Here is a 243,112-nt window from a genome sequence, read left to right as displayed (position 1 = left end):
ATGGATGGACAGCTTTCTGGATGAGCCAGCAGCTGAGCTGGGGCTGCAGACCAGAACCCCTCCTCCCTGCGGACTTCTCCACGAGGCGGGCGGGAGAGGCGTCAGGGGCTCACGCAGGAGCCGGCTCCGCCCCCTGGCCCAGGGCCAGCCGTCATCCCCGTGAGGTCAGCCACGGGCCCCCGATTTCGGGGAAATACCAGCTCCTGATTAAAAACAGGCGGTGGTCAGGCCCCTGCTGCTTTCCCAGTAGAAACTGGGGTGTTTGTTCCGAGAGGAACAAGAGTGGGCAGGGCCTGGCCAGGGCCACGAAGGCGGGAGACTTGAGCGGCAGTACCTGGTTGGGGATCAGGGCGTCCGGGGGAACGGGGGATGGCGGGAAAGACCGGGCGGGGTTACCCAGACGTTCTGGCAAGGGCAACCTGCGTGGGGGATGGCCACACAGCACGCGGAACTGAGCCGACCAGGGAGGGGTCGCGGACTGTGGCCTGGAAGCCACGCGGGGACAGGCAGGGCCGCCTTCACGGAGACTTACACCCAGCACCGCTAAGGCGGTGGGCGGGGCCTGAGGGAAACCCGGCGGAGACTAGGTCCCTCGTTCCTGGGGGGCAGCCCGCGCCCCCCAGCCCCCAGCCCCGTCCCTCCGGAGCTGCTCGCCCCACCTCCCAGAGTCCCCGCGCAGCGCCCCGCAGGGGGCGACCGAGGGCCGTCCGCCGGCGCGGACCCGGGCTGCAGGGCCGCCCGGCATCTGGAGCGAGTTAGGCCGGGGCGGCCTGGCGGGCGGCGGCGTGAGCTCATCCCGGCCCGCCCCGCTGCGGTTTCCCGGCGCGGCGAGGGGAACGGAGCACAGAAGCGCCGCCGCGGGCCGGCCGGGGGCGCGCGGGCGGGAGCAGCGACTCCTCCCGGGATGTGGGTGTGAGCGGGGAGGCAGCAGCGTGTGTGTCACTGGCGCGTCGCCCAGGGCCGGCTGAGCCCTGGGAGCCGGCCGCCAACATGTGTCGCTGTGTGTCACCGTGTGCCGTGGCTTGCGAGGGTGTGTATGTCCCCATGGGGGAAACACTGCATGTAATAAGTTGCACACAGCCCAGCACATACTTCTCATTTTGCAGAAAAGAAAGCCGAGTGCAGAGGAGGACGGCCAGGGCGGTGGCACGAGGCTGGGGCTCCTGGCTGCCTAACCCCGAGCCTGTGTCCCCATGTGTGTGCAGCCGCTCCCAGCCAGCCCACAGGTTCCACGGTGCTGGGGTCGGCGTTGGGGGCCCACCTCCCCTCCCCCTATACACAAACCCAGCTCCCTGGTCACTGACCCCCACACCCACACCCACACCCTCCTTCCTCAGGACCTCCGGCACTTCTCCTTTAGAAGGGAAGAAAGGACCCCTTCACGCCAGGGTCATGGCTAACAGTGACACACACAGACCACATAGGAGGACACAGACACACACCTGGATACAGATTCACACATGGAGATACACATATAAGGGGACGCTCTCCTATCAGCGGGACTCCGAGCCTGGAGGGCCAACAGGCAGGTCGCCAGGTGGTGGTGAGGCTTGGGGAGGCCTCTTGGTGAGATGCCAGCACCCTTGCCAGGGGCAGGGAGCAGGAGGGGCTGGAGATCACTGACCCCGTTATCTGCAAGGTTCTGGCTCCCTGAAATAGACCCTGAGGGTGCTGCCCAGGGCATGAAGGGCCCCAGAGACCCCAGGACAACCAGGGCCAGGAGCCCAGGGTCAGGACATGGCCCTGTGGGCATATCCAGGCTCGAAGTAGGGAGCTGGGGCTGGAGCAGGTGCCTCTGAGCACCCATCAGGCCCATCCTCGCTTAGGGCCTTCACCTCAGGGACCCCCTGTCCCAGCTTCGGCAGCCGCAGCTCCAGCTGTGCTACAGACCTCGGGAGGGTGACGCCGGCCCCTCAGAACCCGCCTGTCTTCCTGGCTGGGCTCACAATGGCACGCCCCCACGCTCCTCCCTTCACCCTGCAGCTGGGTGGTGGCTCCGACACAAGCAGCATGCCTGCAGGGTGTGGCACACGGGTCATCACCCATCCTCACCAGCTCTTAACTGCCAGGGCCCAAAGCACACGCTGGCAGAGCTTGCAAGGAATCTAGGCCTCCGTGTCCCCACGGTGTCCCCACCTGTGAGACGCAGAGGACAGCATTCCCTGGCTAGACCTCTCCGGGGAGTGTTAATCCAAAAGGGTGTGCATCTGCCATAACCACCAGGATCCTCAGCTCCCTGGATACTGGGGCAAGCTGGGTGAGGAATTTTTCAACTGGAATAACTCTGGTTTACATAACCAGAGCCTCCAAATTACTTAGCAAAACAAGTTTGCTTTTTAATTAACATGTGCTTGAAAAACAATGGTTTTAATTAAAGTGGGTGGGGGAGAGAAGGGATGGTGGGGGAGAACAGTTCCAGGAGCTCCAAGATGGGGCCCACACTTCCTAAAAATAAAGTGGGAGCCCAGCCCCTAGCCGGCAGAGGCTGGGAGGCCAGCACCCTTGGGGAGCCCTCAGAACAACCCCACTTGCTTCACCCCGCTCCAGCGCCCTCGAGGAGAATTTGCTCTTTTTTTAAAAAAGATTTTACTTTATTTATTTATTTTTAGAGAGGGAAGGGAAGGAGAGAGAGAGAGACAGAGAGAGAAACATCAATGTGTGGTTGCTGGGGGCCGTGGCCTGCAACCCAGGCATGTGCCCTGACTGGGAATCGAACCTGCAATGCTTGGGTTCGCAGCCCGAGCTCAATCCACTGAGCTACGCCAGCCAGGGCCAGAATTTGCTCTTTTGCTGACAGTTTGACTACCCCTTTACCCACTGTTCCCTGGTCCCCTCTGGGAAGGGGTGGGCCTTTAGAAAGCAGTCTTTGGGGTAAATGATGGGGGTCCCCCAGGCAGAGAAGAAAAAGGGAACAGCACGAGGGAAGACCTGAGAGTGGGGGTCTTACTGGGGGAACATTAAGTTTACGGGGGAGGGAGATACAAGAGGTAGGGGGAAACGACCCGTGAAAAGCCAGATCCCCCAGATCTGGGGACTGGAAGGGTAGGGCTGGGCGCAGATATCCAATCCTCAGGGAGACAGTGTGGGGCGGGGCAGTTGAGCTGGGGCTGGGAACCCAGGGGTAGAAGGGAGGGACTGGCGGAGGGGCAGTGGAGGCTGGAGGCAGCGGTAGCCTGCGGCCCTGGGGGCTTACTGGCCAGAGGCTGTGGGCCAGAGCTGCAGGTCTGATCGCCCAGCAGGGGCAGCGTTGGCCCATCATCCCACAAGCAGGAGGCACCCACCCAGTGGGTGCTCAGCAAACGCTGGAGGAAGGGTGAGAATGAGGAGTTGTCCCTCCAAGTTACCCAGAGCTTCTCCTCTTTCTGGCCCTTTGGGGCCTGCACTGGGGTCAGAGGTCAGCACCCCCACCCCCTCACCCATACAGGCAGAGGGAGCTTGAGAGGAAGCCTCGGGGGGAGCAAGGGTACCCCACGGCAGATGGCTCCAAACCCCCAGCTCCCAGGGGCCCCACCCGGACCCTGTTTCTCATTAGGGGCCTTCTGGCCTCCCCCACCCTCCCTGAAACGTGCCTCCCCGTACTTAATTCATTACACTCCGCCGGGGTGGGAGGCCTGCGGGGTTGTTTTTCCCCTGAGCTCAGACATTCCTCGCTTTATTATTCTCCACATTTCAAAGCAGCTGCCGCCTCCCCCAACCACCCGGAGCCCCAAGCTCAGAGTCCAGAAGGGGCCTCTCCAGGGCTCAGAACACCAGCGGCCCCACACCTGCTGCCCAGCACAGAAGGGAAACTGAGGCTGAGAGACAGCCTCTGGGCCCCTGCAGGGACCTGCTCTCACAGGCTGCACCTGCACTTACCTCCCCGCAAGCTTGGACCCTCCTATGCGCCCCATCACCCTCCCATAACACTGCCTTCCTGGACCCTCTGCGCCACCTTCCACACAGGTGACCTCAGGGGTCCCCTCTGCCATGCACAGGGAGCCCATGCCTCCCCCCACCCCCACCCCCACCCCCGCTGAAGCAGGTGTGCAGGCAGTTCCCAGGCCCCCGGCCTGCCCGGGGCCCTGACAGCCTGAGTCCCTCGCTGTGTCAGGGTTTTACAGAAGGCAAGGCCCGCCTAGAAATTAGGAGGGCTGGGGTCTGCCCAGCAGACCACCGAGGGGCCAGGCGCAGGGATGAACAGTTCTAAGGACCTAGGTCCAGAGTCTGGGGGACTCGAGAGGCCCTGGACAGAGTTCAGCCCGACGTCAGAGAGCTGCCCCATCCAGCAAAACAGAGGGTGAGCTCCCCGTCGCTGGGGGTCTTCAAGCCAGTAGCAGCTCGTCAGACGCCGGCCTGGAAAAGAGGTCGGCCCAGGTGTCCGAGGCCCCTTCCTGCCCAACCCTGAGGTCAGAGTCTGGGGCTGGGAGGCACAGCACCCACAGCACCCACTGCCGGTGAACGGGGTGAAGGAGCCCTCCTCGCTTGCTCAGGAGCGGTGAGACGGGTCTGGGCGCACAGGCCAAGGCACGGGACAGCGGGCCTGGGAGCCGGCTCGAGGCCTGAGCGGGACCTGGCCTCGGTGTTCCCCTGGCCGGGTCACTGCAAGGCCCTGGCACCTGGCGAAGCGCTGGGGGCGCCGTAGACGCGAGATCTCTTCGGACTGATGAGCTCCATGGGGTCTGACCCAGGTCCTACTTCGAGGGGCAGGGGTAGAAAGCAGCCTGCAGGAGTCAGGGCCTCCACCTCGGGGAGGGCCTCTGACCACAGGGGAAGCCGAGGCAGGAGCCCAGGTGGGGCAGGCAGCCTGGAGATTCTGGGAATTGAGTTTGGAGGTCACGCTTGACACCCTGTAGCCATCTTGCCCCTGCTGACCCCACAGCCAGGCATGTCCACTCCGGGTGTGGGGCTTGACTACTGGGTTCTCAGGTGCCCAGGAGGGTAGGCGGTGACCCGTGATGTGGCGCTGGAGGTTCCTCACCATCCACAGCAAGCCCGGGGGCCCAGGGCCTGCCCACACCTCCAGGTCTACCCCCCAGAGCCCCCTGAGCACAAGGCAGGCACCCCGTGAGATGTGGGTGCACAGAGCCTGGGCTCCTGAGGGAGGGGCCGCTCCTAGGTGGCCCAAAGCTGTCTCGGCCGAGAGGTGCAGACCTCGATGTGCCACCCTCCTGGGGGCTTCCAGCCCAGTTCCCCCCACCCCCTGCTCCGGCCAAGCCATGCAGAGGGCACCCCTGAGACTCCCGGAATGGGCCCAGCTTCCCCTCCCGTCCCTCAGCCCTGAGCTCTGCTTCTCTTCCCAGACAGAAACCATGGAAGGTTTACCCTCCCGCCACAGCAGCACCCCCACCCCCTGTGCTGTCCCTAGACACCAGAGACGCTGCCACTGGCTTCCCACCCCCCCACCCCCCACCCCCTGCTGCAGGCTCCAGAGGTGGGCACCGGTATGAGCACCCCGGGGGTTGGGGACACTTAGAGTCTCAGGATCGCAGATACTCCAAAGGAGGGAGCTGAGGCACCTTCGCCCCTGTGCCCCACCCTCGGCCCTGACCTTGCCTGTAGCTGCAGGCCCCAGGGGCTCAGCTGCACCGCCCCTGCCACTCCCCCCCCCACACCCTGGCAACGGACAGGGCGGGGCCTCTGTCAGCACAGACAGAGCACAGCTGGCATCTGACAATTACACAAGGGCTGGGTGGGTGGATGGGTGAACAGGCCGACGGACAGACGGACGGATGGATGGACAGATGGATGGGCTGATTCAGATGAGTCCTGGGCCTGGAAAGGGTCTGCCCCATTCAAGGGTCTGTGTCCAGGGCTCTGGGAAGATGTTGACTGGAAAAAACGGACATTTCCTCAACACTTAAAAATTGATTTATAAAGTCTTATTTTGCCAAAAACGTGGAAAACAAGAGGCACCCGCTGCCCTCATCATTATTTTGAAAACAAAAGCAAAACCTCAAGGCCAAAAAAGAAAGAAAGAGTGGACAGGACGTGATCTCAGAGGACAGACAGGCCTCGACGGTGCAAACCAGCGAGCTCCGTGCAATGGCTCGACGTGGACCTCACTTTCCTCTCTCGAACACCCCCAGGTCGGGCCCCGGGCCTTGGGGCCCCCCCGTGCCTCTGGTCTCTGCTGGAGCAAGGACCCGTTCCACAGCGCCCCCACTGGAATCGGCTCACCTCTACCTGCACACCCCTCGGAACAGGGTCCTCACTACCTGTCCCAGTTAGCTGGGCGCTGGGGGTGTTATTCCAGAGCACCTTTAAGTGGCTTCCAAGCACGTGGAGAGGAGGGAAAGAGACCAGGAGGGGAGTGGGATGGAGCAGAGGCGAGAGAAAACAGACGCCTCCAGACCTGGGGCACAAGAATCACGGAGGGTAAAGGGGGAGGAGGGGCAGTGACCGTGTTTGGCTGAACCGAAGTATAAAAATCAGGAAGTTAACCAAAACCTGGGGCTTCTCAGGGGGCCCTGTCGCCCATCTCTGGAGTTCCAGAGTCCTCTAGCTCCCTTTCTCTCTAGAAAGCCCTGTGACACATTGACACAGCCATTCTCACCAAGCCCTCAGCGGCTTTGGATGGTACCCAGACGCACAGGCCAGAGAAGGGAGCAAAGGCTGGAAGAGAATGGTGGGACCTCAGCATCCTCAGCCAGTGCAGGCTGGGGAGGAGGGGCCGGGCAGGGGTCCTTCCCAGCCCTGACCTTCCAGGCCCTGCCCTGTCCAGGGGGCCCCGGCTGCTGAGACCGGAGGGGCCCATAGGGCGGCCAGCCCCGGAGGCCTCGCACACGCACACGCACACACTCACACTCACATGCACTCCACATTCCAGCTGTGCTCTGTCAGCATCTGGGCAAACCAGGATTGTGTGGCTTTGGGAGGGCGGGAACAAATAACCCCCAGACCTGGGTGAGGGCAGGCCTGGGGCTTGTTGGAAGGGACTCGGGAGAACCCCAGGGAGCCGCTTCGGAGCTGGGTCAACAGGTTCCAGGTCTGGGGTTTTCCTGCTGTCGTCTGGGGTGCCTGGGTCAGCGTGCCCTGGGGTGTGGCTGGCCCTATACCCGGGCAGGCTCATCCCCGCCCCTCCCTCCCACCCTCAGCACCACCCCAGGCCGCAGGACCAACAGCAGAGCACTCCCCATCCTGGCACCCCAGCACCCGCTTATGCAACGGGAGGGCTGCCTGTCCCACGGTGACCCGATTTCCTCTGCCCCTCCCCCTCCCCTCCCCCTCCCGCCTCCTCGGCTCGCCCCTCCGATTTCACGCACCACAGTGCTTGGACCCTTCCGTTCTAACCCTGACTTCTCCTAAGATCTCCGGCAGCTTTCTGCCCGCCCCTCGGCAGCAGCGAGTTCGAGCCCCAGAGCCCACTTTCTCATCCCCGCAGTCCGATTTCTTTCCTTCCAGTGACCCGAGAAGGTTTTCCTCCGATTCTCGATTTCCTCAAGGCTCTGCCTGACTTCCTTCTACCTCAGCCCGAGTTTCTGGCCGTCTCAGCCCCCACTTGGTGCTCTCTGACCCACGTCCTGGTGGAGACCCGGCGGCCCTGTGCAGGGCGTCCAAAGAGAGGATGCGGGGCGTGGCGGGCTGCCAGCAGCCCAGGGCACCTGTGTGGGGCCGTCAGGCGGTTCTGGGGCGTGGCGGGCTGCCAGCAGCCCAGGGCACCTGTGCGGGGCCGTCAGGCGGTTCTGGGGTCCTGAAGCTGAGCTCTGTCCCCCGTCCCTAGGCCCCTGGCTGCCCCATGGACCCCCTGGTTCCAGCCAGCCCAGGCCTGGAGAGGTGGGTTCTCCTGCCACGTTAGAGAGACCTCAGAGATCGGGCCTCGGGCCAGATGGGGGAAGCAGGACACAGAGGGACCCCAGACCAACCCCGACCTCGTGGGGCACGTGACACAGCATTTTTGGTACAGAGGGTACCGGGCTGACGACGGGGACAAACCCCTCAACCCCTCCCATTGCCTTCCGCCAGCCCGCGGGGCCACAGGCTGGACCACCCTGCTTGAGGGGGAGGCCGGGACCAGTGTTTACGCAACTGCGGGGAGGCCACAGCCCGGCTGGCAGTGCCGCCCGCTCAGCGCCAGCGCTGACTCGGCAGAGTCCCCGGCGCACACACACCAGACGCTCGCACAAACAGACCGGCACAGACACACACGGCGAGATAACGCGCAGGCCAACGAGCACAGGCACGCACACGTGTGCGCACGCGGGCACTCACGCTCACACGCACAGAAACACAAAGAAATACACGCGCTCCACCAGCCGACGCGGGTGGGGGATGCCAGGGAGGAGGACCCCCAGCCCAGCAGCTGAGCCCCCCTCCGGGTGCCTGTGCCCCACCCGCTCTGACCTGGAGATGGCTGAGAACAGGGGCGACTCTGCCGCAGGACCCTAGCCCGGGACGTCCCCTGACAGAAAAGCCTGGGACCTCTCAGTCCCCTGCAGCCCCCTGGGGACTTTTGAAGGGGAGCTTGGCGGCCCTGGGCCGGGGGTCCGGGAGCGAGGCGGCTGGGACACGCGGGAGCTGGGGGCTGCCCAGAGTACTGGCCACCCCAGGCGGCTCCCTGCCCTGATCAGGACCACAGCAGAGGCCTGCTCCCTCCGCAGGGGCCCTCGCCGCTCTGGCCGGGGAGGCTGGCCGCGGTCCGGCAAGGCCACACGCGCACATGGAGACACCCCCTCCAGCTGAGCCGCCACGGTGAGGCCACAGGTGCCTCTGTTCCCTGCCCCACCGGTCAGCCCGGGGCGGGGGGGCAGCGTGAGAGGGCAGACCGCAGCCGCTCCCGCCCCTAAGCTGCGTCTGGGGCCGGCGTGGACTACACGTAGGTAAGGAAAGGAACCGGGAAACCTCAACATCTGCCTGAGATGCTGCTGAGGATGTTGTCTACAATGACCTGCAGTCAGACCACTTCCTCCCATCTCCACGGGGCCGAGCGGCAGCTGCCTCTCTCCCGGGCGCTGCCGACTGGTCCCTGCTGGTGGCCCCAGCCCGTTCTCCACCCAGCAGCCAGAGAGAGGCTGAGAAGCCACCTCTGAGGACACACCTCGAAGCCCTTCCCCTGGCCACAGGCCCTTTGTCACCTCCCTTCTTCCACCTCAGGACCCTCTTCCCTGGGAGGCCCCGGGTGGCACCCCGGAATCGATGCTGAGAGTTCTAGCCTTGGTGTGGCCCTGCCCCCACCCATGCCGACGGGGGGGGCTCAGGAATCAGTGGTCTGGTCACCTCATCCCTTGCTGGGACAACTCACCATCCCCCAGAGGTCCCCAGGGAGGCTGCACCCCCACTGCCCACAGAGCCGTGGCTTCCACGCACCTGTAGGTCCTCCTCCCCTCCCCAGCCACGCTCCCACACTCCCCAGGGTCACCTCCCGGGGGCACTGCTTGAGTTCAGGTCTCCGTCTCAGCACCGCTCCTGGGGAGGCCCAGCCCAGGACATGCCCTCTCTCCTCTCCTATTTGTTTCTCTTTTAACAAAACTCCCCCTTCCCCTCTCCACAGCCCCTGGCAACCACCCTTCTGCTTTCCTTCTCAGGCTTGGAGAACTTAACTACTCCAGGTCTCTCGAGTAAGTGGGATCACCCAGAATATTTGTCCTTCTGCGGCTGGCTTAGTGCCCTTAGCATAAAACCCTGGAAATTCATCCGTGTCACGGCGTGTGTCGGAACTGCCCTCCTCTCTAAAGCTGACCGCTACCCGTTGCACGCACACCCCACACGGTGCTGGCCCGTTCGTCTGCGGACGGGCACCTGGGCGGTCTCCACCGCTTGGCGGCTGCGGGTGGTGCTGCTGTGAGCAGGGACTCTTCCAGGCCCTGCCTGCAGTTCCCCTGGGTGTGCGCTTAGAAATGGGATTGCTGGGTCACGTGGCAATTGCATTTTTTGTTTTTTGAGGAGCTCCACACCGTTTCCATAGCAGCTGCACCATCTTGGAGCCATGCCCAAGGGGCCCAATTTCTCTGCATTACAGTCAACACTTGCTGTTTTCTGTTTTTTGGATAATCGTCATCCTAACGGGCATAATAGTTTTAATTTGCACTTTCCCAGGGATGAGTGTCGTTAAGCATCAGGTCACGTGCTTTTGGCTACGGGCACGTTTTCTACGGGGAAGGTCTGTCTGTTCAGATCCTCAGCCGGTTTTTTCATGGGGTTGCTCATTTGGTTGTTGTTGAATTGTAGGGGTGTTTTTTTTTTAAGTATTTTATTTATTTATTTTTAGAGAGGGAAGGGAGGGAGAAAGAGAGAGAGAGAAACATCAATGTGCGGTTGCTGGGGACCGTGGCCTGCAACCCAGGCATGTGCCCTGACTGGGAATCGAACCTGCGATGCTTTGGTTCGCAGCCCACGCTCAATCCACTGAGCTATGCCAGCCAGGGCGCGTAGGGGTGTTTTAAGAGAGGGGAAGGGAGGGAGAGAAACACGGGTGCGCGAGAGAAACATTGGTCAGCAGCCTCTCAAACGCCCCTGACCAGGGACCCAGCCCGCAGCCCAGGCACGTGCCCGGACTGGGAGTCAAACCAGCGACCTTTCAGTTTGCAGGACGATGCCCGACCCACTGAGCCACACACCACACTGGGCAGGAATTCTTTATATATTCTGGATATTACATCCTCTCCTTTAGATCTTTACGCAACTATTACCTTCTCAGATAATCACTAGCCTCACCATCTAACATGCCGGCACCTCCCACCCACCTCCCACCCACCTCACACACACACACACACGCACACCCACACACATGCACGCAGCCCCTTCCCGACCCTGGGCTCCTCCTCAGCCTGTATCTCCAGCGTGCGGCCGCACACTGGGGGACTGCACGCTTGTCTTCCGCCGAGAAGCCCAGGGCTGAGGAACTCGCCGGCAGACCCTGGGTGCTGCCCTGGCAAGGCCTCTCCTCTGGCGCAGAGCCACAGCTCAGGCACAGTGCCTCGGTTTCCCCATCTGAGTCAGGCAGGCGTCTCAGGCCTCTTCGGCCCTGACAGGCTGAGGACAGAGCTGGCCCCTGCCCTGCCCCCCACTCCTGCTGTGATTGGGGGGAGGCCAGCCTCCGCCCTGGGCCTTATCTCCCCGCCTGTGTCACACAGGTGGCTCTGGGCCGATGCCCCACGGGCCCCTGGTTGCTGGTCGTGGGATGAGACCACTCAGCCAGTGCTCTCCGGCTCCCGGTGGCATCCCTGTATTAGGGGCCCCAGCCAGGCTGCCGCCTCAAGGAGAAGAGGGGCAAGCAGAGCACGGGGGACCCCCAGGCCTCTTCACATTCAGCCCTGTTCCTACCCCAGGGTCTTGGGGACCAGGCTCACAGGGTCGGCACACCAGGTGCGGCGGTTTCGATCGGGTGAGCAGCATCCCAAGGGGCCTTTGTTTTGTCCAGGGCTCCTTGGCCCATAGCGTCTACGGAAGTCAACCGCCGGGCCGCGGAGAGGAGAGAAGAGTGGAAGGAAGGAGGGAAGGAGGAGGAGAGGAAGAGAGGCGAGGAGAAGAGGAAGGAAAGAAGGCATTCATTTATTCACGGGGCCCACGGCTCGGGGACAGAGGGGCAGGCGCAGGCGCCCGCAGCCCGCGGGGGCGGGAGATGACAGCGCACAGAGCGGCCTGGGGGTGCGCGGAGGGAGCTGCTGCAGGTGCGCCCCTCCTTCCCGCCGCTCCGGGCCACTGATGTCAGCGTCCCCCACTATCCCCAGCGTGGCCTCCCGGGGATCCCTGAGAGCAAAGGGGCCACAGGTTACGGTCAGGGGGTCAGGTGAGGCAGCAGGAGGTCAACCGAGCAGCGCTGGAGTGGGTGAAGTTGGGGAGGTGGAAAGAGGGGTTCCGGTGACAGAGGCGGGGAGTGGGGGGACAAGGCGGAAGTCAGCCGAGGTGGGAGGTGGCAGCGGAGGCAGCAGGCTTGGGAGGGAGCAGGGGTCTCACCTGGGACGGGGGTTCAGCTGGCCATGATGTGCTTCACGAACGCTGGGGAGAAGGGGCGAGTGAGTGGCGGGGTTCGGCGCTGCTGACCCGGCGCGGGAGCCTGGGTTCCCGAGCCCGGGTTCCGGAGCCCCGCCCCCGCCCCCCCCCAGGACCTCCTGCCCTCCGAGCCCACCTTCATAGTTGATGCAGCCATTGGGGTCCTCTTGCCCGGCCATCAGTTTGTCCACCTCCTCTTCTGTCATCCTCTCACCTGCCGGGGCGGGAGGCGGAGTCAGCACTGGCCGGAGGGTCGGACGCACGGGGCCCCTTCGGATGGTGGCCTCGCGTCTGCAGCAGCCCCTCACCCGGCGTTGGCACAGCAGCCGTGGCTCACAGGGCCTTGGCCACAACCCTCCTTTCCGAGACCGGGATAATCAGGGACAGGCGGTGGGGGGGGCGGGGGAGGCAGGGCCTGGGGTGCCCCCCACGAGCCCAGGCTCTGTCCTAACGGAGCCACTCTGGCGTGCAAGTCAGCAGCGCACCTGTCCTCTGCCACAGCAGGATGGTGGGGCCCAGCTAGGAACCAGGGGTGGGGGTGACTACGGAGGGGACCCCTGCTCCCCAGGCAAGGCGGGCACTCTCCTGTCTCCATGTTTTTGGGTGTGAGCCGGGCTGGACCTCCACTGGAAGGGCAACTGACCCCCCCAACACACACACACACACACACAACCCCAGGGACCAGCACAGGTCTGAGCGCACAGTAGGTGCTCAGTAAACATTCGATGCAGGAAGACGTCTCTTAGAGAAGGGGGCCCCTGACAGTGGGGGTCAGGATGCCCAAGAGGCAGGCACGTGACCCACTCGGCCACTCAGGTGACAGGGCCCCGGACCTTGGCCACGAGGCAGTGGACCCCAGGACGGAGCTGATCCCCCTGGAGGCGCCGATTCGAGCCCCACCCTGGGCCCAGGCTCCTCCTCTCTCACTTCGGTTCCGTGAGCTGCCCGGGCACACTTCCTCTGTTCGCCACCCCAGTTTCCAAATCCCCCGAGTTTCCGTCACCTGCCATAGAGGTGCCTTGGCTGTGTCGCCCTCTGTTTCAGATGAGACACAGGCCTCGGGGTGGCTGACAGAGTGGCTCCTCCCAGGGTGTCCCACCCCCCACGGAGCAGCGGGGGGGGGGGGGGCCGGGGGAGGCGGCCCTCACCCAGGGTGGCCAGGACGTGGCGGAGCTCGGCACCCATGACCGTGCCGTTGCCCTCCTTGTCGAAGACCCGCAGCCCCTCCACGAAGTCCTCGAAGGTGCCCGTGTCCTTGCTCTTGGCGATGTGCTGGAGCATGGGCAGGAACGTGTTGAAGTCCATCATCTTCGTGTTGAGCTCTGCGGACAGAGGGTCCTGAGGCCCAGGCGGGCCTTTGCCCTTCACGCAGCTCCCGAAGCACCCCGCCCCCACGGGGCCCCCACGGGGCACTTCGCAGTCCCCCGAGGGGTGGGCTCTCCCACAGCCTCTGCCCTTCCCAGGGAGGAGGGCTCCGCCCAGTGTCCAGCACCTCCCCTCTCCTCTTGGGAAACAGTCCTTGCTAGCCTCCTCCTGTCACAGGCCCCGCCCTCCTGCCCCTTGTGATTGGTCCGGAGCTGCTGAGCCAATAGAGGCCTCCCCTGGGACTTTCGCATCTTCCCTTTCGAATTTTTGAACCACACCCTCTCTGGCCAGTGTGGCCAGGGAGGCTGGCCCTGACCCACACAGGGATACCGAGGGAGCAAGGAGGGGCAGTGGGGCCCCGGGCCCGCCCTCACAGCAGCCACTGAAGCTAGTCTGCACGGTTGTCAGTCCCTTATGACCAGGAGGCCTGGTGCATTGTCACAGGCCAGGGGGGACAGCAAAGCAGCTCGTCACCTCGTCAGCATCCCCTGACACCAGGCTCAGTGTCCTCATCCAGGCAATGGGAGGACAGTGCACAGCAGGGAGGGTCCTGGGTTGTCCCACCGCAGATGGCAGCGCCCCCTGGTGGTCTCCTGGGGAACTGGCACTAGTGGGGAGCTCTCAGGTTAGATGTACCCACCTTCCGGCTTTGGCTTCCCCAGGACGCGGAGCACCTCGGCCTGTGTGGGGTTCTGGCCCAGTGCCCGCAGGACATCCCCACACTGTCCATACGTGATCTTCATCTCACCACCCGGCGTGCGGTCAAACAGCATGAAGGCTTCCTTGAACTCTGCCGGGACAGGGCGTGAGCTGTGGACACCCCCGGTGGGAGCCCCCCCCACTCACCCACACTGCTGACGGACTCTCAGACTGGGGCCCAGGCCCAACCCTGCAGCCCCGAGGGTCACCCCCACTCACCTTCAATCTGATCCGGTGTAAACTCGATCTGAAAGGAGATCCCCAAAGACGCTGAGTGCCTGGCTCGGAGGGTGGGGCCAGGCCCCCTCCTGGTCACTTGGAGGCCAGCCCAGTCCTCAACTCCTCAGCTGTCCCACCTGTCTCCATCGAGCACCCCAGCCTCCCTCACCCAGGACCTCCTGCCATCCACCTTGACACCCTCCCGCCCCCTTCCCTCTCCCTGCCTGCCTGCACTAGGGCCTTGGGTCTGACAGCACCCGAACCCTGACACCTAGTGGGAAGGCCTGGTGCCTGAGTCCACAGCTCAGGGTGGGCCTTACCTGAGGCCTCTGGTCCTGGACAGAGGTGCCGAAGCCACAGACCTGACCAGACTGGCTTGGCCACCCACCCGGCCTGGGGCCCAGTGGACAGGATTGGCCACATGAGTGAGAGGGGTGGGCTCATGTCGACAGGGTGTGTGTGTGTGTGTGTGTGTGTGTGTGATGTGCACATGTGTGTCCATGTGCACTCACAAACACGTGTGTGCATGTGTCCGCCCTCACAGAGCCCTCGAGGCTGGGCGCTGTCACTCACGTGGCCCTGCCCACACCTCCGTCCATGAGGTCAGGAACCAGGGCAGCGCTGCGGAGCCCACACCGGGGCCACCTGAGGTCAGGAGGCCTCCTGGGACCTGGTCTCCTCCTGGTCTCCCCCTGGTCTCCCCCTCCTCATCAGATACCAGATCTATTTTTATCTCTCCAGTCACTTGCCCCAAGGTCAAGGTTGTAGGAGAGAAAGGAGCTTGGCACAGGGGGACAGGACTGGCACCTCTCCCGCTTCTGCTCCCTTGGGGTCCTTCCAACCTCCATAGTGCACACCAGCGAGAGGGACACCCTGCCCCACCGCCCTGCCCTGGAGGCCTCCCCTGGGCACCAAGAGCTCCCCCCCAGCCAGGAAGCCTGCTGACACTAGGTTTCCCCCGGGCTCCTGGCAGAGCCTCCTGCCCTTCACCAGCCAGCCTGGAGGGTTGGGAGGACAATGAGGGGCCTCACGGTCCCCTCCTCTTAGAAGGGAGTGGGTGCCAACCTCAGACCCAGTGAGACTGGACAATGCCACCATGAATCCGGGGAGGTTGGACCCTCCCTGGGGGGGGGGAGGCGGGGGCGCTGGTGGGACACAAGCCTGAGGCCTGAGGAGCAGCCGGAGTTCAGGCAGCCAGCTCCAGGGAGCAGTAGATGGGGAACGTTTCCCAACAGCCTTCTAGGGGGCTACCTTTCACAGCTGAGAAAACCAAGCCTCAGGGCAGGGAAGGGATTCGAACCTGTGGCTTGAAGGACAAGGCAAGGGCCTCCAGGAAAGGCTCTCAAACAGGAGTTGGATCTGTGCAGAGGGGCTGCAGGTCCCCCTGGGCCTGAGGGAGCCCTGAGGGGCTGGGAGGGCTCCGCCTCAGCGGGCAGCCGGCCACTGTGGCTGGGGCCGGCCAAGAGCAGGGAACGGGCAGGATGCAGGGTGCGTGCTGCTATGCAGATGCCACAGGTGGGAGTCAGGGCCGGTCCTCCAAGTTCAGACAGCTGGGGAAGGGCTCCTGGGGCCGCTGGCCACAGCTTAAGACCAGCTTCCTACATGACCTGTCCAGCCTGGGCCTCAATTATCCACCTTTTAAAAGCTAAGGCCGTCCCTGCTCTGGGGCTCAGGCACCTCGGCCGGGGTGAGTGTGACCCAGCCTGGGCAGGAGCCTCACTCCCGCCTCCCCACTCTGTCTATCCTGGGGAACTTGGCATAGGCTTGAGACCCCACAGCTGGACAAGGAGGCTTCCTGCCCAGCTGCAGGGCTGGGGCGGGTGGTTCCAGGAATCCCCAAGGACATGACTGAGTTCCCGGGAGAAGGCCAAGGGAAAGATGCCCTCTGGCTGGTGGATTGAGCAGCTGGCCTGTGAACCGCCTGCAAACCAAAAGGTGTCCAGTTCAATCCCCAGTCAGGGCACACGCCTAGGTGGTGGGCCAGGTCCACAGCGGGGGGCGTGCGAGAGGCAGACAACTGATCAATGTTTCTCTCCCACATCGATGTTTCTCTCTCTTTTTCCCTCCCTTCCCCTTTCTGAAAATAAATGCAATCTTTAAAGAAAAAAAAAAAGACATCCCCTTCAGCAGCACTGGGGAGCCCTGTGCTGCCCCCACCCCTCCCCCTGCAGCACCCCTCCCCGTGCCTGAAGCCCCCAGAGCTGGTCTGGCCCCTGCACAGGAGGTCCGGGCCTCAGCCCCCCGCTCCCCCGGAACCAGTGCACTCTGGGACCCAGGCACCGCCCTGCCCTGGGAGCAGAAACCCAGCCCGGAAGCGCAGTCCCCACGCCCACCTGGATCTTGGAGGCATCGAACACTTCCTCCTTGGGGGCCTGAGGCTCAGGGGCAGGAGCTGGAGCCGGCTTGGGCTCTTCCTTCTTGGGATCTGGCTTTTTGGGGGCCATGGGGGCTATAAGCACAGAAAAAGAGGTGGAGAGAAGGAAGCAGAGAGCGGGGTAGGTGAGCCTCTCGACCTCGGCCTTTATCTGGGACACCTCTTGCCCCCGGCCCCACCCCCACAGTGCACAATAGGGACAGGGCCATAAAAGGGCATTGGCCGGGCTCAGGGGCTATTTCGGGGCCTGGGAAGGGCATTGTTCAGGCTCAGGAATGGGTGGGGGAGAGGGAGGGCAGTCCATTCCTCCCAATCACCTGTTGAGGAGGGAGAGGGGGAGGGGAGGACAGAGGCTCCCGCTTAGCTCCAAGCATGCCCTCAAACCCACAGGCGCACGGCCCTGCTGTCCCTGGGCAGGTCAGCCCACTCAGCAGGTGCCAAGGGCTGGACCAAGTGGGCGTCGGGGTGGGGCACAGGGACTGGGACCGCCCAGGGTGCCTCCTGAGCTACACTTCCCACCTGTGCATTGAGTTCCCAGGGGTCTGTCTGGGTGTGTGCAGAGGGGGAGGGGCCGTGAGTGTGCGTGCCCGGACTCGCCGCCTGCTGCCTCTGCGTCTGGGGGTTCGAGTGGGGGCGGGCTCTGTGTGTCTATGGTGGGAGGGCATGTATACTTGCGTGTTCTCCGGGTGTCTCTCGGTGTGGGGGTCTGTGCGTGCCGCAGCTATGTGTGCGGGGGCGGGGGCTGTGGCCCGTGGGCTGTGGCGTGTGGGCCCTGTGTGTTTGTGTCAGGGCATCCGTGCGTGCTGGCATGTGAGTGCCATGGCAACCAGGCCACTGTAGCCCCCGCCTGGAGCCCGAGGGTCCCCGAGAGCACCCCAAGAGGCAGTAGAATGGGTGCCTCACCCTCAGGGGTGACCATCCAGCCCCATTCGACAGTGAGTCCAGTTTCTGGGGTTCTCCTCACTCCTTAGTGCTTCTCTTCCACAGCCCCCCGGGGCCCGTGGTCCCCACACTCCTCGGGGTCTGCCCGCTGCAGACCCTTAGCACCCTGTGCTCCCTGCCGGAGTGCCTGGTCCCTCCTCCGCTGGGTGCGTTCAAGGCTCAGCCACCCTGCTCCCTCGGATGCCGCTCCCGGCGCCCCACATTTCCCTCCACCAACCTTCTTTTTTGGGGGAGTGCTGGGATGGTCTGCCTCTCTGAGGGATCCCAGGGGCTGGGTGGGGTTTGCCCGCTGGTGCCCAGCTCAGGATGCTCGCCCCAGTTCTTACCCTGAGCGCCCACCCGGGGGGAGTGCCCAGCCCTCAGCAGAAGGCAGTGGCCGCGCGAGGCCTCCCTGGGCCACCATCTGGGGAGGTGGGGGCGGGGCAGGGAGGGCTGAGGCAGCAGGAGGCCCTTCCAGGCACAGAGCTCTGAGAGCCGGGACATCTTGCAAACACATTGGGCTCCGCTCCTTGCCCAGTGTCTGTGCCGGAGGGTGGGGTGGGAGGGGGTGTTCTTTGTTATTTTTAAGTGCCTGGAGCCTTTGATAGAAACTTCAGAGGCAATGCCCCCCCTCTCCGCCCGGAATCCCCCAGACCCCTGGGAATGTCCCGGGTGTGGAGCTGGGATGGAGCCTGAGAGGAGGACCCACCTGGCCTCGACCTGCTAGCTGGGCCCAGGCCTCTCACCTTGTCACTCAGCCTCGTGGTGAGGGGGACAGCGGTCCAGGGAGGGGGCCGGGCCCCTGCGAGCTGGACACGGGACACCCATCCCCTCATCTGGAGGGCAGAACACCCCACAGCAGGAAATCTAACAACATCCGGTGTTGGGGGAGGCGAGCTTTTCACTTTTCTGCCAGATGTCTGGCACGAGTATTGAGGAAGAAAGGGTGGGGAAGGGTCCGCGGAGACGAGCCAGAAATACCACAAGAGGGGGGGACAAGCCAGAGGGGACACACCGAGTGACGGCCCCTCGGCCCAGGCCTGCCGACCCACGGGCTGCAGCCACCCACGGGCACGGCCAGCGAGACACCGCCTGACCCCCTTCCATTCACCCTGGGGAAACTGAGGCCCCAGGCAGCGGACACACACAGGGTTGCCCGGACTCCCCATCCCGTTCTGTTCACACACAGCTGACACCCCTGGAAACCACCCAATAGCAGCTGGAACGGCGGTGGGTGAGCGACTCGGGCCTCTGGGGCCTCAGCTCTGCGCCCCGGGGTGGGGGTGGGGGGACAGCCAGCCAGAGCCGCCCAGCGCCTGTCGGGGGCTGGGGACCCAGTGTCTGGGTGCCTTCCCCTCACGCACAGGGAAGACGTGGTCCGGCCGGGGGGCACAGCACGCACAGCGCCATCTTCCACCCCCACCCGCAGCCCACCCAGGGCTCAGAGGGAGGCCGGGTTGGGCCTTTGAGCTCTGGCTCCCCCCAGGACCACTCTCAAACTCTCACCCACCCCCAGCCTGAGCAGCCCCAGGGCCCCCCCCCAGGCTGCCAGCAGGACTGGCTGCCGAGGCCTGGAGCGAGGAGGGCGTGGGCTTGACAGGCCTCACCCAGGCTTGGTTCCCGTCTCTCCCAGGCCCCGGCCCGAGCTCCACGTCCTTCCGGAGTGACAACCCAGCAGGCACGGTGCTGGCAGGACCTGACGGGGCCTAGAGGGTCGAGGGGCTCAGACAGGGGCCTGCGTCCTGCCCCTGGGTCTCTTCCAGCTCCAGTGTCCAGGTGGCTGCTCTGTCCGATGCAGACTTACACGTGCCACACTCCAAAGCCCTGTCCGGGGCAGCCACCTGACACGCCCCCCCCCAGCCAAGGGGAATGCTGGGTAAGATGTGGGCCCGGCTTCTGAGGGATCCGTGAATAGAGGCAGGAGACCCCGGGCCTCACTGGCCTCCCTCAGCTTCCTCCCGGCCTCCCTGCCTTTGCACAGACCAGGTCCCACTCTGGCCCAGGCTTGCTGCGGGTCACCCGCTGCTCACGGAGAGATGTCACCTCCTCCGAGAAGCCTCCTCAGACTGCTCTGGGCCTGCTCTCTCTGTCCTGTCTTTGACCCTGAGCCCTCATCCTTGCACTCCCTCCAATGCACTTGTTTCTTTGTTATGCTCTTTCTTACATGTATCCCCCATCCCCACGAGGACCATCTGGCACAGGCCAAGTTTCTATTCTTCCATCTCTGTATCCCCAAGTCCAGAACAGAGCCCAGTATACAGTAGATGCTCAGTACATGCTGGATGAGCAAGTGTTCCAAACATCTCAGTTTACCCACCTCCCGCAGAACTAGGACCCCTTGCCAACCCCCATCCATGGAGTGGAGGGACGGGTGCCCCGGAGGGAGAGAGGGGACTGGCTGACTGACGAGGGCTCTGGGGGGGACAGGGACACCCTGGGACAGCAATGCGGCCGGTGGCTGCCCGTAAGCCCATCTGCCACTACTCCCGCTCAGGCCTGCCGTTCCCATCCGCTGGCTGGAAGTCCAGCCAACAGGGGGAAGAGGAAGGGGTGACCCCCGCAGCATGGTCCATGAGGCAACCATGATGACCAGCCAGCAGGGGGCGTAGGAGAGATAGGAACCGGCCTTCGGATCCTGAACCCAAACCCCAGAACCCAGGATCCTTACCCAGACTCCAGAGACTCCAGACCTAGAACCTGGAACCCCAAACCCAGACCCTAGACGCAAGCCCCAGGATCTGAACCCAAGCTTAGAAACTGAACACAACACCCCAGTCAGGGGAACCAGGCTCCCTATCCCAGGGTGCCCAACCCAGACCCCAGACCCAGGAGCCAAGACGGGGCTGCTGTCCTCCAGACGGGCCCAGCCCACTGCCCTGCAGACACAGGTGGGGCAGGCTGGAGGGGCAAAGGCTGGGAACACAGCAGGGGCGAGCGCTTGGCAGGCCTTCCCGGTAACGCTCAGGGGGCACGAGCGACACCCCTCATCCCCTCAGCCGATTTGGGCGGTTCGGATAGGTGGCCACGCTGAGGGGTGAGGCAAGGGAGGGCCGGGTGAGGCCTGGTGTCCCTCGGGCCCCGGAGCCAGCGGCAGGGAAGGAGGGTCTGGTTGCCCACGTGCCCTGGTCCCCCTGGCCACAGGCGCTGCAGGCCGTCCCGGCCCGCCCCGGCCCGCCCCTCCTGGCCCACGGCCTCTGGGCTGGGATGCAGGCCCACACTTCCCGGAGGAGTCGAGAACGCGGCCTGGGCCAGGCCCAGGGCCTTAGAAGTAGGTCAAATGCTGCTGTGCAGCAGGTCCTGGGGACCCGTCGGGACACGGGCCGGCGCTCACCCACCAGGGCACACGTGTATCCACACAGACGTGCACCCAGCTCCTTGTGCTGGGTGCGACACACACGGACCCCACGCAGGGCCCCCAGACCCCGCCCAGCACACTGCTGGGGGACCTGAGGCCCCAACTCTGGCTTAGGCGGCACGAGGCAGCCACGAGGGCCCAGCGGAGAGGAGTGCCCGCACCATTCCCACACCCCTGGGGCCTTGGGCGAAAGTTTGACTCCAAGGAGGACTTCCCAGCAGGCCTGCTCTGCCACCAACAGGATGTGGCCCGCTTCCCGGAGGCACAGCCCAGGACTTGAGAGATGGGAAGGAGTGGCCAAGGGGGAGGCTGAGACTCCGTAAGGTCTGGTGACCTGGGCTGCGGCTGGCTCCTCCTGGCCTCCGTGTCCCCATCTGTGCAATGGCTCCTGGGGGGGGGGGGATGACAAGGTGATGCCGGCTCAGAGCACGGTCACTGCCCCGAGTCGCAGCCCCTCCATGCCACCCCCACGCCACACACAGACAACTCTGTCCTCTGCAAGCCAAGCACAGCCCTCAGGCCCCTCCCTCTGCCCACTGTGCTGACGGGGACCAGATGCTCCAACCTTGTGGTTCTGGGGTGGGGGTGGCCGGGCCCAGTGGGCTGGCAGGCAAGCCCTGGGTTTGGCCCGGGGACCTATAATCAGCTCCTGCCCCTCTGATCCCGGCCCAGGACTGACGCTTGGGGCTGTGGTGTCCTGGCCGGCTGTGGCCGTGGCCGCTATATTTGGGAGCCCGATGGAGCAGAAGGGAGGGGTGGATGAGCAGGGTCCTCCAGGGACCAGTGGCTCATGGGGGACGAGCTGGGGGACACTGCTAGCCAGGCTGGGTCCTTTATGGGTGGGGGGGGACCATCGCCTGGACTGCAGGGGCCCAGTCTGAAGGGGGACTCTGCCCTGAGACCGGCCAGGGGGCTGTCGGCTGCCCTCAGGGACCCGGCCCGGGGGGATGTCAGCCTGCCCTCAGTGGCTGGTCTAAGGAAGTGGACTGGAAATGTGTCTGGGGACACTGAACCCCTCATTTAGCCCAAAGAGTCAGACTGCCAGTCAGAGCCAGGTGCCCTGAGTGCCTGGGGAAGGGGTGGGAGTCTGACAAGGGTGAGGGCGGGTGGGCAAAGGGCTCTTGGGGGGTGAGGCTGGGGTCCGGGGTCTGAGACGGAAGGGGCGGGCAAAGGCGCCGAGATACATGGACCTGAGGCCGGGGTCAGAGGCCACTAGGAAAGGTGTAGCCCCAGCCCCGGCTCCTGCTCTGCCCCAGGGTCTGGCTTCCGGAGGGGGCCCAGGCCCTCCCCCACAGCACGGCCTGCGGCCTCCCTGAACTGCCCGGGACATTCCCGCCACTGGGCCAAACCCTGTCCTCTCCCACCAGCAGTCTCCCAAAGAGCAAATATTTATTGTCCTTGGAAGAAAAAAAAGAGTCCCCTTTTAGGACTGGGGTCTGGGAACTGCTATTAAGGCTTGCAGGGGCTCAGCGGCGGGTGGCGGCCGGAGATGACCAGGGACCCCACCTAGACTGCTGAGGGTGGGGGAAGGCGGCTGCCCCAGGGAGGGCGGGAGGGCGGGAGCAGAGGGGCGGGGCCTCGGCCCTGCCTCCGCGTCCCCGGGCTTCCACAGACAGGTCTGAGGGCACAGACACCGTGGCCAGGACACGAGGCGGGAATGTGTGTGTGTGACCACGTAGACCCGTGCCTTCTGTGCGTCACACGTGTCCCTGTGGGCACACGGGCGGTGACACGTGTGATCGTGGGGGCGTCTGTGTGTCTGGGAGCTCACGCGCGCCGCACGCGACTGCGCCCACAGCGTGCACGAGCCCGGCTCTTTGTGCGTGTCCCTCTGTGAGCCCGGCCCGCGTCGGCCCGGGGCGGGGTGGGGGCATGTGGACACAACCTCTGTTGAATGGCCAATTCAGTCAAAATGCAAGTAAATTTAGCAGAGGGAAAAAAACACCCGGCCGTCAGATGAGGAGCCTGAATCGGGCGGTTGTTTGACTGGATGGACCGACTGTCTCAGGCGCACGGTTCACGCTGGCCGAGGGGGGGACCCCGCTGCAGCAGAGAGGGGCCACGGCGGCCGCCACAGGGACGGGCCGGACTCGGAGACCGGAGACCGGGTTGCTGCGGCGGGTCAGAGCCAAGGGGGCGGGCCCAGGGCAGACGTCACCCACGGAGGGGACGTGCTCGCCCCGCCCCGAACCTCAGCTCCTCTCCAGCAGGAGGCGGACTCCTTCCCACCCGTCTCTCGTCCTCCTGGGCCCCGCAATGGACCGAGTGCACGTCGCACTGGGAGGGGACAGTGACAGGAAGGAGGCAGCGGGGGCAGACGTGCGGAAAGGAGGGTGACAAGAAGGCAATGAAGCGATGGCCACCGGAGAAGCAGCTCCTCCCTCTTTGTCCCCTTCCAGAAGCCACCTACCTGTGGTGGCCCCAGCAGATCCAGGGCTGTCCCCACCCCACCCCACCCAGTACCATCTGTGACCTTGTCTTCAATGGCCACACAATCACCCTCTGTGGCCCAGGGTGTGGAGCTGCATTAAAAATGGCCCCAGCCCCAGCCAGGAATAGCAAGGGTCAATTCCGGTGCCTTCCTGTGCGGGTATTTGTGTCTCTACCCACCCGCCCGTGTGGCGATGTCTGACACACACACACACACACACACACACACACTCAGAGGACACCTCAGTCGGGCTGACCTTGCCCTGCTGTGTGTGTGTCTGTCTGTCGGGAGATAGTCCCCGGTCCCCGGACACTCCGCATCCTGCCTGGTCCCTTGCACCAGCACTGGGGCCACCAGCACTCACACCGAGGTGGGTGTGTGGGCACACGCCCACACGTCACCCTCGCTCGGGACCCCGGGCCCTCAGGGGCTTGCACCAGGGACAGACACACTCCTTCAAACACAAATCCTCATGCTATAGAGGCGCCTTTGCATGGATGTGCATACACCTGTGCACACGCACCCACACACACTCACGTGCTTCACATACACACACAGCTACCACATTGCACTGTCGAGCTCTTGTATAAAAAGCTCCGAGTGGGAGTCAGGAGCCCTGGCAGGCAGGGGAGAGGCCAAAGGCCAGAGAAACCTGGGAACCTTAGCGGGCCTGCCCAGGGGGGTCTGGATGGCTGCGTGAGTGTGTGCACACACATGTGTGTGTACGTGTGTGCATGTGAGGGTCCACGTGTGCATGGGATGTTTGGGGCCTCACTACTGCTGCCTCCTCCACCCCCACCCTGTTCGCAGAGGGGAAACAGAGGCCCGGGCAGAGCAGCTGGGCCGGCCTGGAAAGGTCCTCGTCCCCAAGTCCGGGGCTCCAGAGCCTCAGCATCTGTGTTGTTCTTGGCACAGCCGGGCCCGATAAGGACAGGGTCAGGGCTCGGCTCTCGTGGGAAAGGGCTCTCTGGAAGGCTCCCGACCCATTTCCTTCCCAGGTCCTGGACCCCAGAGCAGGCGGAGGGAAGGCACGAGGGAATGAGGGGATGACTGCGGGGCCGGCAAGTCCCTGGCAGGCTGGCCCTGGGGGCAGGGGGAGACCACAGCAGACCGAGAGGCTCACAAGCACCCAGGAATGCGGAGTGACCCCTCAAACCAGCCCCAAGGTCCCCAGATGTGGGGCCTGGAGCGGGTAGAGACAAGGTGGTCCCAGGCACCCAGCCCCTGCGGCATCCAGGCCTGAGACCCAGGGAGCCTTGTGGGCGTGGCCTCGGGGCTAAGGGTCAGGGACTGTCTCTGGGACGTCTCAGCCCAGCTGGTGGAGAAGATGTTTGGGGGGATGGTTGAAATGTTGGGGGCACCAGAGCATCACGCCCCATCTCAAGCAGATCAGGGCGCTGGTCCTGAGACCCATTATCAGAGCCAGCAGGGGACCCAGTCTGGGTCCTGGCCCCGTCTCCGGCTCTGGAGGCCTCCTGCCCTCTGCAGCCCCCATGTTCACCCCTGGTCCGACTGGGGCCTCGGGGGGCTCAGCAGACACACTGCCCCCCCCGAACAGTCACTCCGGAGCATGCTCGGACCTGAGCCTCCTCCTTCGCCCACTTGCACCAACCCTCGCCCCCAGGCTTGGTGCCCTGCAGAGGGCTGGAGCCGAGGGCTGGGAGCCCCATGCCCAGGGGACCGGCGGCAGGGCTCTGCAGGGCTGCAGGGCCCACCCAAGGCTGCAGAGAAGCAGGGAGGAGGGCATTGCCTGTGGTAAGGGGCCCCTTCCTGCCCCACTGCCTTGCCTGACAGCAGACCCCACCATCCACAGAGGGTCCTGCCTGCAGGAGTCCTGGTCTGACGGGACCAGAGGGACCTCTGGGCACAGCGGCCTCTCCTTCAGCCGGCCCCCACCGAGCTGGCCCAGGGCCCCCACCAGTTGATAATCGCTATTGATACACTTTGGGGTCAGGAACCACGAAAAGGAGGCTACAAGAAACCCTTGCCACCGCTGGACCCCCATCCTTGCCTGACCATGGGCCTACTGAGGACAGCAGCCTCGGGGACGGCGGAACCGGCCTGGGCCGGGGGCCGAGGTGTGCTCTCCCTGCAGCCCCTGGCCTCTCTGGCTCCAGGCCCTGCAGCTTGACCCTGGGCTGTTCCCAGGGGAGCAAGAACTTTCCGTGGAACGGTTTGGTCACCCATGGCCCCCTGGAGGAGGACTCTCTGACAGCAAGCGACTGGACCCGCCCAGAGGCCTCAGGAGGCTCCTCCTGAGATCCTGTGAGTCTTTCCTTCCTTGTGGGGAAACTGAGGCTCAGAAGATAAGGGCCCTCCCCATAGCAACTAAGAGACGAGAGGGGTTGGGGGGGGGTAGGGTAATTAAGCCCAAAGCTGTAGCCAGTGACGCTCCCACCAGTGGAGATACCCCACAAGGCGGTGGGCGCTTCCACCAGGGCGGGCACAGCGAGACCTCGGAGGGAAGGCGGTGGCTGCCCTCAGGGCTCACGGCGTCCAGGAACCGGGGGCGCTGGGGTCTCCCTCTGCCAGGGCGGGGCGGGGGGCGGATCCGGGAAGGGAAGCCCTTCCCTCTGCAGGGACGGGGGTGGGGGCCCGCTTGGGGTTCAGGAACCGAGAACCCCAGGACCATGGGGCCCTCAGGGCTGTGGGTCTGGGAGGCAGGCCCCCCAGTCTCCCAGCCCGGCTCAGCCCACAGGGATCTCGGTCCAAGAAGAGGTGACCCGTTCTGGGGCCAGAGGGGCCACAGGGAGGGCCCCCGAGCAGAGCAGAGGCCTGGCGGGGGCCGACCTGCCAGAACTCGTCTTGCCCCTCTCGGCTCGGCACCACCACTCCCGTGCCTCCTCGGCCCCCAGAGGGCCCTCTGCGGTCAGGTTGGAGTGGGGAAATTGACACGGAGCCCTGAATCGGAGGGGTGGGCTGGCTACCCTCCCACCTGGGCCCCAGTTCTGCTGGCCCAGTGGGACTGGCTGTCGGGGCAGGGGCTGCCGGTGGGGACGGGACGCACCAGATGGCCTTGAAGTCGGCGCTCCTGTTCTCCGCCTCCACCCCTGCAAGGCTGAGGAGGCCGGGAAGGAAAGGGGTGCAGTGGGGAACAGGAGGTTCGGCTGTGGCCTCCCTATGGGGCTCGTGGCTGAGTCTGGGGCTGTCGGGGCCTCTGCTTTCTGGGACCTGGGACGCAGGTGCAAGCTTTTCACTCACTCCAGAGGAGGCAGCGGGCCCCGGAGGTGGGGCGGGGGCCCCGGGGCAAACAGGAGCTGGGTGTGGGACTTTGGAGGGCACCCTGCCCTCCCTGTGCCCCCCGGCTGCCAGTGTCCCTGCAGCTCTGGGGGGCATCTGAGCCATACAGAGCCACTGTCCTGTTCTCCCCAGAACCTCGCCTAAGGCGGCAACTCACCTGTCCCCAGCCAGGGCCCTTCGACCTCGTCCCCAGCCGTCGGGAACCCCAGAGGCCCCTGGGTGCTGGGAAGGCTCGGGAACTCGGTCTGGATGGGCTGGGTGACCTCTGGCACGCCATTGCCCCTCTCTGGATGTCGTGTTCCCACACACAGTTTTATAAACTTCCCCAAAGTGCTTCCCCTTTCTGGCCGGTTCAGCCAACGTCCACAGCGCCGCTGGGCCAGGCTCTGTGCCGGGTGCTGGACGGCCGGTAGACATGTTCCCAGCCGACATGTTCCCAGTGTCGTTGCCAGCTCGTCGCTTCACCCGACTAGTGTCCCCTGAGGTGTCCAGGGCGAAAGGAAACTGAGGCCCAGAGAGATGGCCCGGCCGGCCGTCCTCACATGGCCCAGGGTGACCGAGGACCACCCACCTAGAAGGTCCCTCAGGGCCAAGCAGAGCCCAGTGTCAGGACGTAAGGATCCCCCGCCAAGGTCTCCCCAGCACAGCCCCCAGCCAGGACCCGTGTCCGAGCTAACGCCCTCCCTGCTGCCTCCTCCTTCCTGGCCCCTCGTCCCTTCAAACCGCAGGGCCCAGCCGGCCTCTGGAACGCGTGCCCAGGACCTTGGTGATATTTGAGTTTAAGAAAACTTTGCAGTCGGCAGGAGCTCTTAAAGGTTATAAATAGCAGCAGCAGGAGCCCACAGCCAGGAGCAGCGGAAACACGTGTCCAACAGACCTGGGAGGGGTGTTCGGAGGCGCAGACCCCCAGGCCCCCTCCCCCTCCAGAGACCCACTGGCTACTGGGGATTTTATAGCCCCTGGAGCCGGAAGTCACACCCCACCCGAAGGCGGAAGGCGTCTGGAAAGTGAGGCTCCCTTCTGCGCCCCCTCCCCACCCTGCCCCTGCTGGGAGCGGTCGGCCAGGTTGGGGGGTGGTATGTGGGGCGCTGCTGGAAGCGGGTCTAGGGAGGGAGGTCTTGCTCCCACCATCTCCCTCCCCCGCCAAGGTCTCCTCCACTCAGCTGCCCCTCACAGGAACCCCGGGGCTGAGTGGGGTTTGCAAGCACATCCGCTCAAACCCAGCCATCGGCAGTGAGGGGACAAGCCCAGGGACAAGAGGGATTATTTCAGGATCCCTGGAGAGCTGGGCAGCACTCGGGCCCCAAGCCGTGGTTCTTCTGCCACATGCCACCGCTGCCGCCCCCTCCATTCTGAGGGCCCATGGGGCAACCCCTCACCCCCCCGCCCCGCTGGAGGACTGCATTGTGAAGAGCCCCCGGGGTGAGGGAGCAGGGCCCCACCCAATCCCCACGTTTCTACTTCTGATGGAGATCTCGGTTGAACCGATGAGGAAGTGAGCCCTGGGGAGGACGGGGGACTTCTGGGCCCTGGCAGGGTGCGAACCCACACCCACCTGGCAAGGTGTCGCCCGCCCCGCCAAGGTGCCGACAGGGAACGCCCAAGGCCAGGCCTGGGGTCTCCACAAGGGAGTCAGCTCTGGGCTAGGCCACTGTGGTCTCGGGCTTGCCTTCACAGCCACGCGATTTGAGGACGTGCTCTTGGGACTGAAGGGACACAGCCACGAAGGCCCCCTGCATTTTCCCAGCGGCTCCAGGGTGAGCACGGGCGGGAACCGGCACTCCGATGTCAAGGTCTGGAAGCGGAGGCATGGCTGAGGCCCCCACCTGCCATCCCCGGTCCTGCCTCATTTCCGCCCCACCTGCTGCCCGCGGCCCCCAACAGGTCTGGGGGTGGCAGCCAGGCCTGGCGTCCAGGCGCTCTGCACCCCAGGGAGCCCCGAAGGGTTTATGGGTTCCCAGTTGAATGGGCCTGTTGAGCTCAGAGGGGGCCGGGCCCGAGTAAACACGACTGGGTCTGAGCTGCCATTCTCCCCCTGCCCCCTTCGCCAGGACCCAGGACCCTAACACAACTTCCGGTCCCTGGAGCCAAGGGCCAGGGTCGCCCCCCAGAGCCCTGGGGTGGGGCCCACTGGAGGGACACAGTGTGGCCCGCGCGGGCGGCCCCCGAAGCTCGAAGACCTCGGGTTTTCAGAAGCCCTGAAAGCCTTGGACTGCCAGCCCGGTAATGACAGATCAGGACACTGAGGCCCCGGGCAGGACGGGACCCCACAGGTCAGGGCAGAGCCCGCCCCAGCCTCCTCTTCCCCTGGCCGGTGGGGACAGGAACAGTGGGAAGACACAGGCGCCCGCTGAGCTGCGGAGCTGAAATCTGGCCCCCGGGGCCCTGGTCACAGAATGGCCTACGTGCCCTGGGACGCCCCGTGGGGCTTGGGAGTGGCCAGCCGCAGGGGCAGGAGCCCCGTGAGAGCTGTTTGTGAGTCTTGTGATGCTCGCTTTCTAGGCCTCACCTTCCCCACCTGGGGGCCAGGGATGGGCCAGCCAGCCCCCTGCCTCCCTTTCCGGCTTGGGAACTGGAAAGCGCTGTGGATACTGTGAAGTGTGGTACCCGCCCCCCTCAGAGCCTGGAAGACCTGGGGAGGGGTCAGCTTTGGGGATGGGGCCTCAGGCACACACTCCAGCCCAGCAGCTGGGGGCTGATGTGGGGGCGGCCCCCTCCCGCTCAGGGCACTGGGGGCCAAGGCTGGAATGTGCTGAGCCGCAGCAGCAGCCCTGTGAATCATTACACCTTGTCGGGCTGAGCTTGGGCCTTCCCGACGCAAACCAGCTCAGGCTGGGCTCGGGCAGCAGGGCGGCCTCCACCCAGGGTCTCCGGCCCTGGGTCTCGTGGGGCTCCTTCCTGGCCAACCAGCCCCGGCACTGCCACAGTTCACCCCCGCAGACCCTCAGAGTAGGGGGGCATTTTGCCCATAACCCCCGGCCTCTGCAACCTGGAGTTGCATAAACAAGTGTCGAGCCTGGGGGGCCCTGGAGGGCACCCAGGGAGGGTTTCCTGGGTGGTTTCACACCAGGAGCCCAAGCTGCAGTGGGCAGCGACTCAGATGTGGGGTGGCTGTGGGGCCGCAGGGGTCAGGACAAGGGTAGCATGAGGATTCCCACGTCCCTCCTGGCTGGCGGCCCCTGGCGACCCCGTGCTGGGAGGGCAGGCCTTCTCACATCTCAGTTTTCCTGCCAGTGACCTGAGTAGGAACCACTGCCAGCCCCCATCTGATTTCTTCAGTGCCCAAAACTTGAAGGACATTACCCATCGGGGCTGTGCACATATGTCCTGGTGGCCTGAAATTTCTGAGACGTGCACAGGCTGGAAGGGGTAGACGGGGACACAGGAGCGGCTTGGCAGGGCAAGGAGAGAACCACTGAGGCACACCCACCCACCAGAGGTGCTGGGCTGGCCTGGCGCCTGGCAGGCCGGCCATGGAGGGGCGGGGAGGGCCCCGGCCAGGGCACCCGGGTACTGGTGTGCGAGGGCCCGCCTCCGCTCCCCCACCAGGGGTCTGGGACAAAGTCCTGCGCTGGTGCAGGGCTAGGTAAAAAAAATCATTAATTTTCCTTTTCAAGCGAAAGCTCTGACTCAGGCCTTTTTCTGTCCCGAACAGCAACACCCTGGCTTAGGCCGGAAGCACAGAAGCTACCCAGGGCCCCCCATGGCCGCCCGGTGGCCGACCTGACTCCGCTCCGAGGCTCGAGGCTCCACTCGGAAGGCCTTGTGGGCGCCAGGTGAGTAGGATCCAGGCAAGTCCAGAGGATCGGGTGCAGCCGGACAGGGCCAGGAGGCCGTGCCCCCCTAGGTTGGTGCCCGAGGGTCCCTGGGCCCTGCCGTGGTGGGGCAGACAAGGCACACCAGCCTGCGTGGAGGCATCTGTGGATCTGACACTAGAGCAACAGGGGGCCTATGACCTTGTGATCAGTGGGGACAGGAAACCCACACCCCATGTCCCTCTGGGAGGGGAGTGCCCCCTGCCTTCAACAGAGCCTCCAGAACCGCCCCCCCCCCGCCCCGTGTCCCTCCCAAGAGGTGAGAAACCGGGCTTCCTGCTGCCAGGGGAGGGGGCTGCCCTGCCAGCTGCTGTGGGAGCCTCCAGTGACTCCGCCGGGGGGGGGGGGGGGGGTGGACTGGGGGTGTTTATGAGCAGCCGAAATGGCTGTAAAAGTGGCACCTCAGTTCACTTATGGCCTGGCCATCCCCTCCCCTGCCGGCCCCGGGACTTGAAAAGCATCCAGAGGGGCCTGGAACCTGAGAGAGATCTGGGATTAAGGCTTGGGTGGAGGCTTAGCTCTGGGGTCAGGGTTCAGCAGGGGGTTAGAGGTCACACTGGGATAAGGACCCAGCCTGGGGAAAAAAATCCAGGCTGGGGTCAGGGTTGAAGCTGGGACTGAGGGTGACTTGGGCTAAGCTTGGGTGACAAGGCGTCGAGGTTTGCCAGCCCTCGCCCGCAGGGTGGGGCAGTGGGTTTCCGGAGAGACCTCGTCTGAGCTGCAGAGCTGAGGCCTGAGCCCCTGTCCTTCCTGTTTGCGTCTGGTGCCACCCGGGTCCCCGGCTCCTTGTACGTTGGCAAGAGCCTTACTGGTGCTGGCGGTTGTCAGGCGGCAGAAGCTTGTCAGCCCAGGGCCACTGCATGGAGGCCAGTCCCGGCTCCAGTTCTAAGCTCCAGTGACCACCCCGGCTCCTCCTCCTAGGCCCCTGCCTGGAATCAGAGAGGGGAGTCCCCACAGGGACTAGCTCCCACTCCCCTCCCCCATCCAGGCCTTTCAAAATGCCATTGAAACTGACCTGAAACTGACCTGAAACTGACCCAGGGGCCCTGGGGCTTGTCTGTCAAAAGAGCAGGCTGGCTCTCTACCAGTTAATGTGTGACACCCCACCCCCACAGTGACACTGTAACCAGAGGCCTGGGTCTGAGTGAGGGGTTCAGTGGCCCCACCCGCACTGGTGGAATGTCCAGAGGGGGGCTCTGGGTTGAGACACATGAGTTATGGCCGCAGGAAAGCTCTTCCGAGGCCCAGAGCCCGTCAGACCCCTCTCTGCAGTCCCCTCCGCTGCCTAGCCCCGTCCTGCCAAGTACACACACTGTTTCCTTCCAAATCTGGAGTTTTCTGATGTCGGATCTGAGAAGGACTCCCCCATCCGTCCCTAGTTTTACCTCTCAGTTCCCCCAATCCCTCCATGAAGGTCCTTTTCCTATCACCAAGGGGTGGGTGTGGTCAGTGGTCACCAATCACAAAGCTTAGAACAGAATCACTTAGAGGCGTAAAGCTGAAACCGCCGAACCCATAACCCCGGAGCACCACAAGAGTCCTTTAGGTGCCCGCTGTGGGCTCCTAGGCCTCTGTTACTACAGGGGCCACACATCATAGGGGCAGCCCCCAAATCAGAGAACCACCCCCCCCAACCAGTAGTGCAGGGGACGGCGACCCAAGGACAGGCAGAGAAGAACCATCCCGACAAAGGAAACTACAAATGCAAAGGCAGGGGAGTGGACACGGGGAGAAGGCCATGGCCAGTTCACCCTTGGAGGAAGCAGCCTCAGACAGCACAGTCCTCAAACGCCAGGACAAGCAACAGGGCGCGGGGGGGGGGGGGGGGGGGAGCACGGAGAAGACAGTTGTGGGTACCGCCCCCGGGGTGGGGTGGGGCGGATGGATGGGTTGGAGCCTGGAGAGGGGGGCGGCTGCCCCGAAGGTTGGCTGCAGCTCCAATCCGGGGGCCCTAAGACTTGGGCCAACGGACCTGTCCACATTGAGGGAGAGGATTGGGGGGTTCAGAGGAGCTCAATTTCCACAGTGGAGCCTGGAGCCCCCCAGAGCCCATGGGTCTGGACACCCGTCTTCTGAGGCGCTGAAACAGCAAAGTGAAAAGTGCCGTTCGCGTCAGCTGGTCCACCCCTCGTTTTACGGATGAGGAAACTGAGGCCCAGACGGCGGGAGAGTCCTCGAGGCCAGAACACACGATTGGTAAGTGGGCAAACAGGAGCTGTCGTTTAGTCTGAATGGTATTTCCCAGGGCCCTGACAGTCACATTCGCTTCCTCTTGACCATCCTTAAAGGTCCTCCCGTCCAGAAACTCCCAGGCTCTCCCGGGACCTCAGTTTCCCAGCCTGGTACTGAGGGGTGATAGACTTGGGGTCCGCAGCTCCTTCTCCTTGGCGCTCAGGCGTCCCCACGCAGCCCAGGCATGCAAGCCCCGCCCCTCCGGCCCCAGTCCCCATAGACTCCTCCCTCCCTTCCCCTAGCTGTTGGTCCCCAGTGGACCTGAGCCCGCCAAGAGCGTTTGGGGGTGTGACCGGGTGGGAGAAGGAGGCGGAGCCCACGGGTTGGGGTCTGAGCTGAGCCCTCGGTCCTGCGGCCTCTAGCCGCCTGGGGTGGAGTTAGGGGCGGAGCTGGAGAGGCCGGGCGGACGCCAGGATGGGTCGAGACTCCGAGAGACCTGGAACCCGGGAGACACTGGGGAGGGAGAGGGAAGGGCGTGCGGCCAGAGACGCGGGCAGGGGCGGGGGCGGGGGCGGGTCTAGGGTCCCAATGACCGGCCCCCTGGGGACATTCCCAAGGCTGGGGGTCCAGGCGAGGGCAAGGCGGGGCGGGGTGGGGCTGGAGGAGGCGGCGGCCAAGCCGGGCTCGGGGTCCCCGGGTCCAGCCCGAAAGGGAGTCCCGAGGGCGCACAGACAGAGCCGCGCCCGCGGTCGTGCGGGCACCTCCGGTGAAGAGGCCCTGCTTTGCGGCCGAGGGTACCTAGTCACGGGTTTCGGCCAGGCAATCAAAAAAGAAAAAAAAAAAAAAATTCTGTGCCTCTCGGAGAAGAGAATGAAGCGGCAGCCGCGGCCCGGCCTCGTTCCCAGGTCCCGAAGTCAGGGCTGCCCGGCTCCGTCGCCCCCACACTCACATCCCGCCACCGTGCGACCCCGGGCCGCGGCCTGTATAGCTATGTCCGGGGCAGGGGGCAGCCGGCTCCGCTCCGCCGCTCCACACACCGCGTCGGAGGCGACGGAGGGGGGCGGGGGCGGGAGAGGCCCAGGGAGGGCGCGGGGGAGGGAAGCGGCGCCCGGCCGCGGGGGAGGGGGAGCAGCAGACGCCGGAGCGAGGGACGCGCGCGGCGGGCGGCGGCTCCGAGCGGCGGTCGGCCCGGGGGTGCAGGAAGCCAAGCAGACCAGGGGGGATCCCGACAACTCCATGAAGTCCCCCCGGGGCCGCGGACAGGGCGCTGTCCTGGGGAGGCTGTCGGGGGGTCCCCGACATCCATGGCTAGGCGGGGGCCGCGGCGACGCGCTCGGAGTAAGTCGGGGTCCGGGACCGGCGCGGAGCTGAGGGGGCCGGAATTGGGTAGGGGCGACTCGGGACCTGACTGGGGCGGGCGGCTGGCCTGTCTCGGTGTCAGTCGGCGGCGCCTTCTCGGAGCCCGGTGGAGCCGCCAGCCCCGAGCCTCTCAGCTCCGTGGCTTTTTTGGAAACTTGCAAATGTTTTCGTAGAGAGAGAAGAGGGAGGGGAGGGAGCGAGGGAGTGACCGAAACGGAGCTCGGGGCTGCTGGAAGAACGGAGGCCAAGGCCGGGGGAACTGGAGACAGACTGACAGACAGACGGACAGAGCGTCCTAGCCGCAGGCGCGCTCCAGCGGCGCGGGCGCAGGCGGGGCTCGGGCCAGGGACGGGGAGGGGGCGCCGAGGCGGCTGCGGACGGGATGGGGATTGAGGGGGTTGAGGGGCTAGGAGCGGGCGGCCCGACCACCGAAGGTTTCAGTGTCGTTGCAAAGTTGGGATCTCGTCCGCCAGCAGCAGGCCCTGGCGGCTCAGAACGCGCCCCCCGCCCGCCCCGCCCCCTTTGCGCTCGCAGCGGAGCTAAAAATAACAGCCCCGTGCGCCCCCCGCAGACCGCGACCCCAACCCCTCCCCCGACCCCTCCCCCACTGGGCGTGGGGCGAAGCCACATCGCCCAGTTCCCTAAAAGAAAAAAAAAAAGAAAAGAAAAGGCGGCGCGGGGGGGGGGGGGCCGGGGGGCGGGCCGGGGGCGGGGGGCCCGGCCATATGGATGTGATTTCTCCGCTCCGAGGCAGACGGGCAGCTCCGCAGCGCTCGGCGCCCGCCCGCCGCCCGCCCGGCCCCCGGCTGCCTCCCTTCCTCCTCCCTCTCTCCTCTGCTCTCACTCTCTCGCTAACCCTCGGCGCATGGGCCCCGCGTCGGGCCCCGGGGCCTCGGGCCGCCGGGCCGCTGGGGTCTCCTAGGCCCGGACGTGGGCGGGGCAGCCCGGCCTGACGCAGCTCTGTACCCCACCACCATCACCAGGGCCGGCGACGGCGGCTGCCCCGAGGGACGGGGCCCTAGGCAGTGGCGATGGGGGCCGCCCGGATCGCGCCCGGCCTGGCGCTCCTGCTCTGCTGCCCGGTGCTCAGCTCCGCATACGCTCTGGTAAGTCTCCAGTCGGCGCTCCAGGACAGGCTGCGGGCTTGCTCTGGGGTCCCTGGGGGGCAGGAGGGGTGTCCAGGGCCCAGAATCTCCGATTCCCCAAGTAACGTCAACTTTGGATGGCGGTCTCCTCTGACCTGGGCTCCTCGGTGCCTGCTGTCTGGATTGCAGACACTCGTTGAGTGTCTGGATTCTGGGTTCCAGATGCCTAAGGTCTCGCTGTTTCTGAACCCTGGATCTGGGGTTCCAGGTCTGAAAACCTGTGGTTGGGGATCCCCTATCTTCTGCTGCTCTGGCTGTGTCTCCCTCAAAGATGACAGTGTGATCTAGCAGAAGGCTGAGCTGTGTGGCCTGATGTGGCGGCCCACAGGCTGCCCGGGCTGCTGTTTGCTGCAGTTTTGTTTGCAATCCAGGACATAGGGCTGTGGGTCTGAGGTCAGAATCACGTAGGCAGGAGGTAGGATTTAGGGGATCCTGCAGCTCCCAGGATCCTGTGCATGCACACACACATCCACTCATGCCCAGCTTTACCCAGAGTGGAAGCTGTATGCCCAGGGAGGCGGCGTGGCGTGGCATGGCATGGCGGAGGGATGGAGTCCCCCAGAGGAGACTGACCTCACAGTAGGTTTCTACAGGAGAAGCACTCTGGAGGGGGATGTGGTGACTGAGGGGACCCCATCTGGACCCTCCTGAGAACAGAGGCCAAGAGGGGACTGGAAGGAGCAGGAGAGACAGAATGGGAGAGGAGGGGAGAGAGAGAGCAGAGAGACAAAGGGTGGTAGGGTTGGGGTGAGTGCTCCCCAGAGCAGGAGGGGCGGACAGACGGAGGGTTGCAAAGACAAACAGGGAGACGCTGACGGAGGCCAAGAACCGAGACACGGAGGGGCAGCGCGCTGCTCCTCCTGGGCCGGAGTCTGGGGCCTTTTCCAGGAGGGCCGATCAGACCCCACTGCAGCCCTGCCCCAGGGGGCCAGCCATGGCCGAAGGGGCTGCCTGCCTGTGCATCGGACCTCAGGGCCCCTGCTGCCTCTCCTACCTCCCAGGCGAGGGCCTTTGCCTTCTAGAAAGACAGGCGGACAGGCAGCCGCCTCCTCCTCCTCCTGCCCAGCTCCCTGCCAGGCAGAGCCCCAAGGGGAAGGCAGTAAGTCGCTCTGGGATTCCTCCAGCTCAGTCTAATGCCTCTGCAACCTTGGGCTATCCTTCACACCTGAGTGTCCCCAATGTAACAAAACGGAGAGACAGAAACAGAAACAAACAGTCGCCTAAGAGTCCCCTGAGCCGAGACCGTCCTCTCGGCTGCTGGCCTCGGCTTGCCCCATTCGCCAGCGCCACACACCCCTGACTCCGGCCTCTCCCGGCCGTCAGCGTCACCCATGTGAGGACTTACAGGCAGAAAGCGGAGGTTCCTCGGAGGACCCTGGCAAGAGCCAGGGCCCAGAGCATTTCTTCACCCTCCCCGTGGGCCCCTCCAGGGCGCGTGAGCACAGCCGCGTGCACAGCCAGCAAGCCAGCCAGCCAGCACGCCAGCACGGCCCACGTGCGCAGGACTGTCGAGGGGTAGACGGGGTGACGGGCCGGGGTGCCTCGGCGGTGTGTCTGTTCGCGCTCTTCGGGGCTCTGGGCGTGGCGTCCTCTGGGTGTGTGTGAGTGCCCGAGTCCACGTGTGAGCTCACACGTGTCCGAAACCGTGGGTTGCACCTGACTTTCGGGGGCGTAGTCGTGCTTGCAGGTGTGTGCGTTTGTGGGCACGCGTGCACCCGGGTCTGCTGGTTTCTCGTTTCCGCGGAGGAGGCTCTGCGGCGCTCCCCACCTGCCCGGGACCGATCTGAGCACTCACAGCGCTCACGGCATTGCCTCTCCCGCGGCCCCCTGAGGGGACTTCTGTCACCGTCCCCACGTTTAAACTGACCCAAGTCACTCAACCGATGTGACCACCCACTGCTTACGGCGCGCCAGCCAAGTGCCCAGCTGTGTGCCTCCGTGGGGGGAGGTGGGGGGAGGATGACAGGTCCCCACGGCCCTGCGCTGGTTTCCGGAGAAACTGAGGCACACGCAGAGCATTCTCCTGGCTCGGCTGTGGCCCGGGGCTGAGCGTGGGGCAGGAGGAGCGGTGTCAGGGCTGGGTCTGCTCCGAGACCTTGTTGGTGCATCTGTGGCTGGACTCTCAGGCCGAGTGCACTGGGCCTTCCCTGGCTTCAGGGCTGGAGGTTATGGCCCAAGGGTCACCCAGCACCCTGTGGGTCCCTGGGCTCAGCTGGAGCCAGTGAGCCGCTGACAGCCTGCCGACTCCCTCTCCTGGGCCCAGCCCTGCCTCTCCCGACGCAGATTTGCACCGGTGCCCACCGAGGCCACCAGCCCCCGCGGAGAGCCTCCGTCACCGAACCTGTAGGCTGCCTACCCAGCCAGCCCCAGACTGGGGGACGAAAAAGCGCCCAGTGGGGGAGCACACTGGCTGTGGCCAGACTCGGCTGGTCCGTCCCGGGCCTTACAAGGAGGAGTAACTGCGAAGCTGGGGGTCAGGTGGCGTGGGGTCTGGAGGGAGGGAGGGACCCCAGGGTTGTGAGTCAGGGCAGAGGGGTGGCCCTGTCCTTGGGGATGCCTCGTCCTGAGGACACGTGAAGGAGAGACTGCCAGGGGAAAGGCTGAAGGTCGCTGCAGGGGGCTGGGCGTTGGTGTAGAGGTGTGACGTCAGAGTGAGACTCAGGAGGGGCTGGGGGGAGTGCCGGGGACCCCTCCCGGCCTGCTCCGCGGCAGCTTGGCCACAGGGCTCACTTTTAAAGACAAGAAGGGACCACTGTGTGCTGACCAGTGGCTGTGCCCGGATTCCAAGCTAGAAACCATCACGAGTGTTTTCTCACTCCGTCCATTTACTGCTCCCCCGGGTGAGTCTGCGGCAGAGGTGGGATTTGAACCCAGACCTTCAGATGCCTGCACTGAGCAGCCTCCTGCAAAGCGGGGTGAGGATTATGCCGGTGGCAGATCCCCGTGTCCCCTCGGGGTGTTCCTTCTCTTTTCTTTCTTTTCTTAAAACACTGAAATCCTATTGCTTGACTGTTATTTTCTTAGTTTTAGCTTGCCAACGGGCACTTGAAAATGCTCTTCCTTGTACAGGAAGGGTCAGATAATACAGATTACGCAAACATCACCCTCGATGCCCCGCAAGCCCCAATCCGCCCTCCAGAGAAAGCCGGTGTTCACGGTCTGGGGTGAGGGCTGTGCCCCCGACGGTTTTCCATGCGTTTCCAAGGGGCGTCTTCTCAGGTGCCTCTGTCCAGGAGACGGCTTTGCTCTGTTGTTTTCCGGTTGTTTCTAGACGAATGTTACCAGTGCGTGGAACGGGCTCGGCCACGTGCATTGTTCCCCTTACAGGCGCGCTCCGGAGGCCTCTGGGTCAGAAAATGCCGTCTTTTTTAAATGCCGCCTAGCACTCCGGAAGCTGGGGTTGTGCAGCAGTTCTAGGAGGGTGCGTTCAGGACGTTTCTGCCTAATTTTCGTGTGTGTGTGTGTGTGTGCGTGTGTGTGTGATTCCAGACGGTGGCAGGGAGGCCCCTGAAACGCCCTCGCGTGTCCCCGTGGGGCGGTTTGTTTCCCTGGGGGGGTGTTTCCAGACGCCGTCACCGCTGGGTCTGAGCACACACACAGCCCCGGTCCTCACGTATGTGGCCGCGCTGCCCTCTAAGAAGCGCTGCCAGTTCAGACTCCTCAGCCCCGAGGGAGTGGAGCGGGCGGGCCTCTTCCCCCCACCCCCCCGTCTCATAGGACGGCCCGAGGATTCTTTCCTGCTCCGTCGCCAATCTGATAGGAGAAAGTGGTGTCTCGTGTCATTTTAGGTTGCCAATTGCCAGGGAGCTTCTGGACTTCACGTTGGTTTATGGTCCGTCTTCTGAGAGCCTGCTCAGAGCCATTACCCATCTTTCTGTGGGTTATTTGTCTTTTTCGTATTGATTTGTTGGAGCTTTTTATATCACCTGCCCTTTAAACCCCCCCCACTCCCCTCCGCCCGCAGCTCTGGGGACTGCCTGTGGACAGAGGGGGGCGCGGCGAGCCCTCGGGAACTTGGGTTTTCTTCGGAATGTTTTAATGAGGCATCAGGCGGCCTCCCCCAGATTCCTGTTGTGGGCCTTCTGGGGACATTCCCTGGTCCGGCCACCACATCAGGAAGGCCAGCGAGAGAGAGTCCCCAAGGAAAAAGAAGGGGTGTGGCGTGGCTTTTGCAGATGCCTTAAATTGTCCACGAAGCACAGTGTGGCTGGGAGAGGGTGCCGAGTTTTGCTCAGATTCGCAACGATGTCAGCAACCTCCAAACCCTTAAGCATCCCAACTCTGGGACCCTCCTGGTGGGGAGGTGGGACCCGCTGGGACCCTACTCCGTTGGCCAGGCAGGCCGGGGCTGGGTTGGGCCACGCCATCGTTCTGGCTTCAGTCCCCCAGCCCAGGAAGAGGCCGCTGGTGGGAATCCACCCTGTCCTCGCCACCACCTCCACCGTCCCGGGCTCCATCCCACCCCCCGCCCCAGAGGCGTCTGCCGGCCAGGACGAGAGGCAGGCGTCACAGTGCCTGTCCCCCAGCCCCTCCCAGCCCCAGACACAGACAGCCTGTTCAGGAAGGCCTGGCGGGGGCTGGGGGGGGGGGGGGAAAGTCCACACTTGTCAGCGGTGGCCGGCAGGAGTGTCCCCGGTGGGGAGACCGTCCCGGCCTGCTCGGGCCAGCCGGACGGACGGAGGGCACCACCCTGAGGGGCGGGGGGCAGTCCCTAGCCAGCTGGCACGGAAGACGCCGAGGGGGGCCAGCACGGGTCCCCGGAGTGGAAGTTGGAGTCCAGGTGCAGGCAGGCCAGGAGGTCGCAAGGTGGTCCCCTGCTCGCCAGGGTGTTCTCCTTCTGGCTCTTCTGGAGGCACAGCCTCTCCTCTGCACTCAGAGCTGCGCGCAGGTCACCGCCGCCACCACCTCCACCACCTCCACCGTCTGATCCCCTGCCTGTCTGCCTCCACCCCTGCCTGACCTCCCTGGAGACTGGCTGCCGTGGGTGCTCCACAGAGGCGTTTGCTCGGCACAGCAAAGGCCACGGTCCAGAGGCCTGTGCAAGGCTGGTACTGAGGCCAGCACCCGGGGGCTGGGTGCGTCCTCCTCCTTCCCCTTGCCCCGGGGCTGCAGCCTGTGTCCAGCAGACCTTCGCTGCGGCCCCTGCCCTCTGCGTTTCAGCCGTGACTCTCAGTCTCAGCGTCCCCATTTGAAAGATAAGGGGGTGGTGGAAAGGGAAGGACCTGTGGCTAGTGTCCAGGGGCCACGGCTGGCGCCCACAGGTAGAGGGGCTCCTGTGGGGTGGGAAGGGACCAGCCACTCCCCAGAATGACCACCTGCTGACCTGCCTCCTCTGGAGGCGAGCAGGAAGCCAGCCGCCCACTTCCCCCCAGGGGACCAGGCTGGACCCAGGCAGAGAGGGCTGAGTGAGATGACCCAGGAGGGCATCCCGGGGCTAACGCAGGGCGGAGGAAGAAGCGCCTTCCCCCGGGGCAGAGGCGGCAGCCGCCGAAGAAGGCCCCCTTGTATTTCCTCCGCAGCCCTGCCGAGACTCGAGGCCTGTCTGGGACCACAGACAGCAAACGTGTGGAATTTGGCAGTTAGGGGAGGCCCCGAGAGGCGTGGCTCTGTTGGTCAGTGGCGTGGAACTGGCTCTCTCCACCACGGTGCTCGCCGCCACGCCCCCATCGCCAGCACCGGCCTTGACGTCGCCGCCTCACGGTCCTCGCCGCCGCTGCCATCATCCCATCCCGGCCTCGGGAGGGAGCCGGGCGAGGAGGCGCTGCGAGCTCCCGGCGGCGGCGGGAGGGGCCGTGAGCAGATGGCTTTTCTCTTCCACTCGCTTCTGAACTCAGGAAATGAGCGACGCGGCCGGGCCTCCCGACCGCACACCACCCTCTCCCGGGGACGGACTGGACGGCAGCCCCCACGTTTGTAAATGACCTCTTGGCTCCCCGCCCCCAGCGGCACCCTGCCTGGAGCCCCGCCGGCACCCGCTCGCTCCGCGCTGCCCGTCTCCCCCTCCCCGGCTCAGGGCTAAGGTCAGGTTATCACCCCGCCCCTGCGTGTTCACAGGCTGCACGTCACGCCCACGTGCGCGCGCAGGAAGGCTCCGCGTTGGGGTGAACCAGGGGAGACCAGTGCGCTACAGCGGGGACCTTGAAGCACAGCCTTAGGTCAGGGGAAGTCAGCCTTAACCCAGCACCGTGGGAGGGGCGTGGGGGAGGGGGTTTGGGGCTCCTGGCACCAGGGCTGGGCGGCCCCATCGGGGGTGGGGGGTGGACCAGCGGACCCCCCGCCATCGGGCAGCCCTGGGTTCTCAGTCTTTGCCCCAGGAAGCCAGGACCCACGGACTCTCTGCATCTAAAACGATGCCCGACCCCGTCCTGCGCAGCAGGCGCTGGGCCCAGAGGACCCAAACGCTGCAGGGGGAGGGCTGGCGGGGCGAGGAGTGAGTCGCCAGGCCAGGGAGAGAACCCGCGCTGGTGGCGTTTCCCCCGTGCCCCCAGGAGACCAGGCCTCCTGGGTCAGAGCAAGGGCAGAGGGGGGCCCTCTTACCCCACAGGCCCAGGCAGTGACGTGGAATCTTAGTGCGAGTCCAGGGCGGACCCAGAACTCTACAGGAGTTCTTGGGACATCCCCCCCCCACACCAGAGGCTCGCGAGGAGCACCCACCCAGAGAGCCCTTCTTGTTCCCTCTTCCCAGCCCCGGGGGTCCCACTCCCGTCCACCCCTCACTGTGGCCCTGCACGCAAGACAGCGCACCCAGATCATCTCCCCTGCCACTCTGGGCCCTCAGCCTGCGGGCGCCTGTGGCACCCAGCAGCACGGGTGCCCACAGCCATGGCTCGGTGCGACTGCTGCTGAGAGGAGCCGTCAGAACGACCGGCTTCTCCCGGGCCCCGCCTCTGCCCAGGCTCTCCGCGCACTACGGCAGGTGCTCCAGGTGCTCGGGCAGCGTAGGTGCTCGGACAGCGTCATCGTGACGTTGATAAGATGCCGTCGGAACTGAACTCTCGTCTGTGTCCGTGGGCCTGTGGTGGCACTGGCTGCGTGACCTTCCCTTCCCCTCAGGTCTCAGAACCGCCCGGAGGTGTTGGGCGAGGACTCGCGGTGCCTCACGCACCCTCCCAGCAGCGCTGCCGTCCTGGTTGTGCAGGCGGAACATGGAGGCACAAGGGTCAAGCGGCTTTCCCAGACACACGAGGGCTGTCCCTGGCGGAGGCAGGATTCGGGGTCCGGTGCTGGTGGCAGAGGAGGAGAGGGCGCAGCTGGAGGCAGGGGCGAGGGTGTTCCGGCAGCAGCGGGCTGCCCTGTGGGGCAAGAGGGAAAGAGCTTCCCGGGCTCAGGCTGGGACTCCTCTTGCTGCAGGGGCAGTTCTGCCATGACTGGGTGCCAGAGACACGGGTCTCGCAGCACAGGGAGGCCAGCGGCGGGGCCACCCTGTCCCTGTGGGTGAATGGAGGCGTTTGGGGGCTGTGGGGCGCTGGAAGCACGCAGTCCCTCTCTCCACGTGAAAGCGAGACTCCAGGAGAGAGGGTGCGCCTGCCTCCTCTTGGCCGTGGAGGGGGTGACGCCAAGAGCAGACGCCCTGGGCCAGTTCCTGGTCCTCACCCAGTTAGCACCCTTGTCTGTCTGTCTGTCTGTCCACCACCCCAGCGGTCTCCAGCCCATGCCCTGGTGCGGTCAGTCCAGGCGTCAGCTCTGACCCTCGGTCTCACCGGTGGGCTCGCATGTCTGTTGAGCGGGCCGGCGCACCTCAGTCCGTCAGCTGGAAGAATACCGTGTGTTACGTGTTTGTCTTGAGAGATGGGTGGGCAGCGGAAAGGGCGCGGTGAGTGAAGGAGCGAGGACAAGGCTGTGGCAAAGGTGGCAGTGATGGTGATTGGTGTTAGGGGGCCGGTGGCAATGTTGGCGAAGGCGGTGACGGTGCTGCCGCCGCCGTGGGCGGTAACAGTGCTGGTGGTGCAGGTGGAAACGGCGCTGGCGGTGGTGATGGTGATGGTGATGGTGTTCCACCAGCTGATGGCGACAGTGGTGGTGGCGGTGGTTATAGTGATGGTAGTAGGGTTAGTCCTGGGGGTGCTGGTGCTGCCAGTGCTGCTGGTGCTGCCGGTGCTGCTGGTGGGGGTGAAGGGGTGTGTGCTGATGTTGGTGCAGTTGGTCCAGGCGACGACGGCTGATGGTGGGCACTGACCGCCGTGCGAGCTGCAACACCGGAAACGGTGGTGACGGGCACTGTGATGGCAACACCGGAAACGGTGGTGACGGGCGCTGTGATGGGAGCGGGGTGGGCAGGGCAATGACACAGGGATCAGCCCCCTCCGCAGCCTGGATGCTCAATGCCAGAGTCACAAAGAGAACTTCAGGGTAGTCTTGAGGCCCGCGGAGGGGCAGGCCTGGGTTGTCCCCCGTTAAGCCCATCCCCCTGCAGCTAGGCCCCGCCCCCCAGACGCCCGTCCCCGCGCCCCGCCCCTAGCAGGCGGGTGGGGGGCAGCAGCAAGCTGCGCCAGCCTTCCTGGGGGCCGTGACCGTGGGTTCCACTGAGATCTCAGTGTCCAGCTCAGACTCCGGAGACACGCAGAAGCACAAACGCCCAGACGCACTTCCGAGCAGCCGTATCACACGCTGCGGAGGCGCACGCGCGGTCCGTGGCCCAGAGCACATGCACACATGCAAGTTCACAGACAGCTCAGGCTCACGTCCCGAGTGTGCGTGCTGGACAAGCGCCACGTGAGATCGCACAGAGACGGGCGCCCCCGGGGCCACTCGTGCACCCATGCGCAGTGGCGCCTCCGCTAAGTGAAACCAGCAGAACCCGAGGCCGGCGGAGCCAACTGGAGACTCCCTGGCCCGGGAGGCCCTTGCTGCTGCCACCAAGAGACTCGGTCAATTAACTTCTCCCTGCAGCCCAGCTCCCTGACACGCCCCAGCGGGCCGGCCAGCCCCGCCCGCCCACTTCCTCCCTGCCTCCCGCTGGCTCTCCCATCCCAGGAAGCTCCCCGCAGACTGAAGGGACCCGGCCGGCCGGGCCTTGGGATGTCTGAGGGGACACAGCCCTGCTCTGTGGGGTTGCGGGAGATACGCTTGCCCTGGGGGTCTCAGGGATGCCTTCACGGCTCCGGGTTTCCCTTGGGGGCTTGGGCGCACTGCACTGTGCCCAGGGCAGGGTGCTGCGACCCTCCTCTGACCCCTTTCCAACCCCAAGTCTTGGGGACAGGCGCCCTTGTGGGTGAGGCCCCGCCCCCAGGGTTCTCCTGCTCCCTTTCTGAAAACCATGCTGGTGGGACCGGGTGGGTGGACGGGGTCCCGGCGGGAGCACAGGCCTGTCTGTGCAGTCAGGAGGGGCTGCCTGCTCGAAGGGAACTTCCAGAGAAGCGGGGAGCGGGGTGTGGGTGGCCCCCACCCTCAGCCTGCACAGGGTTGAGGCCTCACCCACAGCGCCTGTCCCCCTGTCAGCGCTCTGTGCCCAGCCCGGTCCACCACGGCAGCTGGCACCATCTCTGTCCTCTCCCTCTTGGGGGTGCCGGGATGGGAGGGGCTGAGGCCCTCGCCGCTCACTGGGGAGAGGGTCGGGATGGAAACCGGTCACTTCCAAGGCCCCCCAGGCGCTAGCACCTGAAGGAATCCAGGACCAGCTTCTCCCCCAGAGCTCAGCACTCCCTGCCCACCCCACCCACCCAGGCCCCCGGAGGTGACGGGGACCCTTCTGGGATGCATCCTGGGACATTCCATCCCTTTCCCACTGCCCCCCGGAGAGCAGGCTGGACGGAGGAGATCAGTGGCTGCTGCGCGCAGGGTCACTGTTGGACAGACCAGGGACAGCCCCCTCCCCCCGTGTCCTCTCGTAGGGCGGCCCTACCCCTCGGAGCTGCGGCTTCCCATCTGTAGAATGGGAGCGATGTAAGGCAGCATGCCCACATTCCAGAGCCAAGGGCCTGTGGAAAGGGGGGGGGGGGGTCCCCCTTCGGGGAAGCGGGGGTGGTGTGGGGCCCGCTGCTGCGGCTCCCGGAAGGCCCACCTGCAGTCTGACCTTCGCCTCGGCAGGTGGACGCGGACGACGTCATGACCAAAGAGGAGCAGATCCTGCTGCTGCACCGTGCCCAGGCCCGCTGCGAGAAGCGGCTGGAGGAAGTCCTGCAGAGGCCAGGTGGGGCGGGGCCGGGGGAGAGCACGGGGGGGGGGGGGGGGGGGGGCAGGAGAGGGAGGGGCAGGGGAAGGTGGGAAGCCAGACTCCAGGACCAAGTGGCATCAGGGGAGGGTGGTTCAAAGAAAGGGGGGTCAGGCCACAGTGAGGACCAGAAGTGGGGTGGGTCAGGCGAGAGCAAAGCCTGCAGGCTCAGCAACGGGCTGGGCCGCCCCTCCCCGGGTGGGGGTCAGGCGGTGTGAGGGCGGGCGAAGCACCCCCGAGCTGCTGAGATCTGGGAGGCGCGCCTGGACCCCCCTGGGTGGGCCGGGACAGCTTCCCGGGCGGGGGTGTTCGAGGCAGGGCCGGAGGGTGCACGTAGTAGGTCTTTGAAGGAGGCCACCTGGGCAGTGGGCAAGGCCGAGTGTCCGGGGTCAGGAGACTCCAGGGCCCATGGGGCAGGGTGGGGAGGAGCCCCGAGGGCTAGGGACGAGTGTCTGTGAGTCCTTCAGTTGAGGCCACTGTTGGGGACAGTGACCCCCCAGGGACCCCCACCACGGTGCAGGTGGGAGGGGTCCTCACTTGGCTTTGCAGCTCCTGCCCCCATCTCCGGCTGGTTTTTATCTTTTTTTTTTTTTTTTTAGATTTTATTTATTTATTTTAGGGAGGGAAGGGAGGGAGAGAGAGAGAGAGAGAGAAACAGAAACATCAATGTGCGGTTGCTGGGGTTATGGCCTGCAACCCAGGATTGTACCCTGGCTGGGAATCGAACCTGGGAAACTTTGGTTCCCAGCCCGCACTCAATCCACTGAGCTATGCCAGCCAGGGCTTATCTTTTTTTTTACTAGCTTATCTTTTATGGTACTTTTCTCATTGCCATGTGTCCCCCTTACACCCTCTGCCACCTCCACCCACCGCTTCCCTGGTTTTTACCGTGAGTCCGTTTCCTGGAAGTGGAGATGGGCCTCGCTAGCACCCAACCAGGCCTCTGACATTTGTCTTGATTAAGCTCCGTGGTCTGGCAGAGGCCCTGACCCAGAACGACTGGTGGACGAGAGCAGCTTCCTCCCCGAGCCGGCCCCACCCCTGAGGTGGTGGGGGAGGGGCGCGGGCACACGCAGGACCAGGTCGCACGCGCTGACGGCTCTGTGGCACACGGGCTTTCCTCGCATGCACTCGCAGGCACTCGCATCAGCCCCACCCTCCAGCCCCGGCGGCTCCCTGGGCCTCTGCCAGGGTCTCACTCCAGGGTCTGGGGGGCCAGGCGGGCTCTCCTCACTCGGGGTCCTGCCCCCTCGTTGTGGAGGCCTGGAGGCACCTCCCTTTGCCCGCTCGGTTTATGGTCAAGCCCGCTCTTCCTGCGCCGCCACATCCTGTGCCCCCGGCTGACTGTGCCATGGGTCAGTGCAGGCAGAAAATGGGCACAGGCGCCCCGTCGCAGGCCGGGGTGCCTGCACTCAGGACCCCGACGTGGGGGCCCTGGGGCCCCGGCTTCGGCCGCAGCCTAACACATGCAAGTCAGATAATGAGGGAGGTTTCTTGGTGGAGAAGCCAGACCTGGAGCACCTCTCCCAAGAGAGACCCGGAAAGGCCGGGCCCCACCCCAGAAGGGTCCCCGGGTGTCCCTTGTGCCTCCCTTCCTCAGATGCCTGGGGCAGGGGACAGGGCGGGCAGATGTGTCTGTCCACCTTTGGCAGCAGCCTACTCCCACTCTAGTCGCCTGCACCAGCCGCTGCTTGACCCACCAGCGCTCCGGCCTGGCTTCATTTTCACGGTGTAACCTCGGCGTGGACATCACCACTGCTGTCTGCCTTGGCCGTGCGCCCCCTGGTGGGCCCCGTGCCTCCTGCACGGGCTCAGGCTCCCTCGGGGCCCCAGGACCGACACCACCTGTGCTCACGTCTTGCCCACGTTCACGGCCCAACCCTTTGGTCGACCCCACACCACACGGGGCTGGCTTACACTTGAACCCCTCTTTGACGGCCTCCTTCCCTTTGACGACTTCTTCCCCTGGCCGGCCGGCACTTTACAGTTTGCAAAGCCCTTCCTCGTCTGTCGCCCCAGCTCTCCCCACGGCGGGGGCGTCAGCAGGGCAGGGCCGCACCCCAGTGGCGCACCCGGGGAGTCTGAGGAGGCAGGAGGGGGCCCTGGGTCTCCTGCGGTGGCGCAGGTGGCCGCCACGACTCTCCTGACCTCCCCAGCTGACCTACTGGAATCCGACAAAGGCTGGGCGTCCGCACCCATGTCGGGGAAGCCCAGGAAGGAGAAGGCAGCCGGGAAGCTCCACCCTGAGTCCGAGGAGGACAGAGAGGCGCCCACTGGCAGCAGGCACCGAGGTACGTCCACGTGTCCCTCCCAGATCGGCTCGGACCACCCACCCCACTGCTCTATCCCGGTCCAGGGAGCTCACGCCCCTGGGGTCCTGGGGAAGGGCAGAGGCCGCTGCCCCTCCCAGGAAAAAGCAGGGGAGGGGCTGGGAGGAGACAGAGCCGAGGGGGCAGCAGGTAGAGGAGGCAGGCAGGCTGGATAGGCTCAGCCCCCGGAGATGTGGGCAGAGAATTTGCCCTGCACGCCCTGGGGGTGAGGGGGACCCCCTCCCATGGAGAGAGATGACAGAGAACCTGAGAGACAGAGGGGCAGAGACATGCAGAGGCTGGGAGAGACCCAGAGACAGAGAGACAGAGAGAGAGAGATGAAGAGAGGCAGGGAGAGACCGAGGGGTCCAGGAGGGTCAAAATGGGCCCGGGACTCGGTGTATCTGAGGAGGGTGCACGAAGACACGCCGTGAGGTGGGCCATAGAGACCGGCGGGAGGGGCGGGTGGCTGCAGAGGGTGGGGCGGGAGACAGTGGGACCACGAGGGGAGAAGAGGGGAGGAAGGGAGGGGCGGGGCTGCGCTGTCCCCCAGGGAGGTGAGGAGAGACAAACGCAGAGCCCCGGCTGCAGCCACAGGGCCGGTTTGAACCGGCTGGGTGGGCAGGAGATTCCAGATGGGCCACATCTGGGAGGCTGTGGTCACCCTGTGGCTCCCCGGGGACCAGAGGGAATTGTGGGCCTGGCCAGGCGGGGCTGGGAATATGGTGCCCAGGACAGAGAGCCTTTCAGCAGGCCGGGGTGGGCCCGGCCTTCCAGGCCGCCTTCCAGGGCGACTGGAGAGCCCTGTGGTCGGAGCCCTGCAGGCGGACAGACAGGGGCTGGGGGTGGAGCGTGGGAGACCGAGAAGCTGGGGACCCTCCGAGGTCACGCAGCCTCCCTGCTGGGAGCCCGGAGCCCCTTAGGGGACGTGTCCCCCTGCCTGGAGTCCCAGTGGGCACTCAGATGACCACCCCCCCGTGAGCCTTCTTCTTCACTGGCACCACAGCAGGTGCTCGGGGCGGGCCCTGGACGCCGGTGGGAGCGTGAGGTCAGCCGCTCTTTGGGAGTCTGGCTGGCACGGGAAATGAGACCTTCTGCCTCCTGTCATGGTGCCCAGGCAAGGGGCGCATAGGAAGCAGCATTCTCAGCCGAGGGGGTGTGGCCTGGAAGCTTGCGTTCTCCAGGGACCCCTGGAAGGTGGGACCAGGGGCCGAGCCCTCAAGGAGGGTGAGCCTTGGGCTGCGTGACCTTGGCAGCTGCCAGCCGCGGGGCCAGGGACAGCGCCTGCGTGCGGGGGCTGTGGTGAGTTCTTTGCAGCCCCGTGGGTTCAGGGCACGGCAGGCAGTAAGGGCTCACGCAGTCTCTCCAGGAGGCTCCAGGCCTGAGTTCTCCAGTCCCCGGGCACAACTGTCCCTGAGGGGGCCAGCGACCATCGTAGGTGTATGCATCCCTCGGGGTCTCACACCTGTGGCTGGCGTCCCACCCCATCTGTCTGTCTCCGTGGACACAGGGCGCCCCTGCCTGCCGGAGTGGGACCACATCCTGTGCTGGCCGCTGGGGGCACCAGGCGAGGTGGTGGCTGTGCCCTGTCCCGACTATATTTATGACTTCAATCACAAAGGTGAGGCGAGCTGGAACAGGGTGGGGATCACGGGTTTACCAGGGGCCCCGGGGAGCTCAGGGCCTCAGTGGCTCCCGACCCTTGTCCTGCCCTGACCCTCCCACGGACCTGCAGGCCACGCCTACCGCCGCTGCGACCGCAATGGCAGCTGGGAGCTGGTGCCGGGGCACAACCGGACGTGGGCCAACTACAGCGAATGCGTCAAGTTTCTGACCAATGAGACTCGTGAACGGGTGAGAGCCTTCCCTCCCCACCTGACCGGGATAAGGCCACCCCACACCATCGGTGACCCCTGACCTCGTCCTGGCTTCCTTAGCAACCTTAATCTGGCCTCTGACCCTTACCCTGGGTGTCTCCCCACCTGCGCAGGAGGTGTTTGACCGCCTGGGCATGATCTACACCGTGGGCTACTCCGTCTCGCTGGCCTCCCTCACCGTGGCTGTGCTCATCCTCGCCTACTTTAGGTGGGCGGGGCAAGGGGCGGGGCAGAGGTGGGAGGGTGGGCGTGGCGGGCGGCAGGTGGGGCGGGGCCAGTTGTGGTGCTTCCCTCCCCCTCACTGCGCCCCGACCCCTGCTGGGTGTCCGGACGCCCCGCGCACATCCCGGCTTCCTGCCCACCCACCGCGCGTCCCGTGCCCTCACCCACGGTGATGTCGCGCCCCGCAGGCGGCTGCACTGCACGCGCAACTACATCCACATGCACCTGTTCCTGTCCTTCATGCTTCGCGCCGTGAGCATCTTCGTCAAGGACGCGGTGCTCTACTCGGGCTCCACCCTCGATGAAGCCGAGCGCCTCACCGAGGAAGAGCTGCGCGCCATCGCGCAGGCCCCTCCGCCGCCCGCCGCCGCCGCCGCCGGCTACGTGAGTGCGCCCCTCGGCCGCCCAGGCGCGGGGCCCCTGGCCACCCCGGCTTCGCAGGAGCCCCTCCCGGCTGCGCCTGGCACTTGCATCTCGGCCCTCGCCCCTGCCTGTCTCTTGCCACCACTGGCTTTAGGCCACTCCCCTCACCTCACCGTGTCACTCACACCACTCAGGCCCTTTTCCAGCCCCTACTGACGAGGGCTGCGTGCGTGTCCCCCACGCACTGTCCCCCACTCCGGGCAGGGTCATTAGCACTCCTGCCTCAGCCCTGGACCCCACAACCGCCCACTTGTGCGCCGTGCCCTCCTGGCCCTGAAAACGTCCCCTGCCCCTCCCCTTGGTGGAGACCTGGACGGAGCCTGCCCCTTCCTCGGGCTTGACCAGCCCAGGTGGTCCTGTCCCCGCTGCCGCCCCGCCCCCTTCCCCAGATGCAGGCCCCGCCCCCTGGCTAACACCCGCTGGTCTCCTAGGCCGGCTGCCGGGTGGCGGTGACCTTCTTCCTTTACTTCCTGGCCACCAACTACTACTGGATTCTGGTGGAGGGGCTGTACCTGCACAGCCTCATCTTCATGGCCTTCTTCTCCGAGAAGAAGTACCTGTGGGGCTTCACAGTCTTCGGCTGGGGTACGAGGTGCTGGGGGCGAGGACGGGCAGTGTGGGGCCGCGGGTGGCGGGCCCGAGGGGACCGCTGGGGGTAAAGCCTCCACATGGCATGTCCCGTCCCGGACGTGGGGCAGCAGGTGGGCACCCTGCCCACCCTTCTGTGACTGTGACCTCTTCCCAGGCTCTGGGAACAGAGCTCGGCTGGGTAGGGTTCACCTGGAGCGGGCTCAGCCCAGGACCGAGGGAGCGGGGGCTCTCAGGTCAAGGTTCAGCTCAGGATCAGAGTGGGGCCGTGGAGCTGAGGGGCCGAGGTCAGCCTGAAGCTGCAGTTGGGGTCTGGGACCCTCCCTGCCCCCCAAACCCCGTTTCCCCCACAATCCCTTCACCGTGCGGCTGCCCACGGGGCGCGTCCACGGCCGGCTCTCAGCTTTGGCAGCCTCTCTGCAGAATGGGTAGCCGGGGCTCCGCTCTCCTCCCCCGAGGGGGCTCCGAGATCAGGTTACTGATAATTGTCCATTATTGTTGGCAGCTCCAGGGCTTGGCTGGGCTCTGGGCACCTGGCCAGGCTGCAGAGGGGCAGGCCTGGTGGCTGGAGCCCTCCCAGCGCTCGCTCGGGACCCAGAGGCCCTCAGATCAACAGCCACAGCCTCCCTGCTCCTTGGCACATGCTCTGACCTTGACCTCACCCACGGCAGGCCCCACAGCGGGGGGAGATCTAGCCCTGGTCCCAAGAACTAAGGAAGGCTCTGGGGCTAGAGGGTGTCCAGGTGGGGGAAACACACCGACGTTGAGGTCACAGCTCTTTTTGTCGTCACACACCCAGGTTGTTCCCCCCCACCCCAGAGGCACTTGGGCCTGGAATGACAGGGGAGGGGGTGGAGGGAGGGGACCAGGGCTCCCCTTCCAGAGGCAGGGCTCCCCCAGAGGTACCACATGCCGCCTGAGCCGGCTCAGGCTGGGCACACCGGGCTCCCTGTGGCCCTTTACCCAGCTACAATGACAACCTTCCCTCCACCCGGCCTCATCCACGGTGGCCAGGACCTTTTAAACTGGGTGGGGAGGTGGGGCTGAGACAGGAAAATGCTGGCAATAGGCTCCCTGCCTCACAGGAAAGTGGGTCCCAGAGCAGCACCCTTTAGGGGGTGGAGGAGGAGGAGCCTGGGCAGGGATGTCGCTAACACCCTGTTGACCCGCAGTGTCTTGCTGACACTGACCCGCAGGCGAGACTGTGCGGGTGTAGGAGATGCAGAACCAAGATGAGGGCTCGGGGCTGAGCTGGGTCCCTCGGGGGAGGCCGAGGGGCAGCAGGGCGGCACGCGCCGGGGCCCGGCTCTGCCTCCAAGCTGCCCAGGGTGAGGGGCCCAGGACTACAATGACGGGGTGAGCGGGGGGTCGCCAGGAGTGAGGGGAGTGGGCCTGCCGGGCCGAGGACAGACGCTGTCCCCCTCTGTGCACACAGGTCTGCCCGCTGTCTTCGTGGCCGTGTGGGTCAGTGTGAGGGCCACCCTGGCCAACACCGGGTAGGTCCAGGTGGAGGAGGGGCCGGGGTCCCACGGGCCAGAAACACCCCTGGTGCCCTCTTCCTCCGTGACGCCTGCGGCGGGGCCTCCCGTGCCCCGGCCCCGAGGGCCTCCAGCTCCCGGGATCTTCAGTCCTGCTTCCGGCCAGGTGCCGCCCTCACGGTCACAAGAGGCCATTTCAAAAGGGGTCTCTGAGGGCGGCCTCACGCCCGGCAACACCCGAGACTGCTCCGCCCCCCAGCCCTGTGTCCCTAGCAGCTCATTTCAGGGTAGACCAGCTCCGGGGCCTCTCTGTGGGCGGGACCGGGCAGGGCTCGGGGCTGACGCCTCTGCCTCCCGCAGGTGCTGGGACTTGAGCTCCGGGAACAAGAAGTGGATCATCCAGGTGCCCATCCTGGCCTCCATCGTGGTGAGCAGCGGTGGCGGCCCCAAGGCTGGGTGGGGGCGTGGGTCTCAGAGCCCAGTGATCAGCTGCTGACCGGGACCTGTGGAAGCTTCCCTGGACTCCAAGGTCACGGCCACAAGGCCTGAGAAGCAGCCGATCCCCATTCTGGTCCAGAGGGGGACACTGAGGGCCCGGGAACCCCCGCACAAGAGGCAGAGCAGAGCTGGGCAGGGCCGTGGGCCTGCGTGCCTGCCCCCACCCCGTGGGACACGGCACGGAGATGCGGCCCTCCCTCACTCCCACAGCTCAACTTCATCCTCTTCATCAACATCGTGCGGGTGCTCGCCACCAAGCTGCGCGAGACCAATGCCGGCCGGTGTGACACGCGGCAGCAGTACCGGTGAGCCGCCCTGAGGAGCCCAGGCTCCTCCGAGTTCAGAGGTCGGCCCACGCCAGCGCCACGAGGTCCCAAGCGCAAGCCTGTCTCAAGGGAAAGCTCCTGCCTCCCTGGCTGGCCCCACCCTGAAGCGAGGGGATCTCACCCAGCCTCTGCAGGGCCCCCCCAGAGCCAGCCCGGGCCCCCCAGGGCAGGTGCTGCATGGCCGCTGCGGTGTGCCAGGGCGGGACAAACCCAGGACTCTCCTCAAACAGCTGTTGACAGGGAGTCCGAGGGACAGGTGGGCAGTGGGCGGCCTCCAGGAGGTGAGAAGGTGCAGCTCAGCAGGAACCTGAGGAGTGGGCTGTGGGGTAATGAGGTGAGGCCGTGGGGGAGTGGCAGACACCAGCAGCGGGACCAGCGGGTACAAAGGGCCCTGGGATGGGGGACCGTGTGATGTACGGTCCACTCCAGGACGCCTCGGAACCAGGAGGCCCTAGGAACCCTTTGCTGAGACAACAAGGTGTCACTGTCCCAGGCGAGCTGGCTCCACCTCCACGGGTGGCCAGAGCCTCGGGCCCCTTAGTGGCTGTCGGAGCCTGGGGCTGGCAGGTAGGGGTGGCGCCGAGCCCGTCGGCCCTGACCTGCCCGCCCCGCTGGCCCAGGAAGCTGCTCAAATCCACGCTGGTGCTTATGCCGCTCTTCGGCGTCCACTACATCGTCTTCATGGCCACGCCGTACACCGAGGTCTCAGGGACGCTCTGGCAAGTCCAGATGCACTACGAGATGCTCTTCAACTCCTTCCAGGTGCGCGGCGGGGCGGGCCTGGCGCGGGGCGGGGCCTGGTGGGGCGGGGGCGGGGCTGCTGTTCCCGCTCTCCCCGTGCGTGCAGCGCTGGGCCCTGACCCCCACGCCTCTCTCCACAGGGATTTTTTGTCGCCATCATATACTGTTTCTGCAATGGTGAGGTGAGCGACTGGCGGGCACAGTGGGGCGAGGCGCGGGGGGCGCAGAGATGCCAGGGGCTCCCCTACCCCTGTCCCTCCGTTCTTCCGCCGAAAACACCCCTGGAGACGTTCTGAAGGCAGAGAGAAGTCTTTGCAGATGGTCCAGGCTAGGACGTGCTAGGGCGTGGGCTGGCCGTCCACCTCCGGCACAGCCCGGAGTCTCCGCAGCCCTGTGGCTGGGTTCCCCGTAACCCAGCTTGAGCGGCTCGGCCACCCTCGGGGCCGGGCGAGCCTCGCAGGTTCTGGGTGCGCCAGACACCCCACTCTGAGGGCAACGGGTGCTACTTGGTTCGGCATTTCCCAGGAATAGCCCCTGTTCTGTCCCCTCCACCCAGGGCCAAGTGTTGCAGGAGCACCCAGGAGCACCCCGACGGGGCACGGCCGGGTTGGGGTGGCGGGGCGGAGGGGTCGGGGCGCACCTAAAGGCCCGCCCTGCCCCTGCCACCCCAGGTGCAGGCCGAGATCAAGAAGTCCTGGAGCCGCTGGACGCTGGCGCTGGACTTCAAGCGCAAAGCACGCAGCGGGAGCAGCAGCTACAGCTATGGCCCGATGGTGTCTCACACGAGCGTGACCAACGTGGGCTCCCGCGCGGGGCTGGGCCTGCCCCTCAGCCCCCGCCTGCTGCCCGCCGCCACCGCCAACGGCCACCCGCCGCTGCCCGGCCACGCCAAGCCAGGGGCCCCGCCCCGCCAGGCCCCGCCCCCCGCCGTGGCGGCTCCCAAGGACGGGTTCCTCAATGGCTCCTGCTCCGGGCTGGACGAGGAGGCCTCCGCGCCGGAGCGGCCGCCCGCCCTGTTGCAGGAGGAGTGGGAGACGGTCATGTGATCGGGGACCCAAGGGTTGGACCTATGGACGCAAGGGCGGATGCACGGACCAAGAGACAGGCGGTTGGATGGTTGCCCACTCACGGCTGGGCTGGGAGCGCAAAACAGGAAAAGAAAAAAAGAAAAAGGGAAAAGGAAGCGGTGTGTGGCTTCCTGTGGTCGAAGCTGGGGACTCGAGTCTCCCCGGCAGGGAAGGGGCTGGGAGCCTTGGGGGAGGGCTGGACTCGCCCTCTGGAAGGGGGTGGAGCAACCACAGCGGGGCGCTGGGGTCAGGGCGCAGTCCAGCAGAAAGGGCCCAGGCGAGGCTTGCCTGCTGCCCCCTCGCCTCTCCCCACGCTTGTCCCCAAGCCCCATCCAGACTCCCCAGGCCGGCTCCCCACCCGGCCCCCACTTGCTGTCTCCCTGGGGCCCACAACAGACCCTTCAGGTGTCTGGCCACCAAGCCCGAGGCCCCGCTCCAGGCCCCTTCCTGCCTGTCTTCTGTGCCCCACGGGGGCTGGGACACCCAGGGAGCCCTCCGTGTGGGACTCCCAGTCCCCAGCCTGGACTGGACAGAGGGCACAGGGCAGTGCCAGGGCCACGGAGTGAGAGGTTGGTTGGCCGGGGTCTCTGCTCTGGCCTGGAACTGTCAGAAGGCCGGGGTCTGAGCCCAGAGGCTGGCTGGTGGGATTCTGTGAGAGGTGGCCCCTCACTGCGGACCTGAGACGGTCGCTGAGCATCCCCTCCCAACGCCTACCACCTTTCTTGGCCCCTGCTCGGCCCAGTCTTGGGCCCTCGAGTGGCCGGGACTGTCCTTGGCCTGATCTCCAGGCACTGACCCAACCTCGCCGCATGTGCTCTGGCCAGACCCTTCCTGCTGGGACCCAGAGGTGACCCTGCCTCTGGGCCTGCGCCCCAGCTGGCGCCCCAGCCTGGCCCGTCCTTCCCCTCAGTTCCAGCCCAGACCAACCTGTCGTCCTCCGCGGGCTCAGCATCAGGAGGTGTGCCCCACCGCCAACAGCACCCCCTTGTGGGGGCTGGGCAAGGGGTCACAAGGCCAGACCACGAACTCACATTGGCCGTGGGCACGCTGTGCGGCTGGGGCTCGGCCCTGCCTGACCTTCCAGGTGGTGGGCGGGGCAAACCACCGCCGGGCCCGGCTCCAGCCGGGCCGGGCCTGCAGCTGCTGAGCCCCGCTGAGCTGAGTGTGGAGGACACGACACCTGTGCATGCGGGGGTCCTCGAGGGACAGCCACACCAAGAAGAGCCCCTGCTCTAACTTGGAGGCCAGAGGGGGTCCCAGGGCCGGGGGTGGCAGGTAGCCGGCCAGGGAGGTGGTGCTGGTGTCAGGAAGGACCCTGGATGGGGCACGGATGGGGAGAGGAGGCCAGTGCAGGAGAGACCCCAAGCCCCTGCCCCCGGGGTGGGGGGTGTCCGACACCTGCCCTCTCCAAGGCTCAGCGCACAGGACCTGCAGACCACTAGGCCTTCAGGGTGGCCCTTCCTGCCACCCAGGCCCCTCTGGAGGAGGTTTCTGGAAGAGTCCAGGAGGCCCACTCGCCCAGAAGGCTCCAACCAGGTCCCCCAGAACAGGTTAGCCCCTCCCTGCAGACTGAGAGCTTCCTGCAGGACAGGGCTGTGCTCGTCCCTTGAACTTGCCACCACCTTCCCTTCAGATGGACCCTGAAATGGGGCTGTGCTTCTCCTTCGGGCTAAATGCCCCCAGGACGTGCTCTGCACCCCCACTCGGGTGTCCTCAGGCAGGGCCAGGCCTCCCCGTCAGGCTGGGCACCACTATCCACCTGAACTGGACGCCCAGGCCAGCCCAAGACCTGTTACAGCAGTCCAGGCCCCCAGGCCAGGGCCAGCGCCGGCCTCCCCACTCAGAGAGGCCCCGCGCCTCGCCCAGGCCATCCAGGTGCTGGCAGAGGAGCGTGAGCCCTCAGCGGGCCTGGCGGGCAGTCAGGCCCCCGTTTGCCCTGAGCAGGGGCCGGAGCCAGGTGGTCACTTCTCCCTTCTCGGCCTCATGGCCCAGCCAAGCCGCAGGGAACATGCCAGCACCCGCGAGCCCAGTGGCAGGCAGGCAGGGAGGGGGGTGCCGAGAGACCCCGACTCAGCCCCCTTGGCTTCAGTGTCCGGCCACCTCATGGGCCGCCCTGAACTCCCAGTTGGGCCAGGAAGGTGGCCTCCAGCTCCCACCTGTCTGGGGCGTGGGGACAGGCCCTCTTTGTCCCGTCTCGTGCCGGCCCAGGCTGGGAGAGGGTCCTCCGGGGTCCCTCGAACGCAGGCCGGGCCCCAGGGCAGGCTGGGTGAGTCCACAGCTCCCAGCTCAGAGTGGGGTCGGGGGTCCAGTATCATTGAAGAACCAGCTCTGCCCACCCTCAACCTGCAAGCGTTTCAAGAGCAAAGCCGTGGGCGGGCCAGTACACACCTCCGCCCTCCCCAGGGAGGTGGTCAGAGAGGGGACGGGGGACTGGGTTCTCTGCGAGTTCGAAGGGGCAAGACCCCGCCCAAGGGTATGAGGACACAGCCCTGCTCTCAGGGTGTGCAAGGGGCCACGGGCCTGCCCTGCCCTGGGCGGGGGGCGGGGGCCAGGGGGCAGCGAGGCCTGAGAGGGCCCTGGGTCTGCCTTGGTGGTTAGAAGACAGGCCTGGCCATGCGGACCCCAGGCAGGGGGTGTGGAGTGAGGCTTGCTGGGCACAGAGGCTGGGGTGGGGCCAGCCGCCTGTCCCTGACGCCGCCTCAGCCGGTGCCAGGGGACGGGTGCCAGTCCGAGGCTCCCGTGGCCAACCGAAACAAGCCTTGGCTGGGGCGGGGGGAGGGGGGACCGTGGGGGGTGACTGCAGAGCTGGGCCGGGCCCGGGCGCGGGCTGACTGGCTCCGAGTGTACTGTGTGGTCCTGGCCCCGCAGCCGTCCCTCTCTGAGCCCCTCAGCTCCGCCTCCCAGGTCAGCCCATCCGGGTCTCCCAGCCTGTGTGAGCTCAGTGCCCCGCCCTGCTCCCTGGGGGCCCCCGGGGACCAAGGCCAGGACATCTCCAAGTCACAGGTCCCCTCCTTCACCCAGTCGTGCAGGTGGCGGGGCCAAAAGGCAGGGGGCGTGGATTCTGTGCAGCTCCTCCCGCGCAAGGGCTGAGGGGGCGGGGGCAGAAGACTGGACTCCCGACCTACGGCTGTCCCCTCTGGCCTCAGGCTTGGGTCTGCGGGGGTGGGAGTGGGGCCCCGTCATGTGCCTGCATTAATTATGCACCTACTGTTCGGGCACCGCACTCCTAGGGTCAGTGTCAGTGGGGGTGCAGAGGGGGGTCTGCACCCCCTGCCCCACAGGCGTCCTGATCAGAAGGCCCTTTTGCAATTCTCCGATGACAGGACCACTGTGGGGGTGGGGGCGCCTGCTGGCTTTGCTCCCTGGTGGCGAGGCGGCGGCCAGACTGGTTCTGGGCACGGGAGGGTGGGCTTGCGGCCACCCGAGCCCCCTTCCCACAGCTCCGGAACCTGGGGTCCACTCTCTGCCCGACCCTGGCCTGCCAGGCCCTTCGCCCACCTGCTCCTCTCCGCTGCCCACGCAGTCTCCGCAGTCCTGCCCCGCCGGCGGGTCCCTCCCGGGGACCGTCCGCCCGGCACCCCTTCCTGTGGCGGAACGTGGGAGTCAGGACCGCCCCGGTGTGAACCCCGGTGCCCCGGCCCTGCCCTGTCGCCGGCGAGCTCACCCGCACCAGTGAGGGAGAGGGCTGTGCGGTGCGTTGGCGTGTCTGTTCGCGTGCGCCTCTAGCTGCCCGGGACTGTGGCGTCAGCCCGTGGTCCTGTTGTGTGTCTACCTGTGCCTGTCCCATGTTGGCACATGTGCCCGCATGTCTGCTGGCACCCCGCTTGTGTGTGTGACTGCACTGTGTGTACCAGTGTCCAGTTGTGTTTGTTTGCACGTCTGTCTGTGTGTGTGTCCGTGCCGACCCGCGGCCTGAGAACGCCGCCTGTGGGTGGAATCTGGCCCAGAGATGTGTTTGGTTTGGCTCTCGCAGTATTTTCAACATCTTGAGCCAACATTTAAAAATCAGGATATTTCACATAAAAATTCAGCTTTCCAGTTTCTCTTAAAAAATTCAGAAGCCCTGGCAGCCGCGGGCCCGCGCTCCCATGAGGCCACTCTCCCACGGAGCCGCTCAGGGGCGGCCCCGCCGCCCGGCTCGCTCCCCAGCGCCTCGGGGACGACTGGGTGTGTGACCCAGGGCGTGCCGGTGAGTGTGTGTGCGTCAGCGTGGCCTGAGTCCGCACGGGGGTGAGGCGTCTATGGGCACCTATGCGTGTGCGAATGCTTGTGTGTGCACGGCGTGTGCGTGGCTGCGTCCGTGACCACGTGGAGTGCGTGGGCCCCCGCGGCCTGGCACACCCCGCACAGGGGCCTCTTCCGGCCTTTGAGGGGGGATCGGGTTCCCGGCTTCTGGCCGGGCTGCCTTGTGGGATTTATTTCTGTCTCGGTGCCCACAGGAGGCCTGAGTAATGGGAACATTGAGGGAAAACCAGTAACTACGCAGAGAAGGGGCAGGCTGGCCGGGAAACTTGGCCCAACACCCCTGCCCAGCCCACGGCCCCCCAGGCCCCGAGGCCGGGCCTGGGCCGGAGAGGGAAGCAGCGCAAAGGCCCGGCACGCACACCCCGGCTACTCCAGGGGTCACCCGCGTCCGTCCGCCCAGGCCTGTTCGGTGGGCGAGCCCCTCCGCCTGGATGGCCCCCGGGTCAGAAACAGGCATCCCGGGGCCCACACGTGCGCAGGCCTGGCCCACAAGCTAAGAGGACCAGACCCTCCAGGTGGCCGCTTCCCCAGCCAGGCCACCGTGGGTGCACGTCCCGGACCCCTCTGTCCACACACGCCTCACGCACGTGTCCACAGGGGAGGACAGACGAGGCTGCCTGCGACCTGGCAGGGCTGGTGCCGTCCCCAGGCTTGGGAGGGCGCCCAGACACCCCGCCCGGAGCGCCTGGTGCCCGGGGAAGGCCAGCGTGGGGTGCGGCGGGGGCTGCTGCCGCCGCCGCCCCCAGGACACGGCCCCCACTGTGCTGTGTGTGGGCTCACGGAGTCCCACTCTTGGGATCAGCTCCGACACCAGCCGCTCACATGACACGGGGGCACCTTCTCCGGCGGGGTCACGTGCACCGCACAAGCCTCACTTCAGCCGCGGGAAAGGCAGGCTGCGCTGACCCACACCTGCCTTCAGGGGCCCCGGGTCTGTGTCTCCTGCTGCCCCCCAGTGGCCGTGTGAGGACAGTGGGGAACTACAGGCTGCATGGAGGTTCTGGTCCGGGGGGTCGGGCTGCCGGCACCCGCTCGGCCCCTCAGGAGGGTGGGGGGTCAGCCCAGAGCCCCACTATACGCTGTGCCACTGTAAGGCCCAGCCAGAAGGTTCTGGGGTGGGGTCTTCAGACGGGCCTGAGGGGGCGTCTTGGCTCCCCACACAGATCCTGAGACCACCCAGAAGACCTGCTCACTCCCGGAGGGCAGGGGTCACCGTCAGAGTCCGGGCTGTATCACAGCCCCTGGCACAACGCCCACACAAGGCAGGCCCTCGGGAAACCGGGCGAATGCATGCCAGGGTCCCCAGCCGCTGTGGGGCGGGCAGTGCTGTGGCCGGCCCCGGACGTGGTGGCTCAGAGTCCTTGGAGAGGCCACCCGAAGGTGCGCGGGCATCGCTCACACCCGAGCCTAGCTGGTGGCGAGCATCAGGCAGCATCGGGCCCCAACAGGGGACTTGGCCGGGAAGATGCCTGGCGCCCGAGAGTGGACAGGCAGAGAGTGCAGGGGAGTGGATGCGCCCGGACTGGCCGCTCCCACACACCCGATCGGCAGCCCGCTGGGCCGGACCCAGTTTCTCAGAGACTGTAGGGGCCGCGCCTCAGTCCAGCCCCAAGTCTGCCAGCCCTCACTGTGGCGCCAGCCCTGCAGCCCCGGCTGCCTTCCTCCCAGCCCTCCGGGTGCCCCCCTCTCGCCCAGAGCATCAAGCCTGGGCCGCTGGGCCGGCAGGCCCTGTCCGCACACCCTCTGCCGGGGAAGGGGCAGCCACACCGCGGCAGAACATGCCAGGCCTGACCCTCCCGAGATGACCCAGAGGCCAGACGTCTTCGAGGATTTCAAACGGGAGGGACCTCGATGGAGTGCTGGAAGGCTGGGGCTGTCCTGGAGAGCTGCCGGGCGCTGCTGGGGAGCACTGGGCGCCCTAGGGCTCCACCCACAGAGCTGGGCACTGCCCCTCCCTGGCCTGTCTCCCCAGCCCTGGGACGGAGGGGCTGTGAGGGTCAGGGGGTCTCCCGCTGTCCCTCTAGCCAAGGCCAGGACTCACTGTGACCAATCGAAACTACCCCAATCCAATCTTCCGCAAGATTCCAGAAAGCTTGTCATCTTTTTGAACACAGAAAGCATACTTAAAAAAATTTACATTTTAGCCCTGGCTGGTGTGGCTCAGTGGATTGAGTGCCGGCCTGAGAACCAAAGGGCTGCTGGTTCAATTCCCAGTCAGGGAACATGCCGGGGTTGTGGGCCAGGTCCCCAGCTGGAGGAACGTGAGAGGCAACCCCACACTGACGTTTCTCTCCCTTTCTCCTTCCCTTCCCCTCTCTAAAAATAAATAAAATCGTTAAATATGAGATTCCATGGGGTGCTGTTCTAAGCTCAAAAAAAGAAACTGCCAACCTTATTTCCCCGAGCAACTACCCTTCTGTCTCAGCAACAATGTATGAGATTCCCAGCTCCTCCAGGTCCTCACCAGCACTTACCGTTTAAGCTGCTCCAGTGGGTGTGTAATCATCGTCGTGGTTCCAGTTTGCATTTCCCTAATAGCTACTGATGCTGAGTGTCCTTCATCTGTCTGCCATTCACATCCTCTTTGGTAAAATTACCTTCACATCTTTTGCCTATTTCCTAATTGAAGTTTCTTTTCCTGTTGAGTTTTGAGAACATAATTCCTTGTTGTGTTCTAGTCAGGAGTCCTTTATCAGATACGGCATTTGCAAATCTTTTCTCAGTCTGTAGCTTTTCTCTTCCTTCTCCGAGGACTCTTATCAGAGCACAAGCTTTTTTCATTTGGGCCAAGTCAGATTTCTCCACTTATTTTTAGGGACTGTGTTTCTGGTCCTGGGCCGTAAGGACTCTTTACCAGGCTCTGGGCCCTGCGGGTTTTCTTCTAGGAGTTGTCAGCCGCACAGCTGACACTTAAATCTACAACCCACTTCAGGTTTTGTCTCAAGTCTGAGGTTCGGTGGGGGTTCCCTTCTCGGCCATGGCTACCCGGTCACTCCGGCACCACCGGCCAAGGACTCTGCTCCCCCCTCCCCGAGCTCACCTGAACCTCTGTCAAGAATCGGGGCCTCACCTGTGAGCGGCTCCCTCGGACTCCCCCATTCTCTTCCACTGGTCACGGTGCCTCTCTTCCCACCAACACTACCACCTTGATTCCTGTAGCTTCCTAAGTCTTGAGATGGTTGACAAGTCCTCCTTCTTTATTCTGGTTCGAATTTAAGATATGCTAGTTCTTTGGCTTTTCCTGATACATTTTAGAGTAACTTTGTGTATACATAAAGATCTTCCTGGGATTTTGACACAAAATGCATGAAGTCCGTATATTAATTCTCCAGGAAAATCACTGGACTTGGAGATTTCTTTTCCAGGGGGCTTTCAATGATGAGCTTGGCATCTTTAACAGTTAGAGAGGGATGCAAATTTCACCCTGGGTGGATGGACCGGGGCAGTCTGTGCTTTTCAAGCAATCGGTCTGCCTCACCACCTTGTCCCATTCACGTGGACAGCTACTTGGTGTATCCCCTTACTGTCCTCTTGGTGTCGGTAGCGACAGCCTCATTTCATTCCTAATCTTTGTACATTTTTTAAACCCTGGTCTGGCTGGAGGTCACCCAGCGTGACTCAGGCACCGTTCACCCGTTCCTTCGCTCACCGCTTCCTCCCGCCTCCCGCAGCGGCACTGCCGGCTGCCTTCCCAGGATCCCCTCTGCTCTTCCTCCCTCACAGAACCTCCATCCGGATCTCGTTGTCCCCGTGTCCCCAAGTGTCTGCAGTCAGCAGCGGATCTGACTTGGTAACGGCCGACTGCGTGCAAGGGCCAGCCTGGGGCCTGGGCGGGAAGCCATGGGCTCTTCTGCCAGCTTGTCCTCTGCCCTTGCCCCTCCTACCCACAGCTCACACCTCAGGGTGCGAAAGCTCCTGGGGGAGGCGCAGGATGGCAGCCTGGGAGACACTGCACCGCTGGGGGCCTCAAGGAGCCACCGTACCCCCTCAGACTGAACCCAAGTCCAGGAAACCCTCCTCGTTTAAGAGCCTGTTTGAGTGTCTGCAGACCACAGCCCCGCTTCCCACTCCCTCCCCCTACACCCCCCCCCCCCCCCCCCCCCCGCCGTCTTGCTGCAGAGCATCTCGGCAGGCCCCTCAGCAAGGACCGGGGCGCAGTCAGCAGCATGAGCTGTGCAAGTGTCCGCGAGGCCCGTGTTTGTTAGGACCGTCATGACCGAACAGCAGAGGGGCACTTGTGTCCTCGGCACTTAGGGGAAATGTATCTCCTACTTTCTTTCCCCTGTGAATGCAAAGCGAAACTCATTCATTCGTGGGTAAACTTTCTTCCCCCACGGAGCCTGTGTGATTTTTTCTTAATGTTCTAACTAGACTATTTTCAACCACGTGCCACACGAATTTTAAAAACATGCAGTACCTGACTACTGGGGGGCACTGGCCTCTCTTCCCTTAGACGGTCAAATGAATGACAACACCCAAGGCAACAACGGCCGTCTGGGGTGAACGAATCAAAATTATACTTTTTTTTTGGTCACAGAAACTGAGTAGTTTGTGTGCCACGAGGTGACAAAGGCTGAAAATCACTGACCTACACCACTCCAGTGGGACCGCAGACACGGCCTTTAAAAAACACGCCACTGCACTTAGTTTAGGTTGTAAGTGCTGGAAATGTATTGTTTGAGCTGTGGGAAGCACAGCCCACGTACAGGAGGAAAAGTGTGTGCAATGAACGCATGGAGAGTGAGGTGGACCCCCACCACTGGAGCCAAGAAAAGGCCCGCTGGCAGCCCCGGAGGCCGCTCCCTCCCCGCCCCCTCCCTCAGCCCCAGAGCCACCGCAAGCCCGACGTGGATGCCGTCACCCCGCTTTCCTGCCGACGCCTCCGTCGGGGCGCGTCTGTCCTTGGGGAGCCCACTGTCCTCCTCTGCCTGCTTCAGGGCATTGCACAAGTGGCTCACACCGTTTCTCTGTGACTTGCCTCTCTAGAGGTCTGTCCACTTCACTGCACGTGGGTCTGGCTCATTTCACGGCCACAGAGCATGACGCCGACAGCTGACTGACCACCACGCCTGTGCTGTGTGTGTGTGTGGGGGTGTGTGTGGGGGTCGTTCTTTAAGGCAGTGGGTTTCCTCACGTGTTTGTAACTTCTGTTTGCACACACTGTCCCTCCCCACGCTGTCCCACAGGATCCGGCAGGCCCAGCCCTGGGCACGTCTTACGGGAACTCTCTCCCACACTGTCCCTGCCACTCAAGGGTCTGAGATGATCACCGACGACCAAAGCCTGGGCCCGGCAGGTTGGCCTCAGCACGCCCAGCCCCGTGCAGGGCTTACTCATTTGAGCATCACCCCCACAGCACCCCGTCCGGGGGCCCGAACCCACAGCGCCCCGAGGACCCAGGAAACATCTGGCAGGTTTCTGCCACACACAGGGGTCTGCTGGCTTCTTTTTCCAGAACTAAAAAACAAAGTTCATGACACGTGATACGTATTCACAGACAGCGCAGGCCCGCGGAACCGCTGCCGCCCCCTCTGATGGTGGCTCTGCCCCCACTCAGGTGGCGGGGACCCCTCGGCAGGTGAGGAGCGGACCGCACCCCAGGCGGGGTTCACACTGACAGCGCCCGGAGCTGCACTCCGCAGGCGAGCTGGAAGAAGAGACGGCAAGCTCGGCCCCGCCCGGTCCAAGAGCGTCCTCCTCCGGGCGGGCGGGCGGGCGCAGGGGCAGGGCAGGCCTCAGTCCGAGTCGCAGGCCTCCTGCCCGGTGCTGGCCTCCACCGCAGAGGCCAGGCTGTCCTCCTGGCCTTTCAGCCTCTCACCTGGAGGGACGGCAGATGGGAGGGGTGGGCGGGGGGCCTGGGCCTGGGCTGCCACCCAGAGGGCCGGGACCCGCCAGGCCAGGCCCTGCACTTACGGATCAGCTCGGCGATGGCCCTCTGGGTCCGCTTCTCCAACTTCTCCAGCTTCTTGGCGACGTCTCTCTTGAGGTCCCTGCAGCAGGGAGGGTAGGAGGGTAGGGGGCCAGAGGCTGAGGGCCGGCCTGGTGCAGCCTAGGGGCCGCCCTGCCTGCAGCCCCTCAGGTACCAGGAACTACACTGGGCTGTCTGAAGGGACGGGCTGTCCTGGGAGGGAGGCCAGGCTGCCTCTCTCTTCGTTCTGCACCCCCCGAACCCGGCCCCCGTGAGGCTGGGACGAGCCCCGCAGACCCGTCCCACACAGGGGACCAATGGGTCCAGGTGTGTGAGCGTGGACGGCTTCTCGGGGGACCCCAGACACCGGCAGGGCGTGGCCTGCCCGGCCCACTGCGGGCCTGCTCCCCCTCCAGCCACGGGTCGCTTGCCCACCAGGAGCTCCCTGACGTGTACACGCAGCCTGGCCTCCGGCCCCGGGTTCCTGGGACATGGGCCCTGAGCTTCCGTTCATCAAATTCGAATGCTTTCCTCGGTGCTGTGCCGGACAGACTCACAGACAGAGGCACGGGGCCCCTGCCTCTGGTCCAAGGCAAGGCCCAGGCCACACGGCCCTCACTCGCCCCCTCCCCAGCCCAGCCTCAGGGGCACTGGGGAAGGCCGAGCGCCCTGGGTTCAAAGGGGAAGACGCGGCCGCAGGGGGCACGTGTGGGGCAGAAACCACCATTGCCTGACCCCACGGTCCCTGGGGGCAAAGGTCGGTCTGCTCAGAGTTGGGCAGGCCCTCTCCCTTCCTGAGGGTACCGCTGCCTCCAGCTCCAGGCGGCAGCCCGCCACCTCCCTGTCACTTCCCTTTCTGTCCTTCTCAGCACTCACTCCGGACAGCAGTGACCCGTGCGGCTGCGTGCCTCTGCTGCCGTCTCCCCGCTGCGGGGTGGGCAGGCCCAGCCCCAGGAGCACCCCTACCACTGGCCCCACACAGCAACACTCACCAGTCAGGCTTCCGGGGTGCGAGGTTGGCCAGGTCCTGGCAGGGAGGGGACAGGTGTCGGCGAGAGGGGCCAGCCCCGAAGGAAGTCAAAAGACAGGGGCAGAGGTAGGGAAACGGGAGAAAGGAGAGGAGGCAGGAAGGGAGAGGGAACGCAGGGAGGTGGAAAGGGAAAAAGGACACGGTGAGAAGGGCGGGGAGGGGAGGGCAGGCGGGCAGGCGGGGAGGGAGAAGGAAGGAGCCACGGGAGCGGGGAGAGAGCAGGGAGCAGTGAGAGCGAGAGCGGCTGCCAGGCACTCACCACTTCCTCAATGATGGGCTCGGGCTTGGCGGCCTCCAGCTGCTCCTTCACCTTCTCTTCCACTAGAGGGGGCGAGACAACCGCGGAGGCCTGTTGGAGAGGCCCTGCCGCTCTTCCTGGGGCCTCTGCACACTGCAGCCACAGCAGAGAGGAAGGAGGTGCAGGCAGGCCCCCGGGAGACCCTGGGGTCTCCTCTCGGCCCCCAGCCGGCAGCAGGCCGCCAGCTGACGAGCCAGGGCCCAGACTCCCCACTCCCACAGTGGTGAGACGGCGAGACGAGAGCTGCCTGAGTGCGTCCCAAGTGTGCTCCTGTGCAGGGCCTGGAGGGCAGGCGCTGCCCACCACTGCCAGGGGCTCCCGGGCTCTGAGGGCGTCCTCTGGGCCCGAGACTGGCTGGGGCACAGCCACTTGGAGGCAGCCCGCCCTCAGGCCTGTCCCAGCTGCCAGCAGCACTGGTGGCAGCGGGAGGGCTGCCCCTGCGGGTACAGACCCTGGGAGCCCCAACACCGAACCAGGTCTCCACGGCCCCTCCGGCCACGTCATCGTAGCCCACGCTCCCTCAGGGCCCCCTGGCCCTGCCTGGACCCCTGCAGCCCCGTGCTGACCCTGAGGCACAGAGCCCCTGCATCCACCCCAGTGGGGCCCCAAACGCCTGGGACACACACGGGAATTTCAGGGGCAAAGGAGATGAGGAAGCCGACCAGGGTGTGGCTGAATGGGCAACACTTCGCAGTTTTGCGAGACGACTGTGTTCGCGCACTTGTTACTCACCTAATAAAAAACCGACAGCAGAGGCAAAGAGGAGAAAGAGCCAGGGGTCTGGCTGATGAGAAGCGCCCCAGCATCTCCGAGAAGCCGCCACTGGCCAGAGGGTCCTGGCTGCCGTGCTGCTCCCCGCACCGCACGGGGCACCCCCCCACCCCGGGTCTGTGAGCTCTGGCACTGCCTCACCCCCACCCGGCAGGCGGCTGCCCGCCCACTGCTCTCTGAGCACCCAAACAACCCCCTGGCCGGGGTCTCAGTCTGGTCCGACAAGGGCCCCCGAGCCACTGCTACTTCTCAGCTCAGCGGGTCCCTCCGAGATACGGCCTCTCCCCGCCCGGCCCCTGGAAGGCCTCCCGTCAGGCTGGGAGCCGCGCGGAGCTGGCACGACCCGCGGGCCTCTTTCTCAGCGCCCCGACTGCCTCCCGGTCACCCGACACTGACTGCTTGCGCATCCGCCAGGAGACGGTGACGGAGGGCCCCCCAGGCCTAGCGTCCAGCTGGGCACTGCCAGTCAGTTACTGTCTGCGAGAGGGCGACCCCTCTCACGGTGAGGCAGCTGACAGTGGCCACAGAGCAGAGGCGCAGAGGCGCCGCCGACCCACCTGCAACCGGCTTGGCCTGCGGCACCCTCCTCTTCTTCAGGGCCTCGTCCTCGGGGACGTAGTTCCGCAGCCGGAGCTCCCTGCGGGCGCAGAGGACAAGCAGAGATGGAGCAAACAGGTGACACGGTCCCGGTCACCCGGCACATCCGAGGGTCAGCCCTCGCAGGGTGACTGCATGGCGGGGGAGGCCCCTGCTCAGTAAGGTGAGACAGAGCCACGGGGTCAGACCATCGAGGCCCTGGGGGCGGCGGCAGGGGCCCCCCACCGGCCAGGCCAGCCAGGTGAGCTGGCAATGTGGGCCCTCCTCCTTCCCCACCACCTCTCCGGAGCCCTTCCGAGGCCAGGACTGCTGCTCCTCAGGAGTGCGGGGCCTCCAGGACAGGGGACGCGTCCCCCCCACGGTCTCGTCCACCAAACCCTCTCTGCGGATGCCGGGCCACCGGAGGGAGGCAGCAGGTGCCTGCGACCTCACAGCCAGCAAGTGGCAGCCATCTGGACTTGGGGACTTCCCGATGTCAAGCTCAGGCCCCTGCTCACCAGCACCACCTGCCCCTTCCCCTTTGCCAGGGCCCCTGAGGCCACAGCCCTGAGGCTAGGCTGAGCCTCTGTGCCCTGGGGTGGGGGGCACCCGCCTGGCCTGCAGGGGAGGCCTGCCGCCCACTCTCAGGAGCAAGGACACCCATCCTGTGCCCCGGCCACCCACGCCTGCTCAGGCCCCAGGTCAACATCAGGCCACGGTGGGGCGTGATCTGCGCCCAGACCTTCCTTCAGGGTGGGGCGAAAAGCGGAAGGGAAACTGGGTGTGGGAAGCTGCAGAGATCGGCAAGGGAGGCGAACTGTCACTCTCAAACCGGCTCCGGGTTCTGTGAGAACTCGGGACGGGAGGAGCCTCGACGGGAACTGCCCCCAGGACGCACAGCCGCAGGTACCCACGCCCCACCCCGACCTGGGAGGGCACAGCACAGGGGCACAGGGAGACCCAGATGCAGCTGGAGAGCCAGCCAGCAGCCCCAGCAGCCCCAGCAACCCCGGGCCCACAGTCCCCTGCTCCCCCCCAGAGCTGAGCACTGGTCAAGCGATCGGGAACACCGGGTCCCCGTCACCGTGGGCCTGTCCCATTCCGGGCCTCAGTTCCGCAGAAGTCTGCTGGGGCAGCCAAGGAGCAGGGCCCCGGCCAACCCCCCCGGCACTCTGCAATGACCCCCGCCCTAGCACAGACCAAACACCCCTTGGCATCGGCCGCCGCCTCAACCCGAGGGGGCGCGGGTGTGAGAAGGCCCCTTCCTTGGTCCCGGGGGCGGGTCAGGGCACCCCCAGCCCAGCTGCTGGCCAGAGGCTGCAATAAATTCTCTCTAGAGGAAATCAATGGTCTGGGACCTCCAGTTACCTCTAGAACCTCGCACGCCCAATATCCAGGGTTCAATCAAAGCCATGAGGAAAAACAAAGAACAGAAATGCACTCCTGGGAGACCCAGATATTGCAATGATCAGAAACGAAAGGCGAAATAACTGGAATTAACACCAGCTCAGGAAGGTAAACCACGAGATGGAGAACCTCAGCAGAGAATCTGAAACTGTGAAAATCAGATGGGAACGCTGTAAGGGAACACAACATCGGAACTCAGCACGTGGGTTTAACAGCAGCCTGGACGCAGGGGACGAGGGCACCGGCGACCTGCCCCGCGGGCCGGGCCAGAGGAACGCCCAGACGGAGGCCCGGGGGGAGACCAGTCGGGAGACACGGAAAAGGGCGTCGGAGACACGTGCAGCAAGAGAAGGGACCCGGCACGCGTGTAACTGGAGTCCCAGGGACAGAAGTCACAGGCACAATGACGGAAAACCTTTCTGTAAAGCCAACGAACACCGTCCCGCCACAGGGTACAGCGACACTGCAAACCCCCAGGAACGGCACGCCTGGGCAGGTCGCCGTCCGGCCACCGAGCACAGGGACAGGGAGACTTGGACAGCGGACGGACACCGCGCAGCCAGGCAGGAACCGAGACAGACAGCTGGCTTCACCACGGAAACGACGGAACCCCAAGTCTAGTTAAAAGGCCTTCCTTCGGTGGAAGACCTTCCAGATGCGGAAAGGTGGGGAAAAGGAACAGAAGAAGAGGGCCTGTTCCTCAAGAGCCACTGCAGGGAGCGCTCAGAGTCCGAAGGGGGTGACCTCAGAGGGACACCCAGTGGGCAGGACCCTGCCCCCTTTGCACCCGAGGCCCCGACCACCCACAGCCCTCACCATGCCGGCAGCCGCTGCCTGAGGTGGGCCTGGGCCTGGCCGTCTCTCCCACAGACGGCAGCCACGGCAGCCACCTGGACACCTGCACTCCCTCCCTCCGATCCAGGGTCCCCAAAGCGAGTCTGAACTGCTTAAGCCAGTCCTGGTATCACATGTCACCAGGCCCCACAGCCTGCTTTCCGATCAAACGTGCCCCTGGATCGCTGCCAGCCTTATCTGCACACATCCTCCTGCCCTTTGCACGCCAAGAGCTAATCCAACCAGCTGTCACTGTGAGCCGCCCCCGTCCCCGCCCCCCAGGCACAGCTGACGGCTCCTCAGGGGCTGGTGGAGAGCTGGAGGAGGTGCTCCTGGCAGTCACAAACCCGGGGAAGTCAAGCCCAGGACGGGCCTGCAGGCTCAGGGGACCAGCTCAGGCCCAAGACACCTAACACTCTGAGCTCCCGGTTTGGGCAGGCGGAGCAGACGTGGGAGCTCCTCCAGGAGCCCCCCCACCCCCACCAGGGACCTGTGACCTTTGGGCTCCACACGCGGAGACACCCCCGTGTTCCCAACGTAAGCCACGAGGCCCTACTGGGCACTGCCAGAGGCTCACGCTGGAGGCCCGGGAGAACGAGGTGAGGCAACAGCCCCAGTGGGACCCACGGTGGCTCCCAAGTCCGACCCAGTCCTTCCTTCAAGGCGTGTTGAAACGCTCGAACCCCAAGACTACAGTTTCTACGGTCACTGCCTTGGACAGCCACCGGCTGTTCAGAGAAACGCTAACAAAACCCCAGATGCCCCTCGTACAAACGCCCCTGGTGGCACAGTGTGCAGCAGCCCCGGGCAGAGCCTCGGGCTCTGCGGCAGAGCGCCCGAGGGCAGTACGGCTGAGGCCGAGGCCGGGCGGACACGGGGCAGCCAGGACGGTGCAGCCACACCACCCGGCTGCGCGGCAAGAACACCTCCTCCCAGGTCCGGGACAAGGTGGGACGGGACACTGGAGACAGGCAGGCGACGGGGGCCTTTCTGTGTGCCTGCTGGTCACTCAACGCTCTGACTACTCAGAACACCTGGTAGCTGGCCTAACAGCCAATGGAGCTTCTGAGGAGCCCAGTGCCCTCCCCGCCCGGGCACGTGACACTGTCCCCTAGCCGTCCCCTGGGGGGAAGCTCTGGCCCCACTCCGGGACAGGGGGCAGATACTGGGCAACAGAGGCCCCCTCCTATGCAGCCAGCCCCGCCTCCACGCCGCCAGCCACCCCAGGCCTTCTGTCCGCACGCACGGGAAGGATGTGGGCTGGCCGGAGGACTCAGCACAAGGGCTGACTGCGTGCCGGACAGGGCCAGGCCACACGGCCGACCAACACCCCCTCGGGCGGCTCAGGGAAAGGGGTGGGGCTGCACCCCCCCTCCAGGTGCAGGCAGCGCCCAGTGGGAGAGCGCTTCCTGCCCAGCAGGGGGCGCCCCTCGGACAGCCCTTCAGTGCAAGGTGGTGCAGGCGACCCACCTTTCCCAGCGGGGAGCCAGGCTTCGCAGGAAGGGCTGTGGCAGCCCTGAAGGGCATGACACACAAGCCCAAGGCCGGTTTCCAGGCAGAGCGGGCCCGCCGATCCGCCGCCGCCCCACACACGGGGGAAGCGCCCGGCCCGTCACACGGCGAGTCTGCTTCCCACTGCTTCCCATGACGCATCTCCCCGCAGCCAGCGCCCTCGCCTCCCCCGCCCACGGCCGGGGCCCACTCCTGAGCAGCGGGATCAGGAAAAACAGGGCGACCGTGGGTGTCCGCACTGCCGCGTCAGCACACACCCGGAGCCGGAGCCGCGCCGGGCCTCCCCGTCCGGAGGCAGTCAGCTCAGTGGGGAGGGGTGGGAGCCTGGAGTGGGCGCCCTTTCCCAATCGAGCCGATGTCACGGGTCTGCAAGCACGCCCTGCCGCCGACACCATCCCAGGCACCCAACCCGCCGCGGGGAGGAGGCCTGGCCTTCACCTGCCCAGAGGGCTCGGGCACCCGGCCAGGGCCAGGGCCGGGCCTCCGCTGGGCCGGGACCGCTCCCCGCAGGCAGCCGGAGAACCGGTTTTCCGCCCCAAAGGCGGCAGGCTAGCAGCCCCCTTTCTTCCACGGGACATGACGCCCACCCCAGGGCGAAGCACTGTTCCCGAGTGGGGACCGCTCCAGCTGGGGGCAGACGCCCACCCAAAGCCAGAGGGCGGCGGCTGCCGTGGGGGCTGAGGGCTTGGGGCTCGCTTGTTCCGGAACTCAACAAGACACGCTCCCCTGCCCTGTGCCCGCCAGAGTGTGCGGCACCCCTCTCCCCCCACCTGGCAGGGCGGCCGCAAGGGGCGACCACAAACCTACCCAGACACGCCCCCAGGGCACCCGGCCGCGGACCTGCCTGCCCTGCCCTGCCCTGAGCGAGGAGGAAGTGACTGAGAGCTCCAGAAACACAAGCAGCTGACACCGGCGCCCCTCGCCGCCCAGGCTGGCTTTCCAGGGCCCCAGACCACACTTGACTTAAAGGAGCCACCGGGGCCTCTGCCAGAGATGAGTCTGGGCACCCCCGCAGTCAACCACCAGGGGGCAGGCAGACCCGGCCCAGGGGAGCAGCAGGGCCCCTCTGGGTGGGAACCCAGCTTCCCTTCCCACGGAGCTTGGCCTGGGCTAGCGGACCTGCAGGGGGCCGACTCCCACCCAGCGGGGATTTGGTTGTATGAGGACGGGATAAGATTTATCATGAAAGCATAAAAACTTTAAAAAAGGAATTTTAATCTAGAGAATCCATGCAATTCCAACCAAAATCCTAGCATGCTTTTAAAAGATATGAACAAGCTCATTCTACAGTTTATGAGGAAAGGCAAAGGGGCTGGAACAACCCAGATTCTGAGCTCTCCTCGGGCGGATGGGCGGGGGCAGGGGTGGAGAGGTGGGTGGGTGACGCCCAGCATGGCTGCGGAGGGGTGTGGTCCCGGGACGCCTGCCTCTGACCCTGCAGGAGTCCCGTGTCCTCAGCCACCAACGGAGGAAACACGCGGGCCCCAGGGCATCTGAAGAGACAGCGGAACGATGCCCCTCACCTGCCACCTGCTGGCGGAGGGCCAGCCACTGCACCACTCGAGGGGAGCTCCCCAGCGGGGTCCTGCCCACCGGCCCCCTGGTCACGCCGCGTAAGTCTATACTCCCCCACCCGCCCGGCTGCTGCTTCGGCTGCAAAGTCGGCGCGGGCCTTCTGCAGACGCTGGCCCTGCCTTTCCCAGGGGTGCCTGCAGGCCCGGCTGCTCTCTCAGGAACGCCCCTGGCCCGAAGCCCCAGCTCAGCACGCAGCGACAGCGTCGCTCCATCCCCCGGGGAAGCAGGTTCGCTCTCCTCCCCATCTCTCGGCTGAAGACACTCCAGCGAGGGGGTGACGCCAACGAGCAGGACGGGCTGGAGCAGACGGAACCCAGCTCGGTGTCCAGCACGTCCGGTCCTTGCGCTGCTGGGAGCACGGGACAGGCCCTGGCGTGGGGCGTGGGGGGCTCGGCACGGCACGGCACGGGGGCCCCCAGCTCCGTCCCCGGTGCCAGCGGGGAGCGGGCCTCCCTTCCCTGGGCTCAGTGACAGGCCAGGCGCCGGACACTGCGTCGCCCCGTCCACTCGCTCTTTCGGTTTTTGTTGCGAAGTGTCTCGGGCGCACACAACAGTTCAGAGAGCAACGCACGCACCTGCTCCCCGGAGCCCACGACAGCAGCGCTTTCCCGTCTTTGGCAGGTTTGTCCTCCTGTTCTCTGCCCCCTCCCTCCCTCCCCCACCCTGCACCCAGCACACACCTCGGTGGGCTGAAGCCGTTTCCCAACCCCGTTTCTGCTTCCTCCCCGCGGCCCCGGCCCCTTCAGCTCCTCCAAGGCCGGGACACCCCCCCCCCCCCCCGCCCACCAGGCCTGGCGACACTTCTGCAGCTTCCGCCCCACAGCCCCGGCCTCTCGCCCCACGCTGGCTCGCTCGGTGAGCAGCCCTCCAGCTCCCCCTGAGGGCACGTCAGCACCACGCAGGCAGGGCTGGGTTTGTCCCCTGTCGCCCCCGCCCTCCCGGAGGGCCCAGCATGGTGCCCTGGACAAACCAAAAACCAGGCCGGTTCCGCCGGCTGTTCGTCCAATTCTGAGCGGCGTTCCTGCCCTGCACGTCGGGGCTCGGGGGCCTGCCCCGGCCTCTGGCACCAGCACATTTGAGATCCAGTCACAGGGTTCGACGCTCGAGTCTCCCACTGTGTCACCCGCCTGCCCGCCCTCGAACCAGCGACCCTGCTCTTTCTCGCCAAGAGACCGGGGCCCGGAGAAGGGGCCTCCCGGCAGAGCACAGGCAGCCCGGAAACCGGGAGTCAGGCTGCTGCCGACAGCCGAGAATCTAAGAACAAACTGCAAGAAAACCAGAGGTTCTCACCTCCGCCACCACAGAACGGGGGACACTGCGGGCACTCACCCCCAAATCACACACGGCTGGGGTCCCCTGGCACAGGAGCAACCACCTGGCCTTTGTCCCCGCCGCCTTCGAGGCCCCATGTGAAAGAACAGAGCGTGGTGCAGGGGGGCAGGCCTGGCTGCCGGGGAGCACCGCCGGCCTCTGTCCGCACAGAGAGCTGGTACCTGTCACCGTCTCGGAGCACCGGGGAGGGCCCCCCTGGGGGTCGTGAGGTCGGTGTGGTGTCAGGCGCAGGCACCCGCGCTGCTGTGAAGCTGGGAAGGCGCCATCCCTCTGAGCCGGGCCCTGAACAGGGCAGAGAGGAGGGGCCCAGCTCCCCCCGGGAGTGGCCCCCCATCCCCGCTGTGGCGCCCCCTCAGCCGACAGCCCACAGAGGTCGGCTTTCTCAGGGCCAAGACCTCACCCTCACCCCTGCCCCCACCCCGCAAGTCAGCAGGAGCTGCTCGGGCCCTGTGCCCGAAGGCAACGGCTCAGGGCAAAGGACGCCAGGCCACCCATCCGTGCAGACACAGAGTCCAGCCCCAAGCAGAGCGCCACGGCTACCCCGTGGCTGCAGTTCCCAGCTGGGCACGGCGGTGCCAGCAGACACGAAGGCTCTTCCCGGAGCATGAGGACCGACCACGGAGCGCCCTTCCCACCCCACACACGGCTTCCGAAACGCGTCCCGGGCATTTCTGATGCACGGCAGCCTCCGACTGCCAGCGAGGCTCCAGCCCTCACGGGCCTGCACGCACGGGGCTGGTGGGACGAGACACACTCTGCAGGGGCTCCTGTGGGGACGGGGAGACGGGCGGACGAGGGAGAGGAGCGGGGGCCCGGGCTGGGCGCTACAGGGAGGCCGGCGTGTCTGGGGACAGCAGGACAGGAGTGCCAGGCCGGGACAGCTCAAAGTGACGCTGTCGGGACAGGCTGCGTGGCCAGCAGCCGGCAGTTAAGGGAAACCAGCGGGGGCCGGGCCGGGCGGCCGCGGCGAGCTCCTGCCCCCGGGAGAGGCCGGACCCGACTCTGCAGGCGCCGCCGCAGGCTGCGGGGAGAGAGGAGACGGGACGGACGGAGGGCGAGGAGAGAAAGCTGGTGTCTGAGAGTCGGCGGCCGGTGGGGAAGGGTGCAGGGAAGGCCCCAGATGGCGAGGAGGGCGGTAGTTTCAGGTCTGAACGGGGCGGCCGGGGGCGGGGAGGAAGGAACGGGGACGCTGAAGGCACAGGCGGGAGGACGTGAGAGCCGCGGCGGCGGCAGCACCATGCGGCGGGGGGCCGTATGTGGGCCTTACCTGTGCTTCTCGCCCTCCTCCTCCTCCTGCTCCCCTTCTCTGAGCTGCTTGGTCTTGGGCTCCCCATCTTCCTTGTCCTGCAAAGGAAGGAGGAGAACCGCCCGCTCAGGTGAACGCCCCTCTTTCCAGCCCATACTGCCCGGGCGCTCGGGAGGAGCAGCGCCTCTCGGGAGGTGGACGCCCAGGCGGGGGCCGGCGTGGACTCCCAGCCTCCCTCCGAGCGGGGCTCCTGCCTGCTGAGGCCGACCCACGTCACCACCACCCTGAAGCCCCACTCCTCACCCCCCCCCTGCCCCGCAGAGGTCAAAAGCCCATGACCCCAGCCCAGGCCCCGCCCCGAGCGGCCTTCAGAGACCACTAGCAGGAGGAGCTAGGAGGTTTCAGGTGGCGAGAACGAGGCCGGTCCGTGCCACCGTGGGCTCGGGCTGGCCGCCACCCGCCCGCTGAGCTGGGAGAGACTGGGGAGGACCAGTCACCCCCCTCCGGGGAGGACAGGCCCCTGACCCCCACCCAGCAGCGCCTCCGTGTCCCTCCAGCAGCAGCCAACTCAGGCTCGGCCCAGGCTCGGCGAGACTCACCGGCAGCGTGTCTGGGGAAAACGGGGGCAGGGGGAACGAGCCCGAAGTCTCTGGGGGAAAGATCCCCTATAAATCTGGCCTTCCTCCTGCCCGGCCTCTCCCTGCAAGTCTGGAGAAGGCAGGTTCGCCCCAACCTCGACACGGCACGCTGGTTCTGAGGCGCACCGAGGGCCCCGAGAAGGCCACGGCCACGCTGCCTGCAGCCACAGCGGGAAGGCCTCCCCGGCCTCCCCCCGCCCCGCCGGGGTGGGGCGGCCTCGCCCTGCGGACCAGTGTGCCCTCGGGGTGCGTGCGCACGGGCCCCGTCCACACACACGTGTGTCTGGAGGCGTGGGACAGGAGCAGCCTCACTGTGCCGTCCGCCTCGGACTCCCGGGGAGCGGCGCTCCTTCCGAGGAGCCGGCTGTGAGGAGGACGAGATGCGTCGGCACTGCCAGGGAAATCAGGCCGGGAACAGCTGCCGGCCCCGCCTGTCCCCCTGAGCCTGTGCTGCCCCCGACAGCTGCCCCCCGAGGGCGGAGCCCCTCCCTGCCGCTGCACAGCGGAGACCCTGAGACCCACCAGGCCCCAGCGCCCCGTGGCCACGCACCGTGGGGGAGATGGGGGGCGGGGCTGCCTGGAGGCCTGGCCCCCAGAACGGCTTCTGAGATACGGACAGATCGAGACGCCCCCCACCCCCTCTCTCAGCCCCAGGCAGCCTGGCCTCACGGCCAAGGCAGCCGGGACTAGTGGCAGCAGCTGCCCAAGAGAGGCCGGCCTGGGGGGTGGCTTGAGCACAGGTGGGCGTGGGGTGAAGAGCATGCGGGTGACTGCAGTCGCCGTCACAGTGAGGGTGAATGCCAGTGGGGCTGTCGAAGTGGGTGGGGCTGCACCCAGAGACGGGAGCCGGCGGGGAGGCTGGGGTGGCACTGAAGGGAGGGCCAGAGGCCTTTCCTGGGAGCCCACCAACCCTGCTGTGCGGGCAGAACACAGACCCGGGGCCAGGAAACGGGTCAGGGCTCCCCACAGAGGCCCTGACCCAGGCACCCTCCCTGACCACATGCCAGCAGAGGAGCGCGCATGCCAGAACCGGCACGTTCAAATGAAAAGCTGCTTGCCAAGCCCTGGCTGGCGTAGCTCAGTGGATTGAGCGTGGGCTGCGAACGAAAGCGTCGCAGGTTCGATTCCCAGTCAGGGCACATGCCTGGGTTGCAGGCCACAGCCCCAGCAACAGCACATTGATGTTTCTCTCTCTCTCTCTCTCTCTCTCTCTCCCTCCCTTCCCTCTCTAAAAATAAATAAATAAAATCTAAAAAAAAAAAAAAAAAAAAGCTGCTTGCCAACTGCTAGCCGGCAGACTCCACGGTGGCCAGAGGGGCCTGCCACCCAGGGGTGGCAGGAAGGGGTGAGGGACGCCTCCCCCTGGCAAGTAAGGACGGAGGTGAAAGAGGAAAACAAAGCTCGGCTGTTCCCCAGAGCGGGCAGGTGCGCAACCCCCTGCAGGAAGGCCCCTCTGCACGGCCGACCACGCCAGCTGGCAGGAGGGGGCGGGGCCTGCAGAAACAGCCTTTGGGACGGACCGTGCGCGGCCCTGGAGCGAGGGCCAACTCGGGGCCACAGCTGCCACCACCTGAAACCCAGAGACACTCGAGTGCCTCGGCAAAGGCCACGTTATTCATTAACAAGCCGAGAAAACACCCGACTCCCTCAGGAACGTTGAAGAGCAGCCAGCATCCAGGGGTGGGGCGCAGCACGAGCTCTGCGACTGGGAGGGGAACCCTGGCCTGGGTGCTGGGCACGGAGACCCCAGGCCTCCTGCGGAACAGCGACGCCGACAGGAGAGCAGCGTCCACGAGGAGGAGCAGGGGTCGCCAGGTGGGAGGAGGGGCAAGAGGGCAGCCGTGGAGACTTGGAGGCTCAGCACCGAAGGGACCGAAGGGGCCGCCGCAGCGCCACCACCTCCAGGCCCCTCGACTCCACCGGGGACCTGGCACATGGCCGCCAGCAAAAGGGGAGGGTCTGCCCCACAGTCACAGAGCCTGTCGGTGGGGGCTTAGGTCTGGACCAGGTCCTCCTCACGCCCCACTCTCGCCTGGGAGGGATGAGGGAGAGTGCATCCGGAGCGGCACTGGCTTCTAGGAGCTGCTCCGACCCTGGCTGCCTCTCAGAGCTGCCCGTGTGCGCGCAGGCCTGGCGGACGCCCATGGGGAGGGGGCACTGGCCAGGCCCGAGGACCACAGAGCCCCGGGGCATCCAGAGACACCCCACCCACCCGAGACCCTTAAGTCCGACTAGCTGCCTGCCGCCCCCTACACACCCCCCTCCCGAATCTGCCTGCCCCTCCCCTGCCTTCCCAGTCCTGTTCTCCGGTGGGGCCCCCTCCTCTTCATCACCTCCACAGGTCCCCACCGCCACAGCGCCCACCACCCCCACCCCGCCCAGCCCGCCAGCCACCCCTCCACCGTGGAGAACAGAGCTGCCTGGGGCACCTCCCTCCGTTTCCTAATCCGTGTCCTCCAAGTCCCTCTCCACCTTAACCCTCCGCCACTGGCGTCCCCTTCGATGACGCAGGTGACGTCACACCCTCTGCCCACGGCTCTTGCTGGCTTCCCAGGACAACCCCCAGGCCCCACCACTCACCCTGCAGGCCCCTCACACCGGCCCCTTTGTCTCAGATGCTGAAATGTCCATTCTGATGACGCCAAAGAAAACCCGCCCTTCACCCAGTTCTAGAGGTGAGCTCACAGGCCCCCTTCTCACGGCGCCTTCTGAGGTTCCCTGGTGTCGGGGCACAAACCGATGGTCGCTTCTCTTCATACCCAGGCCTCACTACCCCTTCCTCAAGTCCCTCACAGTATGGGGCTCCCCCCGGCTCCGCTCCCGGCCCAGCCCAGGCCTGGACTAGACAGCCTCCAGCCCTTTGCTAAGGTAACGAGGACTCTCCCCACCAACTCCAGACGGGCCCGACTCCCAGGAACACACTGGTGGCCTGGACCGGGCCCCCCCACAGCCCGGTCGCCCGTTCCTGACCCAGCCCAGGGTCCACACCAAGGCCTTGCCCCGGCCCGCCCCTCCCGCACAGCCTGCAGGAGGAAGGGGCCCCCGAAGAGCCCGCCCGCCTCATCTGTGTCAGTGTCGGAAACCCCTCTGCCAGGAAGGAAGCCTTCGCAAACAAAACCGGGGTGTCAGGGCCGGCACTGCTCCTCCTTGAACGTGTGACAACACCTCGGGGGGGCCGTCCCGGCCTGAAGTTTTCTCGGTGTGGTTTTAGATGCAGGGCTCCCGACTGTGCACTCTAGCGGCCGCCTGGCCGCGTGCAGGGCGGCCGACCTGCCCTGTGGTGCCCCGCGGCGCCCCCAGTCGGGCCTCTTGGGGAGTCCCTGCTCTCCCCGTGAGGAGGCACAGCCGAGACCACCTGTGCACACGTCGCTCTTTGCCCGGGGCGGGGGGGGGGGGGGGCGCGGCAGGAGGAGGTGCAGCGCCCCCTGCTCCCGCCCCTCCTCCGCATTTCTGGTGGCGGACGCAGCTGCCAGCGGCAAGCCCCACATTCAGGCCGGACGGAGGCCCCCCTGCCCACCCCCACCCACCCGGAGGCAGGTGCGCGCAGCTGTGAGAGCCCCTTTCACCGGGGAGCAGACACACCAGTGAAACACCACGTCTAGACACAGCCTAGCATGGATGAACCTCCAGAGGGTCTAACGGAGAGGAAAGACGTGTGTCTTCTCCTTCAGCCGGCATCAGAGGGATGGAGCCATGGCCACCGCACTCCGGCTCAGCCACCAGACATGTGGGGTGGGGGGGGAGCACGGTGGGAGCAGGGGGGCCGCACCTCCTCCCGCCGCCCTCCCCACCCAGGCCAAGGCGAGGGCCCCTCTCCCCCCAAAGCCCCCGTCTCCTCCATGTGCCGGGTCTGCCCGGGACCCACGGATGAAAGAGACAAGAACCCCTGACCTCAAGGGTCTCGGGAGGGCTCCGAGGAGCAGACTCAGACCACGCGACTCGGCCGGGAGAGCTGAGGACAGCTTCCCTAAATGCCTTGTACGCCCGGGGAACTGGCGAGGGCAGGCGCTGGCTGTCGGGGAAGAAGGGACCCCTGAATTCTGATCGTCCAGTGGGAGGCTACCAAGGGCCGTGGGAGGGCAGAACACCCTGGCAGGCCCCGGACGCTCAGCCCGGCACTGGCTAGTGCTCGGAAGGGCCCCTGGCGGCCTCGAAGGCGAGTCGTGGACGGACACAAGGAGGCCAAGACCAGGTGAGATGCTGCACTGGCGGCCAGCCGGGAGCCGGTCCAGCTGCTGCGTGCGCGTGTGCGTGCGCTCGAGGGAGGGCGGCCGAGGCTGCAGGAGGGCTGGGCACTGCCTTCTGGGCAGCCGTGCCGAAGCCCGGGCCCTCCCCGCAGACGAGGAGACGGGAACGGGTTCACGGGGGCGGCTCCTGCATCTCACCCAGGCTTCGCTCGCCATCAGCCCCTGCCGCTGGGGCCCGACGGGAAGTGCAGGAGCAGAGACAACTTCCAGGGCCCAGGCAAGCAGTCTCAGAAGCCCGGCGTGGCGGTCCGCGCCAGGGCTGTCCGTGGGGACGAGGCCCCAGCCCTGGCGCCCTCAGAACAGGCGAAACTGGCCCCAGGCTGAGCCTTTCCCGTTCTGCTCTGGGCCCAAGGCAGGCAAAAGTCACAGGGAGATGGAACCAAGGGGTGAGGGCGTGGGCGGGAAGGGACTAAACACTGAGGGTGAACCTGGGGGCTCCCAGTTTCATTCACCCTGTTGCCGGCCCCAGAGGCAGGGCAGCCTCGTCACCGGGCGTCTGGCCCACCAGGAAGTCGCAGTGGGAGCCCCCCCCCAACCCCCGGCAGCCGGAGTGTGCCCGGAGGATGGATGCTCGCCTGGCCCACCTGTGCCCAGGGGCCTCCCACTGCCTCCAGGGGGCGGCGCACAGTGGAGCCCGCGGGCTATGGGCCACCGCTCCACCGGCAAGCCCGCTCCGCTGTGCTGTGCGCCCCGGGTGTCCGTCTGTGGGGCCCGGGGACTGTCAAGCTGACGTCACTCACGAGAATGAGAGGACGGGGACCCAGGAGAGAAGCCCGCCGCTCGGGCGGGGAAGGCAGCAGCCCCGGAGGGCAGGGAGGGGAGGCCGGCCCGCAGAGGAGCCTCGGCTCAGCGGGCTGCTGGCGTCAGCAAAGGTCACGCTGGGCTTTCACTTTCGCCCTGCTCACCTGGTGCTCCCTGCAGCCCCAGGACACACGGGCGGTGTTGTGACGTCAGAAGACACCGGGCGACCTGTGCCAAGGGGCAGACCCGACTGCCCACTCCCTGCTCCTGCTGCCCCGAGACTGGACCCAGAGCTGGGTGCAGTGTCCCCTGAGGGCTGAGGGAGGGCTCGGGGCACGGGGAGCGCCGGTGCAGGGAGCCGCCGGGAGGCCAGGGCTGGCGAGGAGGCTGGAGATGGGACTGCAGATACGAGCGAGCGGGAACTAGGTCAGTGGCGGCGGGCAGAACAGGGGGTGGCTGACGGCTGAGGGACAGGGAGGAGTCGGAGGCGACGGAGGTTGTGCCTGTGATTCACTGGGAGAACGAAGGCGCCCAGGACGAAAGCGGTGGCGGCACGGGGGACAAAAGGCAGGGCGGGGCAGCTTTCAGGCAGACGGGGCTGCGGCGGGCCCTGGAGCCTGACGGGGGCCGGGTGTCCCGGCAGCACACAGAGGGCCCACTTCTCCGCACCCCGGGCCCATCCCAGGCCCGGCCCAGGCACCTGCCCCGTCCTGCTGGCGGTGGGGAGGGTGGGGGGCCGGCCCCACGCCAAGCCCGGTCCTATGCTTTTGCCGCAAGTGCAACGGGGAGACCGGCGGCGCTCCAGACGGCACACGGCGGCCCCTGCAGCGGAGCATCGGTCACCAACTACTGCCCGGCTCCCTCGTGCGAGCTACTCCCCGCCGGGTGCGCGAGAAAGACGAGCAAGTGGGCACCTAGCGCCCACAGGCCAGGGCGGGCACGGCAAGGGTTCCAGGCCCACCCACGCGCAGGCCCACGGGGAAAGGCTCATTTCTCCGGAGTAAGAGGCCACAGTTCTTCAGAGTCTCAAGGGGCTGGTGACACAGAGGAGGAGAGGTGGCGACAGCATGGTGGTGGGCGGGGGGCATGGGTGGGGGGGACCTCCAGGTGGCACACGAGGTGTCCGGAGAGGTTCTCCAAGGCAAGTATCCTGGCCTGCACCCTCGAGGCCAAGTGGGAGTGGGCCAGGAGGGGCCGGGAGGGGCCGGGAAGGGCAGCAGAGGCGACAGCTGGCACCGAGTGTGCCCTGGCTTGAAAGGTCACGCCGAGGTCCTTCACACACAGCCAGCCGGGACCAGTTCCTCCGGGCAGCCGGGCAAGGCTCCAAACTCCCATGGGGCCGTTCCCATGGCGGGGAAGGGGCGCAGCGGGGTGGAGAAAGCCGGGCAGCACGCCTGGGCGGGTGGGCAGGCCGCAGGTAAGGCGCAACTCCACTGCTAGCCAGTCAGTGGCAGGAGCACGGGCCGACCGCAGACCCCGTGGAGGCCGGCTCCTCCCGCCAGCGGGGGGCTGGTGGGGGGTCAAACAAGGTCACCTGGGTCCAGTGCCTGGTGGAGAGCCCCACGCGACACCCACTCGGGGAAACAGTGGCACCCTGGGTGCTCCAAGCCCTGATGTCCATCGGCAACCGGCCTAACTCGAGCCCTAACCCCCAACCCTTGCGGCATTCTCCTAGAGATGAGATGGCCCCTGTTTGCACCCCACCCCTGCCCGAAGCCCCCCCAAACCCCAGGCAGCAGACACCCTGCTGACTCGCAGGAAGCACAGTGGGGTGCACAGGCACCGGAAGGCCCGTTACCGTTGGGCCACCCAGCAGAGAAACAACCCAGACCCGACCGACACGTGAGTGGGATGTATCACCCACTTCTGACAGTACTTTGTTATTTTTTGCCAAGTTTTAAAGATGAGGCTCAAATCAAGGATGACCCGCCTGACACCCTCGGGGACGAGCGACGGGAGGCCCCAGGCTGGAGGGCCGGGCTACAGGCGTCAGCGGCGTGTGATCAGTCACCACGGAGATCCAGTGGGGCCAGCACTGCCGCCTCCTCCCACAGGGGAGAAGACCGCAGGCGCGGCGAGGTGACCCGCCCAGACTCACACAGCTCCTCCGGGCTGTCAGGGCCCAGCGGGTGGGCGGCCTCGGGCCTGGGCTGCTCCCCCCACCCAGCACCACTCTGCTCTGGCCCCACGCCCACCCCCTGCCCGAACACACGGGTGGTCTCACTGGTATTTTACAGCGCCTCGGCATCACAGCCCAGGGCCGACGCCTCCTGCTGGTGACATTTCAGAGGGACGTGATCAAGCCACCAGAGCCCAGATGCGGTCACTTCTGGGCCAGGAGCGCCCACCCCAGAAAAGCATCACAAGGAGACAAAGGGCGGTGTGTGCAGAGGCGTCCCCAGCCGCCCCTCCTCGCCGGCAGAGCGGGCCCTCGGCGGGGGGCAGGTCGGCTGCTCTGCAAGGGGCCAGGCGGCCGCTGCAGCAGCAGGCCGACAGGCAGCGCCGTGAAACTGCCGCGCAGGACCCCACAGGGCCCCGGGGGCTCCCGCCACGCGGCTGCGGGAAGTCTCTTCCCACTTCCTCTAGGGCCGCAGTCCAACTGACGGAAGAACAAAAGCGACGAGCGGAACCCAGCTGCCTGGGACCCGGTGTCTCGATATTACACCCTGGGCGGACGCCCCCGCCCTTCGCCCGGCTCGGCGAGAAAGCAGGAAGCTTCTGTGGCGGGCCCTCGCACCCGACCCTGCCCGGGCGAGGCCCCCTGGCCTTTCTCAGGGTTAAAAAACACACACAAAAACCAAAAGCCCTGCTGGAGGGGAGGGGAAGGGAGGGGAGGGCGGACAGACCTGCACACACCAGGCCCCTGTGCGGCCCCAGCGGCGGGCCCGGCAGCCGAGCCAGAAGCTGCACTGCAGGCTGAGCACCGCCCCCCATCAGGCCGAACACCCCCCAATTCAGGGAGAACATTTCGGTTAAGAAATTAACCGATGGCGAGCACGAGGTCACCTCCCACCCGCTCGCCAGCCCCGCCACTTCCCCTTTTGGAGAGGGAAAATGCTTCTTCCTCCACCACAAAGCCAAACTCACAACCACCGCGCCAGGACTTCCTCTCCACGGGACGGTGGGACGGGGAGAGGGAATCACAGAGGCGAAGGTCCGGGTGTGAGACCGCCCTGTGGCACGCCGGGGCGGCAGCCCGCCAGCCCCTGCCCACCCAGCCCCTGCCCACCGCCTCGAAGGAGGCAGCTGGGGTCATCGGGCAGGGAGGCCCAGGCAGCCAGTTCTGGGGACCGGCCAGCCACTCAGGACCCCTGACCCCGAGGACACGCAGCTGCTGCCTGACCTCCTCCAGCTCTGCCGAGCTGGACAGCAAGCCAGCTCTCGTGCACATGACCCCCGGCCAGCGGGCGGGGGGGTTCAGAAGCTGAGCCACTGGGGCCTGGAGGCCTCTTTATTGTGGGTTCATCATCGCTGGGTCCATCCTGGGGAACAAGCAAGCCAGGGGGCCTGAACACCCCAGGGAGTGGCCCCTGAAAGCGATCTCTTCCACCCGCCCCCCCCAAGCCTGTTCACACCAATTCCCGGCTCCCCCCACATGGTTCCGCGAGAGCTGCCAACAGGACCGCGTCAGGGCTCCTGCTGGCCGCAGCACGCCCCCAGCTTACTCAACGCCTGTGACCAGCTAAAGTAGGCAGCTCCTTCCCACTCGGGCAGCCGTCAAAGCACCCCCAGTCCACGTGTACACAACAGATTCTGGAAACTTCACCGCCTCTTGTTTTAAGAGAGAGAGGCAAGGGAGAGAGGGAGGGGAGAAACACGGGTGTGTGAGAGGCATCCATCAGTTGCCTCTCACACGCCCCCAGCTGGGGTCGTGGCCCGCCACCCAGGCACGTGCCCGGACTGGGAGTCAAATCGGCGACCTTTCGGTTTGCGGGCCCCTGCCCAACCAGCTGAGCCACCCCTGCCGAAGTGTGATTGTCTTAACGGACCTCCCACAGGGAAGTTCATGGCACTGGTGGGGCTGCAGCCAGCACACTTCTGAGCCCAAGTCTGCTTTTCCCTGAGAAAAACCTCAGCCCAGCCAACGCCCCAAGCCGTGGGCCAGCCCAGTTTCCTCATTTCTTCCTTCAAATGTTTGCACAGCGTCTCTGAGCCTTGTTGCCTACCTGGCAGCCAGAAGGTGACTAAGCCCCGACGGCTGCCCTCAGGGAGCTCCGGGGCAGCAGGGAGAGGAAGCAGGCGGGTGAACGGACAGTCGGGTGGGCAGTCGCACTCAGCCACAGTCCGACATGGGTACCGTGACCCGAAGCGGAGACAAACCTGAGCTCACCCGGAGGGCGAGTGGCCTGGGCCTGTCCCTGCAGGGAAGCTGAACGCTCCCCTTGCTCTCTCCACTGCCCTGGAGTGCGAGGGCGGGCGGGGCAGGGCGTGCTGGAGCGGCCGGGAGGAGGGGACGGAGCCGGAGCCCTGCGTCCAGCCTGGGTGGGCGGGTGCGCTGGTGCAGTGGGAAGGAGGGGAGGGCCAGCCGGGCCCCAGGCTTCAGCTCCCCAGCACCGAGAAGCTGGCATCAAGTCCAAGGACGGGCAGGGAGGTGGCAACGACGTGATTGGCATGTTTTTTATGAAGAGAACTCAGAAAGCACCAGAAATTGATGGAAAGTTAAAGGGCAAGGGTCACTGGCCCAGGCCACTGAAAATAACGAGCTGGACAGGTGGTCAAGAGAGCCACCTTTCTACCTCAAGGACAGCAGCCGGCGGCTGCCTGTGAGTCTGTCCGTAGGGACAGTCCCCTCTGTCCTGCTGCGCGGTGCCCTGGAGTGCTCCCAGGGCTGCACGCAGAACCTCCGGCCACACCGCTGCCGCGGGGCCAGGTGTTTTTAGCCCGTCCGGACAACGTGGGTCAGAACTAAGGGGCTTGGCCGGCAGCGCACCACTGGTAAACGACGGGGCAGCATCTGAACTGCGGTTCCTGATTGCGTCACGCTCCCGACCTCTCTCCCACACACGGCCCCAGGCCTGCCTGAGCCTTCCGCACGGCAGCAGAAGTGGGGCCCGGCCCGCTCTTACCCAATGGGAAAAGTAAGAAAACCGCAAGTTGTCCGGGCTGCAGAGGCCTCACATACCAGCCAGTGGCCCTGGGAACACGCTATAAATAGCCCCGCCCAGTCAGAATCTCCCAGGACAAGACCTGCCGATCCCAGCATTCCAGGAGCCCGCCCTCCCCTGGGGGGGGTGACTAACTGAGGAGCCCGTCAGACCCCACCCCCCTCCAGAAGTTGAGGCGGGGGGGAGGCGCGGTGGTGTGACCTGTGACCTGTGTGAGGCCACACCAAGCTGCCTGGGGGCCCACTGTCGTCAGTAGGGGGCTCTGGGTGCAGAGCGGTCCTGACGAGAAGAAACAGAGCGATCTGCCACCCGACCTGCACACGTCCCGGGGGCCGCAGGAGACCCCGGTGAGTGTGCGCGGCGTGAGATGGGCGAGAGCTCGAGCTGCCCTGCAGGTCCCCGGGCTTCAGGCCGACTGGTCTGTCCCTCCCCTCTGGGGCCTGCGGAGCGGCTGGAACCGGAGTCCCCAAGTCTCTCTCTGGGCTGCCCCGTGCCACGCCCCACCCTCACATCGGGCCTTCGAGGAGAAAGAGCCCATCCAACCCACAGGAGACCCTGGGATGCCAGCTGGGCAGAAGCTCTGATGCCCACTGCCCGGAGGGGGAGCTGGCTCAGAATGAGCGTTCTGTGGACTGGGTCCCGGCCCCGCGCCCTGCCCAGCCCAGCCCGAGTCCATCACAACGGCCAACCGCCGAAGCAAGCCAAGGAGCTCACCCGGCCTGGGGCCACCTTCCCGCCTTCCCTCCCAACACGGGCCCCAACACGGGCACCCAAGCCGGGAAACTGCGTGCAAGCCCGCTCCCGGGCCGGCGGCCCCTCGGAGCGCCGCAGTTTGAGGAGTGTCCAGGTGAGACAGCGTCTCCTCTCCAGGGTGCCCCACGGAGACGGGACCCCAGTCAAAGCCCAACTTGAGCTCCAAAGTGGCACTGGCACCCTGACGTGTCGGGGAAACACTGCCTAGACAAGGTCTTTTAACCCTCGCCGACCCGCATTTCCTTTGGGAACACAGCCTGCGTTCGGGTTCTGGCCGCGCGCCGGGCAGAAAGGTTGGGAAGGCGCCTTCCCGGACGGCAGAGGGTGTTGACACGGGGAGCCCACGTGACGGGCGGCGAGTCCTCACCGGGAGGCGTCAGCCACGTGGGCGGTGAGGACAGTGGAGCCTGACACTCCCCCTGCGCCCTCAGCGTGAGGCCCAGAACACTCCACTGCTCGACGGATGCCCACTTCCCCACCCACCACCGAAAAGGGTCACGTAACACCCCCGCACCAATGACACTTCTCTTCCCTCAGCCCACCCACAGCTGCCACCAGTGTCACCCAGAGGAAGTTCAGGCCCTACACGTATGCAGAGACCAGGAGTCCAAGTCAGAAAAGGCTAGCCCCAGGGCGTGGGGGGGCCCTGCGAGAGGGGGGTTCTTGGACGGTCCTTCCACACCCAGCCCCCTCTACCCCGGCCTGCTCCACACCTGTTCCTCCTCTTGTCCCATTCCTCCGAACACCTGTCCCCCACCAGTTCCTCCACTCAGTCCCCCGGCACGTATTTTCCGGGCACCTGGGGCACGGAGCCTAAATGGGGACGGGACCCCCAGGCCAACCAGTGGGAGTGAGCCGGGCCAGTGCATTCCCACTGGGTGCCGAAGCTGCCTGCTCCGTGCGGCCGACTGTGTAGAAGTGAGGCCTGCGCGGCTGCAGCCCCCCCACCCCAGGGCGCCCCTCCACACTGCACAGCAGTCCGCTCCATCACAGCAGGCGGGGCTCGGGAAGGGCCAGCGAGCTCACCCCGGGGCGCCCTGAGGGCCCAGCCCCACTCCCACTCCGAGAAGACTCCTGCGCCCAGGCTGGGGGGTTCTGCTCGCACTGGCTGCCTTCCTCCCCCGGGTACCAAACAGGTGCTCTCTTTGGGATTCAGATTACCTCGCAGGAATTCCAGTGGTACCGTGCCCTGAATATGGGGGGGGGGGGGGCACTGTCCTTGAAAGGACAAATGTTTTCTGCTTCAACCACAATTTCTCTAGACAGAGCAGCTCTTCAGAGCTCTGAATCAACCCAGCCCTGGAGTGGGGCGATTACTCCCCACAGGGTGTTGTTACCACAGCAACTGTATTCCTCCCGGGATTCTTTCAAGAGTACAAGCTGGGGCTTCCCTCCCAGCAACACGGAGAGGGGCCGAGCAGCTGGGAGCTGGGATTGAGGGAAGGGCGCCCGGAGGAAGGAGGGCCAGGGTGGGAGGCTCCGCCGCGGGCTGAAGCACGGAAAGAGCTTGACGGCAGGTGAGTTAATCCCAGATGCACAAAAACGACAGACAGGTAAGTCTTTTACTAAAAACGTTACGTGGTCCCTGGCTGGTGTAGCTCAGTGGACTGAGTGCTGGCCTGTGAACCAAAGGGTCACCAGTTTGAGTCCCAGTCAGGGTGCATGCTGGGTTGTGGGCCGGGTCCCCAGAGGGGGGCACACTAAACACTGATGTTTCCCTCTTTCTTTCTCCCTCTGTTTTCCTCTCTGAAAATAAATAAAACCTTTAAAACTAGTAAATATAAATGTTACATGCCTGGGGTGTGCCTGCCCACCATGACCTGCCCGGTCAGGAACCTGTGATCAGGTCGCCCTGTGAGCTGCTGGCGGTACGACCCCTTCTTCACCCACCACACATGCGTCCCTGAAAGGGCAGACCCGGCTCGCCTACCACCTGCCCTCCCCACGCAGTCCTCACCTGGCTCTCCCAGCATCACCGGCCCCCCACCCCCTCCGACTGTCCTGCGACTCCTCCTAAGAGCCTGCAAGGCCGAAAGGCGAGTCCCCGGGCACGGAGCACGCCTTCCCCCCGGCGGCCTCGGCTCTGCACCCCGGGACAGAGCTCGTCCAGGCCCAGGGATCCAAATCTCGCCCCCGAGCATCCCTGAGTCCACATGCCCGCGAGCCGGCCCCTCTCCACGCAGAGGTCTAACCGTCGCCTCAGACTTACACAAGCAAAGCCAGGCTCGGGACTTCCCCCTCCAAACCGCTCTGCCCTGCGCATCCCACTCAGAAACGGGCGCTGCCACCCAGCCTGCCTGCTCGCCCCCAGCCCACCCATCAGGCTGGACGGGACGCCCAGGAGCCCTGCGAGTGCCACTGACCCCCTCCACCACTTGCAGTCAGGGCAAGGCACCCCGTGCCCCTCATGCAGTGAGGCCAGGCCTCAGTGGTCCGGCCTCCCAGACCCTCTACTCTCAACCCGCCCTGCCTGCCCCCCCCCCCCACACATTGCTCTAACCCTGCCACTGGGGATTCTTTCAGCCCCTCAAACGAGCCAAGTCCCTGCTCAGCAAGGAGTGCTCTTCCCTGGGTCTTGGCATCCCCTCTGCCACCTCCCAGCCGCCCCCCCCTGCAGAGAGATCTCGCCATGCCAGGGCAGCTGCACTGCACTGCCCCCCAACACCCACAGACTCCCACCCCAGTCCCCCCAAGTTCCTGCTGTTACCTTCCCTGTTTACACGCACGCTGCCCAGCCCCCCCTCCTGCGGAAGCCCCCGAGGCAGGGAGCGGCCTTGCCCGCCCGGGGCCTGGCACACAGTGGGCGCTCCACGGAGGCTCAAGTGGCGGCCGGCGCAGAGCCCCTGCAGCGGGGACGGGCGGCCAGCGCTCCCGGGAAAGGGGGCGCTCCCCTTCCGGTGACAGAACGTCAGGAGACCGACCAGAGATTTCCAGAAAAATGAGTCATCCGGGGAACTTCAAAAATGCGAGGATTTCTAGGTTCTACACCAACATCCACGCCCGAGACAGAAGGTCTGGGGGGCGGGCAGAGTAGAGACCAGACTGCGTCCCCAGGCGGCCGGGAGGCACAGGCGGCTCTGAGGGCCAAGGGACCGAACGCCCGCGCGTCACGATGAACCAGCCCAGGCCCCGGAGGGTGCTCCAAGCAGAGTCCGACGCTGGCGGGTCCGCAGGTATCTGCGCCGGGAGCCCCAGGCCCCACCCGCGAGGCTCCCCGACTCGCGGGCTCCAAGGTCTCAGGGTCTGGGCAGGGCTGGGGACCAGGCGGCCAGTCCTTGGAAGAACAGGGACCACACACCCCATCGCGGCTGTGGCTCTGCGAGTCCCCTTTCTCGGTAACCTAGTACTCCACACCGAGAGGAAATCCCACCTCCAAGAATCAGGACCCCGCTGAGTGAGGCCTGGGGCCAGGAGGGTGTCCTCTGTGCTCCCGACAGCCGGCAGGGGCGGGCCGAGGGACCGCTCAGCCCGCCGCACTCAGGAAAGGCCGGTGTGCACGGCCTCGAGCTGCACGCTTCCCAGCCGTCTCTTCCCGTTCTCCCAGCTCCTAGTGAGGTCACGACTCTGCTTTGACTTTTCAGACGAGAAGGGGGAGGCTCAAAGTTTTAGATCTGCCCCGAGTCCCCCAGGTCTGCTGCACAGTGCCGAGACGCAGGCCACGTCTGCACGGCTCCGACGCCCCTGCACCCCACGGTGCCACGCGGCTCCCCCCAGGCAACCTGCCGGCAGTTTCCGTCTGTGAGGGAGGGCACCAAGCCCCCCTGGGGCCTGCCTGTCCTCAGGCACCTGGGGTGGGTGGAGGTGGGGGGCGGAGGGGGACCGAGGGCCGGGTTTTAGAGACCATCTAAAACACTGCCATCAGCGATCCCTTCAGGCCCAGGGTCCCTGGTCTATTAAACACCCATTCAAAGGGCTACTTCTTGAGATCCCGTCACAATCTGCCACCCTGCAAAACGCCCAGCACAGGCCCTCCTCAGCTGACCCTGAGACTAGGCTGCCAGGCGTGGGGACGTGGCCACACAGGGCAGGAGACAAGGGCGACTTCCCGAGGGATGAGCAGGACACAGGCACATCCAGCCCCTCGTGCAGCACACTGGACGCTTCTCCACCCGCCACCACCCCTCCCCCAACACCCAGCAGCCCCTCCCTCCAGCCCCCTCTTCTGCCCTCACCCCACGCTGGCCAGGGATGCTGCCCATGCGCCCCAGGCAGGAGTGTCAGCGTGTTGCCTTCGACCCGGGCACGGCTCCCTCCCCAACCTGCTTGGTTCTCGCGTGTGCAGGTCACGACCACACGACCCTGAACGGCCCGCATGTCACCCCACACACGAGGCCAGCAGTGAGCAGCTGCTGGAGGCACCGGCCATCGCACCGACGACAACTCCAGAGCCCTCTGCCCGGACTCCAGGCTCCTCAAGGCTCCTCTGATGCCGTCTGAGTTTCCTGCTAACCTCTCCCTCTCAGCTTCCAATCAGTGGGAGTTCAGGGAGAAACACGGCCCCTGCAGGCCGGAGGGGGCGAGTCCTCCAGAGAGGGCAGCCATGGCACCGAGACAGCGTGGGCGGACTCGGAACAACCGCCCCTACCGCCCCACGCGAGACGGAACAGCGCTGCTCTCCCGGGCCAGGCGGGAAACAGGAACTGCTCCCCGGCTGGGCGGCTCAGCTAGTGAGAGCATCACCCCAATACCTGGGCAGGGCACAGGCAACTGTCACCCTGTGAATGCATAAATAGGTGCAACGACAAATGGATGTTTCTTCTCTCTCTCCCTCAAAAAAAATCAATACCAAAAGAGAAGAATTTGCGTGAAAAAACAGGAACTGCTGCTAACCTATGGGCTGACAGCCAGACCTGGCCCAGGGGTCACGCCCAACCCCTGGGGGTTGGCCTTCTGGCCAGCCCGGCCGCCTCTGTCTCAGGACAGAAGGAGACAGCACAATTCAGGTCAAACGCTTGGGAAACCCAACAGCCAAGGACAAATGTTTGTGCCAAGTTCATTACCTTTCGGAGTCCCCATCTGGCTGCTGAGGACGGGGTCGGAGGAGAACGACGTGGCCTCACACTGCCCTAGTGGTCAGCGCCATAGAGAGACGCCAGAGAGCTTCACCTACTCAGCCTCGACCTGTTCACCTCCTCACCCAGCTCAGAACTTCCGGACGAACCCCAAGAAACGAGGTGCAAACACAACATAGAAAAGTGTGCCTGGGCTGGCTGCCCTCCCGGCCGGAAGCCTGGGTTCCTGCAGAACTTGGCCTCCGACGCTCCCAGCAGCACTTGCAGGCCTCGCCCCTGCCCTGGTCACCACCAAGTGCTTGCTGCCCAGCCTTCGGAGCATCCCCTGCTGTCTGTCCTCTGTGCCCACGAATGCCGCCACCTCTGACCTGCTCCCTCCCCTGGAACCCTCCTTCCCAGCTACCTCAATACCCCTTTCCGGTCCCACCCTCCACGGCCCAGCTCAAGTTCCCGTGAAGCGTTCCCAGAAAACGAACCCCAGCGGCACGGCATCACGTTGTATGTGGGCCAACCCACAGGACGCTGCTCTGGGTGTGCCACTCCCACGCAGAGTGCCCTGCCCCCGGGAGGGCTCCCCCAGGGAGGGCTGCACAGCTGGAACCCAGGGGAGTCCTTCTGCCTCATGCCCTTGGCACCTCAGCGCCTCTGCCCTGTCCTGTGACCCCTCCTAATTCAGTCCTGTTGCGGGGGGGGGCTAAAAGGAAGCGCTTTGGAGAACTGCTGAACTTTATGACTACAATTGGTTTTTTTTTTACTGAATATATGGAAAGCTTATGACCTTAATTCTGTCTCCATTTGTCACAACCTCAGGATTGATTCCTCTAGACTAGCACTAAACGATGAGTTCATATTCTGGTGGCGGGGAGAGGCAGGTAACAGCATGAGGGGAATCACCCCCCTGCCCGAATCCCGCCAGTAAGCCCACCAAACGCCAGAGGCAGCGTTCGTCACCAGAGCCCAGAGGTGTCCATCAGGAGGTGAGTGGGTAAACTGAATGTGGTACAGACACGTCACGAAACGTCCCTCAGCCTCAAGCCGAGGGAAAGCTGTTCTGTTACATGCCAGAGTGTGGGTGAACCTTGCAAACTAACGTTCAGTGGAATGAGCTCGTAACAGAAGGACAAGTACTGTATGAGTGCCCCTACACGAGGGACTTGGAACAGGCCAGGTCAGAGAGAGAAAGTAGATTCGAGGTTGGAAGAGGCTCAGGTAAGAGAGGAAGGGGGGGGGGTTACCGCTCAATGGGCACAGAGTTTCTGTCGGGGTGATCGAGTTTTAGAAATCAGGGTGATGACTTGTAACACTGCGAATATACTTAATACCACTGAGAAATGGTTAAATGGCAAGTTTTATGTTGCATGTATTTTACCGTAATTAAAATAAATACAAAAGGAATTGTGCCCTGGCCGGGTGGCTCAGTTGACTGGAGCATCACCCCCATACATCAAAAAGTTGCAGGTTCGATTCCCAGTCAGGGCTCAAACCTAGGTTGCAGGTTTAGTCCCTGGTTGGGGTGCATGCGGGAGGCAGCCAATGGATGTTTCTCTCTCTACAATCAATAAACATATCCCCAAGTGAGGATTTAAAGGAAAAAAAAAAAAAAAAAAAAAAAGCAGCTGTGGCAAATAAAGCTACCCCTGTCCTCGCCAGGGGAAAGGGGGCTGGAGTCCGGACCCCGCAGGGCTTGAGGCACGCACACAGGGGCAGCCTGCACTGAGGGCCTATACTCTTTTACCCGTTGTTGTTTTTTTTCTTTTTACCACTGTTGTTGGTTTTTTTTTTTTTTTTTTACCACTGCTGTTTTTTTGAAGAGGTAACTTACAAAACCGAAAGGGTATCAGAAAGTGTAAAGCGAAATTTCTCAGGCCACCTCCACCCAGCATCCGGGCAACCAGTCCCAGTCAGTGCAGAAACAGGGTCACCGCCTGGTCTCACAGTCCCTTCCAGCCCTAACACGCACCTGGGACACCTCCCAGCTCTGTGACCTTGGCCACGCCACTTTCTTTGGTCTCGTGCTTTCACCTACACATTCACCCTCCTCCTTCCTCTTTATCCTTAGCCACGTCAGACCTGAAACCACTGTCGTCTCCAATAAAGAACAGTAAACTGGGAGCGCCACGTAGCCCCATCTCGCCTTCCTCTTTCCTTCCCTCCATAGCACCTTCCCCACCCACCTCTGGATGCATCTGCTAGATCACCCACCTTCTCTCCAGCTACATGGACACCTGCTGGGGCAGCGACTTCTGCCTGCCTCGCTCACCTACTGCTAGACTTCCAGCGCCTGGATGATGGGCACGCAGTGGTGCTCAGTGTAAATCTGCGCCAGAAGGGGACGACCAGCTCCGGTGACCCATTCTGAACCAAGCCAAACATTTTATCGCCTGTTCCTAATCCACCACTGACACCGCAGCCTGGTGACTGAAGAGTCAACAGCACATTCAAACGTCCCCTCTTCTGCAGGAAGGGGACCACACAGAGGGGAAGTTTAGGGGCCCCAGGAGAGAAAAGGCTCTTGCCAGGTAAGGAAAAACCTTCTGATGGGGTCAAGAATGTGGCTTCCCATCGACTCTTGTGTCTTAGAAAGAACGGAAGGAAACTCCCAAGGCTGGTGGCCTCTCACTTCTAAGAGAGGAGCCACGTGATTTCCGAACGTACTTGTTTCAGAAATGACTTCTCAGCCAAGGGCTTTCTGAAGCCAGAGCTGTGAAGGTTAAACCCAATTAAAGTGGTGTCAGTATGCCAACAATGACAACAAAGAAAAGGAAAACTTCCTAGAAATGCACAGTGTACTGAAGCTGATTCAGAAGAGAAATTTAAAAATTGTAATAGCCCTGTAACTAATAAGGAGACTAAATACGTTATCAAAAACTTACCAACGAAGAAAAGCCTGGGGCTCACCGGCTTCACTGGTGAGTTCCACCAAACACTTAAAGAAGAATTAACACCAATCCTTCCCAGACGCTTCAAAAACAGTGAAGAGGGAACACTTCCTAACCCATTTCGTGAGGTCAGCCTTACCCTGGTTCCAGAGACCGGATGCCACGAGGAAACTACAGACCTGCACCTCTCGTGAACACGGGGGCAAGACCCTCAGCACGATACCCGCAAACTGAATTCAGCAGAGTAAAGGGTTTGCGCACCACGACCAAGCGGAGTTTACTCCTGGAATGCAAGGATGGTTCACCATACAACAGTCAATCGATGTAACGCAACAACAGAAAGAGAGATAAAAACGACCTGTTCATCTCCACTGATGAAGAAAAGTATCTGACACAACTCAACTCCCTTTCATAATTAAAAAAAAAAAAAACATTCAATCAACTAGAAATAGAAGGAAACTTCCTCAACGTGGTAAAAGCCGTCTCTGAAAAACCCACATGTGAACACCACGCGCAACAGCGCCCCGCTGAGGGCGGAAACAGAAGGACGCCTGCTCTCACCACTGCTGCTCCTCCACATGCTGCTGGAACTTCTGGCCAGAGCAATTAGGCAAGGAAAAGAAATAAAGGGCATCCAAATTGGAATAGAAAATTATTCTGTTCACAGATGACATGTTTTTATATGCAGAAAACCCAGAAAGTCCACAAAAACTGTTAGAACTAATAAACATATTCAGCCAAGTTCCAAGACACAAATCAACAGAAAAAAACAAACCGGTTGCATTTCTTTACACGAACAATGAACAGTCTGAAAAGGAAATTAAGAAAACAATCCCATTTACGATAACACCAAAAAGAATAAAATACTCAGGAATAAATTTAACCACGGAGGCTAAAGACTTCTACAATGAAAACTGGAGAACACCATTGAAAGAAATTGAAGACTCAAGCAGATGAAAAGATCGCCCATGATCATGGACTAGAAGGCCTAAATATTGTTGGGATAGCAAATAATACCCAGAATGAGCTACAAATTCAATGCAATGCCAATAAAAATTTCTTTTCTTGTCTTTTTTTTTAAGATCTTGTTTGTTTTTTATTTTTGGAGAGAGAGGAAGGGAGGGAGAATCGTTGGCCCGAAACCCAGGCATGTGCCCCGACTGGGAATTGAACCTTCGACCTTTCCATTGGCAGGCTGGTTCTCAATCCACTGAGTCACACCAGCCAGGGACCAATCAAAATTTCAATAGTGTTTTCTGCACAAACAGAAAATTCATCCTAAAATTCACATGGAATCTCAAGGAATCCTAAAGAGCCAAAACAATCTTGAAAGAAAACTAAGTTGGAGAACGAACACTTCTGATTTGAAAACTTACTACAAAACGACAGTAATCAAAACAGTGTGGTAGCGGAATGAGGGAGGAGACACAGACCAACGGAATAGAACAGAGGGCCCTAAGAAAACTCTCACATACAGGGTCTGGCACAATCAACACCCCTTTTTTATTAGAAAATCCTGAGCATGTAATTCTGTAGCATAGCAATATCATATTCAAACACACCATATGACATTTCAGGTGAAATGTTCAAATTAAAACTCTACGTTATTACACCCGTATCATTACCCTACCAACCGCACTCACACAGGTGTTACTTCTGCCAGACCCTGTAGATGGTCAAATGATTCTCAGCAAGGGGGTCGAAACCCACTGAATGGGGCAAGGACAGTCTTTTCAACAGCCGATACTGGAAAAGCTAGATATTCAATGTGGAGGAACGTATTACACCCTTACATTACACCACACACAAAAGTTAACTTAGAATGGATCAAAGAACTAAACGTAAGAGCTAAAATTCTAAAACTCTTGGTAAAAAATAGAGGGGAAAGACAATGATTTATTAGGTACAACACCAAGAGTAGGACCAACAAAAGAAAAAGACAAGACAAACTGGACTTCCCCCAAATTAAAACCTTTGTCCATCCAAGCACATTATCAGGAAAGTGAAAGGACAATCTTGGGAATGGGAGAAAATAATGGCGAATCACATATCTGATAAGGGATTAATGCAGAATATATTAAGAACCCCTACAATTCAACAACAAAACCCAACTGAAAAATGGGCAAAGGACCTGAAAAGACATTTCTCCAAAGATACACGAATGACCACAGCTGCACGAGAAGATGCTCACCACCACTAACCATTGTGGAAGTGTGAATCAGAACCACAATGTGATACCATTTCACACCCATCTGGGTGGCTATCATCAACAAAACAGAAAATAACAAGTGTGGACGAAGATGTGGAGAAATTGGAATGTAAAATGGGGAGACCCCAAGGTTGTGGATGCCACTCTGTCCTTTGGACCGACCTCAAACCCAGTCCCAATAATCTGGGCCCTACACCCAAGCCAACCACACGGGTTGACTAGAGCCGCTGTTGAAAGGCTGAAGGTTGAGCTTCCCGAGGCCAGGTGTTTTGTGGGTATAATATCTGACAGCGCTAACAGGTTGCCAACCAAAGCAGATGCCAATATGGCAAGCTTTCACTATTACTTCCCCCACTTCGCTTTCCCCAAGAACCTCAGCCAGCCATGCAGAAAGTAAACAGGGGCCAGCTGCACCAGCCAGACGAGCCGGATTTTTTAAAATTTTGGCAAGTGGAGTCCCTGTTTCTCATTCCTCACAGATCTAGATATTTAATGTCCTTTGCATGTTGTCGAGTTGAGAACAGAGGTTTTATCCATTCAACAGGAGCAGAACCAACCACCTCTACCCCTTGATAGTCTCTAGGGCGCTTTCACACAGATTATACTGTTAGACCTCAAGATAACCCGGTGAGGATGATTGTGTAGGGGTTATTATCTTCTACTCCAGACATGAACAAACCGGGGCTCACGGAGATGAAGCAATTTGTCCCAAGTCCCACGGCCCCGAGTGAAAGGGCCACGGCTTGCACATAAGTAGTGATGAGAGTTCTCCTTCCTCTTTAATCACTTCAGCAAGGTCAGCAGAATAGAAATGGAATCAGATCATTCTGGTGTCAAACAAAAGCAAGAAAAAAAATGCGTGGAAGTATAGCAACTTATAGGCTTAGGAGGTCCATCCCAGGTAAGTAGGCAGGAAAAAAAAACCTAAGCGCCCTCCTCTTTCCCTGAGGTCCACCCTGACCTAAAAATGGATCTTTCACTTTGGATCCTTGTACTCAACCAAGAATGCATCTTTCATCTTGGATTCCTGCTGGGCGCCCAGAGCAGGATCTGCCAGACTCAAGGAATTTCACCAGGGTTCTAAGTGGAAGGAAGGCTGGGTTACGGGGAAACGGAAGATTCTGAGCGTTCAGACGCGAACCAATTATGCCTACACCAACCAGCGTCTAAAACGGTAAGTGGCTCTACAGACTCACGAGGAGAACATCCAGCAAGAATCAAGCGGTCACTAGCGCCTGACCACTGCCCGCCTGGCACCCACGCTCAGAAAAGCCCAGAGCCCGCCAGCACCAGGCTTGGTGGGCGGGCGCCGACTCCTCGCGCATGCTCCAGGCGCGCACGCATGCGCCTCCTCGGCAGTTGCCTTTTCTTAGTAGCCCCTTCCCCCTCCTCCTTGTTGATCCGAACGCAGGCTACCTCAGCCACGGCTTTCACTCCGCATTACTCACCTTGCGCCCGGTTTTCTCTCGTAGGGCCTTCAGCCGTTCCTTTCGCCGCAACGCTTCTTCCTCTAGCCGGCCCATACCTGCCGCAGGAGCAGCCATCTTGCCCGCCGACCCCCTCCGCTTCGCTTGTATTCCACCACGCAGGCCCAATGAGCATATGACTCTCACAGCCAATCCAGAGACGAAAATGAGAGAGCAGGAAGTCCTGAGAGCCAATCAATGCTGAGTTGCTATAGGAGGGCCCGCCCCCTTCCTCCCATACAACTCGTCTAGCCGGTAGGAGGCGGGCAAAGCTGTAAGGCTTAATGCGTCCAACGCCAATCAGAGAGAAAGCAGCAAGTGGAATAGACCTAAATGAAGGAGGATAGAGCGCGTCGATCGCTCTGATTTTGCCTAAGCGCTGACCACAGCTCGCTCCGTGCCCGCTACTTGAAATGCACTGACCCAAACTTTGTCCACTTGTTCTGATTCTTCAAGGCTCGAATGCCTTCAAGAGCAGCCTTTTCTGACTTGCCACTCCGACCCCAGCCAAATAAGAGGTCTATCTCTCCCTTCGTGTCCACCTACTAGTGGCTCCTTGGATGTCCATGGGTCCCAAGGCCCTTCTGTATCTGCTCTCAGCTCAGACAAAGCCTGCGCAGTGCAGGGCTAGCCTGGATGGCCATTTCCCTTCGGGCTCATGGGTGATCCCCTACCACCTCCAACATCCCTGGAGTGGCAGAATACCCAGGGTCAGCCTACCTAACCTTTGGAAGAGCATTCCCCAATCTGGGCCCAGTGGGCCCCAAGAAACCTCTGGGGCTTAGTTCCTGAGAACTGGGCCCAGAGCTGGTTTGGCCTCAACTGCACCAGATGGCCACCAGGTGCACTGCTCCCCAGCAGGAGCTGCCAGGGTCTTCTTTCCTGCATTAATCAGCATTCCCTGACAACCGAGAGACCCCTTTGGCTGAGGTCAAGATATCCTGACAGCACGTTGGGATCCCCAAAGCCCCATCTCCTGCCACTCAAGGAGACAAAGTCCCCTTTGCCACACACCTTCATCTTGCTCCCCCAAAACGACGTTCTTAACCTGGGCCTTTTGGCACCCTATCCCCTGCATCAGGCTGGTGCCCTGCTAGGGCCTGGTATGAAGGAAGCGGGTACTTAGGGAATGTCAGCTCTGGTAGGATGGATGGGGCGGGAGAAAAGGCCAGAGTGGAGGGGCTGCCTAAAAAGCCAGAAGGACAGAGCAGGATAGGGATAGGGGCAGAGTCTGTCTTCTCAACATCTAGGGGGGGGCTCCAGGCTGGTCAAGTCCTACATCTAGTCAAGCCTTACAACCTCTCTGAGCCCCCACAAGCTTCTCCCCAGCCCCAACAAAGGGCCTGACCCCTGCCCAACACCAGGGGGCTCCCTCACCGCCCAGGCGGGCTGGAAAGGTGGATCCAGAGAAAGAAGCCCAAGACGCATGGTGGCAGTGGCCCAGCAAAGCGGTAGTCTGGCTTCTGTCCCTGGCTGTACAGGTAGTCCTAATTTGGCCCATCTGGGAATCGGTTTCTCCTTCTGTAAAACAAAGGCATGAGGCACCCTCTTGCCTTTAACGTCTTACGGTTAAAGAAAACAAAAGATGTGAAATAAGTGCTGAACCCTGGAGTGGAGGGTGCTTTCTTTAGAGCAACTAAGCTTCCTGGAGGGGAGCACCGCCGACGATTGGCTAAATTTCCCAGGGATCTGCCCGATAGATGGGGGGCACTGCTCCTCCCAGAGGCTATTTCAGGCTTGTCCTGCTGTTCTCTGATCCCCATCCTGCTCCACAAACAGTAGATGCAAAAAGTGCCACTTCGGTCTTCTCACAAAGCGCTAAGAACAGCACCTGCCACGTGGTAAGCTCTACAAGTGGTCGTCATGGTTAGTGTTATCATCACTTGTTGAAGGGCCCTGGACACTGTCCATGGCTTGCCGCTCCTTCCCCTCACCCCGCGAGCCTTTCCCTTGCACGAAGGGTGGCAATTCTAGCCGGGCGGGCTGAATCTCAGGCGTATCTGGACCCAGGGCAAGTCTGGAATCTCTGACCCCGATCATCTTCAGGGCTCAGATTGGCCCTTTCCAAGGCACTGGTAGGGGCGGATTGCGGAGGGCGGGGCTATGGGGCGCCCTCCAGGGCCTCAGGCACCTCCTTCCGCCCAGCTCCCCGCCCTTTGCATGGTCCCAGGAGGGGCGGGGCGGCGGTGGCGGCAGCTAAGTGCAGGAAGCCGGGCGGCGGTCGGAGGGAGGAGGGGCGTGCAGATCTGGGTGGCTCAATGCGGCGGGGGCCAGTACTACTTACCCCAGTAGTACCCTCGCCGCTCCGCCCCGGAGTGACGCCCTCCGCCCATGGGCCTGGCCGAGGGCAACCGGCGGGCGGCGCGGAGGAGGCGGCGGCGGCAGGTGGCGCGCAGCAGGGCCGGAGCCGGGCCGGGCCATGGCCGCCTCGGAGCGGCTCTACGAGTTGTGGCTGCTGTACTACACTCAGGTGAGGCTGCCCCGCCCCGCTCCCGCCGTGTCCCCAGCTCCGCGCGTCCCGCGCCTGCTGCACCTGCACCCCGCGCCGCCGGGGCCGCGTAGATTCGCGCGCGCTGGGCGTGCTCGGGCTCCGCACACACGCGTGCGCCCCGGGCCCTCGGGTGCCACTGGCACTTACACCTGGGGAACTATCCTTGCGGGCGCGCACTTCATAAGAACCTCTTGGATGGGGACCGCTCGGCGTCAGTCTTGCCGGAGAAGGAGTTGGACCGAGACCGCCCGGCACTTTCCCTTTTTACAAATTGGGAAACTGAGGCCGGGAAGCGAAATGAAAGATTGGCGCGGGGTCGGCCGGAGCCGAGAGCCTTAGTTTGCATTTAGTCTTGCCCCTCCTGTGGGTGTGGCCCCGTTGGGTGATCAGGGCCCTAGAGTTTGAGTGAGCTAGGGGTGTGCAGCCGAGGCGTCCCTACTGCAGTCGACTGGAGTCAACTCTGACACCACCCCTTCCCCAGGGAGCCGGCAGTGACGAGCTCCTGCCTGACCCCGAGCAGCCCCAGGTCCAGGTCCAAGAAAAGATTTGCCTTAGATGCAGAGGGTGTCGGGAGCGGGGCGAGCTAGGAAGAATGTCGGAAAGGGATGGAGGGACGCCCTTTCATCCTGAGCTCCGGGTCGTGTCTCAGGCTGCCTCAGGTGGCCTCCGAGGGTGAAGACAGTGACTGACCTAGGCGTCTGTCAGAGCTGAGAACCTGGTGTCTCCCGAACTCTGTGTCTCATGCACATGGGCCCCCACTTTTCTTCTGCATCTGCCACAGGGAGGAATCCCTGGGCAATGTCCCCTCCCCTTCACCCAGCACCAGCCTCCCTCCCTGCACCTGCTTGGCATCGTGCTCCTGGCTCAGGTGTGCCCTGGGCACAATGGACTATTGTGTGCCCCCGATCTTGTCACGGGGGGAAGTTCATGCTCACATCAGCTGGCCCTCTGTGGAGAGGCTGCCCAGCTGTCTCCCAGGACTACAGGCCATGCCTGGGGCCCCGGGGACCTGGAATCCAGGCCATAAGGGCCACGGCTTCTTGAGTCCACTCAGGTGGCCAGAGGTCCGGGCCCCTGGCAGGAGGTACTGTGTGGAGCAGAGTCCTTCTGTGGTGTGACCCGGGGCAAGCTCTTTCCTTCTCTGAGCTTCACTGTCTGCAAGCTTGGCACAGCCCTGACCTCAGGGGTGGCCTGTGTGGCCGCTGCAGAGCGGTAGCCAGTGTGGCTGGTCCGGGCTGGAGAAGGCTCCTGGGTCCCCTCGCCCCAGACTCGGTCTTCATCTCCAAGGGCTGGTCTTTGTAAAGGAGTGAAAGGCCCAGGAGGAAACCTGCCCCTGTGGCCGTGGGCAGGTTCACCTGTGACCAGGTGATGAGTCTGAGGGATGTTAATGACGGGTCATCAGGCTGGGTGGCATGCGGCTGAGGGAGGGTGCGTCCCGCTACCCCTTCCAGATGATCTCTGCAAATGGTCAGCCCCCCTATTCCTTCAGGAGGTGTTTAGCACTTCCCTGCGCTGACTCTCCTCGTCCCCCCAGCTCCTCTCCTCAGGGGGCAGGCATGGGGCACAGGCTGGCTGGTTGCAGTCTTGGGTGCCTGGACGGGCAGGGGGTATAGCCCGGGGCCTGGCAAACAAATCCAGGATGTGAGCGTGAACTGGGAGCCAGGCGGGGCCAGGCCGCCTGGGGAGAGGAAGCTCAGCACAGCCTTCCTGCCCACTCGGTGCTGCTCCTGCTCCCGGAACGCTGTCCCCACCCCTGCGCGCCGGCTCCCAGGGAGCGGTGGCTGTGCTGCTTGGGGCCCTGCTAGGGACCGAGTGTGCGTGTGTACTTAGGGGGAGGGGGGAGCTAAGGTAAAGGGTTGCACTGATAAAGGGTGTTAAGAGACCCCTGAGCTGGCCAGCCGCTCAGCCGGAAGGCTCCCCCAGCACCTGTGCCCCTCCCTTCGGAAGCCAGAGCTGACATCAGCTGGCAAACCTGTTTCCCCAGTTGTGGGTCCTGGCCCGCCCTAGGGAGTAACCCCCTCTCTGCCCTTCCTTTCCCCTCACAGATCCCAGACTTAGGCCCCCCCACCCCCAGCCCCACCCCTGTGGGCCCCGGTGGGGGAAGGGACTGTGGGTGTCTCCTGAAGGAGGGGAGAGTGACATGTCATTGGATCTGAGTTCCTCAGGGTCCTCATGGGGAAACCAAGGCAGGGTCATACCAAGGTCATTAGACAAGTTTGGGGCAGAGCCCAGCAGAGGCCCTGCCCAGCCTCTGCCCTGCACCCCTTTACCCAGGAAAGGTCTAGACCTGTGGGCAGGAAGCCTCGGGTGGGTCCCCCCGGGCTGTTCTCTCCACTCGGAGCCTCCCCGCCCCTTCCCCAGACCAAGCCGGGCCTCGGCTCAGGGTGTGCCCCTTTTAACCCTTATTGTGTGGCTACTATGGGGGTGCAGCTCCCCGCACCTCACACTGAGTAGGGCCCCCCGGGCTCAGCTGAACGGCTGGACAGAGGAGAGACCCACAGCAGGGACCCATGGAGGAAGCCACGCCACAGGGGACGGGAGCAGCGGGAGCAAGAACATGACAGCGGAGTGAGGGGGGGCCTGGGGACAGGTGGAGTCACATCCGGGGGTCGCCACCCACCAGGGCCTCTCCAGGGAGGGCATGGGAAAGGGGTGAGAGGGTAAAGGGGCTGGGGACGGCACCCCACAGGCTGGTATAGGGCAGCATGTAAAGATTATGCAAAGTAACATTCAAATGAGTGGCCCCCTTTCTGCTGGGGCAGCGGTGTCCCTCAAACGCCCGCGGTGACAAGGAGCTAAGGGCACCGGGCCCAGGAGCACTCCAGATCGCAAAGGTCAGGACAGGACGGACATTCGGGCTCCAGGTGGGGAGTCCAGGCTGAACTGTCCAGTTTGGCCATTGAGGACTCAGGGCTCCAGGGAGGCCGGGTCAGAGCTGGAGTTGACCTTGCTCTGCCCACCCCTCCCTGGTTCCTCACCCCTGACAGCTGACCTCATGGAAACCCAGTCAGGCCCTCTGCTCCCTCGGGGACCTTAGCTGGGTCATATGCCTTCCTGTGCCCCAGTTCGCCTTCTTATAATGGGAAAAAGGACGGTGGAGTGGCTCGGGCCCCTCCATACCCCACTGGGGCAGCCGGGGTTTCCTCCTCCCTGCCCTCATTACCCAGGCAACTGCAGGGGGTGGGACTGGAGAGTTAGGGAGAGAAGGAGAGCTCAGGGTGGGGGGAGTTCAATCCCTGGGGTTGTTATGGCAACTCGGGAGCTGATGTGGAATTGTAGGGTCCCCATGGTAACAAGGTCTCTTACTCTGGGGACCCTCGAAGGAAATTACTTGTTTCCACAGTGATAGGACATGGGTATTATGGAGACCAGAAGGTCTACGCCTCCCAAGACCCCCTCCCCCAGTAAGGGGCAGAAACTGGCCCCGCCACCTGGGCACTTGGACCACTGTCCTCAGGTGTCCTTGCCCTGGCAAAGTCTCCTTCGTCTTCCTGCCTCAGCCCTCGGTCTGAAGTCCTCCGAGTCTGACTTCCACTCCTGGTACAGTCGGAAGTCGCCTTCCACGTCTCATTGCCATCCACCCCCCCCCGCCCCCACGCTGCGGAGTGGGGAGGCCCCCAGGCATGAGACAGGTCATCCTGATCAGACCCCACCCTGTCCCGGATCTCCCTGCCTCTTCCTGGAGTGGAGGTGCGCACTCACACCTGGGCAGCTCCGGTCTCCTCTCCCTCCCCACTCCCAGCTCTCTGCTGGGGCCCCCCGTGAGACTCCCATTCCATGTGCCTGGGACAGCGCGCTGGGGATTGCCCCCCCCCATCTCTCCCTCACGGAGATCGGGGGGGAGACGCTGAGTGTTGCCCTGGAATGCCAGAGGCTTGGGAAGGCGGAGGAGCCCCTGGGTTTGGGGGTGAGCCCCCACTGGCCCGACCACGTGCTGGTGGGTGTAGTGGGAGGGTCTTGACCAGTCAAGCAAGCCGATGGGTTTTAAAGAGGCCCCTGCGGTGCAAAGAGAACATTCGTGTTCAGTGACACGCTAGCGAGTGCGAGAACCCAGTCCGGGCTCCAGAACCTGCACCCCCAACCACGTGTGTCAGGCGACCCCAGCCTCCGGAGCACCGGACGGGGGTGGGTCTGGGGAAAGGCGCTGCTTCTGGTGGGGGGGGGGCGGTTAGGCAGAGGAAACCTGGAGAGCAGAAAGCACGTGCAGACCTCTGGGTGGGGCAGCGAGTGACAACCTCAGGCTGGGGCACCTGTGAGCATGGGCACCCAAGCTGGCAAGGCGGAGGGCCCCGCCCGTGCGGGCTTCGGTTGCAGGCAGGGGGACTGTGGACTCGCCCTAAAGCTCGTGGCAGGGTGGGAGGCTGGCTGATGGGACAGCGGTGGTGACTGAGGAGTTTCGGAGATGCGCTCCACGCCGGGTACCATTGAAGCATGGTACTGTGTACTGTCCCCTGGTAACCTCCCCCAGTGAGGAGGCTGGGGGGCGGGGATGAAGGGTTTGAGGCGAGGTGTGAGCCCTGAGGTAAGGCACCGGGCGAGCCAGGGCTGATGTCAGGCTTGGGGTAGAGCAAGCAGGTCTAGGAGCCCCACGGCATCGGGCAGTTCGGTGGTCCCTTTCCCCCGGCAGACAGCCCCAGCCACCCACCCGCGCCACAGCGGCCTGCCCCCAGCCCAGGTCAGGGAGCCCCCAGTGCGTTCCTGCATCCCGTGCTGGCCACAGTCGCGGCAGGGGTGAGAACCTGGGCCGGGACAGGCCTGCCCTCACCCCGGGCCCCATCTCCCGCCTGTAAAACTAGCCTCGGGTCCTCGAGCCCGCCGCAGAGCAGTGCAAACCTGCCTCTGTGCACCCTAGGCGCCACCCCTGGTGCTGGGTCAGGCCCCTCACACAGCTTCTCTTGCTGGGCCCTGGGTGCCCCGGGCCCCCCCACATCCCTGCGGTCTGCCGGGAGGAAGCGGCCCTCCTCCCCCACCGTGACTCTGCGCTTCCTGCCCCGGCTGGGGCGGGAGGGGACGTTTCCCGTTCACACCCAATTTTCCCTGGCGGCACCCAGACTCGGGCTCAGCCTCTGCCCCTTTTGCCCATGGAACCAGCTCTGGGGCCTGGGGTCCAGGTAACCAGCCAGGGTGGGCGGAGTTTCCTGGGGTGTGGTAGGACATCCTTCCTGTGCGCGGGGGATGTGCCTGTGCGTGGGTCTGCCTGGCCGTCGGTGCATCTGCGCCCTGGGGTCTACAGTCTAGGAGGCTGTCCTGCCCCGGTGGCTGCTGAGCTGGGAGGAGGGGGCAGGCGAGAGAGCCCAGCCCAAGGCTTTGGGTCGGGGCTGGCTGGTGGGTGGAAGACCCTCAGACCTGACACCAGCGTGTATGCACTTAATCCCCTCCCTCCCCTGCCTATGTCAGGCCTGCCCGGGGGGGCCCCCAAGATTAGGGAGGTGGGAACCAGAGACTGGAAAGCAGATGGGGGGCCCTGGAGAGTGGTCAGTACATACAACAACCTTCTGATGCTGACCTTCCGACTTCCTGTCCTCCCTGGGCCCCACCTGTACCTGTCACTCCCTTCTCCACCCCCGACTGCTCTGCCTCCGTTCCCTGTCCACCCCGTATCCCCCTCCACCCATTCTCCCCTCCCGCCCCCACCCCTGTCCCCCTAACCTGCAGAAGGACCTGGGTTACCTGCAGCAGTGGCTGAAGGCCTTTGTCGGCACCTTCGAGAAGAGCATCTCCATCTCATCTCTGGAGCCACGCAGGTGAGGCTGGCGCTAGCTGTGAGGGGGGAGGGAAGGCCGAGGAGGGTCCCCCGCGCCCAGTGACCTCTTTCCCCCCCACAGGCCAGAGGAGGCGGGTGCAGAGGTGCCACTGCTGCCGCTGGACCCGCTGCAGGTGCTGGCCGAGCAGCTGGACGAGGGGGACCTGGAGCAAACCCTGCTGCTGCTCAAGCTCTTCATCGTCCTCTGCAGGTGGGTGGCTGTTGTCCTCTCCAACCAAGGTGGGGGGAGCACGGACCTGTGGGCCAGAGGCGGCAGCGGCATATTCCTGTGACCTCTCCCATCCTTCGCTCCCCAGGAACCTGGACAATGTGGAGGCAGGCTGGGGCCGGGTGCTGGTGCCCCGCGTGCTGGCCTTACTGAGCCGGTTGGTGGCCAAGGTGAGGCGGGCTGTACCTGGGGAGGCGGCAAGTGGTAGTCAGTGCCCGGCTAACCTCCCCTTCCACTTCTCCCCACGCCCCCCTCCGACAGCTGAAAGGATCCCCGCCGCTGCAGGAGGGCCAGGGCCCCAAGCTGGAGGAGGTAGCCCTGCATGCCCTCCTCCTCAGCGAGGGCCTCTTCGACCCCTACCAGACCTGGCGGCGCCAGCACAGCGGGTGAGAGCCGGCCTCCCTCTGGCAGAGGACCCTGAGGGGGCTGGGGAGAGGACGGCGGAGGGGGGTGGCCGCTCTGGCGAAGGTGTGGAGGTGGGAGGGGCTGTGTGCAGGCTGGTGAGGGGAGGATGAGTGGGGAAGGGCAAAGCGCCTGGCTTCACCCGGCCCCTGGCCTCCCCATCGCCACCCCCAGGGAAGTCATCAGTGCCAAGGAGAAGAGCAAGTACAAGTTCCCTCCCGCTGCTTTGCCCGCTGAATTCAGAGGCTTCTTTCCAGGTCAGGCCCCGCCCCTTCCCCACTAGGGCCCCGCCCCCAAGCCAGAACCCCTTCCTGCTGTTTCCCATCCCTTACACAGGGTCGGCTTAGTGGGCTTAGTGGTGGCTGCACCCGGGTGGGAGAGAACTCTGCCAGTGTGGGGGGGGGGGGGGGGTTCAGGGGCAGAGGAGAGAAAGGGCGTTACAATGAGTCATACCTGGGCTGTAGCGAAGGCCTGCATCAGGTGGGGACATCAGTTTCCTTCCCCCCTTCCCTCCAGTCTCCTGGGTCTCCCCCAAGCACCTGTACCCCACTCTGATCTGGACCATCTTAAAACGCCCAGTGCAACCCCTTTGTGCCTGTGGCCCCCACCCCTCCTCACTGGTGTCGCCTCCACTTCCTACTCCCTCGTTCCTGGAGGAGCTGCCGCCCAGGGTGTCTCTGGCCCCTGTTCTCCCTGGGCACCCTCTTCTCCTGGGTCCCCTCTCCTGCCAGTGGAAGGACACTGGCCAGGACCTCAGGTGGGCTCAGGGCTGGATGCTGCCTTGAGCGGGGCAGCTGGGCGGGGGAGGGCGGTGGCTGATTGGGGCAGAAAGTGCTTCGTGGTCTCTGGATGTCTCACGGAGCTGCTGGCCTGGGTCTGGGACACGGGCGGCAACAGCTCTAGGAGGGACAGCCTCCCGGGAAGCTCCCAGCCTCCCCTGTCCCACTAGCTGAGCGCTGTTCTCAGGACAAACTGGAGTTTGTTCCCACCACTGTCAATGGCAGTTGGCCTGACACCCTCCGGATCAAACCCTGCCCCTCCCCCCAGCCTTCCTTTCCAGCCCCACTTGCTCCCTGCACCCCGGCGGTGGTCCCGTCCTGTCATCCCTAGAATGCACGAGGTGACCCACCACCAAGCCTTGGCCACTGGGTCCCCCCCTTCACAGGCCAGCTGTGCTCCCAGGCCTCACCTCTAAAGCCCTGTCCCCCGTTAGGCCTCCCAGCCCATCGCCCCTGAATCAGGCCAGCCCTGCCCTTGCCCCCCACCCACACCACCCATGTGACCTAGGACTGGTCCTTTCTGCTCTCTGGGTTTCAGTCTGTGGCCTGGCATCCTCTCCACCCTACATATGACTCTGTGAAAGCCCCTAGAACTCCCCAGAAGGGGCACAGGTGGGGGTGGGGGGGGCAAATGTATGCTAGACACAAGCAGGGTCCCCAGAGCTCCAACCGTCGCAAGGCAGGGAGGCCGGGAGATTTGCATCTGAGAAACTAGAACCCGGGTTTCCGTGGGGAGCAGAGTGGGGGTGGGATGTGCTCACCCCTGGGTCTCCACTGCAGGGCTTGGGGTCTAGGGAGCTAGCCAGGGTCTCAGGGCAAGGCCATGTTCCTTTTAAGCTCCCCAAAGAAGTGCTGTGCCCCCCTCAGGCCTCCCCACCCCCACCCCCACCCCAAGGCTCCCACCTCTCGTGTAGACCCCTGGCGGATCCACAGCCCTGCAAGTTTGGTGACGTTGTCCTGTCCCGCCCACCCCACCCTACCCAGAGAGCCTGCAGGATGCAGATCGCCTGCCTCCCACGCTGCTGCTGCGTCTCATCCACCTCTTTGGCGCCATCCTTGCCGGAGGGACGGTAGGCTGGGCGGAGCCTGTGGGCCGGGGGGGCAGCCGTCTCAGGGTCTCTGCTGGGCGCGCCCCTTGCCCACTGGCCATCCCTGTCCCCCGCTGCAGGAGAATGGGCAGGTGGCCGTGAGCGCCGGCTCCGTGCAGGGCCTGCTGGATGTGGTGCAGGGCTGCGGCCGTGGGCCGGCCCCAGACTCCCGCCAAGTGTCGCTGGCGCTGGAGGCGCTGGTGGGTGCGGCACACGTCCTGCACACCAGCCGCACGCCCCACCGAGCGCCAGAGCTCCGCATGCTGCTGGAGGGCTACTTCCGAGTCCTTAATGCCGACTGGCCGGCGGGGCCCAACCCAGGCCCTGAAGAGGCCCTTGTCTCCCTCCGAGTCAGCATGCTCGGTGGGTGTGGACTCCCAGATTCTTGGGGAGGTGGCCCTGCGAGGGGAAGGCCCAAGGGACGATGGGAAGGCTGGACTGGGCAGTACAGGGAGAAAGGTTAAGGCGGACTGCAGGTACTGCTGGGAGGGCATTGGGCAGGGCTGACCCTCAACCGCTCCACAGATGCCATCCCCATGATGCTGGCCTGCGAGGACAGGCCGGTGCTCCAGGCCACCTTCCTCAGCAACAATTGCTTTGAACATCTCATCCGCCTCATCCAGAACAGCAAGGTGGGCGGGGCTCGGGCTGCACCAGGCTGGGGGGCGTAGCTGGCGGGGGGCGTGGCTGGCGGGGTGGTGGCAGTGTGGCAGGCGGGCCTGGGGCTGAGGACGGCTCTGAGTCCCCCAGGGAGGGGCTGCTGTGGAAGAACGAGAGCTGCCCTGGCCCCTTGTCTCCCCTTCCCGGCCCCGGCTCCAGGTGCGGGGGCAGCAGGACGGTTTAGCGGTCTGTGTGCAGTGTCTTCCGCTGCCCACCTAACCGCCGGCTCTGCGCCTCCGAGCAGGGCACGGCTAGCTCGGCTTTCTCCCCTCAGGGCCCGGAGGGGCTCTCAGCCTGGGGCTCGGGGCACACCCTCCCCTCTGGGGCAAGTCCAGGCAGCCGCCCCAGGCCCTGCTCTAACCCTGTCCCTCCCTCATCTTCCTCCTCTCTCTCCTCCGCCTCCACCCTGTGCCCTCCCCCTCCCCCACAGCTGTACCTGCAGGCCCGGGCGCCCCCTGAGGGGGACAGTGACCTGGCTACCCGGTTACTGACCGAGCCCGATGTCCAGAAGGTACCACCTTGGGGCGGACTGGCTCAGAAACTGACCTCCCTGGGCATGCACCCCCCACCAGGCTCCCTCCGTGAGCCTCCCCTGCACTACGCAGGGGATGTGCGGACAGGTGCAAGGCCCGGTGTGGCCTGGCCATGGGGCTGGGTGTCCCGTGCTGCCGGAGGGAACCTGGCAGGAGCCATCTGTGTCCTGCCCAGTGTCGCTGCTGGGAGCTGGGTTCTGGCTGTGCCAAGCTGGAGGGAACCTTCGAAACTCAGCCGCCTGCACCCGTTTCATTGGAGGGAAACAGCCCAGATAGCTATGCAGGGATTGGACTGCGGTCGCTCCCGCAGATGGAGGGCCCCCTGCATGGGGCCACTTCTCCCCACGGGCCCTCGCACCTGCCCTGCACAGGTCCCTGGGCCGCCCCACCCTCTCATCCCCCGCTCCTGAGGTGCTCCCTGCCTCACCTTCTACGGGGGCTAGGAAGCCTCGGGGTGCTGGGCTCAGCGGGGGGCATCCTCTGATGCCTCGATGCCTGGGCCGCCACCCCCAGAGCCCCGCCCTGGCCTTGTCCTCAGGAGGCGGCCCAGTGTGTCTGCTGCACTTGGCCGTTTTCTGAGAGCCTGCGTGTCTGTCCATCTACGAGGCAGGCGAGGCCCCCGGGTTTTATAAATGGGGAAACTGAGGCCTGGAGAGGGTCGAAAGGTGGCCCAAGGTCACTTGGGGAGCCAGGCAGAGCTGGGGGTCCAAAGCACAGCCTAGCAGCAGCAGCTGACAAGAACTCTCCCAGCCCTCCTGACCCCTCACACGCTCAGGGCAGGGCAAGGCCCGTGAGCTCCTGCCTCTGGCAGTGGGGTTCAGCCAGGGTGAGCCTCAGTGTCCTCCCCCTGGATCTAGTGGGCAAGGGGCAGGGTAGGACTCAAAGGTCTCGAAGGTTCTTCCAGTTGTAACATTCTGTGATTGATTATCCCTAAATTCCCCGACCCCCTGTCAATCATCACGGGTGATGGGGCACTTGCCGGCCGGCCTGCACGTGTGTGGGGGGGCGGGGCTTGGGTTGGGGTGGGGGCGCACAGAGGCCCAGAGCCCATCAGACAGGTGTGGCAAGAGGGGCCGCTGTTGACCTGCCCCAACGAGGCCCTTTGCAGCCCTGGCTCCTTCCTGGCCCCTCTGTCAGAGGGTCTTGCCAAGCTGCCCAGATGGAGGGCCCAAGGGTCAGGATGAGGGGCCGCAGCTCAGGCAAGGAGTGGAGGGCCTGGTGCCTGGGCAGGAGTGCCTTGCTCCCAGAGCCCTCACCTGCTCGGCCCCCCTGCCCCGAGACGCCTGCTCCCGGCCCTGCGCTCCTTGGCTGCAGGGTGCTGCCAGCTGCGACACCCCAGCCCCTGCCTCTGCTGACTGCCCCTCCCCACCCCAAGGTGCTGGACCAGGACACAGATGCCATCGCCGTCCACGTGGTCAGAGTGCTGACCTGCATCATGAGTGGCTCCCCCTCAGCCAAGGTGAGGCCGCCGCCGTCCGCCTGCCGTAGGGGGTCGGGTGGGGGTTACACTGAACACGTGGCCCCAGAACCAGCCTGGCTGGTGGCCAGTAGAGCAGGTGAGCTGGGGAGGTGCAGCTCGGGCCACTGGGCGGCGGGCAGGGTCCTCAGTCAGCCCTGGAGCTGGATGTCCCGGGTCAGGGCTGGCACCTGCTGGCTGACCGCCACCTGCAGCATCTGAGGTGACCCCCCGCCTCTGCATCCCTCCACGGCCCCCGCCCCTGCCAGCACAGACCAGGCGAGGGAGCCCTGAAAACTGCTACTTCCCCCCCCAGGGTCTCTGAAGGGCGTGAGTCTGCCCTGGGCCCCCATGACGTTCCCTCCCCGCCCACACGCCCCTGCACAGGAGGTGTTCAAGGAGCGCATTGGCTACCCGCACCTGCACGAGGTCCTGCAGAGCCACGGCCCCCCCACCCATCGGCTGTTGCAAGAGCTGCTCAACATGGTGAGGGCAGGGGCTGGCCTCAGGGCCCTGAGGGCAGCCGGGGCTGAGCCGGGGCCACCGGGGAGGGCCTGCACTGTACCGTGGGGACTGTGCCGACTCTGGACGGTGCACACTGTGACCTGTGGCTGACCACGTGTGTCAGTGTCACTGGGGCGAGGAAGCTGGGCTGTGTGGGTCTGGAAGCTGCTGCATGTCAGCGAGTCCCAGGATTATCCTGGGGACGGGAAGTTGAGGTTTAAGGCCAACCCAGACCGACAGCCAGGGTCTGGGGGTTAGTGGGGCGGAAGGGCTATCATTAGTACTGACCGTCGTCCACGCGCCTCTGACACTCTGAGCCTCGGACGCTCCCTGTGAGCAGCGTGGGGAGCACGTGCTGCTTTCCCACGCTTCAGGCCCGAAGCTGAGGGAAGACGCCCCGTTGTCGGCGGGTGGCCTGCTCCACGCCAGCTGCCCGGGGACTGCCACACTCTCTCCACCCACAGGCTGTGGAGGGCGACCACAGCACATGCCCACCACCACCCATCCGCAACGAGCAGCCGGTGCTGGTGCTGATGCGGTGGCTGCCGGCGCTGCCCACGGCCGAGCTGAGACTCTTCCTAGCACAGCGCCTCCGCTGGCTCTGCGACAGCTGCCCCGCCAGCCGCGCCACGTGCGTGCAGGCCGGTCTGGTGGGCTGCCTGCTGGAGACGCTCGGCGTGGGGGAAGCCCTGGGGGCCCGCTGCCAGGAGCAGCTGCTGGCGCTGCTGCAAGCATTGGGCCGAGTGTCACTAAGGCCCTTGGAGTTGCGTCGCCTGCTTCGGCCCCCACCGGGGCTGGACTCGGGGCCCGGCGGAGCTGAGGCGGGGCAGGCCCGACACGCGGGCGCCATCATTCGAGCATTATCGGGCATGGCCCGGCACCAGGGCCCTGCGCGAGCCCTCCACTACTTTGACCTCACGCCCAGCATGGCGGGCATTATGGTGCCCCCGGTGCAGCGATGGCCAGGAACCGGCTTCACCTTCCATGCCTGGCTCTGTCTGCATCCCACGGCTGCGGCCCCCGCCCAGGCCCCCACCCGGCCACTCCAGCGGAAGCAGCTGTACAGGTGGGTGAGTGCCAGGGGGCAGAGTGGCCAGGTGAGTAGGAGAACCGGCAGGCGTGACAGGCTTCTCCTGCCCCCAGCTTCTTCACCAGCAGCGGCTCGGGGTTCGAGGCCTTCTTCACGGCGGCTGGGGCCTTGGTGGTGGCCGTGTGCACGCGGAAGGAGTACTTCACCTTGAGCTTGCCTGATGTGACCTTCGCCGACTCTGCCTGGGTGAGCCTCCACCCTCACCGGGCCGAGGAGGGTGGAGGGAGCACCGAGCCTGAACCTACAGCCTGAGGCTGTGGCTTCCGTTCCAGCACTGCGTGACTGTCGTCCACGCGCCCGGGCGCCGGATTTTCAGCCAGAACCTGGCGCACGTCTACAAAGATGGCGTTCTGGTCAAGACCGCATCCCTCCGCTGCCCCTCCCTCAGCGAGGTGCGCCGGGAGGGGGAATGGGGGCAGCTCTGGGTGGCTGAGCGGACTTGGGCAGGGTGGGGTCCGGAGCCCCGGCGTCTTCTCCTCCCCAGGCCTCAGACTTCGCCTCTGGGGGCTGTGCAGCCGTGGGGGTCACTGTGAGGAACCCCAGGCCTCACCGTGACCTGACTGCTCTCCCAACCCCGCAGCCTTTCTCCTCCTGCTGCATTGGCTCCGCTGGGCACCGCACCACGACCACCACCACGGGGCCGCCCGCACCGCCAGTCCCCACTGCCATGGCGCATGCTCACCCCTCCCTCACCCGCTCCCAGTCAGTCCCGGCCACCACGGAGCTCGGCCGGGGGTCTGGGCTGACGGCCCCCCTGCAGGAGGGCAGCATCAGCTCCACCCTTGCAGGCACGCAGGACACGCGCTGGGGCAGCCCCACCTCCCTGGAGGGCCAGCTGGGGGCCGTGGCCATCTTCCATGAAGCCCTGCAGGCGGAGGACCTGAGGGTCCTGTGCACCCTGGGTATGCAGCGCCCACCCCACCCCCGCCTGGCCTCAGCCCCTCCTCCAGTGTCCCAGAGTCAGGTGGCTGGGAGTCCTAAAATGCCCAGGCTAGAAACTGGGGGTCTGGCACAAGAAGGCATCCCTGGGGGTCCTCTGATCAGGGCTCTGGATGGGGTTTGGCCGGACGCTCAGCCAGGTCTGAAGGCCCCTGTCAACCCCCAGGGCCCAATGAGACAGCCCCCTTCAAGCCTGAGAGTGAACTGCATGAACTTGACACCAAGCTGCTCCTCCATTACTCACCTCAGGTACTGCGGGGGGCAGCAGTGGGCTCAACACCGTTACCTCCCCCCGGCTCCCGCACTGTCTGCCGCCCCTTCATCCAGCTGACCCTTGTCCCCTGCTCACTCCATGCCCTCAGGCCTGTAAGAACAACATCTGCCTGGACCTGTCCCCTGGCCATGGGCTGGACGGCCGCCTGACGGGCCACACGGTGGAGGCCTGGGACGTAAAGGTGTGTGCATGCGTGTGGGTGGTGTGTGCGGGAGGCATGAGCATGGGTACACGTGTACAGGGCGGGCTGGGGAGGGACACTGTGACCTGGGAGGTCTTTTTATTTATTTATTTTATTGGTGTTAGAGAGGGAAAGGGAGGTGGGAGGGAGAGAAACATCAATTTGTTGTTCCACTTATCGATGCATTCCCTGGTGCCCTGGCCGGAGATCTCACCGGAAACCTTGTGTGTCGGGATGACACTCTGACCCACTGAGCTACCCGTCCGGGCCTAAGAAGTCTTAGGAGACCTGTGTTCAAGGGAGCAAAACTCCCCGGACCCGAGTTCCCAGACGGGAGGGCGTGCTGGGTGGTGCGGGTCAGGAAATGGCAGAAAGCTGCCATCTCACAGCCGCCCCCGACCCTAGGATGTGGTGAGCTGTGTGGGCGGCATGGGTGCCCTGCTGCCCCTGCTAGAGCACGTGGCCGCGCAGCCCCAAGCGGCCGAGGCAGGTCCAGCTGAAACACATGACCTTGTGGGGCCCGAACTGACCTCCGGCCACAACAGCCAGGGCCTGCTGCTCCCACTGGGCAAGTCCTCAGGTCAGTGTCCCTGGTGCTATGGTGGGGCGGAGGGTGTACTGGCATACCTGAGGTCTCTGTGGCCACTGGCGGGCCCCTGACTCACGTCTGTCCTCTTCCTGGTGGCCGGCAGAGGAGCGGATGGAGAGGAACGCAGTGGCCGCCTTCCTGCTGATGCTGCGGAACTTGCTGCAGGGCCACGCTGTGAACCAGGACAGCCTGGTGAAGTGCAAGGGGCCCGCCATCGTCGGGGCCCTCCTGCGCAAGGTGAGCCTGCCGGGCGGGGCGGGGGTCTGCCCTATCTGATGGCGGGGACAGCTGGTCTGGGGACCAAGATGCTGTTCGTCAGGGAGAGCCTCCTGGGAGAGGTGGCACTGGAGTGGGGCTTTGGAAGGCTGGGCAGGGTTCGGCTGAGCCCAGGCTGGGACAGGGCTCCGCACGGCAGGCTGGGGAGCTCGCACTTCGTAGAAGGACGGAGCCCCTGAGGGGTTCTGCGCAGGCAGGAGCCTGTGTCCGTCCGCCTGTGCCGGACGGGGCAGGGGCTCGGCAGCGGGTGGGCGGGGCAGGGGCTCGGCAGCGGGTGGGCGGGGCCTGACGTCTCACCCCGGCTCCTTCCGCTCCAGGTGCCCAGCTGGGCCATGGACATGAATGTGCTCATGTCTGCCCAGCTGCTGATGGAGCAGGTGGCAGCTGAGGGCGGTGGACCCCTCCTGTACCTGCTCTACCAGCACTTGCTGTTCAACTTTCACCTCTGGGCCCTCAGCGACTTTGCTGTACGCCTTGGTAGGTGCGGGGACTCGGGTGAAGGGACAGTGCCGGGAAGGGTGGTGGTAGAGGCTCTAAGAAGTTACAACCCCGCTCTGAGTGATCCGAGGGGACGTATTTGCTCTGGGGCGTCTGAGGGGAGCATGACCCTCCCTGGAGGCAGCTGGTAGGAGGATTGGAAAGGGCCCAGCTCACCCTGGTGGCCTGAGCCCTCTGCTGATGCCCACTCAGGCCACATCCAGTACATGTCCAGCATAGTCCGAGAGCACAGGCAGAAGCTGCGGAAGAAGTACGGGGTCCAATTCATCCTCGATGCCCTACGCACCCACTACAGGTGAGGCTGGTCAGCGGGCAGAAGGCCGAGGGGCTGCCCCAGCGGCCTCCGGCCTTGGGGACGGGGCAGTTAGGTCCGCCAGCTCACTGCCCACTCTCCCTGTTCTGTCCTGTCTGTGCCTCTGTGTTCCCCTGACCCTGGGTGGGTGTGCATGCTCGCGGGGACCCGTCCAGCCCGCAGCGGGAGCGCCCTCTAGCGGCCGACGACCTGCGCACGGTGCAGACTTCACTCCTGGGCCTGGCGCGGGAGTTCCTGGTACGAAGCCCTTCAGCTGATGACTTGCAGGTCGTGCTGAACTTTCTGGCAGCTTCAGGTGATGATGGCCAGGTAGGCTGGACCTTGGTGACGGGGAGGCTTGGTGGAGGGGAGGAGTGTGGACCGCGTGGGGAGGCCCAGCCTAGTGTGAGCCCTCGTCTCCCCAAGGTGTTGGGCGTCCTGGACCTGCTGCTGGCGTTGCTGCAGAGCTCGTCCACGCAGGACTTCCTGGCTGCCTTCCTGCTGGGGCCGGGGAGCCTGGAGGTGCTGCTGGCGCTGCTAGTGCAGCCACGGTCCCTGCCCCTGCTGTCCGACCGCGTCTGCCAGGTACACCAGCCCACCCAACCCTGGCATGCCCTTGGCTGTGGCCCGTGCTTGAGGTCCAGGGAGGCGCAGCAGGCCTTGGGCTGGCAGAGGAAGCCGCCTTTGCAAGCCTTTCTTGGAACCGCACACCCGCGTGGTGACTGCCCCCCTACGGTAACCTCTTCCCGGTGATGACACCGCCCACCATTCGTACACAGATCCTGCGGAGGCTGCGGCAGAATGAGCGCTTGTCTGAGCAGAGCCACCAGCGGCTCTGGCTGCGAGAGTGTGGCCTCCAGGGCCTTGTCGCCTGCCTGCCGGAGGCAGCGGTCTCCCTTCAGCTCTGCCAGAACCTCTACAAGCTGTTCCTGGGGACAGGTACGACCTGGTTGGGGCAAAAAGGCAGGCCAGGTAGAGGGGTGACGTGGATCCAGGAAGAGGGCAGGTGGAAATAGGGAAGGCGTTGGTACAGGGGCTGAGGCTGAGCCAGCAGGGGACTGCAGCCCCTGCTAGGGTCAGTCGCTCAGGCCCCCTCTGGCCATCCTCCCAGACTGCCCGAACCTCTCAGACCTGATGGCTGTGGTGCAGCTGTCCCTCCAGGCTGACCTCAGCGTCCGTCTGTACATCTGTCGCCAGGTGGGTATGGGAAGCAAAAGCTCTGATGGGGGCGGGGGAAGCTACCCTGAGGACTCACTTTGTCTGCCAGGGGTGAGGGGTTTCTGGAAGCGTCCCCCGTAGAGCCCCGGGGCCGGGGGCGGGGGGCGGATCTCTTGGACGCGCCCCTCACTTGCTGTGCCCCCGCCCCCAGCTCTTCCACCTCATCCACAAACAGCCCGACGTCGTGCGGCTGCTGGCCCGGCAGGCCGGCTGGCAGGATGTCCTGACGCGGCTATATGTGCTGGAGGCCGCCACAGCCGGCAGTCCCTTGCCCTTTCCCCCCGAGCAGCCCGCCTCCCCAGAGCCAGCCGTGCCCAAGCCGCACTCGGAGTCACCCGACCCCTCGGATGTCTTCCTGCCCTCAGAGGCCCCCTGCCCTGACCCTGATGCCCTTTACCAAGCTCTGTCCCCGTTCTGCGCATCCTTTGACCTGGGCCTGGAACGGTCCAGCATGGGCTCAGGCAGTACCACAGGTGGCGGCGGTGGCGGCGGCGGCAGTGGGACTCTTACTCCGGCCAGCCAGCCTGGCACACCTTCCCCGCTGGATGGACCCCGGCCCTTCCCCGCTGCCCGTGGCCGCCACAGCTCCAGCCTGTCCAACGTGCTGGAGGATGGCAGCCTCCCTGAGCCCACCGTCAGCGGGGACGACATCTCTAATACCAGCAACCCACAGGTGAGACGGGCCCGCTCTCTGCCACCGCGGGGCACGAAGGGAGGACACCCCTGGAACCCGGGGCAGGCTGTGCAGCCTTCCTCCAGGTGCGGTCCTATCTGACATCGCAGCCGCAGCTGCCGGTGGGGTCCCGGGACGGGGCAGAGACTTTCCCAGGCCTGCGGACGGCTCCGGGGGTCCTACCTGGTGCTTATGAGTTTGGCGATGGACTTCTGCTTATTCTGTGACGTTCTTCCAGAGGACTCCAGGACAGTTCTCGAGGCCTGTGAGGACTGGGGTGTAATTTTTAAACCGCCAGACCTTAGGAGTCTCTGAAACCCCAGGATTCCCCCTGGGATCCAGGCAGTGGCCAAGGCCACACCGCCGCTCACCCAGGCCTCAGAGCCAGGCCACCTGTGGGTGGAATGCTCTGTCTCCTGTTGTCCTTACTAGTGGTGGGCAAGGGGTGCTGAACAGGGGTCATGTGGGGTCAGCCTGATCCCCTGCGCCCCCAGCCCACCCCTCACACCTCCCGTCTGTGCCCACAGCAGACCCCCGAGGAGGAGCTGTGCAACCTGCTCACCAACGTGCTGTTCCTGGTGATGTGGCGGGGCGTGGAAGGCAGCGACGAGGCCTCGTGGCGGGAACGTGGCCAGGTCTTCTCAGTGCTCACCCAGCTGGGGGCCTCGGCCACCCTCGTGCGCCCGCCGGACTGCATCAAGCGCAGGTGAGGAGGCGTCTCGGGAGGGCGGGGGCGGGCGGAAGCCCGAGGGTGAGGCAGGCGGTCAGGGAGACACCTGAGTCCCTCACCCATCCCCAGCCTCCTGGAGATGATGCTGGAGTCAGCCTTGACGGACATCAAAGAGGCCCCTCCCGGGGCCCTGGCCAGCCTCATCCAGCAGGTGCTTTGGCTGCTGCGCCTGCTGCAGGACTTCCTGTGCGCGGAGGGCCACGGCAACCAGGAGCTGTGGAGCGAGAAGGTGCGCCAGCTCAGAGGGGTGTGAGCCGTGTGCCCCCTGAGCCCGCGGGTCTGGGGGGATGTGTACATGCATGCAATCCTGGGAGGGCTGGCACAGGTGACTGTGCTCGAGGACTTGCCCGTGTGCACAAACCCAACCTGGCTCCCCACCCAGACCTTACCTTGCTCCCTTCCCCTGGGACTCTGGCCTCACCTGGTGACGGCCACGGGGCTCATGTTGTGTGGCAGCTCTTCGAAGGTGTGTGCAGCCTGCTTGATCGCCTGGGAGCCTGGCCCCACCTGGCCGGCAGCCCCTCGGATCTCCGAGAGATGGCGCAGATTGGGCTGCACCTCGTGCTTGGCTACATCCTGCTGGAGGACCCGCAGGTGAGCCCAGGGTGGTCGTGGGGGAGGGGCAGGTGCAGCGTGCTCCGGGAGCGGCTGGGTGCCACCCACACTTTCCTTCTGCCCCCAGCTGCACGCCCAGGCCCACGTGAGGCTGCACTCGCTGCTGCAGACCGCGGTGCCCATGCGCCGGGAAGAGGCCTGCTACGTGCTCTCCAAACTGGAGGCCGTGCTGTCGCGGGCGCTTCACGCCTGCGATGTGGCCGCCGAGGACCAGGAGCCCCCAGCCAGGGCTGCTGCATTTACCGAGCGCTGCTCCTGGCTGGTGCCGCTGGTGCGCACGCTGCTGGACCGTGCCTACGAACCGCTGGGGCTGCAGTGGGGGCTGCCTTCCCTGCCGCCCACCAACGGCAGCCCCACCTTCTTTGAGGACTTCCAGGACTTTTGCGCCACCCCCGAATGGCGTCACTTCATCGACAAGCAGGTGCCCGGAGGTGGGGGCACGGGGAAGAGAAGCGTGGGCTGGGAGCCCGAGTCGAGCACTGGCACTCTTTCCCTGCCCAACCCTCCAGGTGCAGCCCACCATGTCCCAGTTCGAGATGGACACTTATGCCAAGAGCCACGATCTCATGTCGGGCTTCTGGAACTCCTGCTACGACACACTCATGAGCAGCGGGCAGCGGCGCCAGCAGGAGCGGGCACATAGTCATCGGGACTTCCAGGTGTGCTCCTGCGGTGGGGGACCCCTGACGGGCGGGGACCGGAAGAGGAAGCAGCCCCCTGGGATTCACCTATCGCTCTACTCTCCCCACCGCGCAGAAGCTGGTGCTGGAACCCGTGCAGCGGCGGGCGCGCCAGGAGGGGCTCCGCTATGCCTCGGTGCTGAAGCAGCAGGCAGCCCAGCACTCCTCGGTCCTGCTGCACTGGGGGGCGCTGTGGCGTCAGCTCTCCTGCCCGTGCGGAGCCTGGGCTCTGAGGTGGGTGGAGCTTGGGGCAGGGGCGGGGCTTGGGAGGGAGAGAGGGACCTGGAGAGCCACACTGCCTTTGGGGTGAGGCCTGGGAGGAATCACCTGGGACGAATCTACAGGGACCCGCCCACACCCCGGTGGAAGATGTCCAGCGCTGAGACGTACTCGCGCATGCGTCTGAAGCTGGTGCCCAACCATCGCTTCAATTCGCACCTGGAAGCCAGTGCCCTCCGCGACAACCTAGGTGAGAGGGTGTGCTGGGTTGGGTCCGCCCAACCTCAGATGCCGTTCTGCCTAGCTCTGGCTGAGCACCCTTGGCCCCATTGCAGGTGAGGCCCCCCTAACAGCCACCGAGGAGGCCTCGCTGCCTCTAGCAGTGACCAAAGAGGCCAAAGTCAGCACCCTCCCCGAGGAGCTGCAGGAAGACCAGCTGGGCGAGGATGAGCTGGCTTCGCTGGAGACTACGTGAGTGGGGCCGGGAGAGAGTGGACGGGGGCGGCTGGCCAGGGGTCGGCTCCGAGAGTGCGTGCGTGCGTGCATGCGTGCGTGCCGGGGAATCGACCCCTGAGTCCATTCCCTCGTCTGCTGTAGCGCTAAACACCCTGGAGGGCCTGTCCCAAAGCAGGTGGGGGATTGGAGAGAGCTAACATAACAGAATCGATAGTTGCTCTTTCGTCCTAGGCCTCCCAGAGCTAGGATGGGGCCGGTGGGAGCGGCAGGGGCTGAGCGAGGGAATTCTGGGAACATGAGCTCGTGTCCTGGCAAGAAACCCAGGGGCAGGACCTGGGGCCAGCCCGGACCCTGTGCAGCTCCTTCCTCCCCTCTGACCTGATGGCACTCGGAGAATGTGCTCCTCGGGCGCCTAGGGAAGGGGGGCCCAGGGTCTAGAGCCTGAAGCTGGTGCTGACCCCCAGGATGCAGGCAGCGGAACTGGATGAGCAGCATGAGAAGTTGGTGCTGTCCGCTGAATGCCAGCTGGTCACAATAGTGGCTGTGGTCCCCGGGCTGCTGGAGGTCACCACCCAGCACATATACTTCTACGACGGCAGCGCTGAGCACGTGGAGACCGAGGAGGGTGCGTTCTGATGCAGCGGGTCGGAGGGAGGGCAGGGGGCGGCTGTGGTCTGGCGGGGCTGGGTGGAGTGGTTCCCGCACCTGCTGTCCATCCCCGCAGGCATCGGCCACAACTTCCAGCGCCCACTGGCCCAGCTCCGAGAGGTCCACCTGCGGCGTTTCAACCTGCGCCGTTCGGCGCTGGAGCTCTTCTTCATCGACCAGGCCAACTACTTCCTCAACTTCCCGTGCAAGGCAGGCGGGGCTGCGGCCTCGTCTCCTTGCCAGTCCCCCAGGCCTCAGCCTCACCCCATCCCACCCCACACCCAGATACGGAACCAGGTATACAAGTGGCTGCTGCGCCTGCGACCCCCCGCCCAAGGCTACCTGAGCAGCCGCTCCCCCCAGGAGATGCTGCGAGCCTCCGGCCTCACCCAGGTGAGGGCCCTGGAGTGGGAGGGGCCGGTGAGGTCAGGGCCCTGCGGTTGCGGGGAGTGCTGGACAGCCCCAGCGGCTCACCTGCTGCCTGCCCCTGCCCCCCAGAAATGGGTACAGCGGGAGATCTCCAACTTCGAGTACCTGATGCAGCTCAACACCATCGCGGGGCGGACCTACAACGACCTGTCTCAGTACCCTGTGGTGAGGGCCCACTCCGTGCCTGACCCGCCCCTCTGGTCCGCCAGCCCCGGTTCAGCCCAGTGCGGGCACTGATCGGGGACCAGCCCTGAGCTCTGTCCGTGCTGCCTAAGACTTGGCCGCTGTTCCCTGCCACCCCGCGCCACACAGACACACCCAGCCCCACTCTCGTGCCCTCCTGGCCTCTGTGCTCCCTGAAGGGAACTCGGCTCCACACAGCCTGCCCTGCCCTCCTGTGGTCCCTCCTAGCGGGGGGTCCCCACCTGTGGGCTCTGCCCATCTTCCTGAGGGTGAGGGCGGGCAGAGTGGGCGGGTGGGCCCTCAGGATCCTCATGCAGCTCCTGCCCGGGTGGGCGGCCAGTTCCCCTGGGTCCTCCAGGACTACGTGTCCCCAACCCTGGACCTCAGCAACCCGGCTGTCTTCCGGGACCTGTCCAAGCCCATCGGTGTGGTGAACCCCAAGCATGCCCAGCTCGTGAGGGAGAAGTGAGCGTGTGGGCGAGGCTGGGCGAGGCGGTTGGGTTGGGCCGGGGGAGGACTGCCGCTGACCACCCCTCACCGCGACTCCAGGTATGAGAGCTTCGAGGACCCCGCGGGCACCATCGACAAGTTCCACTACGGCACCCACTACTCCAACGCAGCGGGAGTGATGCACTACCTCATCCGCGTGGAACCCTTCACCTCCCTGCACGTCCAGCTGCAGAGTGGCCGGTGCGGCCCTAGGGGTGGCGGGCAGATGGCGGCTGGCGGGGTGGGGGGAGGCCAGCAGATGAGGGGAAGAGGCAGGTCCTTCGGACGCCCTGGACCCTCTGCCTCTCTGCCGTTCTTTTCCCCGCCATGCCTTCTCCCTCCCGGGCCCCGTGCTCCCCGCCTCACTTCGGCCTGTGCCCCTCCCCCCAGCTTTGACTGCTCTGACCGGCAGTTCCACTCGGTGGCGGCCGCCTGGCAGGCCCGCCTGGACAGCCTGGCCGACGTGAAGGAGCTCATCCCCGAGTTCTTCTACTTCCCCGACTTCCTGGAGAACCAGAACGGTGAGAGCTGGTGTGGGGGTGGAGGCACGGGCCGGGGCAGCCAGGGAGCAGGTGGAGACGGCCGGTCCTCTGTTCCAGGCTTTGACCTGGGCTGCCTCCAGCTGACCAACGAGAAGGTGGGCGACGTGGTGCTGCCCCCGTGGGCCAGCTCTCCTGAGGACTTCATCCAGCAGCACCGGCAGGCTCTGGTGAGGACGTGAGCACGTAACAGACGGGCGACAGCCAGGGTTAGGGGTCAGCTGTCCGTGCCTGGACTGACCACCCCTCCCCGCCCCCAGGAGTCAGAGTACGTGTCTGCCCACCTGCACAAGTGGATTGACCTCATCTTCGGCTACAAGCAGCGGGGGCCGGCTGCGGAGGAGGCCCTCAATGTCTTCTATTACTGCACCTATGAGGGTGGGCAGTGCCCTGGGCACTGGTGGGGGCTGGGCACAGAGGAGGAGGGGTGAGTGCAGAGGGCACAGAGGTCCTGACCGCTCTGCCTGCCTGCGCAGGGGCTGTGGACCTGGACCACGTGGCCGATGAGCGGGAACGGAAGGCTCTGGAGGGCATCATCAGCAACTTTGGGCAGACCCCCTGCCAGCTGCTAAAGGTAAGGCAGGCCAGCTTGGAGAGTGGTGGTCAGGGAGGTCCACGCTGTGGTGCTAACTGGCCGCCTGCCCGCAGGAGCCACACCCGGCTCGGCTCTCGGCTGAGGAAGCAGCCCAGCGCCTGGCGCGTCTGGACACGAACTCGCCCAGCATCTTCCAGCACCTGGACCAGCTCAAGGCCTTCTTCGCCGAGGTGAGAGGAGACGGGGCCCCAGCCTCCTGTGAAAGGAGCTTCACCCCACTGTCCTCACCAACCTTTGGGGGCAGATGGCAAACCTACATCAAGGGCACTGACATTAAGACATCTTGGAGAAAGAAGTGGAAGGGAGAGGACCCTGGGAGTGTGGCGGGGGTACTCCTTCGCTGGAGCGGGGACACGGTGCCGACTCACTGGGCCGTCTCTGGAAGCCGTAGCGAGACGGCAGGGCAGGGCATCTGGCTCGGACACTCCCTCCCCTCCCTGGCCACGGCTCAGAATGCCCCCAGGCTCGGCTCTGCTGCCAGCATGCTGGGGGCACAGGGAGGAACGCGGTAGGCAGACCAAGGGTGAGACCAAGTGCGAGGTGAGGCTCGGGGAGGATCTTCCTGGTCTGTCCCAGCTTCTCATTCACTGTCTTTTTTTATTTACTGATTTGAGAGAGAATCATCGATTTGTTATTCCGCTTACTTATGAATTCAGTTCTCGTATGTGCCCTGACCGGGGATCAAACCCGGAACTTGGGCACATTGGGATGATGCTGTAGCCAGCTGAGCTACCGGCCAGGGCTCTCTCTCACTCTCTGGGATGCCCTCTTGAAGACCCACTGGTCTCGTGCATGTTTGTCAGACGGACCTCAGCCTCTGTGACAACACCTAGCCTGTGACCCCCGGGGGCTGAGGGCAAAAGGAGCGGTGGCCCAGGGAGCAGGCGGTGCAGTGGGGGCCCTGGCCGGCCTCTCAGACACAGCCAGCCCCGCACCCTTCCCCACAGGTCATCAGCGATGGCGTCCCCCTGGTGCTGGCCGTGGTTCCCCACCGACAGCTCCACTCCTTCATGGCCCCAGACCTGCTGGTAAGTGCACTGGGCAGGACCCCGCCCAGCTCCCTCTCTGGCTCTACCCTAAACCTGCCTCTGCCCCCTCTTGCTCACAGGTGACTGTGAGTGCCAGCGGGCTGCTGGGCACCCACAGCTGGTTGCCCTATGACCGGAACATAAGCAACTACTTCAGCTTCATCAAAGACTCCAACAAGTAAGACAGAGGGCTACGGGCAGGGTTGGGTGCCCCTCCACCCGGTCGGAAGGCCGGCCAGCCGCTGGGTCTAGCCAAGGTCACTGGGGGCCTCACCTGTCATCCCCCTCATTGGGTCAGGGTGCAGCGATTCCTGAGTGGCCCATGGGTACAGGACAGTGGCGTGAGTGGACAAGCCCTGGCAGTGACCCCCGATGGAAAGCTGCTGTTCAGCGGTGGCCACTGGGATGGCAGCCTTCGAGTGACCGCACTAAACCGGGGGAAGCTGTTGAACCAGATCAGCCGCCACCTTGGTATGAGCAGCCTGGAAGCTGGGGGGTGGGGCATGTCGGGGTGGGTTCTGAGGCTGGCCAGGGAAGGTGTGACTACTCTGTTCTGCCTGGACCTTCCCCTCCCCACGCAGACATAGTGACCTGCCTTGCACTGGACACCTGTGGCATCTACCTCATCTCAGGCTCCCGGGATACCACGTGCATGGTGTGGCGGCTTCTGCAGAAGGTGTGCTGGCTGGGCAGCTCCGTGGGGCCCCCACAGTCCAGACTTGCAGCCCCCCTGCCCCTCACTGGGCTTCCAGTGCCGCCCTTCTCTCTTCCCCTTCCATCTGCTGCTGTTGAGCAAGTCTGGGGCTCCACAGCCCTCCAGCTCTCCGGCTTTGCACAATGCCCACATTCTCCTGAGCCTCAGCCTCCTCGTTCGAGGGCCAGGATGATGGGATGCCCCCAGTCCTGACCCAGCCCTGGCTTCCCGCAGGACGGTGTCTCAGGGGGGCTGGCATCCAAGCCTATGCAGGTCCTGTATGGGCACGAGGCTGCAGTGAGCTGCGTGGCCATCAGCACTGAACTGGACATGGCCGTGTCTGGATCCGAGGTGTGTGTACGCCTGTGCTAGGGGAGGCCGAGTTTGCTGGGCACCGTCCCTGGGACCCAGAGTGCCCTGCCCAGCGCCCTAAGCTGCCTTCTTACAGGATGGAACTGTGATCATCCACACTGTACGCCGTGGCCAGTTTGTGGCTGCACTCCGGCCCCCGGGGGCCACGTTGCCTGGACCCGTGTCCCACCTGGCACTGGGGTCTGAGGGCCAGATCGTGGTTCAGAGCTCAGCGCGGGAACGCCTGGGGGCACAGGTATGGGAAAGGGGCACCCGGTCAAGACAGGGGTGGTTGGGAGTCTGTCCTTGCTGACACCTCCTGCTTCTTCCAGGCCACCTACTCCTTGCACCTGTACTCGGTGAATGGGAGGCTGCGGGCTTCACTGCCCCTGGTAGAGCAGCCCACAGCCCTGGCGGTGACAGAGGACTTCGTTCTGCTGGGCACAGCCCAGTGTGCCCTGCACATCCTCCACCTGAACAAGTGAGCCCCACTGTTCATGGGTCCGTGGTCCCTCAGGGTGGTGGTCACTGGCAGAGGATACTAGGAGGTCCCCCCGCCCACCCCGTGAGCCGCCACCCTCTTTGCACACCTGTGGGCACCTCCTGCAAGTCCTGCCACCTGACTCCTCATCCCCCAATGGGGAGGGAGATCTTGCCCTGGGCCTGTCTTAGCCCCACTCCTGTGGGAGGTCACTTCCTGTATCAGGGTGTCAACAGAGCCATCCTTCAAACGAGGGCAGCTGGATGCCAGGCTGCCTTGTAGTTGCAAGTTCGTGTATCCCCTCCCTCCCCCTCCAGGCTGCTCCCGGCAGCGCCTCCCCTGCCCATGAAGGTGCCCATCCGCAGCCTGGCTGTGACGAAGGAGCGCAGCCATGTGCTTGTCGGTCTGGAGGACGGCAAGCTTATCGTGGTGGGCGCGGGGCAGCCCTCCGAGGTGAGGCTTAAGGGCAAGGTGGGCTTCGACTGGGCCTCGAATGGGGCGCGGAGCGGTGGTCCTGGCTGACCCCACTCCGCTCTTCCTCGCACCAGGTGCGCAGCATCCAGTTCACACGGAAGCTGTGGCGGTCCTCCCGGCGCATCTCGCAGGTGTCCTCGGGAGAGACGGAGTACAAACCCGAAGAGGCGCGCTGACGCCCGGCCCCGCCCCCACGCAGGCTCCGCCCCCGGAGGCCTCGCCCCGGAGTCGGGGACTCCGTCGGCCGGCACCCGGGGGTGCGCGGAGCCCCACCCCCGGCAGCTCAGGGATCCGTGGGCGGTGTCACTCCCGGAAGTCCCGCCCCTCGCCGGCAGAGGGGCGGCCCGGAGTCCTGGCACCGGCCCTGGCGCCGTAAAGCACTTTTTTGCACAGTCTGGGGCGGGGAGCCCAGCCGCCTTCATCCCCAGTTCCGGCAGAGCCCGGGGACCGGGCTTGTGGCCTTAACCCCAAGGCGGCTCCCGCTCTCCCATTCTCGGCAATAAACTGGGCCTGGTTTTGTAGCTGCTCCGCCTCTGAGTCTGTGGTGTGTTGCGCGCCCGCGCGGCGTCTCAGCCTGCCCTGGTCCGGGGCGTCCCCTCCGCGTGGCCTCGGCTTCCCCAGCCGCACCGCTCCGTCCCTCGAAGTCCCGCCGGTCGTTCTTCCTGGCTCGTGTTCGCACGCGGTCCTCCACGAGATCACCCCTGCACGCCACTCGCGCGCTCCTGCCGTCGGGGCCCCGCGCCCGGTGGGCGCGCGTGCGCGTTCCTTTGCAGGGCGGGGTGAGGTCGTGGCGGCCGCGCCCCTCCACTCCGCCCCCGCGGGCCCCTCACGCAGCGGCCCGGGCCCCAGAGTTCCCGGGGCCGCCCTGCCCGCCTGCTCAGTGCACATCCCTGCGCCACCTCTCTCGTCGCGAGAGAGCCGGAACCCGGCCTCCCCTGGGATTCCAAGCCGTCTTCCCAGCTGGCCCAAGGCTAGTCTCGAGTCTCAGAGGCCCCCGGCCCGCCAGGGTGAGCGGATCTTAGGGCCTGTGGAGGGTCGGCCGCCGCAGGTCCGGAGTGAGTTGGGGACAAAGCCCCGGGTCTTGGACGGAGGGAATCGAGAGCTGCCTCTCTGCACCCCACCCCGAGACCCGCGATCCTGCTCGTGTTGCCCGTCACGGTGCAGCGCTTGTGTTGAGATGCGTGTGGGAAGCCAGGTTCGCGTGGGCGTGCGGGGTGTTGCGCTGTGTGCGCGTGTTTTGTGGGCCCGGAGACGGGTGTGTGATGTGGGGCGGTAGAGGGCCCAACCCCGCAGCTCGGGGTGGGTCAGGCGGACAGGTCTGGGTCTGAGCAAGCTGGTCACAGGCTCACCCACCTCCCCTCCAGCATCCCAGAATGGCTCCTCATGCGGTGACACAAACTTACATACCCGACACGTGGCAAGGGCCACGGCAGGCAGCCTCTGCCCCAGACCCGCTTGCTAACTGTGCACTTCACCATAAACATGGGCACACGGCCTTCCCCGGCAGGGAAGTCTTGAGTTTGGAGTCCCTGGGGTAGACCGGCCGCTAGGGAGTGGTGGACAGTGGGGAGCTGGAGGGACTTCCCCCACGTCTCTGCATTCCTCTTCCAGGCAAGATCCCTCCTCGGCCCAGAATTGGGTCCCTCCCTGCCAGGCCTCAGGAAGTGGGTCCCAGCAGGAACAGCCCTATAAGTCCAGATGGGACCTGAACTGAGTGGTCCTGACCTTCAGCTTTCTGACCTCTGGGCCCATATGCCCTCTGCCCTTGCTGACCCCAGGGTACCCTGCAGTCTAGTCTCAGAGCAGGAGGTGAGGGCTGGACACTGATTATGGAGGCAGGAGTGACAACGCAGGCACTCCAGGGAGGCTTAGGGTGTCGGGGTCCTGGGCTCATGCTGAGAAGTTTTGGGGAGTCTCCTACCAGCCAGCAAGTCTCTGGCTTGGCTCTGAGACTGGAGTGGGCATCTTCTGGTCCTTCCATCCTATCCCTGGACTTAGGTTTGCCAACCTGCCCTTCTTCCTCTCCAGCTGCACGCTGGCTCCTCCAGTCCAGCCAGCTGGGGCCAGCTCTGTCACTCCCACTCCATCTGCCACAGGAGGAACTGGTTCAGATTGATGAGTGGGCGTGGGAGGGGCACCCAGCCCTGGAGCTAATCAGGATGGCATGAGCTAGGAGAGGGGGACAGACTGCTTCCAGGGACTCCTGACATCAGGCCTGAGGTGTGTCCCCCATGTCCCTACCTATAGCCCCTTCTGGACTTAGAGAAGTCTCCCAGCTCCCTGGCCTGGGCACTGCCCCTGACACCCCGACCCCTTTTCCAAGAGATGCAGCCCCTGGGAGCGCGAGCAGCCGGCAGAGAGATGCTCCGCAACTCCAGCCTCAGGGAAGGCCTGGTGCATGTGGGTAAGCAGCTCTCAGTCCGGATTTGGGGCACAGGGCAGGATGGGAGGTTTCCCACGTGGGCAGGTCGTGCACAAGTCCAGTCACAGGCAGGCCCTGGAGCTCCTGTCCACTGTGCCCAGCCTGCCTGGACTGTGGGAACAGCCGGGCTGCAGGCAGAAAGAATTAAGCAGCAGCATTTACTTGCTTTCCAGTTTAGCTCTAATTCATTAATTAATCAATCAATGTATTTTTAGGGAGAGGGTGAGGGAGGGAGAAAGAGACACACTGAAGTACAAGAGATACTTGTCTCTCACGAGGCCCCAATTGGGGACCTGGCCCCCAACCCAGGCATGCGCCCTGATAGGGAATCGAAACAGCGACCTTTTGGTTCACAGGCTGGCACTCAATTTAACTGAGCTACACCAGCCAGGGCTTAATTGATTTTTTGGGGGGGGGGCATCTGGAGAGGGGCATCAATTTGTTGTTCCACTTTTTATACATTCATTGGTTGATTCTTGTATGTGTGCCCTGACCAGGGATCAAACCCGCAACCTTGGCGTATCTGGACAATGCCCTTACCAACTGAGCTACCCGGCCAGGGCCCCATTTAGCTTTATTTTGCAAAATTGACAAGGTCTCCTGTGCACAGAGATCCCCACAGGGACCAACGTGGGTCAGGGAGCTCCTGCTCCCTGCTTGCTGTCCAGACCCGGGAAGACAGGACACAGACCAGTGTCGCAGCAGCCAATAGGAGGCGGGATAGGGAGGGACGGGAGAGATCAAGGAAGCGTCTCAGAATAGGGGATTCCTGCCACTTGGACCGATGGCGGAGGTAGAACAGCAAGTGCCGACACCTGGAGGTCTGGGGGAGGGCACCTCTGGGAAGGGCTAGGGGTTCAAGAATGGGAAATGAAGGGGGAGCTGTGGGAGAGGAGCCCAGAAAACGGGCCAGTTGACTCTCGATGCTGTGGTACGAGCTTTTGACTTCAGAGTAGGCACCCTTGTTTCAAGTCTTTCGACAGCCAAGTCTCAGTGAGGCTGCCCAGAGACACTAGCCTCGATTCCTTGCCCCTGACCTGGTCTTTCCTTTTCTCTGCAGATAAGACCCAGGAGGGGCAGGACAGGGACAGGGAAGGAGTGTGGTTAGGGGCAGGGGGAGCCCTGGCCCCAATACCTCCTCCCCCTCCCCCTCCGAGCCTCCGGGGGCCTCAGGCAGCATCATCCCTGTCTACTGTGCTCTCCTGGCCACAGTGGTCCTTGGCCTGCTTGCCTACGTGGCCTTCAAGTGGTAGGTGGCTTGGGTACTGCCCTGCGGCACCCCCTTCTCGTCTGAACTGCCGGCCAGCTCCTTCTCTGTCGCAGTGGAGGTTGGAGCAGGTTGGCAGATCCCCCCTGCTCCCCACAGCTGGCGCTCACACAAGCAAAGACAGGAGCTGGCCAAAGCTCGGACTGCAGAGCTGGGGGCCCTCGACAGGGACCAGATGCACGGGGACAGCAGCGTCTTGCGGGACTCTTCCAGCGGTCAGGAGTGCTGTGGCCCCAGCCAGGGTAAGTCCCTTTCCCCAAGGTCCTTCAGACCTAGCTCTGCCCACCACCCAGCCCATCTAACCCTCATCTGCCCCCCATGTCTCCCACCCCAGGGCCACATCCTGAGCTCGGCTGCCGGCTCTACCTCCACCTCCCTCGGCAGCAGCAAGAGGAAGTGGAGCGGCTCCTGGGAGGGTCTGGAGAGGCGGACAAGGGCTGGCGGGGCCTGGCGGGCCGCCTGGGCTACCAGGCTGAGGCTGTGGAGACGATGGCCCGGAGCCAGGCGCCTGCCTCCGCTCTGCTGAGGGACTGGGCTGCCCGGGAAGGCAGCGGTGCTACCCTCAGGGTGCTAGAGGGCGCCCTGGCCGCCATGGGCCGCGAGGACGTGGTCCGGGCCCTCGGCCTCCCACCGGAGGGCTGCTCTGTGGTGTGAGCCGTGCCTCCGCAGCCTGGCCTCCCGGGGTACGGGCCCTGGTGCTACCTACCCTGCCCACCTCACATGCCTTCCCTTCTGTGGGCTTCCTCGCATTGGTGGGCTCAGCCTGCTCCGTCTTCATGGACACAGAGGGTCCAGCTACTCCACACCTCCCCTTGCCCTACCTTCCTTGGAGCCAGAGACCAGGATATGGCGGGGGGTGGGGGGGGGGGTGGCAGCAAGCCATGGCTGGTCCCCCTCCCCCTCCCCTTCCTTCATCTTAACTGTTGTTCCTTCCTGTATATTCCGTATTAAAGGCGACTTTGGATTGCTGTGCTGGTTCTCTCTGGCTCCTTGGGCCTGCGAGGAAGTGGGTGGCTATGGGGCAGGGGCCCCGAAAAAGGACGGGGTCCCCTGTCCCCTGGTGGTGGGAGGAGCACCCGGGCCGGCAGGCAGGGTGTTCCCAGAGAAGACGCATGGGCTCTGGCGGCAGAGTGCAGCTCACACCCTGCGCCGCCATCCACCGGCTGGATGGTGCTAGGGAGCTACTTGGCCTCCTGGACCTTAGCTTCCTCAGCCGGGAAACAAGAGAATGGCACGTTCAGCAGGCCCGCCTCACCCCAGACTCCCAGGGTGAGCCAATGTTCCTGCCCGGTGACAAGCACGGAGGGAGGAGAGGCTGAGGCCTGCCCCTCGAGGCTGGAGGCAGGAGGCAGACCGGTCCCGGGAGGCTGGTTCTGAGGGCCTCTGGTCACCTCTACATGAGAAAAGGGAAAAAAGGGCTCTCCTTCCAAGACCCATACTCCAGATGAAGGAGAGGGCGGGCAAACGTGCTTCCACCGATGCTTATGTGATTTCTACACAAGCCAAAGGCAGGCAGGTCACCCCACGCACCTGAGGGGCAACTGAGGCCCAGGCAGCTGCAGTGGAACCACCTGCACCCCGCATGTCCTGTGCCCGCCCTGCCGGGAGAGGCAGGCAGGCTGGTTAATGTGCTTCAGGAGAGGGCAGCTGCAGCACAGGCTCTGCCTAGGCAGGAACAACGCCCCCCTGGCACCCACCACCCAAACTCAGGAGACATGGGACCCAGTGGTCCAGGGGCCCAGTGTAGGTCCTGTCCCCTGGCTGATGGAGATGGGATGGACTGGCCGCTCTGTGATCACCAAACTCCTCAGGCTGCTGGTGCTGCCGTTCCCCAGAGTTTACTGGGGCTGCTTAAACCCGTCCGTCTTTCCCTGAGATGACCCTTGGGCAACGATAACCCAGGAAAGGAAGCAGGAACGACTCGGCATTCCCTCAGCTGGCGCCAGACTGGCTCCGGAGAGATCACACCGGCTTCGGCAGGGAGTTGGCCACGGCGTGACCGGGCACGGGCCTGCGGGTGAACGTGAAACCCTGCATGGAGCGGCACGAGTGGGTCTCGACTAGCTGCCAGCCCTTGTCACCACTGAGGGGACCAGAGCCTGAAGGTGTCAAGGAGTGTGTGGAAAGGGGAAAGATTTTGGAAAAAAAACAAAAACAAGGAGGTAAAATAATAGAATTCCTTTTCAAAGGCGTCCTCCCTGAAATGCGGCAGGTCACCACCCTTTAACAGAAGGGTGTCCGGGCTTCCTTGGAAAATCTGACACCGGAGCCTCGGGTCAAAACCGTGAGCTGGCCCTGGTTGTAAGCAGCAGTGCACCCGGCCGCACCCTTGCACGCAAGCCCACCCCAAAGAAAAACGCTCCCTGATGTGCTCAAGCAAGCTTGTCTAATGGCTATGACTTTATAATAGTTTTCCACTTTCCTGTCTGGCCGCAGCCATCAGGGACCCTAAAAGGCTCAGTTAAGTAACTTTCAGGAAACATGTATCAATGTAGCAGCCTCATAAGACCGCAGTTCCTTTCCACTCAATAATCTTTTTTAAGATTTTTATTTCTTTGCTTTTTAAGGCGGGAGGGGGGAGAACAGAGAGCGGGGAGAACCGCCACAGTGCAAGAGAGCCCTGGCTGGTGTGGATCAGTGGATTGAGCACCAGCCTGTGAACCAAAGGGTCTCCGGTTTGATTCCCGGTTGGGGCACATGCCTGGGTTGTGGGCCAGGTCCCTAGTAGGTGGCACACGAGGCAACCACACATTGATGTTTCTCCCCCTCCCTTCCCCTCTAAAAATTAATGAAATCTTTAAAAAAGAAGTGCAAGAGATGCATCACTGGTTGCCCATCAGTTTACCCTCACAAGCCCCAACTGGGGAACCTCGCCCGCGCGCCAGGCCTGTGCTCCGACTGGGAATTGCACTGGCCTCAAAAATCTTAAACCATTTATTTTTTTGTGTAGAAAATGTTCAACTAATAAATGCCTGTTTACAATGAAAACAAAACAGTGTCACTTCTTGCACCTCAGGGCCGTGAGGCTGCAGTGAGCACAACCTGCCACACTGAGTGCCCGGTGTGGCGCCCGCAGGCAGTGAGCGCTGCGAACTGCTGCCCACGCCCCGCCCCCCCACCCCCGACTTGGGGCGCCTCGGCCTCCTCCCAGGGGCATGGCTGTGGTGAGCACAATGAGCCTGGTGAGGAAGAGATGGAACCCATCTCTGCGAAGACGGCCCCCAGGCTGGCCTGAGGCCTTTGGCTCTCCCTCATTGCCCAGATGGGGGGCGGGGCATGTGTGTGGGTGTGTCTCCCCTGGGCCTTGCATCCTCCAGGTGGTGTCCATTCTCATCACAACCTGTGCACTGTGCCCTTTAATAGGGGTCCTCCCCTGTCCTCTGTCTAGTGCCCAAGTCCAGTGCCCAGCGACGCAGTGAAGGTTGGGGAACCAAAACGTCAGACAAGCATCCCAGGGGCCTCGGAGAACTGGGGTCTCCAAAGGGAGGGCTGGCGGTGCCTCTCCCCAGCCAGGCAGTATGGGGGGAGGGGGAGACACACCTCGCTCTCGACTGACCTATCAGCAAAGAGCCCGGTGCCAGTCAAGACTCGGGTCCTTTCTTTGCTCTGGAAAGCACATGTGAGTTGGCCCCACCCCTGAGCACGGCTACCAGATCCCAAGGTCACAAGTGTCCGTCACCTGGCAGATTCTGCCTCAGCCCTGGAGGGACCTGTGGAGAACGAGGCCTGTGACAAACCCCAATTTCAAGGGCAAATTTCGGACTTCACACGCCTATAGCCATCATCTCTCCTTTCTCCGGTAATATCATTATACACAAACATGTTTAGCTAGCTCTTAGGGAACACACATGCCAAGTTCTTTAATTAATTTTATTTTTTACATAAAAAGTTCAGTAAAAATTGGATAAAGTAAAGTGATTTTAAGCAGTAAATCAATCTTATCAACATAGCACAAGGCTGGCCAAAACCACAAGGCAGCCCGCTTTGGAATATTTACATGATAACAAATTAAACCTTGCAGGAGAACTTCAACTATCCTTACAAAGTCTTCCTGTGATCCTAGCACATAAAGGCTAAAAGCAAAACAAAACAAACAAAAACCAGGAAAAAACAAATTATTTTCAATATATTCACATATACATTAAAATATAATACAGATCGTCAGGGTCAGAGGTCGCGGGTGGGGGTGCGCATGGGTCTGTGCGCCGACAGCACCGCCAAGGAGGGGACCCGGGTGTGGGGGGCAGGCCTGGCCAGGGCCTCGGAGGAGGGGTCTTCCCTAGGCCCTTGCCCCTGCTGATCTCTACCCTAGCCCAACCCCACAGCTCATGGCCAGGGGTCACTCGCTGTAGACTGAACTCGTTTTGGGGCCTTCGGCTGAAATCCGCAGGTGTGGTTCCCCAGGGTGACGCGTCACCAGTGGCACGGCTTGGACAGAAGGGCGGGCGGGGCAGGGAGAGCCCACGAGCCCTCCCCTCCCCAGAGTCTGTCCTCCCACCCTGGCCCCTAAGTCACTCTAACTCAGTGTCCTCTTTGGGTTTGTAAACAGCCCCAAACTTCTGCATGTACTTCTTAATGTACTCCTTGGTTTTGTGTTTCACATTCTCATTGCACTCCAGGTCCTCGGGGTTCTTACAGTACTTCAGCTCCTTATTCATGACGCCGTGCGTCAGCTGTCCAGGACACAGAAGAGAGACCACAGCCACCGGTCAGAGGGGAAATGACTGGAGGGGGAAGGCCAGCCTGTTGCCTCAGGGCCCTCTAACCAAAACTGGGAGTTGAATAAAGAGATAGATTGGGGGGGAGCGTGGGGGGAGGCTGTGCTGGGATCACCAGAAAGGGAAGCTCAGTTCTGGAAGTTTCTTAGAGAGTCACTACACCCAAGTAGGGTGCCCTCCCTCCTCTGGCCTGGGCACCCGGCAAGAAAAACCCACTTTCTAGGAAAGAGGCCTTTTCAGAAGGCACACAGTTTGCCCAGAACACTGTCAGAAGACCTCAGCGGGGAGAGTACCTTGCGAGCTAGGTGTTTGAAGTCTTCCGTTGTGGTGATCCTTCCCACTTTGCAGTCGGGTTTCCGGTACGGGTTCAGGCACTGCACGATGAACTGGGACATCTGCCGGCAGGGAGAGGACACGCGGCTCAGCACTCCGGCGGAGCAGCGACTGGGAGGGACGGCAAGGGGGCCAGCCGGTCCTCGCCAACTCAGGTCGGCTGGCTTGCACAGCAGAGTGCAGCCGTACCGTGGGACACGAGACAAACGTCCTGGGTCAGCCCTGAGAGGGAGGACTCCCCTGAAAGGACTGAGCAAGGCGGACCTACGTGGAGGGACCCAGCAGCCGAGACTGGAGAAGGCGGCTCCCCTCTGTGCTACCAGAATGGCTAACACTGTCCCATCCGCAGCACAGAGACCGGAGCTAAGTTCTCTGGCTCCCGGAGGTAAGCATTCCATTTCTTTTGGTTCACTCGATAGGAGTGAGAGGCAAATGAAAGCTGGCGGGAGAAGACCAAGGGTAGGACCCTTTCCAACGCACAGCTTCCGGTGTCCTCCTGAGCTGTCTCCGGTTGTCTGTCCTACCCAGTGGCTCTCAAGAGACCCAGGCACAGGACCTCTGGAAGCATCTATGGCGGCCAGTGACCACCACAGAGGAGGTCAGTGACAGCAGCTTCCCCAGGGAGCACCCCGAGGAGCAGGGCCTGCCCGTCCCTGAGACTCCAAGCCTTCGGGCGCTCCAGGAACAAGGATTTATCACGAAGGAGGCACTAACTGAAAGCTGCTAGTCGGCTGAGCGGGAATGCCCGTAGTTTCACACAGGGGCAGTGAGGAACTAAAGCTTAACTCTCTGGTCCCCTGGCCTCCATGCCCTCCCCTACAATTCACTTTCCCAGATAGGGTCAGGGGTCTGTCCCACGGTTCCCAGCTTAAAGTCCCGCAGTGTTCCCTGTCACTCTCAGACACACAGGCCCTACACGAAGCAGCGCAACACTGTTCAGCCTCAGCGCCCAACGCCCCTCGCACACCCTGTGCTGCAGCCCGGGGACCGCTTCCAGTTCCCTGGAAGGGACGATGCTTTCTTTTGCCTCTGTCCTTTCTACTGCCTGAAGCTACGTCCTCCTAATCTATCCAGTCAATTCCTACCCCTGGTCCAGTGGCCCTTCCGGACACCCTGCACAGTGGCCTCCCGCGCTGCCACAGTGCGCTCTTCACACAGATGCCATCCCTTATCTACAAGTCTATCTCCTCCAACAAACTACGAGCCCCTTCAGTGAATCAGGACTGGAGTTTAGAATCCAGATGCTCTGAGGCAGACTAGAAGGTTAGTGTCCTGATGGCTGGAAATTCCAGTAGCACAAAAAGGAGACGTTTTTTCCAATCCCATAAGGACTAGGCAGCCACCAAGTATCACAGCAAGAGAGCTGGACCTGGAGGCAGAAGGTTTGAGCTCAAGTCTTCTGTCTAGGACTTGCCTTCTCGGGACCTTAAGAGTGCTTCCACCTGTGTAAAAGGACTGACAATTCCTTCCTTGCCTACCTCAGTGGACAATCAGATAATGGATATGAAACTGCTCATTATCCAACTGTCAGGGACCAGGCCAACGTGTCACCACATAACAGCTCTACAGTCAGTTACAGAAACGAGGGAACGCCCACAGCACGCACTACAAGCAGCTGTGCACGCTCAGGACGAGAAAGGAAGGAGCTCCGGGAGAAGCCTGCGGAGCCGAGTAACATCCACCAAACTTTACCTCTTTTCTGAACACTTCTTTGCTTTTCTTAGCCAGCTCACTGGAGGTGTCTGCTTCTGCTGTCTTAGGCTTTTTTGAGGTCTAGAAATAAAAGAGAAAACACAACAACGCTGGCGAGAGAGGTCAGGTGAGTGGTGCCTGCTGTCCCAGAAGCCGTCTTTCCCTCCCCGAGTTGGGAGGCCCGACTCTTGGTATGAAGGCACAAGGCCCAGAGTCAGCTCGGCTGCTGGTAACGCTTCCCTCACGTTTTAATCCTGTCGTCCGGCTCCGACCTCATTCCTAGAAACCAGCGGTACTGACCCACGGCCTGATAGGGACCAGGGCACACAGCAGCAGGTGAGCAGCAGGCAGGCAAGCAAACTGGTCTCTAGTGCCAAAAAGGCTGGGGACCACTGCTATAAACCAGCTCTAATTCTCTACCCTAACTCAAAGTTACATCCCTGATATAACTACACAGCTCTAGTTGTTTCGGAGCCAACTTCTCCGCAGAGTAGAGTGCGCTGTGTGACTTGGACCCCTCAGACCCCTGCCTGAGCTGCAATACCCCACACTGCCAGCAGCCCACACTGTCAAGGCTGAGGCTCGGTGAGTGCCCCTTCCCTGGCTCTGACAGTCCCGGATTCCAGGACAAAGGCGGAACACTCCGAAGACCTTTTACCACACATCTGGAGGTTCCTGCCACAGCACAGTCCTCGTCCAAGGCCCTCCACTCCCCTTGGATACTCATCATTTTCCCTCCAAAGGTAGAGCTGGCCAAACTGTAGGAGACAGTCTCAGCACGCAAGAGAGGCTCCTTGGAGGCTGGTACCTTACGGTTCGGAAATGCAAACACTACAGAGGCACCGAGGATTTGGGAGGAAGGAGACACGGGTTGTCTGACTCAGTGAACAGGTGAGTAGACGATAAGACACAGAGGACACTGTGTCCGAGCTGGTGCGACGATGACAAACCTGGGAATATTCCCTTCCAGCAGTGCCAAAGGGAGGCTGCCAGGCTCCCCTACTCAGGAGCTGCTGGGAGGTGAGGTGCCAGCAGCCACTGCATTCAGAGCACTCGCTATGCAAGGCCATGTCCCTGTACCTTTGCCACCACCAGTCACCAAGCCCCTTGCTGGAAAATGTACTTTTCCATGGGAAAGATGATGAGCATGCCCTGGCTGGGTGGCTCCGCTGGCTGGAGCACCGCCCTGTGCACCAGAGGCTGCAGGTTTGATCCCTGGTCAGGGCGCGTATGGGTGACAACTGATTAATATCTGTCTCTCGAATCATTAAAAAATATCCTCATATGAGGATTTAAAAAAGATTATGAGCATTCGTCTTTGAGTACAGTCATTTTTGAGGGATGGAGAAGCTGCAGTTGGTATTACAGGTACTCTATGTTTATCCTGGCCACTTAGAGCAGAACCTTTTTTCTACTCCTAACTCGCCCCCCAGCTCCGACTCCTCGGAGCTCCATTCCCATCAGCAGCATGAAGGCACTAATGACACAGCTGTCCCACGCCCTGTCCTCGGGGCTGGCTCCAGAGAAAGGCGTCACTGCCTTGCTCCGAGCTGCTACAAATCCATTTTCTCTGATTTGTTACAACAGTTTTACATATTTTCCATTTTTCTACTTTCTTTCTGTGGCTGTGGAAGCAGGGTGGGGAGGGGAGGGGAAGAAGAACACACAGATCAACTTCTGTTTTCAGGATATAAAACAAAAAAACCTGACAAGTAATCTATTTTCAAATGCTTTGCTTTGGGATTTTTGTGGTTACTTCCCCAGTACTAGAGAGTGTGGGTGTGCTTCACAGGAAGACCTCAGGTAGCACGGGATCAAGAACTGCCTGAACAAGCCAAGGAAACTTCAACATGTCCTCAAACGTTCTGCAGGCCTCCAGAATGAGCGGCGGCAGCAACGAGCACAGAAAGCCCCCTGAGGTGCGACAACCATCTCAAGGCTCCTGGTCCCGTGGAAGAGGCCAGGCTCTCGGCACAAGTACCGTATGCATGCACGGGAACATTCTGCTTCCCTCTGAATGAGGCATGTGCTCAGAAAGCTACATAAATTCAGCACATTTTTAATGCTTTCCTCATTTAATCTCTGACTTGGTGAGGCTGGCAGGGCTTTAAAAGCAGTTAACAGAGCACGATCCACTGAGCACTAGGGGATTTGTGGTCCTGTAGAGAAACATCAATTGGTTTCCTCCTATATGTGCCCTGATCGGGGACTGAACCCGCAACCTAGGTGTGTGTCCTGACCAGGAATCAAATCCTCAACATTTCGGTGCACCAGCCAAGGCTCCAAGATGCTCCAACCAACAGAGCCAAGATCAACTCATAAATTTTTTTTTAATGCTTGGTGCTTACTAATTTTGGAGAGAGTTGAAGGGAGGGGAAAAGAGAGGAAGGGAAACATCAACAGGGTTGCCTTTTGTACACACCCAGACTGGGGACTGAAACTGCAACCCAGGCAGGTGCCCTGACCAGGAATCAAACCTGTGGCGTTTCAGTTTGCGAGATGACACCTGACCCACTGAGCCACACCAGCGAGGGAAATTCATAAACTGTTAAAACCAAGTATTCTTAACTGTCCCAAATGCCTACTGCCAGGTGAAAATCCTTTAGCACCAGGAAGGACATCAGACTGGACCATGATCCCTAAAACATAACAGGCTGCTTCATGGGTTCAGGAATGTCAGATCACACCACAAGTGGTCTGGCTGAGATTCCAGAAACCCACATGGTGGCAGTGGGGGGAGGGGGCGGGGCGGGGGGTGGTGTTCTTACACATAAAAAAGCAATGTGCTCCCAGGTCCTCAGTGGTCATCAGTTTGCCTTTTCTGTCTGTTGGCTCCCATGGGGCATCAGTCTACCATGATTCCATTTGTGTGTTCAAAATGAAAAAAGAAAAATATTGTGTGTGTTTTTCCCAAAAGGTCCTGGAGGAACATATGACAAATTAAATTTCTGTAGTTCTTTGTTGTGGGGAGAATGTCCTGTGCATTATAAGATGTTTTAGTGGCTTCCCTGGCCTCTACCCATTAGAAACCAGTAGCATCCTGCCTGGCTGGTGCAGCTCACTGGACTGAGCGTGGGCTGCGAACCAAAGAATCGCTGGTTCAATTCCCAGTCAGGGCACATGCCTGGGTTGCAGGCCAGGTCCCAAATGGGGAACACGTGAGAGGCAACCACACATTGATGTTTCTCTCCCTCTCTTTCTCCTTCCCTCCTCCTCTCTCTAAAAAAATTAATAAAACCTTTAAAAATAAAAAATAAAATGAAATCAATAAGCATGTCCTCAGGGGGAGGATAAAAAATAAATAAAACACCACGTTCATGTCTGGTTAAAAAAGAAAAAGAAACCAGTAGCATTCCTTTAACCATCACAACCAAAATGACTCTAAATATTATCAAATGTCCTGAGAAGCAAAACTGCTCCTGGTTACGAGTCCCCGCACTAAAAGTAACTGTCTCCAGAGGGAAGTATAATGAAAGGAGAGCAGCTGAACAGAAATTCAGGGCCTTTATTTTTTTGTTCTACATACCATACTTCTGTGTTACTTGGATGTCTTAGCCGCCCTAGCCCCAACCCCAGCATGTGTATTACATGTGTAAGACTCCAGAACAACAGGGAAGATAAAATCCCAAGACCACGTGGCTACTGGCCCTACAAAACGGCAGACTCCCAAATGATCAGGAAACACTTGCAAGCCACTCTCACCTTCATGGGGTTTTCATCATATGTTGGGGTTCCCAGATCCATCTCAGCTTCATGCTCAAGGCTGGCATCATCTCCTGGGCTTTCCCAAGTAGGAGGGTCCCACTGAGTCTGCCTAGAAGAAGGTAAGAACAGCCATGCTGTCATGGCCAGAAAACAGAGAACTCCGGCACAGGCCTCTCCGCTCATGTATACATAAAACAGAACACGCAACGAGACACAGGACGAGGCGGCTCTGCGAGACGGAGACGTTCTGTCGACACCTTCCCAGCAGCAATGACTCGAGCCCCGAGACGGACTGTTCAGCCCCCGTTTTCCCGTAGCCAGTGATGTGGCAACGTCTGCTGGGTGTCAGAGAGAGCAGTAAAGCCCGACAGCTTTGTCTCTCATCTGGCTGTGTCCTGAAAGTAAGGTTCAGCAAAGCCTAAAAAGGACATGGAGTGGGTGGCTGCCTAAGCCTAGGCCATTCCTATGCAGGTGAAGAGATCGATGGTGCTATACCCAGCACATCCTTAGAGCAAACTCAAATAAATCACAATACACCCCTCACAATCCTTGAGCATGTGAGAAAGTTCTTCCTTGCTTTAGCCTTTTTGTTTGTAGTTGTGCCCTTTGGACTACTGACTGACAGCACACAAAAGAAGTAGAGGTTAAAAACGTATGCCCTCTGCTAAAAACAGTCTCAACTGACTGCAAAAAGAAGGGTTTAACCATGCTAACTGATGGTATGTTTACAGTTATTTTGAAAACAAGACAAAAAAATTGTTTAAGCTAGATTTGCGAGGTAACAACTGGAAGTAAGGAAATTCAGGTTCAGGAGTCAAAAGTCAGCTCTCAGAGGCACGCTTTAAGGGTGACCATTTTGTAAGTCTACAGCCTGAGAGAAGCTAGCAACGTATCTGGCAGGATAGTCCTGCCATCACGGTCTTCTGCTTTCACACCACACAAGTCTTCAGTCGGCAATATTAACAGTACTTGATCGGTTTTGCAGAAGATTATGAAAGCAGGCTTACCTCTGACCAATGCAGTTAATTAAAAGAAAAGGGAGGGGCTCAAGATTTGTACTATAATCACAGACCCACAGGCAGCTGTGGGTTTATTATAGAAAGTGAACAGAGAGGGAGGTGTGATGCTCTTAAGTGCTAGCGAAGGGAAATCTCGAAAGAAGATGAGAAGGTACACATATAAATAAGAAAAATACTTTTTTTTCTTTTTTGGAAAAGTGATAGTACATTCGAAAGTTTGCTTTGGTATTGAAAAAACAAAGTTCTGATAAAATTTGCAAACAATGGTTGTTAAAATCACTATGCTTTCAGTTGGCAACATAATGAGGGTTTGTTTTATAAAGCTATTTTATAGAAGAAAGGCTTTTCTAAGCAGAAAACATAAAGGGAAAATATTTGTATGAAAACTTTAAACTTTTTCATGTCACAAAATATTAAAACAAAAAACATTTGCAACACTTTTTAAAAAAGATTTTATTTATTCATTTTTAGAGGGAAGGGAAGGGAAGGAGAAAGGTGGGGAGAGAAATATCAATGTGTGGTTGCCTCTTGTGTGCCCCATACCGGGGACCTGCCCTGCAACCCAGCCATGTGCCCTGACTGGGAATCGAACCAGCGACCCTTTGGTTCACATGCCAGCGCTCAATCCACTGAGCCACACCAGCCAACCATTTGCAATACTTTTGGTAAAAAGTTCTAACAATGGCCCTGGCTGGTGTGGCTCAGTGGATGTGAGTGCCAGCCTGTGAACCCAGAGGTCACCAGTTCGATTCTCAGTCAAGGAACATGCCTGGGTTTTAAGTCAGATCCCTAGTTGAGGGCAAGCAAGAGGTAGGCGATCCTGTGTATCCCTTGCACACTGATGTTTCTCTCCCTCATTCTCCCTCCCTTCCCCTCTCTCTAAAAGTAAATAAATAAAATTGGAGAAAAAAAGAGAGAAGTATTTATTTAAATAAAAAATCTAACAATGCTGACAAAATGGGTATGTGCCCCAAACAATTCACAGAAGATAATAAACTGCAAATAATCTAATGAAAACATTCCATCTCAATAAGAATCATTAATAAAATTAAGATTTCACACCTATTAGACTTGTATGATAAAAAAGGCACTTTTATTTACTTTTTGTGGGAGTCTAAATTGGTACAAGTAATTTTTTTTACTAGTAAACAGACATAAATTATCAATTTAAATAAACTTTGGAGGGGTGGGGGAAAAGGCAGAAAACTGTCCTTAAATTTAACAATAAAAAATGTTAAAAAAAAAAAAAACCTTTGGTATAGCCACATAAGAGAGCAAGGGTTGGCAAGCATTTTTCTCTCAAGAATCAGAGAATAAATATCTTTTGTCATGTGGGTCATATGGTCTCTGGCACAACTATTATACTCTGCCACTGTAGCGTAAAAATAGCCACAGACAATTCCTAAATAAATGGGTGTGCATGTGTTCCCAAAAAACTTTATTTGCAAAAACAAGTGGTCCATGGGCATGCTTTACTGACCACCCCCCAAATACGAACAAGCATTAAAAAATGTGGCTGTGCCCTGGCTGGTATTGCTCAGCGGATTGAACACCGGCCTGCAAGCGAAAGGTCGCTGGTTCAGTTCCCAATCTGGGCACATGCCTGGGTTGCAGGCAGGGTCTCCAGTAGGAGGCATGCAAGAGGCAACCACACATTGATGTTTCTCTCCCTCTCTTCTCCCTCCCTTCCCCTCTCTCTAAAAATAAATAATATTTTTAAAATGTAGTTGCAAATTATAAAACATGCACTCAAACAATTCACACAGGATTATATACTACTGATGAATACAGACAGACAAGACAGACATACAAACACAAATTCATATAAAGCTGTATGTTGAAAAGATATTTTTAAAAATTTAGAGCAAATCTGGCCCACTGCCTATTTTTGTAAATAAAGTTTTATTAGAACACAGACATGCCCACACATTTATGCAGTGTCTTGGCTTACACAACAATGGCAGAACTGTGTAGTCATGACTGAAGGCCAGCAATGCCTAAAATATTATCTGGCCTTTACAGAAAGGTCTGCCCATGACCCCTCTCTGAAATCTATATTAGGATGAAATCATTATCATTTTTTAAAAACTTCTTAGTTTTCTCCAAAAGAGCCTTACGGATTAAAAATATACTAAAACATATCTAAAAAGGACAAAGTCTAAGGCACAACATAACATTTAAGATGTGATTCTGAAAACCTAGCAACCCTCAAGCACAATGAACAGCCAATGACAAGCCACTGCATAGAACTCTCCTTAAATTGGCAGAGTCTCTCCCCAGCTGAAAACTGACCTGGGGATGCCACGCAGCCCTTCTTACCTTGTGATGACATGGTAGTAATAAATCTTCCCTTCCGGATCTCGGGCTGTCTTCCAGTTGGGAGGTAAGACAATAGTTTTTGGTTTTGGAGGAGAGGGGGGTGGCAGATCCAGTAGATTATTGGTCACAACCATTTCGGGCTAAAAAAACCACACACACACAAGAATAATTTTTCCAGCTTTATCTTTGCTTGAGCAGTTAAAGGATCCTAAAATCCCAGGCTAAGATAAAATGTGTCCACTTTTAAGCACTTACGGGTCTTTCAGATTGCTGCGTTTTGCATGCACACCCGCTCTGAATCTCTACTTTCCGTAGCTGCTTTTGGGGGGGGGGGGGCTTTGTGTATGTTTCACCTATTCCACCCCTGTAGTCCTCTATTTCCCTCTTTTCTCTAAGCTTCAGTGTAACTTAATATTTCACATCATTCCGTACTTGACTAAACTACTCATTTCCCCACCTCCAAATGACTCTGTCCCTCCTCAAACTCTTCACCTGCACCTTCTCATGACATTAACCTCTGACTACTTTAAGTATAATTTATTGTGATCCTCAACTCTCAGGAAAGTGCCAACTTCTAGTAATAGGAATGCAATGTTATGGATGTATTAAAAATGCCTAGGAGGGCCCGACCCATAGCAAGCCCTGGAACTCCTGCTGAAAGTGCACAGCCTTCCTCCCAGATGTTTCCCACGCAGTCTTTTTACTCCATCTCCGCTTACTGCCCTGCCTGTCTAAAGGCCATCACTGGCCAGAATGCCTGAAGAGCCTTCTTCAGAATTCTAAGTTGCTATTCTGGATCATGCTATTCTCCTGTTTATTTTCTCAACTGCTTCCAAGACCAGCTTCCTATTGCCCATTTCATCCCCAAACAACATTTCATCAAAATTTCACCATACCCTCCTTCATATGGTGAATGCCGACAGCTTCCCTCAGTACACACTGCACGGCATGCGCAGTGAGGTAGAGCATTCAATCCTATGCTACACTAGTCCACGGAGTCCAGTATGGTACCATACAATATCATAAATAGTAATAGCTGGTGTAAAAACTTTTCCTTCAGAAATTCATTGCAAAGTATAAAAATACAAGGTCTGCTTAAATTACAAATAAAAAGGACCCTCGGAGCTAAATATGTATCAGTAACATAGCTGTAAATTCTGTATAAGGTTGAGCAGCATTCCCTTAGGGTATACAGGGTATATAGGCACTTAATAAAATTGATGACTACAAAAATTAAAAACAAACAAACCAAAACAAAAACCACCCAGAATGGAAAACACACACACACAAAAAAACAACAAAACCAAGCTAAACAACAAAAAAAACCAAGCTAATACAAAAAGTAAACCTCTGAAGATAAAGTTGGCAGCCAATGAGAATTTATCAACCAAAAGATTCCTTACTGGCTGTAAGGGCTGAGGCTGCCCTGGTGCAACTATTGTAGTCACGGCTGCGGTCGGCTGCACCACCACTCCTTGTGGGTGAGCTGTGAAAATCTGCTGTCCCTGTATGTACTGAAGACTTGGCTGGGCATAACTCTAAAAGATAAAATGAAGACACTTATAATGTATACTTTTCTAGCTCTGATAAAGTCATAATTAATATCCAAGTTGGTATAATCTTTCATTTGGAGGTGTAGTGTTTGAAATTCAAACTGTCAAAACGTAAAGGGAAAGTGAACATTTTTCAGGGTTCTGTAGTATCTATCCAAAACAGCTGACAATCAGATGTCAATGCCAAAACCAACAGCAGCAACAAAAAGGGAAAACTGGTTTATATTCCCACTGAAATAATACGAAAGATGCACACACTTGTGAGACAGATCCAAATAGCATGTGTCTGTCAGCTCTACATTTGCTGGGGATAATCTGTAGGAAACTGGCTCTCTCCTTTAAGCAACTTGAAATTACACAAAAGCTAACTTTGCAAACATAAATACTGTCTAGAAATATCTTCAAAATGTGACTTGCAATGGGAATTACAAGAGAAAATGAAGGTCCAAGATGTCATAGAAAGGAAAACATAGTTGTTCGGCCCCCTCTTCTAGAGAGGAGGAAAATCACTATTACTTTATATCTGAGTCACTGACTTACATTATAGTGAGAAAAATTACAGTCTAACCAACTCTTTTTTTGAAACTGATTTTAGAGAGAGGGAGGAAGCAGAAAGGGAGATGGGGAGAGAGACAGGGAGAGACAGAGACACATCAATTTGCTGTTCCACTTACCTATGCATTCCTTGGTTGAATCTTGTATGTGCCCTGACCGGGGATCGTACCTGCAACCTTGACGTACTGGGGTGCTGTTCTACTCAGCTGAGCTACCCGGCCAGCACTAAGCACTCAATTTTTTGAGATGTGATTTAGTATAACTTTGTAAGATCACTTACTAATGTCACAAGACCACTATAAATCATGTGGCCTCAGTTAAAATTGACCTTTTTGTTTAATAAGCTGCTATGACAAAAAATGACATGGTCACCTTCTAACAACACATCTATTTCACATTTCAAAGATACTGAGTATGTACACACACACACACATTTATATCATATAATACTTCATTATCGAGGTTATAAACTCAGTAGCCCATCCTGTTGTTGTTGGTACTAGACTTGAATGACACAGACCTCAAGGCTTGCTCCTGGGGGTCAGGTCTTTAGGCCAGACAGAGAGAGATGACCTTGACTAGCTGCACTGCACAGCTCACTAATGTCAATACTCTCTCAGTATTATTATGGCTAAGTGTTTAAGTAAAAATCTTCAAGGTAACTGTGCTTTACGTCTATCATTATTAATATCCACTTCTCATGCGAACCTCAGCCACTCTGAGGCATTCTGCTCATGCTGCAGATGAGAAAATTAAAACTGAAGAAACTACGTGCTTGTCTTCAGGACACATATTCGATGATGGGTTAGGACCTGACGCACACACTAACATACTCTATGCTTCTCATCACCCACAGACCAACCTCATGCCTGCTCAACTGCCGTCACACGGAAGGAAGAACAGCCTGGGCCATCCTAGCCTAGTCACCTGCTGCTCGAGCACACACAGGCTGGGTCAGAGTCAATAAACGACTCTGTTGTCCCTCTTGGTAGGAACAACTGGAAAACTGGAAACGAGTAAAACTGTGATGCTTGAGTCTCAAGGCTACACATCACCAACCCCTAGAGGAGTCTGCTGCTCACTGGGATGGATGGACAAAAAAGATTCCATTCTGTAAGAACAACCGTATGTCCAGTGAGCTCTCTACTGAGGAGTCTCCAAGGGGTATCTTCCATTGTTGTTGCTTAGGCTCTAACATCTAGGTTAAGAACGTATTTCAGGAATATGAACGGGACAGGAGCAGGCTGTTTTTCTTTTATCAGTGATACACATTATTCTCAGGGAAAAACCCAAAAACAAAAAACCCAAAACCCAATAATAATGTCTAAGTGGTCCAAGAAAGAATATGGCAGAACAGCAGCAGGAATTAGGACCTAAGAAATCTGTTTAAGATTCCTGAACATTCTGCAAAATCAATACCTAATAACCAATAATGAACATTTCTTTACTACCCTTATTTAGCACTATAACACTTATTTTAAGCCAAACATGGAAAAAAACCCACACAAACATAAAATGAAGTATAAAAATGTTCAGTGCAGTGCTATTTATGAAAAAGAACTTTCAACTTAAATGACGACTCCAGAAAAGTAGATAAAAATGATGTTATAAGGAAATAGGACATTATATAGCCATTAAAATGTACATGCATGTATGTATCTGTATGTATGTATACACATACAAAAACGCAGAATAATTTGGAAAAATGGTTAAGAACCCTGTTAGGTAGAAAAAGATGGGATAAAATTTTCAAGTCTTTAAGATTACAAATATATAATATATATAACTGTGGTTAAATAGATCATAAGAAATGAAAGTAGTTAATACAGTTATGGTTTTAAGAATTAAAGCAGGACATTTTGTCCTGACTTCTTGAACAAAATTTTGATACAGCTTTAGCGCAAAACTACTAACAGGAGTAAACATTACTGATCAACCCCAAGGAACGTGTGTAGGACACGTCTGCGGGAGCCCCTGCTGTCCACATTTCCCCACTAAGGAGGATGAAGCGTGGTGGGGAAGAGAGAAACACAGGAATGTGGTGAGGATGATGCTTTCTTTACACCTTCTTTTTCTTAAGCTTAAAATGTATCACTTTGTTTTATGGAAAAGAGGAACTTGATTAAAAAACAGAAAAAATACATTTTGAAACATAAAATCAGCACACTCTTAGCTTTTAAATTTAACATTACTATTTCCTAGCAGAGTAATATCCTTAAGTTCAGTGCATCAGAGTCACTCTGGCAAACTTCATGATGATAAGCACGCAGGGTTATACGAAATAATATGCAAGCTAAGTCCAGGAGAAGAAAGGGCAAGCCATGTCCTAACTCAATTAACACGAGAGAGTTCTCCTTCGTAGGGATATAGAATAATAAATTTTATATAATTCACTGCCTATAAGCAAAAACGAAAGGAGTGATCCAAAAGTCATTCTCTCTTTCTCTCTTTTGCTTTGGGGGAAGCCAGCTGGCATGCCGTAAGCGGCCCTATTGAGAGGCCCATGTGGAGGGAAGGAGCCCAGGCCTGTTAACAACCTTGCAGGTGAGCCTGAAAGTGAAATCTCCCACCCCCTGTCTAGTCTTCAGAGGACTACAGCTGTGGTTAATATAATTTCATGAAAGATTCTGAGCCAGGACCACCCAGCCAAGCTGCTTCTGAATCCCTGACCCACAGCAACTCTAAGACAGTAACTACTTGTTGTCTGAAGCTGCTAAGTTTTAGAGTAATGTGTTATACAACACATAACTTGTATTGATCAATACATAAAAGTGACAAAGAGGAGGACTTCCCGGTGCATCAGATTTAACATCCCGTAAATAAACTGCAGACAGACAGGAGAGGTTCCGAGATCAGTTAGTTACCTGCACAACTGGTGGAGCTGTCTGTGAATACGGCGACGCCACACCATAGACGGCGGGACAAGTCTGTGCTTGATAATACACGGTTGCGTGAGACGGTGCGGGAGCAGAGTACTGCTGCTGCACGCCGACAGGCTGCTGGTTTGAGTCCCAAACACCGTAATTCTGTCCCTGGACTGGGCCGGGGGCTGGCACGGGCAAGACGGTGACATTGGAGTCTTGGTGTACCACACTGTCACTTTGGGCCACATACTGTGAACTGGAAACTTCCACAGGGGCTGTCACATGTGGCACCACTGGGACAGGTGGAGGAGCAGCAAGGGGTTCTGTAGAATGTCCCACCAAGGGCTGAGAATGATCATAAGGAGCAGGAGAACACACAGGGTCCATGCTGGGTGTGGGGAGGAGCACCTTTCCAGCATTAGGGTTGCTGGGATCCACATAGGCCTGCATGGGATAACCTGGTGGGTAGCCAGCAAAGGGGTGATGAGCGGCATTGTAGCCAAGAGAGTCGTAGGGCAGTGGAGATGTCATTCCCAGGTTCTGCATCTGCTGCTGCTGTTTCTGAGCCTCCCGCTGAGCCACCTCTTGCTCAAACAACTTGCGACGCTCCTCTGTAGAAAGTTTATTGCGGTCTTTTCGAACTTTCTTTTTAGAAGTTGGTGTATCATATCTAGAAATAAGATAATGAAAGCATCACAAAGAGCTGTTCCCTAAATTATAGACATAACCAAAGCACTAATAAGTGTTACATCGCTCAATGATAAATCACTATACCAACTCCAATTTGGCACTGGTTAAAAATCACACTCAACATTGCTTAAAAAAGCCTTGCAGATGGAAGAGAAGTCCAAGGAAATAGACACCTAAATAAAAAGAATAATTTATTCTCAGATTCTAGCATTTCAAATTAAAGAAATATGTATCATCCTAAATAGATTCTTCTTTAAAGCTAGGGACAGATCTGGAACTACAAATTCTAAAATTAAAACAGAAACCAAAATATACTAAGAAAACCTACAGAATTTGACATATGTCTGGCCACACACATTTATAACAAATACTAAACAAAGGATGAGCACACACACACGAATGTATGGAAAATTAAATTCATATCCTCTTCTCCATGCAACACCAAGTATAGTATCTTACTGCTAAGCCTCATAGTTTTGACAAGTATCCTCAGCAAGCCCACAATAAACCATCAGCTCCAACAATCCCTTAACAAGGAGAGAATTGAGGGCTTAAAAGATTCTATTATGAAGTACTAGAGTCTGAATCAAATTTCTGAGAAAGTGCTCTCAGTAAAACCTTTTAAAAATGACAATTTATTTCAAGATGTTTTGTTGCAAAGAAACATCTACTAAAAGTTTTATGGATGAGGGCATAACTTTTTCCCAAGCAACAAAATATATATAGTTTAAAAACCTCTAAGCTGAACATTTCCTTTAAAGCACAGGTAGCAAACACAAGGTGACTCCACTTTGTCTTATCCAGCCCGACACCTTGTTTCTACCCGGCCACAGCACCAAGCTCTTGCTTAACTGTTAAGGAGCAGTTGCATGTATACAGCCCTAAAATTACATTCGGCCCTTTGAAGGCAACCTCAAGGCTGATGTAGCCCCTGGTGAAAATGAGTTTGACACCCCTGCTTTAAAGCGTTAGTAGGATGGTACCATCCTTAGCTGCCTGGCAGAAACAAATGCAAAAAGTCTACAAAACAGAGTACCTTAAACCTGGGCCTCAATGGATCCCCACAGGTCAAGTTCTAATGGATATAATTTCATTAAAAATAAAATTATGTAATATAAAATTATATATACATAAACAAATGTGAGGAAACGACCTACAAAGATTACTGATACTGGAGTTATCCAAAATAAAAGGAAATAAAAGCATGAATAAAAAATCAATACCAAGATTAAAAAAAAATATATATATAGGTGGCATTGCTAGCAAAATAATAACAACAAAATATAAGGATTAAAAGGAAAAACAAATTCATATGATAAGGATTGGTAGTGACGAAGAGAAAAAAGAGTACAAACCCTATACTCTCCCCCCCACCCCCGAAAAACAGACTTTCATGTCTAAATCTCTGCTATGGATTTCTAGCAGGAGCTGACGCTGTCTGTGTGGCTGGAAAAGAGAGTCTGGCTGTGAGCAGGCCAGGCTAGAGAGGTACCCTGGGGTGGCTCTCTCTGCCTTGGCCGCTGATATGATAACCTCCTGCTTCTATTCATCTACAATGATCTTGCCTTCCAAGTCTCAGACATTAATGCTGGGGCCCATGGCAGCACAGAGGCAGCAGCAAAAAAAAAAAAAAAAAAAAAAAAAAAAAAAAAAAACCAACAACCCTATATTCTTGAAATAAGAGCTTTGTATGGTTACCAAATATAATAATATACAAAAGTCAAATGCATATCTAAACAATGGCAACAAAGTGAAAATCTAACAAAAATTAAGGTTCTCAGAAGTAAATAGACCGTAAGACATGACTTTCTAGAGAACACTATACCTTCATCTTTGTTAAAAATATTGAAGAAGACCTAACTAAACAGAGAATATTCAAATATTCAATTTGAATATAGGAATAGAAACACTGAAAAATTTTAAAGATGTCAAGTCTCCTCAAAATCATCTCTTTGAGAGGGTGGAGGGTGTAGAAGGAATCTGACAAGCAGATCCTAAGGAGGAATAAACCTAAGACATGATGACATCCAGAAGATCAAGTAGGGATCTGCCCCACTAGCTATCAAGACAATGTAAGCTAGAGTCACTGCGAGCTCAGAAGCATATCCTCCCATACATGAAACCTGGAGAGAGGCTACACTGCAGATTAATGGAGAAAGGATGGGCTTTCAAGTACATGAAGCTGGGACAATTGGATATTCACTTAGAAAAAAAAATGAAACCAGATCCCTACCTTACAACACATACAAAAATTTTCAATGAATTAAGAACTCAAAACTCTCTCTCTCTTTTTAAAATCTCAGGTGTTTCTTTCTTTAAGATTTTATTTATTTACTTTTAGAGAGACAGGAAGGGAGGGAGAAAGAGAGGGGAGAAACAATGATGTGTGAGAGATGCAGTGATTGGTTGCCTCTCGCATGCCCCCAACTGGGGACCTGGCCTGCAACCCAGGCATGAGCGCCCTGACTAGGAATGGAACTGGTGACCTTTCGGTTCGCAGGCCAGCACTCAATCCACTAAGCCACCCCAGCCAGGGCTGAAATCTCTTAAAGAAAATATCATCACCTCAAGTGTAGGAAAGAACTTCTTAAAACACAGCAAGTACTAACCATACAGGAAACACACAATACATATGATACAGTCAATCAAACCTAATTAGTAAATTCTGTATATCAGCAGATACAGAATGAGTCAAAGCACAAGCCATAAACTAGAGAAAAAAATACTTGCAAAAATTATCACCAAAACATAATTATATTTCTAGAATGTATATAAGAAACTCCTAAGACTAAAAAAAAGACAAATAATTTAATAACTGAACAACACATATAAAGATAATTCAGAGAAGAGGAAACAGAAATGGCCAATAAATACATGACAAGATATCTAATCTATTTAGTAACTAGATGAATGCAAATTAAAATCCCAAGCCTTCAACATGAGTAACAATGGGTTACTGTTATATACTCAGCCCCAAACTAAAAATTCTGACAACTACTATATAAATGTAAATTTAAAATTTAAAAAGAACTTCTGTGGAATAAATGTTTTCTAGTGCCTAACAGATGACCATGTGGCCCTCTTCCCTACTAGCATGACGAAGACAGGCTCTAACCCAGGGACCAATCAGCATTTGGACTGCTATGGCACAAGAGTCACTAGAAAACAAAGTTCTGACTTCAGAAGAATTGCCATATCTTTGAAGGGTTATCTCCACCAACCCCCACACCCCATTAAAGAACAAATCTTTGGCTTCTCAAATAGCATCCAAACATTATCAAGTAGAAACCATTCCAGTACCAAAAATCTATTATTAGTCTTCACAGCTAATATTAGTATCAAAAGAAACTGCCTCAGTATTTATTGGTAATGTTTTATACTCACTCATCAAGAGAATACTTACTCCAAAAGCCAGTGGTGTCCAAAGTCAGAAGGACGTGCCTTGAGCACTCTGACTTGCTCAGGGAAGAGAGTAACTCACACAAGCCACTTACCTGTCTTCTGGCCTTTTTGTTCCTCGTTCATACGCAGAAGAAGGTGGTGAGAGGGAGCCCCTTCGTTTCCTTTTCTCTTTGTTTTGAGTTTGTCTGTCTGGGTCTCTCTCTCTGGACCTATTAGGAGTCTTGGGGGTAGCTGTTTGTTCTCTGAAGCCAACAGCATCCCTTCCTCGTTCCGTTACTAAGGGAAAAGGGTTGTTTAAAAAAATTTACTTGGTAAAATTTTCTCCATCATGACAGTACATCAACTGTTAATCAAATTTCTGTGCAACAAACGGATCTATGGACTCCTCGCTTGTATTCCGGTCCTGAGTTTGGCTGAGACACATCCAAAGGTCTCATACGCCAAGGTCTTGAGTGTGAGTGTACTCCACTGCCTGAAAGCCTCGTCCACGAATGCTCTTTTCTAACCTTCCCTCAAGTGCCAGCCCAAGCCTTCAACATTTTACAAAAATTCTGTGCAACACAACATGCAAGACATTCCCATTCCCTCTAGCAAGGCAGTCTGCTTGGCAGTTCAAAATGTAAAAGCCTCGCACTGCCCCTGTAGCTCTGCACATTTACAATTTGCAAGCTACTCATAGAAACCTCAACATGAAATGTCTCTTTAAGTTAAAAAAAAATAGACAATTTTTTAAACTAATAAAAAGACTCTTCTTATTTGCTTCGTTACTCAAGAAGGGGGAGCTTTTTGTCCTGGCTGGGTTGCTCAGTTGGTTAGAGTGTCGACACAGACACCAAATGGTTGCAGGTTTGGCCCCTGGTCAGGAGGGGTATATGGGAGGTAACTGATCAATGCTTCTCTGTTTCTCTCTCTCTCTAAAAGCAATAAATATATCCTCTAGGAGTGTAGGTTTTAGAATGTTTACTCTAGAGGAACAAGTGAATGGAAGAAAAGTTACTGAAGGCCATGACTTCAAGGAAACCAACAACAAAGATAGTATAAAGAGACACCTCCTTTGGTAAAAATTCTTTAAGGAAGCATAAAAATACAAGTTTTCAAACCTTTACACCAAATATTTCACTTACCTAATTATACACTGTCTGGTTTCAAAAGCAAAATAGCTCAAGTTCTTATCAGTTACCTCTGCATATTTCCAAAATTATATTTGTAAAGCTACATACATAGAGTATCACTGAATACTTACTTGTATTCTCCTTTTCAGTTTGACTTTTCTTTGGAATTCGATATACCTCCTGCAAAAAATAAACCAAAAGAACAAGGGTTGTTAGCATGGAGTGGAAGTGGTGATTGCTTTGAAGCTGAGCGATTTCACACAGCAACAAAAAAATGAGAAGGAACAGGGTGGTATTTAATTCTTTTCCAAAATTTAAGTGGTATCTGGCTTTAAATAAGAATATATCCCAATCCCTTAAAAACAAGTAAAAATATATAGCACAAGTAAAAACATTTTAACATCTACAAGGCTTGTATGATCTCATTAGTGAAGTAGCAGTCTAAGTAACTGGGCATTACATTTCTAACATGAATATACTTCCTGATAATTTGTGTATGCTTCCTGCATATAAAATTCAGTCATCTATAGTTCCTTTATTGAGATTATTCATAAGAACGATTCTAACATCTCACTTACTACCTCTCCATAAAGAGAAGAAAAGGTTAGTAGTAACTCAGCTATACAAAAAGACACTTCAGAAAAATTATGTGTGTAAAGACAATTCCTGCTAGCAGCACATCTTTCTATAAACGTACAACCAACTTGGCTAACAGACAAACGTAGTATCTACTTTCATACTGCTGTCATTTTTTAAAAGGGAAGATAAACATTCGATCATTGTTGCTCTTGAAACAGCATCTAATACTGTACCAAAGTTATTCCTGAGAAATGTAAAGTGTGTTTTAGGCCCTGAGATACCTTTCTTGCTGCATAAATCTAAGGCCTAGAACCTGTTCTGTTCCCTTGTAGCCCCTCACTGTTGTGGTCCTTCAAGTGGCTCTTGGGCACAACACTTCCTACCTTATTAAATGGATAAATGACAAACCCACACACTATCAATGGTACATCATGATACCTCCCTTTAGAGTAACCTCATAATATTGAGCATACCTGTATGACCTGGTAATCCCACTTTTAAAGGAACTGCACTAAAAAAAAAAAAAAATCAAAGAACTCCTCCTCCCACAGTCTTGTTGACTCTAGCAAATTCATAGAAAGTAAGAAATAACCCATATGGCACACACGTGGGAAAGGGTCAAGATGTAATATTCAGTTGCCATTAAAAATGACAAATGTGGATCACACAGAATTAGAACAATCTATATGAATGCAGTTTTTTATTTTATTTTTTAAAGATTTTATTTATTTATTTTAGAGAGGAGAAGGAAGAGAGAAACAGAGGGACAGAAACATTGATGTGTGAGAGAAACACAGACTGGTTTGCCTCGTACATGCCTGCAACCAGGGACCCAGCCCACAATCCAGGCATATGCCTTGGCTGGGAACTGAACCAGTGACCTTTCGGTTCACAGGCCAGCACTCAATCCACTGAGCCACACCAGGCAGGACTGAATGTAGATTTAAAAAAAATAATCCTACAACATACAGAATGTGGTTAAGGAGCACCATCTGGGGGACTTATGTACAAATGTAGCAGCTTTGCCCATCCCCTCCTAGGCTATGTTTCCCCTATAGGACTTCCACTACAGCTGGGATTCTCAACTCTGGCTGCATACTTAGACCATTCCGGGGAACTTTTATTGACTCTAAAACTCTGAGCATGGGACCCAGGCATCTGTATTTTCAAGAAACCCCCAGGTGACCCTGGATGCCCAGAGAAGATTGAGACCCACTGAACTACTGGCTTCTTTTAGTAGCCCTTACTCACTATTCACAAGGACAATTTGAGAGACAGAACTACACATATGCACGCCTGTCCTCAGCTCAGACCACAGCGGGCCTCCTCTTGGGCTGCCTTTGGTGGGAGACAGGGTGTATTCCAATCTGCCCCTCCGAGGGACGCCTGCAGTTGGCTAGCAGTCAGTGTCCGCCTGTAAACTGAGTCAGGAATAAAGGCAGGAAGGACAGAGCTGATACCCTTAGCTCTGTCTGGTTCCTCCTGCCTGCTTCTCAGAGGGGTTACCAAACTTAGGAAACAGTAATAAAGCGACTCACCAGCACCCACCCACACTACGGGGAGAAAATGGGTATTCTGCCAACTAGGCACTCCAAAAGATAACATGTTCATTCATGAAAGGTGAACAGAAAAGATGTAACAAGGGATGTCTGTGTCGACTAAGAATTACACAATTTTAACCTGCTTAGCTTCTTTTGTATAAGGTCTTGGCATTGTAAGTATTCATTACAAATACTTACAGTAATTTATTACACAGACCTCAAGTTGGGGACCCATTCTGTGGTGGCTGTTAAGTACCAGAGGAAATATTTCTCAAAGATGCATTCTTAATTCCATTAGAAAGTTTTGAACTACTGCTAAGTAGAAAATGTATTTTGATGTTCACAGAATGGATGGCTAGTGGCCAAGAGCGACTGACTGTTAGTGAGTGCCTAACACCACGGAGAACGAATTCTATCAATACACACCTAAGCACTTAGAGCTACTAACTTGACCCTCCCCTACATATACTTGAAATGGCATACAAAACTTAAACTGGAAACTCAGGTTTACTTTGAAGCCCTGAAAATAAAACTAAATGTTTCCAAAGTCCCACAATACTGAAAACTGAGAAGGAAGCAGCCACGTGAAGATTACTGTACCACTTTTTGAGATCATTCCATCTTGTGAATAAGTAGCAACAGTGTTAGCCTACATGGTATGGAAGTCTGTTTGGAATGATGTCATACCCACAGGCTGAGTTGGCTTAATTTACATTAACCCTTTACATGTAAAATCACTTAGTTAAAAATTCTACTCAGGAGACTGACATATTATGAAAGGACACTGAACTGTGAGTCAGGGAACCTTGGTTCGAGGACTAATCCTGCCCTCTGAGGGTCCTAAAAGAATACGGTTTCCAACTCCAACTAGTGTTCTATTTTATTAAAATTTTATTTATTTTTTTTTAGAGAGGAAGGGAGGGAGGAAGTGAGAGAAACATCTATGTGCAAGAGATACATCAATTGGTTGCCTCTCGCACACCCCCAACTGGGAACCTGGCCCACAACCCAAGTATGTGCCCTGACCGGGAATCGAACCAGCAACCTTTCAGCTCACAGGCGGGCACTCAATTCACTGAGCCACACCAGCCAGGGCCAACTAATATTCTTTACACATCTCTCTGTTTTCTTTCTTTTGTGTCTAGGTGCTGCTACCAAATAACATACACACTCATATACATTCAAGCCACAATTCTTCAGGGCCAAGATTATCTCAGGCTTTACTATGTCTCGAGCACCAAGAATAGTGCTGGGCACATAACACTCGATTACTGCTGAATAGACCAACAAGTGAAATTCTACTTCCAATTTGTAGAAATCAACCGTATATTGCTAAATAAACTCAAAGTACTATATACATCATGCTTTTTATCACTAACCCTATACCATCACTGTCTTTCATCCCTGGTTAAAAGCATTATTTACAGGCCTCACACATAACCATAAACATTGCATATTTCCAGGCTCAGACAAATAAGTGTGCCTCTGCAACATTGTAAACTCTTTTCAATGCTTAGAACAGCCTACCCTTGGCCAATCACTCCTCTTCAATAGAAGGCTCGAAAATCAATCTTCAGATACTATCCAGTAACACTGAGTCATTGAGAGGCTCATGCACCATCAATGTACCCAATGTTCCTTTTATAAAAATGTTTAAATGTAGGCGGCGATGTTATTTGTGGAACTATGATTTGCTCATTTATATAACCACTTGAGTAACAACTATGTGTGAAAAGCAGGTATGAAGGGTCTCCTATGTTTTGGATACTGGAGATGCACTGTACCTCTTGCCAAGGGTTCACAGACTAGTAATAAGCATGGCTAACGCTTCCTATTGTGTGCCACATCCTGTAACTGCATTCTTATGTATTCTTAAACTGCTAAAAGGGTATTACTGCTATATCTACAGTAATACAAAATAGGCTCAGTGGGGTTAACTATTCCAAGGTCATACATACTGTGACAAAGTGAGTTACATACTGCACCCAGAGTCCAAGCTTAGGTTTGCCTCTGTATAAAGCACAAACTCTTAACCACTATTACTATTACCTCAAGAGAAAGTAAACATACACGATCCTATGATAGGTATATATGAAATGTAAGTAAAAAACAGAGGGATATTAAAACTGGTTTGGGCCTTAAGAGAGAAGACTGGGAAAAGCATCCTGAAGGAAACAGACATCTGCCTTGTCTTGAAGCATGACTAAGAGTTGTACATAGAGAGAAAGAGGTGGAAAATACAAACATGGAAGACTGAACACATGTGTTTATTCCAAGTTTATCCCTAAGTCCCAAAAAATGACAGAAGAATAAAAATGATATAAACTCGTCTACAGTATCTTTTCTTTCTAAGAATATTATGTGGTACTAAGTGTGTATATATAAATATTTTATTCTATTCCATGCACCTTCATGTTTTTTTCTTGATGATTCACACGCAGAAAAAAATCCCACATCCGTGAAATAAGATGCTCTTTAAAAAAAGACACCAAGAATAAGAATAAATTCTTGGTAAGTAAAACTATGACAGAAAAAAAAAAAAAGGGTTGAGTGTCTCCCAGAAAGCAAGGGAAAAAGAGTCAAGAAGGAAAATGGGGAATTACAAAAAAAGAATTAGAAGGTAAGTGCTGGAAGTGTACACGTAGTGGCAGCTATGCCAGAAAGCAAGGAGAGAAGAAACTGAGGAGAGAAATGATCAAAAAATAACACAAGAACATTTTTTAGAACTGAAAAACAAGAGCCACCACATGGAAAGGGCTCAAGTACCTACCACAGCAAAGGAACTGAAGGGGCATCAGACTTCAGTCACAATGTAAGCTAGATAACGATACGATATCTTGAACACTTTAAAGGAAAATTTATGTCTTAATGATAATTATAGGATCTGCCAAGCAAGCAAGAATAGAATAAAGGTATTTTTCAGATCCACAAGGTCTCGATTTTATGTACCAGAAGAGAATGCTGAAGACCAAGACTCAAGGGTCTCAGATTCGAGATTCTAGAGCCTGCCTCACACATCTCATAAACTGCCTGCAGTGCATATTGTGCCGTACTGGGTACTTAAGACCTAACAGTTTCTGAAAGAGTGGTGGAAAAGCTTTGAAAAGTTATTGTAAGTGAATTATCCAGCATTTAGAATACGATACAGGTTTATATTAATACATGTATGCATATAAATTCAACTGGGCATTCAATATAGATCATGTACTGAATCTTTACTTTTGTGCAAATGACCAGAAGATAGTGGTTATTTAAAAAAAAAAAAACACCTGCAAAAAATATGAAGATATATCACTCAAATCCGTTACAATTTTGAAAGAAGTTGTCTTCCAACAATACTGTGCCTAACAGGGAAGTTTAGTTATCTGAAAAAAGCATTTTTTTGAGCAATTGCTATAATCAGCAATTTTTTACATTAAACGGGGTAGATGTTCTTAATAAAGCTGTTAACAGAAATGTACATCTGAAGATGAAGAACCAGCTTGTAATAGAAAAATATTATGAGTTTGAAGGGCAAGTGGGAAAGAGAAACCACAAAGCTAAAAACAAATTTGAAATTTAGGAAATAAGCTAAGACAATAGATCCACCATTTGGGATAATCTTAAGAAACAGTCATTTATGTTGTGATACTGTAGGAGGCTGTCAAGACAGAAAGTGTATAAAGAAAAAATAGGCTGATTTGAAAGAAAATGAAACACTTGTTAGCATTCCCACTTCTGGGTAAATGTCCAAAGGAAATGAAAACAGGATATCAAAGAGATACCTGCGCTCTCAACTTCTTTACAATATTACTTGCAATAGCAAAGATATGGGAGCAACCTGTCAGCAGCTGAATGGCTAAAAAAGATGTGTTATATATACACAATGAAATATTATTTCATCATGAGAAAGGACAGCTTGCTATTTGTGACAACATGGATGGACCCTGAGAATATTAGGCTAAGTAAAATAAATCAAACAGAGAAAGACAAATACTATATGATATCACTTACATATGGAATCTAAAAAAGCCAAACCCATAGAAATAAGAAATAGTGGCTATTACGGGGCTAGGACGTAGGGTGGGGAAAGGTGAGGTGATAGTCAAAGAGTACAAATTTCAAGATGTAAGATGAGAAAGTTCTGAGAAACTAATATACAGCATAGTGAATAGTTAAAAATACTGTATTTATGTATTTTTATGTATGTATGTATTATATAACTGACAGGTGCCAAGAGAACAGATCTTCAATGTTCTCTCCACAAAAAAAAAAGAAATAATTATATAATACAGATATTAGCTAACATTATGGTGGTAATCAGTTTGTAATATATAACTATCAAATCAACATATTGTATACCTTAAACTTATGCAATATGTCAATTATATCACAATAAAGCTGGGAAAATGTAGATACTAAAACAAAAAACTGTTTTAGCTCAAGAAATGTTATACAGCTACGATTCTGATGTTTTTGTCTTTATTATATGAATCATAATTCCCCAAAGCAGTTAGATTGTATTTAAAGTTACAGTAGCCCTGGGTATTGTGGCTCAGTGTCAGCCTGTGAACCAAAAGGTCACCAGTTCGATTCCCAGTTAGGGCACATGCCTGGGTTGTGGGTCAGGTCCCCAGGTGGGGGCATGGGAGAGGCAACGGATTGGTGCATCTCTCACTCATCAATGCTTCTCTCCCTCTCTAAAAATAAATAAACAGAATCTTAAAAAAAATAAAGTTATAGTAAACAGAATCTTCTATTAAAAAAGATTCTCTTTTAATTACAGTTTTAAAATTAATACCCATTTTTGGTTAAAAAGCACTTGAGCAAGTCACCTACTAGGTCATTAAGCAGGCCTAAACTGGAACGTTTTCATCCAACAGTCCCAAAAGTGCTCACTGGAAGTTTGTGGGCAACGCATTGCAGCACATGTTAACACGTCCCAAATGAACTGCTGGAAATAGGTTATAAAATAGGATCAAACAAAATTACAAGACAGGATTTTATAATAAATACTTTTTCTGGAAAGGATAAAAATTTAACACTAATGTAGACTGCTCTTGAGCTAATGAGAGTATAATTAATTTTTTACCTTTTATTATGTACATATCAGATTATCTATTATATGGTAACATTTACTTTTTAAAACTAAGTCTAGATTATTTCATTTTCCTTGTTGGCAAGTACAGATCAAACTGAGTATGTGTCAGTCAAACCATTTCTCCCATTTCCCTAAAACGATAGCAAGACTAAGAACAAAAAAGACTGTGAGCGAGCTGCTACTTTCACATCTGGAAGAAGCAGAAGAGCAGGAGGGAACAGAATGATAGAAAATTTGAAAGAGGAGTTATGAAATATGAAGACCAAAAGTTCAAGAGCCAACTTCAGGACAAGGAGTCCTCAGAGAAAAGGAACTATTTTAAAAAATACTGAAGATGAGCTCAGTTGGTTAGAGAGCTGTCCAGATACGGCAAGGTTGCAGGTTTGACCTCTGGTCGGGGCATGTACAAGAATCGACAAAGGAATGTATAAATAAGTTGAACAACAAATCAATGTTTCTCTCTCTCTCTCCCTAATGAAAAATTAAAAAAAAAAAAAAAAAGAAATGAAGATGAACTTTCCAGACCTAAAAAGATGTAAAAATACTTCTCATTAAACAGGCTAAGAGAGTCAAACAGAAAGTAAAGAAACTAGGACCCAGCATGTCTGCAACTGGGATTACATGCTCCCCCCCACCCCCGCCCAAACCCTGCTACTGGCACACACAGGGAAGCGTAAAAAATGTTCATCACCACCATGTCTATGGTGGGAGAGAGTTAATGGCTATCTGAGTGCCCATCACCAGGAAAAGGATGAATAAAATGTAGGTGCACACCACAAAATAAAACACAGAAATCAGACAAAAAAGGACTAGAAAGAATATAAAACATAATAGATGGATTTCAAAAATAAAGTATTGAAATTTTTAAAAAAGCAATGAGATAACATAGTACCATTTAGATATACTAAAAATACATGGAGGAAAAGTTATTTAACAAAATCCAACATACCTTAATGATAAAAATACTCAACAAACCAGGAATAGAAGGGAAGTTTGCCAACCTGATTAAGGGCATCTATGAAGGACCCACAACTAACATCACACTCCATGACGAAAGTCTGAATGAAAGCTTTCTCCCTCAACTCAGAGCAAGACACAGGTGCCGCTTTCACTATTTCTATTCAACACTGTATTGAAAGTGTTAGCCAGGGCAATGAGGCAAGAAAAGGAAATAAAAGACATCTGAATTGCAAAGAAAAAAGTAAAACTATCTCACTTTGCAACGGAAATGATCTTGTATGCAAAAAATCTTAAAGACCCCCCTCCCCAACACACACACACACAAACCCTATTGAAGAGCTCACCAAAATTGCAGGATACAAGACCAACATACACACAAAATAATTTATGTATACTGGCAATGAACAAGTCAAAAATGAAATCGAGAAAATAATCAAATTATTATGTTAGCAGAAAAAGTTAAACACTTAGGAATAAAAGTTTTAACCAAGGAAGAGCAGGGCTAGGGCACTAAAAAATCACAAAACACTGGTTCCAAGAAATTAAAGAAGCTTCCCCTGAGGAGACACTCTCCTAACTTCAGAGGGTTGGGCTCTCAAGAAACCAAAGGGAGTAAGAGTCAGTTTCAGTTTTCAGCCTTATTTGAGAAGCTTCTCGTATTTATGGACCTCCTGCCCCAGGAAGCCCCAGTTTTGCATCCTTTCATGGGCTTCTGAAAACGTCCTGACGTTCAACCATGAATCATAGGTTGAAAGCTCTGCAGCACTAAGGGAAAAAAGGTACTTGAACAAAACATTAAAATGACAGTTTCTATCATTTCAGAATGAATTTTGATTGATTTATTATAGCTTTAAAATCAACAGCAGATTAAGATAAATCTGAAAAGTATACCATAATTCCATGATTTCCCTAACAATATAGAAATCACCATGTGTTGGATCAGAAAAAGGAGTGGACAGAATATAGGATTTAAATCAAAAGACCTGAGTCCATTTTTATTTCTGTCAGTTAAAAGCTAAATTACAACCTCATGAACTTGTTTGCATTCACAGCTGATACAAACATGACCCCAGTGCCCTAGGGGAACTCAAATGACCAACAGAGAAGCAGTCTCTGCTTTTACGCAACGTACAATTTTGAAATGTTGTCTGCTGTAACTGGGAAGGATGTTATGGGAACAGACAGAAAAGGCAGAATACTTTGTCTTGGAGGACTGGAAAGGGCTTTCTTAGAGAAAGGAGAAGAGACATCTAAACAAACAAAACAGTGTTCTCAGGAATGAGTAGGTTTGCGTGTGTGTGAACATTAGTAGCGCAGCCCCACTGATAGGCCGGAAGGGCTTGAGGTAAGACGACATAAATAAACGAGACCAGGCTACGTCATGACACGTACACCTGGTTAAGAAAAGACAAGCTTAATTTTAATAGTGTAATGAGGAACCATTTAAAAGCTTTAAATAGGACAATGACAGGAACACATCTGCATCTTCCAAAAGACGACTCTGGCTACTAAGTATAGCACAGACCGTTGGGGGCACACAGTCATTCACTATAGTAGGTGACTTATTGTTATAACCATTACCATGAAGATAAAATAACATAAAAGTAACTCATGGTCCATGCCCTTGAAGATCTCATGGGCCAGTGAGGGGAAACAAGAATTTACACAAGTAATTTTAGTAATCTGTTAAGATTACTTCCACTGTATACAAATACAGAAAAGGACAGAGGAGGACAAAGGAGGAACTGCAACTGTAACTGAATAAAGGAATATAAAAAAAAGATACAAAGAAAAGAAAGGATATTCTAAGTAAAGAGAACAGCATATACAAGGACATGGAAAGGTTAACATACGGTGGAGCAAAAGTAGGTTTATGGTTGTTCGTAACAACCATAGAATAGATAGGAAAATAACAGAGTAAATAATAATAATACAAGAATAAAGTGTTTTGCATACTCAGAACCATAAACCTACTTTTGCTCCACCCTGCATATAAATAAACAGCCTAATCTGACTCATGAACTTAGTGTTTAAATGAAATTATTGAACAAGTTTAGATAAACATAGAAGTACCACCCCTACTTATTTAGTTCCTCATACACTTAAAGGCATTGTTATTTTAATAATGGTAGTCTGTGTGATGCCATTAAGAGATTCTGATTATTGATCACATCTGTGTTTTTTAAAAGATAACAATGTAGCATAACAAGACATAATATAAATGGGGAAAACAATGGGAGCAAGAAATACAAATAGGAGGCTGTTAAAATAGTCTAAGCAAGAAATGACAATACCCTGAATTAAAAGTGGCAAAGAGGAGACCCATTTTGCAAGTAGAACAAAAGAAATCTCAGGTGCCCTAAGAAATGCCACCTTTTAAGGGATAGGCAGAATAGAACATTAGTGAGAGTCATAGAAGGAAACTCAAGAAAGGGTGTGGTGTCACATTAACAGAGGGAAGAGGTAAGAGAAATGAGAGGTTAAGTACTTCATGAGTACACACGTTCATTCACATACATACAGAAATATTCATATGTATGTATTTTTTACAGTTTGCTGACAGTCCTACAAGTGATGCCCTAGTAGCAATGACTTCATCTAAAGCCTGGATCTTGGTTTCTAAATGTTGTTTTCCACCACAAGGAACCAGAGCTTCTTAGAGAAATGGCTGATTTCAAGGCTGGGTAAGGGGAAGTACAAGATGAGCCTGAAAGAGCATATTAAAAAAAATAAAACAGCTCTGGCTGGTATGGCCCAATGAAATGAAAGCCAGCCTGTGAACCACAAGGTCGCTGGTTTGATTCCCAGTCAGGGCATATGCCCGGGCTGCAGGCCAGCTGCAGGGCTGGGGGCATGCAAGGGGCAGTCAACTGATGTTTCCCTCTAATATGGATGTTTCTCTCCCTTTCTTTCTCCCTCCCTTCCCCTCTCTCTGAAAATAAATAAAAACCTTTTAAAAAATAAATACATACAATGGAGATGTCAAAAATAAATGGAAGGGATGTTATAGAGTATCTCAATGCCCAAATAAGGGACAATTTCATTTAAGCACTGAATAATGGGATTAATGAATCATAATTCATTGAATAAAAACAATAATCCATGATTCTAAACTGATATAAATCAATGAATAAAAAACTAAATGAATAAGCAGGGAAAGCTCTTATTTATGAAAGAATGGCAACCAAAAGACACAGAAAGGAAAGGAATGATGGATTAGAAAATCGCCATCTGGCAACCATCACAGTTATGTGATTCAGGCAAATTCACTGTATGTTGAAACTAAGGGATAAATCTGATGGAAAAACAGGATACTTATGTATTTCCAAAAGTGCTCCTTTGTGATACTTCTTAATTAGAAAGGGAAAAACAGTAACTTTACATTGGAGAAACCTGGTGGACACCACCTTAACTAAGTGATCAAAGTTGATGATGCCAAAAATGGAACAAATCAACATTATGTGAAGAATACCACTGTAATATTCCTAACCAAAAATGTATAACCTAAATCTAAATAAAAGAAAACCCGGTGAGCCAAAATTGAGAAACATTCTAAGAAATTCAAAAGTATTAAAAAATGTGGAGTTTATAAAAGCAAAGAAGGACTGAGGAACTATTCCAGATTAAAGGATTATTAAAGCAATACAATTCAAGGAAACTCTTGCTCTCACGTGTCAGTCTGGAATAGAAAAAATTTTTTTGCCATAGGGAACATTATCTGCACAAATAGCAAAATTTGAATGAAGTCTGTTGATTAAATAGTATCATCACTATAATTTATTGATTTTGATATATCTACTGAAGTCATGTGGAAGAAAGTCCTTTTTATGAAATACCCTTGTATACACTGAAATACTAAGGTCAGCAGGCGTCTTATCTAACTTACTCTTTAAAAAAAAGTTTTAAAATTTAGGAAAAATGATATGGCAAATTTGGTAAAATGTTTAAGTTGAGGGATCTGGGTCAAGTGCTTAAAAAAATTTAGACTGATTTTTTCTACATTTATCACTAAAATGTGTATTACTTGCAGAATACATACACAAGAGTACACATGCAGTTTTCTGGTATGTCTAAAATTATTTAAAAATGTTAAGAAGGATAATTTGTATTTTAAAATTGTGATTGCATATAAAACTAAATGACTTAGCTCAGTATTAGAATGTTTCGAGAAGCCAAACCCTGTACTTTACTGTTTAGATCAGGTGTTGGCAAACTTGCTCTGTAAAGGACAGGATAGCAGGTATTTCAGGCTTTGTGGGTCATCCAGTCTCTGAAGCAACTACTCAGCTCTACCACTGCAGTACCAAAGCAGCCATAGACAGTATGTAAACCAATGTGGGTTGGGTGTGTTAAAAAAAAATTTATTTACAAAAATAGGCCGTGCTGCACATGTGGGCAACCCATGACTTATATTCAAGTATTTATCTAATGAGAACAAAAGGGACTACTACCAAGTTTAAGGCCGCATCTGCCATTTACCAAAGACATAAAAAAACTTCAATGTTCTTGGGGAGTGATTCCAAATTTTAAAGACAAGGATAACCAATATTGACCTTTATGGCACAGAATTCTCTCTAAGGATTTTGAAATGTATTACAGAAATCCAGGGGCCATAATTTCACATAAAATATGAGTTACAGATCACATTTCCAAGCAATGATTCAAAACTCTTCAGTTAGGTAACTCAACATTTTATTTCTGTAGAGAGTTTAATGCTCAACTTTCTAAGAAAATAGTGTTTGTTGCGTTAAAGATAATGTCTGGAGGGAAAGACGAAAGGTAAGATAAGAATGGTCATTAAGAAGAGTCCAGCTTATTACATGTACAGAATGTTGTCCCTAAATCCTCTAATTCAGGTATAACTACAACGGCCTGGAATTCATTATAAAGAGAGATGCACATCCCATAACCTAAGTGTCTACAAGACAGGCTCTGGAATCACTAGCCATCACAATCTCTTGGGTGTTTAATTACAACTGAAACTGCGAAATTCACAGGGACCTTACCTCTTTCTCTCATGATCCAAATGAATGAAGATTTTCCAGTCAAGTATAATTAATCACCACTCATAACCAGCGGTTTTGCCCTGTGAGGTCTAGGGTATATTTTCAGCATGAAGGGTGATGTACAACAATTCCTTTTTCAAACAGAAATATATGCACATGTCCCTGCTGAAAATGTAGCCCAGGAAATTTGCTTGTGAAAGTGAAGACATGCTCATGTGTAGCAATGTGCTAGGTGGTGTTTCTTGTTTTGGTCTGATTTATGAGTCAAAATGTGTAAGCCTTGTGGAGCCAAGGCAAGGCAGTGGTCCTGTGTATAGAGGTATAGAAAAAGTAGCTCACTTAATCCTTTCTTGCCAGGAGTCGGGATTTTCCCAGAACGACATCCATTGTCGGCAATGGACGCACCAAAATAACGCCGGCGCCAGTGAGTTAACCACCTCTGTCCTCTTTTCACCTATTATATTTTTCATGCATCATCCAACTTCCCAACCATCTTCCTGTTTCTTCACAGAATGCACTCTAGGTTCTTGTTTTTCTTCAGCACGGAGTTGAAAATGGAGTTGAGAAAAGGAGACACATGGTCAGCTGGTGATGTTAACAAGCTCCTTGCTGCCCTGAGAAGCTAGATGGAAATGGTTCAAGTTACAAGAGGGATCATCATCAGATCTGGGAGGACAAAGAGTAATTCATGAAGCTTCATTCCCTTCCCTCCCACCCTTTTTCATTTACTGATGATCCCTATAGTCTGCCTTCACAGCACAATAAAGATTAAGGAATCTGAAGCAACCTCTTTCAGTTCTTCACTCCATCCAGTGTGCAGAAAGGCCAACTGGAACAAATGTCCAGCAACATTAAAGTGGCCCCAAAAGGTCAGGGAAGCTTGGAGTGGCTAACATAACCACAATCTTAGATCAATGTTTTGGGTTGGTTTTTTTTTTTTTTCCTTCAGGGAGCTTTCATTTTGATCTCTGCATACAGAGGAGGCACAGTGATGACAAAATGACTTCCCAAGGTCAGATCAATGTTTTTTACTATGATCAGAATTAACTTCAGCAACTAACAGTGCTTGGCAACAGGTGCTAAGATTGGGTGAATAAGACATTTTCTTTCCCCGCCAATGTTTACTTGAACTCATAGGTGGAAGTCAGACAGAAGTAGTTAACTCTTTCAATGCCGGATAGTATGGATACACTGTATAGTAATCACATCATGTCAATGTGTTTCTCTTTATAAAACGTTCAAATTATGGATTCCTAAATTCAGAGTTCTTGTTAGATGCTAGCTAAAGTATTTTTTAAGGAAAACCATAATCATAGTTTTGAATTTAGAACCATTGTAAATGTTAATAGAACAACAGATGAATTAAAAACCCCAGCACCAATGTGTAACAAAACATCACAGTTAAGCAAAAATATTTCTCAGTAATATAATTCTAGATGGGTAATGATTCCAGAGCAAAGTAAAGTTCGAAGAAAGAGGACTTTATTCAATGGCTTCCTTATTGCTAAGAATCAGGATAAACCCAAAATATACAGAGTAAGAAGGATATATTTTAAGTATGAATAAAATTTTAAACTTCAAATCAAGAGGACCATCAAACTACATAGTTCCGTGCAATTGCTTTAATCTTTCACACAGAAATAGGGAGGATAACAAGCAGGGGAAGAAATAATTTTGTAGGACTCAAGAATAATTCATACCATTACAATTACAATAAAAAACTACCACATAAACAAAAACATTCACTTTCTCCAGAGTTTAAGAAGAGACAGGGTTTTAAAGAACTATGATGATTGTCTTTTATTTTTTTTAATTATGTCAACCAGAGACTTCTCCGGCAAAGGTGAAACACTAGGTCTATAACTCCACTCTCTCTATATAAAATTATAAGGGCTTTTCTAGTCCACCTGTGTACTTGTCTCCATTTCCACCTTCTGTAATGAGCCAACCACAGTACAGGATCTCCTAGCAGTCTCTAAACATGAGAGACTTCTTCCAGGGAAGAATAAGGCAGGCCTTAAATAAAGGTCCACCCAAGTGACTGACCCAGCATCTCTCTCACTTAATTGCAATTCCAGGTCCTATAGTTCACATGTTGTGTCATAGGCAGATTTACTTTAAGTCCTTCCTTTTAGATTTATGAAAAGGTCAAACTTCATTAAGGCTTAGTAAGGCTGAGTTTAATGCTGAACTGTAAGTGATGAAAGAGCAGCACGTGTAACAGCTCAAGTGGACAAACGAGCTGAAACCACACCATACTTAAGAAGGGTCTCGACACAGCAAATTGCAAATGCCAAAAATAAGCACAGTGCACAAACAACCAACTACTCCTTTTGCTCAGTGTTAAGGCCAGTTCCACAGGGGTCAAATCACAGGATTTAACAGGCGAACTTTGTAGTCATAATTGGGGATAGGAGTATTCAGGTACCCATCTTGCTGCAAATAAATCTGTACTGCTGGTTTACCTGGTTGATTCACTTCTGGCAGAAGAAAGGAGGAACAGAAAAATAGAAGCTAGAACTGTAACCTGTTCCCATAGGATCCTCAAGACCTGGATCCCAGATCTAGATCACTTACAGTAGAAATGTGCCACATCTCTCCTAGGCTCATCCTGATACTCACTTCTGTGTTTATCCAAGAGCCAGGCGGGGTTTTCTGCAAAACAAACCCTGCGCACCTGGCTACCTTCTTTAAGAAGCGATTATGTACACATTAGTCCTAAGGGTCGCACATCTCTCTATTTTCCCTCTAGATAGCATCTTTTGTGGAAAGAAATAGGCATTTAAAGATAGATCTATTTCAGACACAGTACTGGAATTGAATACCAACTACCTACATATAAAGTTGTTTTGCTGGAATAGAAATTTACATCAAATCAATTTTGCTGAAAAGATGCTACACTACCTTGATTTCCCAATTAGTTTTTTATTTTTAATTAATTTTCAGTTAATTCAATAAATTAATTTCCAATTTAAACATTTATTTTTTTCTTACATAGACTCTTACACAGAATCTCCAAATGGAGAATCATGCAACTGTTACACAAAGAATTTTTTGCTTTTGTTTTCAATGTAAAGAGCACTACAATAACTAAATTCCCTGTTGTGACACACTTTTCTAAATGAGGAAAAGGGGATGTTTGCATATTAGTTTGGCTGGTATATCTCTTGCCAAGGTTTAAAGATGTTTGAGACATTTATAATTACCTGACAGTAAGATACTATTACGTTTTTCAATGTATGGCTAGCAAAGTAGGTAATTCGACTTAAAGTTTACGCAACTCTAAACCTGAGTAATTCAGATTAAAATGAAAAAAATGTTTTCTTACCTTTAGGTCTTTCCAACTATCCAGGAGCTTGGTGGCCAAATCACTTATATCTACTGTTTTATCCGTCGGTTCCTGGCTCCTCTCACTCTCCACATCGGACACACCCTCCTCTTCATCTTGGGATGGTGTTTCCTCGGCAGTATGTTCTTCTAGTTTTGTGCCGTTGCTCGCTTTAGGCTCTATTTCAATGTCGGCCTCGGGTTCAGATGTGGGTAGCTTACTGGCCTCCACGGCAACTTCACTATCAACTTTAGACTCAGGCAGCTGTTGTGTGAGTAGCTGTTGTGGCTGTAACTCTTCCTCTTCTTCTACAGGGATGCTTTCTAACTGGTCAAGGTCCTCTTTGCCATCTTTGCCTTCTAGCTCACTGATAGCATCAGAGATCGCACTGTCCATGCTATTTTCATTTATAATTTTAAGTCTGCGAAACATGAGCTTCTTGGGGGTGTCTGTGTCACCTTCAGTGCTCAGCTTGGTGGAAGGATCAGGTGTGTTGAGTGGTGTGTGAGCCCGTGACGTATTCTCACTAGAATACCCATCTCCTTCACTCAACGGGGGAATAGCAGTCTTGGTCTGAGACCAACGTTGAATAATTGGAAGTACTTTGCTTTCCTCCAACATATTTTTAGTAGGAATAGGTAAGTGTTCCAAAGTCTTTATAATCTGATTAAATACAACAACAACAAAAAATCACTTTGTACAGATGACTTCTCAAACCTCTGTATGGGGGTAAAATCATTTCTGCAGAAGCAGTAGGGTTTGTCTTACTGTCTTATTACATTAAGACATAAGTTTCTATAACCCCAAAAGGATTTAAGTGTCATATTATTATTTTTTTTCTACAGAAGAGGAAGAAAAATTTTAATAAGACTCAACAGCAAGAATAATAGGTTACTGCTCACAACATTATACAGGCAGGACTAACATTCCCCACCAGTTTTCAAACCTGGGTAGATTTTTAAAAATATATATATTATTAGACCTTACCTAGGGGATCTTTTTCTAAAAAGTTTCCCAAGTGACTGTTACAGGCATGGGAACTATGCAACAACACATATTTAAATGATGTCTCACATACACACAAAAAATGCATATATTTACTTACCTCTTTGTACCCTTTGATAAATATCTGTCTAGCAAAGACTCTCTATTCAGAAATAATCAACCCTCCCACTCTAAAATCCAAGAATTTCTTCCAAAGTACACCCGCAATGTAGTTCCACCAAAACCCCAGTGTTTTCCCAACTAATGCTTATTGCCAGATCTCCTGGGAGAAAAATGAAGACAAGACAATCACTAATTTGCCCACTCCCATGTTTTGTTGTTTTTGTTTTTAAGAGTACTATTAAACAACTTTGGGATTATATTAGAAATTATGATTAAAAGGAACTATGTTTAGCCCTGTCTGAAGTGGCTCAGTTGGTTGAGAGCTGTCCTATAAACTGAAAGGTCATGGGTTCAATTCCCAGTCAGGGCACATGCCTAGGCTGTGGGTTTGGTTCCAGCCAGGGTGCACATGAGAGGCAACCAATCAATACTTTTCTCTTACATCAATGTCTCTCCCCTCATTTCCAACCTTCCCCTTTCTTTAAGATCAGTGGGCATGTCTTCGAGTGAGGAATGAATGAATGAATGAAGTAAAAACTACATTTAAACCAAGTTAGGAAATATTGTTTACTTCATGGGAAGGTATAAATCACAACTCCACTAAAAATGCTGCCACTGAGCCCTGGCTGGCGTAGCTCAGTGGATTGAGCGCGGGCTGCGAACCAAAGTGTCACAGGTTCGATTCCCAGCCAGGGTACATGCCTGGGTTGCAGGCCATAACCCCCAGCAACCGCACATTGATGTTTCTCTCCCTCTCTCTCTCTCTCTCTCTCTCCCCCTTCCCTCTCTAAAAATAAATAAATAAAATCTTAAAAAAAAATGCTGCCATTGAACATTTACTTAGATCTTTTAAAACACTGATTTCTAAAAATGTTCCTGCTCTTGTCACTCACAATTCAGCTCCTCACAAAATTTTTTAGAACCCCAGAATTTAAGTTCCATGTGGTTTCCTATCTTTTAAGAACTATGGTTTTAGCAACATACTGGATCTTTTACTTAAGTATGGCATTACATGTCTTCTCTTAGTTGCCAGCTATGTAGTACCAACGTTAAAAAAATATTATCAGAAAAACTGGGCAAACTCACTACTAGCAAGTTGTATATAAAGGTTATAGTTGGGATGACACTGGGTATTAAAAATACTTAATACCAGCAGCAAATATAATGTTAAATTCATTATCTCTGATATTATCACATACCACCAACCTACACAGTAAGTATAGTGGTTTTAAAAAACGAGCAAGTTGGCCCTGGCTGGGCCGCTCAGTTGGTTGGAGCATCATCCCAGCACACCAAAAGGTTGTGGGTTCAATTCCTGGTCAGGGCACATACAGAGGCAACCAATCAATGTTTCTTCCTCTCTGTCTTTTCCTCTCTCTCTATAATCAATAAATACATATATATTCTCAGGTGAAGGTTACAAAAAAGAAAGGAAGAAACAAGCAAGATGAATGCAAACTCACCTCTTCCTGAAGCTTCTGGTTACTTTCCCGGCCTTCACCTAGCTCTGCCATCCAGATCCACAACAAAGACAGCCCATGGCGTTCCAGAAAGGACTTCAAGCAAGACTGTGAGTGCGTGTTCTTCCATGGTGAAAGGGAAGTAGGGCACAGGGTATTTTGTGGGGGCCGGGGGTGGAGAGAAGAATGACAGAGAGAGCATTAAAGAGGAGCCATGGAGAGAACTAAAGAGTTAGTGTATATGGAAAAAAAAAAGCCTAGAAACTACTTTAACTACAACTGTAACTAATAAATGCTTTAAAAGCTATTATAATCTTTTTTTGATACCCACAAGTATTTTTTCTACTTCATTAAAGCAGAAAATTATATAGATATTAATGTCACTTACAATTAAATTCAATTCTATAGGACTAAGAAAAAATTACATCCACCATTTTCACTAAAAAAGCTGAAACTATAAAAATTAGTCTTTAAATAACTTTTATTTCAGATGCTTGTTCAAAAGGCTTTTTTTCTCTTAGATTTTTTTAAAAAATCATCCCTTTTTAATTATCCACCTTCTTGTTGCATATCTAATAAACTGGAATAAATGAGATTACTGTTACAATTTCTTGCTTTGAGATCCTGTGGTAAAACTGGCTTTCTTATGCTAATAATCAAGGGAAAAAAATTAGGAAGTGTCATGAACTGTTGAACAAAAAAAAATCCCACCATGGTCTCTGACTACAGAGAGAAAGCAAATAAGACCTACTAATAAACTAAATGATAGTGAGCTCTTAAGCCATTTTTAAGAGTATAAGCTTTTAAAGTCATGTAGAATTTACATATCTATTTCAAAAATAAGGTAATTATTCTCATTATTCAGAATTATTCTTTCTCCACTCACTTATTCAAAATTGTAGTTTAAATGTCCCACCTCAAATTCAGAAATAAAAAATAAATTAATATCAAAGTGTTCACCTGTATGAGCTTGAGACAGGTAAGTTTCTGTTCCAAAGTTTCAATTCTAACCATTAGCCGGGATAAGCTGAGCACCTGATTTTTATCGGACAGACCCTCACCATTCTCCATCAGAGCTTCTAGCTCTCCATCCACCTACCACAGCAAAGAGAAATATCTGGTTATAAAACAACAACAACAATAAAAGCCTCACAATATCTAGCAATCAACCCAAACATTTGCTCAACCTCACCAGTAATAAGGAAAATGCAATTAAGACCATAATGAGAAAGCACTTGTTACATGCCGAGTATAACTCTAAGGTACTCAAGACATGCAATAAACCAAAACAAAAATATCTGGCCTTGTCAGAAAAAAAATCAAGCATTAGCTTGAAAAATAAAATATTTGTATCCCTAATGCCTAGCAACTGCACTCCTAAGAGTAAGCCCTTCAGAGATTCATAAGAATGCTCATTGAACAACCATTCAAAATAGCAAAAAACTGCCAACGACCAAATGTCTGTGGCCAAGAGGCATAAACTGGCATGTTCACACAATGGAATATTATACCACAGTGAAAGGAATCAAATGCAGCCAAATGCAACAACATTTATCAATCTTACAATGTTATGTGAAAAAAGCAAATTCCAGAAGATTACATATTGTATGAATCTGTTTATATGCACCTCAAAACCAATTTTTTTATAGATACTTATCTGAAAAATCTGTTTTAAAAAGGTAAAGACAAAAAATTCAAAGACAGGGGTATCCTCTAGGGGCTAAGCAGGGAGAAGGAAACAGAAGTGCTCACAATGGTTTACATTATAATTACGCTTTCTACCTTACATGTATTCTTTGGATGTTTCAGATACTATATTTCAATAATGGGGGAAAATCAACCTATCAAAGGTGGTTTTTCAGCTGTAAGATAAAGAAGAAGGAGAGGGTGAACAAGGTAGAGGGAAAAGCTTGAACAAAGGAAAAGTGGGAATTTATGATAGTGCACAACTCAGGCTGGCTGGACTGGATTACAGTATGGTGAGAAACTGAGATTTTCTCACCAAAAAGAAGGCTGGTGTTAGATTAGAAGATCTCAGTCGTAATACAAAAGAATCTGGATTTTGATGCAATTAGGCAAGAGAGCTCTATTACTGAATCTAAAACAGGGGAGGAATATGATCAAATCAAAATGGACTTTGAGAATAATTAGTGTGGCAATAACAATGAAATCTAGATAAGATGGAGGCTGAAGGAAAAGAGATATAAAGACAGCATTAAATCAACCTGGCACGAAATAAGTCTAGAATGGCTGATAAAAAAATAGAGAAAAGCAAATACAAAACAAAAGAGTCTTAAGAAAATTTTCTGTTACTTAACTGGCTAACTATCTATCTCAATACAAATGTACACAAGGCACTAAACATTTCATATAATACCTCAAAACTCACATTATGGTAAAGAACAAATATAAATTCAAAAATATAAAATGCTGCCTACCAGAAGTTGAAAATATGTAAACTCTTTTTTTTCTTCTAAAATGTACATTTAAGGCTCACCCCTTTTCATTTCCAATAGAGTTTCTTAAATTTTGAACAGATTAAAGACATGAACAGAAAAGCCAATTTATAGTTAAATTTTAATCCAAGACAGACAATTTCCTCAAAGATGTTTTTCCCTTACATATCCTAAATGTAAAACTTCCTGTATCCCAAATTCTAGAGGACTAATATAGGAAAGTCCAAGGACTTTAAATCCACTTTCCCCACCAAAGCAACAGCCAGAATCCTTTAGACAGTTTTGAGATGCAAATGTTTCACTGAGTTAAGGGTTAAGAGCTGGGTTATCATCATTTGTAATTAGGCATGTACCGGATTCTATAACTCTGAAAACTTGAGACAAAACTTTCATTCATTCAATAAACATATATGGAATAGATATTACTATAATTAAGGTACTCCTGGAATATTATAAAACAGTAATCTTGTCTTTTTCCTAAAGATAAGGAAATAAATAGTAAAAATGCAGAAACAAATATAAATAAAATTTTGTAAACAAAATATAGAGGCAAACAACTTTTGAGCATTCCTACTATAATGATAAGCTTAATGACTGTACTAATATCTGTAAGAGGAAGCATGGCAATCTCAATGCTGATATGATACAGCTTCCATAATTTTGGATAAAGGTGACAATCAATTGTGGAATTAATAACTTTTAGTGGAATTAGTAACTTTTAGGATACATGGTGGGGGCAAGGGACGACTGAGTTTAACTGCTTTCATTAATTTACATTTACTAAAAGTATTATTCTCTTTTTCTTTTTTTGTCTTTATTTTTTCTTTATTGTATTTTTCCCCATTACCATAGTCCCCTAATACCCTCTCTCCTCAGAGCAATCACGACACTGTTGTCCGTGTCCATGTGTCCTTTTTGCTCCATCCCTCCACCCCCATCCTCTCCCCACAATAGCTGTCATCCTGCTCTCCATCCTGCTCCCCATTTTCCTTGTTAGTTCAGTTTGTTCATTAGATTCCACATATTATTTTCATTTATGGGTCACCACCTTCCAAAAAGGATTTGAGTTAACCCAAAAGTTAACATATAAGAAGAATTAGGATGTATTTTAATAAATTATTGATAACTGGAACTTTATATGTACATTTATGCACAATTCTATAGCACTTAAAAATTTATTGTTAAGTATTTAATCAGTCCAGAAAATTATTTACTCTCAAAACTCAACAATACAGAACAAGTTGATTTAAAAATGGGCCAAAGATCTTAATAGACACCTTGCCGAAGAAAATATACAGATGTTAAGCATATGAAAAGAGGTTATTAAGAAATTAAAAAATCATCCTTTTTTTAATAGTGATTTAACTATGAACTGTCTTTAATGGATCTAAGCCCCATTTTTAATATCTTCAGATAAAACATAGTGTACAGCCCTGGCTGGTGTGGCTCAGTGGATTGAGCGCTGGCCTGTGAACCAATTGGTTGCTGATTCGATTCCCAATTGGGGCACATGCCTGGGTTGCGGGCCAGGTCCCCAGTAAGGGGCATGCAAGAGGCAACCACACATTGATGTTTCTCTCCCTCTCTTTGTCCTTCCCTTCCCTTTTCTAAAAATGAATAAACAAAAAATCTTTAAAAAAATTTTTAAAAAACCCCCGTAGGAGCAAGGAATTAAAAATTTGCCAACCAAGGGTTAATATGGGGGATGATGAAGACTAGTATCATTAACATATTCTTATTAATAGTTCAAACATGCAAAACTGTATTTTAAACTGCTGCTATACTGTCATCTCCATGACCAAACCAAAAGAAGTCCTAAGACTCATTCTTGGGAATTCAAGAGGTGCTACTTATATGATTCTACTCAACTGTACCTAATCAGAACTCAGAACCTAGACATGCAGCCCTGGCTGGGCATGGGTGAGTGGACTGAGTGCCAGCCTGTGAACCAAAGGGTTGCAGGACAGGTCCCCAGTAGCAGGTGTGCGAGAGGCAACCAATCAATGTATCTCTCATTCACCAATATTTCTCTTTCTCCTTCCATTCCCCTCTCTCTAAAGACAAATAAAATCTTAAAAAAAAAAAAAAAAGAAGAAGAAGAAGAACCTAGACATGCAGAAGGGGATTTCATAGGAGACAATCCAAGTAAAACTAAACTAGTTATACTCTTCATTAGAGACAACGACAACTGACCCTTCTCGGAACCTTGATTTATACTAGGTCATTCCTCTACCCGGGTAAAGTTTCATCCAAAATATTATTTTTTTAAAATATATTTTATTGATTATGCTATTACAGTTGTCCCATTTCCCTCCCTTCATTCCCCTCCACCCTGCACACCCTTTCCCACCCACATTCTCCCCCTTTAGTTCATATCCATGTATCATAATTTCTCTGGCTTCTACACTTCCCATACTCTTCTTGCCCTCCTCCTGTCTATTTTCTACCGACCACCTATGCTACTTATTCTCTGTACCTTTTCCCCCTCTCTCCCCCTCCCACTCCCCGTTGATAATCCTCCATGTGATCTCCATTTCTGTGGTTCTGTTCCTGTTCTAGTCGTTTGCTTAGTTTTTGTTTTTGTTTTAGGTGTAGCTGTTAATAATTGTGAGGTTGCTGTCATTTTACTATACTTGTTTTTTATCTTTTCCTTAGATAAGTCCCTTTAACATTTCATAAAATAAGGGCTTGGTGATGAACTGTAACTTGACCTTATCTGAGAAGCACTGTATCTGCCCTTCCATTCCAAAGGAAAGCTTTGCCGGGTAGAGCAATCTTGGATGTAGGTCCTTGCCTTTCATGACTTGGAATACTTCTCTCTAGCCCCTTCTTGCCTGTAAGGTCTCTTTTGAGAAATCAGCTGACAGCCTGATGGGAACTCCTTTGTAGGTTACTGTCCCCTTACCTCTTGCTGCTTCTAGGATTCTCTCCTTCATTTTTACCTTGGCTAATGTAATTATGATGTGCCTTGGTGTGTTCCTCCTTGGGTCCAACTTCTTTGGGACTCTGAGCTTCCTGGACTTCCTGGAAATCTATTTCCTTTGCCAGACTGGGGGAATTTCTCCTTTATTATTTGTTCAAATAACTTTTCCACTTGTTGCTTTTCCTCTTCCCCTTTTGGTGCCCCTATAATTTGGATGTTGGAACGTTTAAAGATGTCCTGGAGGTTCCTAAGCCTCTCCTCATTTTTCTGAATTCTTGTTTCTTCATTCTTTTCTGTTTGGTTGTTTCTTTCTTCCTTCTGGTCCACTCCATTGATTTGAGTCCCAGTTTTCTTCCCACCACTATTGGTTCCCTGTGCATTTTCCTTCATTTCACTTAGCACAGCCTTCATTTTTTTCATCTAATTTGCAACCAAAGTAAACCAGTTCTGAGAGCATCCTGATCACCAATGCTTTGAACTGTGCATCTGATAGGTTGGCTATCTCTTGGCTGCTTAGTTGTGTTTGCTATGGAGCTTTGATCTGTTCTCCCATTTGGGTCATTTTTTTTTTCGGTCTTGTCATGCCTGTTGCATACGAGGGGCGGAGCCTTAGGTGTTCACCAGGGCAGGGCAGGGCAACCCAGGCGCTGGGTTATGAAGCTGTATATGGGGGCAGGGTCTGAGAAAGAACAATGGTGCTTGCTCCACTCTCTGTCAGCTTTCAGTTCCTTCCACCGCTTCCCCCAAGCAAACTGGGCCTTTCTGGTGCTGATTCCTGTGTGGGTGAGCTTGTGAATGTTCTAGAACCCCATGGGTCTCTCCAACAAACTCTCCTGTGAGGCTTGGGGTCTCTCCCGGCACCTCATCTCCCACAGGTGTTTTCAATCTGTGTTTCAAGGCCTTATTTCCTGGCGCTGGGACTCTGGGTTGCGTGGTCTGTCTCGCTCCCCAGTTTCGCCTGGTTCATCTGCGCATGAATGTGGGACCGCCTGGTCAGCCTTGCGCGCAGTGCCTCGCTTCACAATTGCCACCTCACTGGGTCTGCCCATTGCCACCCTGCGCCTGGGGTCTGCCAGCTGCTGCCTGTCGCCCAGGGTCTGCCCGTTACCATCTTGCGCATCCAGGGTGCCTTGTGCACCTGGTGCCACTGCTTTTTGTGCTGACCCCTCTCCACCTGGCCATCCGACTCCGCCCCACTTACCCGTCTGGGTGAATGTGTCTATTTTAACTCCTCGGTTGTTCAGACTTCCATACAGTTCAATTTTCTGTCAGTTCCGGTTGTTATTTTCGTTCTAAATTGTTGTTGTCCTCATTTTGGTTGTATGAGGAGGCACAGTTTGTCTACCTACACCTCCATCTTGGCCAGAAGTCTCATCTGAAATATTCTTATTCCAAAATAACTTCACATCTAGAACCCATGACTTCAACCCACCAAACAACTGGACTCACGCTACACCTGACTCAGTCTATAATACCAATACCAAGGCCTACGCTGATATTGACACACTGTTACCAGAATAAAAAAAAAATACAAAAACATCTACACTTTTGTTCCTTGGGGCCGTTCTTTAATCTTATCAGGAAAACAGAAAGCCATCGGATATTGGTACGATGGAGGTATAAACACTGCCCAGGAAACCACCATATTATAAGGACACTTCCTATCAATAATGTGGTTTTTAAAAATGTGTTTATTATATAAGTTTTGAAAACAGGAAACAGCCAAAGGGAAGTTTTTATGAAGAGTTTAGTTTAGGTCAATATGTTTAATGACTATTTTGTAGTTGTTCTGGTAAACTATCAATTGCATGAAATAAGAGTTAAAAATAAATGCAACCTATTGGAGTTTAAAGAAAAATTTCCTGTAATAGTCAAGTCAAAAAGGCTAATAGGCTATGACCCAGTGACCACTTCCATGGATACACCCTTGAAGAAACATGTACAGAAGAGACATGTATAAAGATATTAACTTTTGATATTAGGACCAAAGAGCTGGAAACACAAGTGTCCATTAGTAGGAATATATGTAAGTAAACTGTTGTATGATGAAAAACTTTACAGCAGTTAAAAATGTTTATTCACTTATACATGTATATAAACATGGATCAAATTTTAAAATAAGAGTTAAAAATAAATTGCAGATATATACACACATAGTAAACCATTTCTAAAACTGCACAGAAAACTCCACTCAATATATTCTAAAATGCAGAAGAACTGGCTGTTATAACCAAATCCGTGGGAGTGGGGAGGGGAGGGGACTGCTCTCTACAGTTTGACTGCAGTGCAACAGTGGTTAGGAGCAAAGACAAGAGCTAGATGAGCTCATTTCCATCCACCATCTACTTGGTGACCTTCCAACCTCTCTGAGCCTTTGTGTTGTCGTCTGTAAAAGAGGGAAAGTCCTTGTGCCTAATTTAAGGAAAGGCTTATTGTGACAATTAAATGAGTTAAGATGTCAAGTGCTTAGAAGGGTGCTTGGCACACAGTTACACTATGCATGTTCTCTACAGAGGGAGCTGAAGCACACACAATACTCGAGAGAGCTTTTTTCATATTGGGTAGTAGAAACATGGGTGTTTGTTATAAACTCCCCTTTTTCACATCTTTTAAATGGCCCTTTTCAATACTTTTTGATACTTGTGTCTTGTTACAGAATTCAGGTTCTACGCAATTAATTCTCTATAATTAATTTGGGCTTAAAGACATCATCTTTCAACCATTATCTGCTCCCCCCCATTATGTCTTCTATCTCCTCATCTAAACAGTAAGATCAATGTTATTTATAATTCTTAACACTATTTTTTCCTAAAAAAGTCCAGGAATGAGCTAACTACAAAAGATCTCAGTGGAACAGCTCCTTCTCCTAGCTCTCCACTAAGATTTACAGGTCTGGAGATGGTCTCAGAAATGTGCATTTTCATTACAGACCTTGCCAGGAGGTTACATAAGGTTAAAAAGGAATTTTCATAAAAAGGGAAGAGAAATATACAAAACACACACACACACACAAAGTCCTTGTCCCAGTTAAGAGTCCTTTTAGTAACAAGATGCATCCCACCTCCAGAAGTAACTCAGGTGAGCTGGAGTAGAAAGAGGCTTCAACTACCGTTCTCATGTATTAAATGAAAAGACCATCTGAGACTATTCCTTTCTCACTCTGGGGTTGCCTGTTACCTCTCAAAATTCACTTTACACTCTAAATAGGGTTTTCAGAGATTTTAAGAATACCTGCAAACTTTAGAGTTCCAAACAAAAGTCAGACCAGTATTAAAAGATTAAGAATACAGATCAACCTTAAGTGAGCTAACAGAAAACATTTTATTGTACTTAGAATTAGGAGTTTTACAGGTTCTGAAAAACTATTAGCCCATGTGTTTTCAGGATGACTTCAGCCCTGGCTGGTGTAGCTCAGTAGATTGAGCGCCAGACTGCAAACTGAAGGGTTGCCAGTTCGATTCCCAACCAGGGCACATGCCTGGGTTGTGGGCCAGGTCCCTGGTGTGGGGAGCATGAAAGGCAACCACACACTGATGTTTCTTTTCCTCTCTTTCTCTTTCTCTCTCTCTTCCCCTCTAAAAATAAATAAAACCTTTTTTAAAAAAGACTTTATTAGTTCTCAAATGTATCTAATTCTAATCTCTATGAACCTGAAATAAAAACAGCAACCATCCACCCTTCTTTTCGATGATTACTTCACCTGATTCTAAATGTCTCTGGTTATAGTTTTGACTTTTCAAACATCAATCAGAAAAGCTCCCTCCCCTTCTTAAAATGCACATGGTGAAATTTTAAAGACAAATGGAACACTTACTGAATCCTTCTTACGAGATCGTTCCTTCTTCATCTTCCCACCTGCTGCTCTGATGCTGACTCTGTTCTCTCCTCCCAGGTAACCTCGGCAGTTAGCTGACCCGCAGAAGCATTTCTGAGCTTCTTTTCTGTTCAAGAAGCACAGGAAAAATGTCAGTATGCGAAAGTGAACCATATAAAAATGTGGACAATATAACAATTACAAGAGAGAAGTCAATCCAACTTAAACAAAAAGAAAAACAATTATTTTGAGACTTCAAAAAACCTTACACTATCCAATGCAGATGCCTGAAAATTGCTCTTAAAAATATTCATTCTTTTTCTAACCTTTACTTTATTGGCCAGACAAAACTAGCCAAGAAGTTAATGAATAATTTATTTTATAGGAGTACCTACTAATATATGAAAATAAGAGCTCATATACACATTTGGATTAAGAACAAAATTGCTTAAATAGTTCAACATCTATTGCTTATATGTATATATATAACTGGTACAAAGAACAATCAAATGTATTATTATAAACAGATATAAACAGATATAAAATGCAGGATACTTAAAAGAAAATACATGATTATGAAAATAGTTATCACCACATCTGGACGAGACACTAATAATAAATAGTTAATAAATAAATGTAACTACAGAGCCAAGGGGAAATGGTGGAAAGAACATAGGCCTAACTGTGTAAGCCTGGGTACAGACTACTTCTGCCACTGCTTCACTGTGGGACCTGAGAGGGCTACCTGAGGAAAACTGTTCCAAAGCAAACTGAAAGATTTAGTATGACAGTAGCAATCAGAGGCACAAAAATAAATTACTCAAAAAATAGAGCAGGAAATCACAAATAGCACTTGATTTCCAGTTTTCTGTCCTTCAAAGAGGACAGTACAAACCCGAGAGAAAAACTGTCGAGGCCTACACAGAGTCCGGTCGGCACTCATCCCTGACACTCGACAGGTGCCAGACTCACCAGCTCAGGAGGTAACACTAAATGTGGTAGCGCTGTGCTGCGTTTATTAGCTGAAACAACCTAGATGAAGAAGACCTTCCTCTCACTAGCTTTTGGTTAAACCTGAAGAAAAAATCACTCAGAAAAAGCAGGATACATGCTTTATTTTTTTCCTTTTTGAATTTATAAAGTTAGTTTTTAAAATCATGAATTGGTTCTCATCAATTATGATGAATGCAATTTTATTTTTAAAACACCACTAAAACTCAAGGACTTTATATAGTGTGTTTCAAACTGCTTCAGTTATTATTATCCTTATTGATACTTAAGTGTTAATAGGAGCTCTCCCACTTATGCTAAGTGAGAAGAGCCTATTCAAACCAGCTCCTCAGTCTTTTCCACATGACCCCCCTAATATTTTACAACTGGTTCTCTGGTATGACAAGATAACCCAGGATCACCTTCTTCAATTCCTGTCTCAAACTTGGAACCAGATATTGCCCCAAGGAACCATGTTCCTCTTTAGTGGGATTTTCTAAAACCACAGTATATTTTAACAGATGCTAAGTGTATTCATTGCTACTGCATTACTTACGGTTTTGGTAAACAAAACTAGGTAACAAATTATTTTTCAAAGTATAATATGGTATACATGACAAAAGATTAATCATCAGCTGATAACTGATGAATAGAGATTTATTGTGCTATTCTCTTTACACACAGTTGACACTTCTATAATTGAAAAATGTTTAAAATATTGGAAACATAATCACACAAATACAACAGTATGAAGTTCTGAGGAAAATAATGTAGCTCACATACAATAACCCTTAATGGCCCAAAGTGCCCGAGTATAAAAACACACACAAACGGAAACAGTACACACAGATAAGAGCTAGTAGTATGTATAACTTCTTAGTAATTCACATCAAAAAGTTTTATATCTCTGTATCTGAACAGTCTATTTCCCCATCAGAAGCAGCGAAAGAGAACAGAAACAATACTCACCCGTATCTTTGGAACTGATAGTCAAATGTTAACTCTGAGCCTGAAGGAACCAGTTTGGTGGTAAAAAACCCAACCCTTAGCTGTCCATTCACAGTCCACTGAGATGTTGTTTTTAAAAGAAAAGAAATTAGTAACTGATTAATCCATGTGTTTTTAAAATATTATCAACCTTAATGATGCATGTGCCTCTTTAGAAAATAAAGGTTTTTCCAAATAGGTAAATGGGGAACTTTTTCCTTTAAAAAAATATATTTAAGTAGTACTTTTATCTCATGAACTAGCAGATTAAATATCATCTATAATTTGTCTCTAACAAAAGTAACTGCTACTTTAACTAATTTAATACATATTTCCACATATTAAAGATTAACTTGTACTAAAAATAAGCAAATAGGGAATGCTTGGTGTCCTTGAATATCACAGGCAAATTTATATTACCTTATACCATGGCTACAGTAACTGTGTTCTTAGATAAGATGGGGCATGGAAGCAGGGGAGAATGATGCCAGAAGTTTAATTTCATGACACAGTGGTCATACGGCTCAGGGTAGCGAAAGGGAAGGGAAACAGCAGAACACATGTATAAAAAACTCCAGAATTAAAGTGGGGGTAAATACGCAGGAGTGAGACCTTGCAGGTCCAGAACACCTGAGATGCAAGCCGACTGTAGAGCTCCTCTCCAGACCATGTGAACATGTTACTGATGGAAAAACCCAGACTTAGAAAGACGAAGGGGCACAGCACAGGTGGAGTCTCACAGCCAGACATGTGGGCACCAGCTACAGCAAAGCTAGAACCAGGACTTAGGTGAAGTAATTTCAGACTGGTTTCTCCAATTCATTACATGAGTCGGCTCTTAGAAAAAATCATATCTAAGATCTATTAGCACATAAATCAGAGGTAAAAAATATCCAGGACTCAAAAGCACTATCTTGATATGAGAAGGGATCACTGATAATATACTTTTGTAGGGAATGGGTCCAGTTTTCTTAACCTGAAAAAGAACCTAAGTTCTACTGTATATATTTTTCTAAAATATAAGCTCAAAACACAAATGAGAGGTACTCAAAATGACAAATCCATTGACGAATGGACTTATCAAGGGTCGACGATGTGCCAGGCACAGCAACGTAAAGAAAAGCAAGACCCAAAGCCTGGCCTTGTTGAGGAGGAGCTGTATACCCACATGCACATCACATATAATCCCTCTTATCTGTGCCCATTTGGCCCCTTACTATGTCATTAAAATAGTCAAATTTGGAACCTGGATGGGAGCTGATAAAAATGTATATGCCACACACAGATCGGACTTCAAAATCAAAGTTTAGTTTTGTATTTGGCACCTTTGAAATAATATCTAAAATTTATGGGCAAAGAGAGATGACAGTTAAATGCAACAGAAGTTTCCTAGACTGGATCCTAGACCCAAATAATGAAATGGCACGCGGGATGGTGTGGTCAATGAATTGAGCGCTGGCCTGTGAACCAAGAGGTCACCAGTTCCATTCCCTATTAGGGGACAGGCCTGGGTTGTGGGCCAAATCCCCAGCTGGGGGCGTGCGAGAGGCAACCAACTGATGTTTCTCTTGCACATTGATGTTTCTCCCTCTTCCTCCCTCTCTCCCCCCCTCCAAAAATAAATAAAACCTTTTTCAAAATTGTTTTTAAAAATGAGATGACAAAATTTAAATAGGTCTTTAGATTATCTAACAGTTAATAGTATATCCTGGATTGAGTAATTACATTATGGCTATGTATGATGTGTACACTTGGGGAATCTAAGTAAAGGATTGTATGAAAATCTGTACTATTTCAGCACTATTATTTCACAGTCTAAACTTACTTGAAAATAAAATTTTTAACAATAGAGTAGAGTAGAAGAACAGGGCTTAAAAATAAAAGCCACAGGCCCTGGCCAGGTGGCTCAGTTGGTTGGAGCATCAATCCCTACACTAAAAAAAGTTTCAGGTTCAATTTCCCGGTCAGGGCACATACCTAGGTTGTGGGTTTGATCCCTAGTTGGGGCATGAACAGGAGGCAACCGACTGATGTTTCTCTCTCACATCTATCTCAACATCTATGTTGTTTCTCTCTCTCTCCCCCTCTAAAATCAATAAACATATCCTTGGGTGAGGATTAAGAAAATAATAATAAGTTTAAAAAATAATTTAAAAAGCTATGGGTACCTTGGATATAGAATCTAAAATGGTCAGAACAGCAATCTTAAACCAATACCCCAAACTCTAAATCTATCTCAACTTACTTTTTGAGTCTCACAGTTCGGTTCACAGCTGTGATTCATGAAACGAGAGCAATTTCCTTTCTGAGTGGCATCTATTATCTAGGGAAAAGGATAATTTAAGAGTTAAAAATGAAATCTTAAAATATACTTCCACTTTGCAAAGGGAGGGCATTCAGCAGATTTAAAATCCCAACCCTAACCTGCTTTCCTCTAGAGAATGCTCCCAGACAACATTACACATCAACGTGATGACTGCTTCCTCCAGAAAATCTGCTAACGATAAATTATCTCCATATCTATCACCTTCTAGCTATTTCTTACACCCTACTATATTCCAGTCTCACTTTGAGTGTGCATAACTTCATTTTAAAGTGCATGCTGTGTCACAGTGTGGTAGCTCTCAAACCTGTGTTTCTGAGTCCCCTGGGCCGCTTTTTACAACTCCTGCTGGGTCTACCTCCAGAGTTATAACTCAGCAGGTCCTGGGGTCCATCCCTAGGATTTGCATTTCCAGGCTGAATGTAGAGACAAATATGAGAATCTAGCTAAGTTCTATTAAGCCAGATATCAAAGAGATTTGTAAAAATGTAAAACAATGGCACTCCTCACTAAAAAATTTTTAAAAATAATTTTCATAACTATTTGTGTCAATATATAATGGGCTTACTACTTTGAAATGATTTAATAATTATTTTTCAATTTTTCATCTTTAATTTTTAATATGCTAAATACTGACAATATAACCCACATAAACAAAAGCTCTTGGGGAAGGTCATCAATAATTTTTAAGAATTATAACAGGAGGCCCTGGCTGGCACAGCTCAGTGGATTGAGTGCGGGCTGCAAACCAAAGTATCACAGGTTCGATTCCCAGTCAGGGCACATGCCTGGGTTGCAGGCCACGGCCCCCAGCAACTGCACATTGATGTTTCTCTCTCTCCCTTTCTTTCTCCCTCCCTTCCCTCTCTAAAAATAAATAAATAAAATCTTAAAAAAAAAAAAAGAATTATAACAGGAAGCATGTATGTCTACATTTATATATGTGAAGCACCTCCCCCTCCCATCCTTTTTCTAAACAAATTATATACACTGTTCTGCCCCTCATTTTTTGCCAATTATTCCAGAGATCAGTGCAGACCAATTAATCTTTCAATTCAACAGCTTCCAGATCTGTTTCAAAGCAAACACATCCATGCTGCTCACCTCATCATTCTTCAGGGCCATGAAATAGTAGTGGATGTTCTTATTTCGTGCATACTCCTTTACCCGGGCTTTAAACTCTTTATGATCAAGTACTTCTCCACAATATTCCAGGACAAAGGTGTTTCTGGCAAAGCAAAAAGGAAACAATAACACTGCCTGCATAGGAGCACTTTCCCATACGGAAAACACATATATCTAAGCAAAAGTAAGGAGTGTAAAGAAATATTCTAGCCCTGGCTGCTGTGGCTCAGTGGATTGAGCGCCAGCCTGTGAACCAGGGGGTCGCCAGTTGGATTCCCGGTATAGGGTATATGCCTGGGCTGCAGGTCAGGTCCCCAGTAGGGACATGCAAGAGGCAACCACACATCGATGTTTCTCTCCCTCTCTTTCTCCCTTCTCCTCTCTCTAAAAATAAATTTAAAAATATATATTCCAAAGTGGATAAAACTGATATTACACAAGACATAAGTAAATAGATGTAAAGTACCTAAGTATCTAATCGAGGTTAATTTTCTCCTTCCTAATAGTTTTAAGAATATTGATTCTAAGAAGCTTTCATAATTTATACAGTGCCAAGATGCACATACTTTTTCTAACTAGATATTAAAAAAAAACTTGCAAGTTTGGTTTATATCATCATGAAAAAAGTGATTCCGAGCTGAGAAACAACTCTGGTGAAACAAGGAGGCACTGAAGAATCAGAGGCTTTCTATCTCTTAGAAAAATAGGCGGCAACTTAAACAAATACAGCAGCCCTTCTACTGGCTTTACTCTCAAAGGTTTCCAATGACGTTAAAGGTCAAATATGACCTCAACGGTCATTTCTCTCACTGCTTTCTCTTTTGAGTTTTCTCTAGCATTTATCAATAATTATTGTGAATCTCTTTCCTTGGCTTCTTTCAGTTACTTTCCACCCTTGATTGTTCTTTCCTTGGTTATTTACCTATTTTTTTCCTCTATTGAAGATATGCCCTGACTCTAACCAGAGATTTTTTAAATGTAAATCATTTGTATTTATTTACAACATATTGATATAATCAATGCACTTATTAAAGAAGGAATTAACCAGCCAATTGAAAAAAATTAAACCCTCTTAGCTTAGAAAATAAAGCAGTTAAAAACAAATGAGAAAAAAACAACAAAAAAGGAACTGTCCAAAACAGTATTATAATGTATATACATGCATTTGTGCAGCAGTCCAATCACAAACAAATTTAGGTCTCGATAATCAAAACATTACTCACAGATCATCCTAAAAATTACTATTTTCATAAACAGTACTTGAATTTTCCTTTCTAACCTCAGAAGCTTATTGTTTGGTAAGAAATGTACTAGAATGGTCACAAAATCTGGGCTCCTCTAATGTTGGACTCTCTACTTCTTGGATCAGTCCCCTCTCTTGAGAAAAAGGAAAATATGACACATCACAGGCTGCCACATAGATTAAATGTGATATGGACTAACTACAAAACACATACAGAATTTGGTACCTCATAAGTAAAAAATATGTCATTTCCTCCCCTAATTCTCATTTAAAGTTCACTGAAGCCCTAACCGGTGAGGCTCCATGGGTTGGGTGTCATCTAGTAAGTGAAAGGTCCCAGGTTCAATTCCTGGTCAGGGCAAGTGCCTGGGTTGCTGGCTGCCTCCCTGGTGGGGGCATGTATCAAAGCTTCTCTCTCATGCTGATATTTCTTCCCTCTCCTTCTACCTCCCTTCCTCACTGGAAGGGAAGGAGGGAGGGAGGAAGCCATGCAAATAAAATTCATTGCATAAGGTCACAAAGCTAGGTGTATAGCCCGGGATTCAAACTTCACCTGAATGACTGCTTGCCCCATTGTATCATAAAGTCACTCTTTGCAATTACACTGAAATACTCAATTCTCATGATACTGCTCTCAAATCGCCTCTACAACCTGACCAAACATTAAATCTGAGTAGACTTCATATCATCAGGAATTCTGAAGGACATGTCACTACCAATGGATGTCACAGCTTGGGCTTGATGATGCAGCTGAGAGATGAGTCTCAAAGTCCTCGGTAACCTAGGAAATTTAAGAGTCACTAGACCCCTCAGCTGCCTAACCTACAAAAAAAACTAAATGAAGCCAATGAGAAAGCCTACCATGCAGTCCTTAAAACTGGCTAGAAAAGCTATGTCTCAATTAAAAACAACCAAAAGAAAAAAAAAAAAGAGTAACACCAAACTGCCTGACACAGGGAAGGACTGAAGCCCCTGATGGTGGAGGCAATAATTCTTAGGATTCTTAGTTCATCTTTGTCTTAGTCTGATACTGCTCCTGGTTTAATAAGGTCTCTCTTCACTCAACTCCTTCAAGTCTGTGAAAAGCAACAGTGCTGCACTGTGGCAGGCTGAAGATGGAAAGGGGCGGTGTTATCGCTGCAAAGCAAAGGGCTCCAGCTCAGGAAGGTTTAGGGGTTAAAGGTAATGCCTGCAATTCCCCCTTAAAATTCATCAAAAAGATGGATAAAGAGATGAGCACATGGAGAATATATAATAAGCAAATATAGCAAAATGCCAACAATTTAGAACATATCTGGCAATTATATAAGTATGAAATGTATAGGTCTTTAACTTTTCAATGTTTTCATAAAACATTATGGGGGAAAATGGCTTTTAAAAAAGTCCCATTTGGCCCTAACCAGTGTCTCAGTTGGTTGGGCGTCATCCTGCAAAAGTGAAAGGTCCCCAGTTTGACTCATGGTCAGGGCACACACCTGGGTTGAAGGCCTGGTCCCGGGTTGGGGTGGGTGTGAGAGACAACAGATCAATGTTTCTCTCACACATTAATGTTTCTCTCTCTCCCTTCCCATCTCTCTAAAATATAAGTAAAATCTTCAAAAGAAAAAAAAAGTCCCATTTGTCCAAATGATCATCAGTTGATGAATGGTTAAACAAAATGCAGCATATTCACGTTAAAAAAAGTGTTGATATATGCTGTAACAGAGGCGAAACTTCAAAAACAGGATACCACCTATGTTAAAGAAGGCAGACACAAAATGCCACATGCTTATGATTTCATTTATGTGAAATATCTAGAATAGGTAAATCGACAGAGACAGAAAGGAGATCAGAGACTGCCACGTGCTGGGAGGAGGGGGCAATGAGGAGATTCTCCTCAACGTGCACGGTTTCCTTTTAGGGTAATGAAAATGTGTCGGAACTAGAAAGAGGTGACAGCTGAACAATATTGTGAATGTACTATAAATGCCATTGAATTATGCATTTTAAAATGGTTACTATTATGTCATGTGAATTTTACCTCAACTTTTTTTTCAAAGCCCCATTTGGTATCCAAAACAGTAAGTCAACCTGAACAGCACTGCCTTCCATTCATTCCTACAGCCTAAAACTAAAAAATTCTGGTAGGGATTTGCTTGGGGCTCTTTGATGGAGTTGGTAATACTTCAACACTAAATAGTAACTTAGCCCCAAATGCTTCCTCATCCTGTGCCTATCTGACAATATGTCCTTGTTCACTGGTAGAGTATTCCAATTTAATATCTAAATAGTTCTACACTAAAAATTGGTGACACTGGTATTACCATCAGCATAGGGAAGTTACATGAATAGGAAGCTGTGGGAAACCTGAAGTCCCAGTACATTTTACCAAAGCAGGGCTCTCTGTGAGTGGCTGAGGAAAGTTGAAGAGCTGCAGAAAATTGTAACCTGCTATGTGAACCACTGATACATTCTCTCCTCCCTCACCCAAAAGACATGGATTCCTGAGCCACAAAGTCTACGTTGCATACAGCAAGAATTTACATCAGGTTTTAGTGAAACTCTGCTAAGAGGCAGTGTCCAGACTATTCCTAGAATTAAAAAAAAAAAAAAAAAAAAAAAAAGACTCCTCTCAAATAGAAAACCCAGCTGGCTTGCTGGCTTTCAAGTGTCCCTGAAAACCTGCAGCTAGACCAGAGTTAGTGATTTCAGAAATGCACTGGACTAACCTGGGAAGTTCTAAGTTCAATATCATTAATAGTGTTTAAAAGGACATTTAGCCTATTATTTGTTTAAACTAGTATAGAGGATCCAGTGAATTGGATATGGAATATAATGAGATAATTCTGTAAAGAAGAAAATATATGAGGTTCTGACTATCCACTTTTTATATAACAGAACACGTTTTTTTTTTTCCTGGTTAGTTCCTAAAAGAATGGACTGATACAAATATCATTTCCTATTTTCACAAGAAAAACAGAACAATTTGACTTTTAAAAAATATATGACATTCCTGTCAGAAAACTAAATTACCTGGTGATGGTGGCAGTGGTGATTATTCGATTACCTGTTCCCTGTGGGGATACCTTTGAATCCCCACAATAAACAGACTAAAAACCCTCAACCCATTCCAAATCCCATCTAAGTGCAGCGTATGCTTAGAGGATTTTGAAAGATTAGCTGTGCCTGAGTCCCTAGAACTCAGCACATGTTTTATTGCACAGGTGGCAAACACAAGGCCCACGGGCCAAATCCGGCCCTCCACCTTGCTTAATCCGGCCGGGAACCCTGTTTCTACCCAGCAGCAGCGCCAGGCTCTAGCTCTTGCTTAACTGCAAGTAGTTACATGTACACAGTCCTAAAATTACGTTCAGCCCTTTGAAGACACCTGTGAAGCTGATGTGGCCCCTGGTGAAAATGAGTTTGACACCCCTTTTATTGTCTTACTTTATTCCTTTTATGTATTCAAAATATTTTAAAATCATAACCACAGGTAACCTGTATATATTTAACTTTAAAATAAGGCATAAAAATACTTTAATATGTGATATATACGTGAATTGTATTTGAAAGAAATACTAAATATGGCAGAAAATAAAATGAAACTTCTATTGCATTACATACAGAAGGTTTACATGAGTTAGGTGGAGGGCAACACTTACTCATTCAACAAATGTTCAGAGTGTCTATCAAGTATGCTTTACTTCTCTACCTCAACATCCTCAGATATTCTCTTTTCTGATCCCAACTCAGTTTTACACACATTAACACATCCAGTCCCAACTCCTTGTTATAGAGTTGCATTGAGGATCTACAACATTCAATAATTGCTTGGAATTAAGAGAAACATAACTATTAGACAAAAATGGACCTGCCTAGTTCAAATGTCACAAGTGACAAAATGTCCAAATAGAGATATGTACATGAATTTTTTTCATAAAAGTGGATTTTTTTAATGTACTAGCTACCAAGTGGTCAGTCATTATTAAACCTCAGGATAAGAGATAAACTATGTTCCTACGAAGTGTCTGATCAACCTCAGCAACACAGAAAGGGAGTGCGAGGTGACTGAAACACAGCTTACGACGGGAGGTCTCTGGCGGCTCTCAAGCCCCAGCCTTTCTTTTCTGTGAGGATGACTTCCACGTCTGCGTGCTGCTTTCTCTGGAATCGTCGGTTGGAACAATAATCCCCATTTGGACACCGAGAAGAACTGAAATAAGAAATGGAGAAAATTAATTCTTCGAAGCAGCAAAAGGACCAAAGTATGTTTGCTCGAGTACATAGTATGTCCATAACTTTGTGGTATAATCAGCATGTATGTGGTACACCTTTAAGTGAGCCTTCCTCAATAATGAAATCCCACGAAGGGATTTCTCAGAACTGAGTGTCTACACTGTTGCCTAATCAGAGGATGCCCACAATACAATCTAGTCCTCTAATCATTAACCACTCCCTGTGTGTCCAGAGTACATTTGCAGGCTGCACGGAAGGAAGTTTGCAGTATTCCTGACAACTCTGCAGGGCTAGCTTATTTTCTGCCAGTGCACCTTCTGTTATATTCCACTCCAGTCGTCATTAATTTAACCTTCTGAATGCAGCTAAATTGACCTACATTTAAGAGAAACCATAGTCACCATTAAACATACCCTTGTTCAGAGCAAACACAGTATGAAGTGGCAAGCCTTTTCCCCATGTATACTGGAATAAAAATAATAAAATCAAACATTCACTAAATTTTCAATATTCCAAACCTGGCAGAAACAAACATTTTAAATACTGAGTAAGGTTAAAATATTCATAGAGCCTGCTCATCATTTCCAATACATTATTATTTATTGCCAAACTAGTAGTAAGTCACATTTTTACAGAAGCTCAAAGGACGAAGGACTCACTTTACGGTGAGGTAGCGAAGGAAAGCCGCCAGGAGGGAGAATTTAGCACTGTCTCTATCTAAGGACACACAGGTACAGAGAGTCAGGAAAACAAGAGCTGCAGCGGCCGAGCCTGCCTGCGTGCAGGAACAGGAAACGAGGCCTGCTTGAAGGGACGGAACTAGCACTGCCCAGGACAGCTGAAGAGAAGATGGGCTGCTGGAATGTGGGAAAGCAGGCTGCCGCTTTACAATGAAGGGCTCTGGATATCAGGCTCCTCCATCTGAACCCAATCCTGAAAACTACTGAAAGTTTCAGTGCGGGAGTAACAAGAAGAAAGAAGTTCTGTACTTCCTAGCTCTCAGCAAGGTTGCAAGAAACAGCAGAGGACTGCAGAGACTAGGGCAACAACGCCCCACTGGGAGAAGGGCGCTAGCTCTGCGTCTCCTCCTCTTACACGTACACCATCTATCCCGCTCTCTTCAGTTTAGGGAAGGGGATACCAAAGATGCTCTCTCTTTCGTACTTTTTGACGTAAATGTTTTATTTTTATAACATTATATATAATATGAGCAAAAGCAAAAACTGAGCTTTGAAAGAAAACACTTCATTAACGCTAAAAATAAGGTACCTACACTATAAATCACCTTAATATTCTTTTCATGTTAAAACATTTATCACATATTTTTAAAGGTAAAGATGTTTACCGTTTGTAAGAAAATTATGAAAGCAAATGTCTATCAATAGGAGATTAATACTCAGGGGTTAGCTGTGAATGGAGTACGTAATGCAGCTAATGGGACGATGTAGGTAGGCCTCTATGTCTAGCTCTGAACAGGTCTTTACAACATATTTATTAAGCATGTGTGGAGGGGGAAGGGCAAGGGGGAGAACAAAGTTTTCAAAACTACATACAGTAAGATTTCATTTCAACTCATAAAGAGTAAATATTTACCTATGTTGGCACAGACAAAAAAATTATCTGGAAAGATAATTTTTCCAGATAATTTTCCACATAATCTACAAACAGATTTTTCCAGATAATTTTCCAGATAATCTACAAACAGACTGAGATTTGAGAGAGGAAGACATTTTGTTTTATGAGTTTTTGAAATGTTAGCTTTTATCTCATTTCACAGTGAAAGCTAAAAAATACCACCACTTACCTCTCAGGACATGAACATTACAAGACATAAAAGGAGATTGGGTAAAAATTAATATTACTTTGTTAGCATTTTAGGGCTACTTTACAGAGCATTTACAACCTATACTATAACCTAATGCACAATGCCAGGGAAAGACATTTTACTGCTTATAAACACTCAACAATAAGTAGAAGGAAAAAGGTTAAATTTTATTCTCCACGAATAATTCTGTTTACTATTTCAAGACATTTAATAGAAGCTGAACAAAAGCAGAACACTCTCATTTACTCACCACTCAATCATGAGGAGACGGTTAAGGCAGTCTTCCCCACACGCTATTTCACCTTGAGCTCTCTCATCTTTAGAAAGAGGTGCACACTCACACTGCATTCGCTTAATATCCCGATGGGACTTATTCTTCTTTCTATTGGGTAAAGTTTTATATGCACCGGTTAAATAAATCTCCTGGCAACAATACAACATACACAATCAAGTAATTTGCTAAATCTCATTAGTTTCACTTGTAAGGATTCTGGTTGAGTCATTCAAAACGAAGAAAAAATCTAATCACTAGAATTTATGAGACTAAAACCACTACAAATTGTGTTGCAAAAAAGATGAAAGAGGCAACCTTAGCCCTGGTAAATAGGAGAATAGGGTGAGTTCAAGTCTATCATCTTGTACTCAGCCCTTATTTCCTAGTCCAGATCTACTAAGCCTAGAATTTTTAGCAATTTCAAATATTAATACTCATATCTGGTTCAGGAGAAAAACAGGAAAACTTATGAGTACCCAGTAGTGGCATGGCTGATTAGCTAAAGTTACGTTTAAAAATCAGTCCTCATGGATGAACAAATAGTAGTTGAAATGCAAGGCTAAGAAAGAGTTGCTAAAAAGGTTTTTAATTAAGAGTTTAACTCAATCAAATCTTTCAGAGACTCTTTCAGTAACACCACATTTGTGCAAATACTATTTAAAAGAAAAATGAATAATTAAAAAAGAATGAAGTATAATTATAAAATAATCAGGTAAGGCTTCAGAGGGCTAAACTTTCTTAATGCAGGCAAACTATTAGGGGAGAAGGGGGAGTGTTTAAAACCGACTGGGTTCATGAAAACCTATGCCAGAATTTGCAAAGCAAAAGTGAAAATGTGACTATTTATCGGCCTTTTTGTTCAACTCTTATTTTTGCACCCTTGTCGAAGAGGGGGAAAAGGAAACAAACAAGGATGGCCAACTAAGATCTCCTTTTTAAAATCAGGGAATCATGCTTTACTCTTCAACTCTCAGATGGTAGACAGCACAGAGCTCTAAGTAGCTGTCTTCCTTAATCTCCTCATTGGCTCTCATCTTCAACTACATTCTATGCCAGTCCTACTTTTATAAGGTACCTAAAGAGCGTCGTGATAGTTTCAACTAAGTTTGAGTAACAGGAATAATTCTTTTTGAGTAACAACAATAAATCAACTGAAGATATCATTCATTAATGAGTTATTGCTTAGCCTGAAGATGACTAAAACAAAATATCTATTTACAAGTACTTAGGAGCTATAATTTTGAAGAATCAGCAGTAGCTTTATTATGTATTGCCCCAGAAGGCCAAAATAGGACTAATGGGAACAATTTTTTTTTTCAGGTAAGTCTATTTTCATTAGGCATATGAAAAATTTTTTTTCACTACAATCATACTATTTTACAATAATGTATCTTCTTGGTGGCTCCTAAATGCCCATAGCAAGAAGCATATAGCAAGCATCCAGCAAGAGGCACTTAAAAATAATGAATATGTAAAAATGTTTCCCACTCCAAAATGGCTCTAGCAACCAAATCTATATGCATTCTTATCTCCAATACACTGGAGACGACAACCAAGGCACTGAACCAATTAGCTTCATTTCTATTTTTTCCAAAGACTCAGTAAGTTGCATCAGTCTACTCATTCAATCCCTAAAAAGGAATATTTAAAATATTCGATATTTTTAACTTAAATATTAGATATTTTTAATTTGATATTTAATGTAATTTTTAACTTAAAAAAGATGTAAATGAATCTAACTCTAAGAGGCTTTATATATAAAAAAAGGAGTTTTTTAATTTGGAAATATTTCTGATGGGACCTAACTTTAAAATAAAGTCTTTTACCTTATCTACAGCAAACCACTACCTCATCAAAAAAAATTCTGGCCCTGAATGGTGTGGCTCAGTGCGTTGAGCGTCATCCTGCAAAGCCAAAGGTTGCCAGTTTGATTCCTGGTCAGGGCACATGCCTGGGTGCCTGGACTGCTGGCCTGGTCCCCAAGTGTGGTGAGTGCAAGAGACAACCAATCAATGTTTCTCTTACAAATCGATGTTTCTCTATGTCTCTTTCTCCCTTCCTTTCCCTATCTCTAAAATAAATAAAATCTTTTTTAAAAAATTAGCCCTGGCTGGTGTGGCTCAGTGGACTTAGTGCTGGCCTGCAAGCCAAAGGGTTGCTGGTTCGATTCCCAGTCAGGGCACATGCCTGGGTTACGGGCCAGATCCCCAGTAAGGGGTGCGTGAGAGGCAACTACACATTGGTGTTTCTCTCCCTCTTTCTCTCTCCCTTTCCCTCTCTCTAAAAACAAATAAAGTCTTTAAAAAGTAAAATAAAAATAAAATGTCTATCTCTGCTAAGCAGCCTTTTTTTAATTTGAAAGAGATTAAAATTTGTTAGGTTATTAATTACACTTACCTCTCTGTTAAATAAACATTTTCTTCAATCAGATCAAAGTAACAAGGCATCTTCCCTTGCTTGGCACATTCCTTCCACCGCTGCGGGTCCCTGAAGTCCTCCATAACGCAGGAAGGCCCAGCCAGTGCTGGCGCCGGGGGCGCTGCCGTCTCACACTGCTGTGCCTCCATTCTAACTTTCTTTCTGTCCTGAAGCTCGCCATCGCTTTCAGTGTCACTCTCCAATTCCTGCCTCCTTTTTTTAGGAGGCCCTCTATCTTTCAGATCATTTTTTTCTAAGTTTTTTGAAAGATCTTTCTTTTCATTCACACCTAATGAGTCCTTAATGGAATTGCTGCTTATTTCAGGTGCTTGCACTGACCCCTTGTCCTTCTGAAGGGATAGAAAAAATTTACTGGACTGGCTTGAAAACTGAGATTCTCCTCGCTGATCCCAATTCTCTTCTTCTTCACGATCATCTGTTAAGGAATCTGGTACTTGACCTTGAATTCGATCATATACAACCCCAGATCCTGGAGGTCTACCCGCTGATCTTGGATCCCAGTAGCCATTGCCTTGCCAGTAATTACGTGTCCCACCATACTGTTCTGCACTTTGCTGATACTTGTGTCCACCACAGGCTCCATAGCTGCTATCAGGTTGCTGATATGTGGTGGTAGGCTTTTCTTGTTGCGAGAAGTCCCACCCTATGTTTCTGAGCTCTTCTGATGAATGGAAACCATCCACTCGGGAGATCTCACAAGAGGAAGAAAAATTCAATTCTGTTCTCCCCAGTCTACTATCTGGCCTATTAGGGAAAGCGGTCTGTTGCCGACACTTATTCGGGATATCTTCAAAATCATCAGAAGAATAAACTGGCAGCTCTTCTTGCCTAAACGCTATTTTGGCTTTCAGTGTTTCCTCAAAATTCAGATGACCTAGAGGGTCCGATTTCACATCAGTATGACTTGTACTATCAACCCCATCATTCTGGGGATGAGCAATTTCAGTCAGGTGGTTATCTATTTGTTTTCTGCTAGTCTGGGGAAAACAAATTTCTAGATTTTTTTCTGTTCCTTTATGAAGGAAGAACTTCTCAGCTTGAGAACAGGCTTTACTTGCTATACTCTCAAATTTTTCCTCATATGAATGTCTCCTGGACTCAAATCTCTCATCTTCCCAGTGGTCAGAATAGTGTCTGTAACTCTGACTGCTCCGGGAAGAACAAGGACTCGTTTCTTCCATGGGTAGAGTAGAATTCTTTGGCACAACCACAACAGACTGAAGACGGTTTCTTGGAATACTGCTATCATCAGATTCTGTATCTTCTGAATCACTTTCATCACTTGAACTTTCAGAGGAACCAGAATAGTCTTCATGAACAGTAGACACGATCTCTGAAGCATGGCCACTACTGTCACATTTTAAGGTGTATGTCACACAGTCACTGTCTTCCATGGTTAAATTCAAATCGCAGGAAGAAAATACAACTTCTGAATCATCAGAAGTATGTTCGTGTCCTCTTCCACCTTCTTCATCTAAAGAGATTTCTGGTCTTCCTCTTTTATCAGGCAATATAGAACTCCCATCCTCTTGAGCCTCATGCACACATTTCCCAGATAACCCATTATTATGCCTGTTTCCCCAAGAAGCAAACCCCCTTCCTGAATCAGGAAGGCCACTACCCACTTCTATTATTTCTTGTTCTTCATGCTTCAAATACTCTGCGCTTTTACTCTTCGGTACAGCGTCCAAAACTGGAGATGTGTTCCCTCCACACTGCAAGAGAGCTAAATTGTCCACTTTCATTCCTGGTGGAAGATTCTGAAGAGATGAAGCAATGCCTGAACTCCCTACAGGTGGACATAAACCATCAAAATGGTTAACAGAAGCTGAACTAGTGCTACCAACACTCTGCTTATATTCTTCACATGCAAATTTTGAGTGCTGATCTGTCAGATTTCTATTATCACATATAACTGTTTTTGATTTCAAATGTACATTCATAAAGCTATTTGAAGAAATCTTTGTAACTGAGGGCTCAGTATCTTCAGCTGAGGAATGACACAAAGAAGGGTTGCTGTCATTTGAAGTACAGTATATGTCCAAATCTTTGGTTTTACAGCTAGACACACTCATATCAACTGGTTCTTTAACTACTGTTTTAGAGTAATCTACTGTCGTAACTGGCAAAGTTATGATTTTATCTTGGTGTGGTGACACTGGAGGATCTGTTTCTCTAAATGGGCTTTCTGGCTTACTACACCGCATGCAAGTATCATCCAAGTCTTTTTCTTTGCATCTGTCAATATTTTGAAATCCATTTGAAGAAAGCTTACGTGCTTTGACCAAAGGGGATACCTCCGATCCAGTCACACTATCATCAGAAGACATCAAGACCGTGTCAGTTTTAGAAGCGTAAAATGTTACCAAATCAGATTCTACCCCAGGAGATCCATTTATATTTAATTCTATGGGACAATAACTTCTTAATTGATCGTTCTTCACTTTAGATAAAGAGTCTAATTCCTTAATACTATCACGGCTATCATGTCCTATAAATTCAGACTTAAAAATAGGTGATTCTTCTAGCTTTTTAAAAGTAGGTGAATCATTTAATCGATTTGATAGAGGTGGAGACCCAGTCTTTTCTCTTTCAGGAATTTTACTAGTCATTCTTACTTCACTACCTTTTGAATAAGGAGTCTGTAAACTAAAAGAATGAGACTGTTTGACTTCCTCAGTTAATTCTGCACAACAGAAAGAATTTTTAAATTTGTCAGACTTGGGTGTAGATTTTGAAGAAGCAGATTTATAACGAGCACTGCTTTCATGCTTGGAATATGATGATCCCCTTCGGAATCCTAGTTCATTAGGGGGGGAACAATTTCTTTTCATTGCTTCATTTTCTGAAGTCCTTTTGGATTCTCTTTCTAGTTTTGAAGAATACTTTCCTCTTTTCTCTATCTCTAAATAAGAGGACTCAGTTTTGCAGTCTCGGTCAGATTTAGAATAGGATGATGATGTCCTCAGATCTCTGTAAGAGGAGGAATGAGATGAGGTACGCCTTGAGTATGTCTTCTTATATTCGTCTTCAGAGTCAGAACTCTCTCGTGCCCTGTTATCTGTATAGGGCCGAGAATAGCGTGTCCTCTCTCGATATGGGGAACTCCTATGGTAGCGACGGTCAGAGTCATAATAATGGGATCGTTCTGACCGGGAATAAGATAAGCTAGTTCTAGAGCCTCTGTCAGATCTAGAACGAGATCTGCTTCGTTTTCGTTCTCTCTCTGATCTACATCGAGAGGATATATAACGAGTTTCTCTTTCAAGTTTCGAGTAGCTAAAATATTTATCATCTCTTTCTGTTTTAGATCGTGAAGATTTCCCTAAATCTTCACTTTTTAAAGGTGCAAAGTTCTTTTTTGAATCTCTTTCCTTTTCAATGCTTGCTGAAAATTTTAAATCATGTGATCTCTGACTTGAGGAAGTCCGTATAGAATCTTCATCAGATTCTGAACCAAGAAAGGTGCCTTCAGATTGTGAGGATTTCTTCTTAGAACCTGTTTTTTTAGAGCCCAGACTATTCTTAGAACTATCTGGAATTTCTTCTTCCTTCCCAATATGGGAATCTTCTTTTTGTGAGGGAATATCTGCTTGCTCATTCAAATTTTGAGCTATGTGTTCTTCTGAACTGATCGATACAGAGTCCTGTTTAGTGTCTACTTCTGAAGATTCTGGTACAACTGTAACTGGTGGTTCCTTCAAGGCTCTAACCGCTACATCTACTGGTGCTGTCATCAGAACTGTAATTTGTGTGTGTGGCAAGGCCACTGGCTCTGTTATTGGTGTTGGTGGTGAGGGTACTGTGGCTTGGGGTGGTGGAGGTGGTGGAGGAGGTGGAGATGAGGGTGGCGAGTCCACAGTTGTTGATTCTGCTAAGACTGCTGGTACTATGTGGGGAGGTGATGCCAATGCTGTGGACGTAGCTAGCAGTGGCCTGGATGTTGCATGAAGCAGATGTTTCTTAAAATGAATTTTGCCCAATTCTACCCTTGACTTTGGTGGGGAAGATTCTTCTGCAGTAGATACGGTATCTCCAATGTCCATTTTAATTTTAGGAGTCAAGTCTACTTGAAGAGGTACAGCTGGAGAGTTTGGAGTATCATTTTGTTTGTCATTGCCAAGTGCAGTCAGAAACCTGTTCTGCAAAGTTTTCTTTGTAAGGCTGAAGCTGAATGACACCTTCTGTCGTCCCTGCTCCTCCAAATTAACTTTTGTCTTGGTGCCTTTGGGCAAAAACCGACTAGAAGCAACACCTTTGAACATTGGTCCTTTGATGAAACTTGTTTTCTGCACATTTTCAATCTTTGCCTATAAATGAACAAAGGAAGCTGTTACTACTATAATAAAGTTTTACTTTCAAATGCCTAGTAGCATAGTTTAAAATGTCAGGGAAATGAAAGCCCTTTTTTAATGACAAACAATATAAATTTCAATAAGTACATAAACATTTAAAATAACTGTTTATTATCAAAATTTTCAAACATATTCCAATATTTGGAGAATAAAGCCCTAAGTACCCACCCGAGTTTCCATAACCCAAGCCTCCCATCTCATTCATTTGACAGATGAGGTTAACCAAATGAGGCCTTTCTGACTTCTGGGAAACTACTCTGCCCTGGCATACCACCACTGTCTCTGCCTAGGCCCCACACACCCAGGCCATGCTGATTTACAGTCTGATCCTACTGTATTAGCGACAACTACAAAGTATAATCTAAAAAGATGACATCTCCCTCCATTATTTGCCAAACCACCAAAGGAAATGGTGGGCTTTAGAAGTAAAATGCATAACCCAGGGCACAGGTGGCAAACACAAGGCCCCCCACCTTGTTTTATCGGGCCCGGCACCTTGTTTCTACCCAGCGGCAGCACCAAGCTCCTTGCCCCTGGTTAAGGAGTAGTTACATGTATAGGGTCCTAAAATTACACTCAGCCCTTTGAAGGCCACCACAAGGCTGATACGGCCCCTGGTGAAAATGAGTTTGACACCCCTGTGCTAGAGTGCAGACCAGAACTTCAAAAACATCTACAACAAACTCAAATCTAAATTAGAGATGGTACACTTGCCATTTGAAACATTCTAATTGATGTTCTTTAATCAACTCTGGCTATTTAAAAGAATAGTCTTCCCCCCAACATGGTAAAATCTAAAATCAGTTTTCAAAATTATATAGTAACCATTCGAGTGGGAAAGTAAGTATCTTCACATGCATTATCATATAGAGCAGTGGTATTCAAATACTTGTGAAGAAAACAGAATCCACTTTTCCAATTAAATCTTACACTGAAGTTCAATATGTAAAAACAGGAAAGAAACTGTCTCCAGAGTTGCCAGCTTCCTTTACCTTGCCTAAAGCTCTAGAAGCACCAAACTTTAAAAACACATTTTCTTGATGTATATAATATCCCCCTCTGGAGTAAGTTACTGTAGATCCAAAACCAAAATTAAACAAAAACTATTACTTCATATCACATTCCAAATGACAGCAAAATGACAGCAAAATTTTAAATATTTTCAATCCCATAATGACTAAATAGTTAAATTATTATACTTACCTCATTTTCTTCTTCTCTGTTACCATCCAGCCAAGAAAGCATGCAAAGAAATAAAAAGAAATCATAAATTGAAATGAAAGTTGTTTTTTAAACTTAGGATGCCTACAAACTACAGGTATATTCTACATGGACTGCCCACTCCCCCATATCCTCAGGTACCTTTGGTATAGCAAATATTTATTGAAGGGAGTGCCATGTACTATGCCAGGTGCTGAAGATAAAAAGAAAATAAAACTGAGCCCACAGCCCTTAAAAAGCTTACAGTTATTATCCAAAATATAATTTTGCTATAAAAGTAACTCCAACATAATGGAGTAAATACAAGGATAGAAATATGTACAGTGTAACAGCAAAGAGTAGGATAAGTAACTCAGTTTAGTGGGAGGGAAGGAATACAAAGAATCCTTCCTAAAAGAAAAGCACTGTATTTTACCACGTCTAACGATTATATACCGTAGGTAGAATCATCCCATGTGTAATGCACACAAAAACGTGGGTGTGCAGTATACACAGGAGCTCATTACGCACGGCAAAATCTGGTAGTTTTTGAAGAATATATCTGTAGGAAGACCTCGGCAAAGGCACAGAGACTAAAACATAAAACTGTATGTGCAAGGAAACTATAAACAATTCAACATTACCCAAGTATAAAGTGTAAGGCAGAACGAAGCCAACAGGTGAAGTAGGAAGCAGTGGCTAGATCCACAGGCCATGTTTCTCCTGAAGAGAAACATATTTTATCTTATAGATTAGTGGTTCTCAATCTTTTTTGGTATACATTCAGCAATATCTTTGATGAATGCAAGGTACATACACTCTGCTCCACATCACAGCACACCTCTCTCTGAGCTCCTAGTTATGTTCTAACAAAGGTAGCCACAATGACTCTGAAGAATCCAAAGGCAAAAAGTCTGGTATGCACAAGTGCACCTGGGCATAAGGGGGAAAGGGAAGCCACAAAAGGGCTTTAGACTATGACACATAGGTTTGTATTTCAAGGAGGTAACTCTATAGGCTACGTTGCAAGACTGGAGTACAATATAATCTGTTTCAAACGCTCCTTAAAAGAAATGTATAAAAACCCTTTCCCCAAATGTAGGCCTGTTGCCACCATAATTCAGTCAATTCACTAGTATGTGTGGCAGCCATATAAAAACCAAGTAAAAAAGGGAAAGGAATTGACAATACACGAATGACAGCTAAAGCAGTGCTTAGGTGAAACGCTCGTGTCTTACAACATACTGCATACTAGATTTGATTTAAATTAGTACCATGTGCAATTTTTTCCAAGAACAGAAAGTTACCTGGAGACGTCCAAGCACTTGGAGCACCATTCCTATCTGTGCTCCTCTTTCAGTGGACATTTAAGAGCATCTGTGCTCATCTGCATGGTATCCCTACATATGAAGTGCTAAAAATACTGAGGTGACGGAGCCCTTTCCTAAGCCTCAACCATTCTACTGTAAACAAGCAAATGAAAAGAAAATCCTGACAAACTGTAATGAAAGTCATTACATGGTCAAATGATTGAAGAACACATAATGTTCTTATAATGAAAAAACATTATAAATATAATATTGGTGAGGGGGAGGGGACAAGGGGAGAAAAAGGTCCATTTCAGAAATCAGAGAACTGCTAGACAGAGATGGCAAGACATATCCCACAACTTGACAATAAAATAAAATGTCTGTAATAAAAAGGATATAAGCACATACAGAAAATTTGGAGAAAATATCAAATTTTCATCACAAGAGCATTTCATATTAACAGAAAAAAATAAATTACAAACAACAAAAAAACAGTTTATAATTCAGCCCATCCGGAGACAAGTGCTATTAAAGCTTCAGTCTATACTCTTCTAACACTACTGTGTACTTGTGTATAGGACTTAAACAGAGATCTCTCCTTTTTAGATATAGTAATTACAGCATGCAAGCCATTCTATATCTTGCTCCCCTCCTTCATCATAAATACAGCAGGTGAGCAAATAAGGTGTTTACATCACAGAAGAAGTATGGAACCACAACAGACTGAGGGAATGATCTTGAGAGAAAGGGGTATAAATTAGTGAAGGCACAGTTAATTTTCAAAATAAAACAACCATGTCTCTTTTAACCTCTATTTCTCTCTGATATAATTAGTTGAAAGCTGGGGGAAGAGACAGGGTAAAAGACCTAAAGAAAATTCAAGGATGGGAAACAAATGAAAGTGAACTGTAAATCTTCAGTGCTGCTGCCCAACGTTGGACATTACTAATTTATAATCAAGCTCATCAGCACACTTATTCTACTTCTGCTGGCAGCATTAAGCTGCCTAGAAGCAACTAGAGGAAACAACTCCAGCAAGCTGGGTGGGACAAGAAGGGTAGATGGCAAGGGGTTGAGAAAATTGAAGGTATTCCCAAGAACGCTGAAGTGACTGACCTAGAGATCCACAGACAATAGATAAGGGAGTAAAGTCTGAAGGATGCTGACAAACTGCAGGACCAGTAGGGACAAGATATCAGCGCCTACAAAGAGTAAATTTGATGGAAACCGAAAAGAAAGGTAGAAGAGTAAGGTAAAAGAATTAAAAAGCATGGCCAGATATTAAAATATGGCCAATATTTTACAGTTGTGGTACACTTCCAAGAGATTACAATACCTAAGTGTGGGAGCAGACTGCCACAGCAATAAGAGGATGAGAACTTTTTGAAGAAATTAATGAATTACGAGGCCTCAATTAATAGCAAGAAACAGCCACAAGTGTTTTTAACAAAAGACTTGCTTTAGTAAATAATACAATGTCGACAGCAAAGAACAGGGTGTGGAAGCCAGGGCTAGAAGTACCGGGCTTCCCCGGTGCCCCTGCCATGAAAACTAAGGAGACATGCAAAAGCAGGCACTTAACTCTCTAGCATGACATCATGCTTGAATGGACTTATTTCTTTTGAAAAGAAATTACAAAAGAAAAATCAGAGGAATATTGCAGCAAGGTGACTATCAAAATGTACAGGTGCCCATCTGCAACTTGCTGAAGAACTATATTTAAAGAATGTTGATTAATCCATGTCAACACAAAGATAATCATGACTAGGTCAGAGAGTACATGTGGAAAAAGACTTAAAAGAGTTTTAGTCTTAGCAAGGTCAAAGAACCAAGGAATGACATGATTATTAATGTCAACCAACCAATCTCTCAGGCTAGGACACAAGTAATGTTTCCAAAGGAAGGCCTGGTATGAGACACCTGGCCATACGAAGGACATTCATAAATCATTATAAACAGGTTGGATAGTAAGAAAAGCTATTCTAGATACTATGGCACACAAGAAATGGTTACAGTTAATTGGAAGTATTTTAGTTACTCTAGAAAAAAAGATGACTTACATAGGACCATAGTGATTTATTTCAAAATATCAGAAAACTCAGAAGATAAAATAATCTTATTTTGCACAATTCCAAAAAGTTGGACTTGTGACCAACAGAAATACAGAATGATGGATTTCAGCTCATTTAATTAGAACATTTTAAATTTATATGAAAAATATATGCATCCAGGGGAAATTTTTTTATAATACAAAGAGATATACAACTAAAATTAGCTCTCTCTCTCCCCAGTGGCAACTATTGCTAAGCTTTATACATCCTTCCAAAAACTGTGTGCATATGAGAGCACATACATCTCTTTCTAGGAGAATACACACAAATGGAAACTTTCTGCACCTCGTTCGCTCTCCACTTACAGCCTTGGTTATCATTACACATCAATGTATATAGATGTAGCTTCAGCTGTTGTTCTACCAACCTAACAGCTTTTCTTCCTTCTTTTTATATTGTTTTTTTAATCCTCGGGTGAGGATATGTTTACTGATTTTAGAGAGAGGAAGGGAGACAGAAAAACACTGATGTGAGAGAGGAACATCATTGTTTGTCTCTTGTACGCATCCAGACTGGGATTGAAACCTGCTTTCTTTCTGTCCCTCAGACAGTCCAAGCTAATTTCTGGCCTTTTCACCTAAAGGTTCCTTCTTAGAATACAGTACTACTCCTCATAGATATTTCACCGACTGCCCCTTAAAAATAGTAAGATGATAACACAAATGTTACTTCCTCTGATATAAGAATAGCATCTTATTTTATTCCTAGTATTTAACAGTATGAGGTTTCTTCTGTTTTAATGTAGTGCCTGTTTCCCCCACTACAACACCAACTCCTTTAGGGCAGGGATTTTGGTTTACCATGTTCACAGCTGCATTTAAGTACCAAAAGCACCATTTGAAACACAGAAGTCCTTCGTAAATATTTGACTCACATCATTCCCACCTCCCTATCTAACTAAGCTCACTTCATACTACTCCCCAGGAGAAATTTCAAAGATCTAACATATGTAAATCAGCCTTGAGTTCAAATAAGTTTTCATATTGCTCTTCATTCTACCATCTTCCTCCCTCTCTCCCAGCTTGCACAGATATCTTCACCACGCCCATCTTAATCCTCTCAGCCATTCCCATCTTGCTTTTATTCACTTGACAATTATGAGTGATTACTATGAACTCTGTACTGCACTGCCTTTTCCTATCCCTTTCCTTACCATTCTAGATACTACTACTAAACTCAACTCCTACACCATATACTTTGCAGAATGACAATCACATATAGCCTTGACTTGCATTTATTATTCCTGCCTTCCCAACTTGAGTTTAAGTTACAAAGAGACAAAGGCGCCATCTTGCCCTTATTATATAATCTCCCCTGGGTTTATCATTCCCACTCCTAGCATAATTCTCATAACATTTTGAATTTAAAAACTTCCCTTAACAACAGAACCAAGTTTAGCTTTCCCACAATGTCATACACATTAACTATCCTTATAACCCCAAATAGTTGTAGCTTTATTTTAATATGACAAGAGAACTTATTTTCTTTATACAAGAAATCACTTTATAAACAAACACAGCTGATCTGAAATGTATCATTGTAGAGTTACACACTAAGTGAGGAAAGGTAAGAATATCATCACAAGTATTAACTGTATGTATACCTGAAATCTGTCTATCTGAAATTAGGAAATTTAATTCTTAAATGTCTTCCAAATTAGTTTGCACAAACACTTGCATAAAGTGAATTATGTTCTCCTGTTAAAGCAATCTTTTTCCAAAATCCATGAATTGAGCTATATGATGACCCACCCAATTTGAACATTTTAGGATGTGTTATATGCAAATGAGTTTCACTACTTGTATTTATTATTTTTTGGCATTATTTTTAATTAAATCTCTTAAATTATCTATTTTATTTTCATTATTAGCAAAATGTGGGAGAGGGGACACCCATTACCAAATAATTTTCAAAAGGCAGAAATGCATAAGTACTGAAATTCATTTTTAGTAGTAGCCAATGAGTCACAACAGAAAGAACTGAGGGTAAGTTCTTAGTGACCTGATCACATTATATTACTGTCTTATAGCCCCCATTTACTAGCCCACCATCACCATTATAAGCAGCCAACAGACTGTTTTCCATTTTCAGGTACTGGGTTAAATGCTCTACAAACTTGAGCTCATCTGACCCTCAGACCTATGGAAGGTATACTATTTGTATTCCCATTCTACAAATGAAGAAACAGATAGTTACATAGCTAGAGAAGCAGCAGAGCCAAGTATCCATAGGCCATTTGACTGCACAGCCCTTGCTCTTTACATCAAATATTTACTGATCTGGGACAGATCTGGGAGCAAAGGGTAGAAAGTTTCAGGAAAACATATTTTGATTCCATGTACTAGTAAATGTTATTTGCCTAGCAACAGAAGAGGCTGTAAAGTGAAGTGGAAAGTAACAGAAGTGTTTACACTGGAGTCCTGATGATCATGTCTGTATTAGAGAGGAAACTCCTAAACTGGCTGTTAAAAAAAAAAAAGAAAAAGTAACTGTCTTTTTTTCCAATTTAGGACTAGATTCTTCTATGAAATAGAAACTACACTGAAAGCAGTATAGAATACTGGCTCCCAAGAGTCTGAGAGATGGCTTATTACAGACAGACTGCAGGATATGTAAGATTACCTAGTTAATGTTTAATAAGCTGCACCTACCCTGTATTTTACCAGACAGCACTTAATGCCAACCTTCCAGTTCTACTCTTGCTTAACCACATTAAACAGAAGCATAAAAATACATAGTGGTCAGTTCCTTCATGTGGCTATAGACTTTCATGCAAATTAGCTCTTTAATATCCACCTTCAAAATAAAAACAACGAAGGGAAAACATGTGACATGATTAAACCAAAACACATGAGAAAGATGAGGTTTCTCTTTTTAAACACAAAGATGATAGAGAATTCAGGATCTCTTTCCTTCATAAGTACCTGCTTACTTTGATGTTAATATTAAAAATGCTTCTGAAAACAATTTTATTCTTTCATGTTTCACATTTTTCTGTTTTAAGTATCAATATTAAAAATATACACGGGTCATGTTTTATTTTGGTAGCACAATTGATACAGAAAATCAGGAAATTTCTAGCCTAATAAATTATCAGCAGACAAAAATCAAAATACAACAGAAAGGAATGAAACTCAGTTTTGTTAAAGAACAAAAGCTTAGCTCTGCCTGGTGTAGCTCAGTGAATTGAGCACTGGCTTCAAACCAGAGGGTCTCTGGTTCGATTCCCAGTCCGGGCACATGCCTGAGTTGCAGGCCAAGTCCTCATGGGGAGCAAGAGGCAACCACACACTGATGTTTCTCTCCCTCTCTTTCTCCTTTCCCTTCCCGTCTCTAAAAATAAATAAATAAAATCTTAAAAAATAACAAAAGCTTAAATGCAATTTTAAAAATAGTCATCATTTGCCCTAGCTGGTGCAGCCAGCCTATGAACCAAAAGGGCACCCATTTGATTCCCTGTCAGTGCACAAGCCTGGATTGTAGGCTGAGTCCTCAGTAGGGGGCAGACAAGAGGCAACCACACATTGATGTTTCTCTCCCTTTTTTTCTCCCTCCCTTACCCTCTCTAAAAATAAATTTAAAATCTTTAAAAAATGTATTTAAAAAATAGTCATCATTTATTTTCTGGTAGTTATGAAGAGTTTAAGCACTTTCCAAAAATATAGCAAATCAATGTCTGAGGTGTGGAAGAGAAGGTTTCAAGTAAGTACACGTTAAAAAAAAATAAAGCAAACTCTCAAACAATTATTCTTAAAATGCCAAGCCAACAATAACATAGGATCATTGTGAATTACAATGCAGCTGAATACAGCACCCCTCACCGCTTCATACATGGAAAACAAAATGCAAAGGTTATCCATATGGTAGCAAAACACTGGAAATGGTCTAAATGTTCATCAGTAAAGTGGCTAATAACAACACTGGCACATCCATCCATTTAATGTAGTAGTATGTAGCATTACAAAGTAAGGATGAAAATCTCTGTTTTGGAATGATCTCAAGAATTTATTGGGGGGGAGCAAAATATAGAACTGTATGTTTAGTATACTTTTATTTTCAAAAAGGGAAATGGAAGACTCAACCAAAATGAAACATAATGATTACATATTAAAGGAAATGGTAAGAAGAGACCACGGATGAAAGCTATACCTCTTTGAACATTCTTTTATTGCAATAACTTTGGAATAATGTAAAATGCTGTAATTTTAAAATCGGAAAGTAAAAAATGATTTCTATAAATTCAAAAGAACTGTATTAAACTGGTGATGGTATAAACACATTAACTAAGTTAAACTGCATATGCCTTACTAGAATATAACCTAGGAGTAAAACAAAAAAGAAAAAAGAAATCTCAAACTATACTTCGTAGTCTTACTGTTATAATAATATCAGTACTACTGAACTGCCGTATATAAATAGACAAAGCAATGAAGTCATTCCACTTAATGTCATTAGGAACCAATATTTTCAACATAAAAATTTTTTACTTCATGTTATTATTTTTTTATCCTCACCTGAGGACACTTTTTCATTGCTTTCAGAGAGAGGAAGGGAGAAAGAGAAACATCAATACAAGACAGAAGCATTGATTGCTTGCCTTGTATGCACCTGGACCAGGGATCGAACCCACAACCTAGGTATGTGCCTTGCTCACGAATCAAACCTACAATCCTTCAGCTACAGGATAACACTCCAACCGCCTGAGCCACACTAGCCAAGGCAGCATAAAAGTTTTATAATAAATAAAACCTCTTAAATATGAATTGGAAAGATCAGTATGAACTGAGAAGTTTTTATTTTCTAAAAAGTACAAATATCTTAACTGTCCAATAAAAGGGCCTGCGCACTGACGACCCTGCAGTCATGGGTAGCAAAACTAGTGTCTAGACTGTGGTGTCTAAATACCATTTTCACTAAAGCGAGAAAAGGCTCAAAAGAAGAAACATTTGATTTCAGGACTAAGGCAGGAAGTATATAAAAGAGCTAGGACCAAGGAAGTTATTAAACACTACCAGGATTATGCAAAAGGACACTGAAGCCAATTTGAAAAGGCTTGCTGGTCACAGACGAGGCAATTTGTGCAACAGTAAGAACAAAAAATGAGTGTGATGACGTATTGAAGCACAGCAAATATATAAAGTATATAAAGATATACTTGATATATCTTTATATATATCATATCAGGTATATGATAAAATAGGTAACTGATAAACTGCTGAGGTGGGGACAGTGGGGGGAGTATGATGTAACTACCAGCCTCCTAAGAACACAGGAAACAGAAAAACATGTCAGGACACCATAAGGATACATACAGCCAATAACCATAAGGAGACTATTATAGATTGAGACCTGAAAGTTGGTAATCACATGGTTATTTAAATACTGATTTAAAAAATGTTTAAGGACTGTGTATTAAGTAACATTAAGAATTACTACATCCTCCTGGCTGGCGTAGCTCAGTGGATTGAGCGCGGGCTGGGAACCAAAGTGTCCCAGGTTCGATTCCCAGCCAGGGTACATTCCTGGGTTGCAGGCCAGAACCCCCAGCAACCGCACATTGATGTTTCTCTCTCTCTCTGTCTCTGTCTCTGTCTCTCTCTCCCCCTCCCTCCCGTCCCTCTCTAAAAATAAATTTTTAAAAAAATCTTAAAAAAAAAAAAAAAAAAAGAATTACTACATCCTGACCAGTGTGGCTCAGTTGGTTGGGCATTGTCTCACAAAGCAAACAGTCGCTAGTTTGGTTCCTGGTCAGGGCACATCCCTGGGTCTCGGGTTCAGTCCCTGACCAGGGCATGTGAGAGAGGCAACCAATTGATGTCTCTCTCCCACATCAGTGTTTCTCTTCCTCTTTCTACCCCCTTATCCCTTTCTATTAAGTATATAAATGAATGAATGAACAAAATCTTTAAAAAAAGAATTATTGCCAGTTGTGCTGGGTATAATGGTATTGTGGGTTTTTTAAAAAATCCTCACCGGAGGATATGTTTATTGATTTTTTAAAAAGAGGAACAAGAGGCAGGGATGGGGGGCAGAAACATGGATGCGAAAGAGAAACATTGATGTATTGCATCTCAACCTGGGTGCAACCTATACATATGACTTGACCAATAATCGAACCCAAAACCTTTTGGTGCAAGGGACAACACTCCAATCAACTGAGCCACCCAGCTACAGCATGGTTACATTTTTTTAAAGCCTTCATCTCTTAGAAATATAAATACAGAATAACAGAAAATCTGGGTAACTTTAAAATATTCTAGTAACAACAAAAAGAGTAGGGTATAGATGAAACCAGAATGGCAAAATGTTAGAAATAGCTGAAGCTAGATGAGTACACTAGGCAGGGGGTTCATTATATTATTCTCTCTTGTATGAATGTTAAAAATTTTTCAGAATAAAAAAGTGTTTTAAAGTTTAACTGTAATACGAAAGAAGACAACAAATCCCCAAATAAACATGAGACCATGTGTGCACACATAGTAGCAGGGAGGGCTGGTGCTTAGAAGTGTGCTGGCAGAGTATGTGTTCCTGGTAGCATGCAACCACCCACCTATCCCCAATCAGGCCCATTTACCAGGCTGCAGCACAGCATGAATCTCTTGACCCAAGCGGTAGTGATCAACAGGGTTCAATCATGTGATTTAGACTTTATTTCTATGGTTGCAAGAATTTCACTCCCCAACAATAAATTTAAAAAATCATAAACATGTAACCAAAGCGAACACTGTGTTATGATGGAAAATATTTTCTATAAATTATATTTTGTCAAATAGAATCAGCACAATTCTACTTTAGGGTCATTTAATTTGAAAAGATAGCGTGAGAAATTTTTAAAAGACTCAAGGTGAAAATTTTTCAACAGTAGATATAGAACTATTCTAAATACTTAAGTCTAATCTTTTAGGATAAGACACCACAGTGCTAAATTTTCATTTCCTGTGAACATTATCTTTTGAGTTCTCAAGGTAAACATAAAAACAATAGAGTATTTTACATATAATTTTGCAAATTAGAAATCTAGATGCAATTTTCACTTCCAGATGTATACATAATACTATAGCATATTAATAATGTATAATAATAAAGCTAATCTATAAAACAGAATTTTATCACTTCTATACAATAGGTTGTTTGCTTTATGACTAAAATATCAAATTATACTATAACCAGAATTATAGACAATGCCGTTGGTCCATAGCCCTAGCTATCAAGTCCCTAGCCACTTGAAAATCACAGTAATCACAGAGGAATGTTAAATATCATCAATAGCTCATTAGAAGAGATCAAATCTTATGCTCTACAAGAATATTGTAAACTGACAAGGCAGATGCACTCCTCGCAGAAACAAAAAGTAAAATAACAGAAGGACTGTGACTTGGAAGTAACAACAGTAGTTAAATATCATACCCAAAAGTCCAACTAGGCAGCTGGTTTTCGTGCCTACAGTAAGAGCACTGAAAATCAAAGCTAACACTCGTACACACCCCAACTAGCATGATGAAAAAGAACTATACGGTTGAATCTAAATTTTCTGTTCTAGGGCCTTTTTAGTGGCTTCTATCCTTAAGTCATGTTCCAATTCCTCCTCTTCTCCATTATATATTTCCAAAATTCCAGATGGGGAGGCATTACCATATCATATACAGGTTAAGAGCAAAAGCTTGAAAGTCAGTCAATGTGAATTTGAATACAATTTCCAATACTTTACCACTTTTAACATAATTAACCAAGAGAAATGATGGCCAAAGAGATAACCTATAAAACTAAAATAATGATAATGTATTCACTTCAAAGAGAGGATGGAAGGGAGGGGAGGGGAGAAAATGTCTAAGCCTTTGCAGAGAGTGACCTTGATTTCCTGCTTCAACAGTGCTTGGACAGTAACTAATGCTCAACCCCCATCCCAGCCACTCAAATCCAGCCTTCTGCTACCTCTTCACAGCGCCCTTAGACACCCCAAGCCCTCCACCACCACTCCAGCACTACACAGCCACCTCTCCTCAGCCTCTAGCCATCACAACCCACGCCCACATCACAGGTGTGCCAGAACTACCACCAGGACTCGAAGGCAGCTATCAACCCCAAGATCAACCTGGAGCTCATGTCTACCTACCTGTCCATGTCTTACTACTTTGACCATGTGGCTTTCAAGAACTTTGCCAAATATTTTCTTCACCAATCTCATGAGAGAACATGCTGAGAAGCCGATTAAGCTGTGGAGCCAACAAGGTGGCCAAATCTTCCTTCAGGATGTCAAGAAACCAGACCTGACCACTAGGAGAATAGGCTGAATGCAACGGAATGTGCATTACACTTGGAAAAAAGTGTGAATCGGTCATTAGAATTGCACAAACTGGCCACTGACAAAATGACCCTCATTTGTGTGACTTCACGGAGACTCACCATGGGAGACAATGATGAGAGCTAATTAAATAATTAAACCTCAGGCTGGCTTCCCATTGCCACAGAAGTGACTTCCCGAAAAACTGAGACCTGACTTCCGGCAAGATGGAGGAATAGGTGGACGCACCGTACCTCCTCATACCACCAAGATTAGAAAAACAATAATTTACAACAATAATTTACTATCAGAATAACACCCAGATCCGGCAGAGGATTTATCTGAATGGAAGTTGGGCAGCCAAGAAGTTGAAGTAGACGCGTTCATCCGGACTGGTAGGAGAAGACAAGCCGGGCGGGCGCGCGGAGGTCGGGGAAAGTTTGGCGCAAAATCGGCGCAACAGCCATCCGGGGGCACAAGAAGGCAGCGGTGATCCCTGAGTACGCAAGCTGCGGCTGGCAGACCCAGAGGGGTAGCGATTGTGGACCAGGGCAGAACTCTCGGCCGGGAAGTCCAGACAAGGGTCTGAGTCCAGGAGAACGGAACTAACGCGTTTTCTCCCGCCCCGCCCCCACATATAACGTCACAATCTAGCGACTGGGGTGTCCAGCCCGGGTGAGCACCTAAGGCTCCGCCCCCCACCATAACAAGAGCGACCAGACCAGAGGAAAAAAAAAAAAGAAGAAAAAAGGAGAGACAGGGAAAAAAAAAACAAAATATGTTTTCAACAGAGCAGATCAGTCCCCCAGGACTCATCCTTTTGAGCGACCAAGAATTAGCCAATCTATCAGATGCGCAGCTCAAAGCACCGGTGATCAGAAAGCTCACGAAACTGGTTGATTTTGGACGCAATTTAGATGAAAGGATGCAGATTACCATAAAAGAGATGCAGGAAGATACGCAGAGGAGAGCCAATAGTGAAAGGAAGGAATATGAGTCTCAAAACAATACAGTGGACCAGAAGGAAGATAGAATCAACCAAGCAGGAAAGCATGATGAAATAAGAATTCAAAAAATTGAGGAAAAGATTAAGAACATCCAAGACACCTTTAAACGTTCCAATATCCGAATTATAGGGGTACCAGAATCGAAAGGAGAAAAGCAACAGATTGAGCACGTATTTGAACAAATAATAAAGGAGAACTTCCCCAATCTGGCAAAGGGAACAGTCTTCCAAGAAATCCAAGAAGCTCAGAGAGCCCCAAAGAAGTTGGACCCAAGAAGAAACACACCAAGGCACATCATAATTACATTAGCCAAGGTAAAAACGAAGGAGAGAATCCTAGAAGCAGCAAGAGATAAGGGGACAGTCACCTACAAAGGAGTTCCCATCAGACTGTCAGCTGATTTCTCCAAAGAGACCTTACAGGCAAGAAGGGGCTGGAAAGAAATATTCCAAGTCATGAAAGACAAGGACCTACATCCCAGATTGCTCTATCCAGCAAAGTTCTCATTTAGAATGGAAGGGCAGATAAAGTGCTTCTCAGATAAGGTCAAGTTAAAGGAGTTCATCATCACCAAGCCCTTATTTTATGAAATGCTAAAGGGACTTATCTAAGAAAAGAAGATAAAGAAAAGACATGTATAGTAAAAGGACAGCAAACTCACAAATATTAACAACCACACCTAAAGCAAAACCAAAAGAAACTAAGTAAACAATTAGAACAGGAACAGAACCACAGAAATGGAGGGCACATGGAGGTTTAGCAGCAGGGGGATGGGAGGAGGAGAGAGGGGGAAAAGGTATAGAGAATAAGTAGCATAGAATGTAGGTTGAAAATAGATAGGGGGAGGGCAAGAATAGTACGGGAAATGTAGAAACTAAAGAACTCATAAGTATGACATATGGACATGATCTAAAGGGGGGAAATGTGGGTGGGAGGGGGTACAGGGTGGAGGGGATTGAAGGGGGGAAATGGGACAACTGTAATAGCATAATCAATAAAATATTAAAAAAAAAAAAAAAAAAAGAAGAAGAAGAAGTGGCTTTCCTGATCACCACAGCAGTGCATGCATGCTGGAGTTACCTTTACCTTTTCTATTTTCTATAACTTGCACCAAATCACCCACTTACGGTCTTTCATTTGTACTATTCCTTCATATAAATACTTTGGTACCCCTCCCCCCAAAAGGAAAAATGTCTATTTAAAATCCTCTATATAGTGCCTGGCACACAGTTATTGCTCAATAAATGGGGAATAGAGTTAACAATCTGAATTACATATTTATAAGATTCTTTTTTAAAAAAGATCTCATTTATTTACTTTCAGAGAGGGGAAGGGGGAGAGAAAGAGAGGGAGAGAAACATCAATGTGTGGTTGCCTCTTGCTCGCCCTGCACTGAGAACCTGGCCCACAACCCAGGCCATGTGCCCTGACAGGGAATCGAACGGGCACCCCTTTGGTTCGCAGGCCAGCACTCAATCCACTGAGCCATACCAGCCAGGGTTTTATAAGATTCTTTGATTAACAAGTCTCCACTATCAGAAAATAAGCATAAATAGTAAAGGCCCTGCTCATTTTTTTTAATCCCCAGGTTTATTGGGATTGATAAACCTGGGGCTGAAAAATTTTGCATTGATAGGGTGTACAGTAAATAGTTTTGATCAAATGAGGAGTCGAGAAGTGGAGGTGAGAGATGAAAGGTAGAGAGAGACTGAAAATAACAAAAATATGGAGGCATCACAAAGGGAAAACGCTTTATTAACACTTAACTGTAGTCTTCAGGCCAGTGCCAGTTGGCTGTCTTGTTATATATCCATAAGCACATAAACTGAGACTGAACTTTAGAAACTTTTACAGCAATCTGACCTTGACCAGTGGTCAACAGGCTTATGCGTTTTTAAGCTTTTCATTTTGAAATAATTACAGATTGACAGAAGTTGCAAGAACAGTACAGAGTCCCCTGTACTCTTTACCCAGCCCCCTTCAAAATGGGTATCTTATATAGCCACAGTCCACTATTAAAACAAGGAAACGGAAATTGGGTACATTACTGTTAACCACACTGGACCTTATTCAGTTTCCCCCACGCTTTTTAACCTGCATTCATATTCGTTTGTGTGTGCATGTGTATAGTTCTATGCAATTTCATTACGTAGAGATTCATGTAACCACCACAACAATCAAGATACTGACTTCCATCAGTGGCACTGTACTCTGAATGTCTAAATTTTTCTAGGAATTCATTTTTATTGTGTTTTAAAAGTATCTGTCCATAATATCCTGAAAAAAAGAAAAAAAGAAAAAGAAAAGAAAAAAAGCCCTGGTCTTCCACCACAGATGTTCAAGAAACACTAAACCTAAAACATCCACAAATTGGCTTTACCCGATTTGGAACCCCTTATCCCTAAACAATTGATCATTAGACTTATTTTCTCCTATGGGTTAGTAGACAATCTTAAGTTGAAGCATATTCAGGAAATCCCAACTTTTTGTGTGTTAGGGTTTTATTTCTACCTTATAAAGTTCTTCTATTCTTCACCCCACAGTCTTTTACTCCTAATTTACCCAAAAGACCAAGGTAAATGAAGGCCACGAAGGCCAGGGTTTCATGTTTAAGCCTCCTAGGGAAGAGTACAACATGTGGGGAATAAACAGACAACATGGCAGAAGAAGGAAGGAGGAAGGAGATGGAAGAAGGAAAAGAAAAACAAAAGGCCTCCAGAAACTTCACAATGTTCATCCAAAAATCTTCTTTAGAATTTCTTTTTTACCTTCTCGGATTCCTGAAAATACACTAGAATCATTTACCTCGAGCTCTGAGGAATTTTCAAAATGTTTACACTACATGTCATTTATTAAGAAATTTTCCTTCAGCTCCTAGTCCACACTTCCTACACTCTTGTTTGTGCAAGTATGATTAGAACCCTGTAAACTACATTTCTCCTTTGGACACCAACAGCATGTGCTACACAGAGGAACACTCAAAGGCTAGAAGAATAGGAGGGAATCTGCTCCCTCCTGTTGGTCACGGGTCCTATGTGTACGTATAAATCATCAACGCATTTTACCCTGGTGTTGATTCCAGTTTCTACATTTCCCCCCACAATCCCAAGCTAGGCTGACTGCAACCCCTCACAAACACCAGCACGAGTAGCTCAACACCCAACTTCCTCAGAGATCCAGCTCTGCAGGGCCCTACCCCGAGCTTCTAGGTTCTGGAAACTATAACCTCTTCCCTTTTTCTCCCAGCCCCAGGGTGGCTATAAATTGCTTTCTGCCTTTCTCCATTACCTGTGTCCCTTCTTCATTTTCTCAGTTCTCAAAAAAACCCTTTTAACCAATTCCTTACATTAAATTATTTTCCTGACTGATAAAGATTAAAACAACCTGAGAGCTTAAAGCTCTTTTCTTAAAAGGTTATACTAAAGGAGAAACACAAAATAGAAATAATTATTCTAATGTAATTGTGACATTCATCACTCTAATGCTAAATTGTGGTAGAATAAGCTTTTTATCAAATCACTCTATAAAGCATAAAATCAGGATGAGCCATGCTTTCCTGAAAACTTGTACTCTTTCCATTTAATTATTTTAAAAATATACACTTATTCTTAGTTGACAGGCTGCACTAAAACATGCAGGCAGGCTGGATTTGGCTCATTGGCCTGTTTGCAAACCTGTTATAAATTGTGCCTTTTTAACGTAATTTTATTTATTTTAGTGAGGGAAGGGAAGGAGGAAGGGAAGGAGAAAGAGGAGAGAGAGAGAGGGAGAGGGAGAGAGAGAGAGAGAAAGAGAGAGAAACACATCAATGTGAGGTTGCTGGGGGCCGTGGCCTGCAACCCAGGCATGTGCCCTGACTGGGAATCGAACCTGCGATGCCTGGTTCGCAGCCTGCGCTCAATCCACTGAGCTACGCCAGCCAGGGCCTAAATTGTGCCTTTTACAAAATCAAAATATTATACTCACTGATGACCTCAAAAAACTAACTTTAGTAAACTTAGGCTTAAACTATAACCTGCCCTGACCAGTGTGGCTCAGTTGGTTGGACGTTGTTCCACAAAGCAAAGGGTTGCCAGTTTGATTCCCAGTCAGGGTACATTCCCGGGTTGTGGATTCTGTCCCTGGTGGCAGTGTGTACAAGAGGCAAGTAACAGAGGCAACCGATCAATATTTCACTCCCTCCCTTCCTCTCTCTCTAAAAAATAAATAAAATCTGTAAAAAAAAGAAAAACTATAACCTGAAATTTCACTGAAACAGAATAGTGTCACTTACCTTCCTCAAACTTTTTTTAAATGAGGACAAAAGATAAGAAAGTTGACTAACAGGGAAATTTCAAAGTACAGTATGATCTAGATTATTTTTAAGTGTTCCCCAACCTTGTACACCTTCCTTCTACCTCTATAGTACCACAAAAGAAGCAGTGATTTTTAAATTAACTGAATAATGCAAATTTCTGAATATGAGACACATTAAGTTAGGGTCTTAATAATATACAACTTAAGTTAGGGTAATAATGGTCCTATTTTCCAAACAATTCTTCAAGTAGAAAAAATATGTATAGACATCTAATCAAGTTACATGGAAATTTCTTACTTCAAAGTACCCATAATTACATAGCCTCTCCTGTTAGCCTACAGCTACTTTGATTCCCTCATATCAGCAATGAGGAATGAATCTCTTTGACATCTAATGCTCCTACAAATATGTTCATTATTGCTATGTGTGAGCTCTGTCCATTTGTCCAAAACCGTAAGTTCAAGTTCTAAGAGCACCCATGAACTAGATGACCTCATCACCTGGACAAGCTTGCACTGATAGCAAGACAAAAGTAGCACAAGCACCAGCACACAAGTATGTGTGGCATGAGAAAGGCATAAAATAAACATGACCCCTCTCAACGAAAGGCAAATTATCTATAGTAAACAGATAAATTTTGTTGAGGTACAATAAAATACTGTTACAAATGTGAAAATGTACTCCTGAAGTTTCCCCCAACGAAACTATAATAGGTATACTCTTTAAACTTAAGTTTATCATGTCCTTTAAAAAATAAAAACAGCCCTGACTGGTGTGGCTCAGTGGGCTGAGTGATGTCCACAAAGCAAAGGTCACCAGTTCGATCCCTGGTCAGGGCACAGGCCTGGGCTGTGGGTTCAGTCCGGGTCGGGGGGCGAACAGAAAGACAGCCGATTGATGTTTCTCTCCCTCTCTTTCTCCCTCCCTTTCCTTCTCTCTAGAAATAAATGAATAAAATCTTTAATAAAAATAAAAACCTTTTATTGTATAATTATTCAGGAAACCAATTATCACAATTATGGAAAGTACAGTATAGTCTTTTTGGCAGATTAACAGCAGTCTGTGCAAGGAAGTAATGTTAATAGCTGAATATCAACACTGAAACAATGGCAGCTGACAATAAATCCAGTATTTCCCCAATTACAGTATTGCTTGCATGCATCGGAGAAGCAATGAGACTACCAAGAAATATTGGCTTGGCCAAAAAGTCCATTCAGTTTTTTCTCCATAAAATAAAAAGACATTTTTCATTTTCACCAATAACTTTATTGATCTGTATATTTTTAATGTGTCAGCTATCTCCCACATGGTATAATGTTGATTGTTCTCAATGTCTTGATTTGATCACTATCAACTTCAACTGGTTTAGCCAACTGTGGAGCATCATCCAGCAAGAAATCTCTCCAGCACGAAACTGTGCAAACCACTTTTGACACATTCAATCAGTCACAGCACCTTCTCCCTACACTGTACAATTCTTTTTTTGCATCTCAGTTTTGCATTTTTTACCTTTCTTTTTTTCTTATATTTTATTTATTTACTTTTAGAAACAGGAAAGGGAGGGAGAAACAGAGGGAGAGAAACCATGATGTGCAAGAGCTACAGCGACTGGTTGCCTCTTGCATGCCCCCCAACTGGGAACCCGACCATAACCTAGGCATGTGCCCTGACTGGGAATTGAACTGACCTTTTAGTTCACAGGCCGGCACTCAATCCACTGAGCCACACCAGCCAGGGCAGCATTTTTACCTTTCTTGAAATAATAAAGCATAATATGCTGAAAATGTATATTTTCTTCCATCTTCAGTATTAAAATGGCTACACAAAAATTCATTAATTTTGGTAAGTTTTTTTTTAATGTACAATGATATGAGAGCTGTCACAATACAACCTAACAAAATTGTTCTGAATGAATTTTAAAGACAACTAAGTGCTGCTACAAGCCATCTTACAGAAAAAAACAAGCGTACTTTTCAGCCGACCCAATACTTGGTGTTCACCTTTCCTTGACTACTTTTCTTCATTATTAGAGGAGATGATAATAATAGTGTCAGAGAATATGAAATTGGGGCATGAGTTGGAACCTGGCTGTGATAGGATACATTTTTCAGTTTAGCTTATGCTAACTGCAAATTTGTTATTTATGTGCTTTTGTGAAACATTGTCATTGCTTATACTACTCTTTTCCATATAAAAACTTCAAAAAATGTGTTTACAGCCCTGGCCAGATAGCTCAGTTGGTTAGAGTGTTGACCCAAAACACCAAGACTGCAGGTTCGATTCCCAGTCTGGACACATACAAAAATCAACCAATGAATTAATGAAAGAGTGAAACAAGTCAATGTTTCTTTCTCTCTCACTCCCTCTCTCAGTCTAAAATCAATCAATCAATAAAGATGTGTTTATATGCATGTGCATTGTAATAATTCTCCAACTTTTCAGATACTTTAGGTAGTTATACAAAGTATAAAGAAAAGCTAACATTTTATTGGAGCCTAAGCATTCATCCATTCCTTTGCACAGTTTAGACCTGTGTGGTTCTGTTGCTAGTACCTAAGAAATTTTGTAGTCCCATGTACTAGAAAATCCAAACACCATGATGAACATGCTGTGTACTTACTATCCTTTAAAATGGAGGAATCCCAGTAGTTAGAAGCTGAGTATACAGTAGTACGTGCTTAGTAAATGTTGCAGTTGACTTGATTCTTCCCAACCATCATTTTCACCACAGAAGCAGCACCATAAAATATGCAGCTTACATTACACAGTTGATATAGATACTCTGGTCTACAATTGATAAATTAATGGAAGAGTTGTATATTTTTTAAAGATTTTATTTTAGAGAGAAGGGAAGGGAGGGAGAAAAAGAGGGAGAGAAACACTGATGTGTGGTTGCCTCTCTCACACCCCCCACAGGGGACCCAGCCCGCAACTCAGGCATGTGCCCTAACTGGGAATCGAACCAGCGACCCTTTGGTTCATAGGCCAACACACCATCCACTGAGCTACAATCCACTGAGACAGTTGTATTTTTTAACCAGGCAATTTTAGAAAGTCTTTGTGTGTGGCTCAGGATCAGGATAAATGGATTTTGATACAAAGGGTTTTTGCAGCCATCTATATAATTTATGAAAAAATATTAGCTCTACTTTACATTATCACAAAATTCATAAAATTTTTAAACCTGGCATGCATCATTTGCCAACTAAGTAGAGAGCATGTAATTAATAACTATTCACCAAGAGGCCAAATATCAGACTAAAAGCTCAATATACAAGTTAATCCATAGGTCTCCAAAGAGCTAATCATGAAGCAAATACTGGTGATTACTATACAACCTCCCCAAAGGGAAGCTCTAACTGCACTTGGCAGGAAGTGGCGAGCAGGAAGAACTATAGGCAGAAACCAGACTTGCTTCAAGTCCTTGCAAGCCCACAGCAGGCTCCCAGTAAACAGACCTCCCAGCAGCCTGCCAGCACGGTCCAACTCCTTCCTACCAACACCCACACAGCACCCGCCAAGGACATCTTCACTTGTGAGATGTTAGAATCTGACAGAAAAAGCATTCTAAAATAAAAAGCATCTATAGTAATTCAGACCAACTTTAAACCTCCATCGAATGACCAATATATTATCTGCTCAGTTGGAAAAGACATTGAAGTAAATGTCAGCTTGATTTCTTTTTTAAAAAAGGCTACCAAATTAAACAAAAGTATGTTATACATGAATTCCAAAACTAAAAGACCCAAATACAACAACATTTTATTATCAAATAACCAAAACTTACACAAGGTAATTGCCTCTCATTTGAACCTGTGAAAGTAAACGTCCAACTAGAATCCCATTATGAAAAACAAACCTATTGAATTTTCAGTTGGCCAGCTTCAAACCAACTATTTTCAAGAGACTGCACTTAAATGCCTTGAGTTTTGCTTTTAAAATAACCAAGCAACTAACCAAAGTAAAGCAGGAATAAAGCTCTTTTACCCATCAGCATCAGGTAAGCATGGACAGTAAAATAATTTTTTAAAAAAGAAAAAAGCACAGGAGTCAAATTCTAAATAAAATAACAAAAACACTATCATAAATACCAGATATACTCACCCCATGGGGAAACATTTGAAAGGAGACACATTCCACGTAGTACAACACGTCATTGGGCCCTTTTTAAACTGCTTAACATGATACTCAGATACCTTAAGAAAATACAACACTATAGTATATCCATAGTATAGAATATTGCCTGTTTAAAAAAAAATGAGCACATCTTTTATGTAAATGCAAACATGCAGATGATACAATATGCAGAAGAAAGGGTTATGTGTGGTGGTATGACTCCCTCTATGTAAAAACAAAAAGCAATGGAAAGGTGGAGCAGGGAAGAGATGTTAAGGGTGGACTTTCACTTTTTCCTCTATAAACATCTATATTATCTTACCCTTTTGCAACAAGCATTTATTGTTCCAGTCATTTAAAAAAGAAACCATTTTAAACATACTACTAGACACTGTAATTGTTTCTAAAATGCCACGTTTACTGTTAGTACAAAGAGATCATCTTAGTAAAGTACCTCCAAAGGTTGAATTTAAAGCTCTGTCCTCAGATATTCAAGCAGAAAAGACGACTAAGTCATGGCAATTAAATGAAATGTATAACCCTAGACTGAAAAAGACAACACTACTGGAACAACTGGCAAAATTTAAATATGAACTGTTTGTAAAGTAACAGTATTGTTGTATTAAATTGCTTGAATTTGATTGCTGTGTATTAGTTACTTAAGAGAATGATTGTGCTTAGGTAATCCTAGGAAATATTCAGGGGTGAAGGATCATAATGTTTACAACTTACTCTTAAATGCTTTAGCTGAAAAGAAAACACATGTATATGTTTCTATGTATCAAGATAAAGCAAATACAACAAAATTTCAATTACTCATAAATCTACACAGAAAGTATATGCTAATGAATTCATTATACCATTCTTGCAACTTTCCTGCAAGTTTGAAATTTTTTCAAAATAAAAGTGTAAGGATTCCCCACCCCCCCCAGAAGTGGATCTCAGAAAGAAAAAGGATTCTAAACCTGATTTTCAGTGACTTTAGGTATAAATGGTTCAATGCCCAATATAAATTGTCTCTCAATGTCTTAATAATAATTGCCCTTAATGCATTACAAAATAACACACTCAATAGTACTCTGAAAGAATTGACAGAAATAATAAACTGGGCAACTTTTCATTCTGTAACCCAGACTAGTCACATTTTGCCATCCAGAATATGACTATTCTAGCTTCTCTGCAAAAACTGACAATGTCCGTAGAACACTGAATATCAGGATCAAGAAAAATTACCGTAATATCTGTTAAAGAGTAACTCATAATGAATTTCCACTTTTAAAAGGGAAATAGATTAAATCAATTAGTCACTATAATGAAAAGTGGCAGAAAAGATTTGGGAATACCACAATTCCACTAAGGAAATTAGGAAAGTATGATTGATAATCTTGTGTGTACAAAGTGTCTGAGTCATTTGAGCATTTCCTAGGAAAACACAACTGTATCAACAGTTGCTTGATACCTTGCTAAAGACATAATGTATCAACGGAATGGCCAGTCTAAAATCCAGAAAGGGCAAGAGCAAACAGGGACATGAATGCTGGAGAAGTTTACTCTAAGTATTAGGAGAGCTCATGAGGCTTTCTGTACTTACCAGAAAACCCTTCAAGTAGTATTTTGGCCTCCCATGTACCTTAGTAGCTAGAAGAGGGTACTCTGCCTGTAGAATACCTCAATCACTACAAAACTATTTCTTATAAAATAACAAAAATTTTAATTCATGTACTGCATGCAAAGCTACTAAATGTCTAAACCATACATGGAATCTGATGATTGCATTATGTGACTTTCTCTTAGTTGGCTTCCTATGGCATCTCTATCTACAGTGTGGCCAAGGTGTCTTATGAGAATTTTGAGAGTTTATCCTCACAGCTTTATATTTTATTTAAAGATGCTGAGCCCTGACTGATGTGGCTCCATGGAATGACCGCTGGCCTGTGAACTAAAAGGTAGGCGGTTTGATTCCCAGTGTGAGCACACGCCTGGGTTTCGGGCGGGGTCCCCAGTTGGGAGCGTGCGAAAAGCAACCACACCTTGATGTTTCTCTCCCTCTCTCCCATTCTTTCCCCCTTCTCTAAAAATAAATAAATAGCCCTGGCTGGCATAGCTCAGTGGATTGAGCGCGGGCTGCGAACCAAAGTGTCCCAGGTTCGATTCCCAGTCAGGGTACATGCCTGGGTTGCAGGCCATGGCCCCCAGCAACTGCACATTGATGTTTCTCTCTCTCTCTTTCTCCCTCCCTTCCCTCTCTAAAAAAATAAATAAATAAAATTGTTTAAAATAAATAAATAAATAAGTAAAGTCTAAAAAAAATAAATAAAAATAAAGATGTTGAAATATTTTTCCCAGTTAGTAAACTTTAGTATTGCCAAATTCACCACCCTTTTCATATCATGGTACTTTGTAAAGTACTGTTCTTTCTCACTGTATCTTTCTATTCATTATTAATCCTAATTTTCAAATCCTCATAAAACCCTTTACAGAAAATGCTATTATGAAACCCTCTTTATAAATAAGGGCACCAAAGCATAGAGTCATAACAAAACTTGTTCAGGTTAATACTGCTATTAAAGTAAAAGAGATAAGATTCCAAACCAGGAGTTATGGCTCCAGAGCATAGAGGTTTAACTTTTGGGGGGCCTAAGGCCACTTTGGCAGTCTGATGAAGCTTGTGGATGCATTCTCAGCTTAATATATTTTTGTAATACATAAAATAAAATACATATGATTACAAGAGACCAGTTACATTGGGGACAAAAACCCCAAATGTGTGAAAATAGCAATATGCCCCTTAACAATCTAGTGGTGGATCTCATATCTACTGTAATTTCAATGTAATGATAAACATAAAATAACATTTTGAGATATCTACAATAATCACAATGTATTATAAAAACATCTGTGATTTGTACTAGTAATAAAAACACAGGTACTGTTAATAGTACCGTAGTCTGCTGTTTACATTAGTTATTAAAAGAAACGCTAACTACTAGTTAGGTTAGCAAAGAGGTAATTTCCCCCCTAAGTTTATGGGTGTCATCCACAGTAAGACTCCTTCCTACACTGCACACTGTAACAATCCTCTCAACACTGAAGTCTGAAAGGACCCATCTTGGGTCCTTCTCTCTTTCTTCGCTGGCTCCCTGGATGACCTCATCCAATCTCAGGTTCTAAATACTACCTAAGTTGACAACTACAAAATTTTTCTCTCGTCCAGACCTTTCCCCTAAATTCCAGACTTGGATATCAATAACCCAAATACCTAACAGGCACCTCAAACTCATCATGTCAAAAAGTGAACTCTCAATCTATTCTCCAAACTTGCTCTTCTTACAGTTGTCCCTATGCTTGTTGACAGCAACTCAAACTTTCTAACTGCTCAGACCAAAAACCTTGGAATCATCCCTGGCCCCTCTCGCATGCATCCGATGTAACAAGTCATACTGGTTTGATCTTCAAAGTATACCCAGAGTTCAACCACTTCTCACCGTTTCCTGTTACCTAACACCTCCGTACAAGCTACCAGCATCTCTCCTAGATTACCAGCTTCCTTACAAGTCTTCCTGCTTCTACTATTATTTCCCCTTGCAAATTGAGTGATCGATCCTTCTGAAGGTGAAAGTGAATCATGTCACTTCTCTGTTGAAAGCTCTGAGAAGTCCTTATACTAACGGGTCCACAGAGACCTGTGAAATCTGCACCCACCCCAACCCAATCTACTATTACACTGTTTTGTTAATTCCATTCTAGTCATACTGGACCAGAGCTCACTAGGTCTGCCTCAGTGCCAAATAAATATTTATTCTCTCTTCTTGGAATGCTTTCCCACCATGTATTAACATGACTAACTCCCTCCCCTTTAAGTCTCTGCCTATATAGCACTCTCAAAAAGGCTCACCCAGTCCACCTCATTTTATAGTTGTTGGTTTTTTATCCTCGCCTGAGGATATGTTCACTGATTTTAGAGGAAGGAAGGGCGGGGGGCAAGAGAGAGAAACATCAACGGGTTGCCTCCCATGTACACCCCAACTGGGGATCAAACCCACAACCTAGGTATGTGCCCAGATTGGGAATGGAACCCACTACCTTTTGGTGAACAGGACAATGCTCCAACCAAACCACTCAGCCAGGGCCCCAGCACAGCTCATTTTGGATTGCAACATCTTCCCCAGAAATTTTGGAGCTCCCTTGCATGGCTCCATTTTTCAAAGCACTTACCTTTGAACATCCTATATTATTTATTGTTTACCACACTAGTGGATGCCTAGCAAGTAAAAAATCAAAAGTCTGTTTTCTATAACCCTTAGTGTGCCTAAGATTGGCACAAAATAGACATGCACGTGTTCAAAGAACAGCACTTTTATCACTGCAAAGTACTTGCCTGTCACTAGAAGAGTTCCTTAAAGACTCTGGCCCTAATTTGCAGTGTCCTCAACACCTGGCCCTGGGCCTACCCAACAGCAGGCACTTAAAGCACAGACACTAAGGTGATTACAACCATTTTCACCTGAAACACAATCCTATCTGCCACAGAAAAAAGCCAGGTCTTACAGCTGTGCCCAGTTAAAGAGTGGGTACAAGACAAAAACCTAACACCAGGTTCTAACAATTACTTCAAACTGAATTTACCTGTTTTGTGCCTCCATTTTTTTTCACGTAAGAATCGTTGTCAAACTAGTCTAAAAAGGGCACTTGGTCATTCTTTCCCGCCACCATGTCACCCCCCCTCAGGCCCACCTACTCTTTTCATGCTTGACTTAAAATCCTAACTCTTAAGTTTCCCCTGAGGGTCCCTGAGAACCCCAGCTAGAAGCAATTACACACGCCACACTCTGTGCCAAGTGCTTTTCACACATTTTGCTCATTCAATCCTCCCAGCAGCCCTATGAGTTTGCTTATATACCTATTTCAAAAATGAGAAATCCAGGCTTAGAGAGATGAAGTCACTCGTCCAAGGTTCAACTAGTGTTCAAATTCAGGTCTGACTCCGTAATCCTGTATCTTTAACCCCACACTGGAGTGCTTTCTCTCTCCCCAATGGTGCAGATGCTAACTATCTTATACGTACCACCTCATAGAGTTTGCTGTCACTTCACTTTTCTAGGCTTCAGTTTCTCCATCTGTAGAACAGGTGATAAAGTTCAGGATGTCTACCAAGGTCCCTTCCAGTTCTCATAGTATAATGACAGAAAACATTCTGTAATTCTTTAAACAGTCCAGACAGGTCAGCACACACACACACACACACACACACACACTCTTCCATGCACACACGCACACTCTCTCTTCCAAACTTAAGTCACTCTTAGCAATCCAAAGCGGTAGAGACCGAAAAGTAGAGAAAAACCTCCAGAACCTTGTGTAAAATAATAAAACATTCTCAAGTCCTCCCCACTCAAGTCTATCAAGGTGCACTTGAGTCCATTTTCCCACAGAATATGAAAATTTATGTCTTCCCCCCAAAAATGTTAAGGATGTGATCCTTAAAGCTTCCGGACTTTGCCAAGCCACCTGGAAAGGAACTGAAAGCAGGCACCTCGCCCATTCAGGGGCTACCCTGTTATTCTGTAAAGGACAAGTGCTCAGTAAGAGTTCATTGGACCATGACAGTTTTTTTTTTCTTTTAGGTCTTCCAAGCCCCAAACTAAAAGCCTGTAACATCAGCTTTGTCATTTGACCAATGACGGTATAGTAAATCAAAGCAACCTAATTAAGGCCACCATTAACCCATAAGCAAGAACCCATGAAAGGAAAACGCCACGTTGACAAAACTTATTGCAAGGAAGGGCTGCGTTTTGTCTCAGCAAGGCGGAATAATATTTCTCTTTGTGCAGCGATTGCCTCGGACACCCCAGCGGAATCCTCCTCCCGTTTTGCTCTCCAAACTAAGAACTACCGAGATCCATCGCTTTTCCGCCTCTGGCCTGCGAGCAAGCGCAGCACTACTAAGATCCAGACACTTCCAGGCCCAGGTGAAAAGCTTTTGGCCCAGGGCTCGACACCGAGGGCCACCGCAGAGCTACCGTGCAATGGGTCCCGAGAGCAAACCTACTGGCAGCCTTCTGGTCACACCAAAGTGACAGTTTCGTCTGAGCTCCCTAGCAGCGCTACGGCAGGTCTAGACTTCCACCAACGCCAGCGAATGGAGGTGAGCGAGAGCCCCGCAGAACAACAGTCCTGCGAGTCCGCAGAGAAAGGGGCGAATCCAGGCAGCGAGCGGAGCGGAAGCTCCCCGAGGTATCGCGGACAGGAGCAGACGTCGCCCTTAACAAAACGTAAAAATGTCCTAGGATGGAAAAAAAAAAAAACGAACACTGTTGGGCAAACCTGCATTTCGGGTTTTTGGTTTTTTTTAGCATACTGTCTCTTTAGGGACTGCTCCCAAGTCTTCGCAAGGAGCGGAAAGTCATCCTTTTAGGGGGAGAGGCTGCTGTTACCAAGGAGGCAGAGTGTCCTTTCCCAAGTGTGCGGCTCGCTTAATCTGGAAGAGAATGTGTGTCCCCTCTGAAGGCTTTCACTTTCGGGCGGAAAACAACCCCGGTGTCACCTCGACGCCGGGGCCGCCGCACCAGCCGCGCCACCATTACAAACCCCAAGTGCCAAAGGTGCAGAATCTGTAGCCGGAAGCACTCCGAGGCCAGGATCCAGTTCCAGGAGGGGAAAAAAAAAAACAACAAAAATCAAACCCGAAAGTGCAGCGCGGGGCCCCCTCCGCTGCCCGGGTCCCAGCGACGCGCGCTAGGCCCTTCCGGTCGGCGGCGCCGTTGCCAGGAGGCCGGGTGACGGGTCGGGCTTCCACCCGAGCCCGGGGATTCGCGGCCTACCCTGGCCAGGACCGTCTCGCCGAGTCGGGCCCCGGCAGCTCCTCCGCCTCGGGCCCCTGCGCCTGCAGCGCGGCCTCGGCCGGCCGCGGGGGGCCGAGGAGGCCTCGGAGCCTCGGGCCGGCCGGGTCCGAGTGGACGCGGCGGCCGGCCGCGGAGGCCGTGGCCGCCCATCCCCCACCGGCCCGGCCCAACCGCCGCTGCGACGCGAGGAGCGGCGCCAAGGCCGGGCCCGGCCGCCGACCCGCGGCGGCCCGGGCGAGGCGGCGGTGGGGGCCTGCTCCCCACGCCGCCCGCGCGAGTCCACCGCAGGCCCGTTACTCCTCGCGCCGGCCCGCGCCGCCGCCCGTCAGGACGCGCCACCCCGGGCTCGGGCTCGGGCTCGGGCTGAGGCGGCCGACGGCAGCGGGAGGCCGCGGAGCTGATACTTACTCAGGGGTCGGGTGCTCAGGGTCGTAGAAATCCCCCATCTTCGGAGACGGCTGTGGCGGCAGCTGCTTCATCTGGGGCGGCTGGAGGCGGCGACGCGAGCCCCCTCCCCGCGGCGAAGCGACGCGAGGGAGGGGAGGGGTGGGGAGGAGGCCGCTGGTCCGACCGCGGCGGCGGCGGCGGCGGCGGCGGCGGCGGCAGGGGCGGCCCGCGTCGCTCCTCGGCTCCCTCCCTCCCTCCGGCGCCCTCCCGCCCGCCGCCGTCTCCCCCACACTCATCGGGGAGCGACGCGCTCCCCGCCCGCCCCTCGGCAGCGCAGGCCCGGCCCCTTAAAGGGACACGCACCGTCCGCGCCTGTCAGCGCGCCTGCAGCTGCGAGTCGGCCCCAGGCCGGCGCAGGCGGGGCCTGGCGCAGCCAGCCGGCTGGCCGACCGGCCGGACCCGGGGTGCGGCTTCCCAGGGCCACAATCCCGGGCCGGAGCGCTGCAGGCTGGGCCTGGGCCGGGAGCCGCGGCGCCGCGCCCTCTCCCTCCAGCCTTGCAAGACGGCCCGGGGCGAGGTATGAGCTGGCAGCCTCGGGCTTGGTGGCAGGCGACGTCGGGAGAACTGCCGGACCCCACCGACACCCGAGCCTTCCTGCCTCGCCACCCTCCAAGACCTGCGCTCCCGGAGCACCTGAGTCCACAGCGGCGCCCAGGGCCGCGGTCTCCTCGGGCCCTGAGGTAAGCCGGCCTCCCCGGCCCCTCTTCCCCCTCGCCCCTCGCCATTGTTTCTTCTCGCTTCCTCTCCCCCCAGGCCTCTCCGTCTCGTCCCCGCAGCAAGGACGGAGACGGAGCTAAACCCGGGGCTCGCCCTCGGCCGAGCTCCCGGGACGCCCCCTCCTCCTCCTCCCGCCTGCCCCCCGCCCCACCCTGGCGCCGTCTCCTGCCCTCACCCCAAATCGGGAAGGCTGCCGCCGCTCCCGTCTTCGCGGTTCGGAAGGCCTTAGAGGAAATGTCCTTAAAAAAAAAAAAAAAAAAAAAAAAAAGTTGTTAATCACCTGCCTGCAAAAAACGACAAGGTGAGATTGAATAGGATTACTTGAAAGAGCGGCGGGCTTTTTTTTTTTTTAATTTTATTTTCGGAAGAAGGTGCAAGAATGCATAAAGCCGTTCGCTTGAACCCGCGGGACCTGGAAGAGTTAATGGCAGTTGAAATTGGGGCAGGAGCCCCTAGGATGAACTTTTTGGTAGGTTTTCTTTTGCCCACTGAAATTGTCAGTCGGGTTTTAGCAGCGAGACCGTTGAATGGAAGTGTGTGTGTTACGGACGGAAAGCCGGTGCAGCACGCCCACCCGATCTGCGCGTTAAAACCCCAGTTCCGAAGATGGGGGGCGGGGGGAGGGTGGGGATGAGGTCTGGAGCCGGGAGCCCTTGCGGATAGGGGACCCCCCCCCCCCCGCCCCCCGACCTCTCTCCGCGTCTGCCCAGCGAGGACGCTGGGAGGGAAGGGGCAGAAGAAGGCTCTCATCACAGTGCGGCCATGCTGGCACCTTGACCTTGGCCTTTCAGCCTCCAGGACTGGGAAAAAAAATAAATGTCTTTTGTTTATAGTGACCCAGTCTATAGTGTTCTGTTACAACAGCCTGAACTAAAACAGTGTGTCATGATTACTGAAATGGGGTCTAAGAGAATAAACATCCTTTACTAGCTCTTTATTTATATTCTCAGATACGCATGTATGTATACATGTAAATATAATTATACATGTGAGCTGTGTCTTTTACTGTTTGATCAACATTATGTCTTACTTGGGGATGACGTTGGCATTTTCTAAAGACTTTATTTATTTATTTTTAGACAGGGGAAGGGTGGGATAAAGAGAGGGAGAGAAACATCAATGTGTGGTCGCCTCTTGCACACCCCCTACTGGGGACCTGGCCCGCAACCCAGGCATGTGGCCTGACTGGGAATCGAACCGAGGACCCTTTGGTTAACAGGCCAGTGCTCAATCCACTGAGCCACACCATGCAGGGCCCTTGGCATTTTTTTTTTCTGGTACCTTTAGGCATAGCATCCAGGTCCAGCAACCATAGAGCTCCCTGGACAGGCCTCCCATGGCCACTTTTCTGCAGACCATAAATGTTACCTAATTTCTCTGTGCTTTTTCTCATTGTGAGATGAGAGTATGAATGTGGCCAGGCCCTCTCGCACTGTTCCTAGTATTCAGTGGGATAGTATTTGTAAAGCCTGGAAGCCTCAGTAAATGTTGGCACTTACTCAGATGTAGTGGACTGATTAAGAGCTAGCACTACCCAGCCTTGGGCCCCAGCACTTCCTAGCTATGTGACATGGGGCATGGTACTCTTCATGCTCCTAGTGCCTTATCCGTAAGATAGCATTATTATCCACCCCACAGAGTATTGTGATTATTAAACTAAAATAAACATGCTTGTGCGATGCCTGTGATTGAGAAAGTGTCCAGTAAGTGTTACCTTTGAAGCTTTGGCTTGGGCCCTGCGCCTTAGGTGCCACATAGGCTTTTAAGAGCCACTTGATACTGGAGAGAATAATAAAAGGCTATTTTAATTTTAGGTGGAAGTGGCTGAAACCATATAAGTATGAAGTTGATATGGATCTAAACTGATGTGAATGAGAAAAAAACGGTCAAGTACAGGTTTCCTGTTCTTTTTTAAATGCTTTTTTTAAGAAGATTTTACTGACTTATTTTAGAGATGGGAAGGGAGGGAGAGAGGGAGAGATACCATGTGCAGTTGCCTCTCATGCACCCCATACTGGAGACCTGGCTCACAACCTAGGCATGTGCCCTAGATTGGGAATCAAACCTGCGACCCTTTGGTTTGCAGGCCGGCCCTCAATCCACTGAGCCACATCAGCCAGAGCAGTTTCTTACCATCTTACAAAGGAAACAGTTCACTTGCAGGAGGTGGTGCAGCTGGGCTCTATAATACCTGGTCTGAAGATAGCATTAGTCTGGTTATGGAACCCAGTGCAGTAAGCATATAACCCTGGGGGTCAGTGGAAAATACTAAGGCACAAACATAAGTAAATGAACTAAATTTTTACAGGCAAGACGGCTGGAAGATTGAGTACTACTAAAAGCCCTCACCTATTACTGTGCTAGGGGCTCTTTGTACACACATTTTAAAATCGGAGAGATTGAAAGTCTCAGAACACACACTCGGGCCTGTTCTCTCCATCAAAGCTGTGGAATAATTTGGTCTTCAGCCTATAATTATTATTAGATACTGGCCGTCTCCTACTTTCTTATATAAAGCCTTCTGCGAAAGTGTATAAGAACATTCAGACCAGCAAAGAATTTTTATGAGTTCATTTGAGCCAAACTGACAATTGCCAGGAAAGAAGATCTCCAATGCTCAAGAGAATAACAGTTTTGTAGCTATTTTTTTCATGCATTGGAAATTAAGGAGGGAATGTCAGGAAGGTTACAGGAGAGTGGGAGGAAGCGAGGTGGGGAGTAGATTACAGGACAGTTAACAAGATTATGAGTATTTCAAAGATGTGTTAACCTAGACTCACAGAAACAATGAACGGACCTTGCTTAAGGCCCAGATAAATGTTTTACTTATAAGCTACATGCCTGTGGAGTGACTACCTACCATGTCCTGCCCAGTTAGGAAATTTATGATTGCATCACCTTGTGAGGTTACTTTCCATAGAACCCCTTTTCCTCCACATGTGTTTGAAGGGAGAATGTCAACTCAAAGTGAAACCTAAGAGGCATCCCCTTCCTAGAATATTAAAAACCATAATTGCTCCTGTCATCATTGCCTCCTGTTAGCCCTCCCATCCCAGGGGACCACAGAGTAGCCAGTAATAGTGGAACAAAGTTGATTTGGGCGTCTTTTGCCTTAAGGGAGACAGAGGGCGGAAGGTTGGACATTGCCCGCTGTTAGGCTCCAGGTACTTGGTAAAGGGATGGGTTAAAAAAATGCAGTTGTGTGGGGGGAGCACCAGTTGATTCCCTGACCACATTCTCCAGAACTACTATTTGTAAACAAAAGTTTTGAGGTGATAGGTTAAGAGACAGTTCTTAGGACTGACATAACACAGAAGCAATACAACGAAGACACCGAGGCCCTCTGAGGCGCCCCTGTCCAGTGTGCTCAGGCCGTAACTCTGTTGCGTCATTCGGGAACCTGGCTAAGTCTCTAAGAGAGAGAAAAGATGGTTTCATCTGGAACCGCAGCTGAAAGTGAGTGAGTGAGTGAGTGAGTGAATGAGTGAGTGGAAGCCACCCCTACTCACTCAGTCTTGCCTCTTCCCATCCCACTCTTTCCTCACCAAACCCTCCCCCCAAGTGAGGATTGTCAAGGTATTGTTGGCTGTGCTCCTCAAGCATTGCCAACTTGGAAGGGGAAAGCAAGCTACAGGCCTAGACTCCTCAGAGTTCCTTTGCCAAGGGGGCAGCGGGGAAGCAAGGCTGACGGTGCCGACAAGGCCACTGTGGGCAGTGGGAGCCAGGCAGCTTAGAGAACCAGTTTCTACCCACGTGCACCCTTGCTTTTCAGAGTCAGGCCCATTCCTTTATACATTTATATAGATATGTGAAGCGCAACAAAATGGAAAGTTATTTTAGGTTTAATCAGTATACAAAAGAAAGGTACCATGATTTCTTTTTTTTTTTTAAGATTTTATGTGTTTATTTTTAGAGAGGGTAAGGGAAGGAGAAAAGATGGGGAGAAACATCCATCTGTGGTTGCCTCTCATGCACCCCGTGGGGACTTGGCCTGAAACCCAGGCATGTGCCCTGGACTGGGAATCGAACTGGCGACCCTTTGATTCACAGGCCGGCACTCAGTCCACCGAGCCCCACCAGCCAGGGCAGAAAGGTTCCATAATTTAGATGAATGTTTAACTGTTCTATACAAAGCTATCATGTTCTTTGGCCGTGGAATTTCTTGGCAGGGCAGGGGGTGGTGGGGTGTGTGGTGCGGAGGGATCACAACTGACTTTTATTTGTTTCATCTACATATCTCAACACAGGAGGAATCTCGAAAACAATACATGATCTACACTGAGCCCTACCACATACACTGTTTGCATTAAGTCAGCAGCTCCCTTAGTGCTTTGTTAACTGAATTTCATTGCATAATGCTGTATAAGTCTGTCTTCCCAACTCTTACAAGTTGGCTGTAGGCAGAAGCATTCATTATTGTCTCTCCTTAACGTTTTAGAGTGTTTCACTCAGTACATGTCAAGTGTTTATTTGCTATTTTTTTGAAAGCCTTACTTTTTTTACTTTTTCTTTTAGAAATCCTTAAAGTGTTCACAATGGATTTTTCTGTCAAGACCAGATTGTTGAGCAGCTAACAAGCTGTTGACAACCAGTCTTGTTTCATAAGCTGTTTCATTGGGCTTCAAAGTGCTGAACTGAGTGTACAGGAATATTGTTATTAGTTTTGGGGGGAGCGCTTTTTGGGGTCAATATCTTTATTGAATTTTATTAAGGAATAAGTATAGTCTGCAGAATTTGGTAAATTTTTAAAAAGATTTTTTTATTTATTTATTTTTAGAGAGGGGAAGGAGAGAGAGAGAGAGAGAGAGAGAGAGAGAGAAACATCAATGTGCTGTTGCTGGGGGCTGTGGCCTGCAACCCAGGCATGTGCCCTGACTGGGAATCGAACCTGTGATGCTTTGGTTTGCAGCCTGCGCTCAATCCACTGAGCTACGCCAGCCAGGGCATAAATTTTTTTAAAGACGAACTTGGGCAAGATGCATGGAAGATCTTCACTTACTATGTAGGGTACTTGGGTATTTCCCATCCTTCAGTAAGCTGAGAGTTTTCATTTGTAGTAGCTGCCCCAATTTATCAAAGCAAAAGTTTGTAAAATAGAAGCCACTTCCTACAACACTAAAATCTTCTTTGTTATTTTTAATGGCACAAGATTCCTCTACTTTATGATCCTCTTCCAGCATCACATTGGATGGCTAAGGCAAAAAGTTCAAGGAAGTCTTTTCCACATCATTTTTCTGCTGTTCCTCAAATCTTTTTACTGAATTTGATACAAATTCCCATTTCTTGACAGCATTACTCTGAAATAACATGGTTCATAAATAGAATCTATAATAAAGGTCCATATAACTTAGTGCTGTTCACCAAATTGGTAGAGTCAGAATGTTCAATTTTCATTAAATTTTCCTAACATATTATGTGTTAAGGAATATAAGCACTTATTAAACATTGATGAAGATCATAAAATTCAACTACTGACTCTCACTTTTGGTGTCAGAATGTCATATGTGTTAAAAGACATGCAACTATTTTGAAGATGACATATTCACTGAGCTTCTGTTTGTTTGTTTTTCAAAGATTTTATTTATTTATTTTTTTAGAGAGAAGGAGAGGGAGAGAAACATCGATCATCTGCTGCCTCTTGCACACCCCCAACTGTGGACCGGGCCTGTAATCCAGGCACGAGCCGGATTGGGAATTGAACTGGCCACCTTTTAGCTTGTAGGACCGTGCCCATTGAGCCACGCCTGCCAGGGCTGAGTTTCTGTTTTGTTGCAGGGCTACGTATTTGGACCTAAAATTTAAATTGAGTTTTCATCCCTTCCAACATAGACAATTTCAAAAGATACCATGGTGCAGTTCAAAAGAGACTAACAGACGGAACCAAAAATAGTATTCAAACAATGGTGTCCCATCAAAAGTTAAACAGTCAGACTGTTAATGACTGTAGAATCTAGAATACTTTCAATTCTTCTGTGTTTGGGAATTTTTTCATAATAACATAGAGAGGAAAAATATGTCATGAAAAAAGATCAGACTTGGAATCCTGAAAAGGTAATTTACCAACTGCTTTCAGGGATCTTTACAAATTCTAAAAGGAAAACTACCTAAACCAAAATTATTTATAGTTTTTTAAAAAGTCCCTAACACTGTAAATAAACATACTTATAAATCTTGCTAGAGAGGCTGTCCATATGTAACTAAAGCCAAATGGAAACATTCAGTGTGTTTTCCCTAAAGCTTTGCAATGCACCTTTACCTTGGAAACCATTTCAAAGTAAAAGAACTTTAAAATGAATCCCCAATCTTAATCAAGCAATTAACTATTTCTCTTTGCATCCCTTGAATCCTCAAGTCCCCCAACTCTACATTCTAGGACCACCAGCTTCAGACCAAAAAACGAAACACAAAAAACAAAAGCAGGTCTACACCCAAATCTAAGTACCCAATATGTCCTAAAGCACAACTGTAACAGTCCTGTAGCAACTTCAGCTGGGCTGCAAAGAAGGAAATCAGGTGACTCTAAAAAGTCTACAAACAGCTGCAACAGTCTGAAATAACCCTAAAAACCTGGCCCCAGACAGAGTGATGGGAGGTGCGAATCTAGTCCAGATACAAATCCCAGAAAAGAGGAGAGGTTGGAGCAGAGGCCTACCCACCTTCCACCTTGCGGGGGGTGGGGGGGGGGGGGGTGTCTTTTTTTTTCCAGTATGTGTTAATCTTATCTTCCCTACAAGATCCTCAAACACTCAGGGATGTGATTATAGTGCTTGCTCACTTGTTTGCTTAGCCCTTCTTGTTTTGGATCTTAGCACCCTTCCAGAGAACTCGTCCCCAGAGCTGCTTATTGTCTCTTTCCTTCCAGCCGTGTCTCTCCCCGCAGAGGATGAGACTGCTCAAGATTACCTCAGTTTTGCGGATGAATAAACCGAAGATCCTAGAGGTTAAGGTACTTTTCTAAGGTCACGTTAGCCTGGCTATCTGATGCAAAACACTTTGTTTTTTAAAGATTTTATTTATTTATTTTAGAGAGAGGGGTAAAGAAGGAGAAAGAGATGGGGAAGGAAACATAGATTGGTTGCCTCTCGCACACCCGCAACTGAGGACCAGGTCTGGAATCCAGGCAGGCCCCCTGATGGCATTCAACCTGAGACCTTTCAGTCCACTGGCCCACACTCAGCCCACCGAGCCTCAGCAGCCAGGGTTGATTCCAGATATTTTCAGACAAATCTGGAGTTTATATCAACAGAAAATAATCCCTGATACAGGAAGGAATGAGGAGCAAAGAAATCGGTGGGATGAGGAGCAAAGAAAACCACATAAGTGCTTAAAACAAAAAAATATTTACCATAAAAAGTAATAATAATACATAATTTATGTGGTTAATAAAGCAAGATTGAGCTGATATCCTGGACAACACGGTCATTGGAAAGTAGGAAGGTCAGGGCAACAGGACTGGAATTAAAGTTTTCCAAGGCCCTTGTATTGCTTGGGAAGAGGGTAAAAGTATTGATTAAGCTTTAGTCTTTGAAATATACAAGTTAAAATATCTCAGGTGACTACTAAAACATCAGATAATTTCCAAATTAGTGGAGGGAAAAATAGAATTTAAAAACAAAAAAATGCAAGACACAGAGATAGAAAAAAGAAATAGTGAAACAAATAGAAATCACACAAAAAATATGGTAGAAAATTAATACAGATATTTCAGTAATTATAGTAAATGCAAATGGAATAAACTCTCTGGTTTAAAAAAAAAGAAGGAGAAGAATGTAGTGGACAAAATAAAATCCAGCCCTGGCTGGGGTGGCTCAGTGAATTGAGCGTCCACCAGTGAACTGAAGGGTCCCTCGTTCCATTCCCAGTCAGGGCACATGCCTAGGTTGTGGGCCAGGTCCCTAGTAGGGGATGTGCAAGAGACAACCACGCATTGGTGTTTCTCTCCCTCTCTTTCTTCCTCCTTTCCCCTCTCTAAAAAGAAATAAATAAAATCTTTAAAAATAAAAATCAATAAAATCCAACCATATTGCTAATTTTGATACATTCTTAAAACAAAGGACTGGGTAGCTAAGTTGGTTGGAGCATCGTCCCAAATTGCCACAGTTACAGGTTTGATCTCTGGTCAGGGCACATACGAGAAAGAGCTAGTGAATGCATAAGTGGAATAACAAATCGATGTTTCTCTCCCTTTTTGCTTTCCCTTTCTCTCACTCTCTAAAACCAATAAATAAAAATAAATTTTAAAAAGACCAGGAACACAGAAAATTGTAAAAGGATGGGAAAAGATGTCATGCTTATATTAACAGTAGAAAGCTGGTAGAACTATGTTAACATCAGACAAACTAAAAATAAATGAAGGTTACTAAATGATGATTAAAAGTTCAGGAACCTAGGACTTCAGAATTCTAAACATAAATGCACCTAATTACATATCCTTAATATAAAAAGCAAAATTTAACAGAACTAGCAGGAAAGTGGATAAATTTACTGTTATCGTGTAGATTGGGTTTGTTTGTTTGTTTTTTAATACATTGATGAGAGAGAGAAACATCAATTTGTTGCTCCACTTATTTGATTCTTGTACGTGTCCTGACCTGGGATCAAACCTACAATCTTGGCGTATTGGGATGACACTCAAACCAACTGAGCTATCTGGGTAGGGCACTCATTTATAATTTTATGAGACCACTGTGTATATGGTCTGTCATTGACTGAAATGTTATTATGCAGTGCATGACTGTATTTTAAAAGGAATCTTTTCTTTTTTCTGATCAGTACATCTCAACAGTGTGCTTAAAATATTCACCAAACCATGTTGTAAACAGATGTGATTTTATCCAGGCTTTGTTGTCCCATTTATAGAGCACAGACAGAGCAGATTCAGCATAATTCTTAAGGACCCTAGGATTTTTGGAATGGCAAACGAACATTGGCTTCAGCTTAAAGTCACCAGCTACATTAGCTCCTAACAAGAGAGTCAGCCTGTTCTTTGAAGCTTTGAATCCAGACATTGACCTCCCTCCCCTCCCTGTGAAAATCCTAGACAGCATCTTCCAATATAAGGCTGTTCCATCTTCAGTGAAAACCTGTTGTTCACTGTAGCCGCCTTCACTAATTATCTTAGCTTGATCTTCTGAATAACTTGCTGCAGCTTCTATCACGTCAGCACCTGCTGCTTCACTTTGCATTTTTATACGGTAAAGATGGCTTCTTTCCACAACCCTCGTGAAGCAACCTCTGCGCGCTTCAAACTTCTGCAGGTCCCTCCCCTCTCAGCCTTCACAGCGTTGAAGAGAGTTAGAGCCTTGCTGTGGGTTAGGCTCTGTTGAGGGAATGTTATGGCTAGGGAATGTTCTACCAGACCACTAAAACTTTCTTCACATAGGCAGTAAGGCTGTTGCACTCTTTTTTTCTTTTTTTTTTTTTAAGATTTTATTTATTTATTTATTTATTAGAGGGGGGAAGGGAGGGAGAAAGAGAGAAAGAGTAACATCAATGTGTGCTTCCTTCTTATGTGGCCCCCACCTGGCCTGCAACCCAGGCATTGTGCCCTGACTGGGAATCGAACCTGCAATGCTTTGGTTCGCAGCCCATGTTCAATCCACTGAGCTATGCCAGCCAGGGCTTTGTTGCACTTTCTTATCATTCGTTATCATTCGTCTGTTCACTGGAGTAGCACGTTTAATTTCCTTCAAGAACTTTTCCTTTGTGTTCACAGCGTGGCTGTTTGGGGCGAGAGGACTGTCTGCCTTTTGGCCTGTCTTGGCTTTTGACATCTTCCTCACTCAGCTGAATCATTTCATCTTTTGATTTGAAGTGTGAGACTCACGACTCTTCTTTTCACTTGAACACTTAGAGGCCACTGCAGGGTTATAAACTGACAATTTTAATATTATTGCCTCGGGGAAAGGGAGGCCTGAGTAGAAAGACAGGGAAACGGCAAGTTCATGGAACAGTCAGACCACACACATTTATCAGTTAAGTTCGTTGTCAGATGTGACCATGGTTCATGGCGTCCCAAAACAATTACAATAGTAATATCAAAGATCAGTGATCACAGATCGCCATGACAGATCCAATAATAATGAAAAAGTTTGAAATATTATAAATATTTC

General features: G+C 53.6%; 6 protein-coding genes across 14 annotated transcripts; 3 read left to right on the top strand and 3 right to left on the bottom strand.

The window, feature by feature from the left end:
* Nucleotides 1–11,493: 11,493 nt before the first annotated feature.
* Nucleotides 11,494–16,754, bottom strand: MYL3 (myosin light chain 3). The gene is made up of 7 exons (XM_028518709.2): nt 16,524–16,754; nt 14,191–14,218; nt 13,913–14,062; nt 13,056–13,229; nt 12,044–12,121; nt 11,872–11,913; nt 11,494–11,664 (listed from the first exon to the last, which is right to left on the bottom strand). Exons 1-6 carry the CDS (start codon nt 16,632–16,634, stop codon nt 11,885–11,887), a joined length of 570 nt encoding a protein of 189 aa, XP_028374510.1. The 5' UTR covers nt 16,635–16,754; the 3' UTR covers nt 11,494–11,664; nt 11,872–11,884.
* Nucleotides 16,755–32,335: 15,581 nt separating this feature from the next.
* Nucleotides 32,336–54,780, top strand: PTH1R (parathyroid hormone 1 receptor). 4 transcript variants are annotated; one of them, XM_036030423.1, is made up of 15 exons: nt 32,336–32,522; nt 34,841–34,963; nt 45,029–45,131; nt 47,309–47,443; nt 48,972–49,082; nt 49,197–49,315; nt 49,452–49,546; nt 49,749–49,944; nt 50,415–50,568; nt 52,007–52,067; nt 52,410–52,476; nt 52,758–52,852; nt 53,494–53,635; nt 53,755–53,796; nt 54,286–54,780. In XM_036030423.1, exons 2-15 carry the CDS (start codon nt 34,889–34,891, stop codon nt 54,658–54,660), a joined length of 1,770 nt encoding a protein of 589 aa, XP_035886316.1. In that variant the 5' UTR covers nt 32,336–32,522; nt 34,841–34,888; the 3' UTR covers nt 54,661–54,780. The 4 variants fall into 4 exon arrangements, with proteins under 4 accessions (XP_035886316.1, XP_035886317.1, XP_035886315.1 ...); XM_036030424.1 differs by lacking the exon at nt 32,336–32,522 and adding an exon at nt 33,651–33,836 and having other exon boundaries at nt 53,498–53,635; nt 54,286–54,535; XM_036030422.1 differs by lacking the exon at nt 32,336–32,522 and adding an exon at nt 33,652–33,836.
* Nucleotides 54,781–64,360: 9,580 nt separating this feature from the next.
* CCDC12 (coiled-coil domain containing 12) lies at nt 64,361–98,590 on the bottom strand. Its single transcript, XM_028518684.2, has 7 exons — nt 98,448–98,590; nt 75,437–75,513; nt 67,491–67,570; nt 66,124–66,185; nt 65,827–65,861; nt 64,840–64,916; nt 64,361–64,744 (listed from the first exon to the last, which is right to left on the bottom strand). The coding sequence occupies exons 1-7, from the start codon at nt 98,541–98,543 to the stop codon at nt 64,662–64,664; spliced, it is 510 nt and encodes a 169-aa protein (XP_028374485.1). The 5' UTR covers nt 98,544–98,590; the 3' UTR covers nt 64,361–64,661.
* A 2,085-nt stretch (nt 98,591–100,675) lies between these two features.
* Nucleotides 100,676–127,512, top strand: NBEAL2 (neurobeachin like 2). 6 transcript variants are annotated; one of them, XM_036030418.1, is made up of 54 exons: nt 100,676–100,935; nt 106,612–106,700; nt 106,782–106,910; nt 107,017–107,098; nt 107,190–107,314; nt 107,505–107,587; nt 109,094–109,179; nt 109,278–109,560; nt 109,723–109,829; nt 110,288–110,368; nt 111,766–111,849; nt 112,234–112,332; nt 112,815–113,416; nt 113,494–113,626; nt 113,713–113,832; nt 114,021–114,342; nt 114,546–114,628; nt 114,742–114,834; nt 115,240–115,414; nt 115,527–115,660; nt 116,017–116,176; nt 116,390–116,492; nt 116,666–116,819; nt 116,916–117,074; nt 117,269–117,428; nt 117,601–117,686; nt 117,859–118,380; nt 118,911–119,086; nt 119,180–119,339; nt 119,567–119,704; nt 119,793–120,146; nt 120,235–120,384; nt 120,482–120,639; nt 120,750–120,874; nt 120,960–121,095; nt 121,545–121,705; nt 121,805–122,121; nt 122,227–122,322; nt 122,681–122,805; nt 122,890–123,030; nt 123,220–123,350; nt 123,429–123,538; nt 123,629–123,746; nt 123,845–123,942; nt 124,017–124,133; nt 124,911–124,991; nt 125,072–125,169; nt 125,290–125,462; nt 125,573–125,667; nt 125,920–126,036; nt 126,134–126,292; nt 126,369–126,517; nt 126,835–126,970; nt 127,066–127,512. In XM_036030418.1, exons 1-54 carry the CDS (start codon nt 100,885–100,887, stop codon nt 127,165–127,167), a joined length of 8,226 nt encoding a protein of 2,741 aa, XP_035886311.1. In that variant the 5' UTR covers nt 100,676–100,884; the 3' UTR covers nt 127,168–127,512. The 6 variants fall into 6 exon arrangements, with proteins under 6 accessions (XP_035886311.1, XP_035886312.1, XP_028373952.1 ...); XM_036030419.1 differs by having other exon boundaries at nt 118,908–119,086; nt 120,485–120,639; XM_028518151.2 differs by having other exon boundaries at nt 100,677–100,935; nt 118,908–119,086.
* Nucleotides 127,513–127,583: 71 nt separating this feature from the next.
* Nucleotides 127,584–131,648, top strand: LOC114502024 (death domain-containing membrane protein NRADD-like). The gene is given in 7 exon segments (XM_028518842.2): nt 127,584–127,998; nt 128,723–128,800; nt 129,239–129,395; nt 130,474–130,539; nt 130,542–130,662; nt 130,780–130,922; nt 131,015–131,648. Coding segments are annotated over 6 exon segments (864 nt in total). The 5' UTR covers nt 127,584–127,998; nt 128,723–128,743; the 3' UTR covers nt 131,335–131,648.
* A 2,885-nt stretch (nt 131,649–134,533) lies between these two features.
* SETD2 (SET domain containing 2, histone lysine methyltransferase) lies at nt 134,534–232,449 on the bottom strand. The gene is made up of 21 exons (XM_028518093.2): nt 232,245–232,449; nt 203,876–203,891; nt 198,276–202,627; nt 195,855–195,986; nt 193,628–193,756; nt 188,301–188,424; nt 187,119–187,196; nt 184,856–184,953; nt 182,897–183,023; nt 174,664–174,798; nt 173,707–173,826; nt 171,137–171,799; nt 154,774–154,822; nt 153,623–153,806; nt 149,439–150,108; nt 145,870–146,004; nt 144,467–144,606; nt 141,126–141,237; nt 137,424–137,504; nt 135,692–135,793; nt 134,534–135,353 (listed from the first exon to the last, which is right to left on the bottom strand). The coding sequence occupies exons 1-21, from the start codon at nt 232,313–232,315 to the stop codon at nt 135,192–135,194; spliced, it is 7,680 nt and encodes a 2,559-aa protein (XP_028373894.1). The 5' UTR covers nt 232,316–232,449; the 3' UTR covers nt 134,534–135,191.
* Nucleotides 232,450–243,112: the final 10,663 nt, after the last annotated feature.

This window comes from Phyllostomus discolor, chromosome 7, assembly GCF_004126475.2.
Source record: "Phyllostomus discolor isolate MPI-MPIP mPhyDis1 chromosome 7, mPhyDis1.pri.v3, whole genome shotgun sequence".
Taxonomy (NCBI): domain Eukaryota; kingdom Metazoa; phylum Chordata; class Mammalia; order Chiroptera; family Phyllostomidae; genus Phyllostomus; species Phyllostomus discolor.
This window is presented reverse-complemented; position numbering and strand designations above follow the sequence as displayed.

Bases quoted from the DNA above. Each gene is read 5' to 3' on its own strand.
- MYL3 (XM_028518709.2), bottom strand. From the start codon at position 16,634: ATGGCCCCCAAAAAGCCAGATCCCAAGAAGGAAGAGCCCAAGCCGGCT. The intron at 13,230-13,912 runs GTGGGTACATCT...CTCTGTCCGCAG, and splicing joins GGGGAAGCCAAAGCCGGAAG to AGCTCAACACGAAGATGATG. The intron at 12,122-13,055 runs GTGAGGGCCGCC...CCGCCCCGGCAG, and splicing joins CCACGTCCTGGCCACCCTGG to GTGAGAGGATGACAGAAGAG.
- PTH1R (XM_036030423.1), top strand. From the start codon at position 34,889: ATGGGGGCCGCCCGGATCGCGCCCGGCCTGGCGCTCCTGCTCTGCTGC. The intron at 45,132-47,308 runs GTGGGGCGGGGC...TGACCTCCCCAG, and splicing joins GGAAGTCCTGCAGAGGCCAG to CTGACCTACTGGAATCCGAC. The intron at 52,477-52,757 runs GTGAGCAGCGGT...TCACTCCCACAG, and splicing joins CCATCCTGGCCTCCATCGTG to CTCAACTTCATCCTCTTCAT.
- CCDC12 (XM_028518684.2), bottom strand. From the start codon at position 98,543: ATGGCTGCTCCTGCGGCAGGTATGGGCCGGCTAGAGGAAGAAGCGTTG. The intron at 66,186-67,490 runs GTGGGTCGGCGG...CGCCCCCTCTAG, and splicing joins GCAGGCCAAGCCGGTTGCAG to TGGAAGAGAAGGTGAAGGAG. The intron at 64,917-65,826 runs GTGAGTGTTGCT...TCCCTGCTGCAG, and splicing joins GCACCCCGGAAGCCTGACTG to GGACCTCAAGAGAGACGTCG.
- NBEAL2 (XM_028518151.2), top strand. From the start codon at position 100,885: ATGGCCGCCTCGGAGCGGCTCTACGAGTTGTGGCTGCTGTACTACACT. The intron at 107,099-107,189 runs GTGAGGCGGGCT...CCCCTCCGACAG, and splicing joins TGAGCCGGTTGGTGGCCAAG to CTGAAAGGATCCCCGCCGCT. The intron at 123,351-123,428 runs GTGAGAGCTGGT...CCTCTGTTCCAG, and splicing joins CTTCCTGGAGAACCAGAACG to GCTTTGACCTGGGCTGCCTC.
- SETD2 (XM_028518093.2), bottom strand. From the start codon at position 232,315: ATGAAGCAGCTGCCGCCACAGCCGTCTCCGAAGATGGGGGATTTCTAC. The intron at 193,757-195,854 runs GTGAGTAAATGA...TTCTTATTTCAG, and splicing joins CGTCTCCTCATGATTGAGTG to TTCTTCTCGGTGTCCAAATG. The intron at 171,800-173,706 runs GTGAGTTTGCAT...GTATTTAATCAG, and splicing joins ACCAGAAGCTTCAGGAAGAG to ATTATAAAGACTTTGGAACA.